The 288358-nt window shown below is 40.4% G+C and overlaps 6 protein-coding genes and 1 long non-coding RNA gene across 9 annotated transcripts; 4 read left to right on the forward strand and 3 right to left on the reverse strand.

Annotated features, from left to right (window-relative positions):
• Positions 1–9934: 9934 nt before the first annotated feature.
• Positions 9935–12239, reverse strand: cetn4 (centrin 4). The gene is made up of 5 exons (XM_044364205.1): positions 12129–12239; positions 11704–11859; positions 11493–11621; positions 10923–11060; positions 9935–10209 (listed from the first exon to the last, which is right to left on the reverse strand). The coding sequence occupies exons 1-5, from the start codon at positions 12129–12131 to the stop codon at positions 10120–10122; spliced, it is 516 nt and encodes a 171-aa protein (XP_044220140.1). The 5' UTR covers positions 12132–12239; the 3' UTR covers positions 9935–10119.
• Positions 11825–16192, forward strand: bbs12 (Bardet-Biedl syndrome 12). Of its 2 annotated transcripts, none has more exons than XM_044364204.1 (2): positions 11825–11900; positions 14044–16192. In XM_044364204.1, exon 2 carries the CDS (start codon positions 14056–14058, stop codon positions 16009–16011), a length of 1956 nt encoding a protein of 651 aa, XP_044220139.1. In that variant the 5' UTR covers positions 11825–11900; positions 14044–14055; the 3' UTR covers positions 16012–16192. The 2 variants fall into 2 exon arrangements, with proteins under 2 accessions (XP_044220139.1, XP_044220138.1); XM_044364203.1 differs by lacking the exon at positions 11825–11900 and adding an exon at positions 12347–12449.
• Positions 16193–19427: 3235 nt separating this feature from the next.
• On the forward strand, positions 19428–29455 carry fgf2 (fibroblast growth factor 2). The gene is made up of 3 exons (XM_044363037.1): positions 19428–21194; positions 24535–24638; positions 28199–29455. Exons 1-3 carry the CDS (start codon positions 21017–21019, stop codon positions 28382–28384), a joined length of 468 nt encoding a protein of 155 aa, XP_044218972.1. The 5' UTR covers positions 19428–21016; the 3' UTR covers positions 28385–29455.
• A 192-nt stretch (positions 29456–29647) lies between these two features.
• On the reverse strand, positions 29648–45371 carry nudt6 (nudix (nucleoside diphosphate linked moiety X)-type motif 6). Its single transcript, XM_044363036.1, has 5 exons — positions 45005–45371; positions 43383–43586; positions 35073–35128; positions 30603–30657; positions 29648–30194 (listed from the first exon to the last, which is right to left on the reverse strand). The coding sequence occupies exons 1-5, from the start codon at positions 45255–45257 to the stop codon at positions 29812–29814; spliced, it is 951 nt and encodes a 316-aa protein (XP_044218971.1). The 5' UTR covers positions 45258–45371; the 3' UTR covers positions 29648–29811.
• Positions 45372–45402: 31 nt separating this feature from the next.
• Positions 45403–168986, forward strand: spata5 (spermatogenesis associated 5). Its single transcript, XM_044363035.1, has 17 exons — positions 45403–46326; positions 47487–47611; positions 47872–48029; positions 48762–48820; positions 49771–50418; positions 51007–51136; positions 51284–51340; positions 51828–51951; positions 57987–58088; positions 58402–58555; positions 71037–71191; positions 78196–78405; positions 82150–82203; positions 82529–82608; positions 88644–88770; positions 145620–145784; positions 168516–168986. Exons 1-17 carry the CDS (start codon positions 46155–46157, stop codon positions 168693–168695), a joined length of 2700 nt encoding a protein of 899 aa, XP_044218970.1. The 5' UTR covers positions 45403–46154; the 3' UTR covers positions 168696–168986.
• A 2278-nt stretch (positions 168987–171264) lies between these two features.
• spry1 (sprouty homolog 1, antagonist of FGF signaling (Drosophila)) lies at positions 171265–175540 on the forward strand. The gene is made up of 2 exons (XM_044363958.1): positions 171265–171991; positions 173489–175540. The coding sequence occupies exon 2, from the start codon at positions 173544–173546 to the stop codon at positions 174630–174632; it is 1089 nt and encodes a 362-aa protein (XP_044219893.1). The 5' UTR covers positions 171265–171991; positions 173489–173543; the 3' UTR covers positions 174633–175540.
• A 32873-nt stretch (positions 175541–208413) lies between these two features.
• LOC122990654 lies at positions 208414–215128 on the reverse strand. 2 transcript variants are annotated; one of them, XR_006405432.1, is made up of 3 exons: positions 214894–215128; positions 209135–209247; positions 208414–208798 (listed from the first exon to the last, which is right to left on the reverse strand). It is a non-coding gene; the product is annotated as an uncharacterized LOC122990654 (long non-coding RNA). The 2 variants fall into 2 exon arrangements; XR_006405431.1 differs by having other exon boundaries at positions 208414–208850.
• Between the last annotated feature and the right edge of the window lie 73230 nt (positions 215129–288358).

Below are 288358 nucleotides of genomic sequence, written 5' to 3' on the forward strand. Positions count from 1 at the left end.
TGGGTAGTCCAAGGCATTCGTAAGAATGAGTCAGGTCACATGAGTCATTAAAGACACTCAGAGTAACATTCATTCTCTGGGTTCATTGTAAATATTGTATTAGTATTTTATTGTGTTGTTTAAAAGTCATTAGAGCATTCAAAATGTAATCCTCTAGAACATAATTGCAGAGAACTACGAGGTACTTTCATCAGAGAAATCCCCATGAAGAATTATTGATAAATTAATCAGTAATGGTGTGGAGGGTGATGATTTATACTTTCTCTGTACAAAAGTACAGATAAACACATTAATCCTTATTCATTCTTGTAAAGAAAACTTTCAGCTCCCTTTTCTTTCTGGAACCATGAATTCTATTACATGAATCTGATTCCAAAATGCTAAATAAATGCGTTTGAAAGCAACTTTTTAGTGTCTCAATAGTGCAAATCAAGAAAGGGAATTCTCACTTCACAGTTAGTATTTCAGTAAGGGAATTGCTGCTGTTTTATTGTAAATAAATTCACAAATAAAAATTACACACATATTGTTGATGTCAGTTTATTATTGCTTAAAAACAATAACTTCAAAATGATTTATTTGTTAAATATTTTACATACAAGAGTTAACATTTACAGTCCACTCTGCAGGCAGTGGTAGTTGAATACTTTGAGTTATGGTTGGCAGTGTATTGCAGCTGCAGGTTTGCGCATACATGTACTGCACTGTGAATGCCCATCCCAAATTGAGAAAAAATTAATTGTTTGAAAAATAAGAATAAATTAAATCAGCAATAGCGCTGTACTTTAACATATGCTTTATCTTTATGCAATAGATACAGCATATAGAAAGGCTCTCAAGTGAGTGACAACATTGGAATTTTTATAGAAATATCACTGACTAGTTCTCCAGTGATTGTCATCATACTCCAACATGGCTTAGCATTACAGTTTGGAAATTCAGCAGGCAACACCTGTTAGTCAGTGTGTCCATGTACTAAACCAGCTGACACAGTCTGTCTGCCCTGTCAGTGTTCACGCACATGCTCTCCCCACACAATCATTACATCGATCTTCTGCAACCAGAGGGGAGGAAGTGAGAGTGAGACTGAGAGAGAAAACCCCTCTCGTCTGTTCTCTGTCTTTGTCGGCGTAAGGGAAAAGGTGGGTGGGGGCTCCGACTGGTCTGAGAGGTGCACCACCCTCAAGCTCCCGCTCTTATCAGGAGTTCCTTCTGTGATGCGTGTACATAAGGGAAAAAGTGTCCTCAGGTAGACAAGATTGAAAATTCAAAAGAATTTTCCTCCACTGGCCACCATCAAGGAACCTATCCTAACCCATCTGTGGTGTGTGTGTACGTGAATAAATGGTTTTAATAAGTTTGTCAATGTGGTCTCAAAATGAAAATTCCTGCAGACTGAGAAACGGAACCCTCTCAACCACAGAAAGATAATGTGGAGAGGATGTGTATATGTTAAGAAAGGGACTGCTGCTGTATATTGAAATAGTGCATTGAAAATCAAAGGTGTAAACACTTATCTTCAGCTTTTATCTTTTATTTATTTTCAGCTCTCACAGCCCTGGTTCCTCCCGAATCAGGCAACAAAGTGGGTTTTTGTGTGTGTGTGATTGAAGTTTGTTTCTATCAGCACTGTTTCTAATAAGGCACTCTTTAATTAAGGTTAAAGGGGACCTGTTAATGCTTTTCCTTATTTTCAGTCATATATAACATATAACATATAATGTTACAATGTCAGATGTTCATGTTAAAAGTGGCCAACATGTCAAAAAACGTATGTAGAAGTAATCCCTGTGAGCAAAAAGCACTGGCTTCAGAGTACTCTGAATGCTCAGTTTCCAGTGTTTTTTTTTCTACTTTCAGTCCAAGCTGACTTCAGCTCATGATGGATTTCTTTAGATGGTCATTTGCTCCACACAGCACGCCAGTTCACTGCTCCGCTCCACTAACATTATGGCATTTTTCCATTGTTTTGGGGGTAGTAATTTGAGGCAGTAAAGCAGGAAATGTGGGGTTTGCATCAGCGGCAACTTAACACGACTCTGATATGGCTGCCCCTCGGCAGGCTTCCAGAAAGCTGGCCAGTCAGAACAGAGTGGGAGGGGGGCCTTAAAGAGACAAGCGATAAGACTACCTGTTAAGAGACAGAGGCTGAACTGCATAAAGGGCCAGTATAAGATAAATAAGGAGTTTTTTGATTTGTGAATAATGCAAAGCTACTCTAGTGAGTAGCGTAGTAGAGTCTCAGAATAAAAATATAGAGCTGTAAATAAGCATAATAAGTCCCCTTAAATAAGTATGTAATTAATGTCTCTATTAATGGTTAAACTTATTATTTAATGCTTTACAAAACAATTATAAGCCATTAACAAGAGTAACTTCTAGGTTAAGTAAGCCATTTTCTCATATGAACTCTGGACAATGTGACAATGAGAATCAGGTCTGGACATTGTCCGGAGTCGCCCTTTCACACATGTAGGAGACTTTCACACAACAGGAGAATGTCCGTGTCTGATGCGTATCTGCTGCATGCTCTACCCGGGTAGAGCATGCAGGAGACCAGACATGATGCAAAGAGTGCAGTGCGGCTGTAATTCTGTTTCAGGATGACTTTTCTTTTTTTGGTCTTTTTAGCTCTTCAGTTTACCAGGAAGGAAGGAAGGCCCTGTCTATTAACAGTTTGACCTGATACCTTTTGAAAAAAAGACCTGCAGAGCATCTGAACTAAAATAAACTTATTAATAACATATTAACATTTACAACTTGGAGGGGCTTTCCTCATGAATTGAGGAGTGAGCTAAAAAGACAAAACGAGAGTCATACTGGAGGGTGAGAAACACCGTCAAAGAGAATTTTCACAGCCCAAATGTTGTTCTCAATTATATATTGCTGATCAATGAAGCATTGCTCCTTTATTTATTGTCAAAACATTAATAAAAAACATTAGGTACAAGTTACAAGCCTTTGTCTAATGCAATCATCACCAAAATCTTAACCCTGTTTTTCACCAGTTATTTTACTCGGCTAAACATGGCTGTTATTCTATCTTCACACGCTCAAGAATAGTGGTTTAAGGTGGAGAAATGTAATCGTCATATACGCCCCATCTGCATTTGAATACTCAAGTTTTTTCCATGAAATTAGTTAAACAATGCTGTGCTAAAGCATTTTTTAGTGATGACTAAAGCTGTCGGCCTGGTGTAAAGACATGTCACACAGTGAGAGTTGCTCTTTGTGGTCAGCCAGGGTGTTAAACGCAGTGCAAAAAGTGTGACTTGAAGTGAGGCTGCAGACGGGAGAATACTGACAGATAGAGGTCAACTGTTTGCACAGGAAAGAAGTCATTGTAAATAGTTTGAACACAGTGAGCAGGCCTTCTTTTTAAAACGTGAACACTGTAAATAATCATACTAACCTTTGAAAAATGTGATTTTTTTTTTTTTTTTTTCATTATTAGGATGCCCTTCCACCTACATATCTGTACACTGTAGAACAAATGAAGGTGTTAAAGCTGCAGCAGGAATAAACACCTTCAAGTTCAGTTTGTTTGAAGTTATGCACGTAATGTTCCTGTAGCCAAAAAACACGTCACATCTAGAGTTTGATGTGGCTTGGTTTCTGAAGAATAATACCTTTCATTTTTGGGTGCAACCATCAAATTGGAGAGAAGAGGAGACCTCTTTGAACACTGTGTATTCTACTTACTGGGTTGATTTTTGTGTTTTTACAATAAAATGTGTTTCCCTGTGTGTGTTTTCCCCACGTGATCACTGTCAGATTAGTTTTTCTATCCGTTGTGCAACGCTTTTGTTGAAGAATGTTTGTAATTTCATATAAAATGTGAGTGAAATTGTAAGGCATTGATAGGCTAGCATTGAATCATGTAAAGACAATGTGAAAGAAATGTGGGATACATATCTGCCTTTAACAGACACGTTTTATAAAATAAAAAAAAATAAAATCGAAGGTTTTACTGACATTTCTCCGTCATGCTAATAATAAATGAAACAGACTAACCCATTTAAATAAAGTCAACATTGGCCTGATTTGTAACACTCCACAACACAATTTCTTCTGTTTCCTTCATATATTCAAAACACGTGTGCGAGACCAGACCAATAAAAGAGCTAAATGTGACGCTTCTCCGCCAGAAGGGTTTTAAATGTATTTCTCTTTCTGCATACAGTAAGGCTGTTTGATCATGATGTGATGTACACTATATTGTATTTCACTATCACGTAGCCTCAGCCACAGTTGTTGCTCATCAATATCGTCATTTTGTTTATGTTTTGTTTTGACTTGATGTTGTCTCTCAGTCACACTGTAATGATGTCATTTTTGTTTTGTTTTTTTCGCTGTATGTTCACCATGCCTTTTGTATTGTCCAAGCCAAATAAAACATATCTCTAAAAACTTCACAAGTGCACTGTTGCTGTGATATTTGTCAAAACTAAATGTGTGTGGGTGACTGAAAAGAATATTAGTCATGTTTCTTGTCTTTTTCCCACACTTGAGACTTATGTATAAGTACATGATGTTAAAACTGAAATACAAATGCTTGATTATTTTATTACAAAGTATTACTCTATCAGGCGGATTTATTTACTCTGTCCTAATGATGTAGTTTACTTCCTACTCCCACTTGCAGTAGTATGATTTCCTACACTGCGGTCTCCCCTTTAGTGAACCGTTTGCACTTCAGGGGTGCGAGGTGAGTGGGTGCGAGGTTCAAAGTTGGCATGCATTGCATAAACACATCAGCATGTTGCAATGATTGTTTGTTTTTTAAAACTAGTCTGCTTAGAACACATACAAGTAGAAGTCTTCTGCTTCTTCAGAGCCTTTCAAAGAGACGGAACAAGGACAAAATGAAGGTGATTTTTAGTGATTGAGAAAAGCGAGGGTGCCTGATATTACCGTAAGTGTACAGGAAGCGACAAAGAGGCCGTGGGTGGGGGATGGCCTCTTTTGGTCTTCTTTACCAGCGCCGCAACAGGAATGACACAGCTTGTTTATACAATAAATTAATTTTGTCATCATTAGTGAATTCAAACACCTCGCTAGTTATGTTAAAAATAAAAATGTTGAAATTCAGCTTTACTTCAGTTACCAAAAGCGAAGACTTGTTAATGATGTTATTGGGGAAATTATTTACCAATATCGTGAATGAAACTGAACAAAAGGGACAGTTAAAAAAAAAAAAAAAAAAAAACCTCTCACAGGGAATCTTTGTCTGGTGTAATACACTTCATAGTTCAATGTCAGCCAGTTTCCAGCTGGTCGTAGGAGGTTATTTTGTATAAAACTAGTTCAATACCAAAATAGTGAGTGGCAGGTGATATTTTGATTCCAACAGGCATGACTATCAATCGGAAAAATAACGTTTCTGCTTTGACAGAATGTTTCCAAATGGGAGAGGACAGTCTGCAATTCAATGTGACCAGAACACACAAAAAAAGTGCTGAATTGATGGGTGTTTTTATTCAGTGACATATCAAAGTGATCCGATAAATCCACTCAGAAAAGTAATGCTGAGGTTTAACTTGTCATCTGAATGTGGGATCACACCTACAGTTCTTCTTTTATCTGACCTTTGTTGCACTGGTTCACTATGTGTCACGCCGCCGAATTACAAATTAAAAGTCGCGTGAATTCAGAATTAGATTATTTTCCTGTAAAGTTTTGTTAACTTTTGAGCTTACGAGTTAGATTTTGCCAGTTGAAGAGTCACATGAAATCTGATTCCAGTCACAAGTACTTTTAATAAAGGAAGATGAGCTTGTTTGCACCCATTGCTATAGTTTACAATGCATACTGAAAGTAGTCAGACCCCTTCACTTTTCGTTTTGTTTCAGCCTTTTGCTAAAATCGTTTCAATTCATTTTTTCCCTCATCAATCTACACTCAATACCCCATGATGACAAAGTGAAAACAGAACTTTTTGCAAATTTATTAAAAAGGAAAAACTGAAACATCACATCGACACAAGTATTCAGACCCTTTACTCAGTACTTAGTTGAAGCACCTTTGGCAGCGATTACACTCGAGTTTTCTTGGGTATTACGCAACAAGCTTGCACACCTGGATTTGGGGATTTACTGCCTTTCTTTTCTGCAGATCCTCTCAAGCTCTATCAGGTTGGATGGGGACCGTCGGTGGACAGCCATTGTCAGGTCTGTCCAAAGATGTTCGATCGGGTTCACGTCAGGCCTTCGGCTGGGTCGCTCAAAGACATTCACACTCAGTTGTCCCTAAGCTGCTCCTGCATTTTCTCGGCTGTTTGCTTAGGGTCATAGTCCTGTTGGAAGGTGAACTTTCAGCCCAGACCGAAGTCCTGAGTGCTCTGGACCAGGTTTTCATATTAAAGATACCAGTCCCCCAGTCCCTGCCACTGAAAAACACCCTCACAGCATGATGCTGCCACCACCATGCTTCACTGTTGGGATGGTATTGGGCAAGTGATGAGCAGTGCCTGGTTTCCTCCAGACATGAAGCTTAGAATTGAGGCCAAACAGTTCAGTGCTGGTTTCATCAGACCAGAGAATCTTGTTTCCCACAGTCTGAGAGTCCTTTAGGTGCTTTTTTGCAAAATTCAAACAGGCTTTCCTGTGTCTTTCACTGAGGAGAGGCTTCTGCCTGACACTGCCATAAAGCCCAGATCAGTGGAGTGTTGCAGTGATGGTTGTCCTAAGTACTGAGTAAATGGTTTGAATATTTATGTCAATGTGATATTTCAGTTTTTCTTTTTTAATAAATTTGCAAAAGATTCTAAAATTCTGTTTTCACTTTGTCATTATGGAGTATTGAGTGTAGATTGATGAGGTAAAAAATGAATCCAAACGATTTTAGCATAAAGCTGCAACTGCACTGTATATTCTCTGGTGGTGTGATTGGCATGGGGATTATTATTGACCAAATGACAAAATAATCAATTCATTCTCAATCTGCAGTGAAGATATTGTAATCATCTCCAGCTAGAGTGAAACCTCTTACTTTTTGGGTCATTTGCAGAGACTCTGTTTTCACTTCTGTAAAACCTTACTTGTAGTTTCATTAGAAGACTGAGACAGAAATGAACCGAGCTGAAGGGGTAAAAGCTCTATCGACACATTCCTGCTGTGAACGTGCCCTTTACAAAGCCCATTCAACATGATTATCTTAAGCATGAACAGTTGCCAGAGGTAAAGCCAGAAAATTGAACCCATGATCTAATCAAGCAAGAAAAATGTAGAGCTACTTAATCTTATCTTAGAGATTGTGAGCTTTCATTTCCAAATTAACCAACCTGCTTCTCACTATATGGGGGACGTCTACTACCTCCTGACACACTCATATAAGTACTGTAAAATAAGCACTCATAATAAAACTCTAAGCTTGGTGAAAGCATACAATAAAATACAAAAGACAGAATTTTCTCACATTTCATATCTAATGAGGCTTGTAGCACCACTGAGAGCAGTTCTTAACTTCAAGTACAGCGGTAAGTACAACACAATACTGCTCCAGCTCTTATATACTCCTTGTCAACAGAGTTTTTTTTTTTTTTTTCATAGTTATAGGCATACCTAATGTACCCCCAAATGTTCAAAGGTGATTGGTTAAGTCATGGAAACCAATCTTCCCCCAAACAGGTGGAGTGTCAAAATGCGAGGCATGTCGGAGAGTCAGGTGTGCCGCAGAACTTCATGAAGAAAAAAAAAAACAAATTCTGAATACAAGGCGTGAGCACTAAGATTAGAAAAAATATGAAGCTCTGTCAGCAACACCTACACTCGCAGCGACATCTTCAAAGTCATTATGGCTTTTAACACCGTGGCTACAAAGGTTCAAATGATAACCAGATTGTTATGTATCTTTGAAAAGCTCATTGTATAAAATGTATGAAAACCACAATTTGATGATAGCATATGTCAGTCAAATACAACACTAAAGACTTCAAAGAGGAATCTCATATCAGCTATCTCATCATACTGAAAAAGATTTAAGATCCTTTCTATCTGTCAGTAATTAAATGAAAGTTACTTCGCAAATAGGACTGAAGTTAAAAAGCAAACATACCACTGATGCAGTCACTCTGCTTCTTCCAGGCACAATGACGGATATTAGTTTGTCTTCAACTTCTCTTACTCAAAGGGGGCTTGTGAAAATAGGTTGTGTGCATTATGGTGACACATTTTTGACCTTTTAGAGTTAAAAATCTAATCATCTTTTACCAGTAACAACCAGACATACAGCACTTAGTTGTTTTGGAAATTGATCATTTTATGGGAAGAGCAAAACAGCAGCGGAGCAGTGGGAGTACTGAACAGATCGTGTGATGCGAACGCTGTTTAACCACAACAGAAGGGGAATAACACTCAGCTGAGGGGCTGTGAAACTATTAAAGGCCATGAAACGCTTCACGAAAACATCCCAATTGGAAAGTTTTGTTCTAACATCCACTGTTTGAACAACACCCACTCTTCTTTTTTTTTTTATTTTTAAGTGATAATTCTACTGAAGACCTTTTTCTGTTCATATAAACATTTAATGTATTGAAATACTGGTGAGTTTAGCAGTGTCTTTTCAAATGCGATGATTTGTATGCTGCACAGCTGTTGAAACACATTGAAATATCTTCAATTATAAGATCAAATGGCTTTCAAAGGAAGAAATTTTTCCATAATATGAGGACATAATTCATTAAGGTGCCAACTTATATTTGTCTGTCCACTGAAAGTGAGCTTCAGTACTGTTCTTCAACTCTCACCTGTTGAGTGGTGCGCTTTGAACTCCTAGACAGTGGATGGATTTGAGTCATAGGGGTAACATAAAATGAAGCCTCCAGATACTGCCCTTCTGATTTGGCTCATCTGTATCAATTCGAGGTTTCAGCTTAACAGCGGAGTAAAATTAAGGGAATCCATATAAACTGAATTTGGGCACTTTAATCAGGTAAAAAGTGAGGATAAGTGTTAAGTGAAAAGACATGCATTCTACATTCTGCAAATGTATCTTACAGTAGGTATTTTCAGAGTTATACATACAAAAGATACAAAAACCCCCGTCTTACTATTAAGTACCACTAAGATCCGAAGGACAGTCTGTGACATTTTGTAAATCAACAATTCCTCCAACGCGCTCATAACTCTTGTTTTTATACCATCAACATTTTATATGGGGAATATTTTTTTAAAAATGGATTTCTCATCTTGGGACAAAACTTTTCATATTTTCCACCTGATGTTCCTTTGCTGTCTAGAACAGATTATCACAACTTTCACAATCAGTGGCAACCATCCTCAAAATAATAGACAGCCGTCTGACGGCTCGGAAAAACACGTCACTACAATATCCTGTTTATTTTAACATGGTATGGTGATTGGGCCAAAACAAGACTTCCGCTGTATATTACAATCAATCAGCAGGAGCATCTTTCCTATAAGATAATCAGAACATGAAGGTAAAAGATCATTGCAATGTATCTTCTACAGACGATGACTTGGTTTAATAACTCAAAACACGAAGTGAGAGTGACTTTTACTGATTTACTCATCTCAAAGTCATGTTTGTCATTTCTGTCTACAGTAACATGATTCTGGTTAGTCAAGATTGACTTAGTCATATGACTTTCACTGTCTGTTCCCCGACATCTGACCATTATTATTGGCATGCATCGCTGTGCAGGATGTACTGCAACCTACTGTAACTGTACTGTAACTTCACAAGGATTTTCAAAATCACAACCCCTGTATTTCCAGTTATTACCCAGGGTTTTCAATAAAGAGACATCATCAAACACTGTGAATCAAAGGGGAACATTTCTTATATGCACATCAGGCCCAGAGAAATATTAATCTCTTGAAATTAGGAACTGCATGCTCACATGCACTTTAAACACAATGCTAACGCTGAGAAACTGTAAGGTTAATGTAAAAGTAACATCAGACAAATCAGCTATGATGAAATATATTTATTTATCTTGCATTGTAGAAAAATCTGTATAAAGATACAGTATGTTAAAATATGTATTTACAAACCAAACAAATCTAAGTTCCTTAAAGCTAATGTATAAACTGTTCTTGACAAAGCCTACAGTGAATCTATGAAAAGGTCCCAGGAACAAGACTGTAACACTCAAGTTCAGTAAAGGTTGGTCTTCCTCATTATCCGCAAGAACTCCTGCTCGTTGACCTCGCCGTCTCCGTCTCGGTCTGCCTCGTCAATCATTTCCTAAAAGAATAAAAAAAGACAATCTGCTTCAGTATGTTTAAACATTTACGAGTGAAAACCTTGTTTCAGGGATCTGAATGCAGCAAAATGGTGACAGATATGACAAAAACTCACACTTGAACTGACAACATGTGTCATACAGGGCATCTCAGTGCAAAAGATCCTCAGAAATCACTAACTATTTAATTGCTATTTTCATACCACATGGAAAAAAAATACAATAGGGGGAACTGGGAGATGAGAGAGAGAAGTGAAACAGGTGTGTCAGTCTTGTTTGTAGTAACCATTTATTATTAACAATAGTGAGAAACAAACCTATCATTAGTTGCAGTCATTCTTTAATTCTCACATTAAAATTGTTATTTTTTAATATGATAAAATTATTACTACCTTTCTGTGGTATCTGGCTCTAATAGTATATTATAGTTTTATCTCTAGTCTCTATTGTTATTTATTCTGGGTATGTCTATATTTGAGTTAGTTTATTTAGTAATTGTATATAATTTAGCCTGTAATTGTATTTATTTTTTTTACCTACCTTGTTGTTCTTGTATTGTGATGTATGTTGACTGGCTGCTGTAACACTGTAATTTCCCTTTGGGATTAATAAAGTACACTCTGTCTGTCTGTCTAATTTACTAATCTGACATATCTGGAAAATGGACCACCAAAAATACATTATATACAGTCCATGTTAGTAGAATCTACAATACCTGTAATTCTTCATCTGTGAGGGTTTCGCCCAGCTCCTTGGCAACTCTCTTAAGATTTTTGAATGAGATCTTCCCCGTGCAATCATCATCGAACAGCCGGAAAGCCTTCAATATTTCTTCTTTGGAGTCCTTCTCACTCTATTAACAATGAAGCAAGACATGACAAGCACATTTTGATTGACACATCAGTTTATTCTTTCAGCCTGTACAGAGTCTTTCAGGTTGAGTTACTGTGTTGTATGGTTTTCTACTGTACTGTTTTGTTGGAAATAATTTTCTTTTTTGTGTCATTGTCTGTGTATTTCCTTACAGACCAAAATAAATACAAGTACAATAATTCTGCAACTAACTTTGTATGATTGTTCAAAAAAGGGTTGTGATTTGCATCACTAGTATTTGTCCATGTTCAAACACTCGCTTTTACAGTAAATGGTTTGGAGGAAATTTGTTTCTGCAGTACTAATAAGAGCACCTGATAGCCAAACTTGAGAATTTAAAAACTGAAAAAATGTGGCTAGAAAGCACAAACGTAACTTATAATAGGTTCCAGGTTCTCTGTATTTAACTCACCATCTTTAGTGTCATCATACTGAGAAAGTCGCTGAAGTCAATTGTTCCTGAACCCTCTTTATCAATGTCTGCAATCATCTTCTTGATTTCTTCTTTCTTTGGTTCAAACCCGAGAGCTCGCATAGCAACCTGCGGCAAAGATACACAACACATCTGAGGCTGCTGTGGCATGCTTCCCTTGGTATTTGATAGAAACTAACCAGAAACCAACCTTAAGCTCTTTCACGTCTATTGTGCCAGTGCCATCTGTGTCAAATAGGTCAAAAGCTTCCTTAATTTCTTGCTTTTGCTCTTCAGTCAGTTCGGTTTTGGGAGCTGCTTTTTTCCTTTGGCTAGCGGAGGTAGCTGATTTGCGGTAGCCTGACGCCTGGGAAAAGCAAACAAGACGTGGTGGCTATTTTATACAAGGTATTCAGTTAGAATATGTGGCACACATACATACAGTAGATGTTTTGGCGTTTTAGTCAACTGTTAACGTTAGCTAACTAATTAGCTACTACCATGCTAGCTCACGTTAGCTTCCACGTTATGGAGTTAAAGTAAACACATTAATCAAACTACGTTTCAACTGTTCACAGCGGCTTCTTAAGTGAACACAGCGTACATTTAATATTTGACATTTATATGAAGGTATACCATTTAAATGAATGATTCAGCTAGGAAAGCTTCAGTTCAGTTTCAGTTGATGCTCGGATGTCAACAAAGTCGCCATCAACGGTTGTAATTTTTCTGTTAGTGACATGGGAGATAGCCAATAGAAACCCTAAAAGTACCATAGCGCGCGCATCTTAGCCAATCGCAAGAAGAGCTAGGCGGGACAAAATCGTGTCAGCCAATTATTGAGATCCTTTTTGGTCTCCCAGCAACCAGGAAACAACGCATGCGCAGTGTGTAACCGTTGGAGCCGGGCAGCTCGGCGATGGGGAACTGACAGAAGTATCATATTATTAACTCAAGGTATCATTGTATTCTTTATGGGTAGTTTCAGTATGTATTGCAGTTTCTGGGGATTCCCCTGTGGGTTAGTTCACATTCGCCATCATTCGAATTTAGGAGTAAAGAACATTTTTTCTGAAGACATTAGCATGTTAGCTTAGCTTGCAAACCTCTTCTTACGGGGTATTGATGTGTTTCTCTTATTGTCACTTAATCCTTTTGGTATTTTGGTGTTTTGTGTAGTGCAGTATAAATTTACTATTATAGATGCATTTGCACTAATGTTGTTGACCATACTAGTTACCAGTAGTGGAAGAAATACTTTACTTAAAGTACAGGTTCACAATTTTTCAAGTCTGTCTTAAAACAACAGTCAGGTGCCCAAGTGAACAATATGTTTTTTTGTTTTTTTTCTAAACCATAATCATTCCTCCTGTTCTTACTGACCATCAGAAGATCTCTTCATAATGCACTTACAATGTAAGTGATGGAGGACAAAATCCACAGTCCTCCTTCTGTGCAAAAATGTATTTAAAAGTTTATCTTAAGTTAATATGAAGCTTCAGCTGTCCAAATAAGTCAAATCTAGTAGATATCTTTCAATGTTACAGTCTTTTTAGTACCAAAGTACCTCTTTTTGTTACTATACTTCCACTGCAGCTAAACAGGGAAACACTGTCCAATGAAACACAAAAGGGGAATTTTTTGCTAAAAAGTCAATGTGGCAGATATCCACTTGATATGACTAACTCAAACTGCTGAAGCCGCATATAAGCTTCAGATAATTTTTAAATACATTTTTGCATAAAATGACTGTGTAGACACACTGTGGATTTCGGCCCCCAACACTGAAATTGAAAGCACATTTGAATGTGATATTTTAATAGCCAGTATGAACGAGAGGAATGATTACAGTAAGCAAAACCTCTCTAGTGTTCATATGGGCACCTGACTGTTGTTTTGAGACAGATTTGAAAAGAGAACCTGTCCTTTAAGTAGAAGTAGCAATAGGCTACCACAATGTAAAATTTACTCAATCGCAAGAAGTCGTTATACTTTCAAGAAAAGTTCATGTATGTATCACCAACTACTAGCCTCAAGTATCAAAAGTAAAATGACCAATTACGCAGAACTGAGCCTTTCAGCGGGTTCTATTACTATGAATAGTATATGGTTTAATTTATAATTAATGTCTTAATATGTATGCTGCATCAAAATGTTGCAGCTGCTTGGGATGGGGCTGATTTTAACTTCTTAACTTTAATTCCTGTTGCATTATTTAATTATATAACAATGCATAACATTTCATAAGCTGATCATGTTTTGTATGCAAAATCTTAATCTGTAATAAGTATAGCAGTTAAATAAATGGAGTGAATTACAAAGCAGTATTTCCCTCTGACATGTGAGGTGGAAGTATACAGTTGCTCATGTACCTCAAATTTGCATTAAGTACAGTACTTGAGTAAATATATTTGCAGTTCACCACTGTGTGTGACTACCTTTTAACACAGACAATATGAACTTTGTAGTTTTACTAACTAAAAAGAGAATATTTTTGGGTTTTCTATTTGCTACAAGGAAGACAAACTTAACCTGTCCTTTTACAATTCAGGCACCTCAAGTAATGCTGGGAAGTACAATTATAAACCAGCGGCAACATGTTGGACTGCAGAAGCTCTCAGCGCTGGCAGGAATCACACATTCCTCTTTGGGCCCCTATAAAAGGTACAAGTTTATCCAAGATGCAACGAGCGGGGAGTCAGCGCTCGCGGGTTCATGCCTCCGCGTCTTTGAGAACCTGGAGCTGACCTGCGCGGTGGGTCAGCTGGTTTACGAGACTATTCAAGCACACCAGAAGGTTTATCATACAGGGTCGGGATGCCTTCTGTTTCTCGCAGGAGCATGGAGCCGTGCTGCTCTGGATTGCCTTCAGAGAGGAATTTCAGTGTCACACATCATCTCAGCTATGTCTGAGGGAATAGATATATGCTTGGATGTTTGCAGAAAAAGCAGCGTTTCAATTGATGCTCTTGGTGTGGCGCCATCAGAGAGCTGCACCGTAACGTCTCAAAGTTTAGGACTTCACCTGTCACAGAAACCCACTGTGGAGGCTTCACAGGCACCATCAAACTCACAAAGGACAACAAAAATTGGTCACAAGACTTTCAACACCAGCGGACAAAGGAAAATAAAGCTAAGCCGACATTTTTGTGAGAACAAATCTGAAGATGTTTCCACGGTACTGCAGCCTCATCAGCCTAAGGTTCCTGACATTGCACACATTGCTGAGGGATTGAGCCATGGTTGTGTCGAAGCAATGAATTTAGTAGTTGAAGCCAGCCGGATGCAGTCAAAAAGTAATGAACAAGATGTGAGGTGTTCCACATTTGATGTTACTAAAGTGGTGACTTGTGTGCTGCCTGGTTTACCAGAGGAACATGCTTGCGTTTTACCAGGCTGCGTGGTTCTCTTACATGCTGAACAGGCTGCAGTTGCACATCATTTCAAAGAACAACACGTGAAGGTTGCTCTTATTAATGGAGATTTATCAGACACCTATCACCACCCTGGCTTTAAAAGGCCAACAGGTATACAACGTGTGCGTAACCAGTCGGATTTGTCGAGTTTAAGCAAAGACGAAAAGTGGCTGGAAAAGGTCGTGACACTTCTGTTGAACCTGGAAGTAAACCTGATACTAGTCAGTGGGCTTGCTACTGAGAAAGTGATTCAGCACTGTTGTAGACATCACATACTTGTGGTGGAAAAAGTGAAGGTTTCCGTTTTAAAGGTGTTCGCAAACTCAACAGGAGCTGTTCCGGTGACTTACGCCACACAGTTGAGTAAGCACTGTGTTGGTAGTGGAATTAAAGTTGTCACACGGAGGGACCTCAAAAGCAATGAGAGGACGTCTACAACAGCTGTGAATATTTCCACTGTCGGGAAAACCGCATTGGTCACAGTAATCCTCACAAGCTGTGTACACGGCAAGCTGCAGGCCTTGGAAGATCAGTTTTGGGCTTGTGCTTATCGCTTACACCACGCGCTGAAAGACAAAGCCCTCTTGCCCGGTGCTGGAGTGACAGAAATGCTTTGTGTTCATCACGTAGAAAAGCAAGCGGAGCAGCATGTCAAGCATTGCAGAGACAAGAATAATGACTCTGTCCAACAAACCAAAGCAGGGACAGCAGCTAACCCCTACAGGGGTGTGGTGTTGCGTCTCATGGCAGATGGTCTAATAGATTACATATCAACTGTAATGGTTAACACTGGGGGGATTTCAAAAGTCAAAGCCAGGACTGCTGTGAGCCAACAACTACAGGACTACAATGGAAGTCTAGGCGTTGCTGCAAAATTCTCACAACTTTCCTTAAAGGGTGGAACTGTGGATAGTGCAGTTTCCTCAGCTATGAACTCTGGTGAAGCAGCAGCTGTAAAAATCTATGACAATCTTTGTGTGAAGCAGGAAGCATGGAGGAAAGCCTTAGATCTGGTCTTCCTGGTCTTGCAGACTGATGCAGAGGTCATTACACGAGTAGACCAGAACACTGACGGTGCACATGCAGATCTAATACTTTTATGATCTTCATATAGCATCTTGTGGGACTGCTGTATGTAGTATTTGATTGTGCACAACTTTCTGTTTTTTTTTTGTACCAAAATAGAAAAAAAGTTGTTTAATTAGACTTCATTATGTTAATTAATATGTAATTAAGTTTTTTTTTATTATTTGTACAAAGTAAAAGAATAAAGAATAAACTGTTTTTGTATTCTTTCTTGTCATCAATAAATAGTCAAAGGACTATATTAAAAAATATCAGGGAAGTCATGCTGCCTATTTTCTACCACGCGGTGGCGACAAATGATTAATTGACATTGTAGAGTTTTCTCTCTCGGTCATATTTATGTGGTGTACATAAATATGACAAAAGAATTGGCCTAAATTCTGATATTGCCAATAAAACATGAGGGGCTAAGTTCCCTCATTTTTTCCCCCCTGACTTTAAAGTGATTACCCGTTCGACCTTCACCATCCTGACCTCCTAGATAAGTGAAAAGCCCTGGCAAATGAGCACAGTGTGTTAGAAACATACATGAAAGATATATGTATAATGTTTTCAGATTTAATTATGTCTTTCCACGTATTTTTATTTAACATGTCGCTGTAGTTATAGTATTTTTTTTCTTGAAGCTGCTGTTTACTATTCTCACAGGTAATACCCAAAAATGGCAGTTTATTTTTATTATTAACCAAGCCTGACTTAGCTGACACTATTTGTACATAATGCTGTACACACCTTGTCTTCGTGCTCAGTTCAGCCAGGGAAAACAAACACTACATGTCCAAAACCACAATTAAATTTCCCTCTCATGGAGCATGGGAGGAATTTTGTTGTGCCATTATGTGTTTTAGTCTTGGTGCACTTCCTTGACAATATTTGCCTGTGCTTCATTATGTTTCTCCAGCTTGACTAACATAGTTCACATTGAAAACTGACTCCCTGCCAACCGTGGTGGTTTTATGACCTGCTCTGTCATAATGGGAATGGTTGATGGAGAAGTAACGTCTCCAGACAGAGTAAATGTTTTCAGTTTTGTCATTAGGTCCTGTCATTAAAAAAAAAAAAAAAAAGAAACAAGGATAATTACAAGTTCTGGAGGTTTTAGTTGACTGCGTCCAGTAGACCTTTCTTTAGCTAACATTTCCTTTCCTACATGATCATTCAAAGGTCACAGGAATATTAACTAGGCACTAATGTGCTGACCCTTGTAACCCTCAATTTTGCTAGACAAAAATTGGTTCATTCACAAATTAATGAAAAAAAAAAAACTTGTAATAGGGGATCATTTGAAGACCTTTTTTCTTTTTACAACTTGAGAATCTGTAATTCTAAAATGAGATGTCAACCATTTGCATAAATAAAAAACTGCAGTGAAAACAAAATGCTCAGAAGCACACTTGGAAATCTTCATACTTTTTCCTACGACAGTTTCATGTTTCAGAGGTGTTAGTTGCGCTGACACGTGAGACCTTCCATTTCCTCTGAGATCGAGAGAAAGCTTCTCGTCACATTCTAAAAATAGTTCAGTGAAATAAAAAGGTTACAAAGGCTTCACCGTGGAGCCATAACAACCTTGACTCAGGCATCAGTCAACAGTGTTGTGGCAATGAGAGAGTGGGGTATGACATAACAGAAAAACAACATTGACAAGGGAATTGGGATGCATCTCAGAGTTCAGGTTAAGTCCACATTTTACTGTCTGCTCCATCTGCACAGTACATGCATCTTTGGTCTGATGCATGTGCAAAATTACAGATTACTTTAAAAACACAAAAAATATTTGGAGCACCCTGGAAGCCAAATGGTTGCAGTGCATGACACATAACTGCGGCGTCCCTGGTTCGACGCTGGCTTGGGACCCTGGCTTGGGATGCCCCCCTTGTTTCCTGTCTGCTTTCCACTATCAGCTCTCCATTAAAGGCAAAAAATGCCCCCCCCTCCCCTCAAAACAAATAAAAAATGAAATCTGATGCATACTGTTCCACTGTTATACTGGTTCACGAAACTACAATTGTAAATTTGTTTTTTACTGCACCAGAACGCCTGCAGAGCTCACAGGTAGCTTCTGTCAGGTTTTAAAATAAAGTCAACAGTGTGGGAACAGGTGCCATACTGACACCAGTAAGTTGTCAACTTATTTTTAGAAAGTTATGTTAATGTGCCTAAAACCAGTAGAAAACCATAAATCTTGCTTTTTTCCCTCAGACACAGTCAGATATTGTAGTGCTATTTATGGTGTAGGCCATCATTAGAAATCAAAGAATACCATACACTACACCTACTAGTCTGATTAATGTACATGTCATTGATTGCCCTCCAAAAAACCCCATCTGTTTAGTTATAATTCATATAACACTGAGACTGAAAATTACCTAGATTTTAGATTAGATTTTTATTTTGAACATGTTAAAATATATATATATATATATATAAGTAAGAAAACAAAACAAAAATAACCAATAAAATGAACATCAAACATATATGTCCAACTCTCAATAAAGAACCTAAATAAATATTTCATGTCTGAAAAGGCGTAGGAAGAAGTGAATACTTATCAAGTCCCACCCGTTTTTATATTTTATCAATAATCTTAATGTTAAACATACGTATTCCAACTTTCCGCCCCAGTGTTCAGCATACACAACTTGATCAAATCAATCAAATCAAACAAAAATTAAACATTCAGAACAAAAACAAGAACGAAAAATGCAGTATAAAACAAACAAAACAACACAAATCAAAAACAGCTCACACATCTTGTATCTAAATCATAAATGGACAGATGTCGAAATTCACTTTCAGCCACACCGTAAGGTTGTAGGTTGTCTTTTCTGTTTTCTGTTGGTGGTCCATTCTAGGGCTGCAACTAACGATTATTTTAATTATCAATTCATCTACTGATTATTTAATCTAAAATTGTTTGGTCTATAAAATGTCACAAAACAGTGAAAAATGCCCATCACAATTTCCTAAAGCCCAATCAAACATTTTGAAATGCTTGTTTTGTCCGACCAACAGTCCCAAACCCCCAAATTTTCAATTCACTATAATGGAAGACCCAGAAATGCAGCAGATTCTTACATCTGAGTACATTTGAGAACCGGGAGCCATCAGATATTTGGTCTTTTTGCTTTAAAATTACTGAAATTATTTCTCTATTATGAAATGACTACTCAATGAAGAAACCAATCGTTTCAGCTCTAGTCCATTCCTAACAGTTCAAAGGCAGTGATCACTGTTAATGATGATTTTGCTTCATCTTCTGTACCAGAAGCTTAGCTATTGTAATATATGAACATTACAAACACTAAATAATGTGTGCATTATATAATAATTGGAAATTACTGTATTGACTATAACAGTGTGAAAAGACCTCTAAAGGTGCATTTAGACCGAGGGACTCTGAAACCACTGAGGCCCATAATACTAATTAAAATATTTGAGCATACTTGTGTGGAATGTGACGGGTCAGTGCCAGTCTAAGTCTAATTGAAGAGGGCTTGACTTACATTCTCATGCTCTTTTTTTAGTCCACTGGATGTTTTGTCTTTTTGGAGATTGATATCTTGAAAAGAGGAATTCTGAGCATTGAATTTTGAGATGAGTTGCAGCACTAAAGGTTCTGGTCCGTCACCCAAATGCCCGAAAGTCGCACATAAGCATAGATAATCTTTTTTCTGTTACATGGCTCTCTAATAAGGAGAATTATTGTGTTTGCACACTGCTGTACAGGTCTAAATGAGAGTTCGTGATGGCACAACTTGGTATACTTCTTTGGACTTTGCATGGAAAGAATATGTGCATTCAGCAAACCTTCTCTGCACAAAAAATGGATAAAACTGTCCTGTCTTTTTGGAGGTTTTTGGATTGATACAGTCCCTGGAAACACATCCTAAAGATGTCCAAAACCATCTGAACCCTTCCTGTGGTTTGACTCTATTTTGACTACAAGTGTTACAGCTGTTCTAGTCTCCAGTCTTAGTCACTTGAATGGCCTGGTTGGATGTCAGATGTTTCACTGACCAGTTTCAGGGGGGTCACCATCATGACGTCAACCAAGAGCACAGCTGACTGTCAACTGATCCAGCACAAGTTTCAGATGTGGTTACCTTTGCCCAGAAACCCAGACCAGCAAGTGCCTATTTTGACAAATGAGTGGCCTTGTTTGTCTTAAAATCAAAAAGAAAGAAATCCTGCACGAATAACTCCCATCACTTGAGGAAGCTGAGAATAGCAATTAAAGTCACTCATTCATGATGTTGGTCATTTCATCTAAAACTGCTGGCATTTCATTTCATATTGTTGTTTTTTACCTATGAATAGCACTGAGTCTGAATCACTGAAAAGGCTGGCTGTCTCTCTCTTGCTCTTGAACAGACTGAATGAAAACTCTGGTTCTGTTCACATGGTTGCCACTGCTCCTGGCGCTCTGAATGGTAGTGACACAGTCCAAGTTGCACGTCCCCCTCCTTGCCCTCCTCTCCTTTCTCGACGTCTGCTTGCTTGGTTGGTTAAAACACTGAGCATTAGTGGGCGTGAGCATGTGTGTGTGTGGTGGTGTTCCTAGGGCGCATGCGAACTGAGGCCCAAAGGGGAAAGCCTTCCACACAGATCTAAGCCAGCTGCCCTGATTTAAACACTTCATTGCAAGCAGAGTGAAAGAGAGGGGGAATCCGCATGCATCCCCCTACCAGTGTGCTCAAAGTTTGCTGGCAAAGCAGCTGCCAGCTCTACAAACAGCAGACGAGCAGCTACAAATGGTAGATTTAGACATTTGCTGTTTGGCAGAAGCTCGCCCAGGAGGTCTCCTGCTTCAGATTCTTATTCTCAAAGGGCACTTGCTGCCCTGAAAGGGGGGTTGTCAAGCAAAGTGACCTCTGAGGTTAAGTAGAATCATTTTTTGTGAAGCTCTGTGGAGGAGGGGAGGAGGGAACAGGCAACAGTTAGTGGGAGGCCACGGTGGGGCTCCTGCACTGCTCAAGAAGGAGACGAAGCAGTCGCCGGGAAGCGGGGTAAGAGGAGGAGATGGCCACAGGAGAAATCACAACACTTCCCTCCACACCTGAAGATGGTGGCAGTGGCAGCTTTCCTCCTGGGAGCTTCAAGGATCCCAAAAGGCTGTACTGTAAAAACGGGGGCTTCTTCTTGAGGATAAAGTCTGACGGGGGAGTGGATGGAATCCGGGAGAAGAACGACCCCCACAGTAAGTTCTTCTAGTCCCCTTCTTCTTCTTCTTCCTCTTCTTCTTCTACTTCCTTTGCACAGAGCTCACACAAAGCTTCTTTATGTTCTTTTTAATATACAACAGGGGAGTAAAAGTGAAGCAAAAAAAAAAAAATCATGGAGGAACGATGTGAATTTTCCAGCTCACTGAGGTTTGTTCTCCACTTGTAAACACTATGACCAAATGTGTGTAGGTCTACTTATGGAAAGTATAATAAGTCTGGTTTTAAAGAAGAACACCTCAAATTTTCTTAATCAATGGGAACTTTGATGGAATATGCGTGACGTTTTTTTAGTAAATGTTGTTGATCACCATGCTGAGTCACAGCCATTTACACTGCTCACTGTGTGGTTTACGTCACATAAGACAGCACAACATGGAGTTAAAAGCCAGTATAAGTGAATTCCTGATTTAGAGGACCATGTCAGTCTTTGAGGAAAATGAAAGTATGCAACTTATATATCTAAAAGTTATGTGAGGAAATATAATGAATTATACATTACTGATCTCCACTAGCAGTCAGTATCTAATAAGACAGTGATAGTAGTTTTAGGATTTTTCATGTGCTTAGATTTAAATACATTTAATAAGTTAGCAGCCACTGAAGTGAACATTAACATGCTTGTTTGGCTTGGACAACTGCGACACCCTTTGTTGCCTCTGTATCAGTAATTACATTTGGTATGTGTCCTAAATTGCGTCAGTAAGAGGGGGGTGGTCATGAAATTGTGTTTTTTCCCAAGGAAAATTAAAGCTTGGGAATTTCTTGCCTAAGATATAGTGTAACATTTCAAGCAGGTGCCCCTTAACAAATGCTCGATGTGGATCCAGTTCAAGGAAAGAGGAGCTATTTTTAGGGTAATTCAATTACCCGTCGATTACATTTAGTCAGACTTATTTGTGAAATAAACCAGAAGAGTAACCATTTTGGAAGGATGTGAGCAAGTTGTGATTTTAGTTTATTTGCAATAAAAAACTTTTACATATAAAAGATATTTATAAAAATACTATTTTATTTGGGATATCAAAGAGGCAGTTGACATAACGTAGGTTCAGAAAGGAATACAGTTATAATGAGTCATACAACAAGAATTAGTATTAATCATTAGCCTTTCACCATCATAGTTTCATCCAATTTCTGCGACCTGAGCTGTGCTTCATCAATGGTTCTTTTGTTAAGGCTGTGATAGACCTGCCAGCGTAACATACCTGCCAGTCAGAAGTGGGAACTGTTACCCAAGGATCATCGAGTAGGATTTTTAGATGTGGTTCTTTTCCATCACATTTGGGTTCTTTGTAACTTACCTTCATACCCAAAGTTTTCTGAGGACAATATTGTCCATAAACATTGCCACAACTGTAGGACAATCATAGACAGGAGCCCTGGACCACACCATACAGAGACGAGGGAAAGTTTTTCTGTATTCACAATAGCTGTGGGACATAACATGCCCAGTAAACATTGAACACACCACAGCACACTCAGACCAATTATACTTTTTTGTTTCAGGGAAGCACACCTCTTTGATCTGTGACACGAATCATCTGGGCAGCAAGCTTAACTGCAGACAGATGTGTGTCTATCTGAAGTTTTAATGTGGATTAATTCTGGACAGATCCCTTAATTTACCTTACAGGGCCCCTACTTCCTTTTTGGTGGCTTGGCCTCATGCAAAGTATGCTCCGTTGGCAAGCAGCACTGTCTCTATAAAAAATAAATATATATATATGAGAATGATTTTGATCTATGTGGAGGTTGTCAGACAGCCAACAGGTTCTGTCTACTTTGTCTGCTGTCAGCCTTAGTGTATTTCACCGCTACTGTGTAGTGGCTGATTCTATTGGCATAAATGGTGTTTCATTCATTTACTGCAAATAAAGTGTCAGCCAATCTGTGAAAACGTGGAGGAAAACCACAACAAAAGGGCAGCTGTTCTTTGCCAGGAAGTGAGGGAACACGAGCTAATGTTTTTCTGTTTACAAAAAAAGAGGAAAACATTTCAAGATGCTAAACGCAGCATCTTGCAGCTCATCCTTTTTGTGTTTTATTTCAATTTTCACCTGGATTTCATGTCTGCCTGCAACCAAAAGTTGATATGTTTCCTACTACATGATGACACTGATGGTGCTACACTGATCATACTTAAATTAAATGCGGTCCTCTTGCAATTAGCACAGCATAGAAAAAACTTTGTTATATAAAATGAAAGAAAATTTGGAGGAAAGTGCAAATAGGCTGCCACTTATGCAACAGAGATAAACAGATACATTCCTAATTTTCTATCTTTTGGAAAAATGAAAACTACAATAATCAGATTTGAGCACATTTAAAGCTCCATTAAAGCGCAATAACCATTTTATTTATAACATTGCATCTGCATTTATAGTACACGTCCTTTTACATGAATGAGGACACTTGTAGTGCCGAAATCACATGTAGTAATCACTAACTCTTTAAGCTTTATGGAGCTTTTTTAGCTTTTAGCTCATTGTTTGGTTTCAGGCAAATTTAGTGCATGGTTCATTCTCATGGCTTTCATCCATCTTGTTCCCAGCTGTTTGCCCACTGTACACTACCTCCCCAGCACCAAACAGGAAACAAAGTTAGCAGCTAGCAAGTGAAGAGAGTGAAACATTTAGGGAGTAAAGAGCCAGATATTTTTTTCCTTAGGAGTTGGTGCAGATCAAACCAGAGCTAATATGAGAGTAAATATTGGACTTAACTTAATTAGGTGGTGGGAAAAACAACTACAAATGAGTTCCAGCATGTTAGCCTTAGCAACTTTGTAAGCCTGGTGGCCTAAAATTGATTCATGTAGCTTTTAGCGTCAACGTGTCATTATCTCTGGAAATGTTAGCACTGTTTTCTCTAGAAGAACACTTGACCCTTTCTTTTTATTTGCCATAGAGTGATCCAGATTTCCCTCCAAAATGCGACTTGGTGGCACACAACATAAAATACTCTGTAGAGGACGGTAGCAGTAGGCCGCCTTCTGACCATGATGGTCTGACTTGTTACTGTGATGTCTCAAAATAATTGCAGTAATTTTTTCATGTTATAATGTTGCATATTTGTGATGTGTTTCTTGAGAGGTTGACCATCTGTTCCATAACAAAACTTAAATATTGTACTTTCACTTCTCAAGCAGTTACAGTTTCAATGTGAGTAAATCTAGGGATCCATTGCCTCGAATGTTTATGCCTCATATATTCATTTAACATGGCATTTTTCCTTTTGATTAAACATTAAAATGTCAAACTACAAGTGATTTGTGTCTTTGCTCACCTTGTTCAAACAAAAAATTGTCTTTTTCTTCAGTAAAGCTTCAACTGCAGGCGACCTCAGTCGGGGAGGTGGTTATCAAAGGGGTTTGTGCTAACCGCTATCTGGCGATGAACAGAGATGGACGACTGTTTGGAGTGGTGAGTGAGTTTGATTATCATCTTTCCGTTAATGAAAGTTACATTCTCTTCTCTCTTCTGTAGAATTTCGAGATTATTGTAAATGCACAGATGTAGCAAGATGAAATCATCAAATGGCATTTCCTGAAAGTGCTCAAAGAATGTTTTGGTCGCTGCCCTTTTCACAAATCTTTATTAAACACCCACAATAAATGCCTTCTGCTTGGCTGAAAAGCAAATAGATGCCATTGCTCTTGTCATAAGCAGCATTTAGGCTGCTGTGATTCAGAAACCAAATATTTATCAGTCACCCAACAAGATAATTAGGTCGATAGCCTTTCTGGCTGCACTTGTCACAGTCAGCACTTAGGATTACAAGACTAGGTCAAAACCTAGTATATGGCTGGACCATGTATGAAAAGGTGTTTCATTTGAAGCGACAAATACAGGAAGTGGTGACACATGGCAACACCCAACCAAGGTGAGTGATGAACCATTACAATGGTATGACTTCATCACTCAGTCAGTCAGTCAGTCACGGACATTGGCGTTTATGGGGCTGGCCCCACCGTTGCAGCCCTGCCAAAAAAGGTTTACCACAACAGTACGTAGGCCCAGGTTCAAATTAATCCTTATTATAGATGTATGGGATTCAAAGAGACTGTCTCAAAGGGTTACAGGTTCAATTCCCTTAATGGCTTCATGTTTATTTCCAAACCGTTATAGCTAAGTCTTTAGTCTGCAAAGATGTTGTAACCAAAAGTCACTATGAAGAACATGCATAAGCAGAGAAACAACAAAGTAACTTCTCCTGTTTGGAGCATTAACATTTTGCGAGCCAAACCGCTGTGAGCAACAAGATGATGAGACTAGTCATGGCAATGCTGACAAATTTGGGTCTGAGCAATCAAATCCAAATTACATTATATGACGTGGGGCTTGGTTTTGTACCACATACTCATACAGACTGGCATAGAAACAAATACTGGATGTAAGAAGATGCAGCTTATTTGGCTGTGGCACCAAATACAATAAGCTATATTCCCTTTTCAACTTCAGTAGGGAGAGATTGGGAGTCTAAATGCTGGTGATGGAGATGAGCCAGCAGGTGAATTATGGGACCTTTAGTATTTTCAGACTTTTATAGCGAATTCATTGAATCTACAGGGACAACCTGACAGTGGTTATAGGGGAAGTGGAAGGTTGTGCTGTAGTTGGTCTGAAATACAGAATGAAAGAATCACAGAAATGTTTTAAGAGCTGCATCCAACAAATGGTTGGTTCAAGGAATTAAGTTTCCTGTCCAAATTTGGGAAAACCAAAATAATAGAGAGGCTTGAAATTTCTACATCTTTAGCAGGACAAGATAGGAAGTTATCAGTAGAAGAATAAAGTTGAACAAAAAATATCTTCCTTACTGAACTTTCAGTAAAGACTAGTTATTAGAACCAAGACTTCTACTCATGTTTGCAGCTCTACTAAAGTTGCACCAGATGCACCATGATGCATGAATAGATAGTAATGATTGTGTGTATTATTTCTTTCTATCCTGCAGTTGTGGGCAATTGGTTGTTTTTTTTTTTTTTAGAGGTTTTAGATATTTTGCAGAACTGACAGATCTATCTTACTGATTAACCAACAGAGTGTCTTGAAACAAATTTGCTGTTTTTGGTTGTTTGATGATCAGATGTTCCACATGTGAGGAAGAAAAAAATCAGGTAGTTTTTCATACAGTGTAAACAAATTCAAGACAGAATCTGCCCCTGCACATGCTGTGACCAGTTTGATGGACATACTGTATTTTAACTTGTGTCTAGAAGAAGCGAGTCCTTTTTATTCTGTGTAATATTGTTACTGAAGCGATCTCAAACAATTTTCTAAATGCTTATGTGAAATAGCAAATACCAGTTTGGCACCACTCTCTTTTAAAACCGCAGTGTTGTTGCTCACAGCAGCAGTGGAAGCGTGAAGTGTGGTGACTGATGTGGTTTGGTGGTTGTGAAGGCTTGTCCACAGTCCATGTAATTGGCAAAGAGCATTTCCGCCTAATGAGAAGCTACAGCAGTGAGCTGCCACCCAAGGCGTCGCTCTGTTCTGCTTTAACTTTGCTTAGAAAATCATTAAAATCCACAAGCTGCTGATTCATTCTTTTATCCTCCTCATTTGGTGTGATGAGAGAGTACAGTCAGTATTTTAATTGAGAAAATCTATTTTAATATAATGAAATTAATGATTCAAATGATGAAAAGGCAGCCAATTATGAAACTATTCAAATGTTTTTGCCCTCTCCCTCTAATTCAGCACCCTGACTGGATGTGCAAGAGTCTGAACTCTGATCTTTGGCACATTTGATATATATTAGGTACTGACTAATACATTTTTGACCATGTAATTAACTAATTTTGACCTCTTGGGTTAATTAAAAAAGGAAGTTTTTTCCCCCCCAAACCTTTAACTAAAATGACATTATTGAATACTGTTTACATGAATTTGAAATTATTATGAATTGATCCAAGTATCCCTGGGTGGTTGTTGTTGCGACTGACTTTAATAGCTCCATTGCTGTGAAGTCACGGTCAACTAAAAAGAGAAACTAAAACAAAAGCCCCTTGTTGGACAGGGTGTAGGGCAGCTAACGCCCAGCGAGCCAGCAAGTTTTTGGCCAGACGTTCTGTAATTAATGTTCTCTTCATGTATTCAGCAAAGAACAATGTTAAGACAGGGGATAGGGTGAGTACTAAAATAGATAAGATGATAACATGACCACATAAGAGTCAGATCACGTCATGTTTTTACTGATCTTCATGTTCTGCCCTCCTTAAACTTCCCATCAAATCCAAATGTCTTGAATTAACATCTTGATTTGTTTGTCATATTATATTTAACCTTCTTAAATCATTCATCTTCATATTTAATGTTAGTTCAGCTTCTTTGAAAAACTATCTCAGATAAAACTCTTTTTTTAACACAGTTTTAATGTCTCTGGCCAACTTTAAAAATGTCTTCACTGGCACTGAACACTGAACAGTCTCCTGTAAAACAACAATTACATTTAGATCTGAGGTGGTTTAGGTGTTAATTTAATGTCATTAAGTATCTGCATTATACAATTTCTTCACATCTGAGAACATATCATACAGTATATCAAACAAATTCAATCATCCATGCAAATCTTTTTTTTCTTTTTCTTTTTTTTTTTTTTTTTTAATTAAATACCACAGCAAGTAACCAGATTTCCTTCTGGTTGATATTATACAGAAATTAGAATACTGAAAAGAGATTTGGTTTAGGGGAATTACCAAAAGTGAGCAGAGACGATTATTAGCATTTTTGAAAAACAAACACTGAAACTAAATTAACATGAAATGTGTAGACTGAATGCCCGTACAGCAGTTTCCATTTGTTGTACTGTATTACGGTACAGGAAGTGTGGAGTGTTGCACCATTTTACTGACTAGTTTCACTCACAGTTTTCTTCCTCAGTTTGCAAGTGAGTGAAAGTGCATTGTGATGTCAGGGTTCTTTATTTTATCCTTTTATTATTTCTTTATTTGTTATTTCCTCTGTGCCTTTCTCTTCAGAGACGAGCAACAGATGAATGCTACTTCTTAGAGCGGCTTGAGAGCAACAACTACAACACCTACCGCTCCAGGAAGTACCCGAACATGTACGTGGCACTGAAGCGGACTGGCCAGTACAAGTCTGGAAACAAAACAGGACCGGGTCAGAAGGCCATTCTCTTTCTTCCAATGTCTGCCAAGTCCTAATCTGGGATCGGGGGAAGAAATATTAACGTCTTAGTGGCAATGACAAAGAAGAAGATGTGACGGCAATGAAGACAAAGTGTTCCATCAACATTGCCCAAAATAGCTGTGATGCTTTCTGACTGTTTTATTCTATCAGTTATTTATCCTGATGTGCTCTTATTCAGCTTTACTTTCAAACTGTGGCACACATTCACACCTTGCTGCTTCCCAGTAAAACCAGGCCTTTACTGTGGACCAGCCAACAGCTACACTTGAGCAATTAGAGCCAGGTGCCTTGCTCAAGTGCACCCCAACAGTATGGCAGCATAGCATTATCTGTTTATTTTCGCAAAAAACTACAATCTTCCCTCTGAGGGATTTAAACCAGCTACCTTGTGATCACAAGTCTGCCTGTTAACCTTCAGTTTATGACCGTGTAAACTGCAGTCTGAATGTAACTGCAGGATAGAGGACACACAGAGGAGCATTTTGTTTAAAGATGTCTCCTAGAAAGTTAGGGTTTAGAAAGTTCACTCAAATTATAAGTTACTGAAACTTGAAGATAAGACAGGAGAAGGGATTGAAGTAAATTACCGAGTTTTGTACTTGTGGTACAGAGTTAAAAAAATAAGCATGCCTAACACACTAAAATGAAAACCCAAGCACTAACTATACTTTTTTTTTTTACACTCCTCAGTATCTTAACACAATTAATGGAAACTTAATAGGTTTCCTGAGCTTGTCTTTGTTTTCTGATTAACTTGCGATTCCCTTTCTCTCTTGTATAATTTGAGATTTGTGCAAAAAGTCTAATCTTCCGTCGCACTGGAACAGAACGTATTAATACAAAATAATTGTGGTGAATGATGTTCAGTTCAATGACAGGCAGTTAACTTAAATGAAAATATGATTTTGTTTTTTTTTTAAACAAGCCAATGGGCTAGTTTAGCAGGGCAGCCAATATTAATATGGCAACTACTAGCCACTAGCGTTAGCTTCTGCTAATAGATGGTCAACTGACACTGGTGGTTAGCTTGTTAAAAAGCTGAAATTAGCTTAAGTCAACACCGATCATGAAATGATCTGTTCCCAGTCAAAAATACAGCAAAATTCAGTACCTTTTAATAGTTAAATCAGCTGCTCACATCCACTACTGCCAGACAGCTGTGGACTTCCAACACGGATAGATAAACATGGAAAGATAAACCGTATAAAACTCTGCGGTCTTGTAGGTAGTATAGTGGCTGTTTTTAAAAGTGGCTGCTTTAAAAACCACAAAGTGAATGTTTTTGTACATCTATTGCATTATATTTCTTCAACAGTAACAGTTAGTGTGTGAAACACACTGAAAACATAATTCCAGTCATAAATACAATTTAAATATGAGAAAAACTGACAGCCATATGTCAGCATAGCTATCCATGATACTCTGTCAGGTTCATGGCTTGTTAAGATTTTAGTGTTAGAGGAAGCTGCCTGTGGTATAACTGGTAAAACATCCCAGAGTAGACAGCAGGGAGCTCTTCCATAGTGAGGTCTATTTTATCGAAACCCTGCTCCAGGCCGTGAAGCAGAAGCCTGGCTATACGAGTGGTGATGGGCGTGGTTTCGTTGGTTTTGGCCAGCTCGGCGAGGTCCAGCCACTCGCAGCGTAGACACTCCTGAGTGCAGAAGTTGATGTCATAGGTGAGCGGGCTGAGTCGGCAGATAATGTACATGTCCGACATGCCGAAGGCGCCGGGATGGTTGTGCTGCTGTCGGATGCTGAGCAGAGATCTGAACTCAGAATGAACGCCGGTCTCCTCAAAGACTTCACGAACTGCAGTAGCACCTGGGAAAGATTCATAAAAATATATAAAAATATATATATATATATACATATGTATGTGGAGGCATTCAAGAGATCCTGACACAAGGAATATATTTATGTTCCCTTGTCAGAATCACTGCAGACTGCTTTTTAGTTGTGGGGGAAAAGGGAAAATACATATATTTTTTGTAAACATCTGACGCTGCTTTTTTTGGGTTGGGTCATGTATATAATATTAAAGCTGCTTTTTAAATGTTAAAAAAGGTGAATTAGGGGGAACAGATAGTAGGTCTTTTGCATATATCATGTACCTTATTTTGTACAGTTCAAATGAATGTATATGTATCACTTTTAAGCATAATACTTAAATCAAAGGATTTAGCTAGATGTACTGTATTAGTTTTTTGCTCTGTTGAGCGTGACACTCACCAATATTTTCTCCTGGATCAGACAAACCACCGGGGAACTTCCAAGCATTCTTTGTCTGAAATTTAAGAGAAAAGTTAAAATTTAACATCAGTTGTGACGGTTGGCACTGCTGTAAATGTACCTGAGAGTAATATTAACATATACACTGCAAGTGTTTAAAGTCACTTGTTTCTTTCAAGTTCTTTTAATCAGTGGTGATATCTTACACTAAGGCAGTATTGTTTGTTTTTTTTTTAAAGAAAATGTCAGCAGTAGATAATATGTTCAAAGCGATCTTTTTATGTATCTGAACTAATAATTATACAGGCAGAGAGATGTTTAATGCTCTGATTTGAGCATCCTTTCATTTTATGTTTTATATTCATTGCCTCTTGGGACGTTTGATGCGGTGAAGTGTGTGTCTTCCAAAACTTTTTCACCACTTATCCTTGATATTTAATAACAGTATGCTGCTGGTTAAATTATGATGTCAGTGTTGTATATATATATTTTTGTAGTTACTTAAAAGAATTTTGTATGCAGCGCTTGTTTTCAAAAATGCTATTACATCTTAAGATTTTTCCTCACAAATGCACTACGGCATCTATTTTCATGTATTGTCAACAAAATACTTTATTTTTTGGAGCTGTTTCAGATGTGCTGGTAGGAAAAAATAAAGAGATTTTGCATAAATGTAATCAGTGTGGTTTTTCTGACTAAAACATCTCATCCCTGCGGGACCTGTCAGGTCTGAATGTGAAAATAATAATCCCAAAGCCTTGCTGGAAGGACGCCTGCCATACACAAGTTGTTCACACTAAATCTGCTGGGAAATGATGTGTAAATGTCACTGACAAATGATTCAATTCAACACTATTACCCATTACATCATTCAGCCCCCCAATGGATGAAATCACCTTCTGTCCACTGCAGGTCTGTCAGCTGTCTTTTGTACTGATGTCAGAACGAGAATGTCCTGGTTTCTTTTTAGGAAGTTCGTAACCCTTTGTGAGCTCTGAACTAGCTCGGTCTGCCAGAGACTCTCTCTTGCCAAAGGCCAGACTGTTATAAAGCCCATTTCCAGTAAACAGCTCGATGGGGAGGAGGAAGAGAAGGAGGAGGAGGAGGAGGAGGAGGAGGAGGAGAGGAAGAGATAAAACACTCCCCGCACTTCCAGGCCACTAACTGTTTCCCTCTGCTTCTGGACAAAAGCCATCAAGATACATTACATGCTCTCAAGATCCCTGGCTGGGATACATGTCACGTGTGCAATGAAAGGCCAGCTCACAGGCCCACTTAGATTCTGTCAGTTATTATGTGAACTGTATTTGTCATGTGATCCAAATTTTACAGTAACCCTTTCCATGTGGTCCCTCTCGGTCTACTGTATTTCTACTGGAACTTGCCGAGAGACTAAAGAAAAATGATTCTGAAAATTGGAGGGACTGTTGCAAAACCACTGACAAATTTACTGGCACTGATTGAGATTGGGATTTAAAGGAGACATATCATGCACATTTTCAGGTCTATGTTTATATTCTAGGGCTTTACTGTTATATCCTTGCATGATTTACAGCTCAAAAAACTCTTTGTTTATTTTATATTGGCTCTTTTGCAGCCTGTCAGTTCAGCCTCTGTCTGTAACAGGCCATTTTATTCCCTGTCTTTTTGAGACCCCCTCCCGATGACCGTTTTTCATTTTGATTGGCCAGATGGCTTGTGACACTATGTAAACAAATAGTAGTAGTCGGATTTCACTTCTTTTTCTCATTCTTTACTTGAAGTGGAAACTTGTCAAAGACATCACTCATGATCCCGAATCTGATCTGAAATGTGGACAACACATAGAACAACCTTAGACAAACAAAGGTTACCAACGGACAGTCGTTTGTGGGCATACGTTAATGATCTGATGTCAGTTTGATGTGGGAGTAGAGGTAACATTGCAAAAAAGCCTTCAAAACATCCAACATCATAACAGTATGAAACAGAAAATCACAAAAAAACATAATATGTCCCCTTTAAATGATTTCAAATGATCAAGTGCTACATTACGTAAATGTTTTTTGAGAAAAATGCTACTGGTAAAAGGTTGGTTCACCCAAATGACACATAAAATCCTCTCGTACCCCAATTGTGGATTTGAATATGCCAGCCTTTCAGATTCCTGCCTCAACTTTAATATGATACAAGTGAATATAATTTTGTCTGTGGTAACCTCAGACAGATATCTGCATGTCTAGATACCACTAACAGAGAATAAGAAAAAATATTTTTTAAATAATAGTGTTGGAGCATATTAAGTAACTGTGATGCTGTATAATAATTGCAGTTCATTATACCAAACTCTGGCATCAATATCTTAATACTCTCTGGTGTGTTATTGAGGCAGAGATATTCCTTTTCTTTCCAGCAGACAGTTGAATTCTGTCAGCCCTATGACCTGCCAAACATTTAAGTGTATGATTGTTGGACACCAAAATTATGACGTATTGATTCATGTTGTTGTGCATGTGTTGAACAGGCTCAGACTGTGTGTTTCATGGTATACAATGCTACAACTAAGGTTATTTCCTTTTTGAGTTAATCTGTAGAATGTGATATGTTAAATCTGATATGTTTTTATCTAGAAAATATCAAAACACAATAATTCCTATCAAAATTTCTCCAAATCGATTGTTTTGTTAGATCAACGATCTAATATTCAATTTATGATATAAAATAGAAACAGCAAATTCTTACATTTGAGAAGCTGGAACTGGAGAATATTTGGCATTTTTTGCTTGTAAATGACATATCTACATTTTAGCCAATGCATTATTTTTTTTATTGCCAAATCAACAAATTCACTTATCATTTCAGTACTGCTACTTTTATCTTCAGTTACACAGATATAGGGAGGTGTCGTATATACATTTCTTCCAATAAATTGCCTGTGAAAATATCATTCAATGAGAAATGTTCTCACATCGCAAGCACCCTGTGGTTCCCATCTTAATGAACAACCATTTGAACCCTCTGCAGGTATTTTGTACTATGGGCAGTTAAAATCTTAGCATGCTTTTCTTAGAGTCTCTGACAGTGGTTTATTGTTAAGGATTCATATGTGAATAAGGAACTAATACTATAGTTACAGCATTTCGACAGCACATAAGCTCCATACTGGTAATCTGTGTGAAGAAAAGTGTTACGTTCAATGCGAGGACTCTGATGTATGATTCTTCTAATTTTTGGCATATTTAGTGGTATTGGTGTGTAAATAGTCACAATTACTTTACATTACTTGTGTTAAGGACAGAAGCCTCAGCCTTCATCAGAACAGTTGGGACAGTTCAGTTTAGTTTAGAGAATGCACAATACGTGTGAAAGGGTCTTTACTTATTGCCTCATTTATGTCAAATCGTGTGAGCTGGTACCTTTAAAAACATAATTAGTTTCCAAATTACAGTGTCATTGTGCAATTACTTTTTAAAATCGGTGGAAATCTCATTTTGGCCTAGTGAGAATGCAAACAGATCTGTGTCAAGAGGTTTTTAAAAGAGGCCTGTTGTAAGTCAACCTCATAACAAGTTGAGCACAACAGCGAGCTCTGTGAGAGCTGACAGACACACACACACAAAGTTGTTTGAGTGCATTCAGCCCATGTAAACAACATGTTTGCTTGAGGTCAACTAATGTTGTGTGGAGCTAAGTTAAGTGTGAGGAGCTGAGGGCCAGTGACTGGATTTCCACCCACGTTTGAATAAACAGAGGCAAGATGCAACTCACTAAATAAACAAACTAATCACAGACATTTTAATAGGTTTTTCTTTTTTTTTGTTTTCACTGGCGATGGAGAGATCCGTGTCCATTATTAACTTTTTGGCTCACTTTCATGAGCTAGTGACCTTTCTGCCAAGACTACTTCCTACACGCCAAACTATTGCTATTTTTCTTTTTATGAGATGTGTAATTCTACCAAATCATTAACTGTATCCATATGCAGTATACTGTGTAATTTCTGCACTGTGTTTATAGCTTTCCCATTTATACATTTAATCAAAATCTATCGTGAAATTAATACTATAGAATTCAAATTAATTAAATAATGGTGAGACAATGGTGTAGTTTTACATTTGAGAATAGGAAAAAACAAGAGGTTCAGGCCTGGTTTAAAGTAACGATAATACAACTTTGAGTTGTAGTTCTAGGTGTCCTCTGGATTTCTGAGGGAAACAGGGAATTATGACTATAATGACTTATTTTTATTAAACCAACATATAGATTGTAGAAAGATTGTATAGTATAGATTGTAAATAGATATCTCTGTGTAAATAGTATGACAAAATCTTGTAGATGTTTGACAAACCTCTGCCGCCTCATCATATCACCCAATCCTAATATGTGGGGCCAAAATAGTACAGAACTGATTCTTCAGTGATTGCAATGGATTGCAAATGTACATTATGTTCAACATGATAGCACTGTTTTTTTATGAAGAATAAAAAATACCTTGTTTTTGTCTTGGACGACAAGAACTTTTCCATTGGACTCGTCAACAACTGCACCTGTACAACAACAACAAAAAAAAATCATACAATCATCAAATATTGTCACTTGTACTGCCAATATAAAATCACTCCACATTTCGCAGTAGAGTGGTTACTGTGAGCACACTTCAAAGGGAGACCTGTTGGCAGTTTGGTTCAAAGTTCTGTTTCATTCCTTCCTGATTGCTAGCAGCAGTAAACAAAGTGGATGTCTCCTTGCGCTCTGCACTGATCAGTATAAATAAAGTCACATGTGACATGTAGGCTACCTGCGCGTCCCAGCTATAAATACCACATGGTAGCCTACATCCAGCTTCTTTGACCTTTTTGCTGTGAGCCTGATGTTCCTCGCAGGTTAAATCGCTCTGTAGATTGGTGTTTTTCAGTTCTGTATTTTGCTTGCAGGTGCAGTGTTTTTCATCCTGCCTGTGACTCTTTTGTAAGAGTGCAATTTTTCATCCTCTTAGGCTGAGATTGTCAAGCTATCCTACCTCTCCTTCTTTCCTGTCTGGAGGTTTTCAAGCACTCTTGACTTGTGCTGGCTGGCTCACCAGTTACACAAACTGTCTTCAACAGTTTGTTGTGCTGGTTGATTCCTTCAAATGCTAGATGTTCCAGTCATGTGCAGTGGTTAATCCACAGCTCTTGTCTGGTTTTCCTAACCTAGCTTGGTAAGTTACTTTTCAGACAGGCAGCTAGCTTGACGTCTACAGTTGGTCTTTAGCTAGGATTTGGGTGAGGATGGGGACGATGTAATATCAACAAGGGCTTCAAACTCTCAGTTTCAAGCCTGCGACAGTGCATTTAGCCCCAGGGAGGATCCTTCCTCTGAATTGTCATTTCAGGGGGCTGAGCCTGCAAGTATAGAGGTTAGAAACTCAACAGCTCAGAAACTTCCCTCAGGAGCTCTAGGAGCACTGAGCTGGGGGAGGGACCCTAACCATTGTGAGTGATGCTTTGTGCAACCCTGGTTAAGGTTGGACCGGATGATGCACCGGGTACTCACCTTATGGGCAACCCCTTCTTTCAACGGACTCCTGGAGCCCCATCCTTTGAAGTTCCACCCTCACCAACCTTTTTGGAGGAGCTGAAGCATTGCTGGGCATATCCAAGGGCATCTGGCCACCATGGCAGGGTCTAGATGCTAGGACCCTGGCCACACAGGGGAGCATGGCCTGGATGGGGGCATGGGACCCTTGGCTCAGTGCTCCAGGAAATGTGGCGCAGGGGACCCATGCCCACTGCTGCAGCCCTCACAACATAGCCAGGTTGCTGTAGGCAGTTGGCGTCAGCTCAGAGGTGAGCATGCTCCACCTTGCTGGCTCCAGCAGGTACAAGAGCATAATCAGCACCCCCCCCCCCAGGCCCCAAAATAACCCTCAAAGCACATGCTGAGGGCCTTGGGCCAGATGTGGGAAGATTTTCACAGCACCCTGTCCCAGGGTTACAGGTTGCAGTTCTGACGCTGGTCCCCACCACCCTCAGGGGTCAAAGTGAACTTGGTCACAGACCCCATGAAGGCCCTGTATTTGTCTCTGGAGATAGCCACACTCCTGGACAAAAAGGCTATCACAGTGGTACACACGCATACACAGAACGATGGGTTTTACTCAACAGAAGAGTAGTTCACCTCCATAGACTTGTTTGCGCCCCCTTGTACTGGGAGGCAGAACAAACAACATCCAAGGTCCTCACTCATATCAAGGCACTGGGCATGTCTGTAAATAGGAGAAGAGCTTGTTGCATCCAACACAGCAGACCACTTTCATCACCTTGTCTTTGGATTCAGTGTCAATGCCGGCACACTTGACTGTGAAGCTGGTAGAGAAGATTCAGGGCCTACTACAGTCTTACCACCTTGGGGCAAGTTTGACCATCCAGACATGGATCAGGCTGTTGGCAATGACACACCTGAGGTTGCTGCATCTACACCATCTGACGAGGTGGTACAACAGCCTCCACATGGATAATCTTCTACACAGGTGGATCAAGGTCAGTGTCACTCACAAGTGCCTTAGTCATCTCCGCCGGTGGAGGGACAGCACATTTCTGCTGCATGGTGTTACTCTCGACTCAGTCCAAATGTGGCGAGAGATGGTGACAACAGATGCCTCACCTCATGGTTGGGGGGCAGTATGACAGAAGAGGTCAGTACGGGGAGATTGGAGTCCCCAGTGGTAAATGTATTCCCTCCAATCCCCCTGATAATGCCCATGCTTCACAGGGTGAGACTGTTGGATCACAGCATCCTTCTAGTGGCCCCAAAGCGGCCATCGAGGATGTGGTTCTCCACACTCTTTAGTCTGTTGGATGGAGATCCTTGGAAGCTCCCAGTGAAGATTTACCTCCTGTCTCAGCTGGATGGGAAGGTTTGGCATCCATTGCCGAGCCTCATTCAACTCTAGCTTTATCTTTAAACCATGGCCATATTGATGGCAGGCCTGTCGGTGTGCATTACTGGGTGGCACAGTTTCTGCATGGTACCAGGAGGTTATGCCCCCCCAGGGTAAAGCGTGCTGCAGCATGGGACCTGCCACTGGTCCTGCAGACCTTGAGCAAGTCACCCTTTGAGCCTATGGCAGGGGTGACCTTGAAAATTTGTCAATGAAAACTGCTTTTCTTTTGACAGTTACGACAGCCAAGTGTGTGAGTGAACTCCACGCTACAAAAAAAGACTAAGAGTCAACAGCCATGCAAATGGCTCTATGAGGATGCACTTAGGCATTTTTTTTTTTTACCATGTTCACCATCCATGTTGGCATGCTTATATTTCCTAATTAGAACTGAAGAATGGCTGAGGCTGATTTGTATGTCATTACTTTTGCAAGAATTTGGTCATAAAACAAAGTATTGGATAAATTTAAATTTTGTGAGGGACATGAAGGTTTATACCAAATTTCATGGCAAGCTATCCAATAGTTGTTGAAAAAAATTCCTCCAAAACCACACATGTCAACATCACGGTAGCAGACAAGTGAGAGGATCATCATTGTCATTAGGATTTATCTTCTGGGGACCATATATGTCTGTACTATTGCATGGCAATCTATCTAGATTAGAACATCTACTTAACAATGGAACTTAATTTTAAATCATATTTGTAAAAGCAAAGAATTATCAACGTTAATGGGATTTATCCTCTGGGACCATGAATGTATGAACTATTGGATGAGAATCTATCGAATAGCTGTCTTAATCTTTACGTCAACACTACATTTCAAATAAATATGGATAAACATATTACTTTTCCCAAAAATATGGACGATGGGGTTAAAATAAAACATGTTATGGGAAAAAGGCAACATTCTTTACTTTCCGGAGTCTAAACAGAGTATGAGTGACTCAACTGTACTTGTAAATGATGTGGACATCCCATTTCAGGATTTAACATTTTTTGCTATTCTGTTTGAGGGTTTTTTTTTCAGCAGGTAGTGACTAAGAGAGGCAGCTATGTGCTGCAGCTGACAGCTCAGGAGGAGTAGGAGGAGGAGGGAAAATGGGCTACTTTCTTTTCCGGTGCTACAGTACGTCTGACCGACCAGGACGGGCCTCCTTAAATGAATGTCACAGATGTGTAAAGAGGGATGGGTTGTCTTAAGGGCCTGACTTGGACTTCCAAGTGGAAATTGATGTCATCCCCGATCCCTGTGCCATATGGCGTTTCACAGGAGGAGGCCTGGTTGCTGCTAAGGGAGGCTATCATTATGTAGCCTTCAGTCCAGGAAACTAAATGCTCAAAAAGAGCAGGGGAAAAAAAGGAATAGGACTTATGAGACAAAAGCCCAGAAGCAATAATCAGAGTGGAACTGTGTGTTTTGTAATAAACAACTGCTAACGTCTTTGGATTACAGTTGGCATTAGAGCCACAAAAAAACCAAACAAAAAGACTTAAATGTCTCCTCTCACCTCATATTTCATACATGCTTCTCCTACTACTACTTTAGGTTCACAGTAATAATTTGTGATATCTATTGTCTATTATGAGGCCACAATGATTCTGACTCTGCAGTTCTGACCAGCTTATAATGTTGTTATCTAGAATTGTGATCTGATCTGATTGAAAATCAATTGATTAGAACATCTACTTAACAACTGAGCTGACTTTTAAATCATGTTTTGTTATAGTGCAGAATTAAACCTGTTACACAACTGTGGATTTAGTATTTACACATACTGTAAGGTGGTGAGACGGCATTGAGGAGAGTGAATGTAGTCCAAAATAAAATTATTAAGGGCTCCATAAGTCACTATATGATGCATGAAACCATGAAATACTCCTTTTGAATCACTATAATGATGTTAATTTGTGCATATATCGGCCAAAATGTATTTTCTTATTTTCTTCACCTTCTTCTTGTTAAGACTGTGTGAAGGGCAGCTTACTCAACCTTTAGCTGAGTAGAGATATTAATTCAGATACTTTGCTAATCTGAGGTGCAGACAGACTCAGAATACCATGTATATAATAATAGCATTCATAATAGTATGTGATATTTTACTGACATAAACAGAGTTCAGAGGTCAGGCAAAGCTGATGGGATTTCAGCATTATACTCAAGGACAATTCAGCAGGACAGATGTTGACATTAATGGGTGGGTTTAGCCCAGCTTCTCTGAACGAAGAACAGTCTCTGAATCTAACACGTTACCTTGTTACTTGTATTATTGCCACTCCTTCTTGTACAGGATTCTCAACTTCTGCTTACCTACCGCAAATTAAAAGAAATGTCCCGCATTTTACAACCTGGACCTTATTGCTGTAGGTAAAATAGTAGCGTTGCACCAATCCAACTTTTTCTCTTCTTATACTGATTCTAATACCTCAACTCAGCATAGTAAATCGAAACTGAGTACTGATCCAACACCACTGCTCTTTTTACCCAAAATTAAAATCTGTACATCTCATTGAAATTAAATGGAATCGTTTGTACGTAAGGTGACACGAGACCAAGGATTTCTGTAGCACTAAAAAGGGTTCTGGTACCTGCAGTGAGTGACTGAATAAAGGTAACTGTAAGCAACTATGAATTTACATAATGACATTTACAAATAACTGAATTTATATAGCTCATACCTGGTCAGTTTAATAAGGCCAGCAAATCGCAATCTATTTCCTTATGAAATAGGTTAACATGATAATCCCTATCATGGTAATGATTGTGAACACAATTGCTCTGCTGGAAATTGTTTTAAATAAAGTATAACAGTCTACATGACTTCTTGTTTTGTTTAACTTGTCAGTTGCAATAGACATGTTACTTAGTGATGTGATAGATAGTTTTAAATGCCATTAAGTTAACTTTTAATGCTCAGTGTTGAACAGTTAATGCAGGTCACTTCAACCTCCAGACGACTGCTTTCGACATTTGGGTTCAGGTTTGCTGGTTTAAAAGCTTTTCCTCACTGCACACCATTGTAAATCTGTTTTTATAAGAGCATTTGTCTCTAATGGTGGTATTTACAGTGTTATGCTCAGTTATATGTGTATTGGTCAAAACTACAAGAATAAGAAGCTGTGAAACATCTGGATTCTCCTTAAAATAGCAATTAAACTAAACTAGAATACAGTGGAGATTAAAATTATATTTAGGATATCTGCAGGTCATCAGACATATATTTGACAACTAATTTAATGGATGATTTCTCTCTAATAGGCTACTTTGTGGCCTAACTGTGTTTGTTACCATCTTTGTCAAAATAATAAAGAGCCAAGGACAGCAGGCACATAAGTATCAGTTGATCTAACAAGCTGCCTATTTCAGATTCCTAACCTTAGTTTCATCATTGTTTGTGAAGGGGGCACTCTGGCAACAAATTGGGAGTTTCTGGACCCCATTACATACTGAAGGATGCTCTGGACATGTTCTGACATGCTTCAAGTGCATCCACTCTTTGGTAAAGGTATAAACGGCACTCTGCCCTCTGCTGGACAGTCAGAGACATAGCACATACACTGTCAGCAACTCCTCCTTTTGTTACTGTTCTCTCCACATTCACAATCCTGATGAGTAAATTTCCATTTATGCAAGTGAAATGGGCCAAAGTTGAAAAATGCATAACAGCCCACCAGACAAACAACATCTGGTTTTTAAAAAAGGATAATAATCTGATGACGTTTTCTCGCATGATAACCTAGTGGAAGTTTACCCCAGGTTTTATTTTATTTTTATCACTATTTTAAAAAAGTGGGAACAGGATGGACTTTTATTCTTATAACACACATCCACCTCTTCTAAAAACACCTCTAAAACTTCTGTCAAGTTTATATCAGTCTCTGTAGTGTAACAGTTTCCAAAACCTGAAGGATTCATTCATATTCAGAAATAAATGCAGGCTCTGTCTGGCGCAGCTTGTTGCCAGTTTTCATCACTGCTGGGGTAATGAAAACTTTGCTTTCCATATCAGTAGCGATTTGGGTTTGTGAGTCCCTGGAGCTTGTGGTCAGCTTGGTCAGTAATGAAACACGAGACGCAGCTCTGCCAGTCACAGTCTTAAGTCTTTACAGCAGAGGGTAAGCTCAATAAATGCCTGTAGTCAGCAACCAAATTAGTGTGTTTGATGCCACTAAAAAGTTTAAACATAGGTCTAAGCAACTATGTTGTATCTCTTGTTAAAGCTGCTTTAATCAGTATTTTTATATTAACAATGGATGAAATGACTACGTAGAGAATAATGTGAAAGGGGTTGCTTGTAGTGACAAACAGAGAATTATCATCAGACTATGCAGCTTTATTTATTTTGAGTGTTTTTCAGTTCATTGTTCACGGTCCGCAACTTTACTGTCTGGTTCACCGTCACTGCTCTCATCAGCTCTGTTTCCAGCAGCAGGCAGCTGTTTCCAGTGAAAAAGGTCTGATAAAATCACTGTAAACTACAGACAATGTGAGTGACTAACTGGTGAACACACTGGAGCATTTAGCAACTAAAGACCCAAATATTTCCCTAAGGACTTGTTGCAGACCAAAACCAGAGCTAAAAGGTGAGTGAATATTGGACTTATATTCATCAAGTGGCCAGAAATACAACAGCAAATTAATGCTTATGTTGCCCTGTGTCTGTGTGCTTACATGTTCACTATATCGACTATATAAGGTGATAATTTCTCAGTGTTGTGTTTACAGTTTGTTGGGTTTCCCCTAAGTGACCAAAATCCCAAACTAAAACAACAACAGAAAAAACAAAATTACAGGTTTAAATTCATTTACAAAGATTAACACAAAAGTATATATGCATATATATATATATATATATATACATATTTATATGATAATGGATTAAGATATTTTTCCATTATGTTTTCTGGTCAATGTTCCATTAACATTTTGCAAACCATATATTGGTTTTGATGTAATTTTATCATAGTTGATGTCATAGTGATTTTGTCTTATAGTATAATTACATTTTATTACAACATATTTTTGTAGTTTTGACCGTCATTTCTGTTGATTATGTTAACATATACTCATAAACACAACTGCTGATATCGGGGAAGGCAGCGACATCACTAAAAAGAAATGTGACAGGGCGGGAGACACAAGCGGTCAGATGACCCGACAGGTCATTATCAAGCCAATTGTTTAGTCAGATTATTGAAACCACTTTCTTTGGATGTAAAACTGACTCGTAGCCAATGTGTCCGTAATGATTCCTTATTGCACAGGAAAATTGGAAATTTGAACACCTATGGCAAGTACTGTAGGTCAATATTGAACCAGAAGGTCAGTCTGTAATCTGTAATGAATGTTTAAAACTGACTTTGCCTTTTTTCCTTTTCCAAATAGGCTTGTCTAATCTGGGTTTTGTTTGTCAGACTGTCTCACTGCTCGTGTTTCTTGCCCCGTGAGACTTCTTTTTTTAGCAACGTCCCTGTGTTCCCAGATCTCAGCAATTAGCACGGTGAGTACACGGTTATTTTTACCAAATAAAAAATCTCCACCTCCTAAATTTTCCTTAAAGAGGTGGAGATTAATGCTGTAACAATATTTTATACTGTATGTTAGTGAAAGCATTTGTTGATTATACTGTTTTTATTCATTTGAACCCCAGAAAGAGTACTTTGTTGTTGTACTCTGTTGTCAAGGAAACAACTACCAGGACCTAAATAAACACTAAAAAATGGTTATAACATGAGTGCTGACGGACCTACAAAAGCCAAAATATTATTGTGTGTCTTCCCTTGATTAGTACATCAGATCTCGGAGAGAAATAACTACAAGCAACCATGAATGTTTGTGCACATGCAGTATAACTCAACTACATCTGTGATTTCTACCTGCTACTCCAATTTGGTGAGTTGCAAAGCCCGGCAGTCTGCTTTCCCCTTCTCCCAACCAGAGAGACAAGACAGCTTGGTCATCTTTGGCGTGGTGGAAGGTGAAGCCGTGTGTAGAGGCAGCGGCGGCACAGCGACTCAATGAGATGGGAACTCGAAGCCACACGGCGACCTTCCCCTCTGCTTTCCACTGGATCAAAGAATCTGTGAAGTACAGAAGTCAGAGGGATCCACAAGGTTTGTTTAATGATGTACTTTATGCATTTCCTTTGTTAAAAGAATAAACTAAAACAAACAGACAGGAAATATATGGAAAACAAGACAAAATTAAACATTTAATATGACATATCTGCTTAATCTGATTGTGGAGAGAAGACTGGGAATTTAAGCAAGATAAGGGAGAAGATGACAAACAACAGAGACAATTTGGTGGAAGTAGCCTCGAGATTAAAGATGTAGCAAGAGAAAAGTGGTTGATATTAGTAACTGGACTGATACTGACAGTGAAGAGCTGCAACGATTTGTCGATTAGTTGATTAGTTGATCGTCAGAAAATAAATTGGCAATTATTTTGATAATAGACTAATTGTTTCAGTAATTTTTCAAGCAAAGCTGCAAAATATTCGACTCTTCCAGCATCTCACATGTAAGAATTTGCTGTTTTTCCTTTTCATATATAACAGTTAATTGAATATCTTTACATTTTGCACTGTCAGTCAGCCAAAACAATAAATTAGAAGACATCACTGTGGCCTTGGATGAACTTTGAGTGCCATTTTCTCAATAATTTATATTGTTTCATAGACTTCATAGAAAATAATCATTAGAGTAATTGATAAGGAAAGTAATTGTTAGTTGCAGCCCTAAGTGAATCAGAAACACTCTCTTCATTGAATTTAATCATTTTGCCTTTGAGCAATGAACTAAATGCCTCATTTTTATGTCCTAGTAGGAAAGAGTTCAACTGTATGGTTTAAATGGAGCAGAGGGTTGCTGAGAACATCTTTCTCCTGTGAAGTGGAATCGATAAAGACATATGCTTGTACTTATAGTTCAGTAGTGAATTGATGACCTGTCTCCTGACTCCTCTCTCGCCTTTAAACACATCAAAACATTTTAGGAGAAATTTGTTTTGTGTATTCATGTCTTTTTACTGTCTAGGGTCATGCATGGTTTTCCTAAATTTCCGCCTGGACCAACAACTTTACAGAGTGAAGGTTCAAAGCAAAATATTAATCAAACATTCACTTCCAGATGCACTACACCAAGATTAAAACCTGGCTTAAAAATTTAGGTAAAATTTTTGTTATTTTTTTCATAATATTCTCATTTTACAACAAGGGATACAATGGGATGTCAAACAAAGAGAGAGTGTATGCAACACTTGCACATGTGTGCACCTGCACCTTTAATAAGCAATAAGTTCATGATTTAAGTCGCACTGCCTTATATGGAAAGTTTTATTGTGCAAATATACAGTACAGACAGCTGTCCTGGTTAATGGTCAATGTAAAGCGGGTCAATGACTTGTTTATGGTGATGTTTTCTCCACACTGAGAGGACTGAACTGCACAGTCTATCGGACTCCCGTCTCTTACAGAGCGGACATTATGTCAACCAACCTTTCAGTAATCTGCTGAATGAACTTTCGCTGATGTCCGCCGGTAAACCGGGGTCAGCCAGGTTCACTGTCACTCCACCGAATCGGTCCACTTTCCCCGTCAAAGCTCCGCTCCCCTTCACCTGGTGCAGCTGGGAACGACCTGCAGTGCACGAAAACACACGGACAGTTGTGCGTGCGGGACAAACCGGCTTCCTGCAACACTTTCCTCTCACCAGAGGTAACAGTTTGTAAACAAAAGCAGAAGCAGCCATGTTATCCGCTACTCTAAACAACCTTTTAACCGTTTAAAGGAACACTTTGTTCAATTTCCGACCGGCATGTGTGAGAGCAGTGAGGTTACGTAAACGTCCTCCCTGAAAGTTGCATAAATACCGTAATGCTCCGGTAAATAGCTCGAGAAGAACCCGTGTGCTCTTCCGCACTGCAATGACAGACTTCATTCACAGATCTGACCATTTAGCTAATTAATGCTTAAACAGTTATTGGCCAATGTTACCGTTAGATACCAAAGAATCGGTCTGGTGGTCAATTCGGCTAACACGTGTTCTGCCTCTTACCCCTTTAAATCATTAAACACCTTTAACTTCACATAGATATTGGTGCGCTTTACTCACGATGTCCTCTTGCGGAAAGAAACCCGCAGACATGCAAGAAATCCGAAAAATAATTATTAAAAACACGTAGAAAACGCTATTTTGTGTATTAAATCTATGCCGAATCCAAGACTGCGTCTTAGTGATTTGTGCTTTATATTTAAATATATTGAAATATGTGTTGATATTCACAGGTAATAAAGGACACTTAAAATGATGGGATTTTCAATTGAATTCTGAATGACTTTTTCTTGAAAGCAGATTGGTTTCAGGGTATTACAGTTAACATTCTCACTGTTAAAACAATCTTATTTGCACCGTTTAGCCGTGTTTTTATTATAAAGCAATTATTATTTAATTTAAAATGTAACAAATTTAAAATGTAACAATGCAAACAATAAAAACATCACATCACCAGCAGTAAAACATGAACCATAACTTGCAGGGGTTTACGGTAAAATGGGGCGGGACTAAACTTTAACCAGGAAGTTTACTACACAGCTCCGTGTTTACACATGTTTGCACTTTCACGTGGGGAAGATTTTCACTATTAAAATGTCTTCAAAGAAAAATAAAAGCAAATCAAAAAGAGCAAATGAAGGAGACGGTTCACTCGTACTGAAGGACGGTTCAAATGACTCCAACCTGCAAACCTCCGGCCACGACGGAGGAAGCTGCAAAAGTTCAAACTGCAACTCCTTCACTGTCATTGATTTCATTGAGAAAGGTAAGAATTTAGTACATAACTGTTTTACAGGCTTTGACAGACCTTTCTGTTACAGTGTACGTTCAGCAAATGAGCTGAAATCAGCTTTGTATGAAGACGGAACATCTGCTGCTCGTCGCTCAGTGATGCTGAAGTGATGCTGAAGTGATGCTGTGAGATGAGAGAAAACACACCAGAGCAGTGCGCATAAACCAACCCATCTGCTAATTACCCAGCTGATCACAGCTTATAACTAATAGCTGAGCACTTGTTTGGTGTCTAATTTGTAACTGCAGCTTTTTGGTAAAATTATGAAAGTGTCAGCTGTTGGTGCTCAAATCACATTCATGGAAAAGTTGACTTTTTAACATTTAATATACGTAAGAGATTGTTTGACATGCCTATTATGTAATAGTATGTCTTTTCTTTTCTTTCATATCTTTATGTATTTCTTTGTTTATTGGAACGGTGTCTGCTGATTAATTAATTAGTTGCCCACTATTTTGATAATCAATTAATCATTTTGAGTCATTGAAACAAAAAAAGTCCAAATTCTCTGATTCCAGCTTCTTAACTGTGAATATTTTCTGTTTTACTTTGTCTTCGATGACAGTAAACTAAATATCTTTGAGTTGTGGACTGTAGGTCGGGACAAAAGTAGACATTTGAGGACGTCATCTTGCACTTTGGGAAACAGTGATTAACATTTTTCACCATTTTCTGACATTTTATCGACCAATCAACTAATAGATTAACTGAGAAAATAATCAACAGATTCATTAGCACTATTGCTGATCGGTTACTCTTCTGCTCATTTTGTGCGTTTCTTATTGTTAATTATTTTCTTTTTGTTTTGCTCAGTCATTTTGTATTCGTTAGTTTAGTTTTTCTTCCTTTGTTTTTTTCTGAAGATCAGTTTCATGTTATTTCTGTCATCTGGTATTTCTGCAGTTGTATACATATATGCAAATAATCTACACCTATATGTAATAGTTAGACATAGTGCACATCGATAATTTAACAAGTACTTAAGTACATTTTACTGCTAATACTTATTTACTGTATGTTAAAGTGAAGTCTAAATGTGGTGCTTCTAATGATGCAATATTTGCTACTTTTATTTAAGTAAAGGATTTTCTGTGTCTGATTTTACATTATATGTTCGTGTATTTTCTTCACAGCCGATGACAAAACACCCAAAAGTTGCAGATCATCTTTAGCACAACTGAGCCTCAACTCAATGAAGTCAGCCAGCGTATGCATCGGAAGACCAGTCCTACTGACGAGTCCCACAGGACAACAGGAGGTATCCTCTTCTCTTCTCTTCTCTTCTGTATTGTTCTCATCTTGTATTTTCCTTCTGAAGTTCTGCTCTTCTGCACGTTTTGTGTCCTTTCTTCAAGAAAGGACGTTCTCTGCGTCTCCCTCCTCTTCGGCGTCTTGCTGCTGGTTGCTGAATGTTCCTCTCTCACTGGACACAACCTTCCCCCCTTTAACTTACCTTAGTAGGAATTTACATGTCTCAAATCTTGTGATAATCATCTTTCTGTTTCCTCTGTGTTACAGGTGTGTTTGGGATGGCCTGTTGCCTCTTTCCCTGGTGGGAGAGTTGGCCTTCAGAAATGCACCCAGAACAACCTGAGAGTTAAATCAGGGGATGAAGTGATGCTGCAGCCACTAACAGGTCCTGTGCTTCAGGCTGAGGAGGTGTTTCTCTCTGCCAGGTAACATATATCTGGCTCTCATTGACCAAAAGCCTTGGATACATATTATACATACTATGATATCATATAATTTATATTACACTACATTATAATTATTGCACAATCAGTTGCCAGTTTATTATGTACACTAGGCTAAAACTAATGCTTTCAAAACAGCAGCCTTGCAGTAGATTGTACCTCCATGAAGGCTATACTATATATGTATATATGATGTTTTAGAGAGGTGTCGATACAACTTCATGGTCATTTTTGGAGGATTTTGATGTTGAATTGTGTTCTGTTATACTCAGAGGTGGTCCTGATATTTGATTCATCCCTTTTATATCAATGAGAGTTGAATATATACGTATATATATGACTCCTTTCACTGTCATCTTGCTTAGAAATATCATGAAACTGAAAACAAAAAACCAAACCAAAACAAAACAAACAAAAAAAAAACCAGCTGCAGCTGAAATTTAAAATCTAAATACAGATATGTGGTGGAGTTATGTGTAATAAGTCATTGTCATAATATACAAGAAGTTCAACAATCATTTTATACCTTTCGAAAAACTTTTTGATGGTATCACAGACTTAGTCTGCTTTTTTTATTATGTATTTTAAGTAAAGACTGCCATCTGCTGGCTGCTTCTTGCAACTGCAGTTCAAATGTCAATATTCAATAAAAAATATTTTCTTCTGTTAAATAAGTGTGTAGATGATTCTCAACTGCATGTAACTTTTGTTCAGGTCAAAAGATGACAAACTAGATACAGACGAGTTCAAGAACTTCCTCCTGAGGTCTTTGGGTAAGTCGGTCTTATCCTCACATAGTTACAGGTTTGTCAGTATGAAAGCCATACCTTTTTACAGGATGGGATTTTTGTCCTTTTCATGAATAATTTGTGCTTAAGTTTTTTTCTTTTGATTATCAATAATTTGCTGATTATACACAGTAAGTAGATACATGATGATAATTGGTGTGTATTGTATTGCATCTTGTTTTCCCTTCCTTTTATATGTTATCCATCCACCTTAGACTTCAAGACCAGAGTGGATGTTTCATAAAGCTGGATTACAGGTTTAGCTTCACTTCAGGCTTCACTTAACTAGTATTACACCTTAAAGGTTCTTCCTTTCTGCTGAACTGTGAACATTATTCAGTACAGTACATTTTGAAAAGGGCTGCACTGATTGTGTGCTTCAAATCTGAGCTCATAATGTTTTTTAGTCTGTAAGAACTGCACAGTATTCCAGTCAATTTATGTGCTTTTAAATGCACTGCAATTAAATTAAGGCCAATAAACAACAACCCATGGCTAATTTTCACTGTAATATTTAGTCTCAGTGTTGTATGTTTAATTTCTGCTGCTCTGTGGTTGAGATCATCACAGTTTTGTCTCTAGATGTCCATTTTTCTCCACCGTGAACTGATGTAATCTGTTCTTGAAGTCTCGGGTCTGCGTTTCACAGTCAGTTCTTGAACCAGACAAATTAGTTGGAACTCATCAACTCTGTGTTGGTTTTATGAAACGGTTGGATTCTGGTTCAGTTTGTCAGTCTCGTTCGAGACAGGCTTTTCACAATAAGCCCTGTTTTCTGGCCCCCTTTATGAAACAACCCTCAGTACCTTACCTCAATTTTGAAAAAAAAAAAAAAAGAAAAAATGAATTGCTGTTCACTCAGTGTTTTATTACTGTCCAGACGGCCCTGTTTGCTTTGGTGGAATAACTTTCCTGGTTTGTCTGTCTTGTGCCAGTTGGAAATATCGTTCTGCCAGGAAACGTCCTCTCCCTGACCTACTTTGGCCGGTCATGCAGTCTCCGGGTTGAAGCTGTAAGAGGGGAGGACGGCATCACCCTCCAGAGACCACCTCCTCCGTCAGGATTGGGCCCTGACACTGAGGAGTCCTCCGTGATGAACTCCATGCTGGACTCCACGTCTGCTGACCTCTCCCTGCAGCTCAGCCTGCTCACTGTGGATGATAACGGGACACCAGGGATGCCTGGAGAGCCTTGTCCAGCAGCCAGCACCCCACTCAGACAGGCCAACCTCCCTTCTCTGTACTCAGCCTCTGCTCCCACCACTCCTTCCTACAACTCCCAGAATCCCCCTGCAGGGACAGGGGGGAACACTGTCAGTCTGGAGGGCTCACTCAGCTCAGAGCAGGCAGAGAAAATCCCCACAGCTTCCCCTGCTGGTGCATTGAGTACTGACACCTTCTACTGCCTCTCCTGCTCCACTAAAGTAAGTTTCAGAGACAGAGCAGGGCAGGAAGATCCAGATGCAGAAGCCAAAAGGTCAAAGGTCACGTACAGCATGATTGGCGGGCTCTGCAGCCAGTTGGATGTTATCAGAGAAACAATTGAGCTTCCTCTGAAACACCCCGAGCTGTTCTCCAACTATGGTAGGTCACCTGATAAAAAGACTGCACTAGTGTGTGATGTGACTCAGCCTCAGCCTCAGTTTTTAATTGTTTATGAATATTTTAAAAGTTTACAGACAAAAAGATCAAATATGCTGTTTATTCTAAGATTTGTTTGGATATATTGGCATGGGATTCGTTCGACAGGGACTCTACACAACACCAGAGGTCCTTGTTTGGAAATCCTTCTTGAGCAACTCTCTCCTTGAGAAAAAATATCACTTCTTCCTAAAAGTCAAGTAAACATTACGACTTGTCATCGATTATTGATTCACTGAGCAGCTTGCACAAGGTTTTTATGGTTCTAGTAGTGGAATATGTTGTGCTTACAGTTGTTTGTATTTTATGTGCAGTCATGGAAGATGTTTGTGGGGGGAAAAAAACAACTCTTTACCCCTAAATCTGTCATTCGGTGTCCACGTGCATATGTTAGACATTAAAACAGTCAACATTTGGCTACCAGATGCCCATCTAAAGATGAACTCATTGTATAAAATGATAAAGGTTTTTATAGATTAAGACTCTATTTACCATTATCAAAAATCTAAATGCAAGCTGTTTTCTATACAGGGATTCCACCTCCTCGAGGAGTTCTTCTGTATGGTCCTCCGGGCACAGGGAAGACTATGATCGGACGAGCCATAGCCAATGAGGTCGGAGCTCACATGACCGTGATCAACGGGCCAGAGATCATGAGCAAGTACGGTCATATTTCTCGTAAATGTAGTATAACGATTCTAAACCAGAACAAAATGAAAAAAAATAAATGGGTGAATGTTGATAATGCTCAGTAACTATCACATGATCTGTAGTCATATCATTCACTTAAAGGTTCATGTCTTTGCAGATTCTATGGTGAAACAGAAGCAAGGCTGAGGCAGATATTCACTGAGGCGTCTCAGAGGTAAACTTTTTGGTTAATCTCGCTTGCTGTGCCATCAACATCATCATCACTATGCTATAATCATTGACACTATAGTTCTGTATTTGCTGAACACTGATTGTGTTTATTCTATGGCTTTTATGTTTCATTTTTGTGTTATATGAAATATACAAGTTGTTGATCGGTGTAAATTTGTCTTGTGCAGTAAAAACACAGTTCACATGACACCATCATGCTAGTCATCATACTTCATATTACAACTATACTGAGAATTTACAGTATTAGTAAAATAAGACTGCAGCCCAATAAATTCTAAAGAAGGAGAACATAAAGAACTGTTCAGAATGAATAAATAAATCAAAATATGCACGTACAACTGCTACAGAGATGCACAGATTTTCATTCTTACAGTCTTGTTGGTTGTGTTGACCACTTTGTAACGTAGAGTTATAGTGTTTATATAGTGTTTGTCTGAAGCATTTCTCACATTTTCTTCTTGGTTTTACAGGCAACCTGCGATAATCTTTATTGATGAGCTGGATGCTTTGTGTCCAAAGCGAGAGGGGGCGCAGAATGAGGTGGAGAAACGAGTTGTCGCTTCTCTCCTGACTCTAATGGATGGGATTGGTTCAGTAAGTATCCCTTGAAGGAAACCCTGTTCCCTTATACCACAATATGTTATGTTAACTATTGATTCTTAGGTTAAAATAGTGGCACTGCAAACAACTAGAGTTACTTAACCCTAAATCCACTTATTATATGCACAGTCCTAGAAATTCTGCCCTATAGATCTCCCCAAATCTTTGAAAATGTATGACGTTGTATGGTCTTCCGCTCCCTTAAAATCCATTACTCCATCTAAACCGAAATGGACAGCTGCATGTCTTTTTCCATCAACCGCGGCCTTTTTGTATCACGATCATTGTTGAGATACAACTGCTTGTTCAACAGACACACGACTTAAGAGCATGGCCTTCAGCGGCAGAATGTGGCTCTGTCAGGATGTGTCCTCATTGGAAATGCAGATCGTCATGCAGAAACCATCTCTGCATGCTGGACGCCCTTTAGACACTGTGGGCTGTGTCTCTGGGGTGTCGTTTGTCTGCAGACTGCTCTTTCAGTGCCTGATGAGAAAAAAGATCAACCCCCCCCACCCCCCACCCCAACCCCCCCAGCACACACACACACACGCCCAATGGGAGCCTGGGAAACAAATCACCTAAGGATGCTATGACCTGCCAATTTGGCAAAACTTTATCAGCAAAGAAAAGAGCCCGCATTTGAATTGGTGATATTACACAGATGCACTCACTGTCTCCCAGTTCCCCTCCTGTCTGTTTTCCAGACCGGAGGATCCAAGGTCATCAGCACTGATTGGTTTATGTAATGTGGAGTCTGTGGAGCGCTTCCTGCTCCTTAGCATACTTGCTTGCACTGTAAAGGCCAATTCATACTTTCCGCAAACCGGCGTCCATGGACAGCTGCGGTCTTGTGGATGCACACGCGGTTCCATTCATACTTTTTTCGGAGGTCTGCGGACACAGACACATTCCACATGTGCCCGCTAGTAAACAGGGTTGCAGCGTGATAACTTTCCAGAGTTGTAAAATGCACTCTGTGAGTATCACAAACCGCTGTGCAGTGTTTTTTTCTGATCAGCCTCTAAATGCAATAATCTGTTACTCGCTGGATCGTATTTCGTTGTCTCACTGGCACTTTAAACAACACAGCTCCTTGTATTGTTTTATACAGGGCTGTTTTCAGTCTGAATGCACCTGAGGAGTTCCTGTATGTTGCTAAACAACAAGGCAAAGTCAGAAGAAGAAAAGCAACAACTCAATGGCAATGGGAATACAGTATATAACATACAGTAGATGCAGTGGTGTGGTCTAGTTCATTGCAGCGGGTATACTGTGATGCCTCGTACAAACCCATCCCACAGTGACACCCCATACGCACCACCACACTCACTAACACATACAATACATGCATCCACACATAATTGAGAGCATTCTGAATGACTGGGTATTCTCAACAGTTTATTATAAGCAACACAAGACTTTAACAGCCAATGACATTTACAGATGGGGAGATTTAAATACTTTTAATAATTTTCAACTGTTCTGATTTTGCATGGCTGGAGGAGACATTCGTTCACTGCTTTGATTGTCAGTGGTGCGCTTCACATATGGGTTCATCACAATGATCGATCTTTGGGCTTCGCAATCGTGGTCTGGATGAGAGTGGGAAAAAAATACAAAGAGGAAAGTACAGCATTTAAAACAGTATGTTCACTTATCTTCCAAACCATTGTCAAACTTAAGCTATTTATCAGTAGCGAAGGCAGAAATTACAGCGTGGGTGGGCACAGAGAAAATCAGGTAGGCCTAGCCCATCCAAGACCAATCATACTTAATAGGTTCTCAAGTGCATATGTAAACCAAAATAGGCCATTATGACCATACTTGCCTGAATGCACCACAGTTTAATCATACAAGCCTTATACATCATCAGAGGTAATATTACAGGCACCAAGACGAACATTAATAGCATCTCATAGCCTGGCACGGTGGTCACACACACACACACACACACACACAGCTGACAGACGCAACAGTGCAGCGTATGGATAGAGGTACACCAGCACCAACATGCTCAGTAATCTTAAAAATGACACCTGAACATAACCTGGCAGGGCGGCCACATAAACCACACACATGCACACGCACACACACACAGCTGGCAGATGCAGCAACATCAGCATAAAATCCAGTTGTACACCCAACATAAAACTACCCAATAAACATTAATATTGAAATAGGCAATAGGCTACTAAAGTCTGAAATTGTAAATTAGCTTACTTTTGATGATTACAGCAGTAGATAACATGGGTTTAGTTTTGAACACTGAAATTATTTCATTATAGTGCAACGCTTCAGTCAGTTCTCTTTCAAAGGAGGGCAGGAAGAAAGAGTTCAGTTTGTATGTCATCATTGATGCTCTGATGCCAGATTTTATCTGACTGACAGTTGAAAAGAGTCTTTCAACAGTACAGCTTGTTGCTGCTGCTGACAGGGAAAGGGTTGAATTAGCAGCCACGTACATGTTGTTACTACTTGGCACTTGTTGAGGAGAAACTGGCACAGGAGTAGGTGTCTGAGTCGAGAATGATGGCTGAACTCTCTGGCTGAATTCTCTTCCTCCTGCTCCTCTCACGTCTTTTTGTGACTGCTTTGTTTCGCCATGGTTTTATCTTAAATTACATTAAAAGCAGATAGCTAGCGGACTGTAGTCTTCTGTTTCTCTGTGCAATGCTGTGCACTGAGTGCTCTCATTCTGGCATTTGCGAAATGCACTGCTGCCTAAAAAATCTGACCTATCAACATCATCATGGTAAAAAACAAGCAAGAAACAAGAATTGTTTTATTTTTATTGGTCATGTAGTCAGATAATTGAAACAGTATTCGTTGACTGCTATTCACTGGATGATCCAGTAAAAAAGGAAGTCTTCTGATTGGATTGGCCTGAGTGCCAAGTGGCTGGGCTCGGGCCCACCTAGGCTCACCCACGACTACGCGCCAGCTATGTATCACATTAAATGCAAGGGAAAGCATCCAAGAACAGCTGCAAGACAAATAAGCGTCAGAGACAGAACTTCTTAGTAAATAAAGGCTGAAAAGGCTTTTATCAACATCATCAAATTATGCATACTGGGTTCACTGCGTGTTAGCCCACAAGCCCTGGAAAAAGGCTAGAACGCTTAGAGACGGCCCAGCTCCTGTTCCACCCGGTTCAGATTCTTCTGTTTGCTGGCAGCGTCCTTGGGGTGGGGTAAAAAGGGGAGGCCCAGTATCGCTACAGAACAGCAGCATAGTGTCCGTAGGGGTGAGGTAAGAAGGGAAGGGGTGGGGTCATTACAGAGCAGTAATATAATGTTCGTAGGGTGGGGTAAGAAAGGGCATGGGTGGGGTAACTAGCCTGGTAGACTACAAAGCTTTCCAAATATGTTTGTACTCAGGCATCTGAAGTGTTTTTTGCCTCCTTGCTTGCGTGACAGAGCGATGGCTTCTCATGCTGATAACCATCAAGTTACATCGGACAACAACATTGTAGATCTCTTGTGCGTGCTCACGTTATTCATAAGACCGAAACTCTTTTCACACTCAGACGTTCTGCAAGGGATGGTCTGCATGCATCGTGTGAGTGGTTGTAGGTTTTCAGGCTCACTGTGTGGGCGCTCAAGGAAATCTGTCATACCATTAACTGCTTTTTCTTCAGAAACGTTGAACCGCCTGCACAGTTGTTTCACTTGTGACTCACCGTGTCGTATGCCAGGTTTTGATGGCCAGTTGCTTGTGTCCAGAATGCTGAGATCACGAAGCATTTCACCTTCAAATGAGAGGTGCTTCTCCATGTTGTTGATCAGACTTAGTAAGAAGTGCTTTGCATTGATTGGTGTGACATTTGCATTTGAATCCAAGAAAACCGATCCAAAATGTCCCGAAGCCTGTGCTTTCAATGCCTCTTCCGATTTCGCTCCTGGAGAGTCTTTGAATGACGCCAGCACTCGGATGATGTGTTTCAGAAACTGTTTTGCTCTCAAAAGTGTGATTGAATGGGCCTGGAGTTGCTGAGACAGGTTTGCAAGTTCAGACAATACATCATACATGAGTCCAAGGTCACACAGAAATTCCTTGCTTCTGTAAGTTTGTCTCTCTTTGCCGTTTCTTGTGTGGTCTCCCGCAGCATTTTTAAAGTGTCTGTTGAGTGCTTCATACGATCTCCACACAGCCTTTACAGCACGGAAGATGCTGGATAGCCATTGTGTATTTAAATCTCTCCGATTTTCAGCACTTATGAGCCCACTTCTTGCGCTGCTTCCAGAAGTCCCTGTGAATGTTTATTGTACTGACTGTAGAGATTGTAGATCTTCTCTGAATGCTTTGAAGTGGTTGATTAACTGAACCTCATCCACAGCATCAGATACAGCCAGTTCCAAACAGTGGTTCATGCAGCACCTTGAGTACAGACTAGTGCCCATGTTGACACCATTTTTTTCCCCTGAAGTTCAGTGAGATTGTCATGGTCAGTTTAAAGTTGGTTCATCTTAGCAAGATAGTATGCTGTTCTGCATACAGCATCTGTCTCAGCTAACACAGTCTCTGACTCAGCTCTCACCCTATTTCCATGTAAATTGTGTCCACCCTTTTCCTGAGATATTTCGTGTTCCCGTATGTCTGATGACATCAAATCTGGGTCCTCAAGGAGGCCAGGGCTGTTTCTCTGATTTCGTTAGAGCCTTAGACTCCTCAGACATGGACACTCTTTTTTTTCTGTGAGGACGCCAGTTGACTTCATAGTGCTGCAACTTAGAAGTAAACCATGTCTCCATATTTCATATCTCCTTTGGTAGTGTATGCTACAATACTATAGAATATTAATTCTACATTAATGTTAGCTAATTTTAAATTTGCAATGCTACAGAGGTACTGTTGAGCTGGGGAAATGACCATCAAGCAACTGTGTTGGTTGGTAGGTGACGTCAGTTCTTGTTCCCGGCCAAACTCAAAGCCTCCTATATGGGAAGCCACCACGTTCTGTGCTTCGTAACACAGACAAACAAGAGCATACAGGGTGAATTTTATAATTGGAAATGAATGGAGGAGATGCCTTCCCCTGCAAAACTTATTTTATTGCAGTTATACTGTACTTGATATTTGCAAAACAAAATCACAGTGAAAGTTCTCTCACAAAACTATATTGTTATGAATCCTTGTGCATTTTTAAATGGGTATATGGAAATCCTGGAGCTTTCTTAGTGGGTGTACGGTGTATACCTGCTTATCATGTAGACTATTGTAGACTAATTGTAGAACACTTAGTAGACAAGACAGGCATTCCTGTTTGCTGTTTGCTTTTCTAGCACATGCGCAATTGACACGCTTGCTTTCCGTACAGTCCGTGCGGTCACAAATTTTAGGCTGCATGCCATGCGGCACATCTGCAGAGGGGCTGCGCAGACCCTCAAGGCCACGTGGAAGTGGAAAATATGAATTGACCTTAATTTATTTGTGTTTCAGTTCTCCGTGCAGTATTGAAAGGTGGGAAATATATTTCTTATCTTACAGGCAGACAACCTTGAGAAACCTAGGACTGACTCAAGTTTAGCACCACACTTCAGTCAAAAATTCTCTGAGGCTTTAGAAATTTCAAATTTGTCAGGGATATGAAACACTACAACCCGGTTGGATAGAGTCACAAATACAAGGTCATCAAGTTAAATACAGGGCTGTTTTTCTTGGTTCCTGGAAAGTTGATTTTGGTGACACATCAGCAACAATCTTTCTTGGTGTATATTCTAGCTTTGCTACTAACTTTTGCAACTAGCGTTGCTAAAACAATGCTTGGAAACACATTGTAATGAATTACTTCATCATGCACCTGTATAGTAACAATGGAAGAAAATAACTGTCCAGCCAGACCTGAGCATGTAAATTGCGTCCATAACATTGAACATTCCCATAAGCTTGAGGTTCGTGAGAAACAAGAGAAAGCCTGCTACTTTGAGTCTGTATGTGTAAACATGCCACTTTAGGAGGTACAAAAAACTACAAAAACTACATTAAAACAGAATTACTAGATTGATTCTCCTCTCTTTCCTGTCCAGGAGGGTCATTCAGGTCAGCTGTTGGTCCTGGGGGCCACAAACCGACCCCACTCCCTTGACCCTGCCCTGCGTCGGCCAGGACGCTTTGACAAGGAGCTAGAGGTGCGTACTACCAGCCACTGCAGCGAAGTGGGTGGCTGCCATGTGTTTTCATTCTAGACCCTCCTGCTTGCTCATTGTGAGTTGGTCTGGTAAAAATTGTCAGACAAATGCTTAAAATGTAAATATTGGAAGATATTTGTTTGTTTGCCATCGATAATAATGAACCCACTGCTAAAAATATCTGCCAAGTGTCTTGAAGTACTCCGTCTCATTATGGTTTGGGGTTCCTTCCAGGTTTCTGCCACAATTTCTTTGACTGTAAATAAAGTGTTCAGTTGTATAACCTGTTCTGTTGTTGATTTCATGATGGCAGGTGGGAGTTCCTGGTGCTGCAGAGCGTGCAGATATTTTGCAGAAGCAGCTGAGTTTGGTACCATGCAGCGCCACCACCGAGGAGCTGACGCAGCTGGCTGACACGGCTCATGGATACGTAGGTGCAGACCTTGCAGCTGTTTGCAAGGAAGCAGGCAAGTAAAAACTGTCCAACTGTCATGTAGAAAGTCAAAATGCTTTATGATAAAAAAGAAACAGTTGTTCCAGATTTAGGGACCTGATTCGTGCTCTTGATATACTGGGTTTGAACATGGTATATCTTCTCCATTTTTTTCCATCCCATTTAGGCTCCATCACATACAAAATAAAGCAAATGACCAAAAGGCAAATACACGATTAGTAACTTGAGTTTTGAACATCAAAAGTCACATTTTAGATTTCAAAGTAGCTTTTAAAGAAGCAGTAACAAATTCCCTCAGAACATTTTATCTTTAATAATTTTACTGTTTACTAATTCACTGACAAATCTTGTTCCCAGAAATGGAAATACAGTGTGGCCTTAGAGTTATATAGTTCTATATAACATCAAGAATTTCTTATTCATATGAAACTATTCTTGGAGAAGTTAGTATCATTTTGTGTATTTTTTGTTTTATGCATTATTGGCCCTAAAATTTGAGAAAGAAAAGGTTCTATCTCAAAAATCAATCTCAAACCCGGTGTCTATTATTAGTGACTTCAGTTACTCTGATTACTTAAAAAATGACAGCTGCCTGGCAAGACGGCGATAGACGGTGAGATACGGTGGTAGACGTATACTCAAAAACACTTGGGCTGCTTATAGAACCTTATAATTCTAAGGTCACAATAGATTGTAATAAAGTCATGAAATCGGTGTCATAAAAATGCCACTGAAACCAAGATGAACATCCACAACCACTCAGACTATTTATGAAACATCAGGGCTGCTCTTTGCATTGATTTCTTCTTTGTGCTTCCCGAAACCAGCATGATTCTGGAAACCAAAACAAAGTCACCCAAAAATGCTCACCATCTTTTTAGTAGTTGGTTTGCCTTGTGGGCTCAGGCATCCAACCAACGAACAAATAGCATACAAATAAGAGAATGTTATTTGATTTTAGGCACATTTTAGTACTTATATTGTCTTCCTTCTATGTCTTGACCTTGCCTCTGCTTGTAGTACTCTGCCCAAACCGCACTTCCTATTAACTTATTTCTTCCAAAATGAGTTTTTAACAGTTTTTCTGACTTGCCTGAAGCCCGTTTGAACACAGAGGGCCAACCTTCCTTTGATATTTGCCAAAGAGGAAGTTGGGAATTTCAGTGGTATTCAGATCCCAGTGACTAAAACCACTGAAACCACCACTTGTTGTGAAATTCCTCTGCCCCCTCACCCCTAATGCCACAGACCAATCCACCTCACATAAAAATGCATCCAGAGGACAAGCATAGTGGCTTATATATGTGTGTATCTGCATGTGCTTGACTTTGGTTTTGTGTGTGTGTGTGATTGTATGAACACATGCACATTTGTTTTTTTCTGTGTGTGTGTGTGTGTGTGACCCCACATGCCTCTTGGGTGGTCCCAGTGCCTGGGGTACGTGGCGTATTGCATTTCCAGCTGAGGAGGGAGCTGGGGCTGCTGTGCGGAAGCACTCTGGCGAAGAGCGTGATTTACTGTCCACAGAGAGCCAGGCGTGACTGGTAGTGTTTTCTGAGAAACCTCCTCACGCCCCGGAGGGAGACAACAACCTCCCCAACCCTGTTTGACTGCTCGCTTCTCCCAAAATCTCAAAACCAAAATCACTAGACAAACACAGGCCTTCTTAAGTACGCCACAGGAGAACAGATTCAGAATCTGCATGTAGGGTTTCTTCCTGTCTTTATTTCTTTCTGTTCACGTCTTCACTTGTTCCTTCTGTTCACAAGTCTTGAATTGAAATACAAAAAAACCACAAAATTAAGTGAAATAAAATACATACATCAAGTCTTGGCAATTGCGCAACAAATTTCCTGGCATCTACATGTCATAGCTTCACCTGAAATATGGAGCTGTGGCTAAAATTAGTCAGTTAGTCAATATTGTTTCACTCATTCATTTGTGTCACTTACTGTATTGTGAGACATACATTTATATTCCAAAAACCTATGAATCAGTATCATTTTGTGTCATTGCAGGTGTCGCACGACTAACTTTTCACACATCAAAGGTGAAGTATTGCACTGTGGGATAGGCAGCAAAAAACAGGGTACTTTCTATGGACATTACATTTTTTTCCACTGTGGGGAATTTTTACAGCACTATTCATCACATACATTTCACAGAACATCAGTTTATGGAAATTATAAATATCCCTCTAGCCAACTGTCTATCTCACTGTTTGTCTTAGCTATGGATGTCAACTATCTTAGCTCTTTACCCATCTAGCTTTGCTATTTATTCAGCAAATGGTGAAATAGTGTGTTGAGCTACACTATTTATTTTATAATCCAGTTCATCAGGGCTCAGTTCACTGTCAGTGTAATAAAGTTTTCACCTTCAGTTCTATGCAGAGTTTACAGTCTTTGTTGCACTGGTCGTATATAATTTATCATTGTACCTCTGTTTCTTTGTCTTTTATCAGCAGATTGCATCATTATAGCTAGTTCTATTTTGGATCAGGTTCCCGTTTGGAAAAATACCTGGATTTCTAAAACTCTGTTGTCACATAATATTTTATTAAACCTTCAATCTTACCTCCCTCTTCTTTATTAGCAAAGAGCCATTTAGAAAACATTCATGTAATGTTAGCACACTTCACATTTTTTCTGTAGGTAAAAATTTAAACTTTTTTTACTATAAAAGCTTGCATCAATGCTCTAAATGTTTGTGATGAAAAAGAAACATCACTCTGCAACTCGACTATGTGTTTTTGTTGTGCTACAGACCAACAGAGTTGCGACTCTTCTCAAGAAAAGTAATGTACTTGATTGAATCATGTCGGTTTCAGGAGTCTGAATCTTCCGCTTAAGCTTTCATGCTTTTCATATCAACTTTTATCAACTTTATAGCTCTGAAACATTGCCATTGTAGTTTTTAGTAATCTTAAGAACTGTTCCTAGTTGAAGGTGTTGATGCAAAGATGAAAAGTTGTAAATAGAGTTTGACTTATGGGTAAAGATCCAACCCCACCAAACACCCGTATCCCCCACACATTGCTTGCATGCACATAAATAGACGCATACAGTTGCAGAACACACACACACACACACACACACAAACACACACATACACACATACCCACAAGCTGATATCTGTTTTTTCCTTCTTTGCTTTCATTGAAAGGAACAAAAGCCGAAGAGGCACAAAAACACATCAAGTAGGAACTGCAGTTGTTTCCTTCTGCTGCTCAGGTAACAATGAGCTGCTGGGGGAACGTACGCTCCGACGCACCGCTTCCTGAAAAATAAAAATGAGGTGACGATACCAAGGTGGCTGCGACACGCTCTGGTCACGCACAAGATCCCCACCTTGCACAGCTGCAGAAAAGCATGCACACATACACACTTATGTCTTTGACTTTAGATGCACACACACAAGCGAGTTGCTGTGGGGGTTTCACTTCCTGCCTTTAATACAATACCAACCTGCTTATAGATCAGAGAATAAGCCTATTTAAATCAAGTCTTCATCTCGAGAGAAGGGCATTTACAAGGCCAAGTGGTGGTGTTCTGTGCGTGTTTATGAGCGTGTTTGTTTGTGCATATGAATGGATGGAAATCTTGATGTCATTAGAGGAAGTTTTTGTTTGTCCAGTCAGAGAAGTACCGAGACCCAGAAACAACTTCTTGACGACAGATGTGTTATATAATCAGCACTTAATTACAGTTGATTACAGGTCGGCCAGTTTCGAACGCAGTATAACGCAAGAGCACACTCATACCAAATCTATTAAAGTCTGTTTCATCGAGGTCACCTCAAATCCCTTTTAAGCCTCCACTGAGCACACAAATTATTAAGAAAATCTGCGCGTTACATCATGTGCACTGACCGAGGGAATCCAGGTTGAACGCCCTGACCCTTTAATGAAAGGAAAGATTTTTAAACCTGGAGAGAAAAAACTGGACTGTAACTCAGTTTTAAGAAGGCGCCGTCCTGTTTACCTGACCGTTGTAGCTAGAGGTACACCCATTTCTTACTTACTGTACGTATATTTTTTTCTGTAAAAGTAATTTTTGGGGTGAAAATGTTTCTTCTTCTACTTTCCTATCTTGTTCATTTTAAATTTTTATCTTGAAACCCCTTCTGGAGGTGTCAAACCACCACCACTGCTCCAGATAACCTCAGGATTTAAGTATTTTTTAGTGAACTTATCATGTTGGATTTCAAAACTGATTGATAAAGGTGGAGTTGCTTAGAAAATAGTGTTTGCAGTGGAACAAATGGAAAACTACACTCTGATTTTTCAGTACATGTATCTCTACACATCAGAGTACATAATCGCGTGGCAAAATTGCTTCATTGCTTCAAAATTGTTGCAGGAGAGAAAGGTCATTCTCCTGAAACTGAACTGTGGTAACCCTGAACGAGGACCTCTAGTGGGCAAATGTTATATTGCTGGAGCAAAGAAACAAAATGATAAAAGCTGGTTGCTGAAGTGATGCAGCCTAAGTGGCTTATTCCGCTTTTTTTTTTTTTTGCAAGATTTAACATGCAAAGGCTTCTTTTTCCTCGATTCTATCAGTCTAACTTTTAACAATAAGCGAGTCAGGATTTTACAAGTTCAGTAGACGAACTACTCACAGCAATTAAACCGCATCGCTCCGTCAGTCTCTGCAGTCGTGGATGCTGACCTTCAGTCAAACTCCTTCTTCCCCCTCTGAACTTATTCTGTCTGAGTGTCTGAAGTGGACATGGCTTTCATCCTAGTTTCTTACAGGCTGACAGATTTATGTACACATTAAGATGATCTGCTGGACTGTGTTAGTCACAGCAGAAAAAAAAAAAAGTACAGCCTGCACGTTAGTAACTCTATTTATGAAGGTTTTTTCTGACAGTGTTTCTGTTGTATCTGATGTAGCTCCTCGTCATGTCGTTCTGACCGGGCTTTATGTCAGACGTGTGTCAGCATGCACACTGTTACTGGATAGCTTGACACAGATAGAGCCATTGTAGAAGTCCCATGTTTTATAGCTTGCTGACTGCAGCACTGCTGCGCCGCGGCTCCATATGTGATCCACTTGATAGTTGAAATTCAGCTGCCTTTCATCTATCAGAAGGTGCAAGGAATAGTTTGACAGGTTTCATATGTGATGAAATAATAATGTACAGAACTCAACCCTCATTACCCTTTTTTGTTTTAATGCTAGATTTAATACGTAAAAACCAGCACGAGAGCTGAGCAAAGACCCGACTTTTTATTTTGTTATTCTTTATCAAATGGCACACCGGACTTTAGTCATTTACAACTGGTTTGTACAATAAACTACAATCAACGAAATCTCAGTCCATTTACACATTAATTGGCTGATGATTTAGGTAAAACAAAAAAGTAAAATATGCAGCAACTGAATGATAAAAAGCATGAATACAATTGAAGATGTATATACAGTATAAAAAAAGAGAAAAAGCAGTAGCAGTTCCAAACACCAAAGGATGTGTGTCTTTTTATATGTATATTTTTTTTGCACAGGATCCCTGAAAAGATTTCCTCTTACACAACCACATAGGTGCTGATTTCCTCTGATCCCCCCCCCTCAAAATGTTACATTGACCCTGTTCCCAGCTCGGCACCGATTATACAAAACAGCTTTTCATAATGAATCCCTCTAGGTGCTTTGTGTGGTATTGGCAGCTATCTTGTGGTCTCGTGGAGCCTCATAGACTCTGGGCGTCTTTCTGTCATCCTGTTGGTGTTCAACTGATCTCGGCGCTAGCAGATGACTCATTTCCACAGTCTAAACAGTGCAAATTGTGTGTGTGAGTGTGCGCGTTTGCGCGAATGTTTACGCGTGTGCGCGCTTGTTTGGTTTGTGCCACATCCGGACACACTGTTTACAAGCCTCTCTAAACAGGGGAAGCCCACTGGAACAAAAAAGGGCCAGTAAAATTGATTATGTGGAATAATAAACATACAACTCTGCATTGTGTCAGCTGAAAGCTTTTTCGGTTAGCCTCTTATTTGACGGCAAAGATCAGGCTCGATATTTAACATCCACTCCTTCAACTTAGACTAAACGGCCTAAATGATTTACTCGGCGAGTGTGCAAAGTGATTTGGCAAACACGCTTGGTGAAAATCCCCCCAAACCTAAATAGTCAGTACTTGAGAAGTTTTAATCCAAACTATTGATCTTCCTGGCCATCAGGGAGGAAACAGCAGGAAATGAGGCCTAGAGGTTACTCCTCTTTTGTAGGAACGAGTAGGAAAAACGGCGTCAAAATCGAGCAGAGTTTTGTGTGTTTGACATAAATTCTGCAGTGGAAGACTAAATGGCCCAACCAGCGCTAAATGCTCGCTGATGTTTACAGCGGCAGCCTTGCCTTATAAAGCGCTTTTCCCGACTCGTTTGTCCTTTTAAAGACACTTTAGGAATTTCAGGACAGGTCACATAAATATCAGTCGGATCAGCATGTGAAGTTTATTTGAGGCCTCTGTTTATAAAATCCGGAAATGTGCTGCTTGTACTCCTTAACCCCGGCACTTACCTTTACTCAGTGACAGCTGTGTGTGTGTGTGTGTGTGCGCATGTGTGTGTGTGTGTGTTACGTAGCGTTTACTGTATGTGCGTGTGTATTTGTGTGCACACGTTTTCTGCATGTTTGGAGTATGTGAGCACGTGTATTTGTCTTTGTCGTGTGTGTGTGTGTGTGTGTGTGTGTGTGTGTGTGTTTGTGTGTGTGTGTGTGTGTGCACTTTAAGAGCACATATTATTGCGGTGTTTCAGACTCCGGGAACAGATGTTGGGTATTGTAAATACAGGTGCAAAGAGTGCTCCGGAAGCCCCGACGAGTAATGAAAACGTTCCTGTGGTTTTGTAATGGTGTAATGCCCAAAGTATTTCACAATTCATCTGAGGACAGCGTCGCTGGAGAGCTGTGGCTCGCGGTTGTTTGACATAGCGCTACACAATACACAACACAACACAACACACGGCCCTGACTCTTCCCTGTTGAAATGTGGAATGCGTTATTGAAGTGCAGATGGATTGACACACCTTCCTAGACTCTGTGGGTGATGATCCGCTGTCTCTGACAATGGACCTCTGTAACTTTTAACCTCTGCACACATCCTTCTTCCTCCGTGAGTCTCTAATGTTGCAGTTGCATGCATGAAACACTTGTATTAAGTTTTCATACATGCTACAGCTACACAGTGCGTATGATATTTTGTACAGTGTTCTACAGTGTTTTGCATACCAGTTGATAGAGAGACGTTAGTGTGGATTATAGCGCGAGTTGTACTGGATTTTTGAGACCAGCGGTGATCCCCTAAATCCGTTTTAAAGAATTGTGACCACAAAACTGAGCGAATAATAAACTCACCCTTTCTCTCTGGTGGACAAGCTATTGTTTGTGATGGCAAAACTCTTTCTCAACTACCACAAACAAATATTTGACATTTCTGCTCTGCAGATTCTTGTTTCTAATTGGCCTACAAATATGCAGATACTGATATATGTGTTGTAAGCTAATATCTGCAGATATGTCGCCAAGGCCAATTTATCAGTGGGGCTCTCCTGTGGATCTTTTGTGGCAGAGGGCTTTGAGAAACATTTGGACAGCCTTTCTTCAATCCAGCATGAACTAAATACTGAAGCTGAAATACAGTTTGAACTTCAGTTGAACAACGGCACTTTCGAGGTGTGGTGCACCTGAGAAATGTTGGCGAAATAGAGGACAAACCAAATGTTTGTAGCCCAACACCTCTCACAACACATAGACATATCGTTAATCGTGTTGGTTGTGTTGTATCTTCTGTTTTTCTTGTGTTTCTTTTCCATGAACAGTGTTCAGTGGGATTTCTGACATTGGAGTATCTGGAGAAAACAAGTAAATGCATCAGATTGACACGGACTCATCATAAAATACTTGGATCAGCTCTGAGCCTGATCCCAAGCTTTTAGCTTGAGATATCAGTCTTGCTGTTGAGCAAGATGCTCAGATTTCAAATGTGCACAATTATGGCTGTACACTTTTGTGAAAGACAACCACACAGCTCCCCAAGGTTGCGTTTCAGCACTCCCCAACCCTCGTCAATGGTATTAAAACTGATTTATGGACCACTGATGCTTGTTGAAACTTATTGTTGATATTTTCATCAAAGCTTGTGAATATTTGAGGATCCATGTGTTTGATAAAAACAGCTTGTCGGAAATTACTTGTGGTGTCATCATAGGTTCAAGTATCGGTGAGTATGATGTTTTGTATTCAGATTCTTTTCAGTACCAAAGGCAGATTTGGTGCAAGGGTCAGCGAAGGTGATCCCTGAAGAGAGGGCCTTCATCTGGGGGAGGAGGTCTTTTTTAGACCCACATAATTAAGACCACCTCTGTTGAATAACCACAAATAACTTCTTCCAGGCCAGCTTCAACTCTGTGAAATTAGTTCTTCCCTCTCTTCCATACCTAGTTTGGGCCCTGGTGTGATGTTTTGCAAATGTGCATTCTTGTACATTTAGGGGGCCCCTTTTTCTCTCAATTCCCACTAGATCTCTGGCGAATACGAAGCATTCTGGAAAGGAGGAATGCAAAAAAAAGAAAGAACTAAGAAAATGAGTCCACATAAGGTTCAGATTAAATTGTGTTGTGTTCCCTCTTTTTTTTTTTTTTTTTTTTTTTTTTCCTCCTCCCTTCCCATCGGATGTTTTCATAACTAAACCAAATGTGTGCTCGGAGTCAGCCAAGAGCAGTCAGGAGAGAGAATCCCTGAAGCAAAATGTTAAAGTCACATCGTTGAATCAAGTTTCCGCTGCCCTCCGGGCGTCCAGGCTCGACTGAAGCTCTGTGGCTTATGAACCCCATTTCCCCTCTGTTCGGGCTGTTTCTCTGTGAGGCTTGTCATTACTGCTGGCAAAGTGCTAGATTCACTGTAGACAGTTTGAGAAGATTCTGGGTGAAACATTTATTTAACATGTCAGCTGCGTTTTTTCAGTCAGCGGGGCTTGTATGCATCCGTACTATTGATTAGACCCTTTAAACTAGCTGTCAGTCTATATTTACTACAATAAAAGTCAAACCCAACTTTAGGTGCTGGATAGAGGATCAGGATCTACACACTAAACCTCTGCAGAAATGCATAGTTTCAGCACTTAATGCTCCAAACCTCTTAAAATTGTTCCACGGATAAAAGCCATAAAAGCAAACTTTTGACCCTAATAAAACATCATATCATAATCTTGCAGAATGCTATCAATGCAAAACGTTTTACTTATTGAGCTGCACGTGTTTTTCGCCAGTGGCTGTAGATTTAACCTTTTTCTTGGTTGATCAAATGGTTTGAGGCTTGTGATACATGTTTTTTAGTTTAGTTTTTTGTGTTTTTTTTTAATTCTATAACATATATTTTTCCTTTTTTGTGTGTATTTGTATACAATATATTGCCCTGGTGTGTACACATCGGCTTCTTTTTACCAGACATTGAACATTTCAGTTCATGCTGTGTAGACTGTTCATTACATGTAGATTTCTGGAAATGAGAAAACCCATAGAAGGCTCAATAATGGATAGATGTACGTATGCAGGTTCTTCCTGTGTGGGCCTTCTTCAGCTGTCCACAAAGCATCTTTTATCTTTTCAAACAACATCAAGAACACAGCAGTTTCTCAGGTTTTCTTCCCTATCCCATCGTCCTCTCGGCACCGGAGGAGGAGGCGGCGGCGGCGGCGGCCTCCACCTTCACAGGGCAGGCAGTTGATGGTTTGGGGTTAGTGCATATGGTGTTGTGGCTGGTGCTCCTCATCTCCCTCCTCGCCCCAGCTTCCTTCCACATCCTGTCCTGTCCTGCCTAGTCCCTTCTACTTGGACCAGATGTTTTTGTGCAGTCTGAGCGGCGGCAGTCTGAAGCATTAACACAGATGAAGAGCTGAAGCGTCAGCCAGGTGGAATGATGTGGATGCTTAGACCTCTGGGGATCGAGAGCGAGAAGAAGGAGGGTGGGTGGACGGAGATAGAAAGTGAAAGAGCGAGAGAAAGACATCATGCACCGGGGAGCCTGGACTGGGGAACACATTGACCTCCACTTGACGCACTCATGGAAGACAAACCTGCTCGCATTCATTGTGTTTCTCCGTCTCTTCTTCTCTTCCCCCCTCTCTCTCTCTCTCTCTCTGTCTCTCTCTCTCTCTCTGTCTGTCCCTCGCCTAGTCGGACGGGTCCTGGAAAATATAAACAGGATGCAGTCTTGTCTGATCGTAAATCCCCTCTCGTCTGCTCCCTGGCCCCCAGCCCTGGACCACGTCCGTTCCCCTCCAGCCCTCGCCACCCCAACTCCCGCCCAGCCTCCCCCCCCCCCCCCCCCCCCCCCCCCCACTCCCTTTTAGCTCAGAAGAGGAAGCCAAGAGTTTATGTGTGTGTTTGTGTGATGTGTGCACATGTGTATCGGGAATGGTTGTGTCTAATATACTGTTACCCTACTCTCGGGTTGGAAACGTGGTTGTGGGCTGGTTTTGTAACTACTAATCATTGCCCACAAGACCTGTCCTCCCACCTGTAGGGGTTAAATCTGCACAGCTGGATGCAAGCTGATGTACACATGGCGGCTTACGCCTCTATTTTTCTTTTCTCACACATTCTTTTCTGTCTATTTAGTAATGATTGAATGCAATATTGCAACCAGACTTACCTGCAGACCCGTTTATTCTGTAATGTGACTTGGAGGAAATTACAAGCAGTTGGTGCACTTGGCTCATGTTCTCAGAAATGGTGCAGATGTTTGCAGACATCTGACCAGCATATCAAGCTTTTTCTCGGATTTTTGAAAAACCCTCATTAGGATTACCGCAAAGTCTCCTTGAACAATACACAAATCCGAAAGAACATCCTCTCCAGCGTCACCGAGGAGGCGCTCCTGAAAGAAGTCCTTAATCAATCTTCATTTCCCTCCCTGACATAGATAACAACTCAAGTGGTTGTCGAAACAAAACTCCTATGACAGGAAGGTCACTGGTTTCAATCTGCATAAAACTGGAAGGAGAAAAGGAAGTAAGGAATGATCCCCCTTCCCCTCAACAACTGTTGCTTAGCTTCCTTTGAGCAAGGCACTCGCCCAAAGCCATGGGTTTCCTTCTACCACTGTAAAACTCCATTTCAAAGATTTCTTTTCATGATATCATCAGTGTTCCTCAACATAGAAAAACTGAAATCTCCTGGGTAATTTTAACAGTTTTTTAAATGCCTCTAAATACTATACTACCCATCAGCTGGCGTTGTTATGGATAAGACGCCAGTCTAAAATGATAAATGTAGCATAATATTTAGCTACTGCTAACTGTTAGCTGTGCATGCAAGATATTTTAAGTTCACTGAATGAATATTTCTTACCAAAATGCTCCTTAGGGGTGGTAGTTGACTCATCCTTAAGTTTTTATGCACACAGGTCTGTACCTTCTGAGTTTTTATTTAAATAAACAGGTTGTTCTGCCTTTTTACTGATAATACAGTTTCATGTGCATTCAAGCCTGGGTAGCGCCCCAATGCCAGTCTACTAATACTGTGTATATTTGAAAAATTAACATTTATTTTGAAACCTTGGATCCTTCAAATAACTCCTCTTTGCAACTCTATTGGTGTGTTGAATAAATACATTCTTCTTCAGTGACTTTTCTTTATTAGTATGTTTTGTATGACTGTAATCACTCATCACCTCACCGTTTTTCTGAGCTGACTGTGCCCAGAACCTTTCTAATTCAACTCAGTTTCCTGTGACCTCTTTAGCAGACGAAACAAAGGCTCGTTTTTTTGATATTGACACATCCGTGTTTATTCTGCCGTCTTCTTTTTGTTCAGACGCTGAAGTCTCTGAAACTGAGGGTATTCAAACCTTAAGCACTTCAATTACACTTCCCTTCCCTTCGGCCTACTCTCCTTTTTCCCCCAATAACGCAGGCCCAATTATTTTCGCCATCAAAAGGGGAATTAGTGTTCATTCTGAGATGTGAGTTCACTAGGCGTGTATCACCACAGCGTGTACAAGCCTGAATGTTTTGAGTAAAAAATTGGACTGAGTGCATGTGGGTTTGGGAAGAAAACCCTCAAGCCACAACTACACTAGAATTGCTTCTTTAGGCAAACAAACACCAGTTTCATATCCCTCTCTATATTTGGGAAGATATCTCAAATAACAGTCTTTAATCTTCTAAATGATTCACCTTCTCCCTTGTAATATGTAGGCCTGAATGACTTTTAAGAAAGAAATTAAACTTGCTGTTTATAAACTCGGTTAAGACTGATGATATTTTTTTTCCGTCTCTCTAAGCCATGATATTGTTATCTTTTTTCCGTGGGCGGGTGGGAGTCTAGTATAATTTCATATTTTTGTGCTCGCCTGTCTCGAGCTTGAAGGTTTTTGTTCCTCCTCGTACAGCGAGGTTATAAAAAGTTCAAATAAACTTGCTTTCACTTTCCCCCTGGTTCATTGAGAAATATAACAGGTAAACACTCTTTTTTTTTTTTGCAGGTTTGCACGCGCTACGGCGAGCATTGGGAAGTTTCCAACAACCGTCGGACCGGCAGCTGATGGGGACGGTGACTGTCACTCTGCAGGACCTCCAATGGGCCATGTCTGCTGTGAAGCCCAGCGCCATGAGGGAGGTCGCTATCGATGTCCCAAAGGTACAGTGAAGCTCTCTCGGTCAATGCTCGCTCTCTTTCTCATTCGCTCAGGAAAGCCGACGGAAGAAGTTTGTTTTTTAAGCTCTAAACATTATGTTGATTAAAGAAAGAGTGCTTCCTTTATTGTGTAAATGAAGCTGTACACAAGTGCAGCACCCCCCTGCACCCCTGGAGCAGGAACATTTCTTAGCATCAGGAACTTTGTCAGAGGACATTTACTCCTTGTGTCCTCTGTTTGAAATGCAGGTACGTAAGGTACCGTGTTGCAAAATTGGTTGCTTGTCCCCTGGAAAAGTTCTTGCAGTAGCTGTGAGTGTGAATGAATGGCTATCTGTATTTAGAGTAGTCAGGGAGCAGAAGAAAAGACATAAAATTGCAAAATTCTTTACAGTCTTAGAAAAATGACAGATATAACTCCTCCTCCCCTTGCTAAAATTTGTCCTCATTTCGTGCTCAGTTAGCCAACAGGAGTCAGCGAAGTGCAGCTGTTCAAAAGAAATAAGTAAAGACGTTTTATTTATAGCACCTGTCTGGCTCAGACATCACAAAGCGTTTCTCAATAAAAGACAAATGCAACAGACATGATATACAGACACAATATGTAAGTGAAAAAATAAACAGACAAAGAAGCAAGTCTACGCAGGTGGGTCTTCGTCTTAGCCTTAGATACAGAAGGCTTAAGTTTAGAAATGTTTCTCCACTGTATAAAAAACAAAAACAGAAGAAACTATAAGAAATAACTGATTTACGTTCAATTAAATGGCCATTTTACAATATTTCAAATATGTAAAACACTGACATGCCATAGAATACTCAAGGAAAGATCATACATGGGAAAAAAAAGAGAAGAATCATTAAGAGACACATGGTCTCCAAAGACTTTCCCAGCACATGCCTGTCTGGTTTATAGCATCATCTTTAATGACACAATCTGTATTGGATCCTATGTTTGTAATCAGCATTAGTTATGTCTCAGTTGCACTCAACCTTGCAATGGCCCTGGTAGTAAGCCAACTGATTTACATCACACCGTCTTACAAAACAAATTATAAACCAAACAGCATCACTACTTGTCGCCACGAGGAAAAAACTAAAAGTTCATCAACAGCAGCCGTGGCTCCCTTTCCCCTCTAATACACATCCCCAAAGTCCCTTAACTCCTCTTTGGACCACTGACCACTGAATCACTAGTGCTTAAAAGATGGGGTCAAGCTGAGGAAGAGTGGAAATGACCCCGTGGCCATTTTACCCTCCGCTGAAATGAAGATGAATCACTTTGCTTTCAGCGGATGGAAGGAGAGAGAGAGAGAGAGAGAGAGAGGGAGGGAGGGGAGGGGAGGGGAGGGAGGGATGAGAGGACAGTGGTGAGACTCCAGGATGTTTTGGAGTTTGCATGTGCAAGACATAACGGACAGGAAGAGGGCTAACATCATCCTCCACCGGTAATTGAAAGCAGATCGGGTCGCTGACGGTTCCTGCCAGCAACCAAAAAAAAAAAAAAAAAAAAAAAAAGAGAACGAGAGGAGGAGGAGAAGAAGAAGAAGAAGAAGAAGAAGAAGAAGAAACGTCCTTCCTATCCGTTCACCCTCACCCACCTCCCCCTCCCTCCCTCCCTCCCTCTCCCTCCTCTTCGCCTCTCTGCTACACTCTGCACTGAGCTCACCCAGAGACGTTCAGTCCTTGCGGCTGGTTCCTGGAAACAAGAGAGAGGAGTGAGCTTGAGTTTGGAATTTTTTTTTTTTTTTTTTTTTTTTTTTTTTTATCCCCCTAGCGCAGCTCAGCTGAAAGGCCAGCCGCAGAGCCCCGGACTTGATTATATCCACATGAGTGCAAACATTTGTTTCTAATCCATTTTATATAAGAAACTTCCAGTGGTGCCGGATGAATACACGCCTCAAGTTCCTCGGAAACCATCTCAGATCACGTATCAGGAGATTTCAGTTTTACAGATTATGCCTCTCAATTTACATGTAAATAAATTTAAAGTTCCTTCTTAATCCTTTGTTTATTTTGTGACAAGAGATCCTTCCTCTTTTTTGACATCTTTCTTGTTTACCCAGCATCTCTCCTTTTTTTTTTTTTTAAATAATCGTCTTCCACCGTGCAGTCTGGATTTAATATTTTCATTTGGCAGCTGTATAACAAGCCCATTTATTCCTCCTTTTTAAACTTACTCTTCGTCTCTCTTGAGTTTTTTTTTTTTTTTTTTTTTTGTCTGAGAAGTCCCCCACACCCTCCTTTCAACCCCATCAAAGGGCCAGAGCCTGAGAGGCCTCTTGTAAAGTTCAGAAAACAACAGTAAAAGATAATAACTGGGTCCCGTACAAAAAGGAAGGGAGGGAAGAAGAAGGGGGGGGGGGGGGGGGAACACAGCACAACGAGGTGTGAGTCAAAACATCGCCTTCTAATTCCACAGACGCTTCACTCGTGACAAAAAAAAAAAGCACCTTGCAATTAATGTAAGTTTATGTTGTTATTTATTACAATGACTCCATTAAGTCTGCTGCGAAAAAATGCAACAAAAAAAGGGGGGAAGATGAGAGTGTGAAGTGTTGTGTTGGATGTGTGCTTCCTCGGCGGAAAGAGGTGAGTGATTGATTTGAGGTCTCAGGATGTTGTTGGTAAACTCAGATGCTGGAGGCCTATAAAGCCCCAAAACCACAATCTGGTTTAGTGAGCACGGATAGATTGAACATTTGTGTTGTGTGCTTGCTTGTGGAGTTCACCTAGAATGTGTCCATATGATAATATACACCATGAGATGTAATGTGTCTACCACCCGCCCCGACTCACCACATGAACACTATTCATATAACATCAGGAAAACCTGTCTACTTAGGTGTCGTAGACCTGACCCATCTCACACGTCAACCTTCATATGAGGCCTGTTAGACCCATTAGGAAAGACGTTATCGGTGGTCATACATGTTTTCGCCTATAAAGTGCAGACAATGCATACTTTACATTAATGATGACCATTTCCAGAGTACATAAGGTGTTAGACAGATTTCCTTCCTTATAGACTGCCAATGCCTTTAATTGACTTCAGTCTAGTGTGAAAATCAAATTGCAGACCCCTTAAACTAGCTTGAGTCGGACGTTTAGTACACTTATTTTTTGTTATATTAAATTAGTTTGTTGTTCTAGAATAACGCAGCTGTAAGTAAAGAAATTGAAATGTTTTTTTTTTTTTTGGTGATGCTTTCAAGTAAACTCCAGTGCCTGAGATTGCAGAACAACCCTTTTAAACACAGAAACAAAAACACGTACCTTGACGCCATCCCACCGCCCTTTGTTTGCTTAAGATTCGTCTTCTGGGTTTAATAATACACACAATATAGAGAACAACACAAAAGAGCTTGTGAAAGCGATGCTTTATAGAAACAAACTCCAAAAGTTCAGATTTTTAGAGTATCCTTGAACGCTTCAGCCACATCACTGGAAGTATGAAGGCATTATAAAAACCTTTTGATGATGTTCTTTTGGAAAATATTCTGCCGCAAGCATTCGAAACATGTATATAACATGTGTACAACATCCTCAGCTCAAGGTCCACCTACTCGCTTGTTCTGGAGCTTCAACCCTTTGAAACAGCTTTCATTTTTCAACTTGTTATTGATGTGCTATTGGTTTACAGTTGAGATGAATCCCTCACTGTGTCATGTGAAAAATGGGCACTTGTATCATCTCAAAACCAGTCTAAAGCAGGTTCCAAAGCTATTTTAATATAACATAATGTGCTATAATATTGTGAAACTTTTTAGCTTGTTAAAGTTTACATTTAAATAAAGCCTCCTAAATATCACTAACCATGAATGCTCACTATTGTACTGTAAGTACAACAACAAAACTCTCTTTCATTTCAAATCCCTTCTTTGTTTCTTTGTTTTTCTGCATTCTTCATCCGTCTCTTTACCCGTCTTTCTCTTGCTCACGTGTTTCCGCCATTCCTCTTTCTCCAAAAGCCTGTTTCACTGTTTCTTTTATATCACTCCACTCTTTATTTCATTTCATTCATCTCTGCTCATCCGAAAGAGTGTTCTGGTTCGTTCACCTGCTTTTCCGACCTATCTCCTCATCTCTGCAACACTCCTCTCTCTTTCTCTCTCTCTCTGTTCCTCTCCTCCCCTCCCCTCCATCCGCCCTTCCCTCTCTCTCTCTCTCTCTCTCTCTCTCTCTCTCTCTCTCTCTCTCTCTCGGCGCTGTCCATAAATTGTTCGGTATTTACAGTATGTGGCCAGACGCCAGGTTTCCATTAGGTGCTTCGTTCCCCGGAGACGGCGCCGGTGGCCTGGGATGTGTTACCTCTGGATGGAGAGCGGCGGGAGGGTAAGGGGGGGGGGGGGGGGGGGGGGGATGAGCATAAGAGAGAGAGAGAGAGTCAAAAAGAGGGGAAGAGAGAGAGAGAGGTAAGCAGCAGTATTTAAGGGAGAGAGCGAGAGATGATGTGATAGTGAAAGGGCAAAGTGAGAGAAGTAAGAAAGGGATTGCAGAAGAGATAAGATATGTAACAAACAAAAACATGGGGGGGGGGGGGGGGGGGGGGGGGAAGGTAGACGAACACTATTTTTACTTGCAGTTACTGTAAGTAACCAGGTTACTGTTGGCTCTCTGCAATAATCTGATAAAGACTGAAGCTCCGGATTATTTTTATTACAAATATAATTGTTTAGTCTATAAAATGTCAGGAGATGATGAACAGTGCCCACTCACGAGTTCCCAGTACCCAAGGTGACGTCTTCAAGTTGCTTTTTTTTTTTTTGTCTATCCAACAGTCTCAAACCAGAATACATTACACTGACAAACATGTAGAATAGAGAAAACCAGATCAATTGAGATGCTCCAAGCAAAAAACATTCCCTTTAAACAACTTATAATTATGTAATTGATATTAATTAGTTGTTAAACCCCAGTTAGATTTCTTCCTGAAAACAAAGGTGATATCTTGGCATGGAACCTGGCGTCTAATCGGCTTTTGTACATGTGAGCATGTGCAGGACTAAAACTACAGACAAGGAAAGTATCAATGTGACAGCAGAGCAGCGAGATGAAAGAGAGGATCATCACGTGTAGCGACGCATCCTCGTATTCAGAATTATTTAATCTGAAGTTCAACAAAAGCTGAAACTAACACTAAGTAGCCTCTTTAAGTAGAGCCGCTGTCATTATTCAATGAATCGGTCAGTCGATCGAAAGATATCGGATTGCCAACTACTTTGAAAATCGATCAAACATTTATAGTGAATTTAATATTTTTGGGTTTTGGACTGTTGATGGGAAAAACCAAGACATTCAATGACATCACTGTGTGCTCTAGCATATTGTGATTAATATTTTTCATTGTTTTCCAATGGTAGAGTGATTGATAATAAAAAATAATCTTAAATTGCAGCCATATCTGTAAATCCACTGTGTGTCAATCAGATTAACTGCCCTCGCTACATGGTTCCAAAATAAGGTCACTGACATGTCACATGTACTGTCAATACAGATTTTACAATGACAAGGTTACTACAATGCAAGAAAAGACATTGTCTGATTTCCTTTGTAACCTGATTTACAGTATTTCAGTTATCTGGTTTCTTGTGTGCATGTAAACATACTCAACAGAAGGGCCAAGTGAGAGAAGAAAGAAAAGAAGTGCACTGGATAGAGAGATAGCACGGACAAGAAACAGAAAGACAGGGTGAAAGAAAAAGGTCAGAAGGTAGATTAAAAAAAAAAAAGATAGAGATGGCGTGCAGAAAGAAAGATGGGGAGATGTAGAGGAAGGGAAAGAGGGGTTTGATTGAGCTGAAAAAGCAAGGAAGGGAGGGAAGAAAGGATGTGTAATGAAGAAAGAGTCAGGGAGGATGAGAGTGCGTTTTGAAAGGTTTTGGATGAGGGTTTCTCTTTTCTTATCTGCTTTATCTCCTCCGGTTGTTCACTGCCGGACTCCCTCCCTCCTTCTCTCCTTCCATCTGTCAGACAGGCAGCTGTTGGGCGACTCCCTCTGTTGTTGTTCACTCCGTCCAGAGTCTCCTGATTCAACCCGAGCCCCTCAGTTCCTCCATCTCGTTCCAAATATGCTTTTATATTTCATTCTCTACTCCCCCACCCCCTGACCCTTGTCATTAGTCTGGAAGAACTCGCAGTTCTTTGCAATTTACTCAACCATTCAGAAAGTTAAAAAGGTCTTCTGTGTGGGTTACATGAGAACATCAGTGACATCAGCGTGCAATCAGAGTTTGTTTGGTCTGTTGCATTTATTGTTGGCGATGTGTTTGCGTTTGAGCTGCCACAGATTAGGCCTGTATGAAATTTCAGAGGAACTGGAGTGGACCAGTGTTGATCATTTATTAGACGTGGCCACTCATTGTTGTCCATCTCAAGTATAATACATTTCCTTTCCAATACGTTTCCTTGCATGTTTTTTTTTTTGTGGTTGATTAATAACACGGAAATTTTTTTAAATGATTAATTGATACATCTTTTTTTTTTCTTCTTCATCTTTATCCTCTTCTCCTTCTTGTACAACCAAATCCTCCTGTTCTTCTTCTACTACTTCTAATTCTTTTTCTACTTTTAAATCAGATTTTTTTCTACTTCTTCTTCTTTCCTTTACTTTTATATTTAATCATTGTTCATTATAATTCTTAGCCAGTGTTTCTACATACATGATGGTCAAAATGCTGTCTCATGTGTTATGAGGCGTATGAATACTTGTCAAATTCAATTATATTTTGAATGTCGACACAAAATATTTGAGATCAGCAGCTTCAATTAAACATACTGGAATTAAATTGGCCATAAAAAGTCCATTTTGGTTAAATCCTAGTATGCTGGATGATGAACACTTACTGTATGTTACATGAAATGCCAAGGATTATGAGATATTGAATTGCTTATAGCCTAGAATAAGGGAAAAATGAAGATTAAAGGGTCTTTAGAGGGCATCTCTCTGTCATAATTAACTTTAATTAACTTTAATTAACTGTAACGTACTCATGCCCTACTACTTCCAGGTCCGCTGGTCAGACGTAGGCGGGATGGAGGAGGTGAAGCTGAAACTGAAGCAGGCCGTGGAGTGGCCTCTGAGGCACCCCGAGGCCTTCACACGCATGGGGATCCAACCACCTAAAGGAGTCCTGCTCTACGGACCCCCAGGCTGCTCTAAGACCATGATAGCCAAGGCCCTGGCGAATGAAAGCGGGCTCAACTTCCTCGCTATCAAAGTGAGTTTTCATCGACTCATAATTCCATTTATTTATTTATTTTTTTTCCAGAGCGGCATCTTCTGTTTTCTTTGTCTAGACAAGATTTAAAAACTAATTTTGTTTTTCCTGGGTTGCGGTAGATGATGAGTTCAAATCAAAGAAAGTTCTGGAAACAAGGTTGTTGTTTTTTTTTCCCCAACTTTGATACACAAATATGAACAAATAATGCAATGCAGGTGTGCTTGTTCATATCATACTCTGGTTGAACGATCTGCCAAAAACCGCATAAGAGTCTGTGAAAAAAAAAAAAAGGCAATGGAGCTGCTCCAAAAACTCCCTCAACAAAACAAGATAAGACTTCGACTCGCTTGTATTTCAGGTTTATTGATTGCCAACATGCTATGAGCAAGTTTTCTGAAGTGATGCCATCATCTTGATGATTGATGATCCAATCTAATCTCACTGTCGAGGCCTTTTTAGCTCAACTTTTAACTTATATAATAAATAACCATGTGACCAAAAGACATTTTCTGAAATGAAAGTGATTCGGTATAAAACAAACTTTTCACAGTAGAGGATAAAAGTTAACAGCTAGCAAGATAAATTTGGTATCTTTGGAAACTATTATGCAACAACTGGCCGACTGATGAGCCAGTGGGGTTTAGGAGTTGTACCCAACTATTTATCATATTAACACATATCAAATACAAATTAAATCCACATAAATCCACATCTACATACACAGTATATCAGATGTGTCAGAGTACTAGCGGATATGTTTCCCCCGATGACCCGAGGGGCGGCCTCACCGCCCGACTTCCTCTGCAGAGAGCTTCCTTGTCTGACCTTTGACCCTTTGTTTGTCCTCTCTCATTCATCACCCCATCCTCTCCGCCAATCCCCGCCGTCACCCTCGACCCCCCCCCCCCCCCCCCCCCCCCCCCCCCCGCCCGCCCGCCCGCCCGTCCAGACCCGGTCGACGGAGATTGATTGATCAGCTCGTTGAATTGTTGATCAGTGAATACTTTCAAAGCTGTTGCCATGTGAGACAGAAAGCTGCGACAGAAGCTCTCAACTGGCGTCATTAAGCCAGTGGAAAATGTCGGTGTGACTTGCAAGCTTTTTTTTTTTTTTTTTTCTTATTTAGCAATATAATGGTGTAGCGTGCACAGGGATAAAGTTACCAAGGTTTTCTTGAAATACTTTTTCTTCAGCCTCCAATTACATTTCCACTTTATTCTTATCCAGATCAACTTTTGATTAACCATAAATTTCTAAATGCATAGGGAAACAAATGGAACGTGCAAAGGTAATTTCTCCAAAAATGTCTGATTAAGGTGAAATCACTTCAGTTCAGTGCAGTTCAATTGGATGCAGCTGTATTTAATCCTACATGGTGAAGTTCAAACCATACAATTAGAAAATGAAAACAAAACAAAACAAGAAAAAACACATATTGCATAATGGAAAGGGCCAGGGCATATTTTCGGATGGATACATGAATGTTTGTGCACTTAAAGAGAAGACGTGAGGTTGACAATTAAATGAACAAGTTTTATTGTTTACAGGAAAAGAACATCATCACATTTTCAATCAGGTCCTGAGAAGACATAACAGACACTCACTTGTTTGAACTATGCATTGTGATCGATACAAAGGTGATACAAATGAGTTGCACTGCAATCTTATGCAACCGTTTTTCAAGTCATCACGAAGAGTATCTGCTCTATGAAAAGGTTAAAAAACATCCTGTCCCTCCCGCTGAAAGCCTGCTCTCCAGCATCTGCAATAACAGTATCAGGTTTTTCCAGTGCAGCGGTTGCTTTGACATAGATACGTTATCCAGATTTAAATGTGGATACTTTAAGGCTCAGCCTGTTTCCTCTGTGTGAAAAAGCCCTATTATCATCTTGTCAATTTCAGTTTCCTCCCACTGCAGCCACTCAGACACACTCACATCCGCAGATGCATACGTGCACACAAACACACACACTCGCACACACACACACACACACACACACACACGGCTCGTATCTCTACAGTGTCAGTGGTTTTTAAACTCACCATGTCCGGCCCTTGGCTCTGCCACAGAGAGGAACCTGGGATTAATGAGTCAACCTCCACACTTACTGCAGGAGACAAAAGGGCTGGGAGTTAAGTGTCGTCTCCTCCGTCAGCCCGGAGGTGTTGAAAGGGTGGATTGCAGAGGGAGGAAGTTCTTCCGAGGGTTGAGTGGATGTTTATCTGCTTCTGAGTGAGGGAGAGAAGAGGGAGGACAGGACTGGAAAGTTAGAGGAAGAAGAGAGAAGAGTTTCAGCCCTAGTAATCGGAGTGAACTAGTTGTGCAAGTAGCGGTGGAGTAGTAGAACCAGAGGTGTTCATGGCAATACTTGTAGTAGAACGCTACATCCACGCTAGGTGGCTAAAACTGAAGATGCAGTTTACCTGTGAAAAAGATGTGTGTCCAAACTTGCACTTTCAGGTTGCTGTTTCCAGTTTTTGATCCCCATGAAAACTGCAGGAACTGCAAAATCTCTTTCTCTTTGTCCTGTTTCGGTCAGCAGATACCATAAGCATGAATACAGAATATTGACAACAGCTGTATTGTGTCATCAACTTTAATGACGCTCGCAAAGAACGGTCACAGAGACAGTCAGAGGGGTACTTCATCATTTTTGAAAAGCTCAAATTTTCCTGTCTGCACTAATATGTATTCTCTGGTGAGCATTTTTGAAAAGCTTGTTTACGCTGGTTTAGTATTGACACAGTGCCAAAAAATCAAGAGAAGAGGATGCATGTTCAGATTTAGCTCGCTTAGTGTGGACGTACTTTCATATGATACAGGCTGCATAGTCAAAGCAGGATATTAGCAGGGCAGCAAGAGCAGCTTCAGTTCTCCGTCAGTGTCTATAGTGGATGAGTTCAAGTGCAGTGCAGAGTGTAGGTCACCCGCATTTTGGCAGTGCTCACAGACCAATATGCAGTTACTGTAGTTATGCATATAAAATGGAAGAGGTGTTGAAATATATTTAGCGACATTGTGTGCTTAAAGTGCAAGTGAAACACAAGATGTTATGCAACTGTATTGACAGCTGTATTGATTAAATCTGTTTGAGGTGTCTCCTGTGTAGAGAGGCCTTTAGTAGCAGTGGTAGTAGTAAGAGTAAAAGTTGTAGAAATCATATGTAGCACTCCCAATCACTCATGAAACACTGTTTAACATTTGCATGTGGTAGTGTTTTGTGCAGAAACTTGCTCTTGTTTGTGCAGAGAAGTTGGGCCTTCCATCCTGCACAGAGCTAAATCTAATGCTTTATTTTGGTTACAAACCTGCCATCTCGCCTTTTAATAACATGTCAAACGATATTTATTTGACGTGCAGTAATAGCAGCAGCAGCAGTAGTAATAACAACAACGTTAGTAGCATAACAACAATGTTAGTAGCGGTACTGCAATTTGTCATAGTGGGGACAGCTTTACAGGACAGTGGTGGTTTAGTGACTGTACTGAGAAATTTCTTTGTTCGCCAACTGAAACACAGATGTTAAACATAAACATAAAACCACTACATAGTGGACTGTGAACACTGAAACAGTACTGGGTAACTAGTATACCACACAGATACACACACTTATAACATCACTGTTAATGAGTAATATGTAAATACCACTTTATCTTGATAATTAATTAATAGTTCAAGTTGTCATCATGTCATATTACACAGCAAATCTTAAAACTTACATACCATTTAAATTTTTACAGGGGCCAGAATTACTGAACAAGTATGTTGGAGAGTCAGAGAGAAACGTGAGAGAGGTAAGTGCAATTAACTTCCTGTAACTGGTTATTACAATGAATGGTTTACTGGGATTTATTAATGTTTTAGTTACCTTAATGGAAATGAATGCAAGCTGACATACTTTTCTGGACCATTTCATCACCACCAAACTGAAGTGTTAAAGTTGTGGTTCCTCCCTGATTATTTTTAGTTGTTTATGTAATGAACATTGAACATGGACATTAACAAGTGCTGTATTTCCTGTGTATGTTTGTGCAAACTGCCAGCTGAGAACGATTCATCGCCACTGCTAAAGATTTGTCCTGTTTTCCTCTCGTCCATTGTTGCTGACGCTGCTTGCAGGTGTTTCGGAAGGCGAGGGCCGTCGCTCCCTCCATCGTCTTCTTTGATGAGATCGACGCTCTTGCCAGCGAGAGAGGAAGGTAAAGTAGGTTGCTTTTCTTAATGTCGTTGAGAGAGGCCCAGAATTAGAACAAAAAAGATGCTGGGAGACTGCACAACTGATGCAACTAAAGGGTTACTGCCCACATGAGTCAATATGTATTTCCTTGCTTGGGTAATTGTTCACTGTTCACCACTGCTACTGTCCTGTGTTTACTATTTTCAGCACTGTGGTCATTCATTGTCCAGTGATGACAAATGCACAGTCATTGCTGCGGTCTGCTTTAATTTACTGCCCCCTAGATGGTGTCCCAGCATGTCTCACAAAGATTCATTTATGAATGGATGGCGCAAACATCCCAAAAAGTCTGCATGACTGCACTATCAAAGCTGACCACTCGGTTCCCATGGTGTCCTCTTGGACTTTTGCGGCTTTCTTGCTACCAGCGAACACAGAGCACAGTCTTGTCCGGAGGCGCTTTAGTGGGATGGCACTGGGAACATCTGTGGCTTAAAGGAAAGAGGACGGGGGGGCGGACAGAGGACATAGACCGGAGGCGCACAAACACTTCATTGTGCCCTTCCACGGCAGATGGGGAAGGCCAAATATGCAGCATGCTTCCTGGTAAACCCGTTGATGAAACTAAATGTTGTAGGAAGGAGCACAGAAAGGCCATTGGGCCGGCTTTATAAGTATTTCAATGTTGGCCTTTGGTCTGATGCTTCAAATTCAATTCAGTGGAAAACACTAAACATATTTTGGACCATTTCATTTGTTAAACTGTCCTTGATCACTAAATCTGCACTGATCGATATTTTTGATAGGGGGGGGACTCTCATTTAGGGATAAACTTACAGAATTATCACCTAATTGTGCACTTCCCCATAGTTCTACGGAGGGTTTTAGCATCTTTTAGCACATTAGTTTGGTTTTACGTCTTGCAGTTCTCATTAGTGTCGTTTCCAGCAGCAGCAGGCAGCTGTTTTCAATGAAAAAATCTCTAATAAAAACATAAATATTGTTCTACTGTCTATTTCTCATCATGAAGGAGACAATAATAGCTTCACCTTATTATACAGGTTTATTAAAAAGGAAGCAGTATTTGATGATCACAACTAAATCATCGAATCATGTTTTTCCAATCAAACTGAGAAAGGAAAATATTAATCATTATTGAATGGAATCTCTAAATTAAAGAATGAAATTGCATCCAATTGCCGTTAAACCAAGTGACTCACACCATCCAGTAGCAAATTTTTAATACTTGGCCTCAGTTCCAGTTCCTCTTTTTGACAGATAGGATGTTTTGTTCTTCTTTTTGCAATCTGAAACCATATTTATTTGGGCGGCTATTTCTCTTCCCTTCTATCTCATTAAATTTCCTCTTTCTCACTATTAAGCTTCATAAGCCAAGCCAGGCCGGATATTTTTCTAAAATGTTTTTGAAGGAACCTGGAACACAGTTTTTGTACTTTGATGTCCAGTGAAATCTTGACTCGTTTTCAGGGTACAGGATACAACTCTATAGCAACTCTATAGCAGCTGACAAGTTCTCTTAGCTTTACTTTATTTATACAGTTTAAAGTTACAGGGACATTAAGAGACAGTGCACATTAATAGACATTTCTTTAAATGTGCCAGTTTAGCCATCTTGGCTAACGACAGCTACAAAAGGCATCCAAAATATATTAAAACAGGAACAGCAATACAGTACATACAGCAGAGCACACTTCATAGGAACACATAAAATACTTTAAAACAAGGACAACAATACATAAAACAGGCACGCTTCAGGTTATTTGAAGTTACAGAGTATGGTCACACACTTCATTGTCTTGTAACCATTATTTTAATTTCATTTTAAATTAATAATATGTGTCACACTCTCTGATAAGTGTTAGCAGACTGATTCATGTGTGAGCTGCTCTCACTGAAAAAGCTGACTGTCTGAAGGCAGTCCTCCTCATAGGTATTGTACAATCCCCTCTTGCCACAGACCTGGTGTGTCTATCATCAGTTGTTTTCTGCCTAGACAACACTCTATACTAGTATTAGTATTGGGAGCAAGTAGCTTTCGAAAAAGTAAAGCACTAAGGGGGGAGGAGCCAAGCCATCCAGAATCTTATAGACAAGACAAGCATCTGTAAATGTACTAGCTCAGTAAATTATAAATTCTTAGGCAGTAACAATGGCGATGGGTGTTTGGCTTCCAGTCAAACACCTTAAGAGCCTGGTGGTATACTGGCTGTACAGGTTTGAGTGTTGTACAGGAGGCTTGTGCCCAGCTAGTCAATCAGTATGACAAATGTGACACGATTATGGCATTGAAATATAGTGTTGCTGCCTTTAGTAGTTAGACAGTTTCTGATATGGCGGAAATTTGAACTCAAGTTGAACTTCATTACATTTGTTACCATCTTAATTTGTGTTTTAAATGTAAGATGAGAATCAATTGTTACACCAAGATATTTGAAAACAGATACCACTGTCAGCTTTTTCTCCTGCAACATAAACATTAGGTGTGAGATTATCTGTTGACCTCTTAGTGAAGATTGTTTTCTTTATGTTTAAGTGAAGACAGGAGTTATTAAGCCACTGTGTGACATGGGCTATCACTGCCGTGGGCTTACATGGATGCTTGCTGTTTGGTCGTTGAATGTACATAACTGACAGTATCATCTGCGTACTTTTGAATCTCAGACTCATTGCATACAGTGGGAAGATCATTTATGTAAAGACTAAACAACAGGGGCCCCGCAATTGAACCCTGAGGTACACCGATATCACAACTAAGGACTTATGCTCACCATTTATCTTGACCCTCTGTGCTGTGCCTTTCAGACAGGATTACATCCATTTAAAAGTATTAGGGGAGAATTCAAACATCGACAGCTTTGCAAGTAGATGATCCACAGTGTCAAACGCTGTCTTTAGATCTAAGAATATGGCCCCAACAATTCCCCCTCTTATCTAGTTGAGATTTCATATTCTCCAAGAGAAAGCAGTTAGTAGTTTCCATTGAATGGTGGATCTAAAAACCAAACTGCACAGTCTGAAAGGGCTGCTGTTAAGGTGGCTAGTAAGTTGTTCTGCTACATATCTTTCAATTACCTTTGACGCAATCAGTACTATGTTAATTGGCCTGTAATTGCATACCTCTGAGGGACCACCTGTTCTTGTTAATAGGCATTATTATAGCTGTCTTCCATGATCTTGGAAAGACCCCTAGCATTTGTTAATGGACCAGACAAACACTCATTAAACATTTTCAGGAAGATTGTGTCCAATCTATACACATCTTTGGCTTTAGAATTATTTGGGAGTTTATAATTATTCTTACTGCTGTTGCAGAAATTTCCCGTATCTTTCACAGTATGATTGAACTTCCCACTGTTTAACTTTATGCTCAGTTTCGGGAATCTACTCAGTAAGAGCTGACTCATTCCTCCCAACTGCAGTCAGCATTCACAGTAATGCAGTGCGGCGTGAGAGTTTGTCAGCTCCCAGGATGGACGTGAGGCTGGACCCGCGCCTCGAGGCCACTCACCATCTTAAAAATGCACTTAATTCTGATCTATAAAGGTTATTTATTGGTCTTTGCTTCCTGCCATGTTTAATCAATGAAGTGGCTCATGCACGCCAGCAAGAATTCAAAACTGTTGACACAACCAGACAGCCTCCGCCGCACAGTGTATGTGTGTGTGTTTTTTTCCCCCCCCTCTCAGGGCAGGAGATGAGAAGCACCTGTAAATCTGTCAGCCTACCTGCCACGAGTCCAAACTAGTGGAATGAAATGAAGAAGACAGGAAGAGAGGCGAAATAGGGGAGATAAAAACAGACGAAGAACATTAGATGGAGGCAAAAAAATTGACAGACGAGAAAAGACACACAGAGAAAAAGTCAGGATAGACTGAATTGAAAATAAACTCACGGCAGACTTGACAGACAACATAGGAAAAAAAAAGGGAAATGTGATTAGAAGAGCGAAGGATCATGACTGAAGAGAGTGAAATGTTTTAATGAATGCCCCCCTCTCCTTTTCTTTTGCCCTCAACCCCTATTTCCCCCGTTTTCTTTCTCCCCCCTTTTACTATAGTGTTTCTGTCACATCCTCTTTCTCCTTTCATCCTTTTCTCTGTTGCTCATTCACGCACTCCCTCTCACCCCACTCTCTGTCACCACCTTTATTTTTCCTCTCTATCTCCGCCTCCTATTCTTTCACCTCATCATTCTGTCTCTCATACCCCCTTTTTCTCCTCTTTCTGCTCCATCTCCCTCTTTTGCTAATCCTCCTTTCCTCCATCCCTTCCTCCCTGCTATCTCTCCTCACTCAAACTTTCTCTCTCTCTCTCTCTTTCTCTCTCTCTCTCTCTCTCTCTTTCTCTCTCCCTTCATATCTCAGTGACAGAGCTCCTTTGTGTTCCTCTGCGGCCTTGTCTCTGCTAATGACGTCTGGCACTTCCGCTGGCCCTGTCAACAGAGACTGTGTGTGTTTGAGCTGGGAAGGGTGGCTGTCTGCACTGCGCTGTGGAAAATAACCACCTTGTAATGCAGTGTCTAATACAGCGATGAGTTTCTTAAAGGATAAGGCTGGCGATATTCTGTATTTTTTTCTTACTGTCAAAAAAATTCCATGAAAAGACCAAAACCAACAAATCCCACTAACAAGAATTGTCTGCGTAGCCAAAGCCTGATATATCTTATTCCTCTGTGCTGCGGAGCTCTGTTGTTGTCCAAAAACTATTAAAATCAATGTCAATGAGCCACGCCGTTGCACTGGCTGACATAGTACCTCATTACAATTAACATGGGTTATGTAGGCTATAACTTGAGTCATCCTCTTGCTGGAGCACTAAATGTGTATTAATCCACGGCTGAAAATAGTCCCTATTAAATGTGTTAACATATGCTGAAAACAACAGTTCTCAACTGTTTTAGGAAGTTACTGAACCTGAACTGTTCACTTATTTCACTGGATTTATTAACAATGACTGAAATATAGAATAATATTAACCTTATCCTTTAACTGCATGATCATGGTATCCTTATTTTATTTTTGATGTAGCTTTTATTGTTTACTCCTTTTTCCATTGTTTTGTTTTTGTTAATATTTGACCAAAGTAAAGTATGTAAAGTTATAATGCTTAAGATTTTGGTCCTTGTTGTTTTGGCGACACCTGTGGTTACCGATGGCAATGATAAGTACGTTCTAATAACAAAAGTTACATTAAAATAACACGTGTATCGACCACGAATGAATTGTGGTGAATCTGAAAGTGATTTTTAAATAATGAAGACTAAAATGCAACAGCTTTTGTATACCTCACCCCATCAAGTACATGTGAATCCCTGGTTTCGGTTAATAAATTGGGTTTGATTCAATGAAATTCTGGAGAATTATGACTTTAAATGATCCAAAAATTGCACACACACACAATATCAGACGCTTCTCCTGATTTTGATTATAAACCTGCATTTCCAAACTTTGCCTGATTAGCTAAACTGCATTTAGTCAAGTTAAAACAAGATGACACATTTGTTAACATTTTCTTAAGGAGGGCTTCTGTATTTGAGAGGGATGACCTGTTTTTCCGCTGCCTTGTTTTGAGTTCAGCGCTGTAGGACGTCAGTGGCAGGATAACTCACTTTTGCTTTTTTGAAGAAGAAGAATTAAGCTAATGAAAGAACTCATTCACAGTGTCAATTTAACTATTTAAAAGTTCCACACAAGTATTTCAGAACTGGTAATATCGCAAATAATGGTGATGAATGTAACTCCATGTTTTCAGGAAGTTATGTGATGCTATTCATATTATTTGTCCAGTGATTCATCCGTCACACATTCATCCCCATTATCTCTATCTTTTCTTCAATTATTTCTTTTCTGCATCTTCCATGCCTCCCTTCCTCCCATCCATCCACCATCTATCTGTAATCCATCATGTCACATTTCAATATTTTTATCTCCCTCTCCTTCATCCATACTTTCTTTTGCTCATCCATCCATACATCAATCTCATCTCTCTTCCCTTCTCTCGCACTCATCTATCTTATGTTCCCTGTCCACTCCTTCAGTTCCTCAGGATCCGGCGGCGTAGGCGACCGGGTCCTGGCTCAGCTCCTGACAGAGATGGACGGCGTCGAGCAGCTCCGAGACGTCACCGTGTTGGCCGCCACCAACCGGCCCGACATGATCGATAAGGTAAACAGACGCCAGCTCTCTGTTTTTTTTTATCTCTCCTTCCTCCTCTTTGGTCCGTGATTGATAAGGTTGAGGAGATGTTGTCTGTGTGTCTCCCTTGTCTCCTCCTCTCCCTCCCTTCCTCTGTTGTACATGATTGATAAGGTTAAAGGTGGCTCGCTCCGGTCTGTCTTTCTCCACTCTCTCTTTGGATGCTGTCACTGCTTTGTTTCTGTGCTGCGGAATCAGATAATCACACATTTTAACAACTTGTTTTGGTATAGGTTGCATTCATTTTAAACATGTTTGGAGTGATTTAGTCTACCCCGGAGCTCTTACTCATTTAGTTATTTTGTTTGGCTGAAATGCACCAAAAAAACTTTCTGTCCTCTTCCAAGAGACCAGATGTGTGGTTCGTCAGGACCACAAAGGAAAAGGGAACAACATCAAAACACTAAAGTTTTGTAGGTATAAAGATATGGCTGTTTACATCTGAAGACACATCTCATCGTGCACAAACTGCACTCTGTAGATTAGTTATATTTTTATAAAGAAAACCAGCAAAGGTAAAAATACTGGAATAAAATAGTTTGTATCTTTTTCTGCATTCACAACCTCTAAACAAGGGTTGAGTTACCACAGCCGGTTCCATTTTGGGTCTGGTTCCCAGTTGCCAAAACATCCCAATTAGCTAAGCTTTGATTCTAACAAGATTCAAATCAAACTTTTTTTTATCTCTCAGTCATCTTTTTTTATTAACAAAGAGCAACATACAAAATTCCCATTTTTGGGAAAGCCATTTTGCTTTGCTTTGACTTTTCCAGTTAATAGGACAAATGTCACAGACAGATTACGCAGCATCAACTGTAACAAAATAACGTTAATCGCATAACGGTTTGTTGAAACTTTAGGCTGTTGTCTGGTTAATATGCTCTGCAAGCCGGTGTCTCCGCTCAACCAAAGATTTAGGGCTGCAACTGCCGAGTGTTTTCATTATCGATTAATCTGACGATTATTTTCTCGATTTTCATTTTGTTTATAAAATGTGAAACAAAAACGCCTGTTCCAATTTCTTAGAGCCCACGATGATGTCTTCAAATGTTTTTTCCGACAAACAGCCCAAAACCCAATGATATTAAGTTTACTATCATGTATGACACATAAAAGCTTCAAATACTCACATTTAAGAGGCTGCTACCAGCAACCGTTTGGCATTTCTCCTCAAAAAATGACTAAAGGGATTATTCGGTTATCAAAATAATTGTCAATGATTTTCTTTCGATCAACCAATCAATTAGTTGACTACTCGTTGCAGCTCTACAAAGATTTGTTTGTAAAAAAAGACAACACTCTATATTAGTATTGGGATCAAGTAGTTTTCGAAAACTTACTTAAAAATAAGGAGGTTACACCTTTTATTCACTGTGTCAGATTAATTTCATGAATGTTTCACATCATGTACAGGTTGTGAGCATTCATTAGGCTCAATCCAAACCAGTGAACAACTACAACAGAGGAACAATATCAATTCTGATTCAGTTCATTTAAAACACTTTATAGTTGCCAGTAAAACATGTGTCTCTTCTTTCTTTCTTCTTCCTCCCCAATGACAATTTGACAGAAGAGAGATCAAACTACTATCAGTCTTTTTTACTCGTCACCCCTTCCATTTTCTATTTTTCTACCCTTTTTTTTATCTCCTCCTCTTCCACTTCCTATCCACAAAAGCTTTCTTTGGTCTCTTATCCACCCATCTCCGTCCTAATGAAATTTCCTGAGTGCTGATCAAAGAAGGAGTCTGTGCCTCGTCAAAAAGGACACAGGAAAGTAGAATGTCGCGGTGCTCCTTAAGCTCCTGCTCAGGCAGACTTCTGTCTCTGTCTTTCTTCCACTTTTTGTCCTTTGGTCTTCAACTTTAATCTTAAAAACAACTGTTGTATCTCTGTTTCATTCCAAAATAGGAGATCCATAATCAAAAAAGACATTAGCGTCTATTATGATAAGTTTATTACTAATGTAAAATTCATAAGAAAATGACTTAAAAGGGAATTCTAGTACTTTTCAAACTGGGATTTATTCTCATACTTTTGTCATTGATGATGATTGGTAATGATAACATATTGTTTACCACCTCAGATGTGAGAAATTACAAACTCTGGCAAGAATAGTGCTGCTGAGGGTCTTTCCAAGGACACTACAAATTTTTTAGATTAGTAATTGCACATTTGCAAATCTGCAAACTAGAGCATATCACTTTGAAGATGAAATTATGATGAATTTTGAGCTGTTGACAATTTTCAATTACAAATTTTATCTTTAATGAAATGTTTTGTGCTAAAATCCTTATAAAATGTATTTAGTTTAGTTTATATTATGAAAAGGAGGATGTTCAATGATACACAACTACCAACAATGTCAATATGAGACAATAAAGACTTGTTTTCATTGTGGTTCGAACCAGGATAATGAATACCTACTGTATATTACTATCATTAAAATAATTCCAAGTGAAACATAAAAAAAATGATAAAAAACACATAAAAGGTGTAACTCAGATGATATGCTCACACATTCAAGTTTCCCATCAGCCATCATTTGATTTTCTTAACTATTTACAATTCCAAGGTAAGGTATTTCCATTCCTAGGAATACAATTTTTTTTTTGTTATATATCCCTCTCCTTACATTCCCCATTACCTCTTGCTCCCTACTGTCCCACACAAACATAATGTTTATCCTAAATTTATTGTAAACACAATAATCACATATCCCAACTAAGAAAAAAAAAGAAAGGTTTGCACATCTGCAGTTGTTTCATGTAAACTGGGAACCGCCATCTGTAAATCCATCTAGATACTCCTTAGAGAAATCCTCCACATACAAATTTTGGGTATCCCCCCTCCCCTAACACTCCACACCCCCCCCCTCAACTCCATTTCTAGCCCACTTGTGGAGAATTGATCCATCGCTGCGGTGGGGGAATGACAGCAACTTCCTCCGCTTCTGCAACTGGTTGCTGTCTCATTTCAAACTCCATTAGCGGTATGGCGGCTAAGAAACAGCCTGAGTGTGTGTTTGCATGTGTGTAGATCTAAAAGAGAGAGAGAGAGAGAGAGAGTAAGGAACTCTATTAACAGTAGGTAGGGGGTCAAGCCCCTGGGTGGACAGATGGGAAACCCCAGGCGTCCTTCCACAAGCTGGCCTCCCTCTCAGGAAGTGGTCTCCCAGGCAGCTGAGAAATCAGATTACCTCCTTCTGCCCGCACCCCCTACCGAGTATGTGTGTGTGTGTGTGTGGTTGCTTAGTAAGGTTCAAGTCATTTGAATCAGGAACCTATGACATACATTGGGAAAGGAAGCTGCCAAATGGACAGATAGGCACCCCGCTCACGCCCCACACCCCTTACGGTTTTAGCACCCTTTGCCGCCCCTCCGCCACCACCCCTGCCGCCGCTGACTGTCAGTTCACACCGGAGATGGGCAGGCATTTCCATGCCAATGGCAGGATATGATGGGACAAATGAAGATTAATGGGACGCTTGGGTGTCAATGAAGTCATTGTCGGGCTGTTGGTGGAGCAGAGGAGGCTCCTGGGGGCCTCAGTTGTTTGATGGACAGAGTGGGAGGGATGGAGAGAGGAAGAGAGGGGAGAAAGTGGCGTTTACTTTAGTTTGAAAGGAGCAGGCCTGTCGTCCATCTCTCAACCGCTGCCACGAGACAGCATAGATTTCCGCTTCTTATCATGTCGTTTCTCTGTGTTCAAAGGTTGTTTTGAGTTGGGAGACTATGTGAAACAATGTCAGAAGGATTAAATGAAAATTCTATAAAGCATAAACTGTCAAACCCAAGTTTTATCCCTTACTTTAAAGCTGGTCTAATCAATATTTTTTATAGTGGCATAAGATGACAGTGTGTAAAAAAGGTAACTGATGGTGATAAACTCAGAGAATTGTCCCCTGATTCTGCACTTCTGCTCAGCTTTACGGAGGATTTTAGTGTCTTTCAGCTCATTGTTTTGGTTTTATAGCCCACAACTTTATTGTTGCTTTCATCAGCATCATTTCCAGCAGTAGAAAGCAACTGTTTTCAGCAAAAAAAGCTTTGATAAACCCACTGTATGCTACCTGCCCAGCATACGAAGGTAACGACTAGCTGGTGAACACAGCAGAGTATTTAGCAGCTAAGAGCCGGAAATTTGCCTCAACAGTCGATGGAAACCAAATCAGAGCTACAAGGAGAGTGAATAATATATCATCTCACATTCACTCCAAATAAATACTAATGTTTCTTTGTGTCTGCTGAATGTGTAAATAGGCAACTGTTAAGTTGCTAATTGGAATCATATTGTGATGATATAATCTTATTTTTATCTCATTTAATCTTATTTTCCAGTGTTTTCACACAAGTTTTTAGTTTTAAATGAGTTACGTTTTGTTCATAACATTGGAACACAGTTGTTTGTACTAAACATGTCATCTCGTTATTTTTATATATGATTCTTTTTATCATGATATATCGATATTGAAAAAAACATTCTTATTAATACAGTATCAATATGTAACCTAACCCTAATGAGGAGTAATGAACGATATAAGTTTCAGTGTAACATAAAAATGTGTTGGTAGCATTCTTTTTAAATTTCAGTGTAAAGCTTTTAGTTTCTTTCCAGGTGTTTAATATGAAAAACGTGGCCATCCTCACAATCATCATCATTTATTTGCAAACTGCATTTTGCAAACACAAACTAAACATCCCCTGCAGTTATAATAATGCTGAAGCCTAACTTGTCTAACTAAGACATCTAGTCCTTTTGCACACGCACCAAGTCCTTCAACTTCCTCTCGCCTTTGTATTACCTCAGTGAAAAACACGTCTAGGTATGCAACAACATACAGGGATGGTGTGACTAATGCAGCTGAATCACATCCTAACAAAAGGATAACAAAAGATAACAAAACAGATCATCTTGACATAAGAACACACAGTCCCATTACTTCCTCTCGCCTTCGAATAACATCGGTGATAAATGAAATGTGTGTTATTGCTTTGTCAGAGCTGCAGACTAACCAGGATTATCTGCTGTTGTGCCAGACATATTGTTTCTTTTTCATTTCAACAGCACCATCTGCTACAAATGCCGTGGATCTAATTGCGTGAGGTAATGTAACTAGCTGCAGTGGCCGATGCAAAGTAGGTCCTCTGCATGATGACATGTCACTAAACAAACCCCCCCACCACCCCCCTCCTCACACCTCCCCGCTGCACCCCTCCACCTTAAAAAAAAAACTTCTTACACTTCCTCTTTCCTTTGTATTGCGCCAATCACCCGAGCCCACCTCTGACCCTCCGTGACCGGGCTGTGGTGATTGATTAGCACCACCAGGGAATATTTATCCAGCCTGTTCAATAGGAAGAACCCCCCCTGTTGCTCTGTTTGTCGAGCAGCTGTCCATCTCGCCGATTGTACACATAAACACACGCGCTCGGAACAAGATGCACCTTTCACCACCGTTTTACAGTTTGTTTAAAACTATGTCTTGACATTTTTTTGCTTCTCCAGTTCGGTGTTGCAAATCTATCGGCGGCTTATTCATCAGGAAAGGTCGTGTTGGTTTGTTGTTTCACTGAATAGCCTATTTGTTTACTCTAATGTGCGCTGGGCTTCATCCATGCTATCAGGAGGCAGGACTGTTACAGTGGAGAAGATTACTAGCAGATGGGTCTTTGTTTGGGTCCAGAAGTTACCAACTGGGCTCTTATCAGATCAAGGGGTGAAAAAAAAAAAAAAAACAGGCCATAGAATTAGGGTTGATAGAAAGGACAGTATATCTACCCTGATAGACTCTCTGTAGGTGCAAGTAGCATGGCTGTATTTCAGTTGATAAGACTTTTTCTGCCACTTTCTATATGTCCTATACATACATAATATCACATATAACAGTCAATATGTCATTTGGAGATGAAAAAAGAGGGTTGGAGGGTATTTTCATTAATCGTTTAATCTGTAAAATGTCAGATATAGTGAAAAATGTCCGTCAGAGTTTCCCAGAGACTGACCGATATCTTTAAATTGCTTGTTTGTCTGAACACTTGTCTAAAATCCCAAAATATTTAATTTACAGTGATATAAAAGAGCAGCAAATCTTTACACTCGAGAAATTGAATAGAACCAGATTACGCCCGGCATTTCTTCATAAATGACTTGAACAGATGTTTAAAATTATTAGCAAAAGAGTTCTTGATTACTCTTTGTTTCAGCTATTTTTATTGTTGTTTGGTGCAAAAAACAATAGAATCAATCTTACTTTTCAACATCTAGATTCACTATAGCAGCATTTTGATATTGAAGTTTAAATCAACAAATTCTCCCTCATCCACCAGTATGTTTACAGTTGCAGATAGCTTCAAAACTAACAAATGGATTCACTTGAGATTCATAAATATCCACTCGAGGACCCAAAATCACATTCTTCTCAGCACACTGTCGAAACACGAAGTACTTTGTGATATTTACATTTTATAAATAGAAATATTGTTAAACTATAATTGTACAGACGGATCATGTCCCGGCAGGTCTGAGCACAGTGGCCCACCCACTTACAAATTTCCTCTTTCTCTTTGTTACCTGCCTATATCACTCACAATGTTGTGGGTGAAATTGTGCCAGAATGTTGTTTGAGTCACCTAAAAGCTCCCCGGGCATGTTATCACGTTGGAAGAATGACAACAAATAAATGATAGTAAAATTACTGCAGCGTCCTTCCTGAGAAAACCGTACGCCACATTATGCCAGAAGACATTAAAGTTAACTTTGCTTTAATCAAAGTTTTGCACAGTGAAACATGTCTGAATATGAAGCAGGTGAATCGATTATTTTCTAAATGCATATGTGGCAGAAAAAAAAACAAGCAGTTTCTTTGTGGTTTTTTGTTTTGTATCTTTCACATACTAAAGAGCATACCACAGCATTTATATGTCATGTAGTTGTCTTTATTTTGTTCTATCAGCTTCCAGCAGTGATGGTGTGTCACTAATTAAACCGACTGGTTAAGACTATCTTGTCTTCTCTGTCCAACGGTGGTCTGTATTGGCTTTTTCTCCCCTCTTCATGCTCACAAGCTCCTCCCTCTAGAAATCAGCCTCTCAGTAATGCAGTGTGACTTCTGAACAGAAGATGGTGCCAAATCTGACATGGGTCAGTTCTCTTTTCACAACTATTTTCTATATTCACCAGTCATAAGGATTAAAAAACCTGTAAAAGTAAACACACAGGCTTAGAAAAAAAATATGCAAACATGCCATTTTGGTAATAAGAAACCTCTGCAGTAAGGAGTTTAAATTCCAACTATCCCAACACTTGTATTAAAAGTATTCATTCATACTGATGTAAAGAGTTTAGATAAAAGTGATGCCTGAATGTCAGATGTAGCCAATCTTCTTTGTGGTTAGAAACAGCAGGAAACATGCCACTAAATAAATTTTTACCACATTAAAAAAAAAGGTTGAAAATCATGTCGTAACATTTAATAGTCTGTAGTCTGGTGTTATGATACTTTGTGCGGCATGTAATGTATAGCAGCTTATGTTGTCTCACTACACTCAGCAGTGATTTGGTTGTTCTATCCGGTTTATTGGCATTCACTGAAATGTAGCCGTACAAGCATGACGTATGACACCGAAACATGAGGATGAAGCGTGAGGTCTTGTGAGATATTTTATGAGCCTTCATGGTCTTGTGGTTTTTTTGTCCCGACACTTATTTCTACTAACACAAACTGGCATCGTAACCGTGTGACATATGACTATTTCTCAGTCGCCGTTCATCATTTTAGGTCATATTTATCATGTTTGTCAGTGTTCATTTTTCATCTAAAATCCACAACATTCACCGGTTACATCCTCCTCAGTGGATCAAAACGACTTAATTTCATCCTCTGTGTGTTTAAATTTCAACCACATGACAGCTGCGTACGGCCCTGTGTCCTCTTTTAAACAAGAGCCTGTGTTGATAAAGGTGCATTAATTTTATTTAAGTCCTTCTGTGGCTTACTGGGCCTTAGCAGGAGTCATGCAAAGTAAATACAGGCCAGTTGGAGCAGGCTGAACATCTGCCAGTGTTTTCCGAGCCAGTCTGGACGTTGCTAATTGTAATCACAGTCGAATTCCACCAGACTGTAATTAGTGGGCCACTTGGTAAATATTCGGGCATTAGCTAAGTGTAGCTTTGATTTTTTTTTTTTTTTTTTTTCTCCTCTCTCTCTCCGTTTTGCATTCAGAGCTCACATCGGTGCCTCAGTGCCAGCCTCTGTGTGTGTGTGTGTGTGTGTGTGTGTGTGTGTGTGTGTGTGTGTGTGTGTGTGTGTGTGTGTGTGTGTTTGTTCCATTCATGTATGCCTGCATGCTTGTGTCCCAGATCTTAATCAGTGGTGTTTTGCAAATAATTTATGCTTCTGTTATCACTTGTGTGGTGAACCTGAATGGTGGGATTTCCCACCACATGGCTATTGAGAAACTGTCAAATAAGCTATAAATCAACTATATATAATAAAATAAAATAAATTTGATATTTATATTCTACATGATGCGGTTTGTAACAGTTTGAGTCCGTGTTTCTTGGTTGAGGTAGTTTGGAGAGCGCGGAAGAAGTCAAAAACTCACAGCCGCAACGGCACTGGGATTTCCACAATGCTCGTCGTTTATTACTAACGTTCAACCTTACCGAGCCCGGTCGTACGGCTACTATATCATCATACATGAACATAACAGAGGCCACACGTAAACCTAAACGTCACACTTTGGACACAAGAGCTTGACAATATGCCTCCATCTGTAGCACGTGCACCTCCTAACTAACTCAAAGAATACAAGGCACTGTCTGATGACGTTGCTTCTCTTATATATAGCCAACACAGTATGTCTTAAAGGTACATTTCATTATTTAGACTGTTAGACTGGAACTCACTGTCATGTTTGATGTAATTACCAGCCATGCAACCAGCTATTTTTTGCAAGGTTGATTAATCCAGTAATTTTCTTACTTTCTTCTTTTTGCCCGTGACACGGTCCTAGAGCCAAAATGACATCTTCAGGACAAAGATATTGAACAAAGAACACCATCAAATGTTCACTATTATTGCTTGATAAATGACAGTTAATTAGCAAAATTATCGTTGATTAATTTTACATCAAGTCAATCAAATAATCAACTAATGTGTGCAGCACTACTTTATGTGACACCAAAGTAAATGTGTGTATGTAATTGTGCTTTTGTTTGTGTGTGATGACTTATATGAAAACCTCTTAATTCCTACTTTCATAAAGACTATACATCAAGACTTAAGTGAAGGAAGCCTCCCATGAACACTCAAAACATTTCAGTCCTTGTGATGTGTCCTCACACGAGGGCATCGAAGGATCCTCAGCGTTTCACTCCATGAATACCTTTTGTTTTGCCTTTTCTTTGGCAGAAACCTCCACCTGAGCCATGCCTCCTCTCAACAGGAAACAACCCTTAGCTAAAAGAGCGGCTATAAGCCAGCCAGTCAAAACAGGCCATATTTTATTTTGTGTTGGACTGACGTTATCATCTCTCAAGCTTTGCTCTCCTCTCGTGACGAGCCAAGCATGATGGAATCTCTATTGGTGCTGTCTTAAAGGATTAGAGCTTATTCACTGTTTTTTCCTGACTGCACAGTTCTGAATAGGGCCCCGCTGCCACAGTACAGGGTGTTCTGCTGAGGCTGAGCTGAGTTGTCAATGCTACCCACACTGTAGCTCGTAGCATCTCTCTGCTTAAACGTTGTGTTCTCGTCTCTAAATTTAACTTCTTAACCGTTTTCATCCAGAACACATTATTCTGTGACAAGTTCTCAATGTTGACCGCTAGCTACGGTTTTGGTATTTTTTCTCCTTGCTTAAATGCTGTTCTCTCGCGGTTCTGTTTTTAAGAGCATTCAAAGCATTTCATGCAATGGTTATGCATCTAAGATGCAGTAATGAGAAGGCAGAGTGAGAGTTTTGGCTTGTGGCTTAGTTAAGTTACAGTGGCAAAAGAAAACAAAAAGTGTGTGTATGTGTGTTTGTGTGTGTGTGTGTGTGTCTCTTCGTGAGCAAGTAATGAGATACCACCTAGGGATGGATGAGCTCTGGGAAGCTGTGCGCATGAGTATGTGTGTTTGTGAGCATTGGGGAAGCAGGATCCCCAGGCAAGTATCAAACTTCAAGGGCTGTATTAGTATCAGCTTACACATGTGTGCATGCAAGAATACCACCGCGAAAAAGCCGAGCAGACGCAGAGAAAACCTGCATGACCAGACTAACTCTGGTTATCTGTCCACAAAAAAAAAAGATATAGTTTGGTTGAAGACAGTGTAATAGCATGTACAGTTAGACTTCATGAAGCTAAAGAAAAGTTTTAACGATATAGGACTTCCTCTTCTGATGCAATACGACATCTGCAGTAGAAAGCCGTCTTCATACTTTAAGAAAAACTTTTAAAATAGAAAAAAGTAACAATTTAAGACACGAAAAGACACTGCTCGTATTTCTTTTTTCTTTTTTGTTAATGTTAAGGTGAGCAGAACAAGTGTAAGTTTTGTCATTTATAAGTCAATAGATGCAGCTCACTTCTGTTTTGGTGAACAAGAGAGAGAAGATAGTGTGGGGAGGTGTGTGTGTGTGTGTGTGTGTGTGTGTGGTGGGGGGGGTGAGGGGATGGGGTGGAGGGAGAGAGGGAGGGAGGGAGGGAGGGAGGGATAGGGAGGAAATGAGGGCTCTTTGTGCTCTGCTACCTGGCAGACATCTCCAGCATGTGTCGTCTTGCCTCTTGGCAAGCAGAGACCACCGGCGCCCTTGGAATGCTCTCAGTTCAGGAAATCTCGTTTATTCTCATAAATGCTACTCCTAACCCCCCTCCTGCAATACTGCTGGAGAGCTGGTATATTTTCCTCTTTTTACATCTCTGCGTGTCTGTCTTTATTGCTCTGTCTCCGAATTTCCTTTGTCCTCTTTCTATTTAGCTCTTTGTAAAATTTTAAAGTTTTGTCTAGACTGCCTATACCAAAGTGGCTGTCCTTTTACTGTGAGTGGTTATTTTGAACCGTTGTGGGCAATGTTGCTAATCACTGAGCAGGCCTGCTCAGGCAATATTGGATTGAAGTGGTTTTTCAAGTATCAAATCTCTAACTGTATCATAATATATATATATATAAATATTTTAACACGGAATTACATATAACCATGATAGCAAATTGTGTCCATGTTGTTCATCTTTAATGGGCACATGTGCACAAGTGTCTCTGTAGCTACCACGCTTGCAAACTGGCCTGTCCATATAAACCAGTATATTCCAGCTTCAATACAGAGGCTTCACAGTTGTCACAAATCTGTCAGCAACAAGGCGCTTTCATGGAAGTACATGAACAATTTGGCAGTACACCTACCTTAAAAAAAAAAACTGGTGTCATTGCAGATCAAAGAGAAATCAAATTTTCTAACAACAGAAGTGTTCCAGTGAGAAAATAAATTGTCTGTTGGTCTCATATGTGCTTGTCATACGTACTTGTTTCTTCTTCAAATCTTCTCACATAGTAATTAAATAAAATGCATAGTAAACCTGAACATTGTCAACTACTGTAGCTAGCAGGTAAACTTAGCAAAACAACTGTACACATCAAGGCTACCGCTAGTTTTAGCTAGCTGTCAAGCTGACTACACGATTCAGACAAAATGATCAGTTTCCCCATCACCTCTCTTCTACCTAACCATTTTACCTGTCAGTCAAGCTGCCATTACTTTGATGCTACTATCATTCTCTCTTACCATTCTTTAAACTCATTAACAAAAGAAACAAAGAGGACACAGGGAAGATTATGGAAACTATGTCCAAATTTTGGTGAAACACAAAATGCCTCACTAACTGCATTGCCTTGATGTCATTACAGAATATGCTGAGATCAATCTGATATCTTGGAAGCACATTTACCACAACAGATATTGAATTTCGACTGACTGATTAATACCTGACCATATGGATCATAGAAGGACATAAGCCAGCCGGTGTACTCTTTCTCTTGTCTTCATAATAACCAGTGAGTAGGAAGGAGTCATCATTCGCCACCATCAGGATACAGTCAGACCCACATACAGAACAGAAGCTGGTAGGGGGCCAGCTGGGGGGTGGTGGGGGGTGGTGGTGGGCAACAAATAATACCCCCTTTGTATGTTCCAAATATCCCCTGCTGAAGCCCCCTGAGCCCAGCTCTCTGCTCCGGGGATCCCAACACCACATTAAGAGCTACTTACAAGTGGATAAGGTGTAAGTTTTGGGGGGATTTGAAATGGGAGTTGGAGGAGGTGGGGGTACGGTAATGTCGCAAAGGGAGCTACAATGTGTCTCCTTTTTTTCCTGTGATAAAAAGCAGGTTTGTACTCCCCTTTTTTTTTTTTTTTGTTCACTTCAACGAGGTCCAGTGCCATGTTTGGAGAATGGCTAAACAAATGGGCTATTATTTGCTGCAGTCATTTCAGAGGCGCACTGGACAGGCTGGGGGAGAAACGGTATCCCAATGTATATCCTCTGCCGGCTTCAGCCGTCTTCATCAAGATTTAAGTTACCCATTGTAGCTGAAATGAAATCAATCCCACCAGGCCCTTCTGTGAGGAGGACCATTTGGCTGTCAGAGGAGGAGTTGTGTTTCCATGTACCGGAGCTGTATGTATATATATATCAGTGTTGGTTAAGCATGTGGTTAAGTAGACTCCATTGATGCTATAAGGACTGTAGCTGTTCGATTTAGGCCCATCTGCAGCTAGTAACTAACTAATTTGACATTTTTTACATTTTTAAAATTCCCCCTCATAGTTCCCAGAGCCTAAGTCGACATCTTCAGATAGTCTGACCATTAATCCAAAACCCTGACACTCAATTTACAGTGATTAAAGTGAGTAAAAAGCAGCAAATCCTCACATTTCAGAAGCAGAAACCAGCAAATTTGTGACATTTTTACTTGTTGAATTGTTTTAACCATTAAAGGAATCCTTCAACAGCTCGGGAAATACATGCATTTTCTTTTTTGCCATGAGTGAAGATGAGAAGATTGATACCACTCTCATGTCTATGGTAAATATCACTGTGAGGTTGCCAGGCAACCAGCAGAGACTCCAGGAAGTCACTGTGCCTTGCTAAAACTACAATTTTACATTATTACACTTACACAAACGAGATATAATGTGTTCATTAGTGAGCATGGGCAGATTTTGTTACCTTTAGACAGAGTCAGGCTACCTGTTTCCCTCTTTTACCAGCTAAACTAAGCTGACTCTCTGCTGGCGGCTGCTCTCAGCAAGAAACCGAACCGCTAAACAAATAAATTTAATGCAAAGGGGGTCTCAAAATTTACATTAGCTACTCCCTATGTGCTGAAGTTTTACTAGACAACACACGTTGCACATTGGTGGCCCCAAATGTAAGTAGCATCTTTGGAAAAAAAGAAAAAAAAAATTCCTCGATGAATTGGGTCCTGGAAAAACATGCTAATACCTGGAACAGGATTGAATCTGGCTAAGTCTGGCTCCTGGCTTGTGTCTTTACTACTCTATCCCCTTTTGCTTCCTTCCTTCCTTAAATGCAAATTTTAAAAGACCAGTGGACTGCCATGTCTTTCTTGAACAGTTAAAATTAATTTGTATATGAAGCTAAGCAGTAAAATTTTATGAAAGTTAAAGCATGACCCATAAGGTCAGATGGAGATACAATAATAAAGTGAGACAGAACCATGTCTGAGGTCTTTGAGGCCCTGTGGCCCTGCTACAGGGACTTGGCAGATGCATCGGAAAGAGGATGACGGGGCAGTGTCACTTCATTTCCTCTTTCACAGGCTCTGCTTGATGAATGACCGTGTGAAAGGCGGCTGCTTCTTAGGTTTGGGATTGAGCCTCAGTGTGTTCGTACGTAGTGTGTGTGTGTGTGTGTGTGTGTAGGTGTTGCAGTAAAGGGTACCAGTGCTTCTTTTTTTTTTTACCTGCTTGTCATCTCTGAAGCCAAAGTAATTTACGGTTGTCAGGAAGTCCCCAGAAGCGCTCTCATGCCCAAAAAAAACCTTGACTCGGGTTAGTATGGGGGATGGAGGGGGTTGAGAGGGTGTCACACCCATGAAATGCTCTCATGTATTTCTTGTGTCAAAGGGCCATGGGGAGGTCCCATCCTAAATCCTGTTGCCTGAGAAATGAAAGAATTTCAGAGGTTGCCTGGTCCACTGTCCTCCGGGCCAGACCCCAGAACTAATCTCTTTCATCTCCTCTTCTTGCTGGCGGGAGGGAGATGGGCGGGCTGGGATGAGGGGATGCTACGGCCTCTTCCTCCTCCTCCTCCTCCTCCTCCTCCTCCTCTTCCTCCTCCTTGGGGATCTTTGCTTCTGTCGAGCAGATCGCCTCAGGGAGATGTGGCTGAGCCCTCCTTCTCTATTGCCCTTCCCTTCTTTGCTCTGTAACTCCGCTGATCCCTCTGTACTGCTCCACCACCTCCCTCCCTCCCTCCCCTCCCTCCCCTCCCTCCCCCCTTTAAGCCTACCCCATTGCACCCTCCCTCCCTCCTTCCCTTCCCCTCCTCTCCCTGGGCCTCTGAGCTGGACTGCCTTCCCTTTGGCTTTCCCCTCTTCCTTCCTTCCTCAGTTCCTCCACTAATAGCTCCCTTGTTCCTGACTAGTCAGGGCTGCCAGTTGAGCGGTCATTCGTGGAAGATTCATTCGCGGCACGGTAATTGTAAACAGACAGAGAGAGAGAGAGAGAGAGAGAGAGAGAGAGAGAGAGAGAGGGACTTTCAAGCATTAAACCTACTGGTTACAGACAGAAAGCAGAATGGAGGAACTCTCAACTCTGTCTCTTTCTTGGACTCCCTCCTCAACCGTCTCCCTCCTCCTTTTCCTCTTTCTCTCTCTCTCTCTCTCTCTCTCTCTCTCTCTCTCTCTCTCTCTCTCCCATATCTCCATCATCTTTATTACTTATCCGGTTGCTCCCCTCACCCCCCCCCCCCCCCCTCATCCCCCACCTTCTTTATTTTCTGCCCCTAATAATTCAGGCAGTATTTACATCCATGGGCGATCTGTGTCTTGTTTCACTGCTAAATGTTGCATGGAATTATGTTACGCCCTCGGATGCTTAATAGAGCCCAGCTACACGCTTGCTATGTTGTTTTGCTTTCCAGAAATGGAGTCACATGTTTGTTGCGTTTCGTGTCCGTTCCAGTTCTAGGGAGACGTGCACACAATAATAAAACATACCGATTTCCTGATCCACCATCGACATTGAATTTAGATGCTCTTGTTTTGTGTTTTAGTGGTCAAACGAGTAAAATCAATTGAATTCACCTGTTGAACTTGTCAGACTTTTATATTTAGTATCTAGTATTTAGGTTTCAGGCAGCTAAAATGTTATTAGAGGTAAAACTATTCCCGTACACTTAAAGTACTTCTGTAAATTCCTTCTAAGTAATAAGGAGTCCCAAAATACTATATTACATTCCAGTAATTGCATTCAATTTGTGCTCGTTCTAACATTACTTGCAGTTCAGCCCTGGCCTGCTGTGTGGAGAATATGATTTCTGTGCAGGAGTGAATTTCTTCAAGTTGCCCCAGTAACAAGGAAATGCGTTTGTTGGCTGGTGGAAACAGTAAACATGAGGGAGGATGACACAGGGAATGTGTGTGTGTGTGAGCGAGTGAGTGTGTATAAGTGAGAATCCTGTAGTGCCAGGCAACCAGACCTGTCCCTGACCTCAAATGATTGCTCCCTAAAGCCTGCGCTGTAAGCCGTCAGCAGCCAAGCAGTTGCCTGTTGCTCTCTTTTTTCCCCCCGGTTTTATCTCCTTTTACTCTATCCGTGTTGTTTGATTCACTATTTTCTCTTCCTTTCCCACAGTTCTCTCTCTCTCCAGCCCTCCTCCTCAGTGACTAACGGTAGTTGTTTGGGAAAAGATTTATCAAACCGACTGTGTTTTGCAACCAGCAGCGCATCCCCCCCTCTCTCATCTGCCTCAACTATTCTCATTCAAACACAAGTCAACATATATTACAACCGAGAGGCGTCCATCATTGGCTTACCTGTTCCCCCCGTACCATGCTTACACCTTGAATGGAAAGCTACGTGGGAGTGTTTACTCGTCTGCGCTCTGACACAAAACCACTAAAAGACCACATACCTGGCTATAAACATACCACAGTAAGCTTTAGCTTTGTGATCTCTTGTGTGTTTTCACTCACTGTTAGCTTTTGTTGCATGCAATAAACATGACTCAGTTGTTAGGTCATGGGTAAACATTTGCATTCAGATAATGCACTTTCCACAAGCCATTATAAAGGGTGCTTATTGCATAGGCAAAAACCCAGCTTCGGCATGAATGCGGCATTATTTTTTCTCTCAGTGGTGTTAAATACATGTGCAGCATATCCATAGTTGTTTAGGACAAGATGGCAGGTACTGAATTTAAAAAGTATTTATATTCCATGCATTTTTCTACATACGCATTCTGAAGTAAGTCTTGTTTTTTCGGATGACTGTGGTTCTGATCTTTGACCCCACTACACCGCTTGCTAGTAATGCTGGCCATCAAAGTATTTGAGCTTGTCCTGCTGTCATACTCTTTGAAAAATGATAAGCTAAAAAAGCCAAGAATGTAAGTACACTGCCATGAACCCAAATCACTTCCTCATTCTTCCACATGCTCAGAACGACTTATGTTTACAGCGCAACACACAGCCTCTCCTCTGTCGGGTCCTACAATCCGTTAAGATTGATTTCCTTAAAATGAGGAAAAACTAAAAAAAGAACGAGGCTGTTCTGTGCACCGATTCGCTTGTGCTGCCCTTGAAAACGTTCATTTTGTGCCTTGATTACGGTGTACGGTTTCTCTCAAGACAAACAAAGCACACTAAATGCAGCATGGCCAATTGGTCCAATCCTGAATTAAGGCGGAGGGAAACGGAGAGAAACCAATTAGGAGACGGAAGCCACTAATTAAAAGCTGCATGCTCGACAGATTGCATCAATTTTATTTTCTTTAGCAATGGCCAGGGCCATAATTTCAGAGCTTGCTTGTACGCCAGTCCACATTCCAGGACAGCTGCCTTCTGTGTTTGGAGAGTTCTTGTGCACAGAGGCAGCACTGTCTGTCTACCCCTCTCCCTTGTTGGTAGTTTGGAATGAGGAAAACAAAAAAGTACAAACTGGGGAAATTTGGAAAAATCATGGAGACTCCACATCATTCAGAATAGACGAGAAACCATTCATTAGACGTTTTCAACAAGAGTCTGTTTGCAGAAATGTTTCCCCTTCCTGGATTAGGTTCTGTGGATTGCTGCCAATACATTTTGTGTGTTGTGAATCGGAGATTGCATTATGCTCGAGTGGTTTGGGTGGTTAACCAATACGCTTGCTTTGGAAAGCTGCAGGGAAACGTTGAGCACCTGAGGAAAGCCACAGGGTTGCACTGAACAGTGGGCTCACAAAAGACTAGGGCCTGTATTCGTGAAACGTTTCCAGAGTAATGGTGTTCATTTGGCTGAGTGACCCAGAGCACTTGTCTTTGTTCTCTTATTGTGAGATGAGGTTACACAAGGCATTTTCTTTCGGTCAAAGCGGATGGGCAGCATTCCCAGAAATAGGTAACAAAGTGAGCCACGGAATCATAAAACTATTCAAATATTTCCCCAGCAATGTTTCAATGTGATTAAAACAACTCTGCTGACATTGTTGCCTACACGGAGAGCCTGAAAAGTTTCATTATTTATACCGTTTCATTCACATGAAAAAAAATGAAGTCATTCTGACATAAAATCTTATCAGCAGAGGCTTTGGGAAAAATTGGGGCCTTGCCTGTTTTATATAAAGCTCCACTTCCTGATTCTATTTCTCGCTCATTGTTTTACAGGTGATTACCTAACACCTCTTGGCAACCTTTTACCTCAAGCTGTTGTGTAACAAGTGTACATGAAGACTAATGATAGCCACACACACACACACACACACACACTTGATAAAATCTATTTTGAGAATGAATTTCCTGTAGTTGTATTGATTTTGTTGGCTGTAAGGGATTTATTCCAATTATTGAGAGGTGTAATGTTTTGTTATGCACAAGAAGCAAAGAAACACACACAAACATACCGACGCACACAACATACGCATACTTTTTGCATGACCCTGTAACCCCGGGGCACCAGATGCATGAACAGTTGTCCCGTTCTGTTGCAATACACAAGTGCGTCCTGAGTCCTCTTGTCATTGCTTCCTTCCCAGCCGTGACCGCTGCGACACTCCAAGGAGGATAAAGCCCCCCCCCCCCCCCCCCCCCCCCACCCCTCCACCTCAACCCTTTTCTCAAATGATGGAGAGAAAAGAAAAAAGAGAGGAAATAACTTAGACCTTGTCTCTTCCCTTCTATTCGATCTAATGGTTTTTCCAGACCTCGAACACCGAGGGCTGACGTTCCCTCTCGAACTGGATTTTTCCTGTACCCTACACCTTGGATTTCAGGAAATGTACAAAACAGGATAGCACAGCACAACATATTTCTTGTGTCAGTTTTCCTTTCTTTTTTAGAGACAAAACAACACTTGAGAATCGAGTGACATCAGCAGCCAAGGCTGCAGTGTTTTTACTCTTTTGTTTTCCTCTGTAGGCTTGTCTGCATGGTATTCGGATTTATGTCTATGGCTTTTTAATGTGATCATTCAACAATACCCAAACCTTAGTAACTGAGTGCTGATTTGACATTACATTTCAACTATATTTCAATTTGGTCCCTGACCACATGTTGAAATAAAGTCATTGAGATGCTGAAATGGCAGTTATGTGTAACGTAGACATCCAGGTTTTGACCCACAAATCTTTCATCCTGCAAATCACAAAATCAGTTCTTACAAGTAAACGTACTGATACATTTATATTTACATTTATTTTAGCAGTTTGTTTATGGCCATCGTCGAGTGCTGACCTCATCCCATTTTCAGAAAAGAAAGGGTGCAAACAAATCCAAAGCAAGCAAACAGGCCTCGCATTACAGTTCTGGCCAAAGGAGCCAACTGACACCGAGTCGGATGTGATTTGCATGTTGAATCAGTCAGGGCTAACGGTCGCTGAGCCCCTCTGTAATTAGTGGGCAGAAGGCCTTATTTGTCTTTCAGGCCAGTATGGGCTTTGCCACATTGTTCAGGGTAAGGGCGCTGTTGAAGGCTATAGACACAGAGGTGACTGTGTCCTTTTCCCTTTGGTCATAGTCACAGTAGCCCATTGATGAACTGCCCAGTTTGAGATCAATTTTTAGCAGTTTCCACCCTGTAACACATAGCCTGATAGTAATGGCAGCAACATTGCTGACAGACTACCCTTCCATATCCCACCCTGTTCTTAAATGATGGACTCTTATTTGAAAACATAAGCTATTTTTAAAATTTGCTATTGGTATTAACAGTCACCCCTCCCTCAAATTTATATTAGCTTGACTTTGTCAAACAAAGGACAAAGTGACTCAGTCTTATAATGTAGTTTTAAGATTTAGTTCCCTGGCATCACATGCAGTATGCCCACAGCAATAAACACTTACAGCTTTAAAAGCTGACACAAAGCTTTCCTATTCCTGTTCCCTGTGTATTTTTAGTCCGAATGTGTTTATTGGCAACTGCTGGTCACTGCACCTGTCGCTATTTTCGGCGACACCATAACTGTGTTGCGTCCATACTCTGGACTCGCCCACTCTCCACGTTCCTTACCATGTTTGCTTTTCCCAATGTTTTTCCTTCTCCACAATCAAGGGGGAATTATCTGTCTTCCGGAAAAAAGAGGCAGCCCACTAATTTTAGATTGACTTGATTGAGCCTGGAGGCCAAAGGGATCAAACCCACATCCGTTGAAAACCAGGGATGCTAATTCTAACCATAACATAGCTAACATATGTTTTGCTCTCCCCAAGTGCTGATTTGAGACCTGCTTAAAGCGGAGCTCCAGGGCTGCTGCCTTCTCCACTGCACCCGCTGCAAAGGACCATTCTTTCTTGTGGCATGTTTTGTGGGTATTGGCCCACCATGTGTATATTTATAGAGACCGGGTCATGACACATGTACATGGACTACTTGTTCTTTCTTAAGGACATGAGGCAGCCACTTGCCAACGCTCACTGTTTTTGTAAGTGTGAGTGTGGACATTTTTTTGTAGCATAATTCATTTTTAGGGTGTTGAACCCACATTTGTTTAAATTAGATTTGCCAGAGACGCTATACAAAAATTCTGTGTAAATCTCAAGCAACAAGAAGAAATTCTTTGTAGAATTTTTGGCTACTACCTACTTTCCATTTTGAGTCCTTGGAAACTCTGTAGATACCAAAAGCAATGTACAACAAATACCAATAAATACCCAACTTTACACATTTAGTTATAAATGCTTAATGTTTAATGCAACTGTATCATTATTAAGGCCATGGGAAACTAGAATACTGTATTTTATACTAAGTGCCAACCAAACTATTTGCTACAGCTAGGATCGCATTTAACTTAATGTTACTTTTGTTAACAAAAACTATGACTAAACATGTCTGTCAACGACTAAGAGGAGAAGATGACGGTATGGTGCCGACGTCATTAAACACTAACTGTGACTATAACAACATGTAATATTGTTGACAAAAAAAGACAAGACTAAAATGTAGTTTAAAAAAATAAAAACTTTACCAAAAATTTCTCTTTGTTTTAGTTGACAAAAAAGAGGAGACAAAATATTATAGACTCGCGGGAGGCGTAGCCCGAGTAGCACGTTAACAGAGCAGCAGCAGCAGCGAGTGCTCCGTCTGTGCGTCTACACCGGAGGCGTTCAGGTGCAGTGTTGAGTGTAGGTCACTCATGTTTTGGCAGCGCTCAGAGCCAAAGATTGTATTTACACGCATAAAACAGAGGGAAATAGACTCCAGGTCATGTTATCATGTACATAGTGTGAATGAAACTCAAGCCATTACGCTGCCTGTGTAGACAGCTGCCTTGATTAAAATAGCAGCGTATAATGTTACCTTTCTTTATCATGGTTGTTGTTATTCTAACAAACCTTGCCTTGTTTAACCTTTAATATTGATGCCATGTGAACCAGCTTGCTAGACAGCAATTTTGTTAACCTGCCATGTCATTATCACACTTTTTTGCACTTTTTTTTTTAACTTGTTAACACTGACCTCAGATTTATTTCTTTTCTTTTTTTAATGCAAGCTGGTTGTATTGGTGTCTGTACCATATTATTTTCAATTCTATTAGGCTAACTATGTTTATTTCTGTTGATCAAAACAGAAAGGTAAGTTTATCATGTACTTTGGGCAACTAAAACATTGGTTTCAAAACATTTTACTGTCTGTACAGCTCACCTTGTTTTATAATAGTGTAATTTTAAAGAGAGTATTGGGCCTCCAGTTGTTGAATCATGTTGGTTCAAAATAAATATGCTAATCAGAACATGTTCCATGTCTGGATGTATTCCTTAAATCAATACCATCAGACCTGGCACTTTTTGCAAAGCTGCATTCTTAATCATTCAACCTGTGTTTTTCATCAGATAATGATAAGATAAAATCTTATGTGAAATAAGTTTGACTAGAATGACAAAAAATATTGGTTTTAGCCAGATTGACTGAAATGTTCAATATAATCTGATGGCTAAAAAAGACTAAAACTATACTGAAATAGTTACGGTCCTCTTTGACTAAGATAATTAAGAACATTGATTTAACTTAAACTAGCCTTCCTGAGTTATATATTAACTTTATTATTTCCGGACCTGATGATAGATTTTTTTAAGGGTTTTATCTCCTTTCTTCTTCATGTGCCATTAAATTGCAGCCACCAACTCCTCACATGTGTATATGTTTTTTGCCAGTACTCGGAGCTCCTCTTTTTATAGATTGATTTGTAAGGGTACTAATGAGATTTGTATTTGTTTTCAAATCACGTTGTCGGTACTTTACATACAAGATGTGTTCCAAGTGAAATTAGATCATTGTGTTTAAATCAGGCTGAAGAAACGAGGCGAATATGCTGTCCCAAAGTGCTGCACGTCAAAGTCCGACACCTCATGCATCCATCAAACACGCCAGGGTATTCATTATTAGAGGTTTGTCACCAGCAGCAATACTAGGCTTCTCCAGAAACTGCATAAAGAGCGTAACGAATGGTCAGACTCAATCTTCAAAGGGAGCCTGGTAATGACAACGTTGCTAGTGGTTTAGCCCTCAGGGTCCAGTGTGGAGATGCTTAACTGTGGCTAACTACCAGACCAATTACTTACAAAGACGACCTTAGGAAGAGACACTCAATGCTGCTGCCGCAGGAACAATCCCAGATCCCCCCGCATCTATCCGCCCGTTTGGTCTAATAGCTCTAACCTAAACCCTGATCCACTGTTGGCTGAAACCCTCAGGCCATTCTCAGCTCCAAATCTAGCTTTGTGTCGCCACTTTTCCTGTCAAGACTTTGTTATTGCCATCTTTGGCTTGGGAAGCTGACATTTTACAATGTGTTTATTGGTGGGGGGGATTTGACAAATATAGTTTTCAGGGTCTTTTTTTTTTCTGTTTCATGGGAAAAAATGGGAGGAAATCATTGTATGTATCCTGTACAGTTTGAACTCAAAGGCTCAGGGGAAGGCAGTAGTTCACAGATGGGAAATGGTTCCGTTAGTGATACTTAAACATCCTATTTATGTTTTCCTGAAATGATAGGGCTGTTAAACAAGGATGTTTACCACAGAACTCATATTAGCTGTCAGTAAGCCATGCACCAGTCAGGGTTTAATGCTTGTATATTTAAGGTCAAGCAGACAGGAGACTTTTTAGGCGCCTGATGTTTATTGTTTGCAAAGCACTATAAAACAATGGCTGTTTGTGGATCGGCAAAAGCAGGAAGTGTACAGTATCCTTTCTGGAAAATACACATAGTTCAGTCACTTCATTAGTCTTCTCAAGCATGGCTGTATGGGAGGGATTTAACACAATCATAGTCAATAAGGGAAGTGAACTAGCTCACCGGCTAGCGAACTATCCATCATTCTCTAAGCATGCTGCCAAGTCAACGGAGCCTCCGCTGCATTTGGTCGAGCCGGCCGTCGTGTCTCATTCCTTGAGTCCTCTGCAATCCCACTGGCTTAGTCCCCATCTGGCCAGCGGTTCCGTGCTAAAGCCGGGAGATGCGTAGGGCCTAATTCCTACACACCAAAGCATTACCGTCTGTCCAGGGCCCACAGAGACAAGATGGTCGCCAGGTGTCTTCCTGTCTTCAAAGTGTCGGCATCGTTAATCATGCCCCCACCCTCTCCGCGTCGCCTCACATGTGTTTTATTTTCCCCAGCCCTCACCCCACATACACACCCTCACTCCTTGTTTCTCTGCCTCTCTCTTTATTTTTGGATAGTCTGTCACCCAGCTGCATTTCCTGCGGGGTTTATGTACAGTTTGGGCCCGATTGGAACCACATTGGGAAAACAGCGTGCCATCTTAATGAAGTCACTGTGATCCAAATGGGTGGGTGGGTGGGTGGTATGGAGGGGGGATAATTCGAGAAGCTGTGCCTGCCCTGCGAAGGGCCAGAGGATACTGCTAACCCTCCCAGCCTGCCCTTTAGCCCCCAGCAAACTGCTGTTTTGCTCTAATGTGGCCACTTTTATTCTCGAATCCCCTCCTCCCTGCTTCATTCACTCCTTCAAAGGCAAATTTATCTTTCATCTATCTTTGCTAATGGCATTAACACAGCTCATGCTTGTGAACACAGCCTCCACAGCTGCGAGGCCTTAAACAGCTTCAGAGAAAAAAGTACTTGCAGAACTTTTTTTTTTTTTTTTTTTTTTGTGTAGAAACAGGGAGGGGTATTAATGTCTTTCAAACCTATGCCAAATATTTAGTTTACAAGCCCAGTGATATTGCGAGGTACAGTTTATCTTTTAACAAACAGGAAGTTGTGACCACATGGTAAGATCATAAAACCCTATGCTTCAGTGTATGTTTTTGTGACCCAGAACACTCTGTGTGATGCAGATAAAAGTGAACCATCAACAGATTTGTGTTTTGGGAGCTTGGTCTATTCTGTTCTGTCATAAAAAGATACGCACATCCTCTTTGTGAACTTTACGGTCGTTTGTAGTTTCTGTCAAGGCTACATCTCTTTTTTTTTTTTTTTTTTTTCTATTTTGGAAAAGCAGCATTGGATTTAATTTGGCATGTTGGCTGCCGAGGCCCAGTTTCATTAACGGTGCAGAGGGTGCACTCTCTATGCCCTCGCTGACGCAAAACCCAGCAAGTAGAAAAAGAGCTCTTTCCTCTGGAAAAGCACCAGGGGGACTATTTCTGTAGTTTTAAATTGTTAAGGAGGAGATTGGCCCAGAGAAAGGGAGGGTGGGGGGGTGGGTGGGGGTGGAGGGGTGTTCAGTTGTGAGCAGCAGACTGTTTCACGTGCCAGATCTGTAATGCGTTCCTCCGGGCTGGGAGCTGGCTGAACTCTGGGCCATGGCGCTCCGGGAGAGGAAGTCCCAAGCCTGGGGAGTTTCAGACATCCTGTTTTGGAGTGCCATTGGCCAGGGCCGAGGCTGTTGCACGCCACCTGCAGACTGTAGGATCACATCTGCCAATAGACAGGGGACATCAGCCGAACGTCACACACCTCCTGTAGTTTGGCTCATAACCTCTTTGTCTTGCTTTCTGTCTCCTCCTCTGTCAGAATACTATTTTCCCTTTCATTTTTTTTTGTCTATCTGCGCATTTAAATTTTTGCTTTCAAAACAAGCTCATCGTTTAAATGAAATAAACTTAAAGCCTAAACTTAAATTCCAAATTCCGATGGCAACCGCTTTCCTCTTTATGCCCCCTTTTTCTTTCCGCTCTACCTTATTTCTCAAATCATGGGCTGGCTTTCCATTTCTCTTTGTAGAACATTATATCATTCTTGAGGAATGTATCTTTGAAATTGGATGAGGAATCAGTCCTTAAAAAGAGAGGATTTGAGCTGAAATATCTGCCATAACATATTACATACTCTACGCTCTGAGAATTTCAGTGCATGTGATTCACTCTCCAGTTTGAGTGAAAACACAGCCAGTATTTGCTGGTTGTGACATCTCGTGCAAATATTTACTCTGCTCTTCATTAAGCGACACAGTGTTATTTATTATATTTTTATTTGTCAAGCACACTAACATTCGCTTTTTTTCATATTGCGCTGCACGTGTGTAACGATAATACGGAAAAAAAACAACAACAACAAAGAATTGCTCTTGTTTTGTATTGTGATTTGAAAGTATATCACATAGAGCGTGTCTCAGTTCATGTCATATAATCATGCAACTTATGCTCCCATCACTATTCAGAATCTTGTCCCTGACCTCCAGTGTGGTAACGCAGTGTTCGCTCTCTGACCAGCCAGGCTCTCCCTGTTCAGAGTCCCCAGGAGCTGATAGAGCAGGAAGTTTGGTGGAGATAGCGCTCCCTTGGTTGTTGCTATTTAGGACAACAGGAAAGGGTTTGTGTCTGTCTCGACCAACCCCCACCCCCTCCTCCTCCTCCTCCTTCCTTGATTGGCCTGGTCTGTTTATTCAGAGTCATTCTCACCAGTCCAGCTGCCTTGTATTCTTCACTGTCCAAATGGCCACCATGTGACCTTTTTCCGGCCTCTTCCGCTATCAGCAGGACTTTTTCTCGACCGCTCGCTGTGGTAGACTTGTAGAGATGTGTGTACGTTAATTCCCAGCAGGAGAATTATAATAACAATGCATGTTTGCGACGGACGACACGTGTAACGTCTCCAGATTTCACTGTTGTCTTATTATTAGACATGTAGACATTTGGTCATTGCTGAAAGCAAGAGGCGGGGACCCGTCAGGATTAACGCAGGTAGCTGAGTTAAAGTGATAGATTAAGCAAATTTGTAGCATTCTTTGGTTTTGTTTTGTTCTGTGTTGTTGTTTTTGCCCACTCTGCTCCTCACATGCCATGTCATCTTACACAGTGTAGTTTCCCCCAATTTACATTTTCATATCTAGCGAGCGTTCTCCTTCTTTCTTTTCTTGTCATTGGTGTACACTCTGGTGACTCTGGCACTCACATATATGCAAACAAATGCAATGGTGTCATGGGACTGCGGGATACTCATCTGGCATCCCTTAACTGGCCTGAAAAGTCCTAAATGCCGTGGGGGCTCAACTTCTAACCCCAGGAAAACACCAATAGACCCTGTAGGCCAACTTCAAAGGGCCAGCACATCAAACGAAACCGAGCGCATAGATGGTCAGCCGGGATAAAAATGAGCATGAACCCTCCCATTTGTCAGTCCAATGACTTATATGCAATCTCTCCCCATTAAAAAACCAGCATTTTGTTGAGGGAGCGCAGGGGTGGTGGTCAAAAAAACGCAAAGGCTCGCGTGCATTACAGTTAATAGTGAGCGCCGCCAGCACACGTCGCAAGCTGCATGAGCTGCTGATCTGCTGTGGCAGGAAGTGCTCATGCGGAATATGAAATGTTATGTCACGAGCAGGGGCTTGCCCCCTACCCAAAAAAGAAGAAAAAAGATAAAGAAAACATCTGTCTATCTGTTTTATTCTCTATCTTTTGCCCTCGTCTATCTCTGTACACCACTCCCACCCCCCTCCCCTTTCCCATCACCACCCCCCCTCTAACCCTGACGCTAGCTTGTCTGAGTGGCCTTTTGCCATGCATTCCTCCCTTCCCTGTTTGGCCTCTGTCTCAGGAAGTGGCCCAATTAGTGGATAAACACCATGGAGGAGATGGGGAGGAGGGGTTGGGGTTTTGGGGGGGGTGGGGTGGGGGGTGAGGGGGGAGGAGGTTGTAGTGGTGGTGGTGGGGGCACCAATTAGGACTCTATGGGCTCCGGGACCGGGCCCTGCAACTGCACAGTAACTCCCACCCCCTGTGTCTTTGCCAGTACACTGGCGGCAAAAAGATGGAGAGGAGCCGAAGATCTGTGATGGGAGGAAAAAGGGGGTTAGACGTGGGTGGTGCAAGTGGAAGACCAACAAATAAATGAATAATTTAAATTCCCAGGCACAATGAAAATGACGATTCACACAACGCTCAGCGGGCTCCCTGAAAGTCACTCCCAAGTTGTTTCTACAAACAAGTCGATCAGGTCTAATTAAAGGCTGATTTGACATGTCTTTTTTTTGTTTGTTTGTTTTTTGGTTTTAGCATATTCTGTACTGAATGCATGTTTGCTTTAATAGTAGAAAAAGTTCATTGCACTTGTTTAAACATTTACATGTAGTCAAAAAAGATATCTCTTGATTCAAGATAAGCTGAGAACGTTTTTAATCCTTTCCTCGTTTTGTCTTTTTCTTTGGTTTTTGGAAGTAATTCTCAAGAATACGAAACAAAATTCTTATAGAAGCTTTTGTGGTTTTTGACCCCAGTTGGTTTTCATTTTTAAATCTGAGAGCGATGTAGATTTGAAAGATATCAGATATCCATGCACTCTTTTTGCATGCATTATATACATGTAAGGAAACCCAGAATTCAATGCCAGACTATGTTTCCACATATTATACCATTTATGGTAAGACATAAAAAGTGCTTCAGACTGTACAGCAAGTTTAAGAAGTTATAAGATGAACAAAAACAAAACTGATATTTCCAACATTTTAAATACATCCCTTTAAGTTTTTTTGTAATGATAAGCCCTTCTTATATTTCATCACCACATGTTGCTGCTTAAACATAATCTGCTGGAAAAGTGACACAAAACATAGATGAAAATGACAAATCCTTTTTTTTTTTTTTTTTTTTTTTTTTTTTGCCAAAGTGTGTTTCCACAATGGATTTTGTCTTTCCGTTTTGAACATGCTATTATTGGTTGGGTTTGCCTCAAGTGACGAAGTACACGTATTTGTGGTTCAAGCTATCCGCAGATTGACTAGTGCTGACTGTCGACATTGTAGCCTCAGGACAGGAAATCTTGATCTGCAAATAGCACTCTTAATTAGGCATGTTTATGATCAACGCAAACCACATATTTTATAGTTAATTTCCTGTCAGGTTTGATTGTAGTAGTTTCAACAAGAGGTTTCTCAGAGTTGAACTTTTATCTTGTTAAGGATAACACACTTTTTTCCCCCACCAAGGAGATGCAAGAAGTGCTTATTAGTTCTGTTGTCATATTTCTCTGAAATCAAACCTCCTGGTTGATTGTAATGTCTTTGATCTAGGTATTGAAGTAGTATGGTTCAAGGTACAGTACGCTGCTGGGTAAGAGAGTCATCTAAACGACTAAAATGTGCAGTGATGTAACGTCATCACTTTTTATTTTTTGCTCCTCCTCCCTTCAGATTGCAGTGGAATGCTTTTGGGCATTTAGTGAAGTGTGATTTACAGGTGACAGTGATTTGGTGTATGCACATGGCTAACCTCAGGAAGCACTTAGTTTGACGTATGACACTCCCATGACCCCGAGGTAAAAACATTGAATCTGCTTAGAATGTGCAAAGTCAACAAGTAGCAGAGCTCAACTCGAAATCACTCAGACTACCGGGCGAAGTAAACGGGCCAACGATCGATCGGCGACGTCGTAGAGGAAACGTTCTGACGTCTGCTGTACAGCACGCGATAACAATCAAACTTAAGATAACGTGTGCAAATCTGACTATGCTGAACGACACATTCAGTCAGTATTCTACTGTAAAAAAAATGATTATTTCAGGCTTTGATTGAGTCCTTCAAATCACAAGCAAAAGAAGAGTTGCCTGTGCAGTACACGTTTCAGATGCAAATCAATGATTTTCTAGAAATAAATGTCAGTTTCTAAAAACACAATACGAGTAAGGTAGTGGCACTAGGATCAAGAGAACACTTGATTTTACAAAGTAGGCTACTCAAACTTGATTTGTATTGGATACAAATTGAACTGTTCCTGCATATTGTTTCACATTAACTACAAAAACATAATTTCAGGGACTCATTTACATACAAAAGTGATTTTTTTTTTGCAGCCTAGTGCAGTTACTTGCCTTATTCATATCTTGCTTTAAGATACTGAGACTTATATCTAGACAGACAAGTTGATTTCTATGAAGAACAGGTTGTTTACTGCATTACACTGCAAGGTTGTGACACTGGCCGAAAAAAACAGGTTTTTAGGAGTAAGTTATGAACAGAAATAACTTGATAGGGAGAGGTTTTTTTTTTTTGCAGTATACACAAAAGAGATTTCAGTAGAACAAAATCATCATTAATGTGGATAGATCCTCGCCACTGCATTCCTGCTGGTTATAGAGGATTTAAGAAGTTAAGGCTGCAGCTCTGTACATTTGATAGCTCCAGAGTGAAATGTGGTCATCTCCGCACAAGCCGTCCACAATCATATAGTATAATTTTTTTTTTTTTTTTTTGCCACACAACCCACTGAGAGAGCATGCCATCCATTTTGAATTAAAGCTGTACTTCTCTCGTCTGTCCTCTCTCTCTCTCTCTCTCTCTGACTGAACTCAGTAATTTGATTGACTGAGCTGCTCCCCCCCTCCTTTTGCCATATTACAGTTATTTCAACTGGCAAATATGTATCCTGCATTCCACCTCATGGAATGGTGCTCCATTTCCCTGAAACAGTCACTTAACCAACGGTGCAATTACCGTCCCTATATGCCCAAACACAGTTGGAAGCGATGGTTAGATAAACAAATGTTACCCGATAGGTACAAATTATAGATGTATGGTCAAATTATAGATGCATGGACCACTTTCCGTTTTCGGGGTGGGGTGGGGGGTGACGTTTCTGAAGCCGTATTTCAATCAGGGGTTTTTAATATCGATGTGTGTGTGTGTGTGTGTGTGTCACTGCCAGCATGTCTGAAAATGTTTGCATTCTTATTGAGATAGCAGGAAAGAGGCCCTGTCAGGATATGTGTTTTCTTTTTTTTTTTTTTTTTTTTTTCCCCCCTCACCCTTTTCTCCCTGGTTGGTGGCTTTGCATTTAAGAGTGTTTGCGGAGCAGAGCAGTATACCATATGGCTGTCAATGTGGATGAATTACTGTGAGCGGTCCCTCTGAGAAGTACCGAGATGCAGAAGATAACTGGAAAAGCAGTTTACAAGCTCTTCTTTACACAGCGCACACCTTTTGACTGAGGACTTTAATGCCATAGAATGACCAAAAAAAAAAAAAATTCTAATAAGTTCTTTTGCTCTGGGATCTGAATGTGGACGACGGAGGTGACGGAGGGAAAAACGTCAACTTCAGATCTGCTACAGAGATATTAAGAGAAAATGTCTTCAACAGCACATATTAGTCTTCTTACTCAGGATATTCCGCTGAAGAAATACGGCTTCTTTCACGAACAGGAAGGAGTTACAGATTTGAAAGTGCACACTCCGGTATAAATTGAGATATTAAAATTGAACATGCGCTTTGAGGTGACAGAGTATTGCATGAAATACGCTCACCACGCTGACGCTAAAGAGTGGAAATGCCTTCATGAATGCCGGTGATTTGTTAGATGAAGATATCGGAGGCACTTATGGCACCTTGCGGCCTTCTAGGGAAGAAAGGGAGGGAGGGTTAAAAGAGAGAGAGGGATGGTGTGTTTGAGTGTGTCAATGAAAAGCAAGGAACCCACAGGATATAAGACTGTAAGTATTATATTATCTAAATTGCAAGAACGCACAGCTTGAAACAAGATCACCCAAATTACACATCACAGTGTTTGGTACATAAATAGTCATTTCCGCACACAGACCAAAAAAGAAAAAAGAAAAAAAAAAAAAAAAAAACATGCCTCCCACAGAAAATGGGATTCCTAGCTGTGAAAGTCAAGCTATTTATGGTATGCACCACTTTCCACCCCTGAAATATCCGCTCCATTCCTTTTTTTTTTCTTCTTTCTTTCTCTCTTTCTTGACAGACAGTAAAAGCCACCTCCAGTCGAACTTCGAGCCAAGATTAAGTTTGACAGGCAAATAGCCGCTCTTAAGACTGTGATGGCTCGTCTGTTGTCATAGCAGGACACACACACACACATAGACACACACACACACTGCAGCAGTCCCCTCATTGAGAGATTTACAGGGTCTGAAGTGCTGTGGAGTTACAGTACAGTAGGGGCCCGCTGTGGTGAGGGCCTCAGACGGAGAGAGGCGGAATAGGTCCTGGGTTAGGGGCTCTAAAAAGGTTGTAGGTTATAAATACTTGACAGCGCAGTAAAGCTGTCACAGTCTTCCTGAAGCGAGCATGCACTCACATATGAACACACACACACACATATATATATATATATATATATAACACACACAATCAATCCTCAGGCCCCCTATTTGCCTACTTTCCAAGTTACTTCCTGTGTAAACAGGAAGTTACTTGGAAGAGAGGACGTCTGGCCAGCTCTATTTGTCACAATGTATAGCACGTTTTATTGTGTTGGCTTTCTATGTGTATGTGTGTGTGTGTGTGTGTGTGTGTGTGTGTGTGTGTGTGCATGCTACGGATTGACTCTTTAAAATTAATTTTATAGTGGAATCAGATTTTTGCAGTTAAAATGCCATTAAGTTACTTGTGACTTTTAACAACCTCTGTTGGGAACCAAAGAATTGACCGATGGACAGAAACTCAAGAGACACATAATGAGTCAGGGATTTAAAGGAAATTCTTTATTGTTCAACCTCGGTTTATATTCTCATTACTCTGACACCTCATCTTGCCAAATTTGCACTCACGAACCCCGGCATAAACGTATATTGGGGCAAACAGCCTCAAACAAGCCTCTTAAAGCTTTCCAAATAATGTTCGATTCAAGTTTATAAATCTTTCTTGGAGTGGAAATTTTCTGCATCTTTACATCGGAGGTGGTGAGTGCAAAGTTAGCATGATCCATAGTAAGAATGAACATAATTATGCCAGGTTGAAAAATACCAGAATTTTCCTTTAACAATAGTGTCAGCTTGTGTTGTTACAGTTTTACTGAAAACAAACATTACAGCAGAACATTTCTTCCAGAGAATTCCAGGACTTACCAGTCTTAAAGCTGGAGTGCGGGACTTTTGTCTCCCCCTTCTGGCAGTGAGAGTAATTACAAAAACACCGTCGACAGGTGCTTACGTGATAGGCTCCATCGTAGCCTACTCCATCGCTACTGTTGCGGCTGTAAAACGGTGGATAAATTATTTTGAGTGTCACACAACCCCTGCAAAGTGACTCGTTTCACTATCAGAATCTGATCCATTCTCTCCAATAATATTTAGAAAGTCTAGAGGAGCCACCCGATTAAATCATTTTATCCCCATTCAGGTTAGCAGAGTGCTAACCGGAAGAGCCGGCTGGGCCGGTGGAAGTCTCTAATGCGCTCTGCCCATAGAGCATGTGCAGTATGCAGTCATCCAGCGAGCGCGGGAATGTCAAACCCGATGCAAACTCCAGTATACTGTTAAATACAGAGAGATTCAGTCTGGTGGCAGTGATAGGCTTAATCAGCATTATGGGTTAGGGGTGATCATGGTTCTTTCAAAAGATATTCCCTCATTCGGTGTTTTCACATCAAATTATTCAGTGAACCCTGGCAGCATCTGCATTTCTTATATTTTTTCCACTAATTTATTCAAGTTTTCTCCTTTCCCTTTAATGTGTCATCCCGCTTACATGTTGAGTACAAGCTCAAACTTAAAAGCAGTACGACGAGTATTGAGGCGACCATATAAGGAGAAAAGGCAATTAGATCTTTGTGGTTAAGACAGACATAAAAAGCAGCATCTTCTCTGAAGGCGGTTTGTTCGGTGGGATAGAACTTTATTGTAAAGTTGAATCTCTTGTGTACCTACCCAGAGAAACCTGTGTGTGCTTCAGTGTCAAGTATGAGGAGGGCACCCATACACACATATGATCCATCATAACGCACACAGTTCCCCTTATGGCCCTCTTTCCAACACATACAAGCTGTCTGCCACTGATGCGTCACAAGCCCCTTTTGCACCGCCTGTTCAAGGCAGGAATGTTGCACCGTTATTCCGCTTCGCCGTTCCGTATAAAAGATACGAACACGGAATGGGGGGGGGGGGGCATTGTTGGCATTGTTGTTCTGCCATTAAGCCGGCAGCGGTGGTAGTCACATTACCGGATCGATGTCTGTGTAAAAGGAACAGCCGGCATGGCGGGGACTACACACACTAGACGCTGACGCTGCTGTGTTACATGTCACGCCAGCCGGCTATCTAAAATCACACATTGGGGCAGCGTTATGTTTGGTTCAGTGTAAAAAAAAAGCAAAGCCAGCATAATGACGGGTCTTCTTTAAGGCGATATTGCAGGATCTCTGTATAAAAGAGACCAGAGTGATAGCTTTAATATCTGTGGTTGGTGTTTGGGGTCGAGGGACGGACTTAAATCAACATCCTGACCCGAACAAAGACTCTCACAGCAAAGGAAAAGCCTTTTTTTTTTTTTTTTTTTTCTCAAACGTATAACATACCGGTACCTGTATTGAAGTGTGAAAGGAGCTTAATCATGTCGAGCAGTGTTCACTGTGCCGCTAATGTTCAAGCCCTGATTCCCTTCTCTTTGAAAGCTCAGGAACAAAAGCTCTTTTCTCTCAAGTGTTTTGTCATGGATTTTTTTTTTTTTTTCTTCTTTTCTTTTATTATTATGATTTTACAAAGGGTGGTAGGACAGGAGAAAGGGTGCCGACAAGAGGCCACCCTCCTGAGGGTTTTATCTCGCTATGACGGTGGCCCCGTGAGGTTCCCATGAAAGGAAACCAGTTTGTTTCTGTGCTTTGTCATCACTTTAATGACGCCAAACACCTCATTTGACCATCAGCTGAGAAAAATGTATGAATTCTTTTAAAAGATAAAGTAAATCTAGATTTCTTTTTCTAGATTTTTGCAGCACACGCTGATACCCACAGCTATCAGATTAATAATTATATAAATGATTAATAGAAGTATCAAAATTATTGTTGATTGACCTATCAATCGACTTCTAGTCATTTCAACTCTTCTCTGTTGTGATTCAGAGCTACTAACAGTTACTTTTTCCTTGCATTCATTTTGATTTTGTCATTAAAAAGCTAAAAAAAAGTGGTAACCTCTTGTGTTACCACTTCAAAAACAGTCACCACAGTTTGTTGTTTGTTTGTTTTGCAACCTGTTTTTCTACAGAGGAGAATGGATAAAATGACAAATCTGACATTTACATTCCTCTTGTTTCTTGTTTATTACAAGAGAGAAATTATCACTCGGCAACAATCATAAATCTACAGTCACATCCAGACACTCTGGTAGGTGTTGATTCTGCTTAAAAAAGTATCAAATTCACAAGCTATACTCACCAAAAAACTGTTTCCGGCCCTGCTAGAATTTATGTCTGCATGTTTAAGTAATTCAAAAAAAATTTTTCCCATGTGAAAACCTCAGCAGCCAGACAAACGTCTCATTGAGTTACGGCATCGTCGTTGAGTTATCGCTGTTTTGCAAAAAGTCACACATTAGCTTCACCAGCATTTATTTTTTCAAAGTCCTGAAACCCAAATAAAAGAATGCGCCCGCGTGCTTGATTAGGACTTATTTTAAAATCAAACAATGTCGACCTTGTGCCTGTGCCAAAGTGCCTCTCGTGTTTTATCACTATAATGACTGAAAGCCATAACAAGATATAGGCTTGAATGAACCGATGTCTCAGCTTAATACTGAAACCAAGGTTTTCTGTCATTGAAACATTTCAAATATCAGACCCGACCCCAGATAGAGGCGAGATCTTCTGTTTCTCATTATTTCACTCATTACAAAAGTTTACATGATCTCACGTAGGCTGTAGAGTCAAGTCCTTTACCCAAGGTCATGTAGAACCCAGTCTAAATACTAAGTGGTATTTTAACATTTAAAAGAGTAAAGTTGAGTCTTAGGGAGCCTTGTGTGCATTTTTAAAGTTTTTTTTTTTTTTTTTTTTATCAGATATATGACAGTCATAATAAGATACAGTATATAGAGGCTCAGTCAGTCAGTGGTGGCTGTACACGCTGAACCCAAGGCGAAGGTTTTTTCTGTTTGTTAAGCCATTAAACTGTCAGGCCAGTGCACAGATAGAAGTGAAAGCCTCATAATTCAATCTTTTGTGTTTTTTTTTTTTAAATTGAATTCATCTCAATGGAAAGTTTTCCTGCCTCTGCTTGTGTTCAGCAAGTTGTGGCCCCAGAGAACATGAAACGTATTCTAGTAAATTTCCTAAAAAAAAATTAAAGTTTTATTGGGACAGTTATAACAAGATAAACCTCAAACTGTAGTTTTTCTCTATTTCCTCTTTTTTGTTTTAACCCTTTTCTCCTCTCAGTCTCGGATACACAAACTGAGTCACACATGTATGTATAGATGTGCACTCGCAGAAAGAGAAAGAGTGAGGTGTTACTGGTTGAGAGGGACATGTACATGCAGCTCCTGGTCTGAATAGCACTTCCTGGCGTGTGAAAGGCGAGCTGGGGAGGGAGAAGAGGGAGGGAGGGAAGGGATGAAGGGAGTGAGTGGTGGTGGTGGTGGTGGTGGTGGTGGTGGTGGTGGTGGAGGTGGAGGTGGTAGTGGTGGTGGTGTGGGGCACCTCCTCCTCCTCCTCCTCTTCCTCCTTTCTCCTCCCGCTGAAAGCCTTGTTTGCCATTCTTGCGAGCGCCTCTCTGAAAAAGGAGTCAACAGGGGGGGGAGGAAAGGGGGAGAAGGAGCAGCGAGGGAGGGAGGGTGTGGGGGTGGGGGGAGGGGGGTGACAATGAGACGAGGAGGACCACATCCGTGTTTGCCAGGTGTTCCTTTTGTGATCCTCACCTTGCACTCAGGCATGGAGGGCGAAACAGAAAGACAAGGAGGAAGGAATATGCCAAGAGAAAGGTGGAAAGAGATAGGAAAGGGTGAAAAAGAGAGCGAGTGTGTGTGTGTGTGTGTGTGTGATGGTGCATGGAGACACAATGCACACACACACACACACACACACACACACACACACACATAGGGAAAGAGAGGCAGGGAGAGGGGGGGGAGAAAAAAAAAGCCCCTAGATCCCGCCATTCTTTCACAGAGATAATCTGCAGGAAAGGTGCTGTGAACATGAGGTGTGTATGTGTGTGTGTGTGTGTGTGTGCGTGCGTGCGTGTGCATGCGTGCACACACATTTGTCTCTCTGTGGGCGTGTGCTGCCTCATATTTATTCAGCGCAGGTTCATGGCTTTTATGCACGCTATTATGCTCCAGTGATAAAACGCTTTTCCACAGCCCATCAACAATGCCTTATCAAAGCCCTAATCGCAACCCGGACTACAACAGCCTGCTAAACCTGAACGCACACAGACTTCGTGATAGCGCCGCTTTTCAGTCCTTCACATCCTGAGGACCCCCCAAGTCAAGTCAGCTCAAAATTTATGCATTACTGTAAATGCTATTACCAAACAGGTTTTTCACAAACTGCTTAACTGCACTACAGAGGACGTAAATATAGATAATGGACGCAAATTAGAGCGTGGACCCTCATCTGAGAAAGTTTTGCCCCAAAAGATCTTTATCTCAGAAGACTTTTGCTCTTAGAATGGATTTTACACAAAATTGCAAGCAGATGGTAGCCAGCGAAAGAAGTTGTTCTCTTTTTGTGATTGATGCACTGCTGCCGCTCTGTTCTCACCAGCCTTAAGAGGAATCGTTTGAGCAATCTCGTAGCAGTAATGCTGTGTAGTTGCAGTAACAGGGGGAGCTGTATAAAGGTTCTCATGGGCCTTCACAACAGAGGCTTGGGAAACTTCTGCCCTTCGCTGACCACATTTTAATATTCACCTTGATTCTCCAACTTGTTACACACCTACATTTTACACCTAGATAAGTCCTGTCACTTCAGTTTTAAATACATTTCTTGGCCTTGCAAATATACCCCTCAGGCTTTGGCATCACCTTGGTGTGTCTGTTAGCTTCTTAGTTATGGCAGGAATATGATTATCATAAAAACCAGTTGTTTCTTTGCCCAACAACATTCGTGGTATAGGTTTGTTGTGTGTGTGTGTGTAGGGGTTTTGAGGAATCCTACTGACAAGGCAAGCAGACAAACTAAAAGAAGCAATAACATAACTTCCTCAGGTAATAATAAGGTCCAATTTCATGCACCATTAAGCTATTGTCATTCCTACTGAACGAACACTTTCATTCCTCATGCTTGTACAGTTGATGTGCTCTGCAAGTTATTTTGAATACACACTTAGGTGAATTAGCAGCTCAAAAACCTGACCTTAGGTGGAGGAGCAGAGGCTTGTTGTTGGAAAGCCAGTGACTTTCAGTTTGTGGTTTGTTAGTTTTGAGATTAAGCAGTTGACAGCATGCGAAAAGACCAGTTTATCTATCTTTAGAAACTGAGGGTTGTTGTTTTCTTGCCAAAGGGAATCACCTAGATCCGGAGTTGTTACACAACCAGAGGTGCGGTTAGTTTGTGGATTTCTTACAGAGCAGACGTGACGGAAGTCAAAGTAGACAAGCTTTTCTTTATTCACCCAACGTCTTCTGCATCTGCACAGTTTGATACGCAAATGAACTGAAAAACTTTGCCCTCGGTATCTGATAGCCCACTTTTTTACCTGTGTCTCTATTTCCACTATTTAACATCAAACGTCTTAGTCGTAATCTGTCAAAACACACTGCATACATAAGATGTGAGTCATGAAAAATTAACCTTGATGCCAAATTCACTTGCTAACATGCACTTTCTCCATATCATTTCCGTGGTATTTGAAAGGTGCAACACACTTCTGTGACTATTAAAGATCTTATATAGAGCATTTATATTTTCGGATTATGAGTGCAAGAACCAAATTCAAAGAGCTTATTAATCAATGAGGTGCAAAAAACATCTTAAGACAAAATTTTAATACAGATCACCTGATTTCCAGTGTCGAAGAACTTAACTCAGCATATAAAGCCTTGCAGTTCAAGTAATAAAAACAAAGCAAAGGAAAAACAAACATAATTGGAGTCACACGACCTAAACACAGTAGCCGCAAGATTATGCCTTGTTCTTAACCACTGTGACTGAGTCTGAATGAGTCCACAGCACCATTCATGTCTAGCAGTCCTGGAAAGCATGATTCAATTACCGGCAGCTTACTGTAAGACAAATACAGAAATAGACTGGTGGGCGGTGTTGTGTTTCACTCCGTGTACCCAAGGTCATGAGACTGTAAAATAATATCCCCTTGTAAAAGGAAGGATATATGTCTCTGCAAACAGGGCGTTGCTGAGTTGACTGAAAAGATAGGACTGCATATAATGCAATTATTACTTTGAGATCTCTAAATGCCTCCCCGTCGATGGGACAGCTCCGTTTGATTGATTGATTTTATGTTAGCGTCACACACTCAACATGCCCGGTCCACATAAGCCTACAAAACATCCATACATCATGTCGCAGTATTCCTAGAACAGGCTGGTACTATGCAAAGTACACTGTTGTAGTTCCCAGGCTGTACAGATAGAGCAAGTGTGATCTTGTTCCACTGTATTTGACTATATGACATTAAGCACCGGCTGCATTCAGATTCCTGATTTTATTACTCAGTACAAGAGCTGGGTATTGTACTTATTCAATACTAGCGCAGATACAGTACTTTAGTTTTTGGTGCATATACCAAAACAATACTTTTTTGATACCTTACTTAAAGAAATATAAACATGTTTTCCTTCCTCACAGTTTCTTCATTTGACAAAAGAAGCCAGAGTTCTCAAATATCAAATTATGTCTAAACACAAACAGCTGTGCAAGCTTGTTTAAAATACAGTCTGAAATTGGCAAAGTATTTAAATCTGTAAATATCTGATTAAAGAGTAAGTAAAAATACGCTACAAATGACATTTAGTGCCAATTATTGGTATGTGACAGTTTTTTGATACTCTGTGCCACATTTGCACAACCTTACTAACAAGATTCAGTACCTTTCAGTACCCAGCGTCTGTTCACATATGTCACATTAAAATTTCACTGAAGTTTGGCGTCTGTCCAAATGCCTGTGGAATTATGTCACTGGCTTTGTGCCTTTTCTTGCAGGTGAATGATTCAAGATGTACAGTACATCTTCTGTTGACAACTATGAAAAGTCCTTTCCGATACCTTATCAAATCGGTTTAGGTTTAGTTTTTTTAACAGTTTATAAGTTCAAAGTATCTTCATATTTAGGAACTAAAACTCCAAAGACCGACATTCCAAGAACCTAACCTTTGTAATAATTTATTTGAATAACTACATAAATGTTCTGTACATTTGTCTATGGCACAATATATGCTACATTACCAAATTAATGTCAAATCCAAAATGCAACCATCTATTGGAACCAATTCATATTGAGAGTCCTAATAAATTCTGATGTTACCATTCATACACCGTGTGGTTTTAATGCTCACATCTTCACAACCACGACTTGTCAAGCTTTTAAGAAGGATCGGAGTGTAATGGGGGAAGAAAATCCAAACTAGAAATTGTTCATCTGCAGTGTGAACATAAATAATGTTTTTAATTAATTCAACTAACCTCATTGAAGATGCAAAGATCCTTCATACTAGTACACGAGCCATTTTTTTCAGATAACTGTAACGGATGTTTAATCGAGTTGGGCTATCAGTTGTCTGAGCCAACTGCAAAGCATTACAGCATTGATTAACTGTAAATGTCCACCGTGTTGGCTTTCAGTATATGCAGCATATGGCTGCGATGCTGTGATGGCCCTTGACCCTCTGGATAAACCCCGCTATCGAATCTCTTTGCCCGAGTGAAGGATGCCTAAGCCGCCTCAGTCCCGTGACCTTGTGGCTGCAGCCTGTTATGTGGCTCGTGGCACTGACCTGTCACTCCATATCCATTTCCAGCATCCAATCTCATCCACAAATGGCGGCACTCGCCCCCAACCAACCCTCCCCCCCCCCCCCCCCCCCCCCCCCCCCCCCCCCCCCCCCCCCCGGCCGTTGCCATGGAGACAGCCAGTCTGACCTGGAATGCTGCTGTTCAGCACTACTGAGGGTTTCGCTCCTCTTTCGGAAGAGCTGAAAGTATCAATTAAGGCAATACCAGTTCCTCATACACACCCTCTTTCCTCCCCTCCCCCACTCACATAACTCATGCAATTGGAACTCAAGAGGACACCAATTTGACCAGATTCCACTTTCTCAAATTGCAGGAAAACACACTTAACTGATGGGCCCTCCCGACTTGAGAGGGGCCATTGTTGCGCGCCTTGACCCCCCACCCCACGTTCCTCCCCTCACCTTCCTCTGGCCTGTCTCCCCTCCGTGTCACATAACAAGCTAAGAGCACACCTTTTTCCACCAGGCCAGCAGGGCCTTCAACAGGCAATCCTTTGACAAGCCTGGGGCCTCTTTGGGCCATCTGAAGGGCCATTCTCCAGGGTCAGGGACCACAGGGGAAAGTGTGTAAATGATACCTGATGGCATGTAAAAAGATCATTTGATAGGTCCAGATAGACAGACATACCTGTTAACACTACAGGGCAACCGCACTGCACTGGGAGCTAAATTAACTTGGACAAGTGTAGGAACTACACAGTGGTGATGCTTTTTCAGTGACAGCTTGTAAATCCACCGTATTCCTTTGGAGCTCTTAGCTGTTACCTTTGATTTCCTATTTGTGCTTATGCATCATGTTATAAATTGCGCTGCCCCTGGATGTCTCATATCTCTTCTTACTGTGTTTCATAGTCAACATTCGTACAAAACCTGTGCAAATTTTTAAGTTCTGCATTTTCCCTAAAGTGAAAAGCTGTGACACTTAAAGCTCAATTTCTTCTTCTGCATCTGTGGTTTCGTATTTGTCAAACTGTCCCCCTTGTTCTATCAAAGAAATGTTTCAAAGGAGGTGAGACTGTTTTGTTTGAACAAGCTCAGATTAGCTCATTTCATATATATCGTAGCTTTTTTTTTGTTGTGTTTCACAGTAGTTGTCATTGTAACCTAAAAATGCCAACAACCATTGCAAGTGGGATATAAATGAGGTGTTTGTGGCATTCTCTATGCCCAAGGACATACAGTATACAGAAACTCACATAACCACTGTAGTTTTTTTCTGATTTAGTGGCCTTTTCTTGTCTCTTATGTTATATCTTATAATTGGTAAACCTGAAATTTGTTAAAAAGAATTTCCATAGAAACTATCACAAACCCTAACCTGAACCATACTTCAAGTATAGTGAAGTTGCCCTGTGCATATGTTGTAGAAACAAATAATTAAAACATACTCATGTGATATAATTTGAGGTTTTATTTCACATTTTGTCTGGCTACAGGCTTGTGTTTTGTTTTTGTTTTTTTTTACTTTACTTTTCTATCTGGTCTGGAGGGAAAGACACTTGTCATACTGCATTTTCAGAACATGCAGTGCATCACAGTGAAAAACAGGCCTTAACAGGAAAAAACCTGCTAATGGATGCACTCATTCAACAGCTTTAAGATTTCCATAATTTTTTTTTTTTTTTTTTAAGATTGTTGGTGAATCATTTTCAATCTTTGTTGTTAATGCGCGCTGCCATGTCAACTGATACATTAAAGTTTTGTTTTATCTATTTTAAACAAAGAGTGAAACAGCAATAGTTAATAAGTGTGTAATCCTAACGACTGTACCCCACAATTATTCCGTTGGCCTGTGTGTGTTTACCTCAGGTGATTCACCGAGCTATGCTGTGAAACTGTGCCAGTGTATCCAGAAGTCTTTGAGGTATATAACCGTATGTGCAGTTACAGTTTGCTTTGGTTTCCAATCTCTCCATCATCACTGAGAGACATTCCTCAACACACCGAGTAGGAAGCACAGTATGTAATTTGCGCTGTCTGAAAGAATTATTCAGCTCAGCTCTGCTACTCCAAATTTGATGGGAAGTTCCTAAAAAAAGATCAGTGATTTAGGAAAAGAGGTCAGCGATCACCACATAAATCACCTTACCACGGCAAAGGATTGCCCAGGAGCAGATGTGTCTTTGGCACTTGGCACAGGATTGCTTTCCCGGATCAAAAAAAAAAAAAAAAGCCCAACCCTCAGACCATAAACATGTCCTTCCTCAACCCCAAACGGAGGCTACAGCAGCACAGCGTGCCTCCCTCCCTCCAGCCCTCCCTCATTCTCTCTGTTTCAACACATCCCTCTCTCGACTTCCTTCCTGCCCCACCCATTGAATTTTAATACCTGCCTGTCATGTTTTCTTCTCTCTTTTTCCCCCCCCTTTACCTCCCCCCCTCCTTCACCAGACCCTTGCTGCGTATCTAGTAATTACCAGAGCACTGAGAAAACCCTTTCATTTAAAGGATTGGCAATTATCTCAGTGGAACACAATAAAATGGCTTCCCCTCAAGAGGAAGGGGAAGTTTGAGCTGCGGTACGCCGCTGCATGTCGCACCGCCTTGCTCTTGAAGTGGGAGCAGAGGTAGAGGTCCTGTAGGAGGTGTTTTTTTTTGTTTTTTTTTTTTTCCCCCCTCATCTCCTCCTGCTCAGATATTTGATAATCAAAGACGACGCTGGGAGAAAACACGGGTCAAGTGGTGGGGCTTTATTGCCGGAGATTTGTTCTTTCTTGTTGTTAAGTCGCCACTCTTAAAATATGAACGAAGCTTAAATTGAAAAAAGGGTTGAAATAGCTACCTTTAACCAGCTTTGATTTAGAGCCGTGGCCTCTTGTTCACCTCCAGGGGAATCTATAAAGTTGTTCAGGCCATTGTAAATAACACGTTTATGGTACTGTGGGGAGAGTTTGATCCTAACACCTCATTGGGACCAACACCACTGTTAGGTAGATCAGTCGCTTTGACTCTTTTTTTAGTGCAGCAGCAAATGATACTGTGACAAAGCACACAAAAATGTAAATGAGCATAAAGTTGTAAAATACACTATTTGGGGAAGTGTGGAAAAGGGAGACTGTTGAGTTTGGCTGAGGTAGCTGTTTTTAGTGTTTCAGGCTGTGTTTGAGTTAGATCATAGAAGAGGTGCTAAAAATCTGATCACATAGCCAGATGGTGATAATATGGCTAGTTAGCAACAGTAGCAGCCTGACATTGATCAGGGCAGCGGTTTATCGTATAGTGAGGCAGGAGTCCAACTTGTTCTCGTCTCATCGGTTCGAGCGGTTAAAGGGTTGTTCACCCAAATTACGATACAAGAAGCAATTACTGACAATTCTTAGTTGATATCCAGCCATTCAGACAATTATTTCGTTTAGGTTTCAAGATGTTCGTTGAGATTTCTGCTGCTTATCAGCTGAAGTTGAATGGAAATTTATGGCGCTCAAAACATTGAAAAATGTACTCGGTGGAAAAAATGTGGGTAATCATGTCAAAAGTTATCATGGGGACTATTTCTTTGGTAGAAAGTAGTTTTGATTAAAAAAAAAAATGTTCACAGCAGGATTTGTGGATTATCCTGGAAAGCTACGTTGCTGTTGAATGTTTTCAGCCATGTTACCAGCCTCAGCTGTAATGTTAGCATGCCAACATGCTAAACTAAGAATGTGAATATGATAAACATTACACCTGCTTAACGTCAGCATGTTAGCATTGTCATTGTGAGTATGTTAGCATGCCTACATTAGCATTTAGCTCAAAGCACAGCCGTGTCTAAGTGCAGCCTCGCACACCCGCTAACATGGCTGCACACTCTTAGACTCCTGTTCAATTTTAATTATTAAATGCTGAAAACACTCCAAATGAAATTTCATTCTCCTCTGTTGTACTGGGGGTGGCAGCAGAAATGATAAAAATGGGGAAAAAAAACTGGATAAATACTAAAAGAGTTAGGTGGGAAATATGTGTTTGTATTTTGGGTGAACCGACTCTTTAAGGGATCAGAAAGTCCACAAACTGCTTCACCTGTCCGAAAACAAAAACTGAGGGAGGAGACCACCTCACTGGTCACTGCCAGAGTTCAGCAGCATTTTGTTTGCATGGCTGCTGGTATTAAGTTCCTACCCCTGTGTCGTCTCAGCATTCAACTAGCTTTGTGTTTTCACAAGCGCCTCAGTGCTGCTTCTACCCACCTCGCAGCCCCACCTGTCGTTTTTTGCCGCCGGCTCGGAGAGAGAGGCAAAGTTTGGCTGGAACAGCTGGTTGCCTTGGCAACACTTTGTGCCACTGCAGCGGATTGGAACAGGAACTGGCCTATCCATGTCAGTCTGCAGGCAGGATCTGGGCCATGCCTTGTGTTAACAGATTATCTGATTTCCATTCAGACAGCTCGGGTATCGGCCCCACTCCTCCGCTCTCTGGAAAAGCGACCCCAGCCAGCCTCTTTCTGAAAGCCCCCAGAGCCCTCCTCTCTTCTCCCATTTCCTGTCTTAATTACGCACTCCTTTGTGCCGTTGTTGTTTTTTTTCTTCCTTCCCTCCTCCTGTCCTGCCTAACCTTCTTCTTCTCTTGATCCCTCATCCCCTCCCTACTCACTGTCTGTCTCTCACTCTTTTTTTTTTTTTTTTTTTTTTTTTTGTGGAGAGATGAGGACCAAGATTTTGAAGTTTGAAGTCTGTTGCGGGGACCGTCCTTGGCCGTCCCCCACCACCACCACCACCACCACCTCCCACAACCCAGCTCCCCTTCTCCCTTCCATCGTCTCTCCACCTGAAAGGGAATACTGTGTTTTCGATGCATAAAAGGCTTGGCGCTGTCAACAGGATGAATCCACCAGGGCCCATGGAAAACATACTCAGAGCTGCAGCTACAGTTTCTCTGAAAGGGGAGAGAGGAGGAGGAGGAGGAGGAGGAAGAAGAGGGTGGGTGGGTGAGTGAGGGAGGCAGCTGGAAGGGATTACTGTGCAGTTTCATAGGCAACACAATTACAAACATACCAAGTGTTAACTTGGCTGTGCAGCATAACACCAATGATGGAGTTTGGCTCTGGAATTGGGGAAAGCCTTTTTTATTTTTTTGGATGTTTGTATGCACGTGTGTGTGTGTGTGTGTGTGTGTGTGTGTGTGTAGAGTTTGAGGGGTGTTCACAGCTGTGCACAGTTATACAAAACTTCTTGAGTCCCTTCACAGGTATATTAAAGTTTCACAATGAAAGAGAACAAGGGGAAATTTTTTGAAATGTAGAGGTGTTGTAAACACAATGGACATATAAACCAAGTGGGCACCTCTGCTGTGACAAAAACAGGTTTGTCGCCGTCCTGCGCAGGATCCGATTACCGAGCCAGGGCATTGAGGCGAGACCAAGAGAGGGTGACCTTGTCTGTGGCGAAATCTGACACAGGTTTTCACATGCTGGGTGGGGGATTTTTTTTTTATCTCTTCCTCCCTCCCTCCCTCCCTCCCTCCCCCTCTCTCTCTTACTCCGTCTTGTTATCTCCTGCAATAGGTGGCTAATTGCTCTGATGTTGTAGATTACATTTAGCGTGCAGCTCATATTGTTTGTGTGCAGCGCAGTAAGACGTAAACGTAGATACGGTTGAAATATATTCCAGGTTCATAGAGCGAGACACGATTAATTCTTCGGGAAAGCTGCTCATTTTTTTTTGGAGAAACGTACAAATCGGATCACTTTACAAAAATACACTTGAATGTATTTTACATTAGATACAGGTTTTCAGCTTTTCCTCAACATCAAGCCAAAATAGCAGCAGCAGAAAAAGAGCTGAATAAATTCCTGAAGGAATATTATTCTGAGCTCAGAGAGGAGCTTGACTTCATAGAAAGTCATAGAAAAATTCTGCAAATTTGCATCAGGGCAATAATAGAGGCATTGTTATTTTGGTATAGTTTGAAAAACAGCCACAGGAACATTCAAACAGCACTTCTACAGTTCATAAAACGTTTTTTATATTGACCCTGTTGATTAAGTTTTACAATCTAGTTCCACCTATTAACCGCACTTTTCTGATTTTCCAAACTCTAACTTTACCTGGAAAGCCTTTGATGGAAATTAAATAAATTCTTTTAAAGATCTGCAATTGACATTGTGAAAGCCAAAGAGTTACAGAAAGAATTGTGAATGTTTCATCGTATAAGAATACCCCAAAATGTCTTTTAAACCATATTTATCTTCAACTTATGAAGAAATACAAAAGTTCACAGAAGTCTTTGTCATGAAACACTTGGAATTTCATATCAGGGTCACGGGGCTCCATGTGTGTAAACAGCATAGCTCATTGAATTTATACATATCAAGTGATGCATACAGATGCTGTGCAGCTGTGTCATGAGTGTCGTAGCATATCTAGCGCCTTCATGGAGGTCCGTTATAGTACTACTTTAAATCATTGTTTTCTTTGTATAACAAGTATGGAGACTGCTGTCGTGTGGTTTGCAAAAATGCATACAGCGGTGAAACTGACAAATTTAGGAAACTATGATAAACTAAAGCATTGTGGGAAGGCCTGTGAGCCTACAACAACCAACAGGCAGATCACCAAGGCAACACATATTAATGTTATAACGCAACCACATCCACTGCTAATGGCAACATTTATTTCTACGAGGCACTCCGCATCGACTAACACATAAATAAGATGTGCTCACAACATGACGGTGATACTTAGTGTATTATGTCAACAAATAGTGGTGAAACAATAAGGTTTGAATCAAAATATGTATTCTGCAGAGACAGCTACTATTGGCCGTGAGCTGAGGGCTTCCACTGGTGTTTAATTTGTATATCCCACAGAAGTATTAGAAAAATTGTACACCACTTTCCAAGATAACGCCCCGTTCATTCCTTTGAAAGTTGTTCACCGGGTGCAAACGCCAAAAAACAGTTCTCGGGGCTCCCGCTTTGGCCAATAGAGCATAGAGTCCTTCTCTGATCAAGCCAGTTGAGAGGATACGTGTTGGAGACTGACTTCCTGTTGTCTCGCTGCATTCATGAGCGGCATAAAATAATTGAATGTAGTTTGTTGATTTCTATAGGTGTGACTTGACCAATCCTAAGCAATGTAAGTATTGGGTAAAATCAATAAAATCTCAAAAAAAAAGTGTTAAAAATGCCCAATAACAACTTTCCAGTGCCCAACATGTCATCTTAAAATACCATTTTTTTGTCCGGCTGTCTGTCCAAAACCTGAATATAATCAATAATACAATGACTAATCGTTTCAGTGCTACTTCCTACACTCTGTCAGCAGAATGTAGAAAGTAGTGCTGTGTAAAAGGTGTCAACACTGACATCATGATTGATGGATTAGATAGTTCCTGTCTTACTCCACCTTTGTGTTATTGTCTCCGTGTGACTCTATCTATCTATTTCTTGTTTTCTGTCTCTCTGGACACACACACAAAAACACACACACACACCTACATCTACATGTAGAGACACACACACTCCCCTCTCTTACCCGAGCCCTGTCTCAGCTCAGGATGAGGGTAAACAAGCTAATGTTTAGATTTCATGGAAGTGAAAACCGATCCGTCCAAGTCGGCTCTGTCACTCAGCAACACGCCTGTTTGTGTTTGTCTCTTCGGTAAGTATCTGTGAGTGGCAGCATGTGTGAGCATTCAAGTGTGTGTGTGTGTGTGTGTGTGTGTGTGATGGTGCACACATGCCTTAATATGAAGCCTCTGTGTTTAAGAGCAGGAGGATGTTGCAAACAGGTTGTTGTGGAGAAATTCTGGCCTCCACAGACATTGACCTCCTGATGATGATGATGATGATGATGGTCAAAGAGAAGATGGTGGTGATAGTGATGCTGGTGTAGTGGTACCCTGTTGCAATTACAAGTGAAAATCTGTATTTGGACTTTGATCTTTGGCTACATACATAATACTGTCATCTTTTTTTTTGTCACCAAGCAACAGCTTTTCAAAATACACAATAAAACGTGAGCCTGCAAAAATAATGATTTTACATAAAAGTTTTCAATATTTCATGGTGCAACTATTGCCAACGTGTTGTCAACGATGTTTTTTAAAGGAGTCTGACATAGATCGGTCATGATGTTGCAAAACTAAACCATAACACTGTCCTCAAATAACAACATCAGGTGAAGCATTAAAAAATAAACAGATGATATTATAAAGGATTAGCTTGGCACAGTCAAGGCCTTTGGGGTTATGTTGTTATTGTTTCTGAGCAGTGCAAGTCAACAATGAAATCTGATTGATCTGATATGTTTTATTTGTCGAGTTTGTCCGTTTTCTTGCAAAATTCTGTAACTTTAATAGCAACCATATTTCAAGACGAAGTAGTGTTTTTTGATCTGGCTAATTATCAGTTTCCATCCATGTCACATTTGAGGTCATTTATTAGAGTGAACGTGATATCTGATTTAAAAAGTTAAGTGACAAAATCGATGCAAGACGTGATGTTCATCGTGGTGGATGGATGTATCTCATGCAAGTCTATGCAGATGATTTTTAATACCATAAGGAAATGAATGAAAACCATACAGAAAACCATTTCCTGCGTTATGCCGTAGTAAAAGTATGTGATTTGTAGCAGACGGGCAAAAACTTTGCCATAAGTGCGAGGTGAATCTCAGCCTCGTAGCACATTTTTTCAAAGCAAAAATCCCTCAAGTCCTTTTTTCCGCTTTTTTTTTTTTTTTTTTTTGCACCACTGCATGACGACAAGGGCTGTCAGAGAAACACAAAGCACTCAGGGTTGCGTGTTAGGAGCCACCTGAATGGCACCAGGCCTAACGAGAGCCCGGCAGGGACCCCGAGGTGGGCCTGGCACCTGCAGTCTGTCTCTGGGGGGAAAGTGGGGGCTCTGTGTGTGTGTGTGTGTGTGGGTGGGTGGGTGGGTGTAGGAGGGGGGATGGGAGGTGTGTGTGTGTGTTTCTGTGTGCTCTCAACAGAAACCATTAGTATGCATGCATGTGAGTTTTTACATGTATGTACTAGATGGGAGGGCGGTTAAGATGTCACTGTCAACAGCCAATAATTTGACCTCTGTTAGTCAGCGTGGTCGGTGTGACGGTCGCTCGTTGAAGACGAAGATATTTATCATCCAAAACCGAGGCTACAGCATCTACTGAGATACTGAATGGGAAGCACAAGATTATACTGATAATATGAGATTATTTAAAGTTTTCCTTGTTGTGGTAAACGGCAGCATCTATGCACTTTCACTCACCAGTTAGTATTAATTTAAGGCTTAAATTATTGAATTGAGGTTTTTAAGTGTAACAACAGTGTTTATGAAGCTGCTAATATCCAGATATCTGGGAAACGTTTGCATATAACAGGTTTTGAATTGATTAATTTGCATTTTTTAAAAACAATTTAGGAGCGTAAAGAAAATCAGGAATCAATCTGTAAACTATGGAACCTCCATCATGTTGGAGGTGGACAGAATAGATCAGTATATATCAGCAAATATGTGTATATTACTCTAAATGATCCCAACATTTTGAGTAATTTGGTGTCATATTTGACTATGAGGTATATACGCCTGATTATTTATTTATTTTAGCCCTATCTGACATCACATCTACATTATATCTGTGTAACAGACTGAGCTCAAATTTTAACCCGCGTGCTTGAATGAAGGATGAGTGAGGGAAGTAAAGAAGGAGTGATGGGAAGGAGGAAGAAGTCCCAACACAGATACATCATACCCAGATCAGCTCTGCATGCTGTCGTTGAACCGCGCTCGTTCGATGAAAACTTGAACATCCACGCACCAGAAGAACGCAGGTACCGTATAACAGGAACGAGACAGTAACGACGGTGACGATGAGACAGGAAGAGCTGGAGGGGGAAATGACAGTCGTTTGTGCCGTTCAGTCCGACGCAGCGACTCAACCGGGGGGAGTTTGGAGGGTACCCACAGGCTCTGGGGCGGCTTATGGAAACCAGACCCGGCGAGTTTACACTGAACGCAAGGCCCCGTAGAATTGAACTGCGAACTGCGGACAGCTCACAGGAAACGCCTCTTTGTAAAGCAAACATACATGTATTTTATGGCAGCCGCTTTACTGCTTTTTTATTTTGGGCTCCAATGAGTCGACATTTCAACATGGCCTCGGTCTAATTTCCTCTGCTTTTCTTCACCCCCCTTTTTTTTTTTTTTTTTTTTTTTTTTTCTTGGTGGACGACCCTTCCCACACACACACATTCTGCCCACCTATTCCTATAAAAATAAGGGTGCAGTGGCCATTTTTATTGTCACGGAGGTGTGAGGGCCAGCCAGTCGTAGTTGTTTTGACAGATTCGGGGACTTTATTGCGGCCCCCAGGGCAGCTGCGAGGGTGTGAGTGCCCCCCCCACCACCACCACCACCACCACCACCTCATCCTCCACCCCCCCCAGCCCCAAAAGGAGAGCAACACAGCTGCTGTTACTTCTTCTCCCCCTTCTTCCTCCCCTCATCTCAGCCCCTTCACCTGGTCTCCATATGATCGTGACCCTCACACACACACACACACACACACACAAACACATGCACACACCATAAAAGGTAAAAGAGGTGTGACATCTAATTCTGTAATGACCTTATGTTTAGCAACACCATACATATACAGCCTCTCTCACACACCTCTATGTGGTCTTGCCAGGGTTTGGAGTCTGACTCCCGCTGGGGCCACACATACTAAAAAATTAAATGTGTAAATTCACGACAATGTAGGAGGAAAACAAACACCACACTGTGTACGTGTTTATTACAACACGGGTCTTTCTTTCATAGTTTTGGCCGTCGCTCCTCTGTAATAATAACCTTTTGCTCACCAAGTTAATTCCTGGGAACACAGCCATGTGGCAAAAGGTCCCCGGTTGACAATCGTGAGAAAAAACGTGGTTAAATCTTTGGTCATCAATCCAAAACGGTGTCCTGTATCACACTGTGAGACTTGTCCACCGACGACCGTTTTGGAGCTTCGGCAACCAAAGAAAAGCTGGAGCCAAAACTCTGAAAATGTCACAAATTTAAGACCAAAGTCTTCCAATGTGACTGCTGCTACGACCCACATCTACAAACACACCAATCAGAATACGACATGAAGTTTAGGGAGAAAACACACTTGTTCTCTTTTAATACAGGGGCACAACAACCAAAAAGATGGAGGTGAAATGAAAAAGAAGTTTTGTGTGACTTACAAACCTACTTCCTGTACAGTAGCTGTGCGCCAACATTTCCTGTGATCTTATTGTCAGTTTTAATTCCAAATAAAGTGGTTTAGAAATCTAACTGGGGGTTTGTTGACCTGTATGATTATCTCACCACTTGTGTTTCTTGCCTTGTTGGATTTCGTTGTAGCGATGTTGCCCTTTTACCCACATCTCACATGTTATTTTGTTAAGTACAATGCAATAATCACTCATTGAAATGATGGCCAAGACAATATAAAGAACTATCCTAATATAAGCTTTCCTGTAGTACTTAATGGGCCAGCCATGCTGAAATTCTGTCCATTCACCTTTAGTTAAAGGTGTTCAACAATGATTCTTAGACTGGATAGCGACAACAAGTTCAAATTAAAAGATTGAACACAGTTTGGAGATGTTTTTTCCAAAACTAGATGTATTTGTTTTAGGAGCCATTCAGCATTTCTTTTGCATTTTAGGGGGAAATACTTAAACTAATTTGAGACCATTTCTGTTTTGCTCTACCATGGCAAACAGTCATTTTTCTAAGAGCAGAAATCACCTGTTCAAATGGTTTAAACCTCATTTTAAAACTACAAATCTTGACTTCCTCCTGGCTGTGCGGAGTATGTGGGACAGTAGGGGGTTAACTGCACCAGAGTTATTTGGTTCTTGGACACGGTGGCCTCGCCTGCCGGATGCAAGTTTGACTCAAGGGCAAAATCCAGAGTGAAAGCCTCTCATGTTTTTGACTGGTTGCCAACTCTGCTCTCTCTCTCTCTCTCTCTCTCCCTCCCTCCCTCTCTCTCTCTCTCTCTCTCTTTCTATCGCTCGCTCGCTCGCTCTCCCCTTGTCACTCTCATCCCTCTCTCTCTCTCTCTCTCTCCTCCGCGCTGTCCCCTCCTCTCTCTGATTTACTCTCTCTTTCTCCCCGCTCCGTTCCTCCTCTGATCCTCTCCCACATCAAAATCAGGGCTGACATAAAGCAGGTCCAGAGTCCCTCTGAGCACAGCACGGCCTCGTCCAAAATTATGTCATCTTTTTTAGAAAGATGTGGTGTGCAAAACTCTTTCGGTAGTTAGTATAAACCCGCTGTAGTTACAAGTCTACAAGCGGGACTCGAAGGAACTGAAAAACAAAACATATCTGATAAGTTGTTTTGTTTGACTTACGGCCGACGGATGACATGAAGCTTAAGGATGTTTTCACACACTTTGAGAAGTTTTTTTCTACACCGAGGCCAATTTTCTGCAAGTATTTGGTATGTTTTAGTACGAAAGCAGCTGTCGAATCGGGGCGCAGTACGCGATACGCTCCAGACATCACTTCAAGTTGAATAAGAAGTATCAATCAGTAAGAAAAAAAACATGTTATGAAAAAAAAACACTAATGAAGCAATAAGGTTCTTCTGCATTACGACACGCCGCATACCCAAGCATGACTGGATTTCCTCACTTTTGCACAGTATTAGTAAATAAAGCACTAGTAGATAAATTGAGCTTCTCCCTAAAGAGTGTGCAAAATCCATCAAGGTTTTAGCAGCTACTTCCTTTTGATTTACCAGCAAAGTAGACTTTCAGAATCACCATAATACCCAAAAGATTGTTGTTGACGCCAACATTTTCCAACATGAAGTCAGTCCCCCTGTATTAACTTCCCTAAATCTGAACTCCAGAAGAAGACCTCTCTGACCTTTCTGTGAGCTTTTGGTTCCCATCGCGCTCTCTGCATTTTTTTGTTTGGCATGCGCTCCGCATAAATCCAGGGTGGCCCATCTCCGAGTCGGTATGACTCACCGAAGGCCTCCGTGGATTGCGGACTGACAGGTTAGGAAACCGCATACAGCGAATGCCTTCAGGCAGGGAACAAAGTCAACTCATGTCTCCTCAGGCAAGCCACTTATTCAAGCCAGACAACCTGCTATCATCCCGCACAATCGGAAAAAAAAAAAACAAAAAAAAAACACCTACAAAAAGAGTTTTTAAAGAAATGTTTCACCAGATGTGCGAGGAAGAACTTAGTCATCATGTTCAGTACCATGCACCCGGTCTTTCTTATCATTTTTTTTTTTTTTTTTTTTTTATTTGATCTGAAGGGAGTGTGAGTAACAAAGCAGATCTATTCTCGATTCATCCGCACCGTGTCTAAGCCTCCATCTAAGAATAAGACACCTGAAATTGCGGGGGCGTCCGTTTGTAAACAGTTTGTAGACGGAGCAGGTCAGATTTGAAGCTGGCCAAGAATGTGCTCAGCAACAATGCTCCAAGGAGAAGATTCCCAGCATTCCTCACTGGTTAGGGAGAGGTACCGGCCTTCACAGATAGGAAGTCGTCTGTCATTAGGGGGTAATCACTTCTAGAGGAGGATTGCAATGCCTGGAATGATTACTGCAGTGAAACTTGGCGCAGAGAGAGAGCGGATGAGTTTTTTTTTTTTTTTTTTTTTTTCTCCTCCTCTCCTGTCTTTCTGTTTTCTCTCCTTGGTGTGTTTTGATCAGCTTGACTGATCCGGCGTAGGCCTCACTTGTTTTTCAAAACTTTCTCACCATTGCACTGTGCTTAATTTCGCCCTGCAGGGAAGTCCACAGCCCATATTCACCCCGGCTTTTGTGGCGTATAAATGGTGCAGTGTTGACTTAAAGCTAGTTAGTATTTCTTACCTAGGGGCATTTCTAATTACTAATGGCTCATGTGTAATGATGCCTATCATGTCAGTGGTGCAACAAGGTGGATGCAATCCGTCATGCAGACTTGTGTTAAGAAAAACAGAGACTGCGTTTTGTTGATGGTGGCTCGCTGTCTCCCACGCCACTTATCTGTGTTTGTTTGTATGGTTTTAGTCCTGTGGTCCTTTCAAGTGGGCTGTCTGGGTCCCCTTGGTCTGGCTGTTTTTGTCCTCTCCTCTCTTTTCTCCTCCCCTCCCTCCCCTCCCTCCCCTCCCTCCCTCCCGTCCCTCTTCTCCTGCCTTCTGCCAGTCGAGCCAAGACTTCAGGTGGAATGATGCCGTTACGAAAAGAGCCCGTCAACGCTTGCCCGGCATGCCAAGCCAAGTATTTGTCTTTCGGGGTCCCCCCTTACCTCCTCCCCTCCCCCCCCCCTCCTCCCCCCCTCTCCTACCCCCACCCCCAGATCCTTGAGAACAGGAAGTATATCTTGTTAAGTGATGGATGGGCCCCCTGCTCTTGCTGAGAGGAAAGGGGGGAAAAAAGCCTTTCTTTCCCTCCAGGGCAGTCAGATGAGTTTAGCAGTCTCAAAGCTGAGGGTCGGCTCTGCTTTTTGGGAGCGCCTTGGAACCCTTGGAGCCCGAGCGCCTGGAAGCCACAGAACGACGGGCACTTCTCCATTATGTGTGCGGAGAGAATTAACGACTGATAAAGTAGCAGGCGGCATTTTTGCAAAAGAAAAAAAAAATTAAAAAAAAAAAAAACCAAGTCAAAGAGCGTTTACTGGAATTCTGCCTTTACTTTTGCTTACATGCATGCTTGTGTATGTGCATTTGTTTGTCAGTGTGTGTGTGTGTGCGCGTGCATGTGTGTGTGTGTGTGTGTGTGTTATTTAACCGGGGGTCAGCAGGTTTGTGTTGGCATGCAGCCGCCAGATCGCTCCAGGGAGAGCAACTCAGGAAGTGTCCCTGGCACGTCCTCTGCATAGTGCAATACGCACCGCCGCGACTGGCTCGACCTGCTGTGACAACCACAGACTGCAATCCCCACTGCACCCGCCTCACCTCCTGCACACACACACACACACACACACAAACCTACAATACCCGCTAACCTGCGCGGAAGAGCAGCGACAACAGACTCTCATGTGTTGTTTTATCGTTGCTTCGCCAGAGGCGTCCTATCAAGTTCCCCCAAGTTTTTTTTGAGCCCGTACGACTTTAATTCAACACAGCAACCCTCAAACCTGCCATCCATCCATCTCCCAGCAGGTCTCTCCAACAGCCACTCTTCCTCCACGGTGACGTTATTCCTCTGTAATCGTTTTTATACCAGTGGTTCGTCACACACACACACACACACACACACACACACACACAGCCAGACCCTTCTTCTTAAAAGAGTGGAAGAATCCCTGAAAAACAAGAACATTTCCTCTCTTGATCCATTGCTCCTTTGTCAGTCACGGCTCTGTTGTGGTTACCTAAGGGTAGCTACTAATGTTTGTCTCCAGTTTCCATCCTCTCATGTTCCACATACATATACAGGAACACAACAAAGCAACAGATAAAAGGCAGGAAAAACTGTCCATCGCCCTTGTAAATGGAAATTGGTTATCCAGAGGGGAAATAAAGAAAACCATTAAAAGAAACTCTTAAAATTGCATCCGGCACATTTTCCGAGCAGATGGACTTAAAATGTAACATGGCTAAAAAAAAAAAAAAAAAAAAACATTTGATGTTTTATATTATTGTACCTCCAGTGCAGGGCTGCTCAAGGTGCCGCGATAAAGCCGAGTGTAACTATTTTTTTTTTTGAATTTCATACTTGACTTTGAAAACAGCAGTTGACAAAAGAATCTCACCTCCCGGTCATTTTCAGTAGCTGCTCCGGACCTTCTTGATTATATTACATGGTCTTCATCAGCAGATGTTTGCTCAGTGTTATAGAATAGTAGATGTTCAAATTTCCACTTCAATTTTCAAAGTTCAATCTTTAACTCGGAAACAGCAGTTGACCAAAAAAAACGTCAGCTCAAGTTCCATTTAATGTCATGTCCGTTGATTATTTATTTTATCATTTACTCTATAAAATGAGAAAACAGTGACAAATGCCCATTATAATATTCGGACATATTTAAATTGCTTGTTTTGTCTGATTAACTGTTTAAAACCCAAATAAATTAAGTTTACAAAGATATAAAACAGAGAAAAGTAGCAAATCACATTTGAGAGGCTGCAACCGGTGAACGTGCAGCATTTTTTTGCTTCATCAATGACTCACAATTAATAGATTATCCAAATTGTCAGACAGGATGACGTGCCGTAAGCGTTCATAGTCCATGTATATAAAAGAAACAAGGCCCGTCGGGCCGGGGAGATTTGTGTTGTATGCAGAAGAGCGGGAACAGCAGTGTGATGACTATGTAAACAAGAGTTCAAAGGCTGCTGGTCCAGTCCCTCCAACCCTCACTGATCACTCCTGACGTGACCTCCTGCATGGCTTGCGTCTGCGTGTGTCTCCTGCCTCGTCTCCGCCGGGCCGGGGTTTAGCCCCGCTGTGGCCTGTCTGGCCCGAAGCCAGGGGCTCCACTGTCTTTACAACCAGGCTTCATTGAGTCTCGGTAGAAGAACAACAATGAAACTGTCAGTTCCAGTTGATGTTTGTTTTTATGCTGATTTTTTTTTTTTTTTTTTTTTTTTGTCATTCCGGCGCTGAAATTTAATGCAAATTTCACGTTGAGAGAAATTATATTGTTTTAAAAATCCCCACTGTTCTTCAGCTAGCTGGCTGGTCAAACGGATACGCAACCCAAACCCTAACAATACTACAACATCACCGCCGCTTGTCACGGGCTGCCCCGGCTGAGGGGAGCGAACGGAGACGGGGCATATTTGTCTGTGTTTGAGAGGCGCCTGCCACTTAATGACGTCTGACAAGCGAGACAGCAGCGGCTTCGGGGTACTCGAGGACTGTTTTGGGGTCACAGAGATGTGATCTGTAGGAAGTGGAAGGTTTATCAGATAACGTCAACGTTCTCCCCACACTGACTGCTGGAAGTGGAAAACTGAAATTTCACAGTTTTTATTTTAGATATTTAGCTGAGCTGTAGTTCTTAGATCTTCTCTCATTGCAAGGAAGCAGTAAGGAGGTCAAAGGTCAAGCTGGTAAGTCAGATGCTGAGCGTCTTCTTTCTGTCCTACAGGCTCTGATGCGTCCGGGTCGCCTCGACCGAATCGTCTACGTGCCTCTCCCGGATGCTCCGACCCGACGGGAAATATTTTCCCTCCAGTTTCGTAACATGCCCGTGGTCGAAGACGTGTCTCTTGACGACCTGGTGACTCGGACAAACAAGTACTCCGGAGCGGAGGTGAGTCATGTTTTCTTATTGAGATGAATTTTGGAAGAGCGCAACAGGAAAAGAAACATAAACATAAACAAAAAAGCAGTGACCATGACAATATGCGAGACGAACAACATCTTTGATAAAAATACAGTCTGTTGCAGAAATAAGGTTTTTAATCAACTTAATTAAACTTATTATGAGTTTAATGACTTACTGTAGCTCTGTGAAGGGGTTAAACGAATGCATTGATAATATTTTTGCATAAAAATCACTCCACTATGAAGAAATATCTGACTATAAAACAAGTGTTAAAACAAATTCCACACAAGAAGTAAACTCAAGATTCAAGCGTCATGTGTTCTTAATACTCATCCAGCCGCTTGCCGTAAGTCCAACTTGATTTTACAGATTATCTGGCCTACTTAGATTTAGTTGAGTTTTTGCAAGGCTGCTGCCTTTTCCAAAGTCAACAAAAGAAAAAGAAAAAAAAGATTGCAGTGCTGTTTTTTTGCCTCGCATAGTTTTTTAGATTGTTTTGATTCGTGATATAACAAGTTGTTGTTTTTTTTTTTGTTGTTTCTGGACAGATGTTTGAGGGTTTGAGTGTGACAACCACGCCGTTCACTTCTCAGACATCCGTGTCAGCTTGAAAAATAAGAGTGAATTACTCACTACGACAAGAGCCTGTTACCTTGAAACAGGTTTAATAATGTCACGGAAGTGACTGTTTACCTTGCGATAAGAAAACAATATGATTTAATCATACTAACATAAAAGATAATGACTTTCTTTCATTGACTATCTTGCACCGAGGAAGTAAAATTCAAAGCACAAACATCCCACAAGAAGGCTCTGCCTGCCTTCTAACGTTACAAAAGCTTTCACAAGAGAAACACTACGTATGTCAATGTGACCTCATGCCTTTAAATGTTCATGTTCATGTTTTTTTTTTTAGGAGATCAGTGGGAAGAGCCTTCTGCATTCCCTCGCTGTCACTACCCAGATTTTCACTGTAGGTCCAGAGGTTCTGATTTGACAAGCCAGGCGTCTTCAAACTTTTGGCTACCCGTTGACCCCCAAAATATAACTTCATTTTAAGAAGACATGACATTCTGTGACCCGCGCCGCAGAGAGATGTTACTGTGCTTTCCATGATGTCTGTGCGGAGTCTGCACTGTGTCACGGAGAGCGCACTCGTGATCTCACAGCGGACTGGGAATAATCGTACAAACGCTCCTTTGTGTGACAGATTTGTCTCTCTGCATCCGTCGGCCGCCGCGTGATTCACATTGTCTCGAGCGGAGAGATTGCAACAGTCCTCAATGACAGAAATCATTCAGGAACTGTGTCGTTAATGACTTTTTTGGCAAACGAACTCAATCGTCTTACTGGAAGTTCAGGAATGTTTATATTAGATTTCAGTGGCTTTTAAATGTATTTTTTTTTGTACGGAGTCTGGCAAACACTCCCTTGTTTAGTTTCTCTCTATCTGTCTTGTTCTTTGTCAGGGAAATCATGTTTGTCTTTGACCTTCAATGTGACTCATAGTTCATACACCATGCGTCAGAAAAAAAAACATTCCCCGTAAAATGCGCGTTCCTTCCCCCCTGAATGTAAGTCTCCGCCGTATATTTAGACTTTTAAGGGTTACGGACATGATAGAAATGTCATGCAGGTCTGACAGGCTTGGAAAATAACCGTTTTTAAGTGATTCAGACGCTAGCGTGCCTTGGCAGGCTGTGAAAACACAGATTTCATTGTTGTCCCAGTCATGCTCTCTCTATGTGACATGTTTGTGAGTACTGCCATGTACTGAAGAATCTGTGATATGTTGTTTCTTTTTCGTTCGCCGGAGATAGCGCGAGTTTGTTTTTGATCTCGACACAGAAAGCTCCTCGAAAAGGCCAGAAAAGGAACTGAGCAGACACGTAAAGACCTTTTAGTTTGATGTCCAATCAGGATTTAAGGGTGTAAGAATGAGAATCCTGAAGCATTTAATCAGTCAGTCAATCAACAGAAACGTAACCGAATCATTTGAGTGCTTCTCTTTATTTTCTATACTTTTAAATTGATTATATTTGGGTTTTGGGCTGTTGGTCGACAAAACAAGACAGTTAAAGATATCACCTTGACATTTAGAAACTTACAACAGGCAGCTTTCAATGATTTATATGTTTGATTGTATTTATTTTAGCTTTTCAGTTGCCACCCTAGTTTGCACCACTTACAATCAAATCTGATCAAATCTTACCCACACGGATCTGATGAAACAGGTTTTTTTGTGTTGAATTCTTTATAAATTATAACTTATTATAGAAATACTTGAGATTTGAAGCCATATTTCCAGGTGCTTTAACATGTAGAAACACATGCAGGTCTACACATCAGTTTCCCTTTCAACAAAGCTCAGAAAACTAGTTTATCAGTTATAAAAATCAAGCGATAAGGACAGCGAGGTGTCGAGGTGTTTCCGTCTTTTCTTTTGACATAACGATCCTTCTCCGGGGGGCAATCTGAGGTTATCTATAGGTCCTTCTCATATCCTTAAAGTATACGCTCTCTCTCTCCCTGCTTCCAGACTAGGCAGCCCCCACCCAAAAAAAAAAAAAGCAGCCTTAAGCAGGCGTACACCTGGAGGAGGTATGCGAGTTAGAAACCAATCCCCCGCTATCAGGTGTTGCGTTTTGACAGACATCGGGGTTTCTGGGATAGTGTCTCATCTGCGGAATGGAGGTTTGCAGTCACTTGCCGTCGAGTTCTTGAAACCCCACGAAAATATTCAAAAGACGTGCCACAGTCAAGCTGATAAGAGTAAAAAAAAAAAAAAAAAGAAGAAGAAGAAGAAGCTGGGTATCACCTGTGTGTACGTATTATATTTAACATACCGACGCTATAGATGAAATTAGATTAGATGAAACTTTAAACTTCCCTGATCACTGAGGGGAAGTTTGAGAGAAAACAGGATACAGATAACAGAGCAACACAGCACTGAAGATAATGCAGCGTTTACAAGAAAAGAGGACCGAGGGACAAATAAAACAAATCAGTGAATCAAGTAAATAAACACACTAAATGCGACAGCTGATTGGTCGCATCTCGTCTCGCAAACTACAGGCAGCAGCAGGAGGTTTGGCCTTTTAAAGTCATTTTAATGGATAATATATATTTTTAGCATATCAATACCCAGATTTCTTTTTTTTTTTTTTTTGTATGTGGATGTTATGACCACCCACAGCCAAAAAGTTGTTGTGCTTCCTTCTGCAGGAAGACACCACTAACCACAATTTACAGTAAGTGAAGTCCTCTCGCAGCGTTGACCACTGTTGAGAACGCTTACGGTCATAGAGGCTGAAAAGAAATCAGCCAAATCAGCCGCCAATTATGTGAGTTCCTCTGACTCAAACATAACAGGAAAAGATAAACCGCACTGTTTGCACTACAAATAATGTTTTGGAAATTCCATTTTTACCAAGATTCATGTGTGTTATTGGCTTTTTAATCCGCGTGTTAAATAAACAAAGACCGTTCTCGGATTGTGTTTTGAAAAATAAAAAAAAACCAAAGATCCTCCCCTTATAGGCTGTTTGTATAATTCCCCCTGTGGGTTAATATGTAAAAAAGTTTCACATAAAATTAAAAAAAGTATTTGAAATATTCATCAACACAAGGACATAGCTGTTGAGATGATTAAGAAGATAACAGTATCATTTACAGGAAAAATATTATGACATTCGATTCCTTTTACTCAGTGACTTAACACATAATAAACAACACTTATGATCATCTGTTGATGCTTCCCGAACCAGTCTTGGCATGCAGCAGATATTATTACATACAGTATTATGCAATAACATTTTTGCACATGAGAAGTTTACCCTGGATGTTTACACATTTTTTTTTCCAGTCGGTATTGTGACAAGCTCGCACACATCCTATATCAGTCCGAAACATCTCGTACGGGAGAGGAACGACTTGCAGGATCGCCTTGCAGTGGACATTTAGAGTAGCTGAACCTCTCCGCCTCAGTGTGACAGAGCACTGAGCCATTATATTTGACTTGGCACGCTAACCGGTAATGCAGTAGGCAGCTGGGTGAGCCGCAGCCGACGAGCATCGGTCAGCCGTGCGTCAGGCTAACGCTGCCAGCGAGCGAGCTGGATGAGTGTGGGCTCGTAAATCAACAGTTAGATGCTTATTGAAGCCGGAGGCCACAAAGTAGAGTCCAGTTTCATTTTTCATATCACACACACACACACACACACACACACACACACACACTGTCGCTGAATTACTCCCACCGCCCCACCCGCCCCCCTCTCTCTCTCTCTCTGTCTCTCTCTCGATCTTTCTCACTTCCTCGCATCGGTCTGTCTCTCTCTCTGGCTGTCGACTAGTCATATGGAGGCTTTGCAGTTGTGTGACAAATCTTCTGTCAGCTGCAGCTGGTGTCATCATGAAGCAGGAAAGTATTCGGGGGTCTTCTCTTGTTGCAGCCCCACTTCCTGATAGACAACGCTCAGTTTCAGTCTGCTGCATTGATTGCTTACCTGTATATTGATCCATATTAGCAATATTTCTATCAGTATTTGTTGTTTCCAGGACGTATTTCCTTTTAAACAGGAGGACTGGACACATACAGTATGCAAGAATCACATATACTAGCCCTGCGACAACAACAATGAAGCTTATATTAATGTTTCAGACTATTCCAAAGATGTTGAACTGTAGTTTTTGAGGATTTTGTCGCAGTGTCGTATTGTTTGTTAATGATAATTGCATATTTCGGGTAATATTCAAATAACTTCACTCGAAAGTCAGGCCCCCTTTTTCTGCCTATTATCGAGCACAGATGTTTTTTTTTTTTTCATTAACGCCCTTGCTCCACGCACACACACAGTTCCATTCATTCACACCTGGAAGCCGGCCAGTACAACCGCAGTCTTATCTGTCGGCCACTGACATGAAAACAATTGAAGCAACCGCTCAAAGCTGAAGCTCAACTCCAAGTTTTTTAAGTCCACACCCAGATTTATCACCTGTCACCTGGTCACAAGCTCGCTTTATTTAACCTGTAAGTCACCTCTGCCCTAAATTTAGCAGTAAATTTAGAACTGCTGTTGCATAACTGTTTTTTTTTTTTTTTTCTCAGAGTACCGTGACATCTCTCCTTATGCAAACTCAGAGACAAGAGCGGAGGGTTGATTACTTGTTTGTCTGATGGCGTTTACTGTAGAGGCGATGCACGAACAGGCGCGTCGAGCACGTTTCGCTCCTCGGTCTCGGCGGTCTGACTACCTGAAGCTTTGACTTTAATTACATTCCTGAGATTTCAGACTTGTTTTAGAGGAAGGTGAGGCAGGGTCGGCGAGGAGGAGGAGGTGGAGGTGGAGGGAGGGGGGGGGGGTCGGGGGTTACGCAGGAGGACGCAGATGTTGTCAGCTCAGAGCTAGAAGCTTGTTAAAATCACCTGTCTTCCTATCTGCCCGGAGTGACATCTGGTTTCCCCAACCCTCACCTTCCCACTAAACCCTCCACCGACAACACACACACACACACACACACACACACACTTTTAACTCACACTCAGCACAGAAAATCGCTGCCGGCTCTCCTTCCTCTCACCTCTGCCATCACTCCTCTAAACAGAAGCAACATTTGATACTGTAATCGCAGTGTTGTCACGAAGAAGAAGGGCTTAACTTGCTCCTGGAGGAAGGTGTGATGCTACTCCACTTCTCTCTCTCTCTCTCTCTCTCTCTCTCTCTCTCTCTCTCTCTCTCTCTCTTTTTTTTTTTTTTTATTTATGATCAAGCCCTGACAGGAGAAAACCTGGAGGATTTATTGCACCCTGTCACTTGCACCGAGTCAGTTCCAGGCCTTGTTCGTAGCCTCGCTGGAAAGCTGAAGCCCTATCAGGTTTCAATACAGCCCTTTTTTTTTTTTTTTATTAAGAGGTTTCATTTTTTGTTTTGTTTTTTTATATATTTGCTTGTAAATGTATTTTAAAAAAAAAATAAAAGGACTGATATCTGTGTCAAATCATTAGAGCAAATCACTTGATCACACAGATTTATTCTCACACGGTTTTATTGAATAAAGAGAATCACCAGGTAAGACATGTAAACATTTACTTATGTACACTGTCTCATCCCCGGTTCATAAGTCTCAAAAAACCCGGAGAAGTTCATCTCATTTGAGCTTGAGCTAAACAAAAACAGCGACAAAACTCACATTTTTGGGGTTTGAACATACTGTCTTTATTAGTCTTTGGGCTAGATGACACTGGAGCTGAATCCGGGGGAATAAATAGAAACGCACTGATGCAGGAAGTTCTTTTCAGTATTCACAAACCTGTTGGAAGTTGTAATGACTTCAAACAAATTAAGTCTGTTAAGACGCCTCGGGACAAACCTTCCAACGTGTTGTTAGTTAGAGAGCGATAGGTTAATGCTCATATGTGTGTCAGAAGAAAAACATCAAGACACGTGTCCAAAAAAAAAAACACCTGTGTTGATCAAATTAAAGGTCAACTTCTAATACTGTTAGGGGCAACAGGACGCCTGCATTACAAACTGGAGGCATGGAGTTTGAAAGATATTGTTGTTTACCAGTTAGAGACGGTCTATTGAAGGATGCAGTGGATGCAGTCAGGATATCTCAACCTCTACTTCTTTCATTTTTAACTTTTTTTTTTTTTTAAAGGTCCAAACAGGTTGTCTTTTGAGCTGTCCCAAATGAAAGTTGACAATATTAACAGAGACACGGTGTAATCTTCGGTTGTCAATCAAAAAACAGCGGTTCTAGATCGTATCGGCGGGATACTCATCGCACCATCTGACGTGCCTCAAAAAATTGATATTGTAGAGTCTGACACAGATTGCAGCTGAGGCTTTATTAGACCCATCTGACACGTCGTGACTCGTAAGATCTGTTATCACACCGTCTATAGACACCTTAAGCTCCTGCCGGGGTCTGATGTCATGTAACAATACTTGCAATGCTTTGTAATTCTTTTTAACTCCTAGATAGAAACAGTGTTTAGTTTAGTTTCAGTGTAATTCTTCAGCACGTAGAATCAAATGAAAACTAAATGTGCAACAGTGAGTAAGAGTATGTCACTGAGGGTTGAATATGTGCACAGTTTAAGATAGATTTAGATATTTTTTTCCTGGAAAAATCCTCAGACAAACTGGATTGATATGTATTCTTTAACACAAGTTTGTTTGTTTGGAATAAACAGCAAAAGAAAGGAGTCATTATGCTTACAGAAACTCAAAGTTTCTTAACAGAGGGCGTCACAGCCCTTCCTGCTGTTTGATTGACAGGTGACCTCCAGGAAGCGAAGGGCAAAAACACCACAGCAACGAGGCACTTAGCAGATGTTGACAGGTAGTCGACAAAAAGGGGGGGGGGGGAAAGAAAATCAGGATCTCCCTGCATGAATACATTAAGGACAGAGCTGGAAGTCGCCGTTTAGATGCTGAACACGTAGAAGTGACGACAACTGACAGACAGCGCCGACACTGCAGCGCACCCTCCCCTTCAGATCCCACAGTGTTGTAACATCCATCTCCCCAGAGGAGAAGAAGAAGGAGGAGGAGGAGGAGGGCGGCGGGGGGGTGGGTTAGGCATTTTAATAAAAAACCTCTAGCTGCAGCGTCGAGCCGTATCTGAATATCTTTGTGTTCAGTCGCAGATGCCTTTGACCGACTGCGACCTCCGTAGCGGTGGGTCTTTTTCCCTCCAACAGGGGGAGAGCTGTTTAGTCCGAGCCCAGGTGTCTGATATGCTTGGCTGACAGCCATTCAAGCTCACTGGCGCAATTGTTTTCTTAACTCTGTGTTTTTTCACACTGGCAGGAGCAAGTCTGTTCCAATGCATGACGTACAAATCCTGCAGATCAACAGTCTATCTTGACGTCAATTTGCCGCCTGTGGTGCTTAACAGTCATTTTTCTGAGATTACTGACCATCTCTGCAGCTCCCTGTCAACAAAGTCAACTTGTTAAATTATACCTCGATGAATCAGTGTATTATTCGGTGCAATTTTTGCATTAGTTAAAGGACGTGCGAGGAGTTTTGGAATGATAATTAGTTTTTGTTGAACCCCGCATTATAAAATAGAAGCCTGAGCAGATGCGCTGGATTTGCAGAAGCTTGTTTGCAACAATTAAAAGACACAGAAAAAGAGTTTAATCATAAATAAGACCTTGTAAAATGACAGAGAGAGAGAGAGAGAGAGAGACAGTGAGAGAGAGAGAGCAAAACCACCCTCACAGGAAGACAAATGGTTTCCTCTTAACACCTGTTGTGGTTGTGGCTGTTCCTCCTCTGGCTCTGTGCGTCGTCTGTCTGATTTATGAGCTGGTATTTGTTGTTGCAAAGATTTTTATCACCAAGGACACAGGCGCAAAAAAATGCATCAATAGACGTGTTGCTGTTTGAATAACAGTGACATTACACAATGTACGAGGCTGATATATGCCATCAATCCAGAACCAGAGAGGGAAAGAAAAAGATGTGTAATCATCATCAAGTAAACATGTCAGCTTTGGTGGAATGCGTGTCTGACGAGGTCTGAAGTTGGCAGTCATTTTCCAAAATATGGTTTAACCTCTAGTCTAGTGTGTGTACGTGTGTGTGTGTGTGTGTGTGTGTGTGTGTGTGTGTGTTTTAGTTTCTGTGCGGCTGACCACAGAGGCAGTCACGCTGCCACTCAGAAAAACATAGTCGACATGGAAAACAGTCAACAGCTCAACAAAGGCTCCGAGGGAAAAAAGCCTTTCACACCTCTGTAACTCTGTGTGACTGTGAAACACCTCGCCTCACTTCCTCTCCAACAAGCCTTTTTTGCTTCTTGTCATTGCAAATATGTTGCTCTTAGTCGACACTGCAGGTTAAATAAAGGTTAAAAAAGAAAATATTTCCCTCACCACTTCAGCCAGCAGGGCCTGCAAAAGGCCAGTGATTGCTGAGAGGGAAATGGCGCCAATAGGCCCTAATTTTACTTTTTATATATAAAGCCTTCACTGTGGTTTATGTGTGAGGACATGGTGAGCACAAATTGAATTTTTCCTGGGAAATATGAGCCCTCAAGCATACCCGTCGGGCTGTTTCCCTTGGCCTGGTGGAAAGACAGAACGTGGGTAGCAAAAGCCAACAAAGAAAGAAATGGAGCAAGGAAGGTAGGAAATAGATAGATGAAGTGAGAGAAAAGGTAGGAAGAGAGAGAGAGGTGGTGTCGTTACCTTAGTTTCAATTATATAAAAACGGGATTTCAGCTTTGAAAGTCTGGAAGAAAAAAAACGTCAGCAGTTTAGCTCTCTCGAATGCAAAAACCGTACGTACACAAATAATAATTGACATTTAAAGCCCCCTGGGATTGAAACCAAGGAGAAATACTTGGCTGTATTTTTCTATAATAAAAGCAACAATCAAATTTAAAGTTAGGAAAAAAACATCCTTAGGTATTATTTATAAAGAGTTTAACAGCCAAGAACTCTAACGCTGCTACATCTGGTCTAAATCCTTACTTCTCGCTAAATCCCAATACAGAAATACAGAAATCTCTCAGGTGAAATAACCAAAAACGTTTCTAACTTTGGCAGAAAACAGTGTGTTCATGTAGCACCCTCTCATTTATGTAATAAAAGTAATGAGCTGATTGAGTGAGAAAATAGGTTTTCATGACCTTTTTAAGTAATTTATGTACATTTGCCATGACCCCAAACAGGGTTCATTTTTATTGGACAAAAGTTATTTAAGATGCGCTGAAATTTCTGTTAAATAGAATAAGTAGTTTCTCGGCTATTTTCTTTGTTGCTATTTTGGCAAAATTTTTCAATACGTTGAAGAAACCCGCAGAATATTCACCTTACAGAGTGACTTTGACATGTGAAAGGATGCACGTTGCTGCAGGTGATCATGTACGGTGCACGTCCTTCAGTCTCCCTCGTCTGAACATTTGACTGGACGCCAGTTTTTTTTCAAACATTTTAGATGTCGGCAAGCTGATTTGATGTTTTCTGACATCCACTTCTTGGATTTCTGGGATACAATGAAGGTTAATGGAATTACATTTGTTGTTGCATAAAACTTTGAAAAATGACATTTGAAAAACTGTCCTGGTTGCTTTGGATAATCCACACATCTCTAAAAGTAAAAGGCTTATACTTTGTAAGGAAAGGTGCAGGATTTCTTTACGCCACCGTGTTTGATGTAGATGAAACAGATCAGAATCAGTTCGACCTCAGTCGTAACAGTTGTAAATCAAATGATCATCTGTGCTGTATGTTGTTTGTATTTACATTACACATGTGAACATTCCCTGCATGTATGCGTGCACTGTGTATTTTATGACAGATGGAGCAAACAGGAAAAAGAACATTTCAGTGGAGCACATCACACAGGTGGGAGTTTTACCTACCTTGACATTACCACACACACACACGTATCACATATGCGCACACACACACACACACACACACACACACACACACACACAGCTAAGTCTACAGGTCACTTCAGTGTGGGTGTGTTTGGTAAATATGCCATCCCTGCCTTCCCAAGTCCAGGGAGAATGTGTAGCTTTCATTCGCCTGATTAAGGGGCGAGGACAAATATGCCCTTAAAGGCGAGGCCCAGCTATACCCCCCCCCCACCCCCCCTACACACACACACACACACACACACACACTCAACCTTAACACTGTGTAGCCCCAACACAGGTGCTACCCCACATGGGTCTTTGCAAAACATAAGGTGGGTAGGGGCCTGAGACGGTAACAACAAAGGCCTGACGTGGAAGTTATTCGGTAGCTTTTGTAGGAGGTTCCATCTGAAACTAGTCTGTCACATTATGTACATTATCATTGAGTCATGCGACAGGGGGAGCTTGTTCCACTTTCATTACCAAAAGTTTCCCGTGTGGCTAGAAAACCTGCTCCACAGCGAGCCTTTACTGTCACAACATGTGACTCAGCACCGCAGCCTACGTACATTACAGGTCACAGACTGGATTTGTAATAAAAGCCGTTCTTTAATTGGAAATACGGTGAAATGGTTGGAAGGTAATTTCTAAGTAAGGTAAATTATTACAGCTAAATTCCGTTTTACCCCTCACCTTTTTCAGCGGGCTTTAATCTCACATCACTCAGAGAAACATGGCTCTGCCCATTTATGTTAAATGTTAACATGATGAGATTTTCTCTGCCCTTACTGCACCTCTGCCTCCACTAAATACATAAAAGTCAAATTTTAGGGAGTGTTATCAGTCTAAATCTTACAGAATAATAAAAAAAAGTTATGAAATAATGAAATTTGCAGATCCTATGTAATAATTCATACTACTCTGTATAATTTAAGTACACTGCTAGCCTGAATCAACCTTATTGAGAGAAAATAGAGGCAGAACCTTAGTAGAATAAACAAAACATCTGAATGCTTACATCATCTCAAAACACAAAAAAAGATATAATAGGAGGCGGATTTTGAGAGAAATAACCTTTAGTAGTGAGACAGTGATGTGAAATTTATAGTAAAATTGAAGTTGTCGATAATTTTTTTTTTTTTTAAGCACACGTTTCTACTCTTGCATACAAAGTAGGTTTTCTGTGTGGCGGACTACTCGTGTGTAATATCTTCCCTTCGTCTCTGTTGTCTCAGGTGTAACATATAGTGAGGAAAAAGCCCACACGATCGCACTTTCATCATCATAGAGTTTTTCTATGGAATCTAAATTCCTCTGCCGAGAGCACAAGCATGTGCACGTTCATCCGCAGCTCGCACACACACTCAACTCCACTCTGCTATTTATGATCATGTGCCATGTTTCCGTTCTCCTCTCCCCCAACCCCCCCCCCACCCCCCCACCCCCCTCCCCCTTCTCCCCACGTGACGCTCCTCGCTCCATGCTTAACCTCACCTCCCTCACACTCTCTCTCTCTCTCCCCTTCTCTCTCTCTCTCTCTCTCTCTCTCTCTCTCGCCTTGTAATTCTAAATAGGTTTCACATGGAGCTGTGGTCAGGCCTTGTTTCTCTTGGCGAAGGCATGTCACTGCAGACACTTCCTCTTCGCCTTTTTGGAGGATGAAACGTTTTATTTCTGGTTGAGAGTTTTGGGCTCCGCACCCCCGACGACGTTTGATTTATATATTATTTAATTTCCTCTCTGAAAATTGGATGCAGCGTGGCTTCTTTTTCTTTTTTTTTCTTCTTCTTCTTCTTCTTCTTCATTCAATGAACGAGTCGTGGGGTTATGTCGGTGATACTGTGCTGAAATATGGGGCAATTTTAGGGGACTGAGTTCATATTTTGCTATTTGCATAAGAGCTCCTCTTAGAGCCAATATCATCTCTGGCATCGCTAGAGTCTGTATAGTTGTTTTAGTAATGCTGTTTTGGCATCAAGCTCAGCAATTCATTATTCATTTTTTTTCTTTTTTGTGCACAGTAAAACTGACACAATTCATCAATTTGTTGAATGACAGAAAATAAATCTTCAACTACTTTGATAATTGATCTTAAGTCAATATTGAGGCAGAAAAGCTACAGATTTGCTAGTTCCAACCTCTCAACCTCTCTTTTTTTACATCATCTTTAACCAAATATCTTTGGGTTTTTGACTGTATTGTAATTGGAAATTATGGGCATTTGTGTTATTTTGTGATGTTTTATATAGATCAAACAATCCTTTGATTAATTGAGAAAATAATCAGTTGATCAATATTGAAAATAATCATTAATTGCAGTTTTAGTCCTCAACTTATTTCATGTGTGACTAGATTTTGCTCAAAGACGTGTTTATCAGTAAAATTTCAGCAATAGCAGTTGTTGCTTTCTGTATTTCATTAACCTTTCTAAAAATTACATTTCAGTTTTTTTAGACTGACTGGTTAGTTTTTGGTTCACTTGAGACAAATCGTTTCCACTTCCAGTATTTCTACAAGTTATGAGTGATGAATAAATCATAGAGAGACGAGAATACGCCGTCACCGGTAGCTGTAACCTCTGAGGGTGAAATGAATGTTCGCTGTTAGTTAAGCAAACATTCATTTGTTAGGTACGTGCAACACTTTCCTGTGTAAGAATGTACATGTTTAAATGCAGACTCATGTGTACCGTATGCATGTGTATGAGGTCGTACATATGTATGTGTTGGTTACACATAACTATGGTGTATGTACACTGACCTTTACACCATCTCTGTATGTGCTCTTGCAAGTGCAGTGCAGTATCATGCATGTGTGTTAATGCCTGTGTCGCATTATGTACTCGATGGGAGCAAGTGCAGTGTGTTCAGAGTGTGTGTGTGTGTGTGTGTGTGTGTGTGTGCACATGCCGGTACGCTGTAAGTATGTGTGCAGGACTTGTGGAGTGATGGAGGAGAGGTTTTGTGGGAGGCAGAGTGGTGGTGGTGGAGGGGGTGGGAGGGGGGGGAGTGTCGGAGGGTTGGGGCTCACTCCTGTAAATGTGGCCGTTTGTGTGTGAGGGAGGGGTGAGGCATCGGGGAGGAGGGGGAGGACTGGATGTAGCCTGCTGTAGACACAAGGGCGGATTGATAGTAAACACACACTCCGGGTCTAGTGGATCTGCTGCCGGTAGCCTGGCTAACAAGCCCTTCATTAAGGCCGTCTGATACACTCACTGAGCGCCTTTGTTGAAGTAGGAAGCGAAAAGTACACCAGACAGATTTGACCTGAGAACGTTGGTATGCGCTGCCAAGCAGTTGCAAGCTTTTTTTTTTTTTTTTTTTTTTCTCCACCTCTCGGGGAGGGTTTATTTTTGTCGTGCTGAACAGGTTGTTTCATGGCACGCGCCCCTTCTCACCTCCTCTGGGGAAAAATATAGATTTGTGGAGTTATTTTGCTGTGTAGGATGCACGTAAAAGGTGTTTTGGGATGTGATTTGGGGGGTTTTTTGCGCATGAGTGTGCATGCTTGTGTGTGTGTGTGTGCATGTGTGTACAGTGTGTTTGTTGCATTCATAAAGTAACTTTTTTTTTTAAACAACTTTATTTATAAACCAGAGCAAGGGAATTACAGACACCACAGAGCAGTTTATCAGTCAAATCATGACCGAAGTCGGGGACAGTACAACAAGATAAATCACATGACAATAAATGAATAAATACAATTTGATAAAAGAAATCAAATCAAATGTGCTTCACAGAACAGTTAATAGTTTCTCGTGCTTTTCAATTTTGGAGATTATTAACTTTTCCACGATGTATAAATGCACATGTACAGTTCGAGCACATTACAATACAATAAGGCTGTATGAATGTTTTTTTCATTTATTATTCTGACACACAGAACACGGTCACTGTACTTATTCTGTAGGTCATCGAAGCTCATTTACTCACGTTCTATATGTGTGTTACGACCTTACTTTTGCTCCTGTGTTCCTTAAATATTGTAAATTTCTGGGTATTTTTATAATTTTTTTTTTCTTGACCTCAAAAGGGCTTCAGGTTATTACTGCAGCTATTTTGCATCCCAACCTAAATGTTGACACTCATAACTTTTTATTTCACTCATATATTTCTGCTTACAACGTTCTAGTGCTAAAAAGTGTCAGGTGTGTTTATATAACCCCCACTTCGCTATGTCCTTATTTATATTCTGTTATTCTTTGCTGTATCTTGTTACCATTTGCTGCTACAACGGCCTAATTTCCTCTCTGGGGTCATTAAAGCTTCGTGTTGTCTTATCTTACAAGGACAACAGGACCTCACATACAGCGCGGGACGTGCAGTGGTATATCACTCCGCGTACTGTATCCAGCATTCTGTAGCTTGTGTGCGTTCAAGCAGCATGATATAGGTTGTAGTTGTGGCTACGGAGGGAAGTGCAGTGCAGTGACCAATAGAGCATAAAGGCCGCTGTTGTATCCAGGGTTTCGTGTTGTGGCACCCTAATGGCTGGGAGCATGGGAGGCGAGCAAGGGTCTGCAGCCCTGAGCTAAATGAGCCCTGCACGTGCCAGTCCTCATGTCATTACCCCATTAAAATGGCTTCGCTGACCGAAATCCTTTGCCTTCATCTGTCACAGTACTAGAATTTTAAATAGAAAACAGAGTTGATGCAAGATGTACTTTTGGAAGGGTTTATGAGTTGTAACCAATGGCTTTGTTAATGGTTAATTGATCATTTACTAATATTACATAGATTAATTATAAACTATTTCTAAGAATGCTATTGTAAAAATGTTTTATTGAAGACATTGTCATCTGTCATATTGCACATCTGTCATTTTTATCTTATTAGAAAGCTAGTAACCTTTATTAATTAATTACTAATCATAAACATGATGGCTTATAATAAACAGTGAAACTATGAAGTATGCAATCAGTAATCCATTAATAAATACTCATAAGTCTCTCATGTTCTTATCAGCCATAACAGTTATAAATATATGGTAAAGCTTTCTAATGAGCAATCAATTCTGTAGTTACAAATGTTTATAAAGTCATTAATAATGTTTTTTTTACTTTCTAATAAGCTACTAGCAAATATTATGAAGTCATTTTCAATCACAAGTGTTAGTAAGTTGTAACAAAGAGGTTTCTGTCAATAATCCGGTTTCAAATGTTAATAAATTGTTAATAAGTGGATTTTAGTCCAAATGCCCTGTAGCTACAGTATTTTCCAGGAGGTAAGAGGTAAAAGAGGTTTTTGCAACATGACATCCCAGATGTTGTTCTAATTAATGGCTTATTACTCATCTGTAAAGCAAAAGTGTTTTATTAACATTTATTAATCAATTTGTCTCAACTTATAAACCCTATAAAGCATGTCATATTAAAAAGTTTAATATGTAATATGTATATAATAATACTATAAAACCAAGACAAACGGGAAAAAGCCTCATAATTTGATAATGATATTAATGGATTCCACTTCATATTCCACTGAAGTGAATAAAGCTGCTGTGGTTTCATATGAAACACTGGTATGGTCTGCTAAGATACTTGTTTCTTCTCGCTGCTTCACCAACTTTACAACATTAGCACAAATGGTTTTAATATCAGGCAGTGTCTCTTAAAATGAAATAGCTTTATGAACTGGTATCCAGTTCTAGACCCTGATGGTCTATTGGACCTTGTTGTTTTTTCCAGCTCTTCGACTCTTGATTGCTGAAGTCCACTATCATAAGCTAGACTGATGCTGTCTTTTCCAGACTTCCCCCTTCTTGTTCTAGTGCTCTAAACATTACCAAAATTAATTTCAGCTCAATTAACATACAGACGGGTGACATGAAAAACCAACATAAAGGGTCTTAGTAAGGTGTTGGACCACCATGTGTCACCAGAACAGCTTCAGTGCACTTTGGCGTTGATTCTACATCTCTAGAACTTTTCTGGAGGGATGAACACCATTCCTCCAAAAGATATTGCTTTATTTGGTATTTTGATGATGGTGGCGGAGAGCGCTGTCTAACACATCGGTCCAAAATCTCCCATAGGTGTTCAGTTGGGTTGAGAACTGGTGACTGCGAAGGCCATAGCATATGATTCACATCATTTTCATGCTCATCAAACCATTCAGTGACCCCTCGTGCCCTATGGATTGGGGCATTGTCGTCCTAGAGACCACTCCCATCAGGATAGAAATGTTTCATCATAGGATAAAGGTGATCACTCAGAACGACTTTGTATTGATTTGCAGTGACCCTTCCTTCTAAGGGGACAAGTGGACCCAAACCATGCCAGCAAAATGCCCCCCAACAGCATACCCTCACTGTAGGGGTCAAGCATTCAGACCTGCACCGGTTTTTCCTTTAATTCGTCACCCGTCTCTCTGTCTCACTCCCTTTCATTTCAGAGACTTAGTTCTCTTGAAGAGATCTAAAGGAGATCTAAATGGCTTTCCCTGTGTGTATGAAATGAGCAAATGTGACTGCCAACCTCCAGAAAACATGTCATTATGGTATCCTGACCCCTTGCCCTCTCACCACTCTCAACCACTGCATTTGACTTACTGGATATTCTGATGAGTATTGGTTAATTCTGTGTTTACATATGTTTTTGCATATAATGTACTATTTAAGATAATGTATTTGTGTTTGCATGTTCATGCATGCAAGGCTTGGTTTTGAGAACCACCAGGGGAAACTTGTCATTAGAGGAATATGTGGAAACAAGGATGTGGTGGGCGCTCCAATTGAGTATCTATCACTTTTCCAGCGACCCATTTAAAAGCTCTGCGGTTTAAGAGGCTCTGCTGACATTTTATTAAGGTGGAATGACTGACACAAGGATTCCAGACATTTCTACTGGTGGTGGCGGTGGTATAGAAAGAAGCTTTGGGTCTGTATAAAAGGCTATGAAATGTATATTATGCTATATGCTCTTTATATTATAATATACTTTTTATTCACATAATACTATTGCTTCTCCTTCTGTCTACTCTGTGCATACATGTCTGCCCTTCCGAAGTTTTTCCTTATCTTTATAAAGAGTGTTGCCGATTGAAAAGCCCTCTGAAACAAACTTGTGATTTTGGGTTATATAATTAAAATTACCTTAACACGAAGCATCAAGTTGATAACTTATCGGATCATCAAACAGTATCTCTCTGAAGCCTTTTCATTCTTTTCACTAAACTACTTTCATTACTTTTCATACATGCAAATGAGTACAAACCATGAATGTCTTTAAGAAAGAGAGAATTGTCAAAAATTGTGCCCTATTATCCCCATATATGAACAATTATTGTGTCTTGTCCCTTTCTATGACGACAGGCTTTTTGTCCTGCCTTTCATTGTGGCCACTCGGAAAAACTACAAACACTTGTGCCCTGTGACATGGTCACACAATAAGTGATACGAACTGTTTTGAGCATAACCATTCTCCGCCTTCACTGTGGCCTTCAGCAAGGCATTTAGGCCTGTCCTGCTCACTGGAGCTTGTCAGTAGCCTCCAGTAGAGGACTGGTTGTAACAGGCATCTCCCAAATGTGTCAGCTAGAGGTTTAATGGGTCCAAAATTTCAGACCTGATCTGAAACGGACCTGCGGAAACCCTTCCCCAACCTATAATGGATAAATTCATTTAGCCCCTACTTTAAAGGCACCCAAAGACAGTTAGACCTTATCTGAACAAGATAATTAGACTGAAGAATAATTAGGATAAGGTGGACCCAAACAGCCCAAAGAGTGGCCAACACTTTAAGCAGAAAGATTCCTCCACCAATAACAAGCAGCTGTGCTCATTTTTCCTGCACTTAACTGTTCACACTCTTCACCTCACTTCAAAAAACACATATTTCCCCTATGATGACTATGATGCATCATGTGATCCCAGCTGATAGAGAGTCTGCTCGATTCTATTTGGTTAATAGACATATTAAGGCACAGACCAGAGACCTCAGAGGACCTTAGCAGACCTGATTAGACTGAATTTAATTTGGGTCCGGCCTGACTCAAGTCTCAGGGTCATGTCTCAGATATTAGGAAACAAGTGAACCCATGAAAACCTCGTGTCAAGAGCTGGATATCACAGAGAATGTTTTGTATTGTCAGCAAAAGTCTGCTGAATAAACAAGATTGAAGACCATGATTCAGTGAATATGTAGGAGTTTATCAGATGCATCACTGTTTAACCTGAACCAGTACGGAAGAGCTTACTGTACACATCGGTGTGCTTTTGCTTCATCATCAAAACCTCTCTCTTTGACTCACTATCAGGCAGACTTTCGGGTCATCTTGAGTCAGCAAGTTTTTAGCCCCCTCTCCAAACTGAAAGGCTCTTGATGATTCCTTTTTTTTTTTTTTTTGTTTGCTTTGCCTTTACGACTGGCTACGTGCCACTGCCAGGAACTCTGAGCTCGCCCACATCACCAGAGAGCAGCCACTGCAATGCATCAGCATAGCCCTCTCCATATATTTAAGTGATTGCTGACATAATTTATGAAGGGAATGAAAAATAAAGTCTGCGTTGCAATAAAATTTTTAAAAAGAGATCTGTAATTTATTTGGGCCGCCACAAGTCAGCACTCTTCGCCATCGACAACACCCCCCTCTCCCTCCCCCCCCACCCTTCACCCGTACCCCACCACCTCATTTCTGTGCATTTGCAGTTTTCTTCTCCCTCTCCTCCTCTTTTTTTTTTTTTTCCTCTCAGGAGTGCGGGGGGCCCATCTTTAGGGGGTTTAGGGGTATCAAGGTGGTGCTAGAGAGAGGGGGGGGGGGGGGGGGGTCGACGCAGGATTTTTGGCTCCGGTCTAGGAATGCCTTCACGTTTACAAACAAACTGGCTCTTTCGCTCGCCCTGTTTGCCTTTGTGGCTTTATTTTTTTTCAAGGCCTGTATGGGCAAACACACAGCGGGAAACACTGGCTTGTTGATCGCCTTCACAGACCAGCTCATAAACCCAGCAAGCATGAATGTGGAGGCCTGTGTGTGTGTGCGTCGTTTGTGTACTTCAGAGCAGCTCTGGACATTTTTTTTTTTCTTCCCCCCCCCCCCCCCATTTTTTTAATAAACCCGAGGGGTGTTGTGGAAGTAAACAACCAAATAATTATTAGCCGTTGAATCATGAGATTGAGACACAAGGGGGCTAACATGTCCTGTACGTCAAGTTTCAGTGTAAATACGAAATTACAGTTGGATTGCGCCGCAACGTTTGTCTGTTCCTGTTTATGGATGTTGCTCGGAAACAACACTACATCACATTGTTCAACATGTGGCATCTCTCGCGCTCTCTCTCTCTCTCTCATACTCTCCCCCTGGCTGGCTTGCCCTCTCTCCGTTTGTAAACAGGGAAGTAGGATACATGGCCTCATTGTTTTGCATCATTATTACTGACAGGCCTAAATGACTTGAATGATGGGAAAGCCTCATAGAAAATTAACCCGGTCCCGTGTGTTTACCCTGCCTAAATCATGTTGCTCATTGGCTTGAAACAGAAGAAGAAAGGGGGAAAATAGGCCTCACATCCTGACATCTGCAAAGCACCTGTCCTGAGCCATGCATGCTAGCTGGTCCAGAGCACATTCAAACAGCTATCTCCCCCCTTCGTTTTTACTCTCTGGCCTTGAAAAACGCCATGACCGTCATGTGCTTTAACAGTTGACAAGCTCTGCTGTGTTTTTTCCTGTCTATACCTTGTGTCTGTTTAAAATATTGTGTGCATTTTAATGTAGTCCAAGAATATTAGAATACTCTTGTACCTGTTTTCGATTGGAGCTTCTACATCTGTATAGATATTCAGCAATTAACATGTTTTACAGATATTGAGTGATAAACTTCTTATCTAGAGTTTTGGAATAAGACTCTTAGCTTCACATGCTTTTGATGAAAAACTGGGTTAATGAACACTTGTGCAAGCAACCTATTAACTATTTTCTTTTTTTAGCTTTTTCTCACCCTCAGCCGACCTCAGTGAGTAAACTAAATTGCTTCACTTTACTTTCACTTTCTGTTAAGTTGCACTGTTGTTGTAGGTGCTAACGCTTTGAGAGCAGCCTTGGATAACCACAACACATTCACCGCTTGTCAACAAACAACCAACAAAGCTTAACATAACCAATCAAAAGCCAGTTTTGTCTTGAAACATATCTATGCTATATTTTTTTTCAGAGAGGTGCAGTAGTAGCAGACACAGACAAACGAACACAGCCTGGCTTTGCTCAGTTGCTAACATTTGCTAGTGAGCTAACAAATACTGTAATGATTTTTCCTCACATTGTCACCAAAAATTTTAGTTGAATGATTATTCCTTGTCAGAAAACACTAGAAACATTTTAAAAAACAGTCAACACATGGTGGGAGTGGGGTGAACAGTATGTAAGTTTGCTAACTTATCTAGCTAGCTTACATTCTGTCTGCTAATAAGAAAACAAGCTAGGTCAAACAGACCCTGTTTGTAAGGTAATAAGAGAGGATATCAAAAATAGACTGATTCATCAGCATGTTTTTGTTTGTTTTAAAAATAAAAACCAAAAATAAAGAGCCAAAATTTAGAAAAAAATGTAATAATTTCAGTTTTAAGCTCATTATTACTTATTCATTCATGTAAATGCACAGTCTCCATTTGTTGATGCTTTTGTTGATGGAGAATGATAATGTAGTGTTTCAGTATTTATACATCAGAAACACAAAAAACTTCAGTATCTCACTTTCACTGTAAAGGCACATTAAAATATGTGATATACAAACTGCTTCACTGCACATGTGAATATTTAGTATCAGCTTGCATGTCACACAGAGTGCCAGAGTGCAGCTGCAAAGGGAAGGGGGGCATTGAGCAGTGCTTCGGTCCAGTGAACAATTTCAGTAGACCCACATAGCTCTACATGCATACTTTCACTGTTCAATATTCTGCTGCATCACATGACCGCCAGTCCCACTAACCTCCCACCAGACGTTATCAGTGGTTGTACAGGCGAATAGTTTCCTGCGAGGCTGTTGTTGGAGGGAGTTGTGTAAGCTGTCCTGGCTCAGAACAAAGCTGTGCTTCTAGAAAGGGAGGAGGGTGGCACTGCTGGGAAAGGTGCCTGGCCTTCATCAGCCGTCGCCACCGTTTCGGAAGTGAGTCACTCCTCTGGCGTGTGCAGAATATCTCCCAAAGGTCACCCACACTGACTGCGGCCCTCCTTCGTGTCAGCCGTTGCATAATTCCATCAGTGCTGTATTAGAGGACTACTGTATTTACGCTTTAGGAATGGCAGATCAGAAATGCTGGTTCAATAGATATTTCTCATTGACAGAGCTGCTCTGGAGGCAGAAATAAGTCAAATCCGAAAGGGCATAGCCAGAAAACACCAGATACGTTAGTCCATTGAAAAAGTGATTGTAAGAGAGAACAAGGCAAACATAATGCAGCCAAACACTTTCTAATGACTGGAAAATGCAGCTGTACTGTTATTATGGTTATTTAATAACTTGACTTTCCAGCTTTAAATTGTCTTCACTTTATATTTTGACTCAAGTTTCTCGTTCACCCTTTCAATTTGCGAGGGAATTGACTGATGTTCCAACAACTCATGATTCTTTGGCTGCATCGTGTCATTGACTTACATTGTTAAATACATATATTTTGTCTCCAGAGCCCAATAAATGTTCGAATAGCTAAATTTCCACATATGGCTAATGGTTAAATTAGTTTGCTGTGGCTCCATCCAACTCTTAAACATCCCATCGTGTTCATTATTAAAGCTTATGATCATTTTAAATCCTCTGTAAACTGCTGCTCATTTATTTGTAATCATATATCACTATTAAATTAGGGATATTGTATAATTTCTCTTTTGTACTCGTATTAAATCATTTGTACTGCAGTGAAACGGGGTAATTTACATCATTACTAAGAAAGTTCTCTTCAAATCACTCTCTTTAGCACATACTCAATGAAGCTATTTCAGTTGAAATGCTTCTACTTCCCGGCAAGGATCAAATGTTTAGACAACTTGTTCCCAGTGAAATTAAATTGTATGTACAGTATGTATTGAATGTATTTTTGCCTCACAGGTCTGTTAATACAGATGGTTTTAGAGATGACAGACTGTTAGGTTTTTGTATGTCTTGCTTGTGTTTGGCTCATCTGTCTCGCAAGGCTTTCGATGTGTCTGCGATAAAGACATTTCCCAGAAGATGATAAATAAAGTTTCCTTCATTACCATAACACATCCATTCTCAACAGTCTGTCACCGAAGTCGATCGGCCTCTTAACTGTGCTCTGCTCACATGACTCTGTGGTGTTCGGTGGATGGACCGCTCTGCCTGACAGCTGAATATCTGTGTCTGTTTCCTGTCCCAGATAACAGCAGTATGCAGAGAGGCTGCCCTTCTGGCCCTACAAGAGGACATCAAAGCTCAGCACATCGAGGCCAGACACTTTGAAAGTGCCCTGAACACTGTGAAGCCCCGGATCCCTGACTCTCTCATCCAGTCGTATATCAGCTATCAGCAGCGACACAGCGGCCTGTGCTTCTTCTGACCGCACTGCAATGGACAAAATAAAAACTAAGGAACCTTTTTTCTTTTTGTCCGTCTGATATTATTTTTATTGCATAGTTTTTCAACTGCCTGGGTCTTCTGAACACATAACTGTCATCAGCTCATATGATAAGATACTGATACCATCCACCAGCTAAACACCATGAATACTGGTGAAAGGATAGATTTCTCTTGTATAGATGCTGTAAGAGTTACGTTACTGTTGCAAAGGGGGGGTCTGAAAAATGAGTGAAGTGTTAATGTTTGACCATATTAAATATTAATAATGTAATGAGTGCATTATTTATGTGTTGTTTTCATTTGGTTGCCTTGTCTTTTTAACAGCGAAATGAAAGGTAAATGGTACAGTAAAATCACAAAAAAGCCAATAAACACTGCAGAATATTCTGAATAAATCCTGAGATTAAAACATAATTTGCCACTGAATAGAAAAGTCTGTAAAGTCACGGTAAAATCTAGTCAAAACCAGTAGGTCCTATGCATAATAACATAATATCAAAAACACACTATCACTGCAAAAATGCACTTTTCTGGGAACAACTGGTGTAGACTTGAGTTAAAGACCTCCCGTGCATTGGCCTGTTTTAATGTGCTTTCACCTACAACACATCCAAAGAGAATCTGTCTTTTCTGTATGTTTTCAAACTGTGTTTTCACTGTTTAAATATTTGTGGCTCTTCAGATGGAAAAAACAAACTTCCCTATGGGATGTTGAATAACTGCACAGTCAGATCACAGGTTTCTGAAATGTTTTCGGGATGACAGATTAGACTTCAGTCCCATATTTGACAAGATTGCAATAAACCCTAAATTGGTGAGAACGTTTTATAACCGATTATGCTGTTAGTGGAGAGCATGAGCCATTTAATCAGTATGCTGCATATGTCCCACCACAGTAATATCTATTGAATGAAATAGTGGAATCAGCCTTTTTATCTGGGGACCTTCTGGACCCCCTTCAAGGACCCCTGACTGTTCCAAGACCCCTAGTTTGAGGAACCGCTGCTCTAAATCCACGGGGAGAAAAACAGCCACGGCTGGTATATTCATCACATCCATCCATGGAAAATCAGCTAATTGCTATAATCTTGAGATTTCCGTCCGCACTTCCGACCACTAAGAGCAGGGATCCAGGCGGCCATCTGTCGGTCTACCAGGATTTGCTTTATCACCAAGAAGCTGAATTTTTACATCCAGCCTTAAAAACTTCTCAGTCTTTACTGCGCCACACAGTCACTTTAACAGTCTGTTAACTCTACTGGGGCTTTTTTCGTATTCTTTTTTAAGCATTTGCTGACCCGAAATGGCACTGGGGGTCATTCATCTATTGATTTTTCCATTTGAATAGGATAAATTGACTTTGTATTGAACTTCCTTTTCTCATGGATCCGGATGTAGCGCATCCGCGACACCAATCAAACCAGACAGTCAGGAACAGAGAGGAGGGGGTGGCAGTAGTGATGGGGGAGTCTTTCCCCTGGCTGCAGGGCTGCTTTTTTCTTAAGGTGGTCCAGAACTAAACCCCCCAACCACCACCCCCACTCCCCCCACCCCCCCATTCAAAAATCTACCCACGAAACTCTTCAAATGATGGGAAAATGCCCTTATCACAGAGTTATGCAAGCTGCAGGCTCATCGTTACACATTTTATTTCCTCTGATGACATGCGTAAATGCGTAATGGGAACATTCCACAGAGGAGAAGACATCCTGTTGATGTTATCTCCCTTAATTGTCCATAAAAACACGTTGTCTGTGCAGACAGCGGTTTCAAAAAGAGGTCCCAGAACCATCTTTGGAAGTAACCCATGAGTTCCTAAGTTAAATTTACTTCACTTCTTTGGCTCTAAGAATAATTGAATATGTGATGTAAAAGTAAATACAACAGACATGATTAACTGAATACTAAAGCCTGTTAAGGACCCTTGAATGTCTCTGAAACTCTGTTCAGGAGGGATTATCATTATAAAAAAAAAAAAAAAGAATCCCAGACGAATCTTTAATTTCTTAGCACAACATTTTTCTTCCTTAATCTATATATTTTTTTAAAAGTCTCTGAACCCCTCATCTAAAAATATATATTTCATTACAAGTTGAAGTTAGCTTTAATTTTCCACCCCAAAACTTTAGTCATAAACATGACTTTCAGTTATGAAAAAGGTTCATTAGACTTCTGAAGCAAGACTGTGAAGATGCCTTTATCACTCATTAGTTTATTTATAGTAATAAAATACTTTCAGTGTCTATAAAAGCTCATATGTGTATGAACCAATGTGGCATTTAAGATAATGTTCCAGCAGCAGTTCACAAAACGATTCAAATAAGGATACATTTAAGAAAAGGGGCTTTTTCAATTTCTGTTTGCCCCGTGTATGTAGCTATGGCTTAGTACCAAATATAGAAAATCAGCAAGTATATAAATAAATGTGGCGTTTATTGCGTCACTATTAGTCATATTAACCTTATTCACTTCATTATTCATAGCCCACAAGACCGGAAACTAGTGTTTTTTCCTCCCTGAGCCCCCTCGTCGAGCCAACTCAAAAGACAAAGCCGTTCCACCTTAACTAGTGCACACATCTCTATCGCCCGGCCTTCCACATCTGCCCAATGAATCAGGAGCGGATGCGATGTATCCTTTTTCAGTGGAGTGAATGGCCAATGGGAGTTGGCTTGTCGAGCAAACACTGAGCCCTGCGTTCTCATTCATTCAGTGCTGAACAGGCCCGCAGAGCTGGAGAGAGCGCACCGCGATCTGCGACCCGACGACGCTTTTTGCACAAGAGCGCAGATTCCCCGCAACAATAAGTAACAGCCAGAACTTAAACTCAACTCTCAACAGATACTCGAAGAGGAGAAACTCTTGGATATAAGCTCAATCGTCTTTAATTTTATTTCTCCGAGACGTTGTTTTCGCTATTTTTATTTTACAACAATTCCTACGGGACTTCTATTACTGGGTTGTCTTGCCTAGAGATCGGCCTCCAAGTGCGCAGCAGTTCTCCGGGTGCTTTCCTTCCCTCCCTACTCCATCAGTGCTCCTTCGTGGATTTATTTTGTCTTATCCTGGGACGAATGCATGCGTAACCCGCGCTGAACTTTTCTTTAAAACTGACCAAGAAAAGGGAATAACGCAAAGGGATACACTCGCACTTGGATTAACAGACTGTGAATGTATGCCTCATAGTCTACGTTTGGACATTGCCCCTTCCCTTTGGATGGAGTTTTGGTAGGCTATTTGGTTGATGGATTCGACGTTATGGATGGTTGCATATAGGTACGTATCCTCTTAACTATTTTACACTTGTTTTACGCATATTAGTTGGGTTTACAGTATTTGTTGCCCGATAGTAGCGCACGTAGCGACGTAGTATGCGCCGCTGTAGCGATGTATATGTTTCGTTAGACTGGTGCACAAAGTCTAAGACTTTCCGTGGCATTTTCTATGCGTATGGCACGTAAAAAACACCCGCAGTGGGTTAAAATCATCGCGATTAGTTGATGAAGTTGATGGATTTCCATGCCTGTGTCCTTCCGTGGCTCCGCTGTAACAAACACCCCTCCCCCACGGCGGTTGTTTTCATTCATAAGTTTTTCCCCGTCTATTTGGATGCGTCCTCTAATGTCTCTTGATCTCCGGCTCTGTGGGTTTTATAGGATCCTGGTTTTATTACTGCGCACGACGTCTTCTCCTTTGAACGCGCTCTGTGCGGATAATCCTACTTATAGCCTAGTGCGCCCTTTGACGGGTACACTATTAAAAATAAGCGTTTGTTTATTTGCAAAGCACAAAAAAGCAGCAAAATCGATCACTTTGGCTGCAGCGTCTCTTCCCGTGAGGTTTGATGTGTTTTACAGGACAGCCAGGCTTTATGTTTTTGCAAACTATGTAGGTTTTGGCCTCGTGCAGGTCGGCTTTGCTTCATAACATCTCCGATAACCCGAACCCATATTCATGGTGGTGTTTATGGCACACACACACGCGTATTAGACAAATTATTTGCTCCAGATAATCTCGAAAATATGTCTTGCTTTAGTTTGAGGTGAAGTTTAAATCCGAAAACTTTCTAGCGCTCGGCTCGTTTTTCTACTAAAGTCTGAGTTTTGTCGGAACTTGGTCTGACCTTAGTTTTTTTGCTCTACTTTTGTCCCCATTTCCCTGAAATCCTTTTTGGTGTAGTAATAGAATACTAAGCGAGGCAGCTCATTTAGTTCCCTTGGATCGTGTCCTCATTTCGTCGCCGCGGTGCATTTAAATGTTAACTAGTCATACAAATGTAAATGAGGAGGGGAAGTATTTGTAGGCCCTACTGAAGTTTAGATGTGTGCGTATTGGGGAGGAAGGTACAAAAAGTCTTGTTAATAGTCAACTTTTTTCCCGGGTTGCCTCACTTAACGGGATCAAAAGTGACATATTGTCATGTTGACAGGATGAAAACAGTGATTCTGGGTAGTTGTTAAAAAGCCTACACCTTCAAATATTACAATTAATCTTGTTGCTCATTTCACTGTTATAATCTTATCATGTGTTATTTTCTCAGTTTTAGTATACTTGTAATTATATTACTGTATAGCAATAATTAGATTAGCAATAATACAGTTTTTCTTTTCACTTGGTTACGTATATGAAATGTCCTGGGAACTGTGTTAACCCCTCTCCTATCAGGACAGTGTCTGTTTGCCAGTTATGCCATGTTTTGGCTCTCTCTGATGATGTCCCCTCCCTCCCTGCCTCTCCTTTGTCTCTCCCCGGCCTCTCTTCCCCCTCTGGCAGGTTTTCCGATGCATGCCAAGTCCACGGTGAATGTCGGAAGTGGTGATCCCCCCAGATGGAGCTCCAAAGTCAACATGGCCCCGGCGGTTCATTAGTGGTGATCCAGCAGCCTTCCCTAGAGAGCCGGCAGAGGTCGGATTACGAGCGGGAGCTCCAGCATGCCGCCATTCTCTCCCTGGACCAAATCAAGGCCATCCGCTCCAACAACGAGTACACTGAGGGGCCCTCGGTGGTACGGAGGCCCCCTGCACCCCGCATGGCCCCCAGGCCGCAGGACAAGCAGGAGAGAACTCACGAGGTCATCCTCGTCAATGTGAACAACAATTATGAGCACCGGCCGTCAGGTCATCACCATCATGTCGGGGGCGGCATGGTGGTTGTGGCTGGGGGACAGCAGTATGGCGGGTCCCGGGCGCCGGGGCTCAGCCGCTCCACTAGCACAGGAAGTGCCGCCAGTTCAGGGAGCAACAGTAGTGCCTCCTCTGAGCAGGGACTTTTGGCACGCTCGCCCCCCACCAGGCCCGGCATGAACTTACAGCACCACCACAGAGCAGAGCGGCCTGTTAGGACTCAGCCCAAGCCCAAGGCCCTTTTACAGCCCCAGCAGGGACCTCACTTCCACCAGCCTCCACTAGAGGCTCCACTCAAGCCCCCGGGCAAAGGGAAATCAGACTTTTCTGGCTCTGGCAACGGGGTGGTGGCTGCTGCCGGGCACCAGTTCATCTGTGAGCGTTGTGGGAAGTGCAAGTGCAGTGACTGCACGGCTCCTAGGAGCCTGCCTTCATGTCTGGCGTGCAACGGCCAGTGCCTTTGCTCTGCTGAGAGCGCGCTGGAGCACGGCACGTGCATGTGCCTGGTCAAAGGCATCTTCTACCACTGCTCCAATGATGATGAGGGGGACTCGTGTGCTGACCACCCCTGCTCACTGTCACGTTCCCACTGCTGCTCTCGTTTCCTGTGCATGGGATTAATGTCGGTACTCTTCCCCTGTCTGCTATGCTACCCGCCTGTCAAGGGGTGTCTGAAGGCGTGCCAGGGCTGCTACGACCGGGTTAACAGGCCTGGCTGTCGCTGCAAGAACTCCAACACTGTCTATTGCAAACTGGAGAACTGGCCCCCACAGACCCAAGAAAAACCTTCCTGATCACCCCTGTGTGTTTGTGATTGCGTGTGCGCGGGAGACTCTTGATGTGGATCTTATGATGACAATGATAATGATGATGATAGTCACAAATTAATGTTTATCAAACATTCTAAGCACCTCCCACCTGCCTCCCCTCCTCGCTGCGGAACCCTAAGGAGCTAAGCAAAGGAGTAACGAAAACCACTCAATTTTTATTTTTATTTTTTCTGGATCAGGACCATGTTTTTACAGACCAGTGTTTGCCTTAACTGTTTCTATGTCTATCCTCAGCTCCTCATTAACACTATTTTTTTATATATATATGAAAAAGTTTTTCTTCCGTTTTAGGTAGGCAGTTTCCTCTGGGTCTCTGTGCCCGGTGGGAGCTGCCTCTTACCAAATCTGTGAAGGACGATCTACTATAGGGCAATTATGTAGCTGTTACCTGGTATTCATAGCAAGCAGGTATGTTTGAATTATTGGTTGCTACCACACTAAAACCGTGGTTCCTATGCTCATGTTGCATTAACGAAAGCACATCCATCTCATAGTATTTTTTTTCTCCACTTGGATATGTTTCTCTTCTTCCACCCATCTGAACTCTTCATACACATTCTGTGGCATTCTCCCATGTTTTGTTTTGTTTTGTTTTCTTTATTTTGTGTAAATTGTATGCTCAAAATCCATAAGAGGAATTCTGGCTATTTTTTAAAGAAAAATGTCTGTTAAAACATTTTTTTTTTTGTTGTAAAAAATATTTATTATGTGAAGCTCTATTATTTTATGATATTTATTGCAAGAGACAGTCTTAAATTTACTCATGTCTGAATATAACAAAATATCAAATACTTACTGAAAAATTAAAGGGTGGCACAAAAGAAAACTATGTTAACTTTAATGCAGAAAATATATTAATTAATGAAAAAATAGCTCTGTCTGGTGTCCTGATTGTGCTGTTGAGAAACAGTGAGCAGTTTGAGGAATGAAAGGTCTGACTGATGGCTGATTTAAAGGGAATACCGGTCTGTTTCTGAGTTTGGGTTCATTGGCGAACAGCAAATCACTGTTTTCTGCGTGCGTGTGTGTGTGTGTTCATGATGGGTGTGGAATTCCTGGTAAAAATTTTCAGCAGTGAGTAGAAACAGCTTGTAGCTCAAAATGTGACTGTTTACATTCTTGGAGGGCTTCTTTGCTGCGATTCTCCTCGGTAACCTTGAAAGCTAAACAATACAGGTCATTGACACGATTAGCCCCGAAGCTGTTAGCATCAACAGAGCCTCCACGTTTCCATGAGTTATGCTCACAGGAAGTCTCCTTCTAAACCCCCCACTCCAGTCACCAGCCAACAAGTCACCACAAAACTATGCACTGTAGTTTATTCCCTGGGCTTTAACGCGGCTAGATCGGGATGTTCCCAAACTCCCAAATGGTCTCCATATTGTGGAGCCCAACAGTGTGTGCCTTGAGAAATGGGAACAACCATTACGAGTAGCTGGGGCCACCTGTTCAAAGATAATAAACCAGGGCTATCAATGCTGGGCTTTTATGGCGTGGTTCCTGCACTAAAGGCAACGACAGCGGCAAATCCAGCCCCCACCCCAACCCACACTCCCCCATTTGGCCGCCTCTTTTTGTCAGTGAATTTATCACTTGGGAAGTCCGCTGACCCCCTACCCCCACTGACACCCACCCAGCCCTCCACCTCCGGGCCCCCAGGGGATGAGATCATCACTGTGAAAGTTGGTTGGTCAGCCAGAAATGCCAACAGTTGGGGAAATACAAACTGTGACCAGGAAATTCTCTAGGACAAAGGAAAAAATATACTGCGGCTTTGGTTTGGAAAGCTGCAGCGTTGGCAAGAAAACACAACCGTGTTTATAATCAGCTACATGTGACGGTGGTGCCCTCAGGTGCTGTGTGCAACAGGCTTGGGATCTTTGGATTCAGAGTTTTGCTAAATGGGAATGTGAAGCTCTTGATCAGTTAGAGCCCTACATTAAAAGCTGAAGTGGTTGTGAGTAGTTAAGGTTTGGTTTAAACACTTCACAGATGAGAAGCTAATGGTAAACATGAGCACAAAGGAAGTATCTAGTTGCTTTTGTCATTAAGCTGACCAGGCTTTCACTAAGACTTGACTAGCATACAGTCTTATTGCAGTTTGTCAGCAGTTTGCATTAAATGAACCATCCCTCCAAATGGGCCTTCTGTACTTAATGTGCTTTTCTTTCCCTTTTTGGTGGAATGTACCTTTTGTTGCCCTGAATAGTTAAGAGTGGATTAGCGATGTCAATTTCCTGTTACCTTTCAGAGCTGCAATTCGAGCCCCATTTGCTTCTGGCTCCTGGATGATAGCAAACAATGGGAGGCCTCTTTTTTCAGGTTTCACTATAGTTCCCCTGTACAGATGAGGGGGGGTGGAAGAGATCTAAACTGTATTCAGAAGGCGGCGAACAGGAAGACAGTGTTTACTTGATATTTTCCAGCCTAAGCCAAATAAGGAAATAGATCCTACTCCCACCATTTCCAAAACTTGGCTCTGTTAAGTCCTCAACATGTCTCTTAAATCTCTGATCTAATCGGCGGGGGTGTCTAAAATAACATTTTAAGGCCTCTGAATAGTTTCTTTCACTTTTCAGTCACCCTGCCACGTGAACTGCTCTGTAACTGCATCATATTTTACACATCACGGGACTACCACTCCACTGCGAAAAAAGTGAAATCTGAGTCACTATTAAGTAATTCAATGGTATAAATGGTCACAACCCCCCTCCTCCTCCTCCTCCTCTTTGCACTTGTTTCAGAGTAAATTTAGCAGCTCCACACACCCACGTAATGCTATTTGGAGTTGTCAGGCTTGGCGGGTCCCTTGTTGCAGCTTTGGGTTTTTTGGGGCCATGCAAGTGCAAACACACATGACTACCAAGTGAGTCATGGTGGAACCTCCAACCCACACATCCTACTGGGGCAGTCCTTTTCTTAGCCAGGGCACCGCTGCCGGCACGGCCGCGGTGGAGCAGGATACTCTATAAACAGTCATCGTCCTCCAAAGCATTCATCACCAAAAGGCCTGCTTCAGCTTTCCTCCGCCTCCTCATCTGGTTTTCATTATTTCCCCTCATGGCATATAAATAGAAATTAGCAATCAGGGGAAACGTGGGGATGGTGGATTTTGGAGAGGAAGGCGGCCTTTTTGGACATCAGCATGATGACCAAAGTTTATGGAAGTTATCTCCTTAGATATTTGGTTTTTGGATGATCTTGGTGTGCTGGAGCGACATGTGAGATCTGATGTGTTTAGAAACCCCTCCAACATCCACACTCGGCCTCCACAGGATTAAAATGACATTAAAAAAATATTAGATAGACATAAAACATTCTAGTACAGGTCTTGGTAATGTCACTACTATAATTCACTGTGTCCAAAATACCAGGAAAACACAGTACATTGGCTGTTGTCGGGCGAAAACCTTGTATATCCACAATGTAAACATCTTAGTAAATAAGAAAAGCAGCCTTGTGTTTGCCTCGACCACCATGCATCTCAGAGTTTATGTAACAGGTTTTAAAAGGGTTTGGTTTGGAGAATTCTCTCAACCCACAGAGGAACATGTAATCCTTCAATTTTACTTAAAACATGAAAATCCCCCTCAACTTGGAGATGTGATATTTTCACCTAACAGAGATGGTATTATAAAGACTGTTCTTGGCATGACAACAGAAAGGCCAACAGATTTTGTGGTGCTCAGAGAGGTAGCCATCAACTGAAAAAGGTAAACATGATTATAACTGCTGTTCCCCTGATTGACTTCTACACTCTGACAGAACTGGTTCTGTGCGAAAAGTAGATCAAGGAAATCTTGTGGAGGGATGTCCTGAAAGATTAGATAATTCCTTGCAAATACAAATTAACTTGACCGCAGCATTTTAGTAGTAAGGTGAACTCTTTCAGGTGTAAAGGGTCAGATCACCCAAATTACAAAAAAGAAATATATCATTAATAGTTTGGGTGTTGTTTGTCCAGGTTTTTAAGATATCTGCCTCTGAGATTTCTGCTTCCACCACAATGAAGTGAAGGTATAAGAATATAATTTCATTTGCGGTGCTCAATGCACTGAAAAAACACATTTTTAAAAAACTCAACAGCAACAGTCTTTCAGAAACAATGTCTTGGTTACTCTAGGTTAGAAAAGAATCTCAAGAAGACTCAAGAAAGCTGTTTACAATGTATTCTGTAGATTGTCCAGAGGGACATTGTTTTTTGAATGAGATACATTTTCAAAGTGTCATTTTACTGTGAACACCATAAATAAAATCTTCCATTGCATTGGGGTTGAAGCAGAAATCTGAGAAACAGATATCTTCAAACCCTGTGCAAATAAAACCAAACCTATATGCATGGCTACATAGGTAAGTGCAAAAAAATGTTTATTGTTCTTCATTTGGGTGACTGACACTGGAGAAAACCACATTTAGATGCTACTGGCTGCTTCCTGTTTGTCAGACGAGCACTGTGTCAGAAGACAGACAGTCATTTAGCAGCCTCCTTCCTCCACAGGAGCCATAAAGGGCCTGTAGGGACGACCCAGTGTTTTATCAGGTGTTGAGGGCTATTGAAGATGGAGGTGTTTCATTGGGGCTTGAGCCTCTTAAGCATTTGCTCCTGGGTACACACAACCACCCACCCACAGGAACTGAGTGTAAAAATTTCACACCCCCCTCTTTACCTGCTATGTGTCTATGCAGCGTTACTAGCTATCTGATACCACATTCTTTTCCAAGCCCCCTTCCTGTCTCTTGTCTTTGTCTGCCATTTTATGGACAAAGGCCAGTTGGAGGGGATGATGATGATGATGAGAAGGAGGAGGAGGAGGCCCATGGATCAATACAATACACGACCCTTAGCAATCATTACAAAAGACTCCTTTTGTAATTAATGGCCAGGCGTTATTTCGGCTACAGACAAGATTTGCTGTTGATCAATGGCTCCTATTTTATCAGAACGATTGACTCATCAGTATTCAAAGTGTCACTTCCTTCCTGCAAAGTTAGCGCAAAAAGCCTTTGCCAGCTCTCACAGGCACCAATAGACTAGCTTGTGATTTTGTATTCTGCTCGCTAATTAAATCAGCAGGGTGTTTGTCTCAGTGTTGCTCTTATTGGAGACTGTTGCTGTTAAACAGACAGTTGTCAAGAGTCGTTAAATTTGATCCCAGAATACTCTCAAAATGGTTCATGAGATACAGAGAGACTATATTTTATAGTAGGAGATATTTCAAAATGACAACAACGTGAGAGAATGACAGAAAACAGAGTCTGCCTTCCATAAAAATCACCTCTTGACAATAAAAAAAAAAAAAGAACCTTGAGAAGTACACAAAAAAATCCAGTATCCACGTTGAAGAACATTTCAAATACATACAGCTGTGTCTCCAAGCTGCTTTAACTTTTTCTCACATAGCCTAACTCTGACAAGATCACGTCCTTGTTCCTCTTTTAACTGCCCCAGGGGACAGTTTTGTGTGTTTGCTGCATTCCAGGCCCCCTGCAACCACTTTTGTTCTGTTTTTCCCTTCGATATCTCAACCGAGAACACCAAAAAGCATCTCATACGCACATGATATAGATAGCTAGAAAGATAGATTGATGGATTGATAGATGGATTTGTGTGTGTGTGTGTGTGTGTGTGTGTTTGCAAGGAAGAAGAGGAAGCTTGCTCTTTCTTTATCCCCCCTTTCCTCCGCCTCTTTTCTTTTTCTTTTTTTTTTTTTTTTTTTTTTTTTTTTGAGATTAGACTATGCATCCAGACAGATGGTTCCCGTCTGCTGGCTTTTTTCAATTCACTTCCTCCCCTCACAGACAGCCACCCTTCCCCCCTCACGCTCTCTCTCCCTCCCTCCTTTCCTCCCCTCTCCTTCTCTCCCTCTCTCTCTCTCTCTCTCTCTCTCTCTCTCTCTCTTTCTCCCCCTTCCCCCCTCCAACGGCTCCTCTGTTATGTGGCTGGAAATAATCTTTTATTGCCCAGTTGTTCGGAAGTGACCTCCTGCCCTTGATTAGATAGGGCCAAGTCCTATCACACGATTGTGTTTGAGCTGGCGGGCCGACCCCCCCTCCTACTGTCACACACACACACACACACACACACACACACACACACCATAGTTACCCCCCCCCCCCCCACACACACACACACACTCACACACTAGCCCCATCCTTTCTCCAACCCCCTGTCCCTCTCTCACTGCTGGGGCCTTGGTGATCCTCTGTGAGGGGACAACAATGGGGGGCTTTAGTCCCATCCGGCTCTTCTCGGCTGGGGGGCAACAGGGTGGGGGTCATGAGGGACTTTCTTTTTTTTTTCATCAGTCAGCCAGTCACCGGGTGGAAGTTGCAACCCCTCCTCCCTCCCTCCCCACCAAAACCTCCATCCCATCCCCAGTATGATGGTTAACCTCCCAGTTGCTGGTTTGCTCACCCTTTGACCCTCCAAACCCTCCTCCTCCTTCCTTTCCTGATGACCCCCACCCTCAAGAGTCTCCCCAGACACAGATAGATAGGCTTTAATCTTCCACACTATCAGTGGACCTTTGAGCCTGCTGTGTGGTCGACCGACAGGTGGGCTTGCTGAGATATTTCGGTCTTTGTTGAGTTTTGGATCAGGCTGGTTTTGATCCTGTTAAAGACCTGCGCGCCCTCCAAAAATTCAACATGGTCAGAGAGAAAGTTTTTCTCCTCTCTGTCTGGTCTGGGATCAGTTAAAGCTCTTTTGGGGCCAACAAAAGGGAGCTCCTTTCAAGAAAAAAAAAAAAAAAGTGAATGTACTTGTGTATGATCAGATGATTACAGTTTGGATGCCAACTTTTCTTAAAAAACGTCATTATTTTCTTGCAGATCATGAGGTCATATAGCCTAATCAGAGTCCTTAGATTTAATCTCCTAAAACATTTTCAAAGGGTTCACAAGTCACGTCACATATTTATCCATTTGCATCAATTATTCACTCAATCTTTATTGCATAACACATTTCATACAAGTTAGTGCAGCTGAAAATGCTTTACAGGTGACTGACTAACTAATACAAAGCCTAATAGCCTATTAAAGGATGGTCACACCAGAAAGTGGCAAATTAATCTGCACTTCTTTGCAAAATATGTGGTACGAGAAGCTTGGTGACGTATTGACTAATCACAGGGCTGGTTGATGAAGTACTGTAGCTGGCCAGCCAGGAACACACACCAGTCAGTCACTATAGCTCTCCATGCAAGCTAGCTTGTAAACTGTTACTTAGCAAGCTATTTAGCATGGTTGCTAACCAGACAACAAGTTAACAAGTGTTTTCATGTGATGGTACATTTTGTACCATCATAACAACTATCTCATACTGATTCCTCTTTTGTGGGGCAGTTTATACTCCAAGAGAGGAGATTAAAATATCTTAAATGGTGTAACACAGATAATAAGCTATGATCGCTTCCTCTGTTTTGGCCTCTCCCTCAAATGTCAGCTCATCAGGGCTATTGGTCAGTGGTGCAAACTGACGTGTCAAAGTTCACGCTTGTTGAACGCTACGGAAAAGATTTGCATAGATTGCTACAGCTCCAATAAAATGAATTGATTCATCGTAAAACTTTGCTGCTTTGAATGTGACCGGGCCTGAGGATTTAGATAGTATAATGTTAAGATTAAAACAACAGGAGTCAAACAGTGAGGTTGACTGATGAGTCTACCCTCTGAATTAAATGTTTTTAGTCATAAATATTGGTAAATAAACAAGTGTTGGTGGTTTTTTCATGCCTGGTTGTTCAAGTCTGCTGTTATTGCAACACATTATAATTAAGGCATTTAGACAATGCTCTGATCAGCAGTGATTTACAAACTTTTGCTTTGCTTTAAATCATATTGAAGATATTTTATTGACATTCTCAAGAAGTGCACAGACCATTTCAAACACTACTGATCCCCTTGGGTACTTTCAATAGTTTCCCAATTGGAGACATGACATCTACCCACAACTTTGGCTCTTTTTCTGCTGTGGTTGTGCTCTTCAGTTGTACAACCTCACAAACTAGTTTAATCACTTTTAACACGAGACACTGCCATCAGAATACTATCTTGGTCAAAGGAACAACACTCAGAAAGAGTCAAGTCTAACTTTTTATGGAAACTATTTTTCTAACTTTAGTGTCAGTTTTACAGCAGTGCTACAACTCCAGGGGAAACACAGCCTTTTTTTTTTCCTGTGCTGTCTTGTTTGTCTCCTTGTCCTCTGGAGCTGTAAACCCATAACAAAACCCTTGGTGTCCAGTTTCACTTTGGGAATGAAGGCCAGGTTGTATGAATAGGGGAGAATAGACAGGAAGACAACTCTGATTACCTCCATAAAGGAGCTGACCTCATGTCGCTCCCTCTTTTACTTCTTCTTTTCTACCTTTCCACAAACATTTAAAATTTACACTTGAGCCATTTAACTCAGATAAGAAATGTAAAGGTGTGTGATGTGTTTTACAATTTTTAGGCATAGATATGCACTTATATACATTAGCTATATACATATATACATACATATTTATGTAAGGATATCATAGAAATCATAAAACTAAATGTCACCTATAGCTCATTTTATTTGCCATATAAATATAACATATAACATGCAAATAAAACCTGGTTGAGGATCATCATGCATGCCAAAGCAGATACATTTGTTGTCCAGCGGTTCAAATGAATGGATGCTGGTCAGTGAAGATGATGGCGGCTCTGTATCAAGTTTCTTTAAAATGCTTTTAATAATCGCGCTACTGGCTGTTTACAGTCAGCCCATTACAGTGAAAGAATCAGGCCCTGTAGAAAGTTCGAGGGCATCTGCTTAGCAGGGACCCTGAACTCCTCCCTCCCCTCCCTCCAGGGTCTCCAGCCCCAAATCCAGAGCAGGGGGGTCCTGAACAGGAAGCTTAGGAGTACCCCCCTCCTTCCCCTTATCCCACCCCCTACACCCCTCCAGATCAAAGAGAAAGGACACAGAAAAGGCTTATCTGTTGTTGATTTTAGGCTTACGCTCAAGCACAGGGTTCTAGAAATGTGTCAAGGAATTATAGGGTTGGATCATTGAATCTCCTCCTTTTCATCTTTTTTTTTTATGCATTTGTTCTTCCAGGTCTTTGAAACTGGGGGTGTTCTTGTACAGTTTTTCAGGGGTGCTTTAAAAGTGAAAGCAACAAGTAAGAGCAGATGAGGGGGGGAAAAAAGGCAGAGAACAAGGGCGTTAAGTGGCCAACTGAAAACAAATGCACCAAATGTGGAAGGGAGAAAAAAAAATAGAAAATTGTTTCCAAACTGACAACCAGGGTTGCCGTTCTCTGGCAGTATTTCGCAAGTTTGCTTCTTTGCTCACATAAAAACCCTGGAGATTTTGATCATTTCTATTCCCACTCTCCCTGGTCTTTAACATTTCAATTTCGAACTCTGCGAGAGGTATGATTCTATCTCCATCTCGTTCAATGGCTGTATTATGCCAAAGGGGAAATTGGACCTTAAGGGCAGGCACTCTCCCTGCTGTAGATCTTATTAAGTATGTCCCTCCATAATACAACCCAGCTTGACTCTTGGAGACCACACCCCTTCATAGAAACAAACCTGTCAATCACAGCTCCTGGTAAGGCTAAGACATGGTCAACTATGGCATGATTGGCACCTTGTAGGATGTGTGCAGGCTCTGAGGGAGTATACAGAAATGCTGGTGTACCACCGGGAAAATTTTTTTTCCACATCACCGCTCGGTCGGAGCGTTGTGTGTGTGCATGTGTTAAGTTGCTGAGATCCAAAGGCTGCTATTTGCCACTCAAAGCAGTTTCAGTGTAGAGAAGTAAAGCTGGATTTTGAACATTATATATTCATCGTCGTATTATGCAGATACGCAATCCTGCACACCATCATGTGGAACAGATACAACACTTCAGTGGTTTCAATACTCTCTCACTGGACCCAGATTTCCAAAGTAATTTCCCTTGCAACCCCAAACTTGTTGTTGTAGACTACTGTGCAGGCTGGTCTAATCTCTCCAGGTTTTAGAGGGTAAATCAGCAGATAAAATGTTTCATTCAGCCTTTTTAACAGAGCAGGACATCAGGAAAGTTTTACAGCATAAAGGAAGCAATTTAAACCGTAAATATTGAACTTTGATCCAGAATATTTTCAGGACACATGTTTATCTTCTTGTAACATTTTTTGACTCACACCTTAGACCAAAAACACTGTGACACTTTTAAAATATGGCATGATTTACTCCCCATACACTTTTTGCTAGATTGCCTTTATAAGGGTGGTATAGGAGATTGTTTCCAGTTTATGGAGGTTCACACTGGTCTGCACCTTTTTGTGTGCATTCTTAGCACTTAAAATGTTTGACACATGGCACATAAATACAGCACATAGTCCATACATGGAAGTGAGCATATATCTAATAAGAAGTTTGCGATGTATTGTTAAATGTATAGGTAGAGTAAAAATATATGGCACAACATACAAATGATTGCCAATTTCCATTATATTGCAAATAGTATTCACATTTTTATTATAATCTCTGATGTATTCTAGACGAAAAATGAAAAACTCTTGGCATGTTCTGCAAAATATATGTAAATATACTTTTTAAAAATGACATTTTAATAGATACTGCATATTTGTTTGTTTAGGATATACATTTAATAATTCAGTATATTTTTCCAATTTCTTGTTGGTTTGTTAAGCATCCAGGTAGTAAAGAAACCAAATTTTGGACGCAGCTGCTTGAACAACAAAACAGGCGCCTAATCAAGCGCCTTTTGGCAGCAAGTATGTGTTGGCCTGAAGAGACAAAATTAGAAAAGAGGCAAATGTCGTATTCAACAGAAAATGTTCAGGTTTTATTGACTCCAAAAGTTTGCAGCCAGTGTGACAGATAACAGTTTATTTGATACACAAATGTGAGCAGCATGTGGTGCTTGGTGGGTGGTGATTTCAGATCCTGTGTGACACTGATGCTACAAATGGATGCAGTGATGACATGAAAGTCACTTTGGAGTTTCACCAGTTTGCCTAAACTGTTGTTAATACCTACATTTACAATGATGTTTATTCCTGCTCATATAGTTTCATCTCCAACAAGCCCAACAGGCACTGGGAAGCAGATGGAAAAAATAGCTGTCACGCAGGGGTCTATAGCTTTTTGTCTGCATCTGTTCCCGGGTCCTGCTCTGGAGACAGCCAGCTGTGGAGGCCGTGTGAGAAGTTGAAAGGAAACTTCAGCTGCCCTGTGAATCTCACACCATTACTCAGGATGAATCAAAAGAGGAACACTTTGTTCGAACAAAAGGAAAGTGAGAGAACGTGAGAGAGGAAGAGAGAGTGAACGAAAAAGTGAAACCAGCTGTCTGGAAGTGCCTCATCTTTACGACGGTACAGCAGCGCATGCTCATAACCGCGTCCATGTTTGGCCACAATCAAATGCTCAATTTGTCTTTACAGGAATATCAGAGATGTTCTGCCAAGGTTGATTTTTGAGGGGAGGGGGTCCAAGTCAGGCTGCTCTCTTGTATTTGGGCCTTTAAAATATATATGAGGTGTAGCTAGTGTAGACAACAAAGGCCCCCTCTAATTCTTTCCTTTCCTGAGGGGGTAGAGAACACACTGCGCCCACATCAAGCCTCCAGACTTACCCCCACCATGCTATACAGGTGCAACTTTAAAAGAGTTCTCATTCAAGGTCGGCTGGACGCCTGAAGTAAAAAAAAAATCCCCTCTATGTGTCTCTGCTTGTGTTTTTTCTTCTGTGTCTTTTCCCAGCACTCTTTTACTCTCATGTGAAGATTGCAAGGTCAGGGAAATATTTTGTTGCATCTGATGCCAGGGCACTATGACTCTGACTTTTGCACCCCGTACTATCGGTTGCATGTCATGATGATGATTGAAGAATGAGACTCTTTGTATGTTGTTCTGGCCAGGAGATAGAGCTTTTTCTTTAAATCACAGAGAACAGTACGAGGGAAAAAACACATTGATCAAAGCATTCTCTATTGTTTTATAAAGGAAACAGGAAAAAATGTCGACGTGCACCAATACGCGTCAATCAAACCATGACTCCAGAATGTTGCCAATTAAATAATTAAATATAACAAGAAGACAATGAAAAAACATCGATCAAAGGAACTGCATTCTGCTAAATTTGGATTCGTAATGAAACTTTTTATAAACTCCTAAACATAAAGCTTCAAATTGAGCCTAAACCTGCAAGAAGTCTTTCTAGAGTGTAAATTTGCCTAAAAATGCAAAATGTCAATAGCAACCCCCACTTATACACAGATGGACTGCAGTATAGATAAGAGCAGAGAGACACAGAAACAAATTGAGAAAAGACAATGACAGAGACAGAGAGGCAACGTTTTGCTTCACAAAAGACTTTTCGTGATTGAACGTTACTGACAGATTCTGAAGAGCTCAAACACTGAACAGAGACACAAATTACCGCCTGTCTTCCCCTGCAAGTGCTCTTCAGCTTTGCCTCATAATCTGAAGATGTGCAGACCGATGATGTCAGTCCCGCTGCTCCCAGGTATTCTTTGGACTTTTTGTTCACAATCACTGATCCAAGTTACACAAAACAAAGTTGTCAAGATGTCATTAAAATGGCAATTAATCGTCTTGATTAGGTAAAATTTTAGCTCATCATGCTAAAGGTTGCTGTTCTTCTCAGACGCTGTACCAGACATGTTGATCTATTACTGACCTAAATAGGTCTATAAAACAGATAAGGGTATCTTGCATCCTCAGGAAATACACCCCATAAATACTGTAAAAGTTTGCAGCTCTTAAAAGTGAATAACTAACTTGCAAAGGTCATTGATTGAACTACATTGTTCATTGTGATTATTTGTATTTTTAAAAGTCTGATAGGATGATTTCTTAGTGTTTGTTTTCCCCAAAGATATTACTAAAAAAAAAAGAGTGAATGGATGAAAAAGTAACTTCATGTCTTGATGTTTTTTTGAATTTTATTTGCAAGTATGGACTGACAAATCTGCTGACACGTTTTAACATGAGGCTTTTCAGTTTTTAAAGGAGACATGATGCAAACAGAAGGGATATAATATAGAATAAAATAAAATGATGAATACATAATTAATTGAAGTTGCGCCCAACTGAAATTCAGCACAGAAGTGCACCTGTTTCCCACTGTGAAGTATTATTTCCTATTTATCACCTCATCATGCTGAATTTAATAATTATGCAATTCATCATTTTCCAGACTGGAAGCTCAGACAATGACAACTAGCCTTGAATGGTAATGAGACAGGCTAATCAACAGTCAGCTATTATAAACCAAAGGTCACGCTCCCTGCAGAGGAAGTGCACCGCTATCATCAATCTGGTCAGAAGGGCCTGCATGAGAAAGGAGCTGGAGGTCGTGGGCGGGGTTAAAAGTTTAGTGCACTGTAGGTGCCAAACAGTACGTTCAATACCTCCACACCCCGCCGCCACCGCAATCTACATGTCAATGGACCCCGCTTGTTGACTTGGTGTGTTCCACTTCCACAGAAGCCTCTTGTAGCTTTGTTGTCGTTTATCATTTCTTCTTTGTCATCCCCCTTTTTGCTTCCTCTCCACAGTTTTGACCAACTTGGCTGTCTGATTCAAGAGGGAGGGAGGTCTGCTGGGAGAGGAATGGGTGATGGGGTGGTGGGTTGAAGAGGGAGGAGGAGGAGGAGGAGGAGGAAGGGGGGTAGGGGGGTAAGACACATTGAGTTTGCCAAGTCAGGCAGAACGATCGACAGGAAGCCAGGCAGGAAGGAAGACGAGCCTCTCCCCATGAAGTGCCATTGTTTATGTGACGTGACTTGAAGCGGCCAAAAGTGACTGGTGGTGGGCTCCTCTGCTGCTCTGACCCACTTCTCAGAGTGGCACAAAACACTCAGCCTGCAGATGGAAAATACAAAAGAGAATCACTGCAATACAAAATTTGATCCAGTCATACTGAGTTCCACCTCATCCATTTACACCCCAAAAAATACAGGGTTTTTTTGTAACATTTTAGGTCCATATTCACAGTATACTGTACATCACAGTGAACTGTACCAGGCTAATCAGAGTTATGTATATATATTTTTAAGAAAAGATCTAATTAATAACTAATAAAACAAAAGAATAATGTTTTTCTAAAGAAGTCCATCCTCTTTTTTCACACATTGAGCATATGTTTTCTAAAAAAATATATATATTTTTAATTTTGCAACATCTTTGCATGACCCTTGTACTAGTGTGGTTAATGTTAGCCTACTAAACACATGATAAATGTGAAGGAAAAATCAGTTCAAAATTAAAAAAGTAAATGCTGACATGAGGCTTCAGAATGGAGATATTGATTATAAATATTTTTAGTTTGTAGATCTTAATATTTACCATGACCATGTTTCCCAAACCTCAGCCAAGTGCTTTGACTATAAATATATATATATATATATATATATATATATATATATATATATATATATATATATATATATATATATATGCTTGTATGGCCATGATGCTAACATAGGGATTTGAGTTTTTTTTTTTTTTTTAAAAAAAGCTTTTTGAATAAGTTAGATAAACCTTACTTTAGCACAAGAGAAAAAGAAAATGTATGTTTTCCCTGTTAAATAAACCATTAAATACATGTTCCCTTGTTGTAATATAGTGATCCTATGAATTTGGTTCAACTTCTTGGAAAACTGTCATTTTGCACAAGTAGACATAAAACTCCATCCAATAAAGAATCACACATTTTTAAGAAGTTCCACCCCTTTGCATCTTTTATCCAATCAGGCATCTTTTCTCTCCTTAACTGATATGTCATTGGTTTACAATTTAGATTAATCTCTTTACTGTGTTATGTCCAGCCTCCAACATCCTGTTTCAACAGGAAATACATCACATTCAGGAAGTGAGATTCTTTTCTGGCACTTCATTGGAAATGTGAATGCATCCTGGGAATTGCAAGATATATTTTATCCCAGATTCACCGTGCAAACAAGAAGTCACTGGAGGGCCTCAAACGCTCTGTACAGTTGAGTGATGGAGGATATTTCTTCAGTTTGTGTGAGCTCAACAAGCTTGTTCACTGAAAAAAGCTATGCAGAATATTTTGTAGTCTTTGTCCATCCTCATTTTTTCCACTTGCGATGTGTTTTAGTTTAAGAAATAATAGTTACACATGTTGAGTGCAAAATGGACAAAAAATTGATTCCAGACATTCAAAGCTTCCCGGTTCATTGCAACTTTCAACATTTCAGAAGCAGTTTTTGGGAATGGTTGCACCCATGGGATTGCAAGTAAGCTTTTAAGTAATTTAAAATAAATTTGTTAGATGTCTGTGATGGTTTTTTATTGTGTTTATGTTTTTAGTGAATGCTACTGAGTTTTTGCGCACTAGCTGCTAATCAAAATGAATGCATTTTATGAAAAAGAAGGTTACTGGTATTGTTAATGTTGGATTACTGTCTCTACATGTCTGAGGTGCTTGCACTAAAGATGCAGATGTTTGTTTATTCAGGGGTCACAGAGCACATTTATTAATAATGCAATTTCAATAAAATTTGTTGTTAAAACTTATCAAAACAGCCAAACAGATAAAACCATTACACATAATAATCTAACAATAAAAATAAGTATTAAATTCATTGTTACTGGCTTGTGGTTTTGATGATCTTTGCAGGTTTTGTGAGGGTGAGACTACCTGGACCTCCACCTGGACTACAGGGAGAAAGATGAACTCTCCTGGTCTCCATCTGCTCACCAGTCCACCTTTGGAACGCTTTTCTGGCCCCGTCGAGCTCTTGGCCTCATCCTGCCCGACTGAAGATCAGCCAGATAACATTATCTCCCAACCAATCACACGCCTGGATCCATACCTCATCCCACAGGTAGGCTTTCCAACAGACGAGTCAGTAGAAAGAGCACATTGCTTTTATTGAAGGCCAACCAATAGGAGCGCACGGATGTGATCCAGCGCTAAAATGGGGCCAACCCGTGTTTTGTGGAGTTTGTTGAGGTAATGTTGAGCGGGGATAGCATGTCAGTGTTCACTGCACATACAGCTGCTGAGCAGAGTTTAGTTTTCATGCTGTGGCTGTGCCTTTAGAGTATACAGATGTTGTTTTGCATCGGTTTATGAAGCTGGATCTACTGTTTCTGCTTATTTCAAAGTCATTTTTTTATGTCAGCACCATTCCATTCATCTCTGTTGTACTGGGTCAGTTGGATTATCTCAAAAATCAGCAGATTAAAGCAAAAACTATAAAAACACTAGATCCCACCACAGATAAATGAGTTTTTTTTTTTGTTATTGTTGTTAGTTTAGCAATGTAGGTGATACAGCCCTTTAAAAACATTCATATTGTAAAAGGCATATCTCACTCCTCCTGCAGCTGTATTTGCAAAAATGTTAAATTTAGCCTGTTTGGAGTCTCTTTTGGAAGAAGTTTATCCACTCGGATCGTGTGTTTTATCTTGACAATTTTAGAAACTTTCCTTTTGCTTGTCCGAACTTTTTTTTCACTCCTTGTATTGTCCAGCTCGGTGCGCCCTCTCCATCTGGCATCTAATCAGTATATAACACATCATAAAAAGTATTTGTTAATATTATTTGACTAAGATCAGTCTTGCAAAACTAATCCTTGCAGTTTGCTGTTAAATATTGGACTCTACTCTTTGGAACTATAGTGAGAGCCCCCCCCCTCCCCCCCGTCCCTCCACCACCACCACCTTTCCTTTCCTCCTCCTCTTCTCTGCCTCTGTGTCCAGTATGGACCAAACAGACGGCCTGTGTTTGTTTCCCCTCTGGTCTTTCCTGATTGCGCGACCAGGCAAATTCCGGTCGGCTCTAATCTAGCCGTTAGCCGTTAGACAGTCACCAAATTAACGAGAAAACCCATTTGACACACATGCTTCCACTTTTCTGTTTGTTGCCTCCCCCTGAAGTCTGCTTAATTCGTACAATTTCGCCTTCATTAGGCTGCATTTCAAGCTGCGGGGCACAGGTAATGCAAAGCATTTCCCCCTTCAAATTGTAGGCCCGAGCCTCGGTTGCTAGGAAGTGGAAGAGCCTCAATTGCAGCCATTTCCTCGCCAGTGTACCGAGAGGTCCTATTACAGCATTTAGGTCAGGGCAATTGGTGTCATTACAGGCAGCCAACTTCCCTCCACCAAAGTAATGAATTAGCCCAAGCTATTTGGGCTGTATGATTGCAGTTGCCAGGGGAGATGAGTATGAAGTAGGGGGATAATTATGGTATGTATCCCTGAGCGGATGTGTGCCGGTGTGGGCCAGCCACGGGGGCGGTTTCCACACTTGTGTAATGGCTTAATGCTGCTGCTGACAGGCGGCCGGGCAACATGGAAAGGTGCTACTGTGCTCTGCTTGTGGACTGTGACTGACATGCCGAACTATGCCAACCTGTTTTAACCCTGCGGCTCATTTACTTCAAATGACTCAGTCCAACGTCCAAGAGTCATTTCTGCTCAGAAATGTGCATGAGGGATGAATAAACCTGATTGAATATAATTGTTTACAGAACCCTTTTAAGGTAATTTCTATGGTAATAGAGTGTAACTTTATATTATCAGTTAACTATAAATTGTTCTCAAACTTCATTAAGCGCTCCAGTTATTTACAAGCTGTTTAGACAGGCAAGGAAACCATTAACTCTTGGAACACTGATAAATTACCCCCATAATAAAACAATAGTGAACTTTGATTGCATGGCCCATTCATAAAAAGCACTGAAAACAATAACCTGGAGGTGCTACTTCATTTACACCGACGACTCCTGGAGGGGGGCAAGCCCTGTGATAAAAGTATCAATGATAAATATGCAGTTTATATGAAACAAGATTTAATTTGATGCTGTAAAAAATGAAAAAAAAAATACAAAATAAATACATTGCTTTGAGTAATTTAGCTTGGGGTTTGGAGCTCGGAGGAGAATTGCAAGTGCCATGCTCAGTGGTGGTTGTGGGGTGGTGTTGAGGGGAGGGGGGGGTGGGCTGTAGAGGGTGGTGATGGTGGGGGTTGGGGGGGGGGGGACTTGTTTTCTCAATGGGAAGTCGAGCACTGCAATAGGAACCCTGCCAAAAAAAAGGCTTCACCAAACAAAGAGGCCGGTAGGAAATAATGCTGGTCGAGGCTTGTTGGGCCATCTATGGGCTTCTTTCCAAGCTGCTGTAACCAGCTATAAGTCTTTTTATGGGGACACCCCCAAACAGGGGGCCCCACCAAGGACAGGAACTTTTACATTTCTGCTTGAATAGGACCTCTGCCAGGGGCTGAGTTCAAAGTGCACTTTCCAGTCATTTCATTTAACTACTTTGTGTATTTGATAGGCCGGCAGTGAAGCACAGGACCTGAGGTAATACTGCCTGATTTTCAGTCTTTTTTTTTTTTTTAACAGTCCAGTCTGATGGGAAAACGGGACAAAACCTCATAAACTGTGGGACTCTGTCACTCTGTACACGCACACATGCACATTTAATTTCTGGCTCTCAGCCGTTCCCTCTGCTTTTCCTCTCCATCCTGCAGCTCATATCTCATGTCAGCAAGAGCAGACAAAAAGTGCAGTCTGATTATTTCTCAATACAAACATCATGTGTCTGCTGCATCCATGTCTGTCATTGTGTCTGTTACTGCAGCTGCTTTTTACTTCATTTTTTCACTAAATTTTCTTTCTTTTGGCAAAACTTTGATTGCTTTTGTATGATAAAAATGATAGAACGTGTTTATTACACATTGATTCAGTTCAAACAATCTTATTCTTTCAAACAAATACATTTTTAAAAGCTATCGTTTTGTTTTAGTTGTAAACTTTGCTATCTTTCTACAGCATATCTATCCAGTGAACTCAGAAATTCAACCTCCTTGGTTAGAGAGTGAGTTTGCACAGACAGAAGTCCAACTTTATCCACAAAACCCTTTGAAACCAAACCAAATCTTTCTACACAGTCTCCTCATATCTGAAGCCCACCATGGTTTTGATCAACAGATGAAAGAAATTTATTTGACCAAGAAAAAAAAAGTTACAACGTCACGCTGTGGCATAGTTACTGCAGTTTTCCTCTGTAGAATGGACCATTTGCTAAGCAGTTGCATATCTTGCCAGCGATCAGCACTAAGCCAAACTTTCATCCTATCTCTGCTGGTAAGCCACTGTTGGTGGTATCCTGCCAAATGGCACCAAAAGTAGGGAAATCTGCACGATGCCACCTGGTGGTCCTTGACTGGTTTGAAACTCTGGCAAAAAACTTGAATCAAATGACATTTTATACTTAAGGCAAATATGTATATTGTTCAAAAGCAGTATCTGGAGAGGAAAAAAAATTATGATACACCATAATATGTTTAAAAACTTATTGTTAACTCATTGGTGAAGTATATGTGCATTCACTGTATAGCATATAGGATGATTATTGAATTTCATTATATATAATCCTGATGATAAAAGACCACAATGTCTGCAATGAAAAGTGTATATCTCTTTTCCTCAAAAGGTTTACACATGTTTAGTCCTTTTGATGCTACTTTATTTCAGAACCTGAATGAGACCCTGCCGACAGAAACTATATTATAAATCTTTGATGTACACAAAACTCACTAGCAGTTAATTACATTTAAGTATGAGTTTACAGCTTAAAACTGTGCAATAAAATGTCTTATTGTACAATACATTAAAGTGAGATGGGCTTTGTTCCCAAACACATGTCATCAGTTCACTATTAGTGGGGGACTCCAGCAAATGTATTGCACTTCCACAAAGTTAAGTGACTTGTGAGAGACACATTTTTTTAAAGTAATTGTGGAAATGGATGCTGCAGATGCTGATATATTCTTGTTTTCAGTCTCTAGTATGGGGCAAAAATGCTGGATCCTTCATTACCCATAATGCAATTAATAGCACCTTTTGGTCAGGCTCTCCTTACATGGTAAAAACACATCTTTCAAATACCACAAGTGTGAGTTTGTAACACAGTTTCAACACTTTCTGTTAAACATTTGAAGTCTTAAGCCCAAACTAAGGATAACCCGGATGACATTTTCTCAGGCTATACAAAGTCCATTCAGAGGAGACATTATACAACAGTTTTCACAGGTTGAGTAGTGCCGTTTATGATGAGTAAACTGAAAATAGCCTAGTTAATAGTAAAGTGCCCCTTTGAAATTACAGTAGTTGCATCAAATTCTGCTTATTAACATATCTAGCATACCTGCCAACATTTAGGTTTGAAAATACATATCAATTTATATTAATGTTTATCATTCCATCAACATAATATTAATAAGTGTGTCTACATATGCATTTGCTTCTGAGTGTTGTTGTTGTATGCTTGTAAGTATGTGTGTATAAGTGAGTATGAGTATGCACATGTGGCTTTCTTAGTCCTGACATTTTGACAACAGCTAAGTTATCTGGCCCGCCTGCCTGCGCAGAGAGCAGCTGCGCACATACCCCTTGAATCGGGTTGTAGGTTGTGGGTTGCCATGTTGTGGTGACAGATGGGTTGAAATTGTATGTAGTGTGTGGATTGTGTATATAGATTGTGTTTCATGGATGATCTGGCAACTTGGGTAACGTCAGACAAACATACAAAACTTATGGATCCGTGTATGATGATTATTCATCATAAAGTTTGCGGGCCATGCAAATTACTGTAGTTTCTCAGGAGATACAACAAAATGGGAGGGCACTGGGAGATGTTGGGAGTGTTGGTCTGGTAGCCAGTAACACCTCAGTTTTATGATTTCTTTGTTTAAAATAGACTACTGAACATACCTGCTTTTGGACAACTAGATCTGGATGGAGTCATATTATTTGGTACTTTCAACTGAAGTGAATATACACATACTGTCAAAACAGTGAACATCTCATGGATAACTCCTGGTTTATGTGATTATATGCATGTAAAAAAGGAATTTGAACCAGAGCTTGTTCAGATGCTATGTCCAAATATTTCTTGCCTTTTGTTTTGATCTGTGTGCACCAGATGGAGTGAGTTTTTTTTTCCCACATTGGCAAATACAAAAAGTACCAGTAACTTTGGCCAGTCTGAACATCAAATCATTGTTCTCTCTTGTGGCTGACAGTATATTTAGAACAATTCAAGTTGTTCTGATGCAGTAAGTCCAGCTCGTCCGGTGCACAGTCCGGATGAAAACAAACCAAAGTATTCAATTCGACTTTGACTTTGAACTGTGGTCTGTAATGGATGGTGTACTTTGAGGATGAAGTCATACTTCTCACGATGTATGAGAGAATTTCACTTCCTACCTTTGGAAGAGAATGGGGTTAGCATGATAGCTTGATGGATGGTGTTTTTCTGTACGCACTGCTTGCGGGATAAGATGATTTCATGTGGTTGTGAGGCCGTGGTGTTCTTGATAATTTGGAGTGCTGCAGCAATTAGCACAGTCACCCATTACATTCACTGTATGATAGGGCTGCAGTGTGTCTAAGTGGGTGTGTGCATGTGAAATAGAGAGCTATGTGTGTGTTTGTAGATGTGAATGTAAACCTCGGGGGACATAATTTTAAAACCACACTACTAGTTTCATAAGACTACTTTGGGATATGTTTTCAGCAACTAGTGAAATACGGGTTTAAACGTTGCCAGTGAACATTTCAGAGCTGTTCAGTGCAGGAAGCAAATCAGTATCCCATGAATTATTGGATTTTATTTTGCTGCATGAAATCAAAAAAATGGAACTATCCACTCTCATCCTCAATCAAACTAAAAGGGGATTAATGTAGTTTGACATGTTCAAATCTAAACTGTGGGAAAAGAAAAATGTTAAAATAATCAGTCATCATGAGGCATAATACTGATAAATAATACTGATTTGCATGCACATAGAGATGTTCTGATACCGTTTTTCCCATTAAACTATTTGCCAGAGATCAATTCTTCTTCACCGCCCTAAAACAGTAGTTGCCAGTGGCTGCACAGTGTAGCTTGCTGTGTAGTCTGCTGCTCTAGAGTGGTGAAGATGAATTGAAATCTGGGAAAACTGCTGTTTTATCTGGGTGTGAAACTATTTTAAAGTTTATCAATAAATTATGTGGTATCAGATTGGTGCACAGACTCACGTACTCGCTAATACCCAATCCAACATTTTAGGCAGTATTGGAGGCATTTCTGATACTAGTATTGCTATCAGAACAACTCTACATGCATATATTAAGTTTTACTCCCTAGCTGCTAGAAAAAACAACAATGCTTAAAACAACCATTGTTGGCAACCTGACAAGCAACGTCTTGTGGTTGAGCAAATAATGATCCTCTCCAGAGAAATGACGGCATAGGTCATTTATTTAAATGCTTTCTGTAACAAAGAAGGAAGCACCATGTTTTTACTCCTTTGGAAAAGTCTTATGGTAGAAGTAGAGTAGATGATTGGACATATACAGTAAAATAGTGGTTTCCAAACCCTGGCCTTGGAATATCTCCTGCTGGGCTGTGAGGAAATTATTATTCTGTAAAAGGACAGAATGTAAATTTATGGTTTATTGTTTGTGCAGTAATAACCTTGAACTTGACGCAATCTCTCTGCCCCGTGTCTTTCCTCATTACTCCTTAATCACAACAGCATTAACCTGTCATCTCCAGTGTTGGGCAGTAACAGGCATTATTTAGTAGCAAATTACAGAAATATCATTATGTTTTTTAGCCATAAGTACATTACAGTTAATACTCTCAGTGATGCATTTTGGGAGGTTGGCTTGTTTGCTGTCTTTGTGGGAGTTTGATGGAGGCTTGCAGTCAATTTCCTCTCTGTGCACTCAGTGGACAGATTAGTTGGATACATGCTAGCTAGAGGTGGGAGGAAGTGGTTAGCTTCTACGAAGAGATGAGTAAAGATGCTTCCTGGTAACTCCAAAGTCGTTTCATTTACAAGTTGTGTGTTCTTAGCTGGCTTTCTAATGTTAGCCATTGACATAGGCTACATTACCACATTGCCGTTGATGGTAAATAACTACCGTAGCCAAAGCGTAGACTGGCTGCTTGTTAAAACACAATATCAGTATCTCATTTTCTTTTTCCACATGCTAAATACAGAAAATATGATATGTGAATGTTTAGGCTTTTAAAGACATCTTTGACAGATCTGTGTAACAAACGTAATGTAGGTCCCCTATTATTTAGCCTATATATTAATGATCTCCCTCAACAATGTCATGATGTAGAACTGCAAATGTATGCAGATGACACTGTTGTGTACACACACGCAAAAACAGCTGAGTTAGCTGCTGCTAAGCTAACATTGGAAAGGATCACATATTGGCTTGATCAATCATGTCTGAGTCTAAATGTAAACAAGACAAAGGGTATGTTTTTCTCTAAAACCATGGTCCTAACGCTGATATTCTCATCAAAGGACTGACATAGTCACTGATTTTAAATATCTTTGTGTGACACTGTATGTAAATTTGAACTAAGAAACATGTTAAAAAATGGTTAAAACCATAAGGTACAACTTAGCAAATTTTAGACATATTAGAAACTGTCTCTCTTTGGATGCAGCCAATATATTTATGCATGCTATGATTCTTTCCCATATGTCTTATTGCATCACATGTTGGGGGCAGGCTGGAGAAACAGCCATAAGACCCCATGAGTTCTTATAACAAACAAAAACCTCTAATCTCTAAAACCTCTAGACAAAAAGCCAATGTATTTCCATCACTGTAGGGTACTGGAGAAATACAAATTACCGAGCTTTGAGAATTTTATATTATTTTCAAATTTGTGCTTAGTTAATAAAATTTTAAATGGTTTGGCCCCTCCTCCTCTACATGACTTTTTGTACAATCACTCAGTAAATTCTATTAGATCCTCCAGAACATCCTCTAAACGAGATTGTGCCATACCATTTCATCGCATCGCATTTCAGCAGTCAGCATTCTCTGTGAAAGCTGCGACTCAGTGGAATGCCATACCTGATGATATGAAGAGCTGCAGTTCCATCAGTATGTTTAAAACCAAATTAAAAAGTCTTGCTTTTAATTTGACAAGCATACATTAGTCATTTCCTCTTGACATTGTGGGTGTATGTGATGTGCTATTGTTAGTAGCTTTGTATTTTGTATTATGTGTCCTGTGTTTTTTTTTTTTGCTTTGCACTATTTGTTATTGTGCTGTTATATGTTTTAATTGCGACCTGCTGAAAGAACTGCAGATGAAATTAGCTATAAGCGTATATCAAATGGTAACAGTGTACATGGTCCCAATGAATAAATAAATAATAAAAACATAATGAGTAATGTAACCAATTACTTTTGCTGTTGAGTAATTAGTAACGTAATATAGTAACATTTTCGATAAGTAATATGAAATGAGTCATTGAACTGGCTGCTTCTTTTATACTTGTATGGATTTTTAGTATAACCTTTACTTTTTTCCATTATAAACCCACTTCCCCGTAGGAGTTGGATTAATCAATCAGCTTGCTTGGCACTCAAGTCCACATGACATGTTATTAAGATTTGGGAGGTGTGTGTGTTGGATAGTCTGCAAGCTTCTGTGACCTACACCCTTCTTTGAATAGACCGCAGAGACATTTACATCTATCTCTGGAAAAAAAGGTGGAAGGATTATGACATTGTTTACTGCTGCAGATCTTCCTAGAAGAGATGTTTGGGTGGATGGTTCGGTACACATAGTGTCTCACTCTGCAACCATTCTTTAAACCATGATTGCAAACTTCCCTTAACCTTAAACAAGTAGTTTTAGGTGCCTAAGCTTAACCAACCTTCAACCATAGGTGGCAGATTAGACATCACTCATATGGGTTGTTTTGTAAGGTAATGACAATGTTGATATTGGACAGACAGACACAAAAACTGTACTTAAATAGACAACCTAAGAAATAATGACTAATTCAACTATAACTATAACTTCCTCTGATTCTTCATCTTCGTCTTCCTTTTCTTCCTGGGCGCTTGCACCACTCCACCTATCCTTTAGTTATTTGACACTGCAGGAGACGCCAGGCATTCAGGGCATTCTTTGTCCCTGGAGAAAGGAGGAGGGAGACAGGGGGTGAGGCAATGAGGGGGTGGGGTGCAGGAGCGGAGACAATGCAAGAGGTTCCACTTCGTTCGGCTTCAACAAGAGCCCCCCCCCAACACTTTCCACACACACACACAAACACACACACATACACACAACGCACACACTCCTCGACCACCTCCCATCTCACGGAAGGGGCGGAGTTGAGGGCAGTGAGGCAGTGAGGAGTTAGAGGAAGGGGAGAAAAAAGAAAGAAATTGCACCCCACCACCATCACCACCACCTCCACCTCCACCATCCACCCCCTTTCAGTGTTTCATGGGATGCCAGCATGTCCTGAGCCCCCTTTTTTCCCACAAGGAGTGAAGAAGAAAAACACTCCTCTTCATAGACCCCACCTCCCTTCACTGTGTTTCAATGACTGAATTTGACTTTGGCATCAGGAGCCATTTGAATGGACTTGTGATTTATTGTTATCCTCACCTGCCCTGCTCCATGTTTGTTTGTTTGTTTTTATTGATGGGTGCTAAGGCATGGAGTCTGCATCCTGTTAGGCCTGTATGGTACTGGTACTGTGTCATCTCCTTCATTTGTGCTTTACAATAAAAACAGAACACATTTAAAATGCAAAAACAAACCGAAAGCCATAAAATCTAAGCACATTAAACTAAAATGCCATAAAATATAAGATCACTGAAAAGCAATTTTAAACAAGTGGGTTTTTAACAGTGATTTAAGAGAGGAGATAGAGTTGGCGGCCCTGATCTACTCCGGCAGGTCGTTCCAAAGTCTAGGAGCCCTGACCGCAAAGGATCTATCCACTTTATGTATCAATCTGGACTTTGAAACAACAAGAAGTGACGCATCCTATGATCTGAGGGAGCAGGAAGGGACATAAAGCAATAAGAGATGTGATAGATAGCTTGGGGCAAGGCCTCTTAGAGCTTTGTAAGTAATCAATAAAGTCTTAAAATCTATTCTAAAAGCAACAGGTAGCCAGTGGAGGGAAGCCAGGATCAGTGAAATGTGATCATGTTTCCTAGACTGAGTTAAAATCCTGGCAGTAGAGTTTAAGATGAGCTGGGGGTGGGCGAGGGATTTTTTGCTGATGCCAGAAAGCACAGAATTACAATAGTCCAGTCGACTGGTTATGAAAGCGTGAATGAGAGTTTAACAGATTTTGGCAAAAAGAAATGGTCTAATCCTTAAAATGTTTCTGAGATGATAAAAACAGGTTTGAACCATTGAATTAACATGTTTATCCAGGGTGAGGTTTTGATCAAAAATGACACGGTCATAGCATGCATAAGGTTTCTGCAATGCTGAGTTATTGAATCAGACAGTGAACCAAGACTTTTTGAAATTTGACTTTTTGCACTATAGACTTTTTGCACTATCTTGATCTATGATTAATATCTCTGTCTTATTAGTGTTTAGCTGCAGGAAATTTTGTGACACCCACGTGTGGATGTCATTCAGACAGTTTAGCAGGTTGACATTGTTGTGATAGTTGTTTTCAGGGTCACTTTAGATAGATGTGAGTATCGTCTGCATTAAAGTGGAAACTGATATTATGTCTGTGTATGAGGTAACCTAGAGGGAGCATGTAAATTGGAAAAGAGGGATGGACTTAACACCCAGTGTTGGGGCACCCTGCAGTGAAAAGCCATTGTAGCCATTATTATACCAATACAGAAACATCTGTCCTTTAGGTAGGACCTGAACCATTTCAGAGCAGTGCCACTGATACCAACCCAGTTTTCAAGATGGTCCAAGTAAATATCATGGTCAATGGTACCAAATGCTGCGCTTAGGTCCAGGAGAACAAGAATGGATTTATGGCCAGCATCAGCTGACAGCAATAAGACATTATTATTATTTGAGAAGAGCAGTTTCAGTAGTTTTTTTTTTTTTAAAAGCAAGCAGCTACAATCTTTTCTAAAACCTTAGCTAAAAATGGGAGCTTAGAAATAGGCCTAAAATTGTTAAATACAACAGATCAAGAGACATTTCTTTGAAAGCGTGGTTGAACAAGAAGTTTTAAGAAATTCAGGAACAGAACCTGTCAACAGAGAACGGGGGTGAACTGTACTAAAATCGCCCTTTAGAAATTTTACAGGAAGAACATCTAAAGGACAAGTTGAGGTTTTCATTTTCATTCTCGTCATCATATCAGTCAGTGAAGATAGAGAAATTGGATTGAATGAGCAGGAAAAACTGCACAGGGCTTCTCTACAGTACTCGAAGAATCGGGGAAATATGCAGCCTCTAAAAACTGAGACTTTTTGGGTAAAGAAGGAAAGAAATTTGTCACATTTCTCAGGGCTGTCATCTAGTATGTGGCCTGAGGGAGGATCAATGACACTGCTCACAATGCTGAACAACATTCTTAGGTTGGGATTTATTACTCGAAAGGGGAAGTAGCAGTCATAATTTACTGTTCCAGGTACTTTAACTTTTCACCATTGTACCACAAATAGCAACAGCTGTGCAGTACCTTCACAAAGGAAAGTCCCAGTAATGACATGGTGGCCATCTTGGCTGTTTACACCGGCTCTCAGTACTGAGGTAATGCAATTTGTCTCTATATATTAAACTGGGCAGACTTGGAGGCAGATGCCCACTCTTATTACATTGAAAGCAGAGCAGAAACCAATAAGTTGTTGAGAAAAGGACAGGAAAATGAAGGAGTCAGCTACAGCTAGTGCTCCAAAATGACAAAAAGCCCAAGAAGAATGTAAAAATAATCCAGCATAAAATAATTCCATCCCAAATGGTCTTTTAAAGACATGTTACAGACGGCAATCATGAATGTAAGCGACGTCAGCCAACCTCAGCCTCAACTGGGAGATCCAGCGTTACTTTGCGGCGTAAAAATTACAGCTGTGGCCGGAAACGGGGAGTTACTTTTTTATCTGACCTGAATATTAACATTCTTCCGGAGCTGCTGGGTAAAACCCTAAGCCTGTGTTTAAGAAATATCACTGCTGTCACGGAAAACCCATATATCTGCAAAATGTGTTTTTTTCAGGAATGAAGAAAAGAATGCTTATTATTGTATTTTCCAAATGAGATTGTATTTACACAATGAGATTTTCTCCAGGTAACGCAGACACCTCAGTTGTTTACTGTTCTCAACATATACAAAACCATGTCAGTCTTCAATCCAAGGGAAAATGAAAAGAAGGTTTTACTACTATATTTTTTACCTGATGATATTGATGTTTGCAAGATTGAAAGGACTGATTTATTCTTCTGCACACAAGCTCTCCTGTTGACCTTTGTTGACCAAATTCACCTGTTGTGGCTTGGATGATATGTATGAAATTCCCTGTTGCTGTGGAAATCTTTTAAAGCCTCGAGAGCAACTGCACATGTTTCTCAAATGAGAGAAGTATTTTCTAGTCTCCCACAGACTTGAATGTATTGTTTAATTACTTAAAGGTTGACTATTCAGTTGGTAAAAACACTTATTGGCTGTTGTTCGAACAGTAAAAAGAGGAGATGAAAACCACTTTCATGCTTGTGTCTTAAATGTGCAGCTGGAGCCTGGAAGCAATTAGCCTAGCTTAGCATGAAGACTAGAAGCAGGGAGAAAATTAGCCTAGCTCCCACTCTGTTCAAAGTTCAAATATGCACCTACCAACACCTCTAAAACTCACTAATTTATAACTTTTTCATTTTTTTGATCTATATGCAGACAGAAATGTAAAAACTACAATTCACAGTTTAAGCCAGAGTTACGTTGCCTGGCAACGTCACTGTTAAGACAAGTCCTGGAAGTCTGTCTGTTGTTCGTCAAGTATAGGTCGCATATATAGTATGTAAAACTTCTAAAACATTGTTTTCTTTACATCTCTGTTTGTGCACAGAATGAACAAACAGATGTTTTGTTAAGCGGATTTTTTAACTTGAGCCAGACTAGCTGTTTCTGCTGCTTTCAGTCTTTATGCTAAGCTAAGCTAACTGCTGCCCGGCTCCAGCTCCTTACTTAACACACAGACATGAGCGTGAAATTGATCTTCTCACCTCAGTTTCGGAAAGAAAGTGAATTTGTGTATTTCCCAAAATGCTGAACTATTTCTTCAAGGGAAAGTCTGATGATCGAGGCTTCTCACAGATGAGGAAATGTAATTTGGCAGACGTATGCATTTCTGATTAATATTTGTTTGTTCATGGAGAGAAATATCAGCCCAATTTTTGGCAAGCATTGGCTATTGGAGTTCCTCCTTTTCTATCATTATGATTGGTGAATCCATAAAGCAATAAAAAAATATTAGGGTTATGAAATGTATTCTACATTACTTCATTACTGTATGATGGATCCTGAGGAGGAAGCAACATGAACAAATATTAGGCTATTTGGCTTCATTTTGCTCTCCTACACCAGAACTCTACACTCTGCTGCTGCAATGCAGTGACGTTTCATCAGACAGAGTTCAAAGAGCATGATGTGTTCTGTATGTTTTACTCATTTATCAATAGTTTAAGATTAGATTTCAGTCATCTGTATGTTGGAAGCTTTCACCTACAAAGACAAAGTACAGTAAATGCAGAGACTAAGTAGAACGACTTCAACAGTACTTTTGGAGCTAAGGACTGTTAGTCCTTTGTTAAGAAATCTAACCTTTTAAAATGCAAATGCAAAAAACTTAATATGTTTTGGCCTCATATCAAAGTTGTGTAGCTTAATCTGCAAAACAACAAAATGCGGTTCCGTATGCGATGGTTGGTCAAGATGTGGAAGAGTTTTCATTTCAGAACAGGCTGGACAGGCTATCCAAACTTTAGTTAAACATGTTTTTCATTTGGTTGTATCATCTTTCTATTTAAAGATGTGTGTATGAATGCATATGTGTGTTTGTGTGTGTGTAAGAGGCTCAGAGGGAGAGAGAGGGAGTCAGTCCCAGAGGCCTGTAGATAATAATAATGTTACAGGAGGAGGATTGTGGTCTGCATTCTGGAACAGTTTATTAGGGGGAAGTCTGCAATTACATATTTTCTGGGTAAACATTAACTAGCTCTGTATCGCTGGCCTTCAGAACAACAGCAGCTTGGACTGTAACATGCTTAGGCCTAGAGTGTAAACTTGTACTGTATGCTTCACTTTTATGGGACAGTGTACCGCAGGGGCTGAGCACAACAGTGTGCTTTATTTAAGCAAACTATTAATCTAATGCTGGTAGTTTCCAGTGGAGGATGTTTTGACAGTATGGTGTTTAATCTCTGAAAAGCTCTGAAAAGTGCTCCTTGGATTAAAGCACGCCACCTATTAAAATCTTGCCAGAAATACTGTACTCCTCCTACTTGCTTCTGACTCTGGAATTATTTTCCCCGATGTAAATGAGCATTTAAAGGATTTATTTTAATGATGTTACTCAAGATAGAAACACAGGAGTCTCCCGGATAGTTTACGATGGTATACTTTTATGTTATGGCCTATCTGGTGGTCACATTTTTTCCATCAGTTTGGTATGGCGAATGTTTCTAAATATTACTGGCTGTTGCTATGAAGATGTGAGCTACAGGTGTGAATCACAGCTAGCAAAGCTTTGTTGTTGCAACTGGGAACCAAACACTGCGCCATAGTTGACCCAGAATCTAAAAGTGAACTGGATTAAACCGATCAATGTATTATTGAGATAGATAAGCGTGATTTATTAGAATTTGGGATTTACTTTTGTAGCTCTGGCTGTCTGTTGACTTACAGTGAAGTACTGTAGGTCAGTTTATAGTTTGTTTAAAGGGGACATATCATGTTTTTTGTGATTTTCTATTATTTTTAGACTGTTATGATGTCAGATGTCTATGCTATCTGAAACTTGAGGTTAACATATGTAAATGCTCCCTGCAAGTCAAAAGCCACAGCTTTAGCCTGCTCTGAACTCATTTCATTTCACTTCATTTGCAGTGTTACCTCTACTTCCTCCTCTTCATGATGGTGATTGTTCACGTAGGTCCACAAATGGCCGTCCGTTTCATAGCCTTTGTTGCTAAGATTGTTTAACGGGTTAATCGTGTACGTATGTATTTGAAAAGTTTCCATTTGGAGTAAAGAACGAGAAAAAGAATTGTAATCTGACTACTGCTTTTTGTTTACATAGCCTGCGACAGTCTGCTGAGAAGAAGCTTCTGGAAGCCGGCCAATCAGAACAGAGTGAGCTCATCAGTGGGGGACCTTAAAGAGACAGGAGCTAAAACAGCCTTTCAGACAGAGGCTGAACTGAAGGGCTGCATAAAGGGCCAGTATAAGATAAATAAGATGAATAATAAGAGTTTTTTGAACTGTAAATCATACAAAGATATTCCATTAGAGCCCCAAAATATACATAGAGACCTGGAAATGTGTATGATATGTCTCCTTTAATAATTTTAGGCCACCGTTCACCTTAGCTGTCTTTTCCAATACGTCTGAACGGGGCCTTGTTTATAACATTTATGGTTATACCCATGGGACTGCTTGTGTTTCTTGCCATATCTGATTTATTTTTAGTCACCATATTCCCAGATTTCAGCAATTACTTTGGTAAAAACAGTGTTATCATAACTGATCAAACCCAAGTTTTCCTTTAAGTCATTACAAGGTGTAATCTTGAGATTCAGCTCATTGCAACAAAATTTCTAGGTCAGGGATAGGATGTGTCTTAACTTAGTCTTATAGTTAGTCCTTATATTTTTGTTTGTCAAATAAATTGATGTTTTCTAACACAGTTGTTAATCTATTTTTACTGATGATTCAACCAGGAGAGTTTAATGTCCAATCAAGCCCTGATAGTGCCCTGACTGCTGGTCGCCTTATGTCGCCTATGGAGAAAATGAATAGGACTTAAACTTATTAAATGTTTCGACTTGGCTGCTATACACTTACATAAATACTAATAATAGTATGCTAATAATAATAACAATAATTCTAATGCAAATGCAAAATCTAAAATCATAATTCATGTCAGTGCTAATGTCATTGCTAAATATAGATATCAAAGCTTATACCACTTCAACTCACATCTCAGCATGTGTTTTTGGAAACAAAAACACAAACATACAGACACAATGTTCAACATGGTCAGTCTGTGTCTTCCAACCACATCCTGCTTCATCATCATCATCATCCACAGAGTAAAGGTTTAAAAAGAAGAAGAAGAGATAGAGAAGGAAGGGGAAGAGAAAGAAAGGCTAGTCATAATAGCTTACAAATGTTGCCTCTCTCTGTGTGTGTGCCCATCTGAGGGCAATTTCCAGACCGGGGCAGTTGTGATGGATCTTTGCCTTTCAGGTGTAATTATTTTAAGAGAGATTGAGCTGTTAAGCACTTGAAAAACATCACAGGGGCTCAGTGAGTGTTTATGCTTTCCATTCTGTCTCTAAGGTCCCAAACAGTCGTGGAAAGTAACTAAGTACATTTACTCAAGTACTGTACTTACAATTTTGAGGTATTTCTACTTTACTTGAGTATTTCCATTTTATGCTACTTTATACTTCCACTTCCCTACATTTCAGATGGAAATATTGTACTTTCTTACTTAATTACTTTTCAGATGAGGATTTGACACAATGGATAATATAACAAGCTTTTAAAATACAACATATTATAAAAGATGAAGCCAGTGGTTTTCAATGTTTTTGGCTTTTGACGTCTTACAAAAAGCAGTGTGTAGTCGGGGTCACATTTCACATGTCTATGAGTTGTTAACAGCTCCACCAAATAGTGATTTTTCCCTCTAAACTTCTCACATGGTTTCATTTCAATAAATGTTCAAATGATCCAATATTTCACCAAAAATCAAAGATTAGAGAAAAAGTCCAAAAACTTTCTTTCCTCTCCCATTAATCATCTCACGACCCCTCAGATTTATCTGGTGACCCTTTAGAGGGGTCTGACCCCTAGGTTGGGAACCACTGGACTAAACAAGCTAACGGTATATAAAGTAGTTGAAACTAGCTCCACCTCCAGCAGCTACAACAGTAACATGCTGCTCTAACACTGAGCTAGCTGTATTGGTACTTTTACTCGGGTAAAGGATCTAAATACTTCATCCACCACTGGTCCCAACAGGGGAATATAGTCCTTCAGCAGGTCTTACACCCACTGATGCATCACATTAATATACTATATGTGACCTGTTTATTACTCAAGTGCAGACTACAACCTGTGCATCTCAAGAAAATGCCGTCAGTAGATGTTGCCAAAACATTTAAAACAGATTGAGACATAAAAATACCCTTGAATTATCTTAAATTACAAAATAGGGCTGCAACAGAAGTGTGCCAAGTCCCTTCTTACTGACACAAAAATTTGACCCGATTTCATCCAAATGAAAAACAAGAAGCATGAATGAGTAACAACAGTGAGACTGTTGACTGTAGACTTTTATCCCATCACTTTTGCAGGACTGTTTTCAAAAGTGCAATTGAAATAAAGTTATTACTTTTTCTGAGTACTGAGGTCATTAACTTTCTTTTGAGACATTTGAACCCACCGAACATGCACATTTACCAAACGTACCTATAAATCTAATGTAATTTTAATTTAGAAGTAAAAAAAATGGAAAACCGACTTGGTACATGATGTAAAGCCTGGAGATCAAGTAGAGCAAAGTTCTTTTAGCTTCATTACGATGAGACATGATGATGAAATATAAGAAACTTTGCACACAGCAAAGAAAAACGTAGTTTATGTAACATTTTTGAAATTATGTTTATTTAAACATACACAATCAACCATGTATACATTTTTTTCTGATTGTTTTTAAATGGAGGCTATACTGTTAAAGACTTTGATGTAATCACTGGTTTCCATTCGTCATCATATGGTCTGCATTAATACACGTCAATATTACCTTAATGTTATGTAGTAAGGCAGTTTAAGTGCAGATTGACTTGAAAGGTCTGCATCTAATTCCCTCAAAACAATAATGCACCATTGACAAATATTAATGCAACTCTCTGTACTCTATAAAGCAGATATGTGCACGGTACATAACTCAAGCAAGTTTCAAGAGTCTGGCGGCATCATGCTGACCATGTAATTGCAATGTCCCCTGTTTGAGTCTGGCCAGGGACCTTTGTTGCATGTTATCCCTCTTCTCTCTTCCCTCATTTCCTGTCTGCTCTCTACTGTCCTCCTTCTAATAAAGGGAAAACAATCCCTCAAAAATACTTCAATTTGTTTCCAAGACTCTGGCAATAGATTTTCATACAGAAGTAAACAGAACGGTTAGTTGTGATGTTAAGTACATGTCATTTGTTGTAAATTTGTTAAAACTTGCAACTTGCAATTTGACTAGAATGTATGTTTCTGGGGAAAAGTACACAAAGCTGTGTGAAATGGCAGCAGCAGCATGTATTCAGGTAATTAAATAAGTGAGTATAAAGTATACAGAACTGTAAAAAGATACATGCATGCAACATATTTAACATTATTCAGTTTCAGAGTACAAATATACACTAAAAACACTGGTTACCATGATATTATTCATTCATCATCTGGTCCTTAGTTGTCTGAGGCCTCAGTTACACTAACAGCTCCCTCAGTTACCATGGAGCTGTTCTGCGCTCTTTTCAGCAATGGATCACCCTGGGCCTCAGGACAAGGTAAAGAAAAAAAAAACAAAACATGCTGCCGTTAGTGCCTGAGTTACTCTCAGTCCAGCTAACATATTAACCCCCTCCAGCCCCCAGAAAAGGTTTCATTTGACCGATCTTATCTCGCCAGTAAAGGAAATTGACTTTGATGACTTCCATAACTGAAAGAAAGTGTAGAATAAATGTCAGATTTTTTTTCTCTTTACCACCTCCCACGTCCGCCTCCACCATCCCTGCTGTCACCCTCCTCCCCTCCTCTCCTGTTCCTTGCCCTTTCCTCCTATTCTCCCTCTTTCTCTCTCTGTTCTCATTTCTAAGCCCCCCTATCTACATTTCACTCTTCCTCTTTAATATCTTTACCCTCAGGTAATCAATTTTATAGAGCAAATAGATGCATGATGACAGGCAAGTGAATTGGCAGGGAAGAGTGAGTCAAAAACATGTTATGAACAACAACCATGTCACTTCCCAAGCATGAAGAAATAAGGAACACATTGGGTGTCGTTGCCACAGGTTCAAACTAAATTGGACTATTTTTGATTTGATTGAGTTTTATTTGCACAGATAATTTAAGAACTACCTAAAATACTCAATACTTGCACATGGGAGGAAGCATACTTATCGGGGTTGTCAAAAACAAATCTGATCGCACAAACTGAAAACAGAAGAAACATTAAATACCAAAACTAAAAGTGAAACACAAAAGTGAAACAGAAACAAATTATATGTGACATAGTCATGTTAGTTCATAGTTAGTTCATTAAGGTCAATCACGTACGTTTTTTTTTTTTATAATTTATAGGCTTAAAAGCTTCAAAACACATAACTCGGCGATATGTTGACTTTACTGCTAAGATGCATCATCTCTTAAAAATGTACTGATAAAGAGAAAAGCAACTGAGTCAACAGTAGTTAAAGCTTTTTATTAGGTTGAAAATGTCGACACTTATTTATAGCTTCATCATCAGACCAATCAATGTCAGTCATTGATTGGTAGCATCATCAGTGTTGGACCACATGTTTGATGGGAAGAAAGTGATCTTGCATAATTTTTGAAACTACACAGCTTTCATATGTGTCTAGGAATGTCATCATTTACTTGAAATAGATATGTGTTTTTTTTTTAATTGTTGTGTAATATTGACTACCAAAAGAAATATTCATGCTTGCAGCCAAGAAGGTCAAAGGTCAAGTTCAGCCAGAGAACAGCAACTTTGGAGTTGTTATGGATTCAGAATGTTTTTAAAGGCACTTCAGTAGGGTTGCTGCTTGGTGTCACTGGGAATTGAACACAGGTTATTATACAAAAGATGATCCATACACCCATTCACTGTAGCTACATACAGCCCCAAACAGGCCAAAACATCTCAGTTATATCATATAAATATCTGACATTAGATGGAACGGCACCAACTGTACGATGATGGATTGGAAAGCTGCAAGAGCTTGTTTCCTTTAAAGATACAACCCAAACTTTTGTTTGTGTTGAGAGGTTTTGCCTCCAGGATGAGCTAAATTTAGATGTTTCAGTTTATCATCAAATCAGTTCTTTTTTGGGTGGGGTTTATGCGATAGGTCAGATATTTTCGTCTAACGCTGTCAATCATGTAAATTAGTCATTAAGTTTCAAATGCTTTCGTTTTATTGTAAAAACGTCCTAACAGTCAGTGCATTGTCCTGCTGTTTGTGTCAAACCCCACCCATCTGGCACTTGGGGAGGCTAAAACAAGCCGTATAAAAAGTTTTTGCAAATGCTTTCAGAAACAGGTCTGTGCAGTGCAGCACAAAAGAGCTTACTGACAAGTGCTTGGAAGCAACATCATATTTTGCACGTTTTCAAAAGCCAGTCAGTTGCTTTATTTCTCATTTCTAATATTTTCTATTACTTCTAATCATTTTCATGTTTCTCCGTTTTAATTTCATTGGAAAATGAAATGAAAAATTGATATTTTAGAAAGTTGTACAATGCAGAAAGACCTAAAGTGAGTCTAAATCCCTATAGACACATTACATGTAACTAAATATATATAAATATACAGTAAAAGAAGTTGTTTCTGTGTGTGTGTTTGTTTGTATGGACATCCATTGTGCGTTTGTTGTGCATATGCAGGTGTTTCAGTATAAAACATACCACAGGTTTTGCTCAGTTTGACAAAAACTATGTCTGGGCTTACAGAATAATGGTAATGTACATTATCTGTATTATTACGACTAGAGATGCAACCGATTTTAAAACTCATGCATGTCAGGTAGCTATCTCTTCAAAATGAATATACACAAACTGGAATGAAATCTTTAATATTTGCTCGCGTGCCCATACATCACAGCCTGGATGTGTGCACACACGTCTGTGTTTCTTTGTCCTTTGTAAGTGGACTTTTCTGCCTGTAGACTGGAAACATTGGAACACTGGAAAGAAAACCAAAGAATTTCTATTTGTCTACGTCCTTTGTCATGCTCTATTAGTGTTATTTCCAGCCACCTGAGCCCATCACACTCGATCAAGAGTCATCTATACACACAAGTCAAAATCATTCCATTAATAAGTCACCTCCGTGGTATTTAAGCGAAGCTTGGGATTTAAGACTTCCTCTTTGCTCGGTGGAATTCGCCCGGCCTTTCGGAGCTACCTTTGTGTGACTTATGTGCCTCCGGTGGATTAGGAGTACTCAAAAGCCATTTAAATCACAATCCTCTGCGTTCCAAAGCAATGCTGGAAGGACAATGTAGTGTAGTGAAAAAAAGGCCCAACAAGTACTAGGCTGATACTTATAAAGCAGCCATATTCCAAAGAAAGGCCCATGAATAAAAGTGCAAACCCCTCTATTAGGGGGATGTGCCTGAACTTGAGCTGAAAGGAATGTTTTGGATTCACAAGGATCCTGTGTGTGAGACTGTGTGTGTATGTGGTTGTATTTGACTATGAGGGTTAAGTGCATGGGTGTCTGATTTTGTGTGTGGGTGTGCATGAGTATGCTCTGAAGCTCTGTATGAATAGATGAATTGACCCCAGGTTAGCATGTTCCACGTATGTGCAGGAATTTAACACTTTGCAAAATTTAAACTTATGCAAAGCTGCAGACTGCTTCCGTGGTATGATCTGCCCTATGCTTATCTGTTATAGTCATGAAAGATGGTCTCTGTGTACAAAATGTCTGTGTTAAAAATTATGCTGTGCTATAGCTCTAGCCGTATCTGGTTTTATCATGAGAGACTGTTTGTGTGCCTCCTCACAAGACTGTGTTTGTGCGTTGCATGTGTGGTCAGAAAAAGCAAGGCCGTTTTCTTCTGAAAAATGCCGGGAAAGGGACATAAATCTCCCCGGCTCCCGGTGGGACGTCACGGAAAACGGAGACCTTAAAGGCAGGCAGGCTAGCAGCTCGGGGGAGGAACGCAAACATCAATCGTGGAATCCAACTAGAACGTGTTCTGGGTCCTGTCGGATGCTTAAAACCAGGCCAGGAAGTGTGTGTGCCTGAGCATGCTTGGCTTTTCTCTGTATGTGTGTGTCTTTGTGTGGATGTGTTGGTGGATTTGTATTTGTGTGGATGCACGCTGAGAGTTTCAGTGTGTGTGTGTGTGTAGACTCCTCTGAAAACGCCTTCCCAGGCTCCCCTTTTCTGGGGTGGAAACGGGGCAATAAATAGCAGGGTATCTCCTGGCGGCGGTCCAGCAACCGAGGCCCTGGCAAGGAAGTGACTCATTTCAGCGGAGAGAAAAGGAGGGGGGGATAAGAGGATTTTTGTGTCTCTTATTATCAGTCAGCCAAGGCAAACCACACTGGCAGGCCAAAGAGGGAAGAGAAGGAGGTGGGGAGGAAGTGGGAGGAGGAGGGGGGGACTTAGGGAAGGTGGTTGAGGAAGGAGGAGAAGGGGGGGAGGCGCTGCCAGTCTGATAGGGCCTCTGATGCTGGTATTTGGCTCTTTTTAGGAACTGACTCCTGACCTTCCAGTGCTCTGAGCCAAGGAGCATGCTGGGACAGTTTGTTTGCTAACACCTGAGCGATAATGATGCATGTTCTAGGTTTGTTTTGCCTAATGTGAAAGAAAAAATCTTTGGTTAAGGAAATCGTCTCTCTTTCTTTTAGATTCTAGTTTACATTTTCAACTGGAGGAGAAAAGCTCCATCTGAGCTCCCCCTGTTTTCCAAGCCAAAGCGTTTCACAGGGGTCCTACACGTTTCCGTTTCAAAAAATTCCATACTTTTCCAGACTCAAATTTCTAGACTTAGACTCAGACCATATTTGACATCTAAGTGCAAATAGCTAGATGTTTATTATGTAAATAAAATGTTGGCAGGTTCAGTACTTGTTGTGGTCGGTCTTGGTCTCACATTAGTTTGGGCCAAAAACGTGAGTCTGAGTGCAGGGGATGCCGTGACAAGACGACAGTGCTTTTGCTCTTGCATACGGCTTACAACTGCCGCCTCCACCATGTTGGAGATGTCGAACGATTTTACACAAAGTTTGCATCTAGCTGTCTTTTCCCATTTGGAATTCTTAGCCAACCAGGCTTTATATTTGGGATTGTCTAGCCAACCCTTGGAATACTTGCATTTACCCGTTGTGGCTGTTCAGTCCACATTACTATGCAAAAAGTTGGACGATGTTCCACTGTCAAACATCTGCCCAAAGAGGGAGTAAACTAACTGATGTTACCTATACTTGTATTATTTTCCCATAATATATTGAATAAATTATTTTATATTATTGTTCCCTCCATATTTTTTATTCTTTTTTATAAATAAGAACCAAAAATGAGTTGAAAAAAGTTAGATAATTCAATTTCCATGGCATCTGTGCAGACTCGTTTCCATGGATTCACCGTGTCCATGGAAACGATGATGAACGAAGCCATAAAGGTATGGTTTCCTTATGCAGGAAAGATAGTCCATTTACTGTTCTGATAACTACATCACTGCATAACTCATAAACGTTCAGCTTAATATTTGGTTATTTGTGATGCTGTGTTTATATGCAATTCAAAGATATTGCTGCATTTTCTTTCAAACTAATTTGCGAATGTCCAGATGTGGTGCAGTTATAAGGCACTTGGGGCAGAGCTGTTTTGCAGGCTGCGACGTACAGGTGTAGAGGCAACTCTGCGTAGAAGCGCCTGTTCAGTTGCACACCAGACTTCTTGCCTTGCATTCAACGACATCAAGCTCGCTCTGGCCGGCACTCTCTCTCACACAGTGGTAAACATTTTGGCTACACTGGCTACCTGCTCCAAACGCTATGGCAAACACTCTGCTTGTATGTTTATCCTAGAAAACAGAATATGGGCAATAGTCTGGAAACGCAAATATTTTCTATACTCTCTTTTCTTTTTTCTATACTTGACCTGGAAATTACTAAAATCAAATTCCATACTTTTCCATACTGCATTGGAACCCTGGTTTCAGAGACTATAGCTAAGTAAAACACTTGAGTAGACAGGCAATGCTTTTTTATGTGTTTGTGAGCATGCATGCATGTGTACGGTTGGCAAGACTGGGCTGGAACTAAATTCAGCCAAACATTTCTAAATTTACTAGTGTGTTTACATTTCTACTTTTTCTTTCTTTTCTTTTCTTTTTTTTTTTCTTACAACTCAGGACTTATTTTTCATAGTTTTGGCAATGGTAACATTTTACTCACCGTCTCCATTGGTTGGATCTGGGGGCGCAAAAATACATCGCCACACACACATCGAGTCCAACAGATGATGGAACACAAGCGATTAGATGATAACACAGTATTTTGGAAAAGAAAATGGGGAAACTAATTGGTCCAGAGATAAGGCATTACGCTTTCCAAGAACTTTGTTTGGTCAGGCTGGCAACATTAAGCAAGCTGAATGCCATCAGTGATTATAACCAACATTTTGAGGACAGTTCCCTTTTAGTTCCACCTCCAAATAAGCGATTTTGTATTTTTGTCCAACCTGTGTGATTGTATGAGACAACAACAACACTGAATTTTCATTTAAAGTCCCCCTCCAGTCAAAAATGTGTTTTTCTTCTTGTTCCTTCAGTTGGAGCTTGAGCTTCATTGTGCAGAATGATGAACGGTGTATGCAGAGTTTAACTGTAAAAGGCTGTTTTTAAATTCATCTGCTGAAGAAGGAAAGTTTCTCTGCGCAAATTGAAAATCTGAGTTTAAGGCGTGTACCTATGAGCATGAATTGTGACATCATAACAAATTCGGAGCTAATTGTAGTCCAGTGTGCAATTTACACAAGTGTGATGTGGAAACTTGAAGCCTCCAGGGCACATACACTGAGAATGGACTTGAAAATGAAAAATATTTGCATATCCTCAGATTCTGGATTTTTAATGAGGCAGAAGGAGATGTGGCAGTTTGAAGGATTTTTAACATCGTATCTGAACGTTTTTCCTGGAAAAATGAAAAAGACACAATTTATTATTCCAAGTAGCAGATTTTATATATCCCAAAACATGTCTGGAGGGGATCTTTAAGTAATAATCCCTGGTGTTTACATATAAATACATTTAAAATGTCTGACACCCTGTGGTTCTAATTAGTTTAATCTAGAGTGACAACATAGGTAAACACTGTAAAAGAAGAAAATGAAAACCATCAAATCTAAAGAGAACAGGCAGGGTAGCAGTGATAGCCAACACGGCTGATTAGTCAAAGAAACATGAGCCGCTTACAGAAACTTCTTTAAACTACAAAAATGTATGCGAAAATACATCCCAGTAGTGGACACGGAGTGAGACTGCAAGGACAACGAGCGCTTAGCAGCAAAGATCAAGAGGATATACAAAACGAGGATCACACAGATTTCCACTTTATCTGGATGTCGTATCCACAGCAGCAGCAGAATGAGCCTCCTGTTCCCATTATCAACATTACACATCCGGTCTGAGGGGGCCTTTCAACTGCATAATCATAAGTCACACAATGAAAAGCCACCACTGTTAAGCAATGAACACCTACCTCCACTCTGTCCCATCTAAGTTCCCAGGTGGGTGTGCAATATGGCAGACCTTTGTTCCGTGTGTGTGTGGAAAAGCACACACTGTCAACACGGGAGAGAAAAGCTAATATTTACCACGTATGGCCTCGGCTTTAATATTAGCTAGAGGTGCTAGTCGAGGGAGAACAGAGGTCTCACTCTGGTCTCACTTCCTACTCAAAAGCAATATCCAAAGATTTATATTTTAAGCCTTTTACTGCTTTATTAGACAAGATAGAACGGAGAATATCAATTGGAAAAGGAAGAGGGAGGAGTAAAAATATGTCATGAGTCTTAATTAGACCCCCAGTACTGAACCTATTGCACATGCTGCAGCCCACAGATTCACCAGGGACTCCTACTCCTGCATCTTTTCTGGTAAATTCTTGGATTTGGGTGGTGTTTCTTCATACATATAAAGGTTTCTGTACCAGTTAAGCTTCAATAAGTTTGGTTTTAATAGTATTATAATAATTTATGATACTATGTTTTTTTAATTTTAGTTTTTCAGCTTGAATCTGACAGTGAAAAAGTAGATGAGAGTGATTATTATGAATGTTGTAAGTATGAAACTGCATCACGAGAGGCAAATCAGAGGATCTGCAATAAAGGCAGAATAAAGGAGTCTCAAACAAAGTGAATTTCTACAATGACATAATGTCAGCGTTTTCAGATTTTAGCTCAGATCTGAGCTTTTCATGGCAGTTCAAAGAAAACCTCAGGAAGTTCAAGAAAAGATCAAATCTACACCTCGAACTATTAAAAAGCAGGTTTCTCTTCCTTTGTACAGTACATACAGCCTTACAATAATCTTGTAGTAATCCACTCTGTGATCTCCTCCAATCCACACAGCAAATATTCTTTGCATATTTTCCCCTCTCTCTGCTCCTGATCCGGTAGAGTTCCAAACAGGAAATGATCTCTGGGCCATTTCTATCCTCATGGCCCAGACCAAGCAGAGTGCATATTCAAGACATACTGGCTATGTCCCCCGTCTCAGGAAAGAACTCCAGACAAGTTCTTGTCCAAGCATTTTGGCTAAATACTGCATGAAATCGCCAGAGGATTTCAAATGAGTCAAGCTGTGGGGCTCTGGCGCGGGACCCACATCAATATCCTACTCATGCCGGTGGCCAGGTGTTGAGGGGAAATTCTCAATTGAATATTGTATCCAGCTTTCTGGGAGCTCGGGGAGCTGTATCTTGTGTGGATATTCGTTTCTCCGCCTCGCTATGCGCCCCGTCTCCTCTCCTTCCGTCTTGTTTTTGGCATTCCTCCGATCCGAGCCGAGTGCAGTCTGCTGTGGCTCCCACTTGCACACCTGCCATGAAGAAACAGCTGTGGTCCGGCACAACATCATTAGTGCAGCTGAAAGAGAAGGAAAGGCCTGCATAGCCATTCCCCCCTCTGTTTACTCTCCCTAAGAGTTCAACTGCAGGGCATCTGTACAATGGACAAACATTTTTATGATAAAGACGTGCAAAAGCTACCCCCCTCCCCGCGTTCTTACGGCAAGGATGTGTAACATGATCATGACGAAACCTGTGGGAGAGCAGGGGTGCTGAAAGAAAATTTTATACCTCAAGATAAATGTGTCGTTTTGGGGTGTTCATTCTGCACAGCTGTGGCTGTGATGGCTTTAAGGGCAACCCTTGTGCAACCCTTGTGCATTTATCCCCATACAGCTAAGACTGCTCCACAGCCATGACCAGGGGTTTTGGTGAAGCATGAAAAATGAACTCTCTTAAAATGAGGAACAAACCCTCGCAGGCAAGAGTTCTCCTCTTTACATGACCAGGAATCAGGCTATATATTTACAGGCAGTGAAGAAACACGGGAATGTATTACGTATATTGCTGTAATCGATATGTCCTCAGTGCATGTGGAGGACAAGGAGAGAGGAAGTGCTTCCATTGATTTGTAAAGATACTGGAGTGTAGGCCTCTCTTAACAGCCTCTGTTCTTCCAGAAACAGAGGAGGGAGATTTGACCCCTGTGGGTACCAAGGGCTGCTCCGGAGAGCAGACGCCAAGCCACAGACCCAAGACTCCACTGTAAGAAATATCCACTTTAACACTCCATGTTGCTCGGTCTTGCAAGTGCAAAGAGTGAGATTTTCACTGCAACTTACTGTATTATTGTGGAAATCATTTATCACTTCTCTTATTCAAATTGTACAGTTAAGTACAAAGATTTGTAGACACTGATTATGTTTGATTGCATCATCGTTTAAACTCACATCAGTAAGCGTTTGAATCGCTGCTCATGATGCCACAACATTTAAGTGCTGCTTGTGTTCAGTAAGTTCAATCTGTTGCTGGTTCTGTTTTGTATAGAACAACACTAAGCCTGTATAAGCATGTTTAAAAGGTTACTACCTCAACAACTATCTTTCTATCTACTTTCATATTTGCTCAAAAAGAAGGCGTTAGTACGACATGTCATCCATCATCGTCTGATGAGTCTGTTCAGAACCGCCACACTGAAAACAGCCATCATAGAGAAGACGCAAGTATCAATAATTGTTTAAATAATTGTTTATGACATTTCCATTGAACGGTGCAGTTATGTAATTGAGAATATATTATTAATTGTAGGGATGCAGTGAGATGGTTTTGGCTCCATTAACATCAGACAGCTGCGACCCAACAAATCCAATAAACTACAGTCAGTAGCAGTGTATGCAGAGCATCTCCAAACATGGTGAACGTGCTGGTTGTAATGTTTCACTTCACTCCAGGTGGTTATTATAAGATAAAATTAAGTACAAACAGTACAGTACAATACTGATTTAGATTCCAGTTTTGCAGTTTCATAGTCACGACTGGAGGTCGATAAAAGTTATAGATGACTTGATTCCACTTAAATACCATTTCATGAAATTAAGAAGTTTGATTGTGATGTGGCACAATTTCATCTCTTTTCCTGTGCAACTTCACTTCCTAAAAAAACTACTAAATTATTGGAAAATGTGATAAGAAGCTCAATCACGCCACTTATTTTGAGTTGATGTCACTTGGCTGTAGAATTTTCTGGAAACAATTGTAGAAAAGTGAAATCATCTCTCTCTCCTTTTGGTTGTTTTTCCTTCTTTGAGGAGAAAAAAAAGACATTTTAGGACTCAACACTAGATTAAATAACCTGTTTAGTTGAATATTTCTTGCAGTGGATCCCTACCGGAGAAAATCAATCCGTCACCACGCGCACAGGAAGGAAGCCTGGACTGGGGAGAGATACTGCTCTTAATGACATGTCTCTGTGTGCCTGGACCAGAGGGGGAAGTAACCGGATATTTAAACAGAGATAAGAGTGTGTGCCAAAGGGGCCGGGATTGGATATGACTGAAACCCCATGGCAACCGGCCGGGGCTATCGGATATGGAAAGGTAAATAGTAATGCAGTCGTTGCATGTTTTAATGCTGTAAATTAAAAGCTCATGTAACATTCATGCGAGGGTGATATATAGGTGGTTAGCTTCTGCCAAGTTTTCATTAGTGATTTCCTCCATGCTTTTAGCAGCGCGCTTGTTTTAAATCAAGATTTGGAAACATGCGTTTTGGCTCATCAGGATCTGAAAGCAGAAATCAGATATGCTGTATTTCCAAGCAAGAACATTCACTGCCATAGGTTGATGAAGGAGATGAAAGTATCTTTTACGAAAGCCTCTCAGAAAGAGAGGACGACAGAAGATGAAAAAAGTGAATGTCGGTACACATTATAGGAGACAGAGACTCTAAGGAAAAAGAAGGTTGAAGGTTGGTATGTTTATTTAACCAATATCCATGACAGTAAAGGAAAACTTTACTTACTTTGCTATACATATACTGTATATATTGATATTATCTACTCCTACATTTCCCAGAATAGCTTTGTCATCTCCAGAGAGCAGGCCTGGACTTGTTGTATCCATCTGGGTTATACAAGTTACTGACAGCTTAACTGCAACCTGTATTGTGGTTGCATTGCATTCTGGTCTGTTGAGGCTGCTGTGGATGGAGGAACTGATATTTCTGTCTTTTATCTCCCCGTCTGATTATTTGTCTCTGACACTGAAGATGATGTTCATTGTGTTTTAGGCCACTGACTTTGCGAGGGTCAACATTTTCTGAGTTGACTTTATCATGATTGATTAAGTACAAAAAGGAGAACAAATAGGTCTTACTGACCAATTAGAGTCTGGTAGGCTGTATTCAGTCACAGTAGTGCTGTGTCAAAAAACACAGTCTCATTTATGTCAATAATACCACTAGATTATATTGAAGTTCTGTTGAGGACATTGGCAAAACAAACAAAAAACACGAGCCAACCCATCAAAAAAAGTTGAATATGGCTAAACTTTTGCTTTAACCCAGTTCAACATCACCCAGCAATGCAATGCCAAGTATGTGCAAAAATTTTTGGGAGTTCAAGTGATGACTGTGCTGCATGTTGCTGTAGCAGCAGAGAAGAAAAATAAATTACTCTTAGAAAAAAAAAAAAGATAAACTAAGTGAACCTTTTTGTTGACTCCAGATTTTACTTTCTTTGAATATGCACAGATTCTGAGTAGATTCCAACTTAATGAGAACAGTGTATTTCTAAAGGATATAATGATTGTCATGATTACTTTCCATTGATGTTAAATCCTGTCTCATATTATTATAAAACACACAAATTATAGTAAGGTTTAGAAGTTAATTCATATATTTGAATTAATTTACTAAAACTGTTTATTACTTTGTACAATATTTTCAGAGGTAACTATTTACATACTCATGTTGACATGGTTAATTATTTACATATTTATACATTTAAGTTTTCCAAGTTTTCCAATAAACTGTTGAATTTGCCTTGGTTTTCCTTGCATTTAACTATTCTAACTCCTCCTTGCTTCTGATTGGTTAGTTGCGTAGTGCTGCTGAAGAGAGATATCCATCTTCATGCTTCTGTTTCTTCTAATAAGGAGTTATCCAACCACCACATATGAAACCCATAGTTTACACTATTTTCTGCAAACTATAAATTCTAAGAAACTGTACTCAGGAGCCAACTCAGGAAAGACAAAGTCTTTTAGTACATTTGTGTTTGTTTTTGTTTCCATTGCATCTGAAGAACCACAATAAAGCAGGAGGAGTCATTTCTGCTTTAGTTCATAACCTCATTGAAACTATCAGCAAATTAAGTTGAGTTTTTTTGTTTCTTTCGATTTATTGTGCATTCTCCAATTTGTTTTTGTTCCTGATGGGAAGTCAACCACATCTCATTCAAACCTCTGTACCCTAAAACAAAATTCCCACGCCTTGTCTTTGTATTGATACCACAATAACAACCACCCAACAAGCACCCAATAAACTGTAGTATGTTCCAGGCTCCATAATGAATGTAAATGAACTAAATGACTAAGATGCTCCACTCTCTTGACCACTATAGCAGCATGGTGGCTCAGTGGTTAGCATTGTTGCCTCAAAGCAAAAAGGTCCTGGGTTCAAACTCTGGCGTGGAGTTGTGTGGAGTTTGAATGTTCTCCCCATGTTTGTGTGAGTTTCTTCTGGGTCTAGTTTCCTCCCATCATCAAAAGACATGTATGTAAGGATTAATACTCCTGTCAGTGCTCCTGACCAAGGCACTGGCAAAAGAACTGGAGTTGGTGCCCAGGTGCTGCATTGTGGCTGCCCAATGCTCCTACTGTGTGTATAGGATGGCTCAAATGCAGAGGATCAGTTTCCCCCACGTGGATCAATAAAGTACCTCTTCTTCTTCTACCTGTGACAGTTCTAATGGCCAAAACTTGTCATGACTGCATACAGTTCCCATGGATCAAAGTGAAGAAATTTTAAAGAAAAATATGTATCAATAAAGGTAAAAAAAGGGCGAAAACAGCAATGTCATCCTTTCTCTTTTCCACCCTATTCTTTTCACTCCCACACTGATCCCTGTATCAGTTGACTCAGATCAAGTTCTCTTTCCAAGTTACCACTCAAAAAGGTTCTCGTAACAGGAGCAGCCTGGTGTTGCAGACACAAAAATACACAACTTTTTCTGCTCTCTGAGTGGGCCGGACTCATATGAAATCACATGGAACATATCTTTCCTTTGCGGTTTGATGATAATGCCCCCAGACAATGCAGGCTTTGCCAGAGGAAATGATTAAACTGTATTTTGTGGTGTGTTTGTTTTAGTTTTAGCTATTTGAATCATTGGCTCTTTTGGAAAACAGTGAGATGTATTTCTCATTTCTCTCCCACCGCTTCACACTCAGTGTTTATCTGACGAGCTGTTTACATTTTGAGATTTTTTTATTTCATAAATTCAGCTGACGCTTTTATTAAGTGTGACTAACTATGAGTCTGACAGCGGAGTAAGCTTAAACATAACATTAAACTCTGACATTACAAACAGCCCGACGTTACAGAGTGTGAGGCTCATAGCAAAAACACGAACCAACAGTAACAAAATATTCCTGTGTTGCTATGATGATCATATATGACAGTAATTCCAGGAAAGGTTATGAGAGCCTGAAGTGAGGAACATATTAGAGGAAGCAGAGGTGGATGTGAATCAAGGGGATGAAGGTATCATGAAATATTTCTTCAACAGATGGGTTTTCAGCCGCTATTGACTGTCACTAACCCTCACATACACACACTCCATCCATGTTTCAAGCACCTCCAATCATTGGCAAGGCTGCAGTCCTAACCTGCGCCGGCCCAGGGATCAGGTGATGCTCCCCAAAAGGATTAGTGGCAACTGGATCCTTTTGGCATTGGCACAGGAATTTTCATTACAATGATCTTGGGTGTGGTGCGCCAGGAATGCATCCTCAATAGGAAGGAGAGGAGTACACCGATGCGAAGTGCAAGGGAGTGGCGGGCAGGAGGGAGTTTTGGTGGGTCACGTTTCTTCCCAGTCCCCTCTCTTGTCTTATCTCCCCTCTTTTAGTATTTATTCCTATTTTGACATCCCTGTTTATACTGTTGAATGTGTATTTGCATTTTTAACAATTTTAAACAGTACGGTAGCATCAATATACAGTAATAACAGGTGCCTTTTCCTCTGCATGATGTTTTTTATGTAGTCTGCAATAGTATAATGCAATGCCCTCATTGTTTAGTTTATACTTCAGTTTGAGTGTGAACGTTTCATCTTGAACTTGGAAATAGTTTGACAAAATAATCTTAACCCAAAGTCCACTGACATTCTTCATAGGCTGACTGGATTTGCTCAGTTTCCATGGCGATGGTTCAGTTGATCTTCAGTCATGCCAGTGGCCATCCTTGAACAGATACAGGCCTTATGGTCTCCCTCCCTTGTATGACCATCTGTTATCACGTGAACAAAGTTCCAGACTTTGGTCACGTGATGAAATCGAGACCTCTCCATCGCAACTGACCAAATGGCGTTTGACAAAGATGTTGCCTGTCTGGTAAAGACAGTGAGTTATGCCTGAAAGTTCTGGAAAAAGCTAACAAGTGGACTGGATGTTGAGTTATGATTTTGTGAAACTTTTTTCAGTTTGCCCCATGTATGATTGACTTAGTGACTAGTGACACTACAGTTGACATATTACACATAACACAATAATACAATAAACAAAAGGCATTAAAATGAATACAAATACTAAACATGAAATGCAGACTTATGTTTAGATATGTATAATATTTTAAATATGCATACATGTTTTCATATATCAATGGTCAATGGCCAGTCCTGACACACACAAACACAATAACATCTGATTGCCTTTTAATTGTATTATTTAAAAGCATTTTCTGCCATAAAGAATGTGTCATAAAATCAATGATATTTGAATTTGTCACACTTTAGAATATGACACTAATAGATAATGCTATTTTGCCTTTGCTAGGCTCCGTAGGAGATGCATTTCAATGATGATGTAATGTACACTGTCCTATTGTTGGCTAAGTTAAGTTTTTGAGTGACTATGAGTTGAGTCTACCTCCTTTTCAGTTTTACTGAGCCTTCTGAAACCGGTCAAACTTTGCTTTTAAAGCTGCAGCAGGCATATTCATGGGCCAAATGTAAGCATGGGGTAACTTTGGATTTTTTGGACTTCAAAAAACCCCAAAGTACTGTAGTATGTCATCACAAAAGAGCACACTCTCCAAACCTAAATGACGTCTTGATGGTCTGTGGTGCGGGTTGAGGTGGTGAAGCAGTTACTGAGTTAAGCTTTCTCTTTAATGAAGTTAAGCTACATAGAAGACGCTTTTGTATTTCACTCTTAAATTGCTTAGTCTGTCATCTCATCTGTAAGGAGATTTTCAGCCAGAAACCAACATTTTTTGATAAATAGTGTGAACATTCGATCCCTGTAGAGATGAAACACTCCTCCTCATTAAAGCCACCTTGAATAGTGCTGCTATATAACTCAAATTCTTACCTGAGGGCATGTTGTACCCATATCACAGGAAATAGCAATGTGTTGATTATTTCACTTTCAAAGTGCTGGAGAATTGACATTTTGTGGTTCATGTCTTCCTGCAGTGGGGTCTCAACATGTTTGTGATAATTTGCTCAGACTGCACGTTGGATTTGTAAATCAGTATTTTATCTAATCTCCACTCGAGTAATCAAACAGGTGTTTAATCTGGCAACTGAACCTGCATTTAACATGTTTTCCCACCTCAGTCCCCCCTGCATTGAAATTTCAATCTCTTTGTTTAGTAATGTAATGCTATCATCGCGCTGCACACTCACTGAGAACTGACAACCAGGCAACCATGGCTGAAAGGTCTTTCCGATTGCAGGTCACGATTTTGGCAGGGGGGGTGGGTGGGGGGGGGGGGGAGAGGAGGAAAAAAATTCATGGGGCACAGCGCTGGAATTACCTCCACAATTGCAAAGTGAAAGCCGTTCTTAAAGGGGGGCAACAAAGAGCTCTCTGTCTGGGCAGCGCCTTTTGGCCCAGGAGAAATACTATCTGCTGCCACCGCCCCCCACCCCCCCCATCCTGCCTCTTGGGCTGATTACGACAGTGGGGCAGGGTGGGCAGAGTGCCGCGCCAGTGCCACGTCCCACAGCTCCATTGACAATTGTTGCGCTTGGCTTCTTCCATTTACATGTAGAGGATGAGAGGGAACAAAACTAACTCTTATAGAATATTTGGTGACCATGTGTGAACCTGTGGACCTATGACTGCCTGTTGCATCATAGCCTGCGTCTAAGTTATATTCTCCAGCATTTTCACCAGCAGAATGAGGAAAAATGTTGCCACGTTGCCATCTGTTGCAAACTAATTTAACACAATAGCAGGACTGCCTTGGTACTCATACTCAACTAATGCCTCTTCTCTACCTTTTTCACTGCATATTTACTGCCCAAAACTTCCAGTATAAGGCAGAGCTTTCCCGGCCCTGAATAAGTGATGCATGTTACATTTTTAGCATAAACATGAATGTGCCATCCACAAAAACATCACAGTCCAGCCCACACTGTTTGAGCAACAGGTGATCTTTGGGCAGAACAGTGCAATCACCATAGTGTCTTCATGTTCCCAACCAATAAATTAATAAACAAATTTTTAAAAAAAACAAAACAAACATCTGTGATCTTGACTTCATCGTTGTTGACTCTGATGTTCTTTTGGGACATCATAGGGGGAAAAAAAGGTCAGTAAATGGCCAGATTACACACTCTGCACCGGTGAAAAGTGCAATATACATATGTCACTGGCTCCATTTAATCCAATTAGTAATCCTCAACCTCGCGTTCAAAGGCATTACGTGAAGAAAAGAGAAGAGAAGGTGCTCCTAATCACCGTGGAATCTGCGAAGATCCAGCAAAACATCTCCTCCTCCCCCTCTTTCCTCCACAAGCTTTTCCTTTTTCCAGACGTGCAGATGGCCACAGCTGTCTGTTGAGGAGCTTGAGAAATTGCAGCAACTGGAAAAGCATTTTAATTTCTGCTATGTAAGGTGACGTCTAACGTGTTGTCCAGAGCCTGTAAATGCAGTCATTCTATGGGTAACGTATTTTGTTTGAGGAAGCACAAGCCCCCAAATCAGTGCCAGAGTTATAATTATAGTCTTTATATTATTGGTTTCAAATTTTGTTTTTTAAGCACGTTAATATGTTTCAGACTTTCATTCAGAATCATGATGCAGGAGTAATTTTGCTCAGAACTGCTCACAACAACACAACCAGTTATCCATCAAGTATCTATTTATGGTTTGGATGACTTAGACCCTCTTTCTTATTATTTGTTTTATCTACTTAAGGCCCAGTGCCAAGCACTATTAAATCTGCTTTTTGCTCAAACATTTGTCATAACATGAGCCAAGTCAAATGTATTTTTATATTTACACCTCTAACAACCTTTAAACCTCTAAAAAGCCATCTGAAATTGTGTGTTAGTTTTTTAGAAAGAGTGGAAAATGGTTTTCTATAAGGACACTTATTGTCACCAGCTTATATCCTGCAGAGTGGTGGCGCATGCAATTTCAGTCCAACCTGTGCCATGTGTAGGCAATAAGATAACACACACACGTCTTTTGCAGTGTTTTGCATCAATTGTTTTTTAAGAGGTAAGTGTAAAATGTCAAAAACAGCAACACCCCTGTAACCGTGACACTCATTGCCTGCAGGTGGCATAAATGTTAAAAACTGCAACAGTTATTACTCTCCTTGGCTGTAGGTGGCAACGTCGACGTGTTTACATCTGCAGTCTGAAACATCTGTTCCTGCTGTTGGTTTCCTTTCATATACTGTAGGGTGCTGCAAGTTGGCACGTGTAGAATTAGTCTGACAATGACCCTTGTGGAGACTCTGCCGCCCCCTGACAGTAAATTAGCTGCTACGCATCTAAAAACAAACAAACAAATAAACTAAAAAAAAGCTGATAGTTCTGACAGTCACAGAACTCATCAAATATATAATCTGTAGGAATGCACAATTTTAAAAGTCATAAAAAAGTATTAAAGACGTACTAAATGTATGGTAACATTCACTAATTCACTTAAACACTCCCAAACTAATCGCATTCATTGAATTACTCCTCATTCTCACTGGATGGAAAAGTTCTTCTTGGCCACTCCTCCTTAATGAGCAGAGGGCAGTAGAAGAAGAGGAGGAGAGAAGAAGAGGAGCAAGCAAGCGAACTTCACCACAACAACAGAAGTCCTCCCTCCCTCCCTCCCTTCCCCACTGCACCTCACCCTGCACCCCTCAGTCCTGAATCGCGTCCAAATCTTATACATTCACAGGCTGGGGCTGGCCAACTTTCACAGCTGTCACACATTTTCAACAGATTCCACCAGCCCTAGATGAGGCTGGGGAGAAGACATTCCTGCGCTATTACACATTGGCTAAAAGGAATTACCGTTAACATCTGATATTGTGGAAGTGGGAAATTTGCCACCCCAACCTTGCCCAAAGCACTCCGGAACTCAGGGTCATGGATTTATTATCTCAGATGGCCCTCAGAGGTCACCGGGGGCCGTTTTTTTCCCCCCTCACTGTTCCGGCAAAAACCCCTGCAGCCCCAAGTGTGCTATTCATTAAGTACACTGTGCAGCTTTGTGTGGGGGGGGTGGGATGGGATAGGATTGTGGGGGGGTTGACTCGTGGGGGTGGGAGACACATGTTACTGTTGCTCTACGGGTATTTGTCATAGGAACGGCATGTCTTGTCAGACTGAGAGGCCATTCCCAGCTGTTGGGCTGCAGCACCGTGATGCGGCCTGAGCCAATCCCCCCGGAACAACCATGGCCACATAAACAGGATGCCTCCGATGTACAATTGCACAAGTGTGGGAGACAAATCTCAGTTCAACACCAATCTTTTTTTTTTTTTTCTTAAATGAGTATCGGGTTTCATGTCCATCAGACACATCTCTTAGCAGTACTGGTGACTAATTCTTACTTTTTCCTTGTGTTTAGCATGCGCAGACTCACAGCAAACATTTACTCACTGCCTAACAAGTTTTCAACTATCCCTCAACAAGAAAAGCTGCAACCAGGCTTTTCCTTAGCATGTTTATGGCTTGTAGCTTAAACAGACTACAACCAGACTAGTGGCCCGGTGAGGCTGCACTTATAGCCAAGGTACTGCAATGCTTTAAGCTAAATGCTAAAGTTAGCATGTTAACCAGCTCAATATGACAATGCTAACATGCTGTTGTTCAGCAGGTATAATATTTACTGTGTAATTGTTAATCATCTCAGTTTAAAATGCTAACATTTGCTAATTAGCATGAAAAGTACAGTTGAGGCTGATGGACATTACGTTAAGGTTCAAGATTCATTGTAATTGTCATTATGCCCCCTCCACGCTAAGCACGTAGACATTAAATTGAATAACTAATTAAAAAAATTAAAGTAGAATAGAATAAAACAATCAATTTGGCAATCAAATAGAACAAAGTATAAAAAAGTAGCATTAAAGAAGAAATTAAAAAAGGAATATACGGTTACATACGTATAATATATGACCACCAAGTTGTTACATGTGCGAAAAAAAAAAAAAGTAACATGCAAATTATAGTGCAAAAACACAGGAGTAGTAGTGGGAGTGCAGGTAGCGCAAAGGTCATGGTATAAACCAAAGTACTGCACAAATACAAAGTTTGACATCATGGTGGTGACATAAGAAAAGTGAGGAGACCACCATAGTTCATAGGCTTCATCATCTGGGGATCATGAATGTCTGTAACTTTCATTACTGACCAACAGACATCGTCACCCCTAGAGTCATTTCACTGCTTTGGCTAAAAAAAGAGTTGTGCAGTTGTGGAGAACAGGCCCTCAGTTGACTTTTCTTTGTTTCTCTTACAAACTTGTTGACACAGTTTGGCATGAGGAGATGGATGGACAAGATGCAAAGCAAGCTGTGCCTCATTATGTGCTAAGTGGAGGGGAAACACTATATCAAAACATACTCAAGCTATTTTACATTCTAGGAGGAGAGCTCACATGCAAAATCTATTGTTGCCACTTAAGTGATGAAGACAAGAAAATAAATCTAGGACCATTATTTCCAGATATGTCAGGGACATTTTATCTTCCTAAGCAAAATGTTGTCAATCAAGATATTTCTTGATTAGAATGACTTTGACAATGCATTCCTGTAATTTTGTGCCACTATTTGAATATTTCTATGGACTTACAGTCTGTCATCAGTGAGTTTTAAGTTTCTGTTTCAAAACACCTGCAAAATTGGCACATTCAGAAACTGTTCCCTCTTAAAATGTCTTATTCTGGATGCTCATAACAGCTAAATATTTATAGAAAGTCATGGTGCCAAAGTAACCCACCACATTTTCAAAATAAGCTTTATTTGAAAATAAGATCCAGATGTTTCACGTTTTTGGTGCACGATGCAGAAGTCTGTGAGGAGTCAGTGAGTGTTTTCACCGTTTCCATGACTGGGAGTACACGATGATGGTCGTCTTAGTAATTTCAAGGCAACCCCAGCGCTCGACTTCCAGGAAGTAAGCGAAACTATGCCGGAGCCTGCGTCATTCAGTGAGTCAACTAAACAGTCTGGAGGGATATCTGTGAGAGAGTCCAGACACAGTCATTCCTCCTTCCTCTCACTTCCATGACTGTTCAATTTCCTCACTGGCAGTACACTAGGGCCAAAAGCATTTACACTACGCATTTCAGTTCTGTTTCAGGACACGTTACTGGATTTGTCACACGGAGAGAACATCCTCTTGTTACTGGGTTTCTCAGATGAACAGAACATCCTTTCTAGTGTGTTCCAGCACAACATTTTTTTTAGGATTATGCCAAGGATTTGGAGTGCTATAGCATAATTTGAAAGGAACTGAATCATTTAATCTTTATTTATACAGGTCAGTCCCTTTGAGGTAAAAAGGTCAACAAGGCCTGAAGAATTTAACTTGATGAAATTCTTGTTTTTTAGCTGCACTACCAGCATGGCTCTAGAAACGGTGGAGTTGGTCTGTCTTTTGGACGGTTGGATGGTCAGTTGGTCCACCAGTTTGGCCCTGACTGAAATATCTCAAAAACTATTGGATGGGGGCACCATGAAGTTGACATTTGTGGGTCTGAGTGAAATGTTTCAATTAACATCAGATGGACTGGTGTGAAATTTACAGACTCATTTAGGATGAATTGTAAAAACTTTGGTGATCCCTTAACTTTTCATCTAGCACCATCATCAGGTCATTTTTTAAATAAAAAAAACTAAAATAACAAGGTAAACATTGTACCTGCTAAAATCTGCATTGTCATCGTGAGTTAGCATTAAGTACAAAGCAGTACTGAGCTGAAATACAACCTTACAGAGCTGCAAGTGTGGCTGTAGACTTGTCTTATGTTTATTTTTCTAATACTTTGGTGATGCCTTTGGTGTTTCCACTGCAGCCCAAACATTAAACACATCACTTCCTGTAAACTACAGATTTTTTTCTCCAGCTGAGGTGTATCAGACAATAGCTGTTCACGGGGGAAAAAAACTTTATTTGAATGAATGATTGTTTGAAGAATTGAACAAACATGCACCTTGACGATTACATGTCAGCCTCAAGTCTGATGAAGCCAGTGAACATACAGGTTGGACATACAGTACCAGTCAAAAGTTTGGACACAACTATAGGCGCCTGAGCAATGGAGCAAGTGGAGTGAATGGATCCTCAGTATTCCATTAGGAGGAGCAAAGTTAAGGTTTTGCTATGACACTTTTCTCTTTATAAAAATAAACCATTATACCATTATACAGCCCCCACAATCAGGTGATTATATTTAAGCAGCGTGTATCAGTGATCATTTTACTATTTTCAGCAACTGATAAAAATAATAATCCATTTGTGGACCACCCTTTGAGTTGGTTCAGTCAAACCCATCACTGATCATTTGCCACAGCATGCTTTCACTGTCAATCACAGTCTGTCAATCCACATAGGAGACTGTTTACAGAGATGAAATACATACCTTTCAGCGATCAGTGACTGAAAATAGAACATAGGAAAAGATAGAGCTAGTGTATGATGAATGAACCTACTTGGCCCACAGCCAAACTTTAAATTAGCTAAAAATAGGACTGTACTGTCACCAAAATGTGAACTGATTTGCGAGTCAGCGTTACCTAACTTTGCCAACCCGCCACCTAATGTTAGCTTGCTGACAGGATTCGGCTGTGCAGATGGGATGTACGCGAAGGAGCCGAATCCGAGTCGGCTCTTTAAAGTGTAAGGTGGCTACTAACAGGGCTGTCAACTCTCATGCATTGACCGTGAGACTCACACAATTGACACTTATCACACGCTCTCAAGCCACACGTCCATTTTCGCACACAGTTGAAAACAAATTTATAACTGTTAAAGTCGCAGCGTGAAAAGTGGACACTGACAGTGCAGACAGACAAGACAGAGCAGCACAAAACAACAGCAGCACCGCGAAGCAGTGAGTTATTCAGACCATCAGCGAGAGAGTGAGAAATATACACAAATCTATTTTATTGTAATTTATTCCCATGCATGCTGCTCAGAGTAATCTCAGTCAGCGGCTCTTCTGGCAGCAGCGCAGCGTCTCTGCCTCTCCTCTTGTGCCATAAAAATGAAATAGCCATTCTTCTGATAATCATTTCCTGTTCTGATCCGTCCAATTATATACTGTTCTTGATGCATTCTTGGTTTTCACAGCACCCTCAATCTAACTAATCTAGACTAGTGCAGGTGGCTGTTTCTTGACTTATTCCAAGAGGTTAGGTGGTGAAGAAATGCAAGAAATTTGTTTTAAATTACAATTTTTTCCTTGTGGGAGAACCCCCCCCCCCCCCCCTTCATCCCCCACTAATTATGTATCTTTCCAAGTTTGCTCCACCTTTTTAAAACATGACCTGGCGCCCATAGACACACTTTCCCATTCTCTTGAATGAGAAAGCGTGTCCAAACTTTTGACTGTTACTGTACATTAAAATTCCTGCAGCTCTTTTAATAAGGCACAAGTCCGGTCATTAATTAAAGTTTCAACAGCAAGAGAAGTTTTAACATCCACCACTGATGCAGCCCGTGAGAGAGCAGCAAACACTGTTATTTCATGGTGCATTACTGCATTGCGGCTTTTTCCTTAACAGTCTGGTCATGTCCAAATAATACCACAGCAAATATTTATGTACTGTAAATATTCATATACATATGTCTGAATGATGAAAAGCTATTACTTCAACAGACAGATAAAGACAACAATGTTGCGTAATTCATGTCTGAAAAGGTTCGTTGAATGTTTTTCTAGTGAAAATATAGACATTTTACAGCAGAAGATGTGAAAGCTTCAAAAATTGAACTTGACAGTTTAAATCACTAATTAGTGATTGATGTGATTGATGACTGTGAGGATTGGCAAAACAGAGATTTGTTTTTATGAAAATACAACAAATTATTATTGTCATGCTGTTGGGAAAGTCCCACTTGCATCACTGTAATCCTCACATTAACATTAAACCTTACATGATACAAAGATGTTTCTGTCCAGAAGTGTATTCCTCAACACAGACAGCTCTCAATGGAATGGGTTAATGTAAATATGCACAAAGCCAAATACAAGCTTTGAAGCCAGCCTCGCTGATATCGATATCCCATCACTACAGCACCTGATATTAAAAGGATCCCTGCCAGATGACTGAAAAGAAAAAAAAAAACTTGTCAAGTCGCTCTCTGCTGTGCCTTCAGGGCTGGGTTCTTAGCTTTCCTTTTGTCTGAACGAGGATACGGACAAGTCTGTCATTTGACCGTCTCCCTCTGCTGTGTACACTTCAGATCTAGCCCTGACAGACTATGAATCATCTGTTAGGAAACTAGGTTAGAGCACAATAGGCTCTTCATAAAGTAAGGCAAGGCCAGGTAGTAAAGCAGGAGAGAACATATGTGTGGTGGCCATCTTGGAATTTGAGGCTGAAGAAACACTGTATAAGGGCAAAGTTTGTTTTGCTCTTTGCTCTGTCATCTTTAAAATCCCTTTTACATTAAGATCCATATGTTGAGGGAGTAAAATCATTGCAAAGTAAGCTGGTCATGCAGTTTAATGACAACTTCAGTATTAAAAATGACCAGTTTTTCTATATTTACATATGTGATTCAAAAAATACATGCTTTCCACAGCAGAAAGTCTCTTCTCGCCATGCATTATTAAAAATACCATCAATATTGACACTGTAGGCTTATAGTCCAGAGAGGCTGGGAGTTTTGTCTAAATATTTTAACAACCTCTCTTCATTTTATACATCTTTTCCCCCATGAGTCCTCACCTACGTGTTTCAGACTCTCTATAATATGGAGTTGCTGTGCTCTGTGTCCGGTCTACCTTACAGCAAGGAAATTAAATGTTAAATATTTACCATTCCCCTGGTATGTGACCCCGCAGATTCCAGCTGTGATGGGTAGCAGCCACATTCCTCCCACAGGAAGTTTATCCTTATTCGTTTTCTTCTTTTTTTTTCACCTCCTCCCTGTCCTGACAGTGCTTTTGAACATGGCCAGTGGCTTAGGCATCAGCCTAAATCTCTGTCATGAAATACACTAACATGTCACATGTGTCACTGCAGCCGGGCTGTGAGGATTTCCAGGACTAACAGGGTATTTTCAACAGCTGTCATACAGGAGTTGAAATCCTTCCAGCTCTTTCCCACATATCAGATCCATCTGATTACTTTTTTCTTTAAAGTAATAATATACAACATTTTCATCCATCGCTTCAGCCAGTTAATAAACAGTTTAATATTTTCTGTTTTAAGCTCCCAGTGTCAGGGAGGACATTCCAAGACGTAGTCCTTTTATGTACAGGAAGTGATGCATTTTTACATATTTTGGAACAGTAACAAGAATATACAGAAGAACTGTGTAGGTCAGAGGAAATGGTCATGCAGACTTTTACTTACTTACTTACTTAATCCTGTTTGTTGCCTGTGGATCATAAGGCTGTTTGCTTCCATCTGGTCCTATCCTCTGCAGCATTTTGTGCCTCGCCTGAAGTTAGATTAGCCCTTTTCAGTTCCGAGGTCACAGTTCTCCGCCAGATTGTTTTTGGCCTCCCTTGTTTCCTCTCTCCAGGTGGAGTCCATCTCAAGGCATCTTTAGGAATGTGGTCCTGGTCCATTCTGAGGACACGTCCGAGCCATTGGAGCTGCCGCTGTTTAATTTCTAGCACCACATTGCGACATTATGTGTTTTTGCACAGGTCCTCATTGGACATCTTTTCTGGCCAAAAGATGTGATATATCTTCCGGAGACATATATTGTGGAATGCATTGATCTTTTTCATGTCACTCTCAACCACTTGCCAGCATTCCGAGCCATGCAGCAGAACTGATTTAACATTGCTGTTATACAGCCAGATCTTGTTTTTTAGGCTGTACTGCTTTGACTTCCAGATGGTTTGAAGGCTTCCAAATGCACTGTAAGCTTTCCTGAGCCTTATGCTGATGTCTTTGCTGCATGCATTGCCCTTACTGAGGAGGCTTCCCAAATATGTTAGCTCCATCCGACATTATCGAGAGTTACCATCCACAGTGATTGGTGCATGCAGTGTTAAATTTATGCTTGGGTTTTGGAGATGTTAATGTTCAAACCCACCTTGATTTGTGGAGAGGATAGCCAGGTCATCAGCACAATCAAGATGTTCTAGCTGAGTGAAGAGAGTCCACTGGATGCCTCTGGACTTGTTTGAGGTGGTTTTTCACATGCTCCAGTTGATGGCAATCAAGAAGAGAATGGGGAAGATGATACATCCCTGGCGTACACCAGATTCCACGGGAAAACATTCAGTGAGGTTGCCATTTATGGTGATACTACACTCAAATTGATGGTAAAACATCCTCATAAATGCAGTCATTTTAGGAGGAACTCCATAGGACAGGGTGTCCTGGTGTAACCTGTCAAAAACTGGAAGTTGATGAAATTGATGTGTAATGGATTGTTCCACTCTAAGCATTGCTCAATGATGTTCTTTAGTGTAAAGATCTGGTCACTGCACCCTCTTCCTTTCCTGAGGCCTGCCTGTTCTTGTCTCAGTTTGGTGTCAATCGCCATGTCAATTCTGCCCAGCAAGACTCTGCAGAAGACCTTGGATGGTATGGATAGCAATGTGATGCCTCGCCAGTTGTTGCAGTTTTGTAGATTGCCTTTCTTTGGAATTTTGACAATCAGACCTTTGGCCCAGTCCTAAAGAATGACATTTATGTCCCAGATGTTTCTGAACAGGTCTGTGAGAACCTTAACTGAGGTGTTGAGGTCAGCCTTCAGCATCTTGGCATGAATGGAGTCAATGCTTGCAGCTTTGCCATTCTTTGTTGTTATAATGGCACTCTTGACTTCTATTTCAGTCAAGGGGTTGGTGTTGATGTTGAATATGTTACCTGCAGGTGTGGGGTTAGCAGGATGTACCGGTTCAGGGCAGTTGAGGACTTCATGGAAGTACAGCACCCATCTCGCTGCCTGTTAGTCTTTTACAAGAGAAGACTGGCCGATGTTCATAGCACAGAGTTGTTTTTTGATTTTGTATACAACACTTATTTCACCTCTTGCAGCTGCCGATTCTGCTTTGCAGGCTAACATCTCAACAAAGGCCCTTTGGTCATTCCTTGCATTCTTTTTGACCTCCTTACCCTTGGTCTTCTTGGACCTGTTTCTGAAGCCTCAGTTACTTGATGTTCAGCATCTTGGCCTTAAGTTAGTTTTCTTTGCTCTATTTTTTGCCAAGTGCCAGGTGTCAGCCACTCCTTGTTCTCCTTTTCTCTGTAGCCCAGGATCTTGGCAGCTGTCTCAACATAGGTGATCTTGATGGTTTTCTATTAGGTGTGGATATTCCACATCAGTTGAATCCGCCAGGGCACCAAGAGCACTGAAGCAATTTCTCAGCTCCAACACAAACTCTTTGGTGATATTCTGACATTTCAGTTTACCGATGTTGAGTTGTCTCCTGCATTGACCCTGCTGTTTTACTTCCTGGAGTTTCAGCTTGATGTCAGTTGTCACCAGATAGTGGTCACTGTTGGCATCCATTGGCATCATCGGGCCTCTACCCTGAAACTTGCCTGGTTTTGTTGGACCTGCTGGGGGTATTACCCACACCGGTATAGCCTTCAGAGTCACGGAGGCACACAAGCCTCAACACCTCAGCAAGGTAGCGACACAAGGGGAAGCCATGCAGACTATATTGTTTCACTATTATGTTATATATCACCATGGGTTCAACTTAGTGTTAGAGCTTTCAAAAATTACCTGATACTTTTTACAGCAAAGCCTTTTGAACATAGTATGTGGTAGAAGCTTTGTCAGTTCACCAGAATAGGAAAATTCTGTGGCAGTTGTTATGTACTGAACAGTGTTGTGCAGTAATAAATTACTTTGTAATGTGTTACAGAAATTGGACAGGTGCATAGCCTAAGCTAGTTTGCAATAACTTCTGTGCTTCTGACTTCTCTAGCTTAGGCAGACTTCAGTGTGTAGTCACCAGAGCTGACTATCATAGCACTATGCTTGTTAAACTACAGCATCTCATTTTCTATTTCTACATGTGTAGAAAAAAGAAGATACAGTGCGTGGGTGTGAAGGTTTTGGAATTTTTAAAGGTATCTTGTGCTGAGTATTGAAAGTAATGCAGCTAATTACTTTTGTTGTTGAGCAATTAGTAAAGTAACACAATTGCTAATTGAGGTTTTTATTTCTCTTGTGATCATTAATTTTACATTGGAAAACTTGGCAATTGGGCTTACATTCATATTACAAATATAAGTATTTCCTTGTATGGAAAATCCAACCTAAATGGGGAAATGTAAATAATGTTTCATAGAACTTACTGTTCTTTTAATTAATCTTGAGGAGTTATGTTGTCTGCTCTTTCACTGATTACCTTTTTACAGTACAGTAGCCAAGCTAGCAAGCTTACTGCCTACTGATGGCTTCCTCTGTCAGTGACCCTCAATTTACATGGCATAGTGGATCCTCGAGACACCACTTGTTGTTGCTGTACTGTTGTTTTAGACTGCTTACGTTTGTACAGAAGGATAACAAATCTAAAGTGTTGTAGTGGCGATATAATTTGAGTTGATATACTTCCTACAAACTCTAAACAGCACAGAATGCAGCATATAAATGAAAATAAGTGCTTTACTTTGTCTTATTGTGCTTTAATATGATCGTGCCACAAGAAATGTAACAGAATAACTATGGTCCTTGATGTTTGCGGGCTTGATAAAAGAGTAGGTCCACATGGACAACATCTGTTTCATTTAAAGCATCTATTTTTTTTTACTTATAATCAACTGATCCATTAAAATTGCATTTTGGGACTAATCCTTCAATAGGAAACTGCACTTTTGTCACGGCAAAGAATACGACCAAATTTCGAACATAGCTCCAGTGAAAAGAAATGGGAGTCATCTGATTTCACAATATCCCCAGCACAAAGCATCTCTTTACCCCTAAGACCCCAGGCACCCCACCCCCTCAGATGTAGCCTTTTGTTGTGTGCATGTGACTGTAGAAATGGCTCGGTAGGAAATGCCAGACACCCACAAAAAAAGCAAGAGAAAAATAGTTGTGGGAGCCACCCTCTGCATCAATTCAGCTGCAACAAGAAGCATTTTACAGCTGGTTTATTGTTATTCCTCTGCTGTTTAAGCTGTCTTTCATGTCAAAAGTCTTTTCCTGCTTACAAATCACCGGGAAGCAATCCCTTTGGCCGCACTGCTGTGCCCTAAGCCCCTTCCTAGGGTTCAGTCCTTTGATCACCTGTAACGTTGGCCATCAAGTTAAAAAATAGAGAAACTGGCTGCTGGGATAAGCTTGTGTTCTTGTCTGGAACAGAGGAACCCCCCCTCTCCTATTCAGCAATTCCTTTTTTCTTGTCTCTGCTCTCTCGATGAGCCTGGGAACAAAATCTCAGCAAAGCGGAGAGAGGGGGGGGGCAGTTGCGGTTGTTGAATTGTTTGGGAAATGATTATGCTTTGGCTGCATTAATGAGGATTCCTCGTGGTAAACAAATTGATTAACTAATTAGCTTAGAAATGCAGCGCTGTGTCCCCAAGAGAGACACATAAGCAGTTCTAACCTTTGACCCAAGGCTTTAGATTCAAGGTTAAATGTGTGGCAGTGTCCTCCAAGTGAACACCACTGTTACATCGCGGCCCTCAGCCAGAGGCCCAGACCAGTTGTCACCGCTCCTGAGTTTTAAGATGTGGTTAATTGGCTTCCCTGAGTGCCAGAGGAGGAGAAAGAGAGAGAGCTAGCTTGTTACGAGCCCTTCTGTTCCAGAGGAGGGAGGGGTGGATGGGGGTCCCTTATCAGCCATCGTTGGACACCTCCGGTGGCTATTAATCAGAGCCAGAGCCTGACTGGAGCCAGAAGAGGATCCGCAGAGGGGCGGGAGGGAGAGGGAGGCTGAGCCTGGAGCCTTTCCTGGGCCTCACTGACACCCTCACATAGGGAACCTCAACAGACAGACACAAATACTTCTTCCTCCCCTCCCTCCTCAAGTCCGAGGGTATACACTAGTACAACCCCCCGCGAGCCCTCCTCCACTCCTCTAGTCTCCTCACTCAAATTGATTTAGGTCCCGTTTAGCCCCCTCTGGCCAGGGCCCATCCATTTTAGCTGGTGTGACAGGTTTATGTCGCCCCCTTACTGTGTTATTATATTGGTGCTGTGCTGCCAGTTACTATTGTGCTAATGAAAATTTAGCACCAGACATAATATTCTTTTTCACAGGATGTGCACTCAGCATGCAAAATATCTTGAGTACATTTATAGGATTGAAAGCGCTCATTATTTTTAACGTTCGCGACAGACGGGGCTGAAAAACGGTTTTATGGACAGGAAAACAACTATTAGGTGTTGTCAGTGTTGAAGTGTTTGGTAAATTAATTTAATCTTCTGTACACGTTGGCTTGAGCATAGCCTTTGACTTTAGTTCTTGTGTTCAAAAATACACATGTACTCAATGCACCAAGGCCAAAATTACTGACAAAAGTCCAAAAGAGACAATAGCCATGCTAGCAGCTCTGTGAAAATGTATTTTGACACAGCAGTGTTTTGAGCTAAATGCGAATGTTTACTGTGTTAGCATGCTAACATTTGCTAATTAGCGTTGAACACAAGTACAGCTGAGGCTGATGGGAAAGTCATTCATTTTGTAGGTATTTGATCAAAAACCAAAGTGTTGGACATATAAAAAAATTGACTCGATGATGGTGCTGGATGAATTAAGATATCACTAAAGTTATTACAATTTATCCTGAGGGGGAAATTAATGTCTGTGCCAAATTTCATAGTAATCTATCCAATAATTGTCAAGATATTTCACTAAAAACCATGCCAACCTCACGGAGGTGCGAGAAGAAAAGTCAGGGGATCAGCAAAATCATTTGGATTCATCGTCTGGAAGCCTTGAATAGTTGTACACAAATTTTTCTACAACTGCAATCCAGTAAATGTGGAGATATTTCACAGCATCACAAGTGGAAACTTTGACCCGCTGGTGGCACTAGATGAAAAGTCAGGGTATCCCCAACGTCAGGAATATTCACCCTAAGGGAACCATGAATATCTGTACAAAATTTCATGGCAATCCATCCAATAGTTGTTGTCTGGATCAAAGTGGTGGACCGACCAACTGAGAAACCTACATTAGCATCCATAGAGCTACGTCGCTACATGGCTAAAAAAAGTCAAATATTGAGTCAGTGTAATGATTGATTCCATATTGTCTAGGCCCCTGGAGGTCCTAGTGTGTAGTAAATTGTCTGAATTCTGCATAATTTCCTTCAAAACATCAACCAGAGTGAAAACATGTTTGCAGATTTGGTATGCAGACCTTGAAATGTGTTAATAGCCCAGAATGCTTCCATCTTGCCCAGAGTTTCAAAAGAAACTACCAATCACTATAAAAGCCATAACCAATAGTGCGAGATTCATTATTAGCAGTTCCCACCAGATGAGAAACGAGGGGGATCTTTCTGATGGATTTCAAGTTTTAAATGGAAAGCTTCTGTGGAGTGCACTACAAAGCGCCATGTGTAAATATTGAATAATGAGCCGCTTTCATGTCCTCCACTTTGTATCTGCCATGAAAATACGGCATTAATGACAGCTTTTGGTGTGGTTTACTTCACACAGACCCATGAAATGCAATCGCCAGAGATAAATTTGTTGTTATAAGTCTCTAAAGGCCTGAGATTTACAAGCCCCCGTGCATTTGCAGTCAAGATGTGCTGACACAATTTCTTTGAGACACATGTGACAAATATTAATGAGGCACTCATTTGCTCCTAATGCATGACGCTTGCAATTAGTCATCATTTGGCACACAAACAAAATCTTCCTACAAGAATGTGGTCATGATTGCTGTCACTTGTACAAGCTGGAGACAATGTATATGTTCATATTCATTGCATTTACATTTACATCACAGGCAGGTAGCACATTGTTTCTAAAGTGACTGCATAAGTGAAAGCTGGTGAATCATAATCTTTACAGGAAATTAACTGTAAGCAGGGCAATGTTTAGGTTCAAAGTGTCTCCACAATACATGTAACACATAATCACAAATGATAAGAAAATGCTCAAGAATAGCTAGAAAAAGAAAATAATGTGTAGAAGCTACAAAATGTGATAAAAAACATTGAATACATAACATGCCCAAATTTGACTACATTTGATCATCAATTCAGAAAAACCTAGCATATTTCCCGGCTGACTCACACGCAAAACCTTTGCATTTAATGTAACTTGAGGTCATGAGTTCTCATGAGTAAAAGAACAGAGTCATGTAAACAGCACAGAGCTTTTACACACACATTTTTGGACCTGCGTATGTTGCCAAGGAAGTTGACTCAGTGTTGCTTGGCACCAGCGTTACTCACCAGAACTCTTGGAAATAAGTGTTGAAAGTTTGTATAAAGTTTTTTTTTTTTTACTGCAGAGTCTTTTAAACTGATTATTTTTCTCATCCCATGGTCAAATGAATTCAGATGAGTCATGAACTAACCACTGCTGTACACTGTGGATGTGTGAGTAACACAAACACTCGCCCCCCCTCCCCCCGACAGCTCCTTATGCCTAAATGGGGCAGATCTTAGATATGAAGGAATGATTTGCCAAATAAAACACAATGTGAATATGGCTAGTGTTATTGCTTCACTATCTCTTAACTCTGTGTCAACTTTAAGTGACCTGCACATGTACATATACAGTCAATCAAACATCTTATTTTTTCCTTTATAAAAAGTCATATAGGTTGAGAAATTTCAATGCAACTCAGCTGAGAATCTTCCTGATTCAATTAATATTGAGTGCATAATATGTAAAATTTCTACACATATTTCAGATACTTAACAGCTTTTACCACAGTGATCAAAGTATCTTCCACTTTTCACTTATTTAATCTTCAGATAATGGAAAATATGTTAATGTGTATATTTAAATTGATCTACAGACACGTTTTTGATTTGTTATAGTACATGGCCACTATTAGATATGTATTTTTATGTCAGATAAAGGTCAGATAAATGGTTCGCAACAGTAGCCGTGTGCTTTTCTAAAGTATTTGTAATGTAAAGTATTCAGTGTATTCTATTTTCGTCCTATCATCATCACGATCATTTATGTGGTAGATGTTGGGTGAGTGTTGACGGGCTCCATATGAAGTCGCTATGATATGGCACTTTGATGTTCTGTCGCTCCTTTCCAGATGTTGGAATGTCAATTTGTCAATTTTTTCTGTAAGTGAAAATAGCAGATGTTGGGATATATTGTAGTTAAAGCCACCGTGAGATTTGAATGTGAAGCAAATTTTTGCTCTTTTTTTTCACTTTCTCTCATTGCAAATGTGAATACTGGACAGTTTACCATAGAAAGACAATGAACCACAAGTACAAACATTTCTTCTACCAAGCTAATAACATGCACCGATATTTATAAGCTCAGATTCAGGCTGATTTCAAAACCTGCCAGTAAATCCAGGTGTTTCTGTTACATTCCTCAATACCCCCTCTTTTTTTTCTCTCATCTTGTATCATCATGTATAAAGTGGAGTCATACAGTTGGGGGTATTTTAACCTTTGCTAACTTTTTGCTGAAACATCTTCATTTCAGTCAACTCTTTCAGTTAACGCAAATCTGCATCTGTTTGCATCCGAGCATGTCTTTCCATTGTGATGTGCAATTGTGTCGCCTAGTACTGTAGGACTACAGACAACAGTTTGTGTCACATTAGAAACAAAAATAAACAAATGCATCTTAATCAGAATATTCACTTTTACTAAGAATATTGCTCAATTTACCTTTAACCTCCTACCTTCTTTTTTTCTAGTCTTGCTCTTACATATTTGAATATTGCTAGTGTTACAGCTTTGCACTCTAACACAAACACAAGTGCATATTCACACACAGTCACACAGGCAACCTATGAAACCTAAGAATGTGACAGATATTAATCACCCCTTGGCATATGAAACACTACAAATACCTACCTCGGGTGATTTCACCTCTCCTGAATGCTTCAGCACTTTACCTGCACAACTCTGAGGACCTGCCAGAAACAACACACCAGCTTGTAATCTGTATTATACAAGCACACATGCACACACACGTGCACACACGCACACAAATCACCAAAGCAGCAAGCCAGGTGAACAGTTACTCGTGCGTGTGCTCCATGTATGATTAACACAGCTAAATGACCTGCACAAAAGGTGTGGTTGTTTGCTTTGATACTCTTAGCAGCAATGTATGGTGAGCTATACAATACACCTGTCTCCACTAATACAAAGGCCCCCTTCCAGCCCGTCCTCACAAGAAAAACGACAGTATAGGTCTAAAATTCAGACCAGCAAAAATGACCTAATAGTTACGTTTACGACATCTAGCGGCTGTAGTAATTATGACCCGGGGAAGTGACGCAGTTAAGATGATGTCAAGATAAGGTGACTTCATAAGATGATTTTGCCTTATTAGGAGAAGGCGGGCTGGGTGGATGGGGAAAAAGTGGACTTTGCTGCAGGAGACCAGTGTTCACTTCCCGTTTCCAAGCATGAGTCGGAACATTCTTTTAAAAACCGTAACATCGTGGTGTTTACTGTTTCCATGATGACATAGGTTGCATAACTTTAGGGAAGTATAAACCATGATTCAACTGATCATTTTAACCAAAACCATGATCTTTCCCCAACCCTAACCAAGTGGTTTTTGTGCCTAAACCTAACCAGACTGTAACCACAGTGTTGTCACACCATAAACATAATTATTTTTCAACAGTGATTTGTAACGGTTTTGGAAAGCGGCATATTACAGTCCTATGAGTCATACTGGAGTGCATTACTATGGTAGCTAGTTGGCATCAACGTAACTATAGATCGTTTTTTGCCGGCAGAATTTTAGACTTATACTGTCATTTAATTATGTGGATGTGTTGACCCCTTCATAGGAAATATAAAAGACAGTCAACTTAAGCCAGTTTTACCGCAGTCATTTACAGTTTGGCAGTCATTTAAACTGTGTTTACCACATAAATCTCACAAGTTTTCTCCTTTACTTCCTTCCAAATGCTAAATTAGCCTTAGCATCTAGCATGCTCGTCTTACAGTCGTGTCCAAACAAGTCATTCAGAGTTACTTCTGCCATAGCTTTCTCTGAGGTATACCTATTCCTTTGAATCAATATCTCATTTCACAAACAGGCCGCTGGTTCCAATACTTCTGACAAATGCCTTGCAGCTAGTGCCAATTCCACGAAAAAAAGGGAAGCGGCTATTAACTTTGGCCATGGTACAGCGATAACTGGAGGGCAATGGTTACACAATCAGCTCCCTTGCTTAGATAAGGTCATTGTGTGAGCTCAGGTTCGGAAGTAAACCCGAAAGCCCTGTATGACAAGCAAACAACAGGAAGGAAATAATCAATTTGGTGCTTTTAATGAACAACTCCGTATCTGGCCTCTTTGTCTGAGCAAAATTGCCACACACTAGTTAAACATTACTCCAGTGATAGTACAGTTTTAAGGTGGTCATGAGCAGCCAGGCGAGTCAGCACATAGGAACTTATTACAGGCGGCTTGTATTGTTTGTGCTGTGAACTTGTGTTAAAGACCCTGAGTTCATGCAGGATGAAGTAAAAGCAAACGTGACCCAGGGAAGATGCTGAGTTCAATAAATTTAAGGACTGTGTTTCTGTCATGGCCTACTTTGGTTCATTGGTTCATTCGGTCATGGTAAGGGTTATTTTTGTCAGGGGGAGTGTGCATAACAGAAAGACATTTTACACTCTCCTGTAAGAGTGACGAGGCCGGCCTGTCACACTGCAGGAAAGCGATGTCCACAACAACTGAATAAGAGAACATTAAAAAGATGCATGACGGAAAAGTTTGTGCAAGAGCGAACAAGAGTTTGACAAATCTGCGGTTTGATATTTGACTTAATGGCTCGCATATGCATTTAGAGTGCACTCAACTTGTCTAATTCTTTAATTTAACCTCACTTTCTGAGACAGATTTTGAATTTACAAGTTCTCCAAAGTACACAGTATTTAATTAGACTTGAGCTGAGTGTTTCCTCTGTTTTACAGAGGTGGAGGCCGGACATAAGTTTTGGTTTGGTTTCTTGTTGTACAGGCATTTTCACTGAAACGGCTGTCTTCTAATGTTTTGTCAGTAGAAAGTAAACACCGGATCCACAATTATGTATATTTATTGATACTTTAGGAAGAGAGTTATGTAAAGAAAAGTGCAATTACTTGTAATGAATTGCTCCAGTAGTGCCAGAAGTATTTCTGTGCAAACATTAGATCCTGTTCTGCTGATCGATTTAGTGAAGATCCCCTTTCTCCCGGGGGGTTTCCCTTTGACTTCAGTAGGCTGTGATGGTCTCAAGCTTCTTAGAGGTAAAAGAGGGGAGTGTCGGGGTATAAACCTGATTTATCTGGGAATACTGCATGTCATGGCAGGGGAGAAGTGGTCATGCTGATGTTGTCAGGGCACAATGAGGGGTTCAAACTGAGGGGGGGCAAGAGGATGAGAAGATGAGGGCTGTTTTGATTTGAGGGCGGAAGGATGAAAAAGCGAGAGAGGGACAGACACACAAAGGTTTTTGCTGATGTTCTCCTGTTAGATGATTTCTGTGCAGTTTGTTGCATGATATTGTTTCTCTTTTCTTATTTCTACCTGAACTGTTAACACAAACATTAGACGATGTTATCATGACTGAATGTGTTCCAGCACTACTGACATAACGTTTGATAGCAGACAACATTTCAAGGATTCTTTCTCCAGCTACAAGAGTAAAGTAGAGCACACATTTTAAAATTCTGACTGACAGAAGAAAAAATATCTGCACACTGTACTAATAGCTCCCAACAAATTAACAGTCTTTGTCTGGGTGACATTTAAAAAGAAAAACCTAAATAACTGAGAGAAACAGTGGGCAAACATAATGCATGTACACTAGATGCTTCCAAGTGGTTCAATGCAACCGTGTCTCCTAGAAATGATGTTCATATAAAACAATTATGTTTTGCAGGAAAGGTAATGCTAGCTAAAATTGTGTTTTCTCTCAACATAATGAGAAAATATTGTAAATTAACATATTTGGCAAGTTTCAGAAATGTTAATACTGTTATGACTTGGTTAAGATTAAAGAAAGATGGTCCTGGTTTAATACATGGTCATTAACATTTAAGCCAAACCCCGATCTGTCACTAACCTTAACCAAAGTGCTGCTTGTTGTACGCCTGCCATCCATCCCAACCTCCTCTCTCCGAGTTCAGTGCAATATATAAATTCATTCACAAAAAGCCTGCCATTTTGTTCTCATGTTCAACAATTACACAATGAGAATCTAGTGTAGATGATGTACAGATACAAATTTCTAGTATTATCAAACCAGACTGTAGCACAGCTACAAGATTATGCTCTGGACAGGCCATGATGTTCTGCCTACAACTTCAGTAGCTACATTTAAAGGCCCTTAGATGTGATTTAAAGCTACAATTTCTGTTAGGGGTTGTTGACAGGACTTCTAGGACATAACCGATTGATGCAGAAGTAGGTGGGGCAGCACGTAGAGAAGTTGACACACCAGAAAAGTGAATTACAGCGCTGCATCCTGGAATGTGCAGAATGTCATAAATTCATGTCTAAGAGTATAAGGGAAACTGAGGTGTGGAGGCTGTTTGTTGATGATTAGCCTATGTTTTATTAACTACTGTATAATCATGTTTTTCACATCATACAGTAGGATTTGCCTTGTAGTTAGTCTCAGTTTGGCACAGAGTTATGTATTGGCACACTGGTCTTTTTATGACAAAATATGGGAATTATTTTCTAAATTCAAGACTTAAATCCCAAATTTTTAGCTATCCTAATAGTTGAAAAATGGTTTTTCCATCCCTTATACTAGGATTCAAAATAATAATGGAGTTGAATGGTGTAAAAGTATCTCCAGAATGATTTAACCTCCATGTTTTTAGTTATTTTGTAAGTTTCATAAAGATAGGAGGTATATCTCACTTTCAAATGCAATCACAATAGAGCTAGACAATAAAATATCACTATTGTGATTCAGAATTCAGTTCAGTTCAGTTTTGAGATTTGATTATGGTAAGGTTGAGAATATTGACAAGGTTTAATTCTGGTGTTTTATCTATAAACGGCTTCCATAGCATGACAGATTTTTACCATATTTCCATATTATTTTTCAGACATAACTGTGCTCAGATGGATAATTTAACTATCAGACAGTGAATTCAAACCACGATATAAATATTTAATTCTCAAGTGACACAATTACCGATACAGTCAGCACAGAGCTTCACCGTCAGTTAAATGAACCAGCCAGGAAGTGCGTTAGAACCTTTTCCAAAGAAAGCGGTCTCTGACACCCTGGATCATTTGAAGTCAGCGAGAAGGAGCCTCATTACCGCCAGGGCCCACACGGGGGGTTTACTCCCAGACGCACTTTAATGGCAGTAAAAAGGAAAAGGCTTCAAGGTTATGAGACGCTGAATAGCTTTGGAGGAGACTGCCTGCTCTCCCTTTGCCCCGTATCCCACGTCACTGGAGCCAGTGGAGTCATAAATGGCTGCTAACACTAACAGTAAACGGATATAAAAAGACTCCCGGTTTCCTTTATATGACCCATTCCCCATTGCTCAGGGGGTTTGTTGATAGGAGCCGGGGGTGTTGTGAATAAAAGGGATAGAGAGTGTGGAAGAAGGAAGAGCAGTGTACTTGATGAAACTTGCTGGACAGTCATGCAGCTGTGGAAAATGAGAAAGAAAAGACCCTGTGAATTTGTGTGTTATTATGACTATGAATATCCAGTATTCCAAAAAAAAAAGTTACAGGCTATTGATTTAGATAATTGTTTGAATCCTACTACATACTGTATACTGACTGCTTTACAGTATGCCTCCCCACCACCAACAAATTGGTATGATTGCAGCAAATGCTGTAAGTGATTACATCAAGAGTCGTTATTCTGAGATAAATGGAGTGATCTGGCTTATTAAAAACAAATCAAAGTAACTTATCCCTACACAGATTTTAAAAGACTTGTTTTAATAAAGATTTTAAGACTGAATAAAAAGATCAAAGGACTTTAAGATGGACATTTTGTACCACTCTCTCTCTGGTTGCTGTGTGGAAGTTTGGGAACTGGGATTAAAGAGCTTGTCCTTCCAAGAATAACGACACTATAGGTTGTAAATTCAGTTGCCAAAAATGACCTTTAGTTACGTTTGAGTGACAGATGCCATCTAGTGGCCATAGTAATTATGACCCGGGGAAGTGACGCAGTTCAGATGACGTCAATATAAGGTGACTTCCTGATGAGGTGGAGGCGGGTTTGGTGGATGGTTATATAGTTAGTTAGATGGCAAAAAGTGACAAAAGCTGCAGAGGGCCGCTGTTAGCTTCCCATTTCCAACCATGTGTGTCATGTTTTCAACTGCAAGTTGGGACTTTTTTAAAAAAAAAAACGTAATGTGGTGTTTACTGTTGCCATGACGAGAATGGTTGCCTTGTTTAATCATGTTTCAAGTGATCATTTTAACCCAAACCATGATCTTTTCTAGAGAGCAGGTACAAACGACCTATGTGGTCATTTAATTTGGAGGACTTGTTGGTTGACCAACATGTTGCGTATTGGACGCAACATCCCGAAAACCTGTACACTGTTTCATATACAGTAAGTGGCTTGAAGCAACTTCTGTATGACAGCTGATGCCAAATAACAAAGGTAGATGCTAGTTGGTAGATCTTTACGAGTAACACTGTCAAAGTAATTATTTTTCAAATCCACATTTCCCGCAGTAATCCATAGTATTTATAGTGGTATAAAAACTTCACCACCCAGATGAAATCACATAAAAGTAAATTAAGAACTTTCTTTTTCAGCTCTAGTGAGTTAATAGAGAAAGTTGGACTCGCCAACAATAGTCTTTCTTTCTTCTTTTATTATTCTGTTGCATAAATGCTTAGTTGATTAGCTTTAAAAACCTTTAAATTTATTCATCCAAACCAGAAAGTACAGTAGTTAATTCACTCAAGTACTGTACTTAATTTTGAGGTACTTGTACTCTACTTAAGTATTTCATTTTATGCTACTTATATTTCTATTCCACTACATTTCAGAGGGAATATTGTACTTTCTACTTCACTACGTTTATTTAACAGCTTCAGTTACTTTTCAGATGAAGATTCGACACAATGGATAATATAACAAGCTTTTAAAATACAACACATTATTAAGGATGATACCAGTGGTTTCCAACCTTTTTGGCTTTTGACGTCTTACAAAAAGCAGTGTGTAGTCGGGGTCACATTTCACATGTCTATGAGTTGTTAACAGCTCCACCAAATAGTGATTTTTCCCTCTAAACTTCTCACATGCTTTCATTTCAATAAATGTTCAAATGATCCAATATTTCACCAAAAATCAAAGATTAGAGAAAAAGTCCAAAAACTGAAAACAGATATATGTATCACAACTTTGTTTTTTCTTCTTTCCTCTCCCATTAATCATCTCACAACCCCTCAGATTTATCTGCTGACCCTTTGGAGGGGCCTCGACCCCTAGGTTGGGCACCACTGGACTAAACTAGCTAACTGTATATAAAGTAGTTGAAACTCGCTTCACCTCCAGCAGCTACAACAGCAACATGCTGCTCTAACACTGATGCTTCACTATTAATAATCTAATGATGTCATATATAATAATATATTAGTCAGAGAGACCAAACCACTACTTCACTGCAATACTTTAACTACATCAAGCTCATAATACTTATGTACTTTTACTTAGGTGGGATATTTCATGCAGGACTTTTACTTGTAATCATTTTACATTGTTGTATTTGTATTTTATTTTATGGAAAAGGCAGAACTTGATATTTTGTGCACAGTATTTTACATTTATAATACAAATTAAAGCCTCAAAATGTTATTAAAATTGTTTGACATTATTATTCTTTATCTGACTTTACCTTAGGAAATCTAAATCTTTTTTAGTTCATTACAAACAGATATAGCTGCCCAGATACTGTGTATGCTGTATAATAGAAATTCTGACAAAACACCACACACAGTCTCTACCATTGTCTGTAGTGGAAACTTTTGACCCCTGAGTTTGTCACATGATCATGAACAGAAAGTATCTCTCCTTATCTCAAAGTGAACACACCCAGAACCCTAAGCCCATGTTCAGTGTCTCAGCGCCAAAGATTAGCTTGCCTTTAGGTGGTACTTAGCGTAGCCCTGAAAATTGATATGCATCAGCTCTATAATTTACAGGTAGTTTTCAAGGAGGGGGGACTGCTGCTCCTTCAGTAATGACCATAATGCCTTGTTAACCCCTTTGCCAGAGGTTACATACCCCTATGACGTTGGCCTTAAGTCATCCAAATGGTTGTGTACCAGGACGGCAAGGGTTCCTGTCTTATCTAGTTTCAACTCAGTGCTCATTCTCTCCTGTATAATGTCTAAAAGCACAAAGAGCTTTAACAAGAGGGTCCCCATTTAGATGTTGGAAAAGAATGATGAACTGAAATCATATAAACAAAAGTAAATATAAGATAAATCACATGATAAATGGTTTGGGTCTTTAGTTGACACAGAAAGAATATTTTGAGAATGCAGACTGAATCCTCGATATTTTACGTCCTTTTTCCAGAAGTGCTCATATTTAGCATTTTGAACTTTTCCTTTTTTTCCTAATATGGCAACATTCAGATATCTGATGGGTAGTCAACAGCTCAGAAAGCAGGAATCTGCATCAATCAGGATTCTGTGTCCAGTAACCATACATATTAACCACTAAAACCAAGTGGGTAGTTATGAAACAATAAATTATTACAATCTACTTTCTCTGTGAACTTTTCGTGCACTTTATGCTCAGGCCGTCCCCCTCACCTCTCTCCAGCCAGCTCATTTCGGAGGCCCCAGGCCTGTTGTGTGAACTCTGACCCCTGAACTGGAAAGGGAGAGGGTTACGCCAGCTAGCCTAGCTGATGGGAAACCCAACACCGGCATCCTTCGATACAATTTTCAAGCTTCGCATTCACGTCCCCTCCATATCCATCCCCTACGTCCCCCCTAAGTGCTCACTAATCCACTGACCCAACAAATATACCTATCGTTAAGACTTTCAGATTCCGATGGGAGTTGCTGCAATCTCTGTGCAAGCCCAGATAACAAGGTATAGATAACAGAGTGAAAAGGAAATTTTACAACAGCAATACAGCATTTATTTAACCTTATTAAATGTGTATATACATAAACTCATATAACTTTCTTTCAAACACTACAAGTTTGTGTGTTTCCATAATTTACACAGTACATAACTCTAACCTGTCTGCCTACATTCAGGTGATGTGTGTGTTGTTTAATAAGGATCTCATCTATCGGGCAGAAATAATGCCTTCAAGCATGTTCTCTCCAGGCCTCTTTGCAAAGCACTTCCAAGTATCTGTGTTAAGTCTTGTTGATTTTAAGCCAATTGTTCCAGGTCACTTCCTTAAGAAGCTACATAAACAAAGAGAAAGCAAGGCCAAAACAATGTCAAGTATGTCTGTGTCCTAAAGAAACAACTGCAGAGGATGCAGGGTTGTTGGGTTGTGTAAGGTTGCGTAAGAATGCCACCTATAACAAGTCTGGTACAGCAACTCAGATTGGTGTTGGTTATCTTACTAAACAAGTGGTGGTTTAAACTTAGGATGATTTTTTTAATATTGTGCATTAGTCAAATTTCCATTTTTTCCCCCCAAACATTTGCATACAATCTCCAGAGTCATCCAGGTTCATGAACAATGGAGTCATAACAATAATGCAAAATTTTAGCCCAATTTATCGCTATAAATTCAGATTCCAGAAGACCATCTGAGATTACACGGATGACGCATAATGGAGTCACAGTTACACCTGCAGGACATCAGTTTCTTAATGGGACATGATGGCGAGGTCATAGGGCATTGTATCATGGTTGGCTTCACATTTGTACTTTGCAGTGACTAAGGGAAAGAGAACACCTGCAATATTGCATGGGAACAACCCTCCTACAGCCGAGGCATCAGCGTTATTAAAAGGCTACGGAGCATGTCTCTATAGCCACAAAATTAAATTTTTCATGATGAAGAAAGGAAGGCTTATTTTTTTAGTAGCAGACACATTATGCTTGAAAGAATTAGCTTTGTTAGAAGTTTCAATGGTTCATAAAACATGAAACAAAGTCTAAATTAAGGTAAGAAAAAAAATGCTTTTTCCACAACAGCAGCTAGTTATTTAGCTGTCTATACGCTGACGTTGAACTGCCACACTGTAACAGTTATACCTGTTAAACCACCTAATATATGCATTAGAAATGCACATATGGTGGAGCCCCCCTCTATGTCTCCTTTTCTCTGACACATGGCACACACGACCAGACATCAACCAATTTTTCTTTGCTTTTTTCTTTCTTTTTTTGGTTTCCATTTATGGCAAGTTTTCATGCTTTGCCACACATGCACCGAGGTTTGACAGACTTTATGGGCCATATATTTCCAGTGCAATTTGTCTTTAGAGCAAAAGTGACGTTGCCGTAACATTCAGAGGCTAAAAGCCTCATAAAGCGCTCTCCTTCTATTTCTAACCTTAACCATGTCCTGACTCCCATTAACCCCCACCCCCGTGTCCAATTACCCAAGATCCTTTCAGTTAAAATTGCAATCATAATCATTTACATTTCACCAATTTAGGTAACACTTTTATCCAGAATGACTTACAGTGTGTGCAACAGTAGAAGGTGGCTTAATTCCCTAATCATCATAACATTACAAATAGGAGGTAGAAGCAGTATTAGTATGTATTTTCATAGTAGTTGTGCTGTGGTCAGCAGCTGACAGCTTTCATACTTTGCAGAAACACAATGTGAGTGTTATTTGTTGTTGTGGAGTCACTCTAATGCTCCAGCTTTCACACATCAGAGCCAGAGCCCAGGTGTGAATCATAGCTAACACGTAGTGACATGATAGCAACTACAAATACTATTCTACCAACCATGTACTGTAGCAATAAGAAAAAAGAAAAAGTAAAATTGGCAATCACATCACTGGAAGCTGATGAGGATCTTACAAACACAAAACTACAAATAATGACCTAGCAACCATTTAGCAAAACCTTGGCGACACTTTGGCAACCAACAACCTGCCAGAACTCTCTGCTAGCCCAAGCAACATTGTAGCAACCACGTAGTAACAAGCAGCAACTTAGCAACGACCCTTAAAAAACCTTACCACCACAACATGGCAGCCACCCCAAATGTCTTAGAAACCATTTAGCAAAGATCAAACAAGCCAACCACCTTGTAACACTTCAGCAAAAACCTGCAGTATCATGGCAGTATCACCCCAAACACCAAACACCATGGCAACAAGCTAGCAAGCTGGCTTGCTTGTTCTTATGAAACTTTTTTTGTGTGTGAAAATTTTGCATTTTCAATTGGAGTTATTTCAACACAGAGAAAAACATCCAACTGCTCAGAATATGAATATCATATTTTATGAACTCATAGTCATTATTAGTGTTTTCATTTCACAGAAAATATTTTTGGGATACACACTGGAGTCAGACTGTGTCACATTCTTTATTAATAGATTCTATTTCAAAAATGCCTTAATCTAAAACCAAACCATTAAGAGTAAAAAAGATATGAGGATCCCACTGCTGTGCTTCACCTCGGAGCCCTTCAGTACATGCTCCGCCAGCTAACATCAACTGGTGGAATTCCTGCGAGGAGGAATCCTATTAGCATTTGAAATAACGCTCTGACAAAATACTAAAATGAAAGGTATGCCGGGAGGAGTGTGATGAGATGAGATGGGATATGGGAAGTGGCGGTGGTGGTGGTGGAGGGCAGAGCTGGAATGTCAGGAGAGGATCCTGGCTGTCATAGTCAGGAAGTGGGAGTAGAGGGTTAGGTGGAGAGCAGTAGGAGTTAGGAGGGATGAGGTGGAGGTGGAGGAGGGTTTCGAGAAAAGATGGCACTAATTTAAGAGCACTTCCTGTATCAGTTCTACCACCCAGTGCTTAGACTTTGGATGGACAGCAGTGTAGTAAATCTCACTGAGGGGAGCTCAAAATTTACAAAGCGCTGAAACACCACTGAAAGCTGCAACATGCATTTCTTTTCTCGTTAAAATAACTGATCAAATTTCCATCACATTTGGATACTTTTGTGCGTTTACATGCAATAGGTATAGCAGAATGAGCAGTGTTGCTTACCTTGATGATGTGTCAGAGGTCGGAATTTTATCCAAAATACAGCAAATCTAACTGGTTTACATAATCTTCTAAAAAATCCCCATCCAAATCTGAATATCATGCAAGATGTTTGATGCCACTTACCCTGGTGACTCAGCTGACACTACCTGTTTAGCAGCATCGTTTTTTATGCAAATCACTAGCAGAAAGTTTTGCATTTTGAGATCAAACACTGAAGCTCCCATTGGTTTTATGAAGTGTTTATATTATTTTTCTATCAAATCAGTGTCTTTTGGTGGTTTTCATATTTTGCCAAGTATGTGGGTTTTGACAGACCATAGCCAAACCATAATAAGAACATAGGAGTGAAACGGACATCCACAGCTATGGAGGAACAACAAAACCTCTTAAAGGTGAATTACTCAGTATTTTAAAAACAGCGCCTTCTTTTCTGTTTGCCACCTTATCATAGGCATGGCAAGTTTATTTGTATAGCACATTTCAACAACAAGGCTATGTAAAGCACTTTGCTTTAGATAAAACATAAGAGGCATCAAGACTGAATATAAAAGCAACACAAGGCAATATGAAAAGACATTTAAATACAATTTAAAAAGCGTTAAATTGGAAATAAAAATAATAAATAAATAACAGGAGAGTAAAAGTTACAGTGCGGTGTAAGATATTAACGAAAACTCAAATTCGGTTTAATAAAAGGCAGCGGCAAACAGTCTTGATTTAAAAGAACTGAGAGTTGCAACAGACCTGCAGTTTTCTGTTAGTTTGTTCCAGATATGTGGAACATAAAAACTAAAAGCTGCCTCTCTATGTTTAGTTTTGATGCTGTGGAAAGAAAGCAGACCTGTCCCAGACGACCTAAGAGGTCTGGATGGTTCATAATGTAGCAGCAGATCATAAATGTATTTTGGCCCTAAACCATTCAGTACTTTACAAACCAACAGTGGTAGTTTAAAATCAATCCTTTAACAGAAAGGAGGCCTGGGTAAAGATCTGAGAACTGCATTCTGGATCAGCTGCAGCTGTTTGATCGATTTTTTTTAGGGAGACCTGTGAAGACACTGTTACAGTAGTCAAGTCTACTGAAGATAAAAGCATGGACATGTTTTTCCAGATCCTTCTGAGACATAAGTCCTCAATTCTTGATATATCCTTCAAGTGATAGCAGGCTGCATTTGTAATTGTCTTAATGTGGCTGTTGAAATTCAGGTCTGAGTTGATGACTACACCAAGATTTCTGGCTTGGTTTGTGGTTTTTAACACTACCGACTGAAGCTCAGTGATGACTTTTAATCGTTCTTCCTTGGCTCCAAAAACAATTACTTCAGTTTTGTCTTTGTTTAATTGAATAAAATTCTGGCACATCCAATCATTGTGCTCAGTGCTTGTATTGGACCATAGTCCCCTGGTGATACGGTTATATAAATTTGTGTGTCGTCTGCATAATTATGGTGACATATGTTGTTGTTTTCCATAATCTGAGCTAGTGCAAGCATGTAGATGTTGAACAGAACACTGATACACGTCAATAGAGAATCATCACAGTGAGCAGGGCCATTATATTACAGGTCAGCACCATTGCTGTAAGAATGTAGAATGCTAGAAAGGTTATAATATAGAGAATTAAACACAATTACAATTAATATGACCCATCCAAAAATCTAGTAAATGTTAGAATTTTTTTTTTTTTTTTAAATCGTGGATGGCCTGTGGGTTTACATATTATTTAAAAGCAGTGAATGACAGGTGTCATGGCTGGAAACTGCATTTGACTGCTTTAAGATAAAAGGTTGTAGGGAAGATTTAAAAGTAAAAGTTGATGTTTAAAGTTGAACACTTGTTGACCCTTCCAGTGTCAGATAGTGAACATAAGTGAGTGAATTCCAGTCTGACACAGACAGTATGAACAAAGGAGATCTAGGCAGATGTAAATACAGAAGAATAATGAGAGGGAGACTGACTGTACTCTTCAGTGGAGGGTTTCAGAAGAGAGCCTTGCTGCTTTTTAATGCAAAACATCTGGTTCAGTTCGAAAAGGAGCTCTGGTTTTTGTGTGTCTGTTAGCGTGTGTGTGCATACATGGTGTGTGATCTACAGGAGGAAAAAAAAAGAGAACCAAAGAGGCTGAGAGGGAAAGATAGTGGTTGTAAAACTGAGGGATAAAGTGTGTGTGTGTGTGTGTGTGTGTGTCTTGAGGGCCGGTCAGGAACTATGAATCAGGAACTGAGAGCACTCCTGGAAGGCTTCCCTCTCACTCTGTCAAGAGAAAACATTCCACATGGTGGCTAATTTCTCTAATTATCCTCATGTGAAATGGCTGCCAGATGACAACAACAGGAAATCAACACTCACCCGACAGTATTATCACTTCGTCATATATCCGCTTTCAGACCAACTTTAGCCCTGTGTGAAAAAATGCAGCCCTCTCATTCATTTGAATGAGGCCTGTCTGACGACACAGCTGGGGCTCCAACACAGAGGGCGCTGGCAAAAAAAAAGCAAGGTCATCTTAAAAAAAAAAAAAAAAAAGTAAAAGTTGAACCAGGGGCCTATTTCACCAAATTTGCAACATGCAAGCTGCGATTTGCAATTTTAGATCATTTTCTTTCACGTTAATTTTGACACATTTTACTCAACAAAAGAAACACCATAATTTCGACCCATGCACGGGCAGACAAGGGGACTGTAGGACTCGCAAATTTATCTTTGAGAGTGACAATCATTTGTGAAACAGGACAGTGGCACCATTTGTGACCTGCATGTAAGCAGTGCAGCGTCATCTGGTGGGGTGCTCCATTAGCCATTAAATGCAATACTGATAGATTCCTTTGTAATGTGAACAGTGTATCTCTACTAAGATAAAATGATTGTCACCTTGATAACTCAGAATATTACAAAGTGCTGTGCAATGTTTCGGCATCTGATAGGCCCTCTTGTATCATATTTCCAGTCTCATTGGTACCTGAAGCAACGCAGCCCCCGCCAACACAGCCCCTTGCGTTGTTTTAACGCAGAGCTGTTTTTCGGCCTGAATGCCCACATTCACAACCTCAGTAGTTCACAGAGTTCACACTATGAGATCACAACTGAATCATAACTACATTAAATGTTTCTATTGTGCACTCTACTCAGTGTTGCTACATCCGGTCAGTGAATTCACATATCTTTCTCGATTTGTTTTTTTTTTTACATACTGTGTGTGATTTTCGCTGATGAAATTGCACATATGACACAAAATGAAACAGAATAAAAACTTTCCTAACATCTAACTCCTAACTACGGAGCACTTGAACCTTTTTAAAGGTATTGTGGGGGTTTAAAAGTCTGCGAAGAATTAAAATTTCCTTTAACACTACTTACTAACAGATCCAGCAAAGGTCTGCTGCAAACACAAAGGAATGCTGAAAATAACTCACTCCAAAAACACTCAGCAGAGAAACAGGTGCTTTTCCCAACCAAATATGCCAAAATACATTTACTGCGGGGTCGAGACCTTCTGAGGGTCAGAGCAATGTTTTTCAAATGTGCCTGCCTGGACTGGAGCAGGGCCTTGGATCGGGCATTCTCAGTTGCAGGCCCTGTCTGCTAAGCAGCTGTTTGGGATCAGATGCGAGCCCCGTGTGTCCATGTGAGGCTCAGCAAACCCCACCGATTAGTCCCAGTAGAACCGAGACCACTGGTGCATTCCAGCAACTTGATCTCATGCGATTTCATCACCAGCGGGGGTAGACGAACGTCAGCGGGGTCTCATCTGGAAAAATATAATTGTTTATCCGCCTTAGCATTCGCCTCAGCATTTGAGCTTATATAATGTGCTGTTGAAATTGACTTTTCCAACTGCAGATGTAATGGCCAAATGTGAATAGTCCTTAAAAGGACTCAGTGTACTGCATTAGGTAATAACAAACAGATTCACGTGTACTTTTAACAATAATTTAGAATAAATTTGGGTACTTTTAGGATGGTGGTTAACTTAAGTCTTTAAAGGTTCTATATGTAAGAATGAGAAATTACTTCTCATTAGTGACACCGGTGGCCGTTAAGCGACCTGCAGTCAGCATCCTGCTGTTTGCCCTCGCACATGTGCTCGCACTCCGTCAGTGTGAGCGAGCAACGGTATGAGACTATTACAGGTGATTTCTTTTTCCTCACTTAGACTTCTCATTATAACAGAAGAACTCTAACCATGCTTCAGCACAGCATCTCTCATTCCCAGTCAGTCAGTCAGGTCCAGAATAGGATACATTATTAGGAGAGGATATTCAATTATTTCTGAAAGTCTTAATTTGAGGTCAGCTCAAGTTAGATTTGTGACGTTAGCATCCTCAGAAGATTAAGAAAATTTTATAACCTTTTTATTTAATGCTCTAATGACAGTTTTAGTTCATATTTATTGGAGGCAGAAAGTTCAAATTCAATGAGTGGGGGAAAAGAAGCCAAGATTTTATGGCAGTGAAGTCCAGTAATGGTCAGTTAATATTATTATATTATTGAGAATATAGCTCTCGCCCCAAACTGAAAAGGGTTTATAAGCTTTGCATATTAACTAGTTAGGCTTGCTAAAGTTCAAGCCACATATGACTTCTGAGCTTTCAAGATCAAAAATTCCATCATGAAAGTGTATTGAAGAAATACTTAATACTTTATAATACTGTTTATACTTACTTACTTAGTTTTTTGCCATTCAAACACTCAGCTTTGTTCTGTGGTTCTGCCAACAAAAGCTTTAACTAAACCAATTTGACTATTTCTGTCTTCACCACAGCTGTGAATCAAACAAAAATGTAAATACTTTAACTCAAATCCGCAGTTAAGTCCTGTAAAAACTACCCATGATCCCATGAAAAACTACTCACATTAGCATTTGGGTAGCAAGTTTTGCACTTTTGACTTTATGTTTATCCATCTTTGTAGCCAAGAGCGTCATGCAGGCCAAAATTCTGGGAGAGCAAATTTAGAGCGGGGGTCATGGGGTCCGTCCTCAGGAAAAAAAAAAGAAAATAATGATGCAATTTTCTGCAATTTGACTTATATACTCAAAGACTTTTGGGGGATTATTTTAAAACTTCACTAAATCAGTTTTTGTAGCTCAGTAATCTCCCACTTTATATTAGGGTAAATACTGTATATTTATTTAGAGATTTCTATGTCGGTTATTTGTGCTGTTATGGTTATTGAAAATGACATTCACTTATTCACTCACTTCAACACTAGCTTCTACACTGCTGCGACTTGTCTTGGAAAAAAAGCAAAATAGCAAAACATAGCAGTGTCGACTCCATTGCCAATAAAAGCTCAGACTTAGCAGTAGTATTTTTCAAACTATTTTCCAAACTGCTCAGCCTACTTGAAAGATCCATCATCACCACTAGCCTATATAAGTACATATAACCTGTAACCATACCTACCGAGGGAGGGGGTTGGGGGGGGTTATAGCCAAGTGTAGGATTTTCATGCCTACCTTAACGTCTTTCTGCAAGACTCCAAAAGGAATCTCTAACTCTCCCCAAGTTCACTCAACCTCCTGACTGAGGACAGGGCTGAGACACTGCCATAAGATTCACATAGTTCTCCTTTACCAATATTAAATAGGATGCTATGCTATCACCAGTCACGACTAGCTAGCAAACCAGAAAGCCAAACAACTGTATTGAGGGATGGCTACTAACTTTAGCTGGTAGCAGCCAACTATCTTGTGAAGCTAACTATGCCTATATTTCTCAAATGCAATTAAGTGTGTATAACTAATTGCATTTCATTTTTGCACGTTTGAAAATTGATGGGATTGATGCTCTACTAACCACTTCAGCAACACACCGTTAAACTCCTCCAGCACTGATGTGCACCCGCATTGATGTGAGCGCTATTTGCATGCATACCTGCTCTTGTGAACTGATCATCCTGCAACTTTTGGAAGAAACCAATACCATAGGAAAAGGGGGTTTGTGACTTTTTGAGGTATGATCTATGACATAATTACAAGAATACATTTGACTCATATTATAAAATGATCATAACTACATATTATAAAAAAATAATAGTAATAAAATAAAATAAAATAAAAATATAAAAAATTCAGATATCAAGAATCTGGTGGGGCACTTCCCCCCCCCCCCCCCGTCCAGCTTAAATGGGCATGACGCCCCTGTTCGTAGCAGCATGCACGGTGCAACTAGAGCACAAAAGATTTATAGCTGCAAACATTTAGAGCAGGTGGTGCCTTGACCCCACTTCACTTCCACTCTTCTCTCCTTTTCTACGTGTCTCCTTTTTCCACTTGTCCTCCCATCTAATAATGTGCGTTCCTTCCAACTTGACTGAAGATTTGGACAGACCTGGAGCATGGGATAAGAAGGAATGATCACAGCCTTGTGTTAATGTATAACCTCAAATGTGTGTAGTATGGATTGTAGAGATGAGTAAAGAGAACAGAGAAAAGACAAGTCAAATAAGAGAGAAGGAGAAGAGTAAACAAGGAGAGGAGAGAAGTGGAAAGAGGAAGGACAGGAGAGGAAAGACAGGAGGAGAAATCGGAATCCGAAAGCACTTGAATGCCGAACGCAGCTGCAGAATGGCATTTCATTGGGATCTGTCAGCTCAACTCTGATTGGCCTGACATTGCTAATCCCTCCAGATGTTCAGCATTAACTGATGAGTGCGTGACTGTGTCGTGCGGGAGAAAACGGGGAGGGGGTCTGAGGCTGCCGTGGCCGGCGGGCCCAGGGTAAACAGGGCCTCTCAGGGACCACTGTCCGTGGGATTTGGGAAGATTTGGAGGACAGGATGATCCGGCATCCGGGAATTAGGTGGCACAGAGCGCAGATTGTGTCAACAATTTGGGATAGAGGCTGCACATGTGACTTTCCGTTCCTCTGCTATCTACATTTTAGAGATGTTTGTTTGCTCTTGTACAGTAAAAGTCAGGCTCTGGTTACACAGGAAAGCATGTTTTCTGAACACAGCAAATTCATAGTTAGAACATTTATCCAGAGCAGTCATTTAAAATTTAACTAATGATAGTATAGAGAACTGTTTGGTGCTGTTGTACAATGCTTTCTCTGATTGACATTAAGCATATTTGTGTTGTATGACCAAATTAATCTATTTGTTTTCACCTTTTGGCGAGTAGACATGGCTACATGCACCCTCCCTGCATGTGGCAAAATTAAGCTGCAGGCCTCTATTAGTAAACCCCAGATGCATCTCTTTCTACATTGTGTATGTGTCACTCTCAAGCAAACAAAATAATATAGGAATATGCACTGTGTGAGAACAGTATAAACTAATTGTAATTTAATGGTGCATATCCCTAAACAAGTTAGCAGTTAAAAAAATTGTAACAAATCCTATACACAATCACACAGTGAACCTTGGGCATATGGAGCTGGGGCCCTGAGGCTACTTTGCCCTGAGGCTACTTTGCCTGGTGGTAATCCAGTTTTGCACGTGGACAGTCCACAATCTGAGATAACACAGATGAGCTGAAAAACAAGCATTTTCGTCCTTAATTGTTAAAAAAAATGATATTAATTAGGTATTAAGCTGAGTCAGAAAGTAAAGAAAGGGAGCAGTAGAAACAGATGTTAGGAAAGCCTACAGTAGTGTTTAGAGGGCCCAGGCTGGGACATTAAGTCACTCTGTTTTGTCTGATTGTGCACTTTGCCACCGTATAATCCACACAGTGATTTATAGATATATAGTTTTGAACTGTAAAGTCATGTACTTTTGGCTTCTGTTGTGTTCCCTTGGATACTGCTTGGTTTGGCATCATGACAGATTGACCTGCAAGTCATGTAACAACCTAGGACCCAGAAAAACATCCAGTATGAGAGAAATGATGGTTTATTGTCTATTATTTATTTGGATCCCCATTAGAAGTTACCTTGGCAACAACTGGATATTTTTGCTGGCGTTCATATAAAAAAAGTACACACAGTATCATTAACAAGTGCTTACTCTTTACACTTGTGCAATTTCCCATTGTTCAATTTCCATTTGAATTGAATAAAATACCCTGTCTATTTATCTATCTTTAACTATATACAGTACATAATATGATTACAGCAATAATCTCTACCCATTAAGATGATATCACCATCATATCAAACACAATTATATCAAAACCAATATGCTATGCAACATTTTAAATGAAATGAAACATTAACCAGTAAAAGATGGAAAACAACTCAATTAACTAAGTACACTTCATCCATTCTTCAATAAACCCATTGTTTAAAATATAGTAGCAAGCCAAAGCCACTGCCATCAACTTCAATCATCATTTTAAGACAATTATTCCCATAGCCTTTAGGAGAAACTTTAAAAGGCTGTAATCGACTTCACATCAATTTTGCACTCACCATGTGTTACATTTATTAAACAAATTAACCCAAATGTTGGGGAAAACAAAGAACTATTGGAATTATGGATATTGTGAAACATGCACTGTAATTTGTCCGACAATGACTTTTTGTGCACATAGCAGCAGAGTACATGCTTAGAAAGTGTTACAGCACACTGTATAAAGACAAGAGTATGCAACAAACTGTATAGACAGTTACTGTACATATTCTACACTTTAAAAACAACAAACAAACAAAAAAACAACCCTCATCAGTCAGTCAAGATGTGCATGGGAGCAGTATGACATACTGTAGAGAAACTGTGAGATTAAACTGCGTCGTCTTCATGTTAGATTCGAGATGAAATGTGGAGGTCAACAGAAAGTGGTCATGGTCATTGTTCTGGAGACGTAACCTTTAGACCCCTGCTTGTTTTTAAGCAACAGACTTCATATGGTTGCCGTGACAGGCCTGCCTGCCTGCCTTTTTCTCTCCAAAATAGACGAGCAGAATGGAAGCAGCTGCACTCGGGCCCCTCTGGGATCCATGCCGAAATGAAACTATCAAATGCCTCCGGACCGAGGACAGATTTCTTAATGTGTGAAAGCTGGGCTGTGTTCACAGACGTGTTTTGTCTGCACTTTTGGACTTGTTAATACAAAGGCTTTTTTTCTTGTTCTTCATATTGGTGTGGGGTTATTAAGCAAAAGGGGAGCTGGAGGGGGTGTGCTGGTCGGAAATCAACTGGTTAAAATAACTCTGCAAGTCCTTGGCAAAGCTAGCGGGGAAGGCTGGAAGGTTGGATGGTGAGATGGGGGTTAGGAGGTGGGTATGGTGTGAGGGGTTGGGGGGGGTGCAAAGACTTTTCTGAAAGCTGGCGGGCTTCCGGCCCCTGTCTGAAATCCCGCCACAATTACTCTATTAGCATGCTCAGCTGTGCTTCTGTTTTTCTTTATTCAAGCAACTTATCACAACCGACAAGGCACATGAGGCCATCAGAAAAGGAGCCTGTCAGAGCCCCATTGTGTCCTCAGCCCTCAACCTCCCTGCCTTCACCCAGCCATTGACTCTCAGCTGTGGACGGGAGCCAGGGAAAAGCCGGAGACATCATGAGAGCTGCAAGTCCACTTGTGGCACCGGTTGTGATTGACAAAACTCTGGCAACATGAATACATGGCCACTGAAGAATTAAAAGTGCACTACTGCTAAAAGCAAGCTTTTCAGGGAGTAAGAAAGGAACATTTTATATTAGAAATAATATGGGACACCAGCAACTTTCTAGAGATCAAGGGTCAAAAGAGTCACAAATCCACAAACTTTGAGCAAAGTTTGTTTCAGTGGCAACAATAATTTATTAACTATTGTTTCTTTAATATATTTTTGGGGTGGGTTGGTAATAAGTTTTAGCGATCAATTAGATCTTATTTACTCACTGGTTTATTTTATTTTATTTTTTTCACCAGATTATGTTAAGAATCTTCAGTTCAAGGAAAATATGTTGGAATTTTTGGCTGTATAGTTGGCCTAAAGGATAGTCAATAACACCTGTTGCAGTGTTCTGATCCACATCTCTTAACAATCACTGTCCAGATGCTTTTGAACAAAGCACGGCTCTCCGGTGCTCTTTTAACACTTCTAAAGCCAGTGGTTGTACCAGGCGTCTTCTGGGTGTAATTCTGTGTAAACAATATAATTTGCAGTAATTTTTAAGATCATAAATTCATAACAAATATCAAATCTGCTCCCTGAAAACGGACTTGTGAACATGAACGATGAAGATGCAGACTGGTTTCACATGTTTTTTGGATTACTGCTCCTAGCGTGCGCAATATCACCCTGTATTGACTTAGTCATTTTTGCAAAACATAACCAAGTTAGTATGTCTGAACCAAATTAGAAACTAAACTCTCTCAACCGTCGTGTTACTGGACATCTTCACAAATCTGACAGAAGAAAAAATGTTTTTCTTTCTTTGAAATCCATTTCTTTTGTAAAAAAGACTGCAAAGTCCAAAGAACAGATTATAAAATACAAGCTGAAGTGTTGACAATATCTTCTCTACCATACATCCGAGCATAAGCATATCTCTGTTTTCGATGCTATTTGAAACTTGACCGATGGTGGACTTAAAACAGCCTCACGCTTTGGAAACATGCTGTACGTGGTTTACATAGCAACCATTGTTAATGCCGTACTGTAGTTTACACAGAACTATTTTTCCACGGGTGTCTGTGCTTTCAGGTGTTCGCGCTGGCATCCAAACAATTCACCGTGATGAATTATATTTGCACCCTGCTGAATCTGACAGAAGCTGTCATGTTCCACATTGTTTGAGTCTGTGCACATTTTACAGCTGGCTCACGTCCATTCATCACTTTAACACCTTTTTCTCTACAAAAACTTAAGTGATAAAGTCACTGATGTTTTATATATCGGCCATTTTCCCCTGTAATATCTAACAGTAACAATACTATGTAGTGGTGCACTTGATGGTGATATAAACGGCTCAATGTGCATGTGATTCTACCTGAAACAAAATCACAACATTTTATGAAATGATGCTGTTTTTCTCCTGAAATGGTTGGCTATTGACACATGGAACAACTTTAGTAATGTTTAGGGTCAGATTCAAAGTATTTTAGGTTTGGCAAGTGATTTGCTTAAAGGCACCTTGTGGAGTTTTTGGCCACTAGTAGCGCTGTGGTGCAATGTTTTTACAAGTGGGCCTTTGTTGTGTTAGCACATGGATGGTAGAATACTCATTCCTGCCAATGGTTTCACATTATTCCACTGATCTACAAGAGGGGATAACATGCAAAGAAACACAGCAATGCACCAGGAAATGCAGGCTAACTAGCAAGTAAACATGGATGTAAACAATGCAAAAACAAAAAACAACTTTGCAAACCTCAGGGATGCAAACAATGCATTTTGGTGATGTGAGTAAAAACACTTGCTGACTGCTGCCTCCATCCTATCTTGATGTATGGATCATTATTTTCATTTTTTATTTTACATAATAAAATTCTAAGTAAAAAGATCAAGGAATTAAACACACAAAACACATAAAAAAACCCTTCAAATCCTTCTATTCACTTCATATAACCAGAACATTTTCTGAGCTTGTCACAAGAAGACCTTGTTTGCTTTACACTTCTATGATCAGAGTCTACCTGCAATAGGAAACAACAACTTTTTCATGCATGGGCACATAAGCTCAACTTAGTTAATACTTTTAGAAAATATGTTGTTATAAAATATAATTGGAGCAAAAAGTTTTGATGTCAAAGCGATTTAAGACTTATAAAGTCAAAAGGAAAAAGAAACAACCGTTGCACTCGTTACTACAGTTGAACCTTTGGCATTGTGATGAATTTTGTATAGTTTCTTCTAGATTACTGTAGATGTTGAGTATGCATTCAGTGTCCTGACAGTGTGATTATATGTGTGGGTGTGGTTTTTGTTGCTTGTGTGTGTGTGTGTGTGTGTGCATTGTGTCTAAAAGTTCTAGCATCTTGTCACAATACAGTGAAAATGGGTGTGTGTGTGTTTGTTTATGTATGATGACCCCATGATCCAGAGATCATGAGAAAATGTAAGCATACCAACACATTTGTGTGCCTGTCTTTGTGTATCTTTTATTCTTTGTTTCGTGTTTTTGTGTGTGCTTAAGGTTGTATATAGACATTTCTATTTCCATGACGATGGGAGCAGATAAAAGCAGCTGATGAGACATGTTGGAGAGAATCTTTTTTGTTGTTGTTGTTGTTGTTACGGAGAGGAGTGTGCTCCTCGTGTGTTCGGTAAAATGAGTTTATCTCTGCGCAGTAGGAAATGCCTTTGACAACGGCAGAGCCCGGAGGAAGAAACCGTACACTGAGCAAGTCCACAGAGGCAATCCACGATAGGCTTCTTTATTTAGGAGTAATAATGGGACGAGTGGCATGACGTGACTTGTAAATGTTCAGAGCAGAGAGAGAAAGGAGGCAGGCAGATAACTACAGGCTTTAGTTTGGATCAAACATCACAGGTCATAGAGGTAAAAAGCAGATTGTGCACGGTTACACTTTGTAATTCTGTTATGAAAAGTGCTGCACACATATAATTTTTATTATTACAGTTATCATTTGTACGACAGTAGTTTTGTTGTCTCGTAGCCTTCGCCTCATGAGATGTCAATAAATGCACATATAAATGTAATCTGGTGTCCTTAATCAGTCACGTTTTGTGCATTTAAAATTATAATCTTTCAGTAAAAAGCATGATTAACACCGTACACACGTTTGTTTCTTTTCCAGGAACTTTTTTAGGAACTCAGGAGCATTACAGTTTGTACTATTGAAGTTCACTAACTGGTCAAAAACAAGCCTCCAGACTACTACAACTTGTGTACAGCTTTAATCAGACTTTAATCATTTCCTGTGGCTCCTATCAGTGTTAAACTTGGGATAGGAATTTTGATAACATTATTTATGTTTAAACAAAGTTATGTAACCAACCTCTTGAACAATGTTGGGCAGTAACGCATGACTAAGGCATGTTACAATAAGCAGTTAGCCTCAGCCAAAAGAAGATAAATTCCCTGGTTCCTGTTTACTGGAAAAGTTGACAAAAACACCTGGAATCACCTGGTTTTGTTCAGAGTCGGAGGGAATCCGAACTCCACTGTTTCACTGTGAGGTCAGCACTCCCCGAGAGCTGTGTGCAGTCATTGCTGCTAAGCTAGCTGTTGATTGTCAGTAAATACATACAAACTGTAGGCTAACTGCTAGTTAAGCTATAATGCTCTGTTTTCTGTTGAATACAGAAAATGCAAAGTACTGACATGGAGGCTTTGGAGTTGTCTGATGGAGCTGAGTTGAGTAATGCAAGTCATATAACAAGCAATATAATTTCTTTTGCTGTTGAATAATAGGTACTAATGAGTGCTTGCATCACACAGTTATGTAGCACAACCTGTGCTCAAAGCCGTTACTTTTCAATACTTTAGCGTTCTCATTTGCCTTAACTTCACTGTTATTCCAATTCAGTGGAAATGCATACAGGGATATGGAAAAGAGGGCAAACTTTCCTGATTTTGGTTTCCAAGTTGAATTAATTGGGCTTAATAGTCATAACACATCACATTTAACTTCAGTGAGTACCTTAGCCATATCCTAAATCCTGTTTTGACACTGCCCCCACAACCCTAATCTGACAGTGTAGTATTGAAAAGCTGAACTTTAACCAAAAAAAATTACTTACTTAATGGAAGGTTTTAGGAACGTTGCAGAAAACTGAGTATGAGTGTGATGAAAGCCTGATTCTCTTATGTTTCTCAAACTTGTGATTTAATCACTCATGACGTATGACAGCATATAAAAAGATTATCTCAGTTTCCATGGCATAACAGCATATTGGTATCTGCATAAGCACCTCCTTCACCACAGCTTAAGATTTTATAAGACAAATGTAATGATAAGTCCTGCATTGCAAGCAATCTGTTCATAACCTTATATGTGCATGCATTCAAGAAACTTCAAAACAGTATCAGAGTGTGTTGGTGGTTTTTTGTTGCAGCCTCTCAATTACTTTAATAAAATAATAATAACACATTTAATTTGTACTGCACTTTTCATTCATAGTGGAAATCAAAATGCTTGATATAACTCTTACATCATTAGCTGGAGCCAGACAAAGTTTAAAAGTTGAAATGGAAATTGAGCAATCTTGACATGCACCGTATTTCATTAATGTGACAAGCTGATAAAACGCCAGCGGGCATGCGCTTGGCTGACAAGCAACACTCGTTACATTCCAACTGCATTAATTAACCCTGCCCGCAACAGAGGCCATTTGCAGTGCACAACAGTGGAGCCAGTCCCTGCAGAAGAGCCACAATGTGGTATGTGAAGCACTATCAACACCTCCCTAAGTACAACCTCTAGCTAAGAAATAAATAACATGGCTGTCTTTCCTCATGGCAGGGCCAAACATGCTGGTTTTGGACCGGGTTCAATAAGGCTTTGATTCTGGAGGAGAAAAAAAAAAAAAAACTTAAGGAAGTGAAACAAAATCACCATTTACAGCCTCTGACAGCCGGCAGCTCTTTTTTTTTTTTTTTTTTTTCTTTTTCATGTTTTCGCTCCCCACGCCAGTAAAAAGCTCTCGTTGGGAAACTGTCATCTTGATCCTCAAAGCACTGTGAGTGTCAAGGCCCGTCAAACTGGCTCCCACTGATGACATGCGTTACCCCGGAGCGATGTGACAAGTTCAGCAGAGGAAGGGAAGTGGAGGCCTGAAGAGAGAGATACCTGTGGAGATACCTGTGTCCCCGGCGCACACTCATACTGCATGTGCACACACATACAGTATGCAAGTAATAAACTGTTGACAGTTAGTTTTTTTTAACTTAAACATAGCATCAAAAAATATACTAATACAAGTTAAGTAATCTTGGTTGATCAAAGGTACTGTAAATATATTCTTTCACCAGGTTGACATCCTTAACTTCAATGTGAAACTACTTGTTGTTTCACCTCTTATTTTTCAGTGGGAGAGAATATTCATATTGAATTAAGGGTCCACTTACATTTTAAAATATTCAGCTCATCCTCACAGATAAGTAGCCTTGGTTTTAGATTGTCTGTTCAGTGAGAACAGACCAATCCATCACCAATGTTGCTCGCAATTTGTACAAGCACTAATAGACAGACAAGCTAAGATTAATAGTAATTTAGTCATATAGGAAAGTCTACTGTATGTGGCAAACGGTGTAGTGCAGAAACAGTGTGATTAAACTGCAGCAACCGTGCATTTGGTTTATGATAAAGAGTGAAAAGAGCAGGTCAACAGCCCCAGTAAGTAACTGCTGTTGACAGTTCAGTGAGACACAGAGGAACAGCTTTCACCAGCCTGTCGTCAGTGTCCCAGTGCTGTCGCACTACTGATGACCTCAGTGACACCAGGTAATACACACACACTGTGTAAACACTGTGTAAGACGTTCATGCACACATTCAGAGCAAGCGGCAACTACCACAGCTTGAGACTGAAGCCAGTGTGGAAGTACCTTAAAATGCAATGCTACTGACGGCTGCTAGATGCTGGCTCCAAAAAATAAGTCAATCATTTTTTTCAATTTCAATTAGTTATTATGGTCTTAATTGCTAAATTTTGGCCCTCTCATAAGTGTGCTGGAGGTCAATTGGAAATTATTGCTCCATTAATAAGATTTGAAGACTGTCTGCCGTGTTGGTATTGATTGACAGCTGTGATTGACAGGTGGCTCACCTGCTGCTCTCCCCAGCTCCAGGACTCGCACTGAGTCGGACTATTGTCACAATATTTCACTAAGTTTAATGTTACTTGATTATGATACCTGCCCTGTTAGCACAATTTAGCTAAAGTAGCTAACATTAGCTCAAATGTTCCCAATAAGCTAGCGTTTACTTCAATCCGAGGTAGTAGGGCGTGTTTCGAGAGTGGGAAAGGCAACACCCTGCACTCGTTATTTGGAAGGTCCTGGCTCCAAACGGAAAAGATGGTGCCAACCATAAGCAGCAACTTTAAACTGGCTCCAATGCAAACCGGTGGGCGATGTAACACCTTGCCATGTCCTTCTTTTATACAGTCTATAGTTCAGACACAAGCTCACTGATGTAGTGTCTTACTCCTCTACAGTTCTTCAAACCAAAGAGGAAAAAGAAAACATTTAGTAAGTAAGTAAGTAAAGTTTTAGTATAGCACCTTTCACAGAGCAAAGTCACAACGTGCTTCACAAGAATAAAATTAAAAAAAGAAAACAAACAATAACATATATGCAACAGAAAGACATTAAAAGCACAAAATTACAAACAATAGACACATGTACATGGCAAGACAAAGGCCAGTTTGAAAAAATGAGTCTTCAGCTGCTAAGGCCATGTTCAGACTAAATCCGGCAATGCATGAAAAATGGCAGCCCTCTCATTCATTAGAATGCGTCTACGCTGCAGGGGTTGGGACTGCATAGGGCTCAGCAAAAAAACGCAGCAGCCATCTGGCAAGAAGTTGAACCAGACTCAACTTTTGCCGAAATGCATCCCGACATCACACTGTGTTTGCCAATCACATACATGCAAGCCCACATTCCCGGTAGATTACTTTGTAATGTGAGCACTGTATTCAATTGTTTACCTCGTCATCATCGCAACGAAAGATAAAACAGTTGCCGCTGTGATAACTTTCCAGAGTTGTAAAACCATGTCTGTGAGTTTTACAAACCGCTGTGCGGTGTTTTGGCTTCTGATAAGCCCTTAAATGCATTCATCTGTAACTCCAACTCAGCTTCCTGGATTGTATTTCATTGTCTCACCGGTACCTCAAACAACACTCCCGCACCATTACAGCCCCCTGTGCCTTAGTGCCAGATTGCTGGATTGCCAGATTTTGTCTGAGTGCAGCCTTACTCTGTGTTCCCAACGCCTTGACATTTCATTCACAGTGTGAAGAAACAACTTCTCAAAAGATTAATTTTCACTTTTCATTGTAGACATGGCCTGCAATGCATCCTTTCTCATTTATTCACTAGAATGCCTCAAATCAAAATTTACAGTATTACCAGTGGAATTTAATTCCAGAGTAAATACTATTTGTCAGATTCTTCATTTCCTCACTGTTTCCCTGCGAGTGTAATATTTGCTACCTTCACATGCAGTCTCATTCTCTGTCCATCTGGGAACTTCTCATTTATCTTCAGCGCCGGTGACACAATGAAAACAGCAACATGCGGCGCAGCCTGCCACACACAGCAAGAGTGCCCAGCCAGTTTATTGGGAAAGGTGCTCTATTGAATTAACCAGCCGCTTTTGTTCCTAAACCAATATTGCAAGACTATAAAGGGGTCAAGGGACGGCAGGCACACACAAAAGCCTGCTCTGGAGGTAGAAGGGCCTGCAGGCAGCTCTCCATGAAAGCACAGAGTTTGGTTTAGGTCAAAAGAGAACTCCTGATCTGGAAATAACAGAACATTCCGGAAGAACACAGCTGTCCCACCCAGCCTCCCAGCTGCTCTCACTCTGTCTGTCTCTCTGTCAGCCTGTCTTTCTCTCTCTGCCTTGAAATGTTTATTTTACATCACACTGCTTCTGTCTGTCCTTATATCTACTGTACCTACTGAGGATTTGATTGACATGAGTTAGTGAAGGCCGGTAGCAATACTGTAACTTACAGTAGTCGTCAAAAATATGTGTAAAGGAAGGAGAAAGGTTCTATGACAACATGTAATAAGCTTCATCAACTGAAAAGTTACCTGCAATGAATTGTTTGACTGATAAATGCTACTCTTATGAGCTGTATAGCTTAGCTTAACAACTGGAAGCAGGGGGAAATAGCTGGCTCTCTCCAAAGGTGAAAAATAAGAACTTAAAATATTGTTTTTGAACTTTAAAGGGTATATATCATGCATATTTCCAGGCCCATGTTTTTATTCTGGGGATCTACTGGAATATCTTTGCATGACTTATAGTTATAAGAACCTCTTTTTGCAGCCCCTCAGTTCAGCCTCTGTCTGAAACAGGCTGTTTTAGCTCCTGTCCCTTTAAGGCCCCCCCCCCTTCCTGAAGAACCCACTCTTCTGATTGGTTAGTTTCCAGAAGCCTTCCCTTGAAAGACTTCCACCAGCTCCAGAGGCTACATAAACAAACAATAGTAGTCGGATTTCACTACTACTCCGATTTTTTTCTCATTCTTTACTCTAAATTGCAACTTCTCAAATAGTCCGTACATGTTCAAGCCTGAATCCAATCTGGAATATGCGAGTGGACAATGTGAACAGTCCATGGCAACACCTCACCTCGGCAACAAAGGCTTACAGAAAGGATGGCCATTTAAGGCGTGGGCAACAAGGTGACGTCAGCTCATCAGCAAAGTAGAGAAGACATTGAAAACAAAGCACTCTGAGCAGGTTGAGGCCCTGGCTTTTGACTTGCAGGGAGCATTTTTACAAACATTCATCTCAGGTTTTGGAACTTTGACCACATTTAACATAGACATTCAACATCATAACAGTGTAAATAAAAAAATCACAAAAAGCATAATATATACCCTTTAAATAAGATGTGATGTCTGGCAATGTTTGTTTTCTCTCTTTCTATCTGTTGTACTTGCTTGCCAAAGAGATCTTGGAAGGTTATATAAACAGCAGAGAAAAAAAAGATTGCATGGTTGAATTTATTCAGATGTTCTGAGTTGACTCTTGATGGGCTGCTATCAGTTAGCAAGCTAGCTAGTGTGACTGACTCGCTCGGGTATGTAACCGGCTGGCTAGCCTGTTAGCGCTTTAAGCAGTCGTCATGTTATCAAGCTTCTAGCGCCACGTATTTTGCCAGGACACACAGATGAACTTTGCAGGACCTTTTTTTTCCCCCCAGCAGCAGCAGGCAGCTTATTTCAGTGAAAACGCTCTAATAAACCTACTGTACAATGTCTGCACGGCACACTGCACACAGACAAAGTTAGTGACTAGCTGGTGAAGAAAACAGATATTCCCTCAGGAGCTGGTGAAGGAGAGTGAATATTATCATTATCATGTTATTATATCAAGTGGCCAGAAACAGAACACCAAATGAATATTGCTAATAGCTAATGTCTATTGTATATATAAATAGGCATTTTTTTGCTGACACCTTGACCATATGTCAGTTTTGTGTTTAGAGCTTGTCTCTACTCTCCCCAAGTGGCTCAAAAGTCAATTACTACAGGTTTAAGACACCAACTTTATCTTACCTCTACTTCTTTCTGTGATTGCATATTTTGAAAGCCGATATAGTTGTTCAAAAATAACTGAGTGCATGTATAATGTGTATTGTTTAAGAAAAGAAGTAATCAAATCTTTACTTATTGCTTATTCCACCTCTTTCTTTTGGTATTTGGTAAGTCTGCATATCAAATTTTTAAAAAGTAAAGTACAAAAAAGCCGTACATTTTCCTTAAAAGATACAGGTGAAGCATATAATATACTTATAATATACCTATAAAATAATTTGAAAATCAAAAATAATTTATGTAAAGTAAGTTTTGGAGCACCCAATGAAGATCAAACAAAGTTGTATGTAATATCAACCAATATTCGTGTAGATTATTTAGCTGTGAATATTGAATATCATCCAGCTAAAAGAAAACAGAGAAAACAGAACAACTGTAAGACTCAGAGATCTATACCGCACACAGTTTAATTATTAGTTTCCGAAACATAATCTCATATCAATTCTGAGAAAGACAATGTCTGAAGTTCACCATTCATAGAATAGGATGATCGTTTTATCAGTCATGTCATTCGCAATTATTTTTTGACTACAAGATTACTACAGGATATTATTAGAGGATTCCTTTTATTTCTGAGGTTTTTGGGTGTGGGGGGTTTTAAGTCCTATAGTTAATGGATATCCTCTTTTTTTTGACTACGACATCTTTGCTTTGATGTTTTCTCATCCTTTAATTATTGGAAGGGATTACTTCATCTTTCCAACTGGGGGCCTTATAGTGAGCACCTCTCCGTCTGTTTTCCTGTAGGTGGCATTTTGGACATGAACTCGATAGCACTCAGAGTAACACCCCGCAGGCCTGGACATGCTTCGGCATGTATATGTGTCCCATGAACTTTCTATGTGCATTATGCAAGACCCAAAGTGATGAGATCCAAACAAAGTGAAGGATATTCACTTCACTTACAGCTTTTGATAAAAGCCAAATGTGCCATATGCCATGATATCACATGATTGGTATTTGTGTGTCTGTGCTTCCCTGGTGCATAATTGCTAAATTCTTATCAGCAGCTATGGAGGCGTCTCTCTCTGCCGCACAACCACAGTGTGTAAATTCTCCAGTCATACACCATGAACAAAAGGATGTTAATTAATGATTTGATCTCAGTGATGGTCCCACATCACACGGCTGAAGATAAGTTTTGAGACGGAAGGCTTGGGGGCACAACATGTGGGTTTCCCCCTTGTTTGGTGCTGTCAGAAGGGGAAAAGCATCAAAGCATCAGAGCCAGGCTGTTATCTCGGCCTCAGAAAGGAGCTGTCGCAGATAAAGAAGGAAGTGGTTAAAGTGGTCTAAGGCAACTGCGTTCCTCCCTGAAATCCACCACACACAGTTACAGCGGGGCACAGGTGCACGCGTACTTCGGTATGCGCGTGTAAACACGTGCATACGTAAGCACACTCACTTCTTCTGCTCTTTCTGATGGTCTATCTTTAGAACATACGGGCCAACACAGTGATAGTGAACAATATGCTGATTTGCTGCTCAGTTTCTTGTGCGTGCGAAGATCTGCACCTAGATTTCCTTTTGCTTTGCAACTGCCACCTGCTTCCGCCCTGATGATCTGCCAAGAAGAGGTGGATATGGTGGATGTGTATCATCTTCCAGTGCATCACAGACAATAACAATACCTGCAAAACTGAAAATAATTCAGCTGGACACCTAAAAGTGGAAGAAAGTTATAAAACCATAATTTAATTTACATAGCACTTTTCAAAAACTAGTTACCAAGTGTTTTACAAAGACGTAAAACCAGAGAAATGCATAGACAATGAGCTAAAGTTAAAAGTGAAAAAAGCAATAAAAGCCCAAAGAGACACACCCTGAATTGGGCAGATTGTTGCAGAGTCGAGGGACTCAGATTGGTACAGTACGGCCTCAACCTGGGAACTACTACTAAGGAACAGCTTCACTCAGGCCACATCCACACTAATACGTTTTCATTTTAAAACACAGCTTTTGCTTTGTTTACTCCTAGCATCCACATTACTCTGGGGGTTTTTGAACTCCTAAAACAGAGACTTTTGAAAATGCTGCTGTCCCCGTGGAGATTATTTCTGAAGCAGTGCTAAAACGCTTGTGTGGACAGAGACTGTTTTTGTTTTAAAACGCTGTTTGAAAATGAAAAGGTATTAGTGTGGATGTGGCCTCAGGCCCATACAAGGTTAGTCAGGCAGAGCATCCCGGTAGCCGAGTTGTTAAGACACAAAACATAGAACTGCAACAACCATGGTTTGATTGCAGCCGGGGACCTCCTTCTCTCTCTCCTATCATGTCCTGTCTTTCTCCAGACTATCAACCATCCAATAAAGGCAAAAATGCAAAAAAAGGGTAATGCAATATTGCCCTAAAAGTAACCATTATAATCTCATAATCCACTATAAGGCAGTACTTCTGATTAGAGAGTAGTTTTTTCTTATCAGATTGTTAAATTTGAAAGAATTTGAGAGTGTCCAGTGTCTCACGAGGATAAAGCAAAACATTAACTTTTTTTTATTTTTACAATTTTGTATAATAAAAATACTTTTCTTCTTTCGTAACCAACTTGTGAATCCTTAGATGTATCTGTGGAAATGCACTCTTTTGTTAGATCTTAATAGGAGTGTTGCTATGACATCCTAGACCAGCTGAAACTTGAAATGGTTATACTGACTGCCAGGTTAGTGCAGGCCAGTTAATACAGACAGGATATAATAAAAGTATGGATGACGCACAAGCGTTTTGCATCAATAATGACCCCCATAAAATAGAAATGTGTCATTTTTGAAAAAGATACTTTTTTATTCTTCAAAATCTCTTAAAGTTCAAGTAATTAGATTAAGCACGCTGACAAATGATCATTGATTGATAAAAGGGGGAAAGCTGTGGGCAAGCACCATCAAAAGTAACTTGGATTTATTGTGAGGCGACTCGGCATTATGGTAAGCTGACTGCCTGAGAAGAAGCATCCCTGAAGAGGGAGAATTAAATAAGGGGATTTATCCACAGACACTAATCATTCCCAACTTAGAGCATTGGCACAAAAAGGAAAGAATGTGTAAAGAGCCCAAGGACACAAAGGCTTCTGGGTGATCAAAAGGAGAATTAAGGGTGACTTCTTCCACTGAGCCATTGTCTGTGTGTTTCATGAAGTATCACTCTCGGCAGAAGGAGGGGGGTGGGGGAGGGGGGGAATCAAGGATTTTTTGAATTAAGGAGCCTCTGTGCTTTTCTCTCTCACCTTTTAATCCACCACCTCGCTCTCGCCATCCCTCGCCACTTTTTTTTTTTTTCTTTTTTCATTTCTCCCTCCACAAATAGATCCCCCTATGCTACCAAATTGGCATGATACACACGTTTGTGTGTATTGGGGAGATTTCCAAATTCAACTTCAAAAAAAGCTGAGAGCATGGGGAGGACTGGGTGGGCTAGCTGCAGATGTGTGTATGTGTTTGAAGGGGAGGAGGGGGGGGGTTCAGAGCCACCAGGATAATGACCATGACAGCCGCCCAACAGACTTGCCCCCCGCTGTCCTTTTAAGTCCTTGTTTAAGGTTTGGCTTCGGCACCCACTTTGAACCGCGACAATAATTCCCGATCGCGGCGGAACTCCCGGGATTCTTCATCCTTTGGGCCGAGATACGCAGGGCCAAGAGGCTTTTGGCTGCACAAAGTCTTGTCCTTCTGACCAGCAGACAATAAAGATCATTCCCTCTCAACTTGATTAACCACCCGCTACATTCAGACCCCACACCTACGTTCATGATCAGCCAATGTTCTTATTCATAGTTTGAAAGCAAAATATCTGACTCAGGTGCAATTACAGTGAAGTCTTATTGTTATATACGGTATGAAGTCCTAAAATACATGCCTCGTGATAAGTGTATGCTCAGCATATTTGGTCGGTAGTTTTTAGCCATGTGTTAGCATTAGCTTGATAGCATGCTTGAACATTTGTGATTGGTCCATAGCATGGATGTATTAGGCTAAGTTCAGACCAACTTTAGCCCTCCGTTTAAAAAAAAAAAACACATTTAAAAACGTTATCCGGAAAAAAACCTTTGGCTGAAACATAATCCAGCAAGCTATGGTGGCCAATCAAACACATGCAGGATCACATTCCTGGTAGATTACTGTGTAATGAGAACCCTGAATATTTACCTCGCAAATGTGGAGATGACAAAATAATTGTCACCTTAATAACTTTCCAGAGTTGTAAAACCCTGTCTCATAGCATCATAAACTGTACTCAAACTGGACTTTCAGTTCTTATTTAATGTCTCACCGATACTTGAAACAACACAAAGCTAGTTTAATAAAACAAGCAATTTCTGGCTTTGAAAATGTGAGTGAAGGATAATACTTAAAAATATTGCTCTTTAAGTTACTTTGAGGAAGGCACATCTTCACATCTTTTACCTACTGTAATGCTACATTGTTGCTAAAAGTGGATACTGTAGATCTAACAACTTCTTGTATGTGATTTTCTGTATGAAACCATCCCCTCACTCTGTGTTACCACTGCCTGTCAGGTGTTAGTGGTCAACATCCATGGTCAAGTAAAGGTTAAATAAAACAAACTCAGCAATTGTGCATCCTACCGAGTACAAAGTCTGCAACGATCAATTTTACTTCGGCACAGTAGTCATTAAGTGTGCTTACAAAAGCCATATGTTGAATGCTGGATGTCTGACAGAGCACAGTGAACTCATATGGGTTTGCAGTTTCCCAGATGCTGTTTTGATGGCCAAATACTTTACCATAAAGCTGCCAAAACAATTTTTCATCCAACTATAAAGGAAGGAATCTCTGTATGTCTGTCTGCCTGTCTGTATGCCTGTATGTATGTGTGTGTGTGTCCTTGGCATATCTTAACACCTGTTCATCCGATCAACTTCACACTTGGCAGGTGTATTGCTGACAACCCAAGGAAGTGCAGTGTCAAGTGTGAAGTTGTTTGGATGAGCGGTTCTTGAGAAATATATAAACAACGTTGCTTCTGTGTCTTCTACCCATGGAGTAAACTAGTGGAAATATGGACAGCGCCACTCTGCCAATGCAACCCCACATTGTGGTCAGAGGAGGGATTACATCCATGGTCATAATGATTTGGTTCTGGAGAAATTATTGGCAATAGACCTGTTCCAAACAGGTACGTTTTGAACGGGCACCACACTAGTATCATAAATGCTTCAATGTATTCGTCTGCGACAACTGAGAAAATCTATGAAGAGGTGCGACAATGTTTGAAGGCCAAAGTGGACATTTCATTACCTGATGAAGGTTGCCAAATTGAAATGTCTGCTTTGACCTTTAAAGAATAATAGATAATAGATATAAAATATTAGTTTTTTTCAGATTGGCTGCAGCTCTACCCATATTTTGTGGTGGTTTGGAGAGCCATTAAGCATTTTTTTTCATTGCAGGTGTGCATTTTATAATTACACCTTAATAATTACAAGTGTTAAGCCTATTAAGTAGTACCAATACAGTAGTATTGTGTACTGAAATGCATATCCATGAATTACTGAAGTAAGGCCAGCGTAATAGTAAGTTCTCCATTTTAATACATATAAACAACTTTATTTATAACACAGTTTTTACAGGGGTACAAAGTATTTTGAATGTGATCACAAGAATCTTGAAACCAACTCTGTGTTTAATGAGCAACCAATGAAAAGAGGCCAGAACTACAAAGCACACTGTTTAATCAACTGCACACCAGCAGATCCAAATACTCGACTCAGTTTGCTCCGTGTTGTTTAAATATACTGTATTGTAGTGACTCATAGTGTAATTATTTGTGAGCAGAGAGGTAGGAAATCCCCCGCATTGTTGCTTCTAGTCATGTAACAAATTGTTGTAATTGCCATTGTGGTTGAATAGAAATTGTGGTTAGGCAAACGACTTTTTTTCTATGCCAGTGTCATGCTCTTATACTACCTCTAAAACAAACACTTGTCTCTGTGGTGAGTTGCAAAAATTGTAATACATATTGTCACACACTGTAAACCCCCAGGGCAGAGAAGAAGACATTTTCAATGCTGAAGTGATATATGTAATGTAGTGTATTACCACTTATATATAATGAGTGTTAATTGATATATCTTAGAAAGGTTTAGCAACATGTCCAAACATGCATGAGCAAAAACACACACTGTTGTGATTTCCATTTCTGTTGATTTCATTGTTTGAAAAGGAACACAGCCGCAGAGGAATTTGCTCATGCAGCCCTCTGAATGTGAACAGGGCCCTCGACAAATCACTTCCAGCTTCAGCCCGAGACATTTCCTGCCTGTTTGGAAACAAACATGTACACAACTGATCTTGGATTGTGAGAGTATGGAGAGTGATCCAACAAGAGAGACACAGAAAGAAGAGAAGAAGAGAATGAAAGAGATGGTTGTGAGGAAAAAGTGAGTTGAAATGAAGGGGTGCAGTGGTATAATGAGAGCAGGATGGGTGATGGTAGGGTTAGCAGTGGACTAGTGGGGATTGACACTGGATTAGAGCTGTCACTATCAATCAAAGGCGGCTGAAGGGCAGCTTTCAGGTGGCACAAACACCGCTCTGTTTGGTAGAACCAGCAGTACACTGAGGAGTTATAGTGAGCGCGGGTGGAGGGTGAAGTTATATGAGCGGACAAACGACTCGCCGTCCTTTTCCAGCACTGCTGCACATGAAATCTTTCAATACAACATTTTATTGTGTTTTACTTTCAAATAAGCGGTGAAGATAATATGACTAAGTTGGGGCTTTTTCTACAACTCATGTGATCATCTGACTACTTGTGTTGTTTTCTCTGTTGGACTCTGTAGTCATAGCGATGTTCCCATGTCCCAAATTTCAGCAACTGACCACTGGCGAAACACCAACCGAAAACAATTGCCCAATCATAGCTTAGCAACCGTCTCCAGGCGCAGCGGGTCTATCAAGTCCTCAACATACTGAAGCAGTGTGCATTGGGCACTACCAGTAAGATATCTTGTATGATTTTAATTTGTCTTGTCATAGCAAAAACACAAGAACAAACATGAAAAATGGATTGAACAGTGATGTTTGACAGCTATTACTCCAACATTAGCATGCCCTAGCTTATTACCTATAACTAGCATCACTTTCAACCCCAAGGATTCACACAGCATTGGCTGAAGACATCATTTTGTGGGGTTACAGGTTACTGTGCGTTAGAAGTAGTTCTTGTCTGAAATCTAGGACACACTGTTTCAAAAATAGACACATTTCAAGGAGTAAATCTTCACCCGTTATCATTGTATGCTGCATACTGTATATCTCATGTTAGAGATGCAAAGCAGGTAAGGCAAGAGTAACTAATGCAGGCAGGGTGCTTATTGAATGGTAAAGTATCTTGGTGAACTACATTTAATCACAACCTATAGGAATGATGGTCAGAATAATAAAATTTGGAGCCTGATTGTGAAAAAAAAGAATTTCCATTTTCACTTCAAACTATTAGCTTAAAAAGAACATAGCATGCACATTTCCATGTCTACTGGAATATCTTTGCATGATTTACAGTTAAAAAAAACTCTATCTTTATCTTTATCTTATAGTGACCCTTTATGCTGGCCCTCAGTTCAGCCTCTGTATGAAACAGGCCGTTTTAGCTCCTGTCTCTTGAAGGTCCCCCTCCCGATAAGCCCACTATGTTCTGATTGGTTGTCTCCAGAGGCTGCCCCTTGGCAGACTTCTGCTGGCTTCGTAGGCTACATAAACAAACAGTAGTGGTCAGATTTTTGCTCCCTTTTCCCCTTCTTCACTGAAAATATAAACTTCTCAAATACATCCATACACATTCGAGCCATAATCCGATCTGAAATATGCAAGCGGACAACGCGGACAGCCCATGGGACAACCTTAGCAACAAAGGCTACAGAACGGAGAGCCGATTGTGGGCATGCACAAACAATCTAATGTCAGTTGGATGGTGAAGTAGAGGTCACTTTGAGAACTAAGCGTTCAGGGCAGGCTCCAACCCGGGCTTTTGACGTCAAAGCAGAATTTTTACATACTATGTTCACCTCAAGTTCATAGACATCTGACACTGTAACAGTATATGAATGACAGAAAATCACAGAACGCATAATATGTCCCCTTTAAAAAAGTAATTAAAATAAATAAAATAAAGTAAAATAGAATTCATGTAGGGTTACTCTGCCCTTTTATTTTGAAATCTCTTCATACCCAGTTCAGTTCATGCCCTTAGCACAACAACAACAACAAAAAAAAGACTCTTCCTTGTCATAACAAATCCATTAAAAACAGGATAAAGCATGCAAAACTCTGCTATGACGTTTGAACACAGTTAAAAAGTCCAGTGGGTCTTTAATATAATATCCCGTATTTCTCTTTAGATGACAAAGCTGCAGGTTTTGACCTATTGCTATTGCTAATTTTAGCCTGTGTTCCTGACACTTCTAAGGGTTAATCCACACTCCCTCCTGGTCCCAGCTCTTCTGAAGAATTCACAACCTCCTGCACTTTTTGGATGTCTATTAGATTACATTAGCAGTAGCTTTTCCTCCCAGTCAGTCACTTCCTGCCCTCAGGAGAACTGGAGATAAGGGCTGACTCTCTCAAACACACTTTTGTAGATACAAACTGAACAAATTTCCCCTCTGAGCACTGTCTGAAAAACAAAATCCACAACCAACAAAAGATAGCGGTTCAAAAAACAAACAGTCCTGGCGGTAGGGGACGGCGGTTGCTCCAGGCAGTGTGTGGAGGAGCTTTGTGACCAAACAGTGCGGGGAAGTGAAGATAAACAAAATAGACAATTTTCAGTTATCTCCGAGAACTCCATGAAACAAAACAATCCTCTCTACTGCCATGTCCTTGAAAAGATCCGGAGAGATGTCCTGAGGAAATGCCATTTCCTTTTCTCTGGGAACAGCGCGGGAGCGTTCCATCAGCAGGCCACTCGACTGGGAGTTTACAATATGAGGAAAGGACATACGAGGCTGGAAATACAGAGGACACACTGTGTTGCCGCATATCAAACATACTGTAAGAGACAGAGAGGATGAAAAGATGAGGGGTTTCACTTAACAGTATATCCATTTGGAGAGAAAGCAGACGCTTTAGATTTAAACATATTAACCAAGCAGCAACTACCACAGTTTAAGGCTGAAGCCAGTGAGGAAGTACCTTAAAGTGCAGTTCCACAGACGGCCACTAGATGCTGGCTAAAAAAAATCTCCTAAATTAATAATTATTTTCAATGAGTCATTATGATTCATTTGCTAAATTTGGGCCCTCTAATAAGTGTTTTTAGGTCATTTAGGAAATTATTGCTTTGTTAACTAGATTTGAAGACTTAGTAGCTTCGATGTCTGCTGTGTGGTCATTGATTGACAGCTGTGATTGACAGTTCACTCACCAGTAAGTTTTTATGTTACTTGACTATGATACCTGCCCTGTTAGCATAATTTAGCTAAAGTAGCTAACGTTAGCCGAAGTGTAATACTGAGTTCGCTTTGCTCTGAGTTCGCGGGGCGTGTTTTCAGTTCGTGAAAGGCAACACCCTGCGTTCCTTATTTGGAAGGTCCGACCTCTGAGCGGTAAAGATGGCGCCAACATGAGCTGCAACTCTGGGCTTCAAACTGGTCCCAATGCAAACCAACGGGTGACGTCACATCTCGCTACGTCCATCGTCATATTAACAGCAGAGGTGGAAAGTAACTGGGCATATTCATTCAAGTACTTTACCATAAGTACAGTTTTCAGGTACTTTAGTTAAGTATTTGTGCTTTATACTGTTACTCTGGTACATTTCAGAGGGAAATGTACTTTTTACTCCACTGGATTTATCTGACAGCCAGAGTTACGAAATACTTCACAGGTTAAGATTTTACATGCAAAACAGGTCATCATATAAAACAGTGGTTCCCACTCTGGGGGTTGGGACCCCCTTAATGAGTCACAAGACAAATCTGAAGGGTCCCTAGATGATAAAGAGGAAAAGAAAACACAAAAAACATATTTTTCCTGTGAATTACTCGATAACTTTACCTCAAAAAGTCACTCTTTGGTTGAACTGGTCACAGCTGATAAACAAATGCAACCTGTGACTAAAGGTCACAAGCAAACTTTTTTTTAAGGGGTCACAAGCCAAAAAGGTTGGGAATCAATGATATAAAACATGATGAAATCTTAATTTAAGTTCCACTTGCTAGCTTTTTCTGGATATTTCAACTGCATCTTGGTCTTACTCAGGGTGTGGAGTTTCCATGATGACTGAGTAAACTCCATCCTCTGAAGAAGACCAGGAGGTGCAGTTGAAAGCTCTTTTTTTTTTTTTTTTGGTCAAACACTGTCTCCAGTCTCCAAGTGAAGAATAAATTCACTCTATTCCACAACATATTGAAGAGTTACAATATTAATGCAGCTTAAAGATAAACAAATAAGTAATAATAATAATCCAAAAATATAATATATGGAAAAATGTAACACTTGACCAGTGTGGGTTGTTACTGGTGAAGCCTCAGAGGTTTCTTCTCTCCTGCTTGTAGTTGGAAAAAAACACCATAAGGGGGCACCTCAGACGTTCCCTCAGTGTGAACTGGCTTAATGATGTTAATCGCTGGGATAGAGTGTGGGCTTGTTTGTTTGCCCCAAATGTTTTTCAGTTTCTGAATGAATATGAGTGAATAGCCGCACATTTGCGTGCAGGAACGAGCTCATTTGTGTTTGTGTGAATCTTTCTTTGGGGTGGGGGGAGGGAGGGGGGGGGGGGTTTGTGCTGCCTGTCGGTGCATGTGGACACAAGTGACTCCATCTGTGTGTGTGTGTGTGTGTGTGCAGCTGGTTGTGTTTTGTGTCTGTATTATGTGTGTGTGTGTGTGTGTGTGTGTGTGTGTGTGTGTGCCGGGCATTAAGCCCTATCTATTTACAGAACGGGTATGTTTGGCCAATACTTCCTGACTTCCTTGCTCTTGGCAAACAGACAGACAGCCACAGTTTGTGTATTGTTTTAGAACGGTGGAGATTGTTGGTACTTGAAAGAGATTTGGGCCTGCTTGTGTTTGATTTATGCGGTGTGTCTGTTTGATATCGATCATAAACGATAACACAGCTGAAGGAAGGAAAACGCATCTCCTGTCGAAGCTCTGCGCTTTGATGTCAAGGTTGAAAAGAACAATGCTCTAAGGTACGAGGCCTTTTCTGCATTACACTCCCAAATTTCTCTCATGTGTCAGACAGAACGGGAAAACTCTGCCAAGAGGAGGTCACTGAAGACTTTCCTCAGAAGCTGATGATGCATATTTATTTCATTATGCTAACTGAGCCGTGGTGTAAATCTTTGTGCTTCCAATTTCTCTAAAAGCACAAATCAAGAGCGTGTTTACATATAAAGACAGAATAAAAAAAAAAAAAGATTTGTTTTCTATGCATTGACACTCATTATCCCCACACAAATGAATCAAAATTAGCCTAATAAATATCTATGTAATAAGTTGCCAGAGTCACTTACTTACTGATTCTGTTTAATCAGATTCATTCGTCCTTAAACACAACATTATTTTCTCCAAAGCTCAGTGGGAGCAGTTCCTACTGTACCAAAGAGTGTGTGATACAAATGTTCATCACGTGTATCAATGAGCACATGTTGAACTGACCCTGTGTTTGCATTTACTGTCACCATACTGGCCTCTGCTGGCGCTTGTTGAGTTTGCATGTGCAGGGAAAAGTTGAGGCGACTCAAGTGCTGATAATCAATTCTTCAGAGGTTCGACTGATAGAATTTATTGAAGGCTGATGTCAAAAGTTATAGTTTGAAGGTGATTGTAGCTGATATTCTGTGTTAGAAGTCCTTAAATATGACCGTTATGTATGTTTTCAGGTGGGAAAATTCTTTAAAATGATATTTAGCCCATCATAAGAGACTCTATGAGCTCTTAAATAAAGATTTAACTGACAAAAACAAACAAAAAAAAACATGAACAAATAAAGAAATTATTAAATACATGCAAAAAATAAATGGCTGGTTTACCAACAGTGAAAAGCAGGCAACTGACTGGGGAACCCAGGGCACCACGGGCCATAAAAGTCCAAGTTTACTGCATGTCAGTTAGTTTTGGCAAGTTGATTAATTGCTAATGAATAGAGAATTAGGTATATTAATTAGGTAAGTGCTGCATTATGCATGAATCTTGTAGCCTGTTTTGTAGAGGGGCCATGTGGCATAATTTAGTTTAAAGATCTTTAATATTTCAATCATTATTGTGCTCACATGGTGCACATTCCTGTATAAAGTTGCATTCAATCAAATAACCACAAAGGTAACTATAAACAGATAACCAGGGACTAGGCAATAGTATGGCTGGTTGATCATGAGGCAAATAATAAAGCCGCTATATTTAGTCTTCTATGTGCTCTGAACTGTAATGAACGGGAACTCGGAGGCAGCAAATGCAATGCACAAAGGGCAGTAGGTGGGGGATAAATAGGGGTCCAACAGTTTTGCCCCGTTGCCTCCTGACAGGTTAATCCGGCCATGCAAAGATATACAAGAAATACAGTTTGTTGCAGGTTTTACAGTTTTTCTTGATGTTGCCATGGAGGAGGCCTTCATGATGTCAGAGCTGGAGGACATTCAAGTTAAGAAAGGTTAATCAAAAATAAAAATCAAAGCATTTCTAAGGACTTTCCTAAAGAGGCAGCGTTCCTGTAGATCTCACTAATCAAGAATCAATCAGAAAACAAAATGTGCAGGTATGACAGCTGTAGCGCAAGATTCGGGATAACTTATCACTCCTGTCAGGCTCAAGTGAAAGATACCTTAAGTTTGTTCAGGAAGATTAGAAAAGATTTGTGGTGTGTTTGCCTCTAAGCTCTGAGTCCAGAGATCCGAAGGACAGGAAATGAAATGTTTTACATGCTGCAGTTAAAATTTATGGTGTGGAATTTGTACACAGTGTGTAGTGTTATGGGCTCATTCTGGACGGTTGCATTGCTTTACTGGTGAGATGGTGTAAATTTCCATTTACGGGTTTCATTTTTTTTAACTAAATCACTTACACGCTCTTACTAGATGATATCTGGCGTTCAAGTTAGGCACACTGCAGAGGAGTATTAAAGTTATGAGCCATCTTAAGATGCTTACAAAAAAAGCTGCTACTGAAGATGGACTTGTGTTTAGTTTTGAAACAGTGACTGATGAATTTCAGGGAGAACGTTTTCCCAAAATGGCCATGGAGTGTCTCGGAATGAAACATTCCAGTTCCTGTCCAGCTTTGAATGTGTATTTTTTTTCATCAGCAGCATAGTAGACATAACTGAGACAACTTATGTTTTATATGGACCATAAGACCATGCCAAAAAAAAGTTTTTAGATCCTAAATCTCAGGTGACTGTAATTCTTTTAGCGCTTGAGCTGTGGAGTTTAGCATTCTTCTGTGCACCACCGCACTGTTCAACTATGCTCTCTAGTAGTAGTTATCACTTTGAAAAATCCCAACAAAAATCTGAGGAATTTCTCCAGGGGCTCTGTGTATTTGTGTGTGTGGATGTGTGTGTGTGCTCGGTCAACCCCCCTAACCCCACCACATAGTGCCTCAACCTCTCCTCCCCAACGTAGCAGCTACAGCCTCGACTCAGGGTTGTTGCACTTGTGAAAGAAAGATACAGAAACAATAAAAGAGAGATATTTCTATATGTGATGTCATATTTAAACACCCCTGGCTTTCAGTGAGATAATTTCAGGGAGGTTTTTTGGAAGATCTTTCTCTAAACTGCAGTTGAAGAAAGTGATCATCTGATTAACAAGATTGAAGACTTAATAATAAACTAAACTGGTATTCACTACAGGTGCTGGAAACCATGGTTTCTTATGCCAGTGGTCATAATAAAATGTTTGATTATCTACTTTTTATAGGCTTACTATGTAATCACTACTACTAAAACTTGTATTTTATTAATTTCTGACTATTTTGGCTTACTGGCAAAATAGCGAACATGGCCATAATTAGGCACAGCTTGGTAGCTAGATACACAGCAGACTTGAGAAGAAGACATGCCAGGATTAGCCCTTGTATGGTATTCTTGTATGGGTCAACACTGGCTCAAAGGTGGCCTGAGTGTTGCTAACTAGAGTTCAAGTCTGCATCCCCCAAAATCAGCTACCCAACTCTTACAGACATTAAACGTACATGTATGTGCCATAGCAGGCTCACAGTTGGCCTGACTATTCTGGTCTGGGCTTTGTCTACTCTGTAATTAATGGCCGCCATCCACATATCAGGAGCTAAGAGGAAAGTCAGAAAAAAGACTGATTGTGTGTGTATATATTTCTATATTTGCTAGAAAGAAACTGAAAATTGAAACTTTCAGAGTGGAGTCGTTTTTTGTAAAGTGAGGATTGGTCAGAGTTGATATCTTCAAAGGGTTGTTTAATGGTTAGGACTTGAGGTTTAGATCAAAGTGAGGCATGTAGTGCTAAAGGTTAAGGTTCTGTTGAAGTGCAAGGGAATTATTGTAGTCAATAAAGATCCACACATGTATACTGGATGTGTCTGTGTTTAACTGTAGTAAACCATTGAAAACATGCAGATAATTTACTTCGAATGTGTGCATACGTAGGGTGACATCATCAACACCTGTGCAATTCAGGTCATACAGTATGCCAAATACATCCTACTTTTTATAGTTTTTAGTTTTAAGTTTATAAAGTTCCATTTTTATTTACATTATATCAATGAAATATGTCATTGTGCATTGACTGGTGATTTGCGGTGTTGTATGTATGTTCATTTTAATGACAAAATAGCATGAACACCTTACAGTTTAATAAACAAATCATTAAATATTTCATAATTAGCATATTAGTGAATGGATATCTTACAGCTGACATTTTACAGTTAAACAATGTACACAAATAAACCCAAAGTTGGGTCTTTGCTAAATTCATACCACACAGATGCAGTGTATCCTGCTCAGTCCAGCATGGTGCCTGCCTTCGCCATGTTAACACAGTACCAAGTTTTTAATCCAAGTTCATTGAAAAGAACCCACCTACTGTCTGCTGGGTGAAGAATGTGAAGTCAAAGAGAGGTCCTGATGATGTTTTGGCTGCAGACTATCCAACTTACTGCACATCAATCCTGCGGGCGGCTCTGCTGAGTTTTGACTGGACAGCAGACCCCAGACTCACCCCGGTGGGAATGCTGAGGGTCTGGCCGGCCCTGACATCCAGGTTACCCCATGCTGGTCCGAGGCCTGGAAGCTGTAATTATGGAGAGAAAGAGCCTCTTTCCAAACACACACACATATACAGTCACACACATGCACGCTCACACGCACACACACATAGACACATG

This window comes from Thunnus albacares, chromosome 10 (genome assembly GCF_914725855.1).
Source record: "Thunnus albacares chromosome 10, fThuAlb1.1, whole genome shotgun sequence".
In the NCBI taxonomy this organism is placed as follows: domain Eukaryota; kingdom Metazoa; phylum Chordata; class Actinopteri; order Scombriformes; family Scombridae; genus Thunnus; species Thunnus albacares.

Excerpts from the sequence above, each read along its gene's own strand:
- cetn4 (XM_044364205.1), bottom strand. Across the intron at positions 11,061-11,492 it reads GTATGATGACACTAAAGATG|AGTGAGAAGGACTCCAAAGA; the intron begins GTGAGTTAAATA and ends CATTGTTAATAG. Across the intron at positions 10,210-10,922 it reads TCACAGATGAAGAATTACAG|GAAATGATTGACGAGGCAGA; the intron begins GTATTGTAGATT and ends TTATTCTTTTAG.
- bbs12 (XM_044364204.1), top strand. The coding sequence starts at position 14,056 with ATGCTGGGAAGTACAATTATAAACCAGCGGCAACATGTTGGACTGCAG.
- fgf2 (XM_044363037.1), top strand. The coding sequence starts at position 21,017 with ATGGCCACAGGAGAAATCACAACACTTCCCTCCACACCTGAAGATGGT. Across the intron at positions 21,195-24,534 it reads GGAGAAGAACGACCCCCACA|TAAAGCTTCAACTGCAGGCG; the intron begins GTAAGTTCTTCT and ends CTTTTTCTTCAG. Across the intron at positions 24,639-28,198 it reads ATGGACGACTGTTTGGAGTG|AGACGAGCAACAGATGAATG; the intron begins GTGAGTGAGTTT and ends CTTTCTCTTCAG.
- nudt6 (XM_044363036.1), bottom strand. The coding sequence starts at position 45,257 with ATGGCTGCTTCTGCTTTTGTTTACAAACTGTTACCTCTGGTGAGAGGA. Across the intron at positions 35,129-43,382 it reads TCACCAAATTGGAGTAGCAG|GTGCAGTTGTTGACGAGTCC; the intron begins GTAGAAATCACA and ends GTTGTTGTACAG. Across the intron at positions 30,658-35,072 it reads TCGTCCAAGACAAAAACAAG|ACAAAGAATGCTTGGAAGTT; the intron begins GTATTTTTTATT and ends CTTAAATTTCAG.
- spata5 (XM_044363035.1), top strand. The coding sequence starts at position 46,155 with ATGTCTTCAAAGAAAAATAAAAGCAAATCAAAAAGAGCAAATGAAGGA. Across the intron at positions 47,612-47,871 it reads GTCCCACAGGACAACAGGAG|GTGTGTTTGGGATGGCCTGT; the intron begins GTATCCTCTTCT and ends TCTGTGTTACAG. Across the intron at positions 145,785-168,515 it reads ACAAGTACTCCGGAGCGGAG|ATAACAGCAGTATGCAGAGA; the intron begins GTGAGTCATGTT and ends TTCCTGTCCCAG.
- spry1 (XM_044363958.1), top strand. The coding sequence starts at position 173,544 with ATGGAGCTCCAAAGTCAACATGGCCCCGGCGGTTCATTAGTGGTGATC.